This window comes from Hippoglossus stenolepis, chromosome 6, assembly GCF_022539355.2.
Source record: "Hippoglossus stenolepis isolate QCI-W04-F060 chromosome 6, HSTE1.2, whole genome shotgun sequence".
NCBI classification, from domain to species: Eukaryota; Metazoa; Chordata; class Actinopteri; order Pleuronectiformes; family Pleuronectidae; genus Hippoglossus; species Hippoglossus stenolepis.
This window is the reverse complement of record NC_061488.1, coordinates 14,580,143-14,827,583: the sequence shown is the minus strand read 5'-3', so window position 1 is coordinate 14,827,583 and position 247,441 is coordinate 14,580,143. Positions and strand designations below refer to the sequence as shown.

General features: G+C 43.0%; 6 protein-coding genes and 1 long non-coding RNA gene across 17 annotated transcripts; 2 read left to right on the top strand and 5 right to left on the bottom strand.

The window, feature by feature from the left end:
* Positions 1-39,430: 39,430 nt before the first annotated feature.
* On the bottom strand, positions 39,431-163,968 carry rerea (arginine-glutamic acid dipeptide (RE) repeats a). 6 transcript variants are annotated; one of them, XM_035159426.2, is made up of 23 exons: positions 163,696-163,968; positions 137,831-137,908; positions 111,445-111,955; positions 104,035-104,105; positions 78,546-78,651; positions 76,892-76,988; positions 75,240-75,344; positions 69,813-69,861; positions 68,938-69,062; positions 66,967-67,066; positions 66,144-66,242; positions 58,860-58,940; positions 48,039-48,201; positions 47,832-47,924; positions 47,067-47,266; positions 46,705-46,866; positions 46,505-46,618; positions 45,007-46,409; positions 44,152-44,368; positions 43,347-44,067; positions 42,041-42,211; positions 41,749-41,929; positions 39,431-41,650 (listed from the first exon to the last, which is right to left on the bottom strand). In XM_035159426.2, the coding sequence occupies exons 3-23, from the start codon at positions 111,809-111,811 to the stop codon at positions 41,617-41,619; spliced, it is 4,659 nt and encodes a 1,552-aa protein (XP_035015317.1). In that variant the 5' UTR covers positions 111,812-111,955; positions 137,831-137,908; positions 163,696-163,968; the 3' UTR covers positions 39,431-41,616. The 6 variants fall into 6 exon arrangements, with proteins under 6 accessions (XP_035015317.1, XP_035015319.1, XP_035015315.1 ...); XM_035159428.2 differs by lacking the exons at positions 137,831-137,908; positions 163,696-163,968 and adding an exon at positions 129,064-129,736 and having other exon boundaries at positions 46,505-46,615; XM_035159424.2 differs by lacking the exons at positions 137,831-137,908; positions 163,696-163,968 and adding an exon at positions 129,064-129,735.
* A 4,244-nt stretch (positions 163,969-168,212) lies between these two features.
* Positions 168,213-176,545, bottom strand: eno1a (enolase 1a, (alpha)). 3 transcript variants are annotated; one of them, XM_035158973.1, is made up of 12 exons: positions 176,385-176,545; positions 174,287-174,381; positions 172,519-172,614; positions 172,320-172,378; positions 171,544-171,613; positions 170,710-170,843; positions 170,398-170,620; positions 169,816-170,013; positions 169,257-169,458; positions 169,031-169,139; positions 168,821-168,879; positions 168,213-168,726 (listed from the first exon to the last, which is right to left on the bottom strand). In XM_035158973.1, the coding sequence occupies exons 2-12, from the start codon at positions 174,369-174,371 to the stop codon at positions 168,663-168,665; spliced, it is 1,299 nt and encodes a 432-aa protein (XP_035014864.1). In that variant the 5' UTR covers positions 174,372-174,381; positions 176,385-176,545; the 3' UTR covers positions 168,213-168,662. The 3 variants fall into 3 exon arrangements, with proteins under 3 accessions (XP_035014864.1, XP_035014863.1, XP_035014862.1); XM_035158972.1 differs by lacking the exons at positions 172,320-172,378; positions 176,385-176,545 and adding exons at positions 172,005-172,063; positions 174,478-174,610; XM_035158971.1 differs by lacking the exon at positions 176,385-176,545 and adding an exon at positions 174,478-174,608.
* An 8,223-nt stretch (positions 176,546-184,768) lies between these two features.
* Positions 184,769-190,118, top strand: ca6 (carbonic anhydrase VI). 2 transcript variants are annotated; one of them, XM_035160219.2, is made up of 10 exons: positions 184,769-184,940; positions 185,538-185,717; positions 186,303-186,451; positions 187,002-187,097; positions 187,701-187,767; positions 188,537-188,694; positions 188,822-188,948; positions 189,076-189,159; positions 189,259-189,291; positions 189,388-190,118. In XM_035160219.2, the coding sequence occupies exons 1-10, from the start codon at positions 184,850-184,852 to the stop codon at positions 190,020-190,022; spliced, it is 1,620 nt and encodes a 539-aa protein (XP_035016110.2). In that variant the 5' UTR covers positions 184,769-184,849; the 3' UTR covers positions 190,023-190,118. The 2 variants fall into 2 exon arrangements, with proteins under 2 accessions (XP_035016110.2, XP_035016109.2); XM_035160218.2 differs by having other exon boundaries at positions 189,385-190,118.
* slc2a1a (solute carrier family 2 member 1a) lies at positions 190,116-199,053 on the bottom strand. Its single transcript, XM_035158577.2, has 13 exons — positions 199,026-199,053; positions 198,778-198,899; positions 198,598-198,696; positions 198,348-198,508; positions 198,113-198,237; positions 197,869-198,021; positions 196,889-197,014; positions 196,622-196,809; positions 195,911-196,021; positions 195,686-195,787; positions 192,832-192,907; positions 192,508-192,635; positions 190,116-190,570 (listed from the first exon to the last, which is right to left on the bottom strand). Exons 1-13 carry the CDS (start codon positions 199,051-199,053, stop codon positions 190,346-190,348), a joined length of 1,644 nt encoding a protein of 547 aa, XP_035014468.1. The 3' UTR covers positions 190,116-190,345.
* A 5,610-nt stretch (positions 199,054-204,663) lies between these two features.
* On the bottom strand, positions 204,664-211,823 carry gpr157 (G protein-coupled receptor 157). The gene is made up of 4 exons (XM_035159543.2): positions 211,186-211,823; positions 206,571-206,784; positions 205,825-206,019; positions 204,664-205,318 (listed from the first exon to the last, which is right to left on the bottom strand). The coding sequence occupies exons 1-4, from the start codon at positions 211,560-211,562 to the stop codon at positions 205,139-205,141; spliced, it is 966 nt and encodes a 321-aa protein (XP_035015434.1). The 5' UTR covers positions 211,563-211,823; the 3' UTR covers positions 204,664-205,138.
* Positions 211,824-213,987: 2,164 nt separating this feature from the next.
* Positions 213,988-223,317, bottom strand: LOC118111171. Its single transcript, XR_004697054.2, has 3 exons — positions 223,074-223,317; positions 219,118-219,382; positions 213,988-214,889 (listed from the first exon to the last, which is right to left on the bottom strand). It is a non-coding gene; the product is annotated as an uncharacterized LOC118111171 (long non-coding RNA).
* Positions 223,318-233,832: 10,515 nt separating this feature from the next.
* Positions 233,833-243,858, top strand: spsb1 (splA/ryanodine receptor domain and SOCS box containing 1). 3 transcript variants are annotated; one of them, XM_035159665.2, is made up of 3 exons: positions 233,833-234,000; positions 240,045-240,930; positions 242,384-243,858. In XM_035159665.2, exons 2-3 carry the CDS (start codon positions 240,237-240,239, stop codon positions 242,509-242,511), a joined length of 822 nt encoding a protein of 273 aa, XP_035015556.1. In that variant the 5' UTR covers positions 233,833-234,000; positions 240,045-240,236; the 3' UTR covers positions 242,512-243,858. The 3 variants fall into 3 exon arrangements, with proteins under 3 accessions (XP_035015556.1, XP_035015555.1, XP_035015554.1); XM_035159664.2 differs by having other exon boundaries at positions 233,833-234,065; positions 240,049-240,930; XM_035159663.2 differs by having other exon boundaries at positions 233,833-234,065.
* Positions 243,859-247,441: the final 3,583 nt, after the last annotated feature.

The window sequence follows — 247,441 nt, the reverse complement described above, 5'->3', positions numbered from 1 at the left end:
CCCTTTGGTGCTCCACTGAGGTCACGGGTTTCTCCCTCTGTGTTGAAATCTAAGAAAAAGAGACACAAGAAAAGTTTGGAGGGAAACCGAAAAAGTCAAATAGTTACTTGGCCTGGCCGGCCCCGTGAATCAGGACATTCAAACCGCAACATTTTTTTGGAAACTCTACACAAGCGGTGTCAACTATCACTCTCAGCAATTTTGGATATATTCTCAGGCTGATCTGCCGAGACAAAATGACAAATGATAAATATCAAACCCTCCTCTGCAAAGCATTAATGTCCGCTTGTAAAGAATAAACCCTAGCTCTCCCAGCTACTATTGATTTTTTTTCCCTGTGTGATGTGAAACCAGCAATCAGCACTGCGGTTCGAAATAGCCCTGAAACCGGAGCCGAGACGTCGATGAGTCGCCAACACATTTCAATTAGCGAGCCGCCCTGGCCGATCTCTCCCCCGGGGCACAAAGCACAGAGGGTCGGGCACACCCAGCCCAAGTCCACATATGGTCCTGTGTTGGCTCAAATTAATCTGATAAGACACAGAGGGAGAATTTATACTTGCTACAGCCAACTATTTGTCTATTTCTAGATCTTTCCATCAAGTGGAAAACACAAACTTGTCCATTCACAGGTCAAACCAACCTCAGCCTCAGTGTGTAATGTTTGACGTGGCTTATTTTCTGCCAGAAGGATGCAGATGGAGCAGGGATACAAGACCTCACTGCTGCACTACGTGAGCCAATAGGTGGTCATGTTACATGTTTTTGAGTTGTAAAATAATGGTCCTATATTTATTTGAACAGCGCATCTAGGAAATGGTTTTCATTTATAGCGTGCCCATGGCTGAAGCATCTAAAGCCCGCAGGAGGAGTGATTATTCAAAGCCTAATGTTCTGTACTACAGACTTTCACTGTCAGCTACTTTCATTTTTTTTTTTGCTTCAAGTATCGTTATGGGATCTTTTTTGACATGAGTACCAGATATAATGACATCTCACATTTGCAGTGCTCGCCAAGTTTGAAAACTCAGAGTAGTCTGGACAGGCAGAACCAGAGAAGTTTGGAAAAGATTACGTAGCCAATTGTCTCGTAGCTAATTGGCTCTTTTTGGTCACGACTTAGCCTTTGCTGAATCGTCATTAGCCTTGGCTACCAGTGTAAAACGCAACATGGATACTGAATAACAAGCGTTGCTGACGCTCTAAACTTGGCTGACAGCTGTTGTGCAGTTAAATTCTGTATTTTACAATGTTACAGTATCCCATCAAAAGATGATCTGATGATTTTTCCTCAAAAAGTAAAAATAAGTAGAATGGCACTCAGTTGAGCGCATACCTCCACCAAGGCCCAGCAGTCCATTCAAATTAAATCAAGCTATTTCACAGACTCATTAATATCAGTTCCTTAAATATGTCAGATTTTTCATCAAGATCAATGAATTATTCTCAGAGAAATCAACAAAAATGCTGAAAAACCCTATCTCACAATATTAAAGGGAAAAAGAATTCCAGGATTTTCCTCCTGAGCCGGATTGACACAAAAATTGAAAGGGTTCTTTCCTGATCCTTCCATTAAGTTTCATGGTAATTATCCAACCAATGAGCAAAGGTGAAAACATAACCTCCTTGGCTGAGGTAACTGAAGGATAATGATTCTTGCAAAACAAGTCAAAGGTTTTAAGTCGTCGTTCTACCTCACTTTTATTGTCAAAGGTTTCATTCGTGTCCAGTTGTCAGAAAATCTACATCTTAAAAAAAAACATCTTATTGAAGCAAATGCTCTGACTGTTTTACAGTAACTAGAACTGGGTGTTTAGTGTATTTTCAGTGCGGTCCAGACTTGATTGAAATAATAACTACGGTAATGTTAGTACATTTTATTTAGGAAGGTTCTTGTTCAGACAATAATACAGAAAAATCTAAGATAATATTCCAGGTAACAAAAGATAAGTGGATTAAACAGGTTTTGTCTCTTGTTCGCAGCCGCGTCATTTCATTCTCTGACAGCTCTCATCAACAACAGCAGCCTGGTACAGGCAGTGTGTGTGTGTGTGTGTGTGTGTGTGTGTGTGTGTGTGTGTGTGCGCGCGTGTGTGCTGCACTGAGGGGCCAGGGGGTTACGGTGGAGCCACGAGGCCACAGCGACAACTTGCCGCCCCCCTCTCTCTGCCCCCCTCCGTACCCCTCTGGCCTTTTGCTCCTCGCCTGGCTGGCAGCCCTGCATCAGGCAGACACACCACAGGCTCTGCCCCCCGCCCTCGCACCAACCCCTACCAGCACACACACACACACACACACACACACACACACTCACACACACACGCTGGCTCGCTCCACCACCCCCCGCTCTGAGCCGATCGATGCAGCTCTTCGCCTTTCATCTGACCAGAGCTTTGGAGGAGCCGCACTTCCTGAAGAAAACCCAATACAGCACTCCCTCTCAGGGTAGCTTTGTGTGTGTGTGTGTGTGTGTGTGTGTGCGTGCGTGCGTGTGCACTGATGCTTGTCTACATGGGAATGAGCATGCGTAGGAGTGAGAGGCAAAGGACATCACATAAACCTACATACACACATGCAACATTTAAGTGATGTTACACTGGGAGGAGTAGTATTGTTTGATCAGTGCAGAGTTGTATTTTGACCAGGATGCACTGAATCTGGCAAAAACCTCCACGTTCATTTTATAGGGCCAATTTTCCCGTTGCCCCCTAACATTAGAGAAATATGAATACCTTACACCGTCAGCAGCTATGATAAGTTCTACCTAGGCCAACTCTCTAGTCTGTGAGAGGCAAGTTTTAGACTTAGGTGAAGATCCTCATAAATACTTCAAAGCAGGAGAAGCAACCCTCCTCAATTTCTCCTCTACTTATCTGACAGCTTCCTGTGTTGATGGAGCACTAAGTTTCAGCCTCAGTCTCCTCTGCGCTCATCCCACCGATTCCTGTGTTGTCTTTAGGCAGAGAAGCCTCACTTCCTGTGTGGAGAAGGGAGACGCTACTGGGCTGAACGTCCTCACTCACCATCCAGGTCTTAAACAAGAGAAGGCTGCTCAGGTCACACGGAGGTCAGGTAAAACACAACACCTCTCAGGACAAAAGCGCAACGCCACGTGTGGAAAGACATTAAAAAAGGCTGGTGCTATTTTATAAAAAGATGTACTTATAAGGAAGATAATACTGTATCAAAACTTAACAGGATGGAAATGGAATCAGAAATATAAATTTAAACAACCAGGAACAACAACTGAGAAGAGGTTGTGTTTCACTGGACTTCAAGTCAGGTCGGGTTTTGGGTCTGAGAAGGAAGAATAAACTGTCACAGTTTGCTGATGCACAGCCGCCAGCTTGTTATAGACCTTGTGTCGGTTATTTGTTTCATATTCTGCTCCAAACATTAGTTCCTGTTATTTTTTGTGTTTCAGGAGGATGGTAAACTTTATTGGGAATTACTCACATTAGTAGTACACATGTCAGTAATATGGACGTGTGTTAGAAAGCTCACAGACCAAAATAAAACGGACCAGACAATGTCTCAGTGCTAAGTCTAAAAACATTATCAGCACAAGTTTTAAAAAATAAATAAGTACTTGATTGTCACTGAAGTTTTGTATGGTAATAAGGGCTCTTATATCAGTTATAAATATAACAAATACAAAACGACTCAATAATAGTTTCTTTCCCTAAAATACAATTAATAGAATATATATATATATACGTTTTTATTTTTTTTATTTACCTTTATTAGGATTCACATAATAATGACAGTTTACACAAACATCTTTGTCATCTGTACAAAGTGATCCATATTTTCCACTTGTTCATTATTTTAATAAACAACTATATAAGTTTCTATGGATATCACCAGCATCCACTGATAATGTGATGAACTCTGCTGTTATACAAACTGAAGCAATAATTAGGAGTGACACAAATGTGTATAAAGTGAATGGATGTCACCCTGTTGAAGGTGAATGGATGTAGATCTGCACTGTTCGGTTTGAAAAGAAGCGAAGACGTTGACATTTGAGTTTTAAAAAATGAAACTTGTTGAATTTGTCATATTACTTAATAAATGTTGATCTATATATACAGGCGTGTGCAAAGACACTTTAGATGTTTAGATTCTTATCCATCATCCAAATTCAGAGCCCTGATCTGAAACATTGTGGAGTCAGTCTGGGATTAGAGACAGAAGACACTGAGACAGCAGAAATCCACAGATCTCCAGGAGGCTGCCGAGTATCTTAAAAAACTGTGCACAGGTGAACTGCTGCTGGTTTTAAGACTCTGTCTCTAAACACAGTTGTTGATCAGAGAGGACCCTCCCATCGACTGTTTGCCACCACCCCCCCACTAGAACAAGCAGAGCATCTGGGTCAACAATTATTTATTGATGACTTATTAACATTCATAACTGGAGGCTCGATGTCCACAGAAATCTTCATTAATCAGGATTTTCCACTTTAGAGTAAGCCATCCGTTGTGTAGTTTAAAAACTTTGAGTGGGTCATTAATAAACGCTTCTCGGCCAATCATTCGAATTTACACCCAATTACAATCCAGGTTAAACACATTCACAAATAGGCAAATTAAAGGAGAAATATGCTGAATCTCATTTTACTTGTTAATCAAGCAAAAATGGGAAGGATGTGGCTGTGAATCATTCACTAACCAGAGAAGTCGGTGGTTCAATCCCTGGGTTCTCATGAATGGATACCAAAGGGTTCTTGGGCAAGACAATGAAACCTGAATTGCCCCTGACGACGGTACTGGCCATGTATGAGTGGTGTGTGATTAAAAAGCCATGTGTATGGAAGCAATTCATGTGAACTTGTGCTGGAAAGGCTCATTAATGCTGAACGTTACATATGTATACAGAAATGGATGGATGCGTTCACTGCGTCCGTATTTGTGCACGTCTTCTGAAAGCTTACTGATGTAGACGAAATGGAATAGTACCACCGGAAACCGTGGCCAATAGTTCAAACGAGGAAGAAATTCCAACATGGCAGAACTCGGAAGTATGTGGGCAGTGACGATTACGTCGTTTGAAATGGACGTATCTCTTTTCATACATTGTCAGCATAGATGAGCGCATTCACAACACTGCATATGACAAAGATTGGTCATTTAGGCTTAATTTACATTTACATGGCATAACCCAACCTCAAAGCTAACAGTGACGTTAACCATGCATGGAAGTCAAAATAATGGTTGGTTTTCCCATTCCGGTGACACGGCATGAATGCAATAAATGAAGTTATAAAAGCCAACAGAGTCAGACTTTGCTGACCAATCTGGGTCAGAAAAATTTCCTTCCATCATTTCGGTTTTTATACAGATAGATGCAGATAAACATTCTTAGACACCACACGCCATTCAGAGAAACTCCAGTCAGGATGTTGTCTGCACACATGTTTAGTCTTTCCACAGCAGCGCACTGCCGTGTTTTTATTGGCCCTCTGAATCTACAGAGCCTCGGTCACTGCTTGCCCATCCCAGCTACCGCCCCCCCCTAGCCCGACCCACACCAAGCATTTGTGGTAAAATGTCAAAAAGGGTGAAAGAAAGGGTTGGGGGACAGAGGATGGAAGCAAGTGAGGTGCTGCCAGATGCGGACGGAGCCGTATAAACAAGAGTGAGTGTGGCCACCAGGGACTGGTACATTCTCCCAGTGGAAACGTCTGGCCCTGGATGACTCAGCCTCCGACACAGCTCAGGAGGAGTGGAGAGACACCACTCTGTCCCAAACAGTTTCCAGACCGTCCAAAATAGGCCTGTTAATCGCAGCCTGATGGTAACCAAATGTCAACTGACAGATGAGCTTCTTTGATGGTCATAACATAATTTGCCAGGCAAGAAAGACAACTTCCAAATATGCATTGAGAGCTGCAGCACATGACCAGAGGTCGTAAATATGTAATGGTCATGGTGAACCTGTCGTTATTTATCACGACAGCATGGAAGTTGGTATGTGTAAAAATGTAGGCGTGCGTCCGGCATGTGACAGTGCTGTTGAACCTAAATTCCTCTGGATTCAATTCAAGATTAAATTCAAGAAATCAAATCAAAGTGTTCCAATGGTAAAAACAATGTATGAGGGATCTGCTCTTTACACATTATAGATGAGTGTCCATCAGATGCCCCAGCACTGAGCCACATGCAGCCCTGCGTTCTGCTCTGTGTGAAGTGCGAGTTGAGGACACCCACTGTTCCCTGTGGTCAGTGAGGAAAGAGGATGGGAGTTAGGGAGGAGGACGGGAAGGGATCCAGGAATGCACGGCAGGGCAGCTGCTGTGGCAGGTAGATGAAGTGAGGATCACACGGGCCGCTGTGGGGGTGATTAATGCACGAGGGGAATGCACAGGAAGGAAAACAAGGCCATAACTCAGCCGTTGGGCCTCCATGCTAATTGTAATTGAAACAGTGCAAGGAATTGCAATTGCCGTGGACCAACAGGGCTGCTGCGATCCAAGGAAACGCCAAGATCAATGCGTATTCCAAGCGCTGGTATTTGTGCTCTGTAAATAAAAGGTGTTTTTTTTATTTCCTCCACCCAGGAAGTTCTCACCCCTGTCCATTTGTATTTTGGTCAGTTTGTTTGTGAGCAAGATTACACAAAAACTACAGGACAGATTACCACGAAACGAGATGGAAGGATGTGGTATGGGACAGAGAAGAACCCATTCAAGTTTGGTGGATAATAAATAAAAATCTAGATCTTGTGGATTAAAACCTGGTTTCATAAGGGGATTGTTGGCAGACCTTGGCTGAGTTACGCAGGTGCGTTTTCCTTTGGAAGCTTTGATCAATATGAATTTGTGTGGCAGATTAGGACAACATGGTAGTGGATTCATTACCCAGGGTGTAGAATTCTCTGACCTTTGGCCATAATTTAGCTGTGAGCTGGAAATGTTTAAAAAAAATGATTTGACTTACAGAGGAAATAGTACAAAGGGGAATCACACCTGAGGTGGCTCTAATCTGGCCCACTAACCCCCAGACTGCCACTTAACAACAAGTGTGCAAGGTGTGTAAGGAAAATGTGCCAGTTGCTATGTAGCCATTATGTCGCCCTCTCCATTATAAAACCGAGTCTGTCATTGAGCCATTTTCTAACCCAAACCCCTTTCCACCTCTCACAGTCAAGCAGGTAGCTCCCCCTCCATTAACCCAGTCGCCCACTAGCTAACTTGGACATGCACAGACCTGTCCGAGTGTGTGCAGAATTGGGGAGGTATCAGCCTGAAGACGCAAGGAAGAGAGAGGTTCTGATGGGACACTGTGCACTATTGAATCTAATGCCCTTTTAGTTGATGACTGATTAAAGAATGAAATGGCCTGGATTAAAGCAAGTTTCTGTTTCAGAGTAATTTGTGTTCTATCTGAAGTAATTAAATCTTTCTTAATTAAGTCAGATTGTAAAATGAAACTCTAAAAAATGGACAACCTTACTCAAAGCCAAAAGCAGAAGTAGCCCTGGATAAGAGGGATCTAGCACCCAGCAGTGCATTCCCTGCTCTTGCCTCTCTGGGATTTGGTCTCCATATTGCGATCCAATAATGTTCTCCCATGAGACCGGAAGTCGCATCCCAACCTCGCTGCAGGAGAATAACATCCTCTTCCATACATACACAGAGGAATACTGAGTTTCATAACACACCCTCATCAGGCCGAGCTTAAATGACACCCCCACTACGCGGGTCACTCATTCGCTCGGTTTCCGGTATTGAACATGCCGACGCTCTCAGCGAAGAAAAAGGACTTTAACGTCACGATAGAGATTGGGCAAGTTTCCGCTAAACATTTGAAATTGCTCAGAAGATTTCACATGCTCTGTGACAAACTACACAACAAGCGTTCACCCCCGCAATTTATTGAACGCTGCGGGTGCAACGAACAGTAGGAACAAAGCATAGTTTTTCAATTGTCTGTGACAGTGTGGGCCGCTCAGCACAGTGGCCTTCGCCCTAACTATTGGGGCTGTGTTTGTTAAACGAGCCAGAGCAACACCACAGAGCCCACAAGGCTCCACGCTCTCTGATACGACCGGGGGCTTTTCTCTGCCTGCACACTCCCTCCACCACCTTACCTCCCCCCCATCCTTCCCCTCCGTCAGGAATCTATATTTCATAAGCGAGCTGTGGAGCTCCAGTGCCCAATTATCAGCAGATAAGGCGCAGGAAGCCCTGGAGCGCCGGCACGGCTATTTAGACGGGGAGGGGGAAGGAGCTGGAGAACGAAAGGCAGGCAGGCAGGCAGGGACCCAACCCCCCAGGGGCACTTCGCCCTCACCACGCTATTTTTTTCCTTCCTCCTTTTTTTTTTTTTTTTCTCTCCCGCGCTGACAGCCTCCCCCTTACCTTAGCGGCAGAGTTCAATTAGTGCCGGCGGCGGCAAGCACCCGCAGCCCCGCTCAGCCCAGGAGCTGGAGCCTCTATCAGTACACACCAACAACACGCAAGGCTGAGTCCAACTAGCAAACTAACGTCAAGGCAAGTTCTGTGTTGGTCTCACACACGCACAGGCACATCCACGTACACACACACACACACACAAAATCACTGTTTTAGTATCTTGGCTATGAGCACAACAGGGTCATCCATATAACATTTAAAGCAAAAACTGAGGTAAATTCTTTTGTTGCCCTTTTCATGAAACCACAAGACGCGAGGATGATTCCACAGTGTCTTCATTGCTGCAGTTTATAATCATGTTGGACATATATATAAATAAAACCAACTAAGCTCAAGGGTAATACTTTGAACTATACTTTGACCAACTGTAAAAATCATCGGCAGCTACACCAACTATTTCCTGTTATTTCACCATTTCTCGATACCTTGTTGCTGCCTCCTCAGACTCGCACATTTAAGTCAGGACTTTTCACACCTCGACAGCCCCGGACCTCTATTAGCGAGGGGGAAAAACTCGATGAGTCTCTCACGTTTTCAGACCCCAACAAAAAAAACTAAACAACGAACGCCGACCATCAATGCTGAGCAAGGTCAACCAGGGGTCAGGTACAGCTCACAGTTACGAGACGGATATCGATTCGCTGGGACAGGCAGCTAGCACGCATGCACGAACACGCACTTTCTTTACCCTCATCTTTTTCACTCTTTCGCTGCAGTCACAGGCCAGGCATCAGCCAATAGATCAGCCAGGGGCAGGAAACGGCCTGGGTCAGAGGGGACAGTGTATGTTCGTGTGTGTGTGTGTGTGTGTGTGCGCGCTATGATGATAAGACTAACAGCCTGCTGAAAGCCACTCTCACTCAGGGTTCTTCAGGACCTTAAGGCTTCACGAATTCACCTTCAAGAAAATGGCTCTGACCATCGATGGAGTATTTACAGTATCTTGCTGCGATTGATAGATGCGCATCCACAAACACAAGCACACACTCATCACACTGGAGTCAATGTTTACGATCGCCGTTCAATTTCAGAGCCACACACAAGTCGTCGTTGTCTGTCAACGTTGAAAGTTGATGTTATAGAACACTTGTCACCACAGGATGGTGTGTATATGTGTGATGTTGCCGGCGCCCGCTGGCCTGCGTTGAGGGAGAGAGACTGGGGTGAGAATGAGGGGAGGCTTCAACAGCCACAGGCTGACTGGGGGGCTCAGCTGCCGTCATGTGCACACAAGCGTCGGCGGTGCATGAGTCGTCATGTGTACGCACGTGCCGTGTACGATTGCTGTGCATGAGTGAATAAGTTAAGAGCATGTCTCAGTGCTTGTGCACGTGTGCTTAAATGCGCATGTGTGTGTGTCTGCACTGTATATGTGAGAGAAAGTCAGGGGGCAGTGAAGCGGAGGAGGGCAGGCAATGCTTCCAGGCATAGAAAGCAGGCCAACTCCATCTCCCACTCTGGAGAGCTTCAAAGAGATGGGGTAGTAAAAGGAGAGACGGTGGAGTACGCTGGGCTGTAGTAAAGTTGCGTGAGATGAGCTACGAGTTAAATTCTGAACCAACAACTTCAACACACAGCGACTCTTACGGGGGATATGATCACATATTTGTACTGTTTGAATGGTGAATATCGTAGTTTCTGTTATCTTTGAATATTTGATGCATTTAGTTTCCACATGAGAATGAAAGGTGACTATGCAGAACATGAAAAAAATAGAAAATCCGTTTTTATTGACTGTGTGTTTTATTCCTCCCCTGCTGTAGTCTTTCAGATGCCTTGACCTCAAACTACTGATACATCATGTAGTTTTGACAGAAAGAGAGGGGTAATAATAAAAAAAACACAAAGATTCATAGATACAGACAGAGAAGACAGCAAGACAGTCAGGGGGAAGTTAACTTCCCCCGCTGACGCTCTTGTTCCACGGTGAGAATCCCCCGGCCGGTAGCCTCAGACATCTGGTTCCAGTTAGCTCTCAGCGCTTTGACGCGTTTCCTGTGCTGCTGCTCCACGCAGCCACGGCCGCAATGCAGCCCTCCCAACGCCATGACAGCCAAACCCTCTGGAGATAATACAGTGGGGCGCGCACACGAACGCACGCTCAACCACATGTCTACTGAATGTTGAAACATGCCAGAGGAGGCTGAGGCTGTGTACTGATATTTATTCAAACCATAACATAGTTCAGTGTTGCTCAAAACTTCTCAGAGGCTCCATTCAGTGTGTTGTGGATGTGACGAGAAGAAAAAGTGCAGGGAGTGACGTTAAAGCCCGAGCTACACTAATGAACTGTGACATTTCCAAATAAATGTTTGGTTTTGATGCAATCACATAGTTATTTAACAGAGAGGTGATTGTTACATTACTGATATAACTTTTTGATATGTCATGAAACCTCTTGCAACTTCTACACCTTTTAATGCTTTAGCAAAGAGGAAGTGATGTGTTTTCATTTCAGGAGGTTTCAACAGGAAGATACGGAGCCACAACGACTGAACACAGAAGATCCCAGTACCTTTTAGATTCATAAACTGAAAATCCAATATAATGCAACTGGTATGTTATCAGTTATTAAACATACGTGTTCACATCAGACATTTTGACTTGTCGAAGCAGGAAAAGAACAGGTGTTACTAATAACATGAACAGCTCTGGTCCATTGAGCGAGCCAGGAAGCCATGACAGGGAGCCAGCATTCACTACATCACGACCCTGAGACTGCGTCAGCTAAATGGAATGCGGCCCTTATCAATGTTATTAATTACACTTGTGTCTCTCCTGCTATAACACGTCAACATATCTGCTGCGTTAAAGCTTAGCAGAATATTCTATCACCGAGGACCAGCACCTACGTTATCATTCAGTTTGTGAAGTGGACATTTATCGTCCACTGTATGTTATTGTTGTTGAATTACAAATACACATCGATGGAAAAATCAGTAACATTATTATAGTTATCACTGTGGACGCTGCAGCTCTAAGGCACCATTTTGAAATTCTAAATTCTGCTGGAAAATGTTGAGTCTCCTGCTTGTTTGTTTGTGGAAGATACTGTCTGTCCAGAATAAACATTTAAAAGAGAGAAATAAAAGAGAGGCTGAATCTATCGTCATTGTAACATGGCAGGAATTTACCCTTTATGCCAAGGCCTTTTGGCAAAATTTTTATATTTTATATTCCATTCTGCTCTTACCTTTATCCACCGTTATTAACCCCACATTGTGTGTTTACAAAGGCTTAGGTCTTGTATTTTTACTGTATTGAAAAGCACTCTGTTTTTGTTGGGTTCTTTATAAATAAAATGCATTCATAGCTAAAAATGAACGGGTGTCTTAGCCATTTCAAAATTTCCCTGAAATGCAAAATGACTGTGACTTCTTTGAGATGACCAATTAAAACACTTTTTTACGAAGAATTTATTTATTTTTATTGAAATATTCGAATGTGATTTATTTTTCATAGACTGCTTTACCGACGTGACACACAAAGAATACCGCTGTTCAAATAGGAAAGATGTAACATTGTTTTGTTTTTGTTTTTTCACTTTAAAATGTCCATGCAAGAATGGATGCGTGGACATGATAGAGCCAATTTGTAGGAAATGTATGTTATGTGTGAGTCGTCCCTACACTTTGTGGGAAATTGAGTGCATGGACTCACCCAGGGATTTTGAACCTTTAAGACAATAAGGTTTAAGTGTGTCTGATAATTTACCCTCACGTTTGTGAATAGGTGATGATTATTATGAAGTCACGTTTGATTATGCGACTTCTCAAGTCTCTGGAATCGCCACTCAGAAATCTCAACTAGATACTCAAGTGTGTGTTCTCATGATTAAAAGATTACATCCGTCATTGCATTCTCCTATTTTAATATAATTTTAAAAATAAATCAATCCTCCTGTGTGTAGCAGGCAAAAATACTTATATTATATTATTTTAGATTTTCTACATTTTATATTAGATACATGAATATGTGCTTATCATGAGACATCATAGGATCTGCTGTGAGAATCCGGTGAATTGTGACTGCATGTGTGTATGCTAGTGTTCACCAAATGGCTGCTGCTGTTGACATGTCATACCTGAGCTGTACTGAGGCAAACTCCTGCCATCCATGTTGATTTGGCAATAAATTACTGAAGCTCACAGTAATAAGGATGCTCTGAGGCAATGTTTTGACCTGTCAGCGTCAGGAACTAATAGCACAGCATGTCATGTCACTCGCACTGTGAAGGCCCGCAACGTTTCAGTGCAACCACTCACCAAATCAACCACAGTGCCTTTCAGTGAGGTGTTTCCCTGTGTGGGGGAGTGGAAAAAGGGTGACCCAAGAATGGAGATACAGAAGAGAGGTACCCAAGAAAAAAAAAGAAAAACATGAACCCACACAGCCGTGCTGCTCTTCAGAAGAACACAGTAACCTTGTGGGCCACGCCGGGGATTACAGGCGGTGAAAGTGAGAATGAGGGGGTGAAAGGAGAGGGAGAAACAAAAGTGCAATGAAGAGGAGGTGAAGACACAGGAAGGAGCTTCTCAAAGGCTTTCCTGCGTTGGAGGGACTCCCTGCACCACACAGCTTCTCTATAAACACAGTATTCTCTGAAATCTTCACTGGAAATTTACCAACCACATATTCACCTATTCCAAAACCAAAAAAAACATGTGGGCGTGCATCTGAATTTATCTACGGCGTGCTGTAAACCGTAACCATCGACACACGTGAAATCTATACAATTCGATCACTTCCTCAGAGAAAAATCATGGATGGACATCTCTATCCTAATTCAATTTGGGCTACAGACATGTTTTGTTTTTAGACTCCAAAAGAAAACCACTTTAATTGCTCCCAATCGGGGGTGAGCACGAGCAAACGAGGACAAATGAAAGTTTAAGGAGGCAGTATTGATTTGTGTGGAGGTCATGGGTAGGTCACCCCTATCAGAGAATCAACAAACAGCCGCCAGCGCCCTCCTCAGCTAAGCCAATCACCTTCTGACCTCGTCCAGCGTTACCATGGCAAACGACCCTGAACCACACAGCCCTTACACTCAGCTTGTTGCTGAGTGAAAAGCAGCAAAGTGGAGCTCTGCAAAGATGGTGGAGCCATGAGTAACTTAACTTTAACATTTAATTATGTTATTATGCCGGCATGAGCCATCTTTTTCATCTCACTCTCCAGGGTTAAGTGGAAAAATTCAAAATTATTGTTATTCAGTGGTGATGTGAGCAAATTGCGTAACTGTTTTACAAAAAAAAAAAAGGTGGTACAAATTCCAAACTAAAGTTGAATTAAAAATGAACAAATTAGCTGTTGTTCAAAAACTTCGAAGAGCTTTGTCTGTAAAGCTCTGGAGTCAAATACACTTCACTCCAATGACCATTTCAGATGGGATTTTGGCCTGATAGAACACTAATCACTCGCCGAGCACTTTATTAGGAACACCATACAAATACCAGGTTGGGCCTCCCTTTGCTCTGTCTCAGTTTAGCATGACATGGATAAGACAAGACAATGGAAACATCTGAGATCTGTTTCATATTGATATGGATACATCCATGATGCCAACCTCCCGGTGGACCACAATCCAGAGGGTTTTTTAGTGAATTCAGATGTGGTGACTCATTAGTCAACTGAAGTTCACTGAACTCATTGTCATGTTAATGAAACCAGTTCGAGACGACATTTGCTTTGTGGCTACTTCAAGGAGAGTAGAGGAAATTGGGGCCATAAAAACATTTCACATGGTCACCAACAACACTCAGATAGGCTGTGGCAATCACCATGATGTATTTGTATTGAGGGATCCAAAGTGTGCCAAGGAAACATTACACCGTCACCATCAGCCTGGACCGGTGACACAAGGCAGGTTGGATCCAGGGTTAAATTCTGACCCCAACATCTGCAGCCTCAGCAAAAATCCACATTCATCAGAACAGGCTACGTTTTCATGAGTCTGTGTCACTGCAGCCTCAGAGCTCTGCTCTCTGCTGACAGCAGTGGAACCTGATGAGGTTTGGTAGTTCATCCACCTCATGGTTCAATCTGTTGTGTATTCTGAGAGGCTTTTCTGCTCAGCACAGTGGTAAAGAGTGGTTATCTGAGTGACTATAGCCTGTCGATCAGCTCCAACCAGTCAAGCACTTACGGTCCGACCGCTTTCCACTAAGGTGTTTCCCTCCACAGAACTGGTTTTGTTTTGTTTTTCCACCGAATGTCGAGTGTAAAAATCCGAGAGATCACCAGATTCAGAAATAATCAAACCAGATCATGCCACCGTCACTGAGATCACACGTATTCCTCATTCTGATGTTTGATGTGAACATTAACTTAAGCTCCCGTCCTGTACCTGCATGATTTTATGTATTGTACTGCTGCCACATGATTGGCTGACTGCATGAACGAGCAGGTGCAAGGGTGTCTGAGTGTATTGTGATAATGAATTTAACCACATCTCCGACCCAATCACACTCAAGTCATGCCTTTCACATGAATCTCAAACTCTTGCCTTCAACTGCGGTTTCCATCTTTCCCCTCGTCCCGTCCTTCCAACTACTGCTCCTCTCGCTCCCCTCTCCTCCCGACCCCTCCCTCCCTCCAAGGCAAGCAGGCGGTGGTGGTAACCAGCCCTCTGGCAATGTGTTCCTATCCTGCAGGAGCCCTCAGGTTCCAACCTGTCAATATCCCAGGCTCCGTCTTGGCTCTGCTGTGACTCTGTTAACCTCCTTACTCACTGCAATCACACAAGGGGCTCCTGTCCCTCTGCCAACCCAGAGACTATAGCACGATCGCCCCCACCCACCCCACTCATCCTCCTCCAATCCCGCACACTGCGCTCACATCCGTAAAGGGCAGCACCCTGGCAACAACAGCAAGCAATATGGCAGCTGACGGCAGTTTGCCGTTTGCTGACATCTCAGATGTTTTGGATGACGGTCACGTTGGAAGCTCACAGGCAGTAAAGTGGAAGGAGATATTGGAGAAAAGTCGAAAGCCTGGAGGAGTAAAAGCTCAGTGGCTCAGTGACAAAGGTCCCGTCATCTCGTCATCTGTATCAATTTCAGAGAGAGGAAGGGTCACGGTGAAAAAGAATTGATGTATTAACACGCTGCGGAAAGGAATTTCAGAGTAGTTTAGGGGACGTATGTGTAAAGTTGTGAGAAAGACACAAAGTCAAGGGGAGGTCTTGCGTTTGTGAGCGTGTGTGTGTGTGTGTTATCTACACAATCACATAGGCCTGATCCCAAGCGTGGTAACAAGCATGTGGCAGCATGTCATCCCATCTCAAAACACATGCACATAACCCCCCTCCACACACACACACACACACACACACACACACACACACACACACACACACACACACACACACACACACACACACACACACACACACACACACACACACACACACACACACACACACCTCCGTGCCTGACTGCGAGGCACCGCGGCTGTCTGCTGGGAGCTCAGGTTACGGCCGACCGGCGGGACAGACTTTATGGAAGCTTCTCTCCCACACCCACTCTCCCCCTCTGCAGGGCTCCGGAGGAGGTATCAGGTTGCCAGTTCAGCGCCGGCCAGGCTTGGCGCTGGCGGCAGCTTGTGATCTCGGGTGCCTCTGTGTATGCGCGCGTGTGTGTGTGTGTGTGTGTGTGTTTGTGTTTTATCTCCCACTCTTTGAGGTTATTGGCACCCAACGCTGCTGTCTCCTCCAGGTATGTAGGTGTGATTTACAGTGTAGACACTTCACACTCATGCATGCACACACGCACAATCTGACCTCTTCCTCAATTCTAGAGCGCCGACACTTCTCTACACTGAATTACACAATCTCAAGTTTAATAAGAGCCAATGATCAGTTTTAAACCCAAATTACAAAGAAACATACATGTGTTCCCACTTTCCTCATGATAGTTTGGGTCATTTTATTTTGACATGTGCGAGATCATGGGCGCCATGCAAGAATCCGTAATACAGACCCTGAGAAGACATTTGTTCTTCAGTCAGTGATGTTTATGAGCAATTAAAGAGAATTTATTCAATTTTCTCTCACCAAAAGAATTTACCTGAGCTCCAGACCTGCCATCTGCTTTTCTTCACAGCGTGAAACACACACTTGTTTAGCTTAATCTAAATTAATTTCTTGTTGTACTATTATATCTGAGATTACATAATTACACATTTCAGTAGTTCTTTGAATTCTCTCAGCCCCCTCTCTCTGTTACTTTCATGCAGGTCTCTGTCCAGCGTCAACATCCGTCATCACCTCCTTTCTTCTCTCATCTGATCCCTGGGTGACACTCGTCCTCTTAACCACCTCGCATGTTATCCACAAAAAAAAGCCAAATGGGTAGTTTATGTTCATTGAAGGGGTTTTGACCTGGTGACTGAAATGAACTCATAGCTTCTCATGAGGTGAATCTAACTTGGAGCACTTGTAGGCTCACAGAAAACAATTACGGTTTAAAGATTAGAAATAAGAAAATGAGGAAGTGTTCCAGTCCCTCCTGATAATTTGATGACTGTCAACATTGTCACTGGAACAGCTGATTAGTGACATTATTTTTGGAAAGTTACATTGCCACTGAACTTAAAAACGGTATTTTGAAAAAATCACATCCATGTATTAAATGGCAGCAGGAGGTGAAAAAAAAGGACAATTAAAACCCAAACTATCTGTATGGTAAGACACTATAAGCAGCAAGTAGAAAATGTGTTTTGTTTCATGTCATTTTGGTGACTGGTCCTTTAAAAGGATAGTATAGTGATGGAATATATTATTTTCATTAAGTAGGGGGGAGTATGAGGGACCTATTTAAAGGCTGAAATCTCACAAGTAAAGTGACATGTAAAAAGATAATCCTTGTAGTTTATGAATATTACAATAGTACGTACTAAACAGAGGACATTCACCATATAGCATCTATATGGCTTCCCAATCTCATGGTGTTCTGTCCTCTGAGAGCAACCTGCAGCTCTCCCTCTCTGAAAGAGCTTGGTGTGGCTCATTTCCAGGAGGGAGTTGCAGAGGAGGTGCACTCGCAGGTCAACATAGGAGAGACCCTCTATATGCAAGGACTTTGTGACGGTTCTGCCGCTGGCTCGCTCGCTAGCTCGGCGTGGGACGGAACTCATGAATAATGCGCGGGGACATCTGCCACCCTTGAATTATAGATCTGTGGAGGCCCAGCATATGGGAACAGCCCGGCAAGTGCTAATGGCTAACTCCATGACAAAATACGGGTTAGATACACGTGAATGATAGTCGGGTCATGCAACCTCGCAGTCATGAGGGTGTGAGGTGGATTGTAAATGTGATTATTTACATTTCTGTGCGTGTGTGTGTGTGTCTATCTGGACTGAGGGGAGGCAACAATAAAAAATAATAGTGAGATTTTGATGATAGGACCATAAACAAGTGGCAGACATCCACCCTGCTGGCGTGTCTTTGAGCAAGGCACCAAATCTCAAGATGTTAGAAGCTCTGTAGCTGAAGTTGTCCGTGTTGTACACAAGGCTTTAACCAGCAGAGAGAATATGTGACAACATGGCGTCATGATTTTTCTTATCTGAATTCAGCCAAACCAGTGAATGCAGTTTCACAAAAAAAAAGCTTTGGAAACTTTCAGCCTCACAAGCGATGGCTAATGCGATGGCTAAGTCTTTAATGTAGGCTTCCTCCTGCAGTGCAGCCTCCTTCTTGAATATTCTATACTCTCTGGTTGTGAGTCCTGCTCTATAAAGAAGCGTAGAGCCGATGGGAGGAAGGGGGGGCCCAGTCGAATGGGAGGTCTGGTCTACTGGGGACCACTTCGATCTCTGCTTTTCTCTCCAGGATTATCCTCTTATCGGCACCGCGAGCGCCGCGCTAAGAAGCACCAGTAATTATCCTATCTTTAATTAACGAGCACCTTGCTCCAAAACCACCCACGGTCCATGTAGGCCTCTGCTTGGAAGGCAGCAAAGCACGGCGTGGAGATGAGCAGACTTAATCTTGTTTTTGTCTGAGTAAGAGAGAGCGAACGTGTGGATAAGGGCAAAGTTCGTCTCTAAGTAGCTGGGGAGTCGCACCGTGCAGAACGTCCCTCATGCACGCACGGCTGCAAACAAGCCTTTCTGCACCGGAGGTTTCAAAGGGAATCCTACCACCCACCACTGTTCCACTTTGTTGTGCATGTGTGTTCATTTGAGTGTATACTCAAATAGTGTGTGGATGGATTACTCACTCAAATCATGCTTCCACTCACCAGCACTCGCAGTCAAATGGAAACTTAAGTCGGAGAAGATGTGGGACAGAAGTCCCATCCATGAGCCTTCATGAAGTTTAGAAGGTAGAAAGTTCACAACCCCAAACGTGTGTTGCTTCCAGACTGAAGAGAATCATATACACAGTTGTATATATTTGAATTTGTACAATAAAGTATTCATGGTAAATTACAAAACAAATTTCAGCAGCAGTGGTTGGCTAATTATTGTGCTAATGGGATCAGAGAGGACTGGGTCGATTGAAGGGGAGTGAGGCAGGATGACGCCTGCACATGAAGACTAAAGGAGACACAGGGAGAGAGAACGCCAGCGGTTCTCCGGCCTGGCCTGGCCCTGGCACCGCCAAGCAGGAGGGTGGCGGCGGCAGCAGCGGCGGCGACGGCGTCCCCAGCCCCAGTCCCAGCCCCAGCCCCAGCACGCATACATTAGCAGTGCTTAGGCACACTAATTGCTTCTCACTTAGACAAATCTCCTGCAAATCACGGCTGTGCCGCCAGCACTGCCCGAGCCCCCTGGGAAGGAGAGACGGCAGGCAGGCGGACGGAGCGAGAGGCGGAGGAGGAGGAGGAGGAGGAGGAGGGGGTGGCGAGTGGAGCGTGTGTACTAGAGGCGCCTCCGAGCAGGATGGAGGAGGAAGGAGAGGGGGAGGAGGGGGAGGGTGATCCCATGAGAATGGAGAGAAACGAAGAGAAGGAGAGAGAGAGAGTGAGAGAGAAAAAAAAGCTCCGACACTTCAAGAGAGCCTCTCTCTCTCTCTCTCTCTTTCTCTCTGCTCATCCATAGCCCGGGCTGAGAGCCCCCCCAACCTCTTACACCCCTACCCTCAGAAGCCCCACTGCTGCTCTGCTCCTCCAACGCTCCATCCCTCCGACCCCCACTCTTCTACCAGCTCTCAGATCTCTGCTCTGCCCCCTTGGTCGCCCCTCCTTTCTCTCTTGCACTCCCTCCCTCTCCATCACTCCACAGAAAAGTGGAGGAAAGATGAAACTCTACAAAGAGGGGAGAAAAAAAATCAATAACACAGATGGATAGCTGGATAACAGGGTCCGGCATGCTTCGGCGGTGAGGCAATCCAGAGGGTGCCCACACAACTTCCACACAGGCAGAGAGATGGGCAAAAACAAGATGCTGGGAAGAGGGTGGTGATCAGCCTCAGGAAGCCAGCATCACCCGCAACACACAAGTACACACTTGTTCACACACAAGCACATACTACAATGCAAGGCTACATGCATTCGCTGACATAGAAACGCCGAATTACACCAGGGTGCACATGCAAAATTATAAACAAAAACAAATATGCTTATTAGGAAAACCAAAAAAGGATCAATATTATTGACAGGTCTGCAGTATTCTCCTGGGCTTACTTCAGAAAGGCCTCTTAGCTGTGGGTTAAGGTACCAAAGGGCCCCATCAACAGCAATGTACACATTAAACCACAGAAACGTAGCTGTAGCTGAAAGTAGCTGAATCACTTGGGTATATGGCTGCATTACTTTTTGTGTAGTTTCTACTATTTCTTAAACTTTGTAGCCGATCGTGAGACCTCGGGGCTCTGCAGACGCTAATGTTCGGTCCGTCATTGTGTTCTACTACCAGGGAGACATGGAGGTTATTACAGTCTGAAGAAATTTGTGGACACATCTCCACACTCAAAGAGAATCAAACAACGGCCTCAAGCTTTGCGAAGGGTTAGCTACAAAAAAAGTCCAGTCAGTCCTACACAGAACCAAGTGTGTGAGATAATCTTATTTCAGACCCCTCTGGTCATGTGGAGCGTGATTATCCTCACTGCCTATAGGGGCGCTAGCATGGCTCCAGTGTTTTTCATTGTTAGACAAGCAAGACAACATTTATTTTTAGACAGAAAAATGTACATTTTAACTTTCCTCATATAAGTTTAATTACCCGCGGCTTTGTCTGTCTCTGCTATAACTTCCAGGGCAAACGACATATGGCAAAGGAAAAACACACTGTTTGTTAGTTAGTTAGTCAGTCGGCTGTTTCTTTCTTCCACTGTTTGTATTGGTCGTAATGGATCACCATTATCTACTGCCATCTTCTGCGTAATGTAAATAAGTAAGTTATTTCATCGGTGAAGACGATTGTTCCTGAGCAGCGACACGTAGATTTTCATCAGAAATAGCAGCGAAAACATCAACTCCCATGATCCCACGCTGCTTCACAACTAGTTATTTTGTTTCTTGTTTGGATTAAGAGACCACTAGAGGCCAAAGTTACATATTGTACCTTTAATTGCTGGTGAAGCATTTTTTTTTTTTTTTTTCTGAAAATACTGGTTACTCAAGCAACTTCAAGCAGGTCGCTGCATAAATCCAAATCAGGATATATAAAACAGGCTAACTGACAATAAACCTGGATTAAACAGTTAGATTATGTATTTAAATATGTAGAGTAAAATCTAATACACGGTGACACATACCTTGTGACATGTAGATTCTGATGCATTTTGGGTTTGAGGTTTCAGGTCATGAGTCATGTCGATGTATTTGGCCCTTCCTCCCAATGGGTCTGGGGAATATAACAACTGTGCAAAAGGCAAAAGGCTTCATTATAATGGATGTCATGATGAAGTAACACAGAGACAGACACACAGAGACACACACACACACACACACACACACACACACACACACACACACACACACACACACACACACACACACACACACACACACACACACACACCTCCTACAGTCCAATCTTTGTGGAAATTACTATAATCCTAGTTTGGGCGTAGTGGTTATATTTTCTGATTTGGGAAAGAGTCATGACGGAGGTCCCCTTACTGGAAGTCTGGTGCTATTTGATTGAAACACATATATGTTATTTATTTGGTTGTGAACACATATTATTGACTAAATACAAATAATTTCTTCATACTTCACAAGGACAGAAAGGATTGTTTGAATTTGAAACCCATCAACTCAAATCACATTTTGGCTCAATCATGTGGGAGGGAGAACTGAAACTGTCCCAGTTCAGCGCAGTTCATCTGTGTACAACCATTTTATTAACAATCTAACTTATCATACCGATAATTCAAGTGATGATGAAAATAACAACATCCAGAAATAAACAGGAACATTTGATAAAATTCGATTTTCTGCTTATTCACATCTGTGAAACCTCCAATTATAAGTTCTCGTCTCAGATGATAACACACTAGCACCATCTATTGTCTTCTATGATACTGGCCTCAGTGTTTCCTGGTTATTGTCTACCCTGAAGTGCAACATGCTCCAACACACTAGGATCAAATACTTTGGTTACAGCTCCATCTTGTGGAAAAAGACAGATGTCTCAGCTCGCTGTTGACACTTAAGGAATAGTTTATTTTAATAATCTGCCTGAGAAAATGTAATCACACAATTATCTATAGTTGCCAATGCTACACTCATTACTGTGTTTCAAAGTTTAAACATTAATACCAGACGAATTCTAGAATGACATACAGAAATATGTTGTAAAATAAATGAAATGCTTACGTCTTTTAATCCAAAGTAGGATTTTACTTTGGATTAAATACAGGAGAATATAATTGACAACATATCTTAGCTAAGGACTCTGCCCTGCGAATATCTGATCAAACAGCTCAGACTATGAAACATGAATTAGAGGAAAAAAATATTTGTCGTCTTTTCTTTCTGAATACACATCCAAACTGTGTAATGGACATCTGTGCTATTCAATGTCTTCTGTCCAATCTTGAAATACTATTTATTCTGCTCACACTGTATATTCTGTTTATCATAAGGATTATTGTTGATGCCAAGGAAGCCATGGAGTGGAAGTCAATTTAGGTAACTTAACTTGGTAAAAATGGTAATTATGTCAAGATTATTATTTTTGTTGTACACTATACTAATAACAGTCATTTCTTGAATTTCTAGTTATATAAAGATCGTGCAGACAAAAAAGTTTGCTCCAAATTATAAAAGAGTTCTTAGAAAGGCAGGGGATGGAGGATTGACACAATATTTATTAAATGCAAAATAAAGACCTTTTAACAAAGTGGATTCTTGTAAGTTCTTTTTCCCCACACACATTAACTGGGACTACTGTGTAAATGTTGGTTTTCAACTGTTGCTATCTGGGAACACAAGGAATTGAAAAGAAAATGCAACGAGTAAAAACCAAAAACACAGATATGGATCTTTGATCATGTTTCTGCTTGGCTCAGTTCTTTAAGACTAAAAATAATTTCACCAGACAAAGCAAAGAAGATTCTCTGATAAGAAAGTCAGGTGATCACCTGTTACCTGCACAGATGACTTCTTCCTGTCCACTTCCTGTCCATGTTTTTCTGAGATCGTTTGGAGACTGAAGTGATGAAGAGTTGTAGTTCTCAGTGTTTTACTGAGCGCACAATGTACAGAGACACAGGCAAACTGCTGCTGCTGTAACCTAAACACTAGAGTCTTCCTCCTCTGCCGCAATCTTTGCTTCGGTCGTCCATATTTGAACTGAAAAGTGCGGTTACGGATGTCTGAATCTGATTGGTGGAAAATAGACACGTGACTGGTTTGTAAATTTAATTTCTGAGGGAGAAAAACAACAATAACTGTTGCATTATTATCGCAGCGTAAAACCGTGCAATGTAAGTGACATAATAATAATATAATAATAACTGTTTTATTTTATTAATTTATAATAATATATATTTAATATTTCATTTGATTATTATTAACATTATTATTGTCAAGAATGATTTGATTGTAAATGGATACATCATTTTTACAAACCTTTTTGAGTAATGCTCAGTTCTACTTGGGTAGAAGACGTGTCCATTTTGTCATTATTTAGAAATAAAGCAGCTGTTGGAAACCTGTAATATGATTTGTTGGACGTGGATTTGTCTGTGAAACACATTCTTGCATTACAAATCTTTATTTAACCACATGCAACCGTTGACAGATAACTGTGGCAGCTAGAATGACACATAATCCAGTGAGAAACAGCAGATAGCAGCAGTGATAATGCTACATGAGGTTTATTCACAAAGTTAGCTCCACAGGCAGAGACGTGACCTGAACGTGTCCAAAAATAACTGACAACACGGGTTTGCCTGTGAACAATTCTGCTGCGCTGGCTGTGATTATTATCTCCTCAAGGAGGGTATGTTTTCGACCCGTCTGTTGCTTTGTTGGTTTGTCGGTTGATTTGTTTGTTTGTCAGCTGGATTACGCAGAAACTACTGAACTGATCTCCCTGAAATTTGGTGGAAGGATGGGACATGAGGCAAGGAAGGAAATTACATTTTTGAGGAAATCTGGAAGTGGTGGATCCAAGAAATATTTTCACTTTCAACGCAAAATAGGGCGGTTTTTTTACATTTTCACCAAATTCCCAATGAATAATCAATGGGTTGACAGAATGAAACAGACATATATCTAGGGCACTGATATCAATGTTCAATTTGGTGTGGATTGATTGAATTTAAAGGGAGTTTTGGGCCTTGAGTAATATTCAAGTCCTATTTGTAACATTAGGATATATGAAAATCCTGTTTTCTGCTTTCAAAGCCAGATGTGTCTTCTTCTTAATTTTCTCTAACTGATTCCCAAACTGAAAATCTTGATGTCAAACACAGAATATTCATTAATCAGCTTTTAACAAAGTAACAGAGGGAGTGTCTGACCCTAAAAACTGCTGTAAAACCATCCACAGACTGAATAAAATCCAGAAGCTTACGCCAGATTGTCTGAGCTAACAGCTAATCTGCTCTCTGAGCTAACAGGCAAATTGATTTCTTGGGTAATGAAAATTTCCCACCTGTTATTTTTGTGATTCATGTAGTGGCACAGAAAGTGTTTTATTTGGATCTCCTTTCCATCCCCTGCCTGTACACACATGTTTATAACACATTAAACTGCATTGATGACAGAATATAAACAAATACAGCAACAGAAATGTCTTGGTCTGGTTCAGTCATCTTCAATAGGCATCAGACTGGGGCTACTTCAGAATTGACCGGCTCCATCTGTGCAGCAGCAGATTACCAAAAGGTTCTTCAGTAGATAAAAAGTTTAAGATGTGAGTGTGATCCGAGCCCCCACATCCATGTGTTTTGCTCTTGTCCACCACTAAAGGATTTTTGGAGTCGGGCTGAAACGCTTAAATGTACATGACATGGTTATTGATCCCGACCTTCTGATGGCCTTATTCACAGTCGTCCCTGAGGGCTTTAACATCACCAAGAATGTAGCGGCAGCCTTCTCCACACTGATTACTCAACAACTGATTCTCCTCAAACGGAACAAAATGCCATCCCATAAGAACTGGCTGGAGGATGTGTTGGTGCCCCTCAGACTTACACAGCTAAAGCATTATGCTCAACCACATAATTATATAACTGTTGAGGTTCATGGATTACAGGATGCAAAAGGCAGACTCCGCCCATGTAGGAGCAGGCATTATTATTCTAATTAATTGGTTGGTTGGATGGTTGGTTGGTTGGTCGTTCGATCGACTAGTTGTCTGGTTGACTAGTTGGTGGGTTGTCTGGTTGGCTAGTCAGTGGGTGGGTTGGTTGGTTGGTTGGTTGATTGGTTGGTTGGTTGGTTGGTTGGTTGTTCGGTTGTTTGGTCGAATGGTGGGTTGGTATGTTGGTTGGTTGGTTGGTTGGTTGGTTGGCTGGCAAGTTGCTCAGTTGGTTGGTTGGTTGGTTGGTTGGTTGGTTGGTTGGTTGGTTGGTTGGTTGGTCGGTCGGTTGGTTGGTTGGTCGAATGGTGGGTTGGTTGGTTGGTTGGTTGGTTGGTTGGTTGGTTGGTTGGTTGGTTGGTTGGTTGGCTGGCTGGCTGGTGGGAGTTGCTCAGTTGGTTGGTTGGTTGGTTGGTCGGTTGGTTGGTTGGTTGGTTGGTTGGTTGGTTGGTTGGTTGGTTGGTTGGTTGGTTGGTTGGTTGGTTGGTTGGTTGGTTGGTTGGTTGGCTGACTGACTGACTGTCTAGTACCATGTGTAGGGATTAGGTTTGCAGCAGGTGAAGGTTTACATCCAACAACTTTGAACAACAACCTTAAAAGCACAAGTCAAAGCAAAAATAGCAAGATGTATCTTCCATATTTTGAGAGACCAACATACTACTAGAGCTGTAACTAACAACTAACAAATTCAATGTTCTTGCATCAGCTTTTCCATATACTATTGTTGGGTAGGTACCTTTTTTGGGAGTTTATGCCTTTTCCTTGGTGGATTTAAAAATGCATTCTGAGAAAAATGTCAGATACGATACAACCTTCTATAAGTACCAAAAATTAAATCCAAAGCATTTGCAACCAAAAGGTGATTATTGTTAACTTACTTTGCTCATCCTCTACTGTCCACACTTCGGTAAAGTAATGCTGTCATTTGTCTGCAGTCTCTGCAGGTTGATTCTTCACATTCACAATCTTACTTCTCCTAAATATGTATCACCTTTCTCAGTTACTGTTCTAATGAGGCGTCTAATGAACTCAGAATATTTACAGTACAGTAAGTCCCAAACATAGAATGTTTCCAAAACTGGATAAACACGATAAAAGTGTATAATAAATTGTTTGAAAGACTGAACGCTCTCCCTACAGAGCTGGTTATTTAATGTTGGTGGCACTAGAGTTATGTTTAGAGCCACGGCACCAACATCCTGCTGATGGTGAAACAAATGAACTTACAATGAAGCTGCAGGAGTCAGTGCTCTCTTTATTTACACCTGTGTTTGTTTTGTCTGTGTGGGTAAGAGGGGCGCCCTCTGCTGGCCAGACAAGGTCAGGCAACAACAACATGAGGACTCACAAATGGCTGCAAAATCATGAGGAAGACACAATGCAGACAAATGTGTCACTCACAGGTTGGTAAACATGCCTGAAGAAAACCCAAACCCTTGTGAACTGGAACATCTATTACATGACTCATTCCTTACATCACTCCTGCTCTGCAGCCTGGAACATGAACACACTTACAGCTGTGAACAGGAATATCAGCTGCTTAATGATGCTCTGCAAGAGACTGAGGGACCAGAAAACATTTGTTTTACAGAAGCAGCTTTGTTTAACGGTAGACTGTCGGATAAAAGTCCTACTGTCCTGGTACCTCTATTCAAATTCATCCAAAGAAATGTCATAATTACTCTATTAAATATATAAACATCACCTAGACTGATGTAACAGCACAACCCTGTTCTTATGTATAGTTGGATCATTTCTACATTAAAATCCTTTCGGGCTTCACAAGCTGCACACAGAACACTGATCACAGGTCAGCCTCCATCCTAACTTCTTCATATTGTCTCGTGTTTGATTATCTCTCTGATCACGCTTGGTTTAAACCATATACTCTCAGAATATTATTTCTAAATTACGTAACTGAAGTTATATTATAGTTATAAAAAGCAATGATTGTTGCACTGGGTGACATGTTTCTTCATTATAATGAAGATAATAACGTTTATTTATGGTCAGTCATAAATAAACTAAATCTACAGCAAAAAATCATGCCCAACAAATTTACTATTTATTTCTATTCAAGTCATTTCTGCTAAAAAATACAATGCAGTTGTATAGACAAATATTTAAGTGAATATTTGTGACACATTTGAAACTTGTATATGTTCAGCAGGAGTTGGTTTTGGTCTTTTCACTGGATTTTATTTATCATTAAAGTATTAAATATAAACAGTCTTAGCCTTAACGCTTGTGGTTAATATAATACGATATGAATAAAGTTTGGTTCAGGCTTTATTTATTTATTAATTTGTAATCCGTGGTGTAGATAAAACCAATTGGCTTTAGGTTCTATAAAATAGGGGGATTCTTAGGCCTTTCAAATTGCCTTTATTCCTGTTATTGTTATTACTTGTCATATCAACCCCACACACACACTGTGTGTGTGTGTGTGGGAGGGAACTGAAAAGTCCCAAACAATTGATTCACAATTTGACAAATTCCAAAACCACAAGTGGCCCTTTTTTTCAGTTTGCCGTTCAATAAACATCATACAATTGATTAAATATGACCTTCTTTGGGTCACTTAGTTTTCCATGTCTTCATGTTGTTACCCTGTGAGGTAAATGAGGCGCACACAGAGCCAGTGCTGCCGGTCGGCTGGAGTGTTGGGGGGGCGAGCGGCTCACAGACAAACAAAGGGTGGCGTCTCTGCTCAGCCAAGCCGGCACAGAGGGTCACGCTTATAGCGGCGCTGGAGACAAGGTCAGCCATGATGAGACTGACAAGCCACACTGGTGGAGATTACACTTGATAAGCCTGTTCACCCGGAGGCCCCTCGCTCCGTCTCATCTTTCCTCTCCTTCCCCTTCACAGGCTGCCTCCTCATATCTTTCTCTCTCTCTCAATGTCAAGTGTTGACCACTGAACACTGACAGACGTTTGGTCCATTTAAACATTTCTGCCTCTGTGCAGTGCAGCCGGTCAAAGGATTGTCTTTTGTGTTTAATGAGAGCAAGTAGGGAACACAAGAGCCTGCTTTTAGTACCTGCTTTTATCCAGACACACCTGCAGACACACAACAACACACGGGAGGAGCGGCCTCTTGATTTACTGAGCTTATACTGAGCTGTGAGCAGCAGTGAGCAAAGCTGCTGCCACACTTCACTCCCACACAGGCACTGAGCCGTTTCTGTCAGCAGTGAGTGGGAGAACATGGCACCACAGTGTGTTTGCTAACGGTAAGGAAACCCAGCGAGCACACACACACACACACCCACATACATGCACACACATGCACACACACACACCAACACGAAAACACACACACATGCACACATACATGCACACACATGCACACACACACACATGCACACACTGCACAAACAACCTTATCGCTGTTTACACATACTGCCTGTTGGAGCTCATATATGCACAGAGCAACTGTGCAAACTGCAATAAAACGTACATCAGCCCGTGTGTGTCCATAACAGCTGGTAATTGTAGAAGCAACCAGACTGTGAGGGACAGATATGTGTAGCAAAACTGGTCTGTGCAAGTTGTCAGATTGTTCTATGAAGAGGAAATAGTGTATTAGAAGCTGTGTAATAATGGAGGGGTGGGGGGGCCTTTAACTGCTAAATCCCGCTCAACAAAACCTCCACACTCTGAGTGCGGAGGATCATATATTTGCCAGAGTAAATTCGTTTCCAGCAAATAATCAGATCATATTTGCAGGCAGCACTGGAGCACTGTGCCAAATCAAATCAAATAGCTTTAGGCAGAAAATTTTTCATTTTTCATCTGCATGAAAAATGTAGGGAAGACAGAAAACTAATAACTTTCTCTAACCTTGGAAAAAAAACATCAAACTGTATATTTTCGTGAATTTGAAGTACTTGTAAAAAACTGTGTCTGTTTGCACGTTGCGTTAAATAATTTCCTCACCAAGTCATTTATGGTTATTCTGACTTTTTCCACTAGAGGACTCTGCACCACTCTCTATCGTTGTGAAGCACATTGAAAGCAGATGTGTTGGAGCGGTTACAGCTCTCCCTGAGGAGGGCAGCCTTGTCAAGTGCCTTTAAAACACATAACCTTTGAAATACACCATCCCCTGCTCTCATTTCATGAATTAACAGCTCATGCACCGACTGTACACGCGTGCACAGTAGACAGGAAATAAATCCTGCCTTGCAAACATGTACCTAAATGCCTTGAAGCTCATAAATGCTAAAAAAAATAAAATGTTCATGATGGTAGACAAAACCAAAAGCATTGCAGTAACAGAAAGTCAAATCAAATAAATTGATTGAACACGAGCAGTAAAAGAGTTTAAAGGTTTTTTTTCCTGCTCGGGCAGTTGCAGCTCGTGTGGTGTGCTCGCTGCTCTTTGTTCTAACCAGACCATATGCCACAAGCCCTCACTGCTTTTCCTCAACAGCTGCTAAGCCCATTAAATCTGCAGCCAGCCACCGGAGTGCAGTTTACAGGGGAGGGAGGAGGGCTCGACTAAATCATGCACTGTTTCACCATAACCCCGCGGGCTGCTCCACAGAGATGTTCAACATGAACACAGATAATGGTGACGAGAGGTGTGCATCCGGCTTCGTGCGTCTGAACCGCTTTGCTGTGGTGAAACAACGTTTGCTCATCCAATTCAATCTAAATGTGATTTTTCCAATATCACTTCCATCGTATGTGAGGCTCCTATGAGGAGAGGATGAACTGTAGAATGAGAGGCAGTAGCCTGAAGAAAGGGAGGTCAGTCTATTCTACCAGGCCCCTTAAAAGGCGGCTTTCTGAGCAGTGTGGTGATTATCCAGCATCCATTCTGCATCATTTAGTGGAGCCTGTTTGCTCTGCAGTCCTCCGCCTCAGGCTTTGGAGCTCAATGGCTCCCAGTGCTTCTATTTGCTGTGCTCGGAAATATCACAACCCCTGTTTATTTCCAGGCTTCACATCACCTCATTAAACTGACCTGCCCCTCTGCACAGCACCGAAGCTTAATGAACACTTCAATGTGTTTAAAAAAACAAACCAAACCGTGCACACCTCACCTACTTTGTCCCCATTTGGTGATTCGCCTGGATTTGCTTCACACCTCCATCTCGTGCGGGGCATTTCAGTTTTTTTTCCACAACCTCACTGCTCTCAGCTGGTGAAAAGCTCCACGGCCCAGAGATTAACCACAGCCTGTGATTAACATCCACCACTGCACCCGGAAGAGGGTTTTACACTCAGATCTGCAAACATCAGGATCTGCATCATCTGTATCATATAGAGATATCAACTGCAGTTTTTACATACTGTGTTAGAATAGTCTGACAGCTACAGGGTGCAGTGGGTGGAGCAGGCTCCCTCCCCTCTACTCCTTTATACTACAGTGTTAGCAGGTCAAATATTAAGCTGTGGATGGCTCAGTGTAAAACCACATGATCTCTGTGGTAACATACAGGCCTGTAGAGACTCTCTCACTCATGCATCACAACATGTCACCATAAATAAACAAGTCATAAAAATTCAATTAAATTTGTACAGTGCTAAATTACAATATACATTATCTCAACGAGCAAACACTTTGACGACTGTGGAGAGAAAAATCTCCCTTTTAACAGAACCAGTGTGGGCGGCCATCTGCCTCCACTGGTCGGGGTGAGAGGAGAAAAATGGGGGAGAGAGGAGAGGTGGGTGGAAAAGAGGGGAGAGAAGAGAGAGAGACCAGGAACACTTGTGTCACCATCATAATTAGGCTCTGTCAGACAGGTTGTTATAATGAAAATAATAAGAGTGATATTTATATTTATAATGATGTTGTTAATGATAGCAGCACCATTTCATATATATTTTTTAAATAAACTAATAAACTAATAAACAAATAAATAATAATAATAATAATAATAATAATAATAATAATAGTTGTTGAGTAGTGTCAGATCTGGATCCTGCAGAGGTCAAGCGAGCGAGCGAGAGAGAGAGAGAGAGAGAGATTGTGTGTTTAACTGTTAAACACTGGAAGTTCAACAGAGACTACATTTTAGAGGCAAACAGTTCACGGGTTGTACAGCCCCTGACATAAAGGAAACTAAAGCTCGTCTTCTACAGTGATAATATAAAAAATCTATCATGTGGATTATATATCTTTATGTTTCCTTATACGGTTTGACATAAAACACAGCTCTACTTTTGCTGAAACAATCCATATCTATGCAATATGTGCAATCTTTAAACTGAACGTTCAAGCAGAGTATGAAAAACAGCCGCACTAATACGATCATTTGCTTTAAGCCGTTTTTAGGCCGATGCCTTATTATCTAGTGAAATGGAGCAGAAACCGTGTGGTGCAGCAGAGGCGAGAGGTGGAGAGAGAGAGAGCGGTCCTCAGTGTAAAATATGTGATGGCAGCGGTGGTGCTGGAGAGGCTCCATTACTGCCGAATCTTCCCAGAGATGCTATTTCCATCCAAGATAAATTGTTCTCTGGAGCGGGACAAATATTGTGCTCACCTCCTCTTCTGTTGATAACCACGGTGAGTGAGGAGGCCTGCAGCGGCATGCATTTAAACATCTTCTTTTGCCATCATCTCCGAGGGGGCGCTTGTCCTCAGGGCCTTGAAAACTGCCTCCGCCCGCCCACCCCCGAGTCTGTCAGCCCAGCAGCCCACAGTCGCACAGCACTCTCTTCCACAGGACTCACACTGAAGATTAATTACACGGTGGAGGTGAAGGGGGAAAACAAAGGCCAATCCATCTGAGTCAAGGCAAGTGGACAGGCCCGTGGCGCAGCAGGTAAATGCTCTGGCGACGCCATTTATCACGGGGACGGCCATTACATAAACCCAAGGTCAGGGTGCTCCCCGTCTCTGCTGGCCCCCCCGAGCCACAGCATGGCAGTTCCAGTTGCACAACTAAACCCCTGGTTGCCCCTCGGTCCACCTCTCCCTCTGCTGTCCTGGGCCTCAGAGCGACCGGGTGCAGCGGGAACACGTCCCCACACTGCAGATAAAACCAATACTGGGTTACACCAAGGTAGCAGGCGACTGACAGCATGCTATCAGTCCTGGCCCACAGACTGATGGTAGCTGAGGAAATTGCTGAGGAGTAGAGGCCATTTACCAGCTGTGATTTATTGAGCTTTTGTGCTGTTGCTACCCTGAGACATGGCAGGTTTAATAAAGCCACCAGGAGTGTGACAGGCCAGGGTCGGACCTGGATGATCTGCATGCTGGGAGGCTGCTGACCCACTGCACCTCCGGTCAGTCACTTTATGATGTTTTTAATATCACACGATTGCCAAAACACAGCCAGTACAGATTAGCAAAATGATCGGTAATCAAGGATAAATGGAACAAGGCAAGGTTGAGAAATTCTTTCATATACGTAATAACTGTGCATAAATTGCAAGAAAGTTCCTGGTTTGAATCTCGGTTTGGTCAGGGAACTTTCCCACAGTACAAAGACAAAGGGTTTAGGTTGATACTGAGGAGACTGTAAATTGACTGTGAGTGTGACGGGTTGATTGTCTCTGTGACACACTGGCGACCTCCTCAGGTTGCACCTCACCTCTCGTCCTATTTCAGCTGGGATTTGTTCAGTCGGTGAAACGACATCGACATTGACATGATGTGAGTTAGTGTTGAAATAGGTCGATTATTAATTGATAGCAATCATAACAATCAATTGTTTGAGTCATTTATCATTAAAGAAAACTTTCATTCACTTGTCATTAAGCTCCACTTGTGAGCAATATTGCTTTGCTCTTAGGGAATAAGTCAATGTTGTCATTATCTCTTACCTCTAATAGTAAGACTAGATGTTTAATCAATACAATCTTTAGTTACAGTTACAACCTAGTTTACAGGGATAACATTTGCAATCCAGCCTCAGATCATCTAAGACCAGCACGACCGAGACAATGACACTTAATAAAGACAATAATCCTCCAGAGGAAGTTGCCTAGTTGCTGTTTCCCTGCTCGACCAAACCACAAGAGGAAACATGATGAAAGAAGAGCCTTGTACGTGTGAGACAAGCAGCAGCTGTGTGGCCACTGCCCAACCAACACACATCACAGGTAATATAATGAATATGCCTTATCTATAGCAGCAAGCAGCATCTAAGATATTAATATATTTATGTATTCTTAATGCATTTACAGTATATTGACTAATCGCAAATTAATTTCGTACCACTGTAAAAAATATGACTGGTCCTTCTCCCTCCATCTCATGACCTGACCTTTGAATCATTTCAAATTTGGCACAAATGTTCACTTAGACGGGTGGTCTGAGGTCTGAGGTCTGAGGTCAAAGGTCAAAGTCACGGTGGCCTCAAAATAACGTTTTTGGCCTCTTGAACATGATATCTCACGTCGGCCTTTTTCTTTAAATTCGGACACGAAGATGAACTGATGAGATTCAGTGGTCAAAGGTCACCGTGATCTCATATGAGTCTGTATGTATGTAGACTGAAACTACACTGGTTGATGGAGACATACAACCTCAGGGCTGTGATTCTAGTTTTCAATATGTTAATGTAGTTCCACTTCCAATCCATAAATGTGATTTTTTTCGCAAACAGCAAACTCACATGACTAGGAGACCTTTGTTCTGCTCATAAAAAAGTTGGTCACAAATTAACTTTTTCCTATCCGGTTTAACAAACCTTCATTATCTGGGTTAGATCTGCATCTGATGGCAGGAAGCTGAATAAAAAGCCTCCTTTGTGTGTTTCCTGTCCATGAAAATCACATTTATCCACAAATTTCTCTGATTAGCTTTCAATCAGACAAACATGACGATGAAAGAGGGCTAGATGAATAAAAACATGTTTAAACAAGAAAATTATATTACAGCTTCCTTGAGCTTTTAATTTTCCTACTTTGTCCCGTGCACAACCTCAGAGGAAACGTTATCACTTCAACTAAACTAGAATCACTGCCCTCTGGTTGTTTGCCTCCATCGACCAGTGCAGTTTCAGTCTATCTACATATTACCCAGACTCCTATGAGGTCACCATGACCTTTGACCTCTGGCCACCGAAATCTAATCAGTGAGTCTAAGTAAACATTTGTGCCAAATTTGAAAGGATTCTCTACAGATAACGTATTCACGAGGAAAAAAGAGTTTTGTGAGGTCACTCTGACATTGACCTTTGACCTTTGACCACCAAAAATCGAATAAGTTCATCCTTGAGTCAAACTGAAGTTTTCTACCAAATTTGAAGAAATTCAATAAAGCGAAACGTGAGATGTTATGTTCACAAAACCCAAAAACATTCTAAGCAGTGAAAGTGAACATTTGTGCCAAATTTCAAAGGATTAGCTGGAGATGTTCCTCAGATATTGTGTTCAAAGCCCCAAAAATGTGGTTTATAAGGTCACGGCAACCTTGTACTTTAGTTTATTAATATTATTCTTGAGTCAAACTGAATTTGAAGAAATTCCCTGAATGCGTTCTTGAGATATCATGTTCGAACAGACGTAATTATGTACAAAAATAAGGCATAAAAATCTATAAAAAATTATCCCTGACAATGACTAATTATTAGTATAATAGACTAATTTCTCTCTTAAACAGCTAAATTAAATTAGAAAGAAAATGCACAACCTAATCTTAGTGTCATGAAAAGCAGCTCTGGACAATGTTAAGTTAAGTTAAGAATCATAACGATGTTAATTCAGAGACAAGCAATAACACTAGATTTGAAAAATGAGAGTAAACTGAAGAGCAATGATGTTCATCTTGTCAAACTGACTCCTGAGTTGAAGCATCAGCCCACTGAAAGTTGTTCTAGGCTTCGCTACTCTCTGGTTTAACAGTGTGTTTGTACGCGCACAGATGAAACAAATCTGTCTTTGAGTTACAAAAAGTTGCGACACCCACATGAAGAATTCACATGAAAGTGGATCGGGTTGAGCCACATTGCAGAACGGAGAGTGTTCCTTGATTTCATTCTGGGTTACATTTCCCCTTTGAGCAGCGGAGAGGTAAATCAGACGACGGCCCCAAGTCTTATTTTCATCTGAAAAATAAATTTGGAGGTGCACTCTGCCAATAGAACCTTTATCCAGCCCTGCCACAGTATTTTTGCGATGACACTGGGGGACATTTTTGCAGACTCTTTATTATTTTTGCAGATTTTCCATAGGGCGAGTGGTGAATTGAAAAGCTGTGCTGTGAAGGAGGTGAAATGTCAGGTCTACGTGAGGCTGACGGAGCACAGGCGCTGCGGTAAAGAAACATGCATGAGGACAGTTGGAAGGGCGATACCCAGGACTCAGTGTGCAGCAGCAGCAGCAGCAGCAGCAGCACAGAGTCCCAGTGAACATTAAGTCTCTGCCAGCTGCATGTTTTATGACAACACATTAAAGAGGAGCCTGGAAGTCTAGTGTGTGAGACTTGCATTGTCTGCCCTCTGCCAGTGAGGAACCAAACCTGGCACGCTTTGTCGAACAAAGAGCTGCTACGACTCTGACTGCAGGCCGCTCCCCTGAAATCCAACTCAAAACAATAGAGGCAGAAGGGAGAGGGAGTGTGGGAGAACGAGAGGCAGTACGCATGAAGTTTGTGGTCGGCCTCCTGAGGGAGTTTGTGTGTGCGTGTGCGTGTGCGTGTGTGTGCGTGTGTGCGTGTGTTGGGAGTGGGTGAGGAATGCTTGGGTCGGACCCGTGGCCGCACCGGGGTTGATCTGTTGCTGCAGACGCGGGTGAATCCAGATCGACTATGATAGGAATGTGCGAGCAGGATATCATTAGGAGCATTGGAGCTGCAGCCCAGGCCTCGAACACACAGCAGGCAGCAACGCAAACAGATACAGAGATAAACTGACACAGACGTGCACACACTGGGAAGAGTCATTACAGCACACATGCCGGGAGTGAACACTGAGGCTGGTCAAAATGGCAGCCAAGTGTTGGAGATGAAATATTACACTGTGGTATGCAGCTGTACAGTACACAGCACAGCACCCCCCCCTCCTCCTCCTCCTCCTCCTCCTCCGTTTTGTTCTTCAAAACACTTTTATTGGCGTCCAACTAAGATGTCATGTGAAACTGTAGTTTTCTTATGATCAGAGTAAGATTTCTTAAAAAACATACTCCACCTCAAAGCCATCGCAAACCAACAGGCTGATGGAAGAAGCATTCAAAGGTATTAGCAGCATACTTTAGTATCTAACATGTCTCTTTTCACTCTTATGTTCTAATAGATTATAGCGTGTAATAGTGGAGGAGGTACTCAAACATTTGACTTTAGTAAAAGAACAAATAAATAGGCAAACAATTACTCAAGTAAAAATAAAAAAAGTACCACAGTTACTTTTCAAATTCAGCAAAGATAAGTAAGTACTTGCTTTTAAAGATACTTATTGAAAACATACACCCTACGATGCACTGGGACACATCCTCAGTGATGTCCCTGAGGTCATCGGGTGTTGTGGGTCTGTTAACATCAAACACCCTCGCTCAGGTGACCCAGCCAGGGTTGATCAGAACCTGTGTCCCAGCAGCATTGGCCCACGGATCGCCCCCCTCCTGACCCAAAGCCATCCGGAGGCCCTCTCTGCAGCCTCCATGGTGGACTTGATGGCTTGATGGCGATGCTCCCGTGGCTGCTGATCTGCTTGTTGTTGGTCACGGCTTTGGAGATGGCCTCAGCGACGGTCTTCAGCACCTGATCATGGCCCCAGTGGTGGCGGCTTTCCCCCAGGGCTGTTGGGCAGCTGCTAAGGATGTTCTTATGGGAACAGAGGACATGCTGGTGAATCACTCTTGCCCCAGATGTGGAGATATGATGAGTCATTAGAGAACCACTGTCTTAATGTTCTTGAATTAGTAGCAATGTATCATATTTTATAAAAGGATCAACTAACACATAACACCAAAGCAACATCAGAAAAAGGCCAGCAGCCATGTTGGATGAGAAGAAAGTGGCTGCATGGAAAGATGAAGACTGACTCAGAGGCCCTGGACAAACTCTGGGATGATGATCCGAACATCTGAAGAATCAGGTTTGATTCCCCAGCTTCCTTCATGTGACAGACACGGAGGTGATGTTTTTCTAGGACCTCTGCTCTAAGTGCTTAGAAACAGACAGCAACTTTTTTTTTTAACCATGAAGCAGACTATAAAACCTTACTTTAACCTTTTGCTGCACAAAGGTTGTTTCGGTGATATGAATATTCAGACTGCTGAAAGACAGGGACCAACCTTGTTTTTAAATATGATGCATTTATGCTTATCTGAGCCTGGTTCATTTGCATTTTAAATTCTTTTAATTACCTTTATTTGCACGCATCAGAATTCTACAGCTGTGCCCAGTTTGTGAGATGTTTTACGTCACCACAGGTAAAACACTGAATATCATTCCACTGAGAAAAAAACGTTTAATCCAGAGGGAAACATGGGACCAGTGAAACAATATATTCTTAACTTTTCTCGTAAGAAGGCTCCTAAGAAAACTCAGATTCATGACGTGTTCTCAAACTGCAGAATTGTTCGCCATGGAGCATGTGACACATTTATTATGTAAACACCAGTGTGTGAAACCTAAAGATAAGTGACTGTTGTCAATAAGTATTCTCCTCTTGTTTAAAATCTCTAAGAGACAAACAGATAAATACAAATTTGCTAAAATAAAAATATGCACTGATATCTTTTTTTAGGATTAAAATTATAAGATTTTATGGTCATTTAAATCCCATTATAAAACTGTAGAACAGCAGTCTGAAAAAAACAAAGAAATATAAGTGATTATTTTGCACCTGCATTGATTCTGTTCTCATATTAGAACAAATCTCAGATAATAAAACATTGGTGAATGTCAGAATCTTTGTAACAAACGATGCCAGTGGGTTTTAAGTAGAAAAGTCTTCTTAAGCACAGTTGCTGAATGAAGACCATTGTTTTTATTTCCACTCCATGCACATAAAAGTAACAAACAGGATGATGGTTTTCAGGAGAACACCAGCCGTAAACTATCTGGTATCGTGTCTCTTGTATCTAATTCAGTTGGCGGATGAGGAGCGAGTCCACCGCAGATTTACTGTGTGTGTCAACACGGCTCTTGTTCAGATAAACAGGGCCCTGCTCGGCTCGGGGGCAGCCACAGAGGAACCCGCCGGAGGAGCACGGCTACCTTCCGACTCAATGCACTGATAGCACGGAGGCTCCTCTCTGCCACTGAGCATCACTCTCTGCAGGCGGGAACAGTGGAGCGAGAGGAGGAGGACGGAGGAGATGAGGAGGAGGAGGCTCTGTGTCCAAGAACCTGCTGCAGCAAAACACAATAACACTGAGAGAACAGCAAAAGACATATTGCAATTCAGACAGAGGGAGATCGGTTTTTTTCTTCTTCTTTGAAACCATGTATTCCTGTGTGCCTGCCTGAGGGGTACACATAGTATTATGAGAAGGATTTGAGATGACACAAGTCACAGTCGCTCCATCGCCGGTGTGGAGGAGGAGGAGGAGGGGAGATGAATTATTCAACCAGCCAGCCGCTGCTCGGCTCTGACGTCTTGTTGTGTCTTATGGGGAGGTGAAGCGAGCCGGCAACAACAAGCAGCACCTCCTCACAAGGCGGCCGTCACATGACAGCCCCGGGATACAGCATCCAAGGAACCTCGATTTTCCCGAGGACAGGACATCATTTCAGAGAGCAGCAGCAGAATAATGGCTCCCTCTCAAAATGACAGGCATCGCCGCGGCACACCATCACAGATTGCCAGGTCTATCATTCCCCCACACACGCAGGATGAAATGACAGCCCCGGCCCCGCTGATAGCAAAGCATCTCAGCCTGAGTAGGTGTTCCTTCTGGCTTAGTCTGGCTTTGATGTTATTATACCACAGCAGAGCAATATTCAGCCCTGAAATTCACTACCTGCTGCTGGGATCATCTCTCCAAGCTCACTGTTTGTGAAGCTGAGAAAATGGAAGTCGGGCGGGGGGGGGGAAGGAATGAAACAGCAATGTTTGATCTGTTCTCTAACACATTTCTCCCATCAAGCAAAAATTCTATTATTCAAGAGCAAATGTGGGACACGAGTATTATCAAAACAGTCATTCTGCTCAGCTGGAGAATCACATTTCCACAAATGTAGAAACATAGTTTCTCCTTTCTCTGTCTTAGCCGCTCAGTCAATGAGCAGCGAGCGATCTTAAGGGTTTGCCCTCAAAACAGGATTATTGTCTCACGGCTGCTGGGATTCTGCTCCACCTCAACACACAAACATCTGTGTTTACAGAGAAATAAATGATTCACTCACGAATCAGACAGCACAGAAGAACAAGATGAAGGTGCAGGTTGTGGTGTAACTTAGTCGTTTATTTTAATTCCACAAATTTTTCAAAAAAATTACAAAATACTCAAATGGAGAGAACACAGGACTCACAATTTTTCTTATTATTTCTACTTTTTGTTTACATTGTGTCATCCCATGGCGACTACTCATATATACAATAAGCTTCAAGATACCAGTATATATATAAATCTTAGCAGTCAGAATTTACATTCTGCTATTGCCGCTTTGAAACAAGAAGCTAAACCATTGACAACACTTAACATCAAAGGTTTTGGAGACACAAAAGTGGGGAGTAAAAGGCGAGGGAATCATCAGGAAACGAGGCAAAGGATGATGATGGCGAAGATGATGATGAGGAGTACATCGTCAGAAGAGAGACAGGAGTCAGTGGGAGATGGCAAGACAGAGTGACAGGTTGTTGTCAGGGCTTTAAAGATGGGTTTTTTAATCTTTAAAAAGGGGGAATGAGTTTAATGATGTTTCAAACCGTTCAAATGTAAATCATAGTGCTTCGAGAGAAGATATGATCATTTTAAATGCACGTACAGTTTCTTCATTTGGTTAAAATAAACAATAAAAGCCACAGTTTTCTAAATGTCATGACAGTTTAAACAGTCTTAGTGCACAGAACAAATGCAGAAAATATGTCATGGATAAAAAAATAGTAATGAAGTTGGGCTCATGTGCACTGATATGACGCGTCAACACTACTGGTAACAGTCAGTGGCACATAAACACACAGGAGACTGTGTGTATCCCTCAGGAACCAAGGCATATGAAAACATAGTGAGGACAACATACACACACACTCTCTCTCTCTCACACACACACACACACACACACACACACACACACACACACACACACACACACACTCGTCAACTGTCTACCTGCTGGTGGTCGCGTGTCAGCAGGACCCCTCTAGTGTCAGAGTGAACGTTATTACAGCCCATAGCGCTGGAGGACCACTTCCTCTGACATGAGCCCTGCAACAAACATGGACGACCGGACCAGGTGAAGCACCAAAACACAAACGAGCACCGACTCACAAACCATTCACACGTTTAAAAAACAATCCTAAAGTCCTGTTAGGCTCTGGTCATAGCGAACACCGTTAAAATTCAAGTCCCGTTCATTTAAAGGAAAATGTCTTAATTTCAGCCTAATGTTACTGATGTCCACATTATTAAAACCATTCTCTGTAAAAACAACAAAGTCATGGAAGCATCAATCCATGTTGTTGACTTAAATATTGATGTTTAAAGAAAAGGACTAAAACCAATTGAGTGGGGCTCAAGGAAACTCTTTCAGTGCAAGCTTTGTTTTTTTTCTTTTTAAACTCCGGCTCCGGCGTGCACTCCACAGAAGCCTCGGCGACGACCGCGTCACCTCTTCAAGTGTATCACATCATTTTTAACTCAACGAATTGAGTTTGCACATTCTGACAACCTGCGGCGTGTCAAAGGTGTGTGTGGTGCATGGGCGCGGTGGCTCTGATGGGTTTATGGTTTACACCGTGTGTGCGAATCTAAATCTAACACAGTGATGTCAGAGGAACGTCTCAACTGAACGGCAACTCTCTCAGAAACTGCTCATATAATGCCATTGTGCTCCCCTCTGAAACAAGGGATAATGCTTCAAAACAACTATATTGGAGGTTGAAACGACTTGGTTTGGAGTCCACACCTAGTAATAATAATAATTATAATAATAATTATATGTTTATATATACTATTTACAGACTCAAAAAACGCCATGCTGTAGCTTTTCTTAAAATTATGAAAAACCTCCAACAATGTATTAAAATAAATGTTGAATTTAAGATAGCACTTGTTATTTTTCAATAAACGGCCTGACCGGTGTTGTCTTTTTTTTTGTTGATAAGCACAGTGTCTTGTTCTAGCACCTACAAAAAACGTCAGGGAAGCTTGTCATGCAGGAGTCTTGAGGACGTTGTCACTACTGGCTATATACCAAAGAAAGTCAATGTCTTGAAAAATAATAATTAAAAAAAAGTCCTTGACAAGAACAAAAACCAAAATATCAGGGGAATTCTCAGACGATCCACTTGGCCTTTTTCTGTTCTTCCAAACTGAATGTGTCAAGAGGAGTCTGGAGAGACTCTGCAAGACCGCTCGGTAACAACTTCCTGTGTCCTGCACCTGTGTGTCGCTGCCTCCCTCGGCTGTTACAGCTGCTTGTCGCTCTCCTTTTTCAGCCGACTGAAACACAAACCACGTTGAATATTAATATTTGGAAAATCAAAAGGTACAGCAACTCAGTCTATCTTAATGAGTCTAACTTCTGTTGCTCATCTGACCTGTAGTAGTCCTCCTGGCCAGGCAGTGGTCCTCCGTGCATGTGATGGTGTCCGTGGAGCCACTGCTGCTCCATGGCCAGCCTTTGGAGCTCCGCTGACTGTGCATGCATGGCCTGCAGCTGGTGGGCTGCGGACATTTGCGGCGGTAGACCTCCTTGTAGTTCCCGGGGGTATGGCGTACCTGGAGGAGGGGACAAACAAAAGATCTGATCAGGGAATGTAGCAGAGGTGAGACTGATCGATCAGATATCATATTCTTGTCAATAAGAGCTGATATTGGCCGAGAACCTACCGAAGACTGGGTGGCGCAGCATCTCGTGTTCGTGTGGCTGGCCGAGGAGAGCGTTGGGGATGGCGCCGGGCGGGTAAGGGAAGCGGGCCAGGTGGGGTCCGCCTCCCAGGGGGTCCACTCCCAGGGGGTGGCCCCCAGAACCTGACGGACAGACAAGACATTCACCCCCACCTTCGGGCCGTCAGGGTCGTAGGGTTCAAGGTGCACTCATTGACAATTCATGCAACAGACATTAGTGATACACAGCTTCATATTGTATTACTACTCTCAAGGTTGAGCAAAAGAGTGCAGGGACCACTGTACTTATATTTATCCACTGAGCAGCATCTGCTGCCTCTATCAGAAACTTTAGATATAACTTGATCTCATATGTCAGTGTGAGAAATTACTGCAGAGAATAAAATATGAGATGAGGTTTCACATCATATGGTAAAAACTACACAGAGTGGAGGTTGAGTTGATCTGCTTGACTTTCTTATTACAAATTTTTTACCTGCTCATCAATATTCAGCTGATTTCAACATTTGCTTTACATTATCATCTTACAGTTTACTGTACCCTATTTTTTATTTTCAAATAAAGTTCCTATAAACTAAATATTCATCAGCTCCTGTTCGCTGTCTTCTATACTATGTATACCTCTACTCACTCTGATTGAAAACATGTGACTGGCATTTGTTTTAGTTTTATCCAGAGTCTTCCATACTGAAATGTTTTAGTTAATAATGTTATAAGTTTAAATAAAAGAGGAACTTGTTTTATTAAATGTGTGCATCATGCAGTATTTATCATAAATAAGTTACAATTGTTCAATTTAAAGTGAAATTAAATCAAGTGATTATATTAACAATTTACCAGCAGCTCATGTATAGCTTGTTTGCTTATCTTTGTTAACATCAACAAAAACCTTTTCATATCAAAATCTATAAATAGACAATATTTCACAATAACATGAATATCACAATAAAACATGAAGACAGTTAAGTTAAAGATTCATAGACTAATTTACATTTACAGAAATATTATCATGATGTAAAAAACATGAAAGTTCCAACACAGGGTGATAATGTCAGCAAAGGTGTAAAAAACATTGTAATACTGACTAGTTGAAGATCAGTCGTCATATTTATAAATGTATTAACAGGAACATCGGTGTTCAATATTATAAATGCATAAAACTACTTCTCAAATGATAAATAGGAGCATTTAGTTTCTCCAAATGGACACTATGTTTTTAATGTAACTACTCAAATGTGTTATAATGTTAACAGAGACATTCATTTAGCCAAGCAGGGCTTTCTTTTACCTTGGTGAAGAGGATCTTGCTGGTGGAGGTGTAGATGGGAGTGAATATGCGAGTGCTGGTGGTGGTGCGGCGTAACGTTGAACATCTGTAGACGGGCGATGGGGTCGTTGGCCACTGTGGCCATCCTCTCAGCATGGAGTCTCTCTGCAGCCAACCTCTCTGGGTAGCTCATTTCTGCCCGCAGTTGGGGCCCGGCAAGGGCTAACCGCTCACGCTCTAATGGGTTCAGGCCTGGATGGAAGGAGGCGAATGGGTGAGGGCCGGCCATGGGGGGCAACGTGATGGCCCCATGTCGGGCAAAGTGCTCCATGGGGTTTGTAGAAGGGTGGAGTGTGTCCATCTCTGGAGGCTTAACCTCGAAACCTGGCTTCATCCTTTCCCTCAGCTCCCTCTCGCGGATCTCCCTCTCACGCATCTCCCGCTCTCGAAGCTCGCGCTCCCGCATGCCTGGGTCAGCGTTGTACAAGCTGGGCATGTGATAGGCCAGCAGCTGGTCTGCCGGGTTGAGGGACACAAAGAAGGGGTGGTTTCGATTGGTGGGGGACATGACGTGGGGTCTGGCGTACTCGCTGAGGGTGCGCAAGGCCGGGGTATCAGGGCCGATGTATGGAGGCACAGCTGCAATCGTAGTGGGGGGGCCTTCGTAGTGTTGGCGCATGTGGACGGGGCCCATCATATGAGGTTCACACATCCTGACTTCATGAGAGGAACTTGAGGCTTTCTGTGATGAGACAAACAAATGTTTAGAGGCATAAAAACAATACAATCACTGCCAAATAAAAGTGAGACAAACCAAATCACCCACCGCAGCACGCTCCGCTTCCCTATCCCGTTCCCGCTCTCGTTCTCGCTCTTTTTCCCTCTCCCTCTCCTTCTCCTCCCTTGCTTTCTGTTCTACTTCCCTCTTGGCTTTCTCCAGAGCGTCCTCTCGTTTTTTGGCCAGTTTAGATGAAGCCAGGGGAGTGAAGTAGTAATCTGTCCTTGCACACGAGTTGTAACCTCGGTCCAGGTGCTTGTAGAACCTGTGGACACGACAGGGAAAAAATAAATATTAACACATTTACCATGAAAAACTGATGAGTCAGTACATAAATATGTCCTACAAACAGACAAAACAGGCTGGAGCCATTATATTATTCTTAACCTCTGCATGATTCATGGCAGGATAATGTCCAATTAGATGAAAATAAATATATAATTGTATTCGCTCACATTGGTCCATTATTTAAAAGGAAAGAAACTCCCTTAGCTTTCACGTACAAAGTATATATTAAAATGCTCATTGATATTCATTGGCAGTCTCAGAACCACTTAAGCACAAGGCAACTACAGATACTCATATTCTGATGCCGCAGTTCACTGTAATTCATCTCCCTGCTCTCAATCCCTGATAATTCCTAGCCATCAGCCACTCAGAGCTCAAAGCTAATTGTGGCCTTGGATGCTGTTTTGCTAAGGACATTTGATTTGGTGCCTACATCAAAGCCTTAAAACCTGAAGGCAGAGGCGCTTTGTTGTTCCATGTGTCTGAGAGCTAATCAGCATCCCCAGACAAGACAGTAAGTAGCTCAACAGACAACTGATAAATAGCAGCTTGCGCAGGTGTATGTTTTTCTCTTTTAAGATGTGTTGGGGTCGAAATATCTGTTTGTAGACATACCGTGCTGACTGGCTGGCATGGCTGGGTATATTGACGACAGTAGGCTCTGGGGAGGGGCTTCTCTGTGGGGGTGGGGGGCTTTCGGGCTCTTCTGTCTCATCCAAAGGCTCCTCTTTGATGTGTACTGGTGGGAGTGCTGGGCCCGGGCCGGCACAAGTGACTGAGGCAGGCAGCGGCATGGAGATGGAGGAGGATGGAGCAGAGGAAGATGGAGGCTGTAGGCCAGGCATAGAGTTTGATGATGATGATGACGATGATGACGATGATGACGACGGAGGGCCGGTTGGAGGTAGAACTGTATTGAAAGGATGGGATGAGAATGGCGGCTGAGGCGGCCCGTTGGGGTGTGAGGCTGCTGCGGAGGGCGGCAGTGGAGGGGCTGGAGGAGGCTGGTGGCTGGCGGATGGTGGGAGGCTCTGGGACTGGGTGAGAACTGGAGGCTGGGCTGGGGGAGGCTGAAGCTGCTGCCCCTGAGGCATGAGCTGTAGTGGAGGTGGGTGTGCTGATGGAGGGTGGTGGGTGGATAAAGAGCTGAGTGGCTTGAGGGCAGGTGGTGGAGGCAGGTTTGAAGGCATCTGAGGAAATGGAGGCGCAGACACATGAGGTGGATGTTTGTGGGACTGTGGGTTGGGTACCTGAGGGATGGGTGTGGTTGGTGGGGGCTTGATATGAGGCATGGATAACGGGGCAGGGGGCAGGGGCTGCTCTCTGGGAGGCTGCCCTCCACTCTGAGCTGATGACTGCGACAGGGAAGGAGGGGTGTGCGACCTCTGCTGTGATTGGCCAGAGATTGGCAGGGGTGGGACCTGAGACTGACCTATAGGGAAGCCCTGAGGGGGCATGGAATGAGGGTGAGGCATGTGTGAGGGACCAGGCTGCAGTGGATGCGGCATGAGAGGCATAGGCCCATGGTGCGAGCTGGGTAATGACTGAGGCGGGACTTGGGGGCCAGGAGGAGGAGCCTGAGTCAGAGGTGAATGTGGAGAGGGAAGCCTTGGAGGATGAAGGGACGCTCCTGACTGGATAAGAGACATCGGGCTTGCCTGGGGCAGGATCTGGGGAGGTAGAGAGGTGGAGGCCGCTGTGGGGGAAACCTGTGGGGGCAATGAGGGGGCTGAGGTCGCAGGTGGAGGAGGTGCCGAGGAGGCTGCTGAGGTGCCTGGCTGACACAGGATGACTGGAGGGTGCTGGCTCTGCAGGAGCTGCTGCTGCTGGGCAGAGGAGTCCGAGTCGCTCTCATTATCGCGGGGGCTGGGGATGCTCGGGGAGGAGCTCCGGTTGTCCTGGTCAATGTCCTTAGGATCGCTACTAAGCTCCTCATTGATGCTGCGCCCATCAGAGCTCTCGCCCTCTCCCTCGCCTTCACCCTCGAACTCTGAGGGTGAGTCTGGTCGACTGAGCTCCTTAGGGACAGAAGAGAGACAAAGTTAAGCGTTAAGACTCAAGGTCTATGCAATCCATTTAAACACAAGAGGCGATACAAAGACCAAAGACTCACTTGTGTCTTGGACTTTTTGGCAATGGTTCTATCTGACTCCTCTGTGTCTGACGCTCCCTTCTCTCGCTGCCGTTTGGCACTTTTCATAGGTGAAGGAGGCTCCTCTTTAATCTTCTGTGGAGCATCAAAACCATTAGGCTACATTTCACAGAGATATGTGCATAAAAAACTAAGTTTCTGAGAGTCTAGGTTGTGTTTACCTTGCTTGGCTTCTTCATTAAGTCTGTCTTGCTGTCAGTGCTGTCGGTACTTGCCGCGCTGGGTGAGGTACGTCCGCTGGAGCGCAAATCCTCGTTAGTAGGGGAGGCTCGGCCATCGGGACTAGCTGTCTGCTTCTTACGACCACTACGTAGTGTTGACATCTATTGACAGCAAACACAGTCAACATAAATCATCACTTATATTAATCATTTTATAAATCTTAACAATGATTGTCAGTGCTGTCCCTGTACTCTAGAGACGGTGAGCTACTGCATTGTAGTCTGGCTCTGTTTTTCTCCAGGGACAACTCTGAGATTATGGTTTTTGAAGGTGAAAATAGAGATAGAGAGTGTGTGCGCACCGAGCCTCGGTTCCGTCGGGTCCTCATGCTATGCTTCCCGCTGAGTCCATCCTCTTCCTCTTTGACAGGTTTGAACATAAATGGCGGCGGGTCCACAGGCTTCTCGATGGGGGGCAGCTCACCGTACTTCTTGAAGTGAATACGGCAGTCTGTGCACAGCAAGATGTTCTCCCGGCCCCCGTGGTGCCAGTCCTTGGAGGCTGAGGAAAGCCATTTACAGTTGTGAAACAGAATCTCTCACAAGTGGTCATAAGAACAAACAACACACGGAAATTATCTTGCAAGTACAGTAATATTACCAAATACTGATAATGTCCTAACTAACTTTGTAGTCTATGAATATAATAATAATAATCTAATAAAAGAAATAATTTTTCATGCAAGAGCTGAATCAAGGATGATGTATATCTCAACTTCAGACTTTATTTACATTAATGTACTAATAAGGTCTGTATAGGTTAACTCTATAAAGCAGAAGTTGTTAGCCACCCCTGTTGCTACGGCAGTAACCTAAGTGTGATCAGATGGGAGCCTGGCACTGGGAGCCAGCTGTGTGGGAAGAGGGGAAGGATAATGATGTGGAGAGAGTGAACAAGCTTTGGGCTCATGTCTAATTTGATCAAATTAGTCCTGACATCCTCTCATGGCCATCTGTCACATAGCACCGCATAGAGCAGGCTCACACTGGTCCCAATCAGGACAGGAATAACCAAGCAAGTCCGTATGACGAGTATGAGTGTCTGTGAAAGTAACGTAGTGTCTTACTGGTAGTGAAACAGTGGCGGCAGGCGTAGCCCTTCAGCTCCTGTTCGCTGTCTTCGCTGTCAAAGTCATCTTCACTGGCTGAGCTGAGGTCCACTGGAAGAGAGACAAAGAAGAACACTTACTACACATCGCTCTAACAGCAGAGGATATCAGGTATCGTCTCCCCCTCTCCCCTCAGCTGCCATTCAACGGGTCAAATGTACTTACAGAACTCGCTGGAGGGAGGACGTGAGGGAGTGTTGACAGGAGTTGAAGCAGTTCGTGTCTTGATGCGGCGAAAGACGGGCTGGCGGCGGTGTCTGCGGTGGGCTCGACAACTGGCTGCTTCTGGGGTCTTCTTCCAATAGTAGTAGAAGGTAATTAGCTCTCCCTGGAATGAAACAAGAAATAAATGTTGTTAAAATGGGAAAAATATATCACAAGAAAACAAACACACATATTTGTAATGAGGCAAAGGCATCAGGAGACGACATGTCCCCTTGGCATCCACAATGCCCATGAGAACAGTCATGCGTCAAAATATTTCTCTCACGAAATCCAAAATATCAAAAGGCAACATTTCACTATACAGCTGACATACCGAAAATACCGATCACGCTACCCCCCCTTGCAGTAAACTGTGTGCCGGAGGAATAAAAAGGTAACTGAATTAAAAGGCCATTAGGTCTATTCGTCAAAGTTGTTGAAAAATTGGAAAATTGTCACTATGAAATATTTGCGGTTAGGTTGAAGAAAATATGTGGAATATGCACATAAGCAGTCAGCATAGAATTTCATAGTGAAACGCCATGGAGCGGGTCAATCCACGCCAGGATTTGTAGCTGGCCGGGCATGTTTGTGCTGTGGCCCTGTCTGTCCCAGGATTAGGCGAGGAGGCTCGCTGAATGCAGGGATATTAGGATCAGTGCATTGGTGGCTGCCTGGGTGGCAGGAGCTTGAATGGGAACAAAAGAACATGTCAGGCAGAGCTTTGGCGCTACAAATAGGGAGTGAAATGGCTCCTCGCCCCTTCACTGGAAGAGTCAATTGAACTTTAATCAAACATTCGGAGGGGTGAGCTTGCCAGTGAGCGAGGCGGATAAATCCTGTGTACAAAAGGCTGCCAGGAAATCAATACCCAACTGAAACATTAACACATGCAATCATGGATCAGAAGGCACTTTGCTGAGGCAGCCTGTGCATGTTAACTGCTGCTTTCTGGCCTCACTCATAATACACAAGTCTTGAAATTTGGCGAAAGGAGTCAGTGACAATCATCCAGTTTTCTTTGGGGCTTTGCCCTTTTCCCCCCTCACCATGAACTCTCAGTTGTTAGTGGTCCTCACTGGCTCTATAACAAATTCATGAAGGTGCGGTGTGACTGCTGAAGGTGCGGGTGAGCAGTAAGTCACCTGTAATCTTTAAAGCCCAAAGGGCACCCATCCACTGTCTGAGGTCTGTATAACTGCTGTTCAACAAAGCTCCCAGGGTTTAATGGCTATTGATTGTTTTCCTACCGCGCTTCAGCAGTGAAACCTGACATAAATTAGTCAACGCATTGCTCTCTAAAACACATTAACAGCTTATCTGCAACAGCTTAAAATCCTCTATCAAAATGTACCAAAACAAACAATGGCAGGAAAAGGATTTGATGAAATGGTCGAACAGTTTTTAATGGTTATGAAAAGCTCCTGACTCAACATGGTCACAAATCCAGCAATTTCAAAGTCTAATAGGCTGGTATTAATGCAAAGATAAAGGAAACAGCAGCTTTAATTTCAAATTTCTTATCTCATACAACACAAAACTACTTGAGGCTCGTAGGATTGCTGTTGTTTAACAGGTTGGGATTTATCCAAATTCGTTTCTTTATCGCCAAATTGTGTGAGTAACTGATGTTAAGGAACAAACTAGTCTTTCTCAATCGCTGCTTTGATTGGCAGAAAAAGCTTGACGCAGTCGGCTCAGACCACTTTAATAAGATCTGCCTTCATGTGGCTCTTAGGGGAAATTCATATCTACCAGTGGCTGTAGGACCACATCTTATCAAGAGAAGCAGTGCCGGAAAGATTTACTCAGGGTGACTGAGCTCAATGAAACCTTCTCAAATTTCAGGGTAAATTAATGTGCTGCACTGTGTTATGGCAAATCCGCCGCTCAGGTGTTAATCTGTCCCGAGCCCCACAGCTTGTGCTAGGTTTTTTTTTAGACCTCGAGACTTCTGTAGATGAGCCCATGTGGAGTGGTGCGAAGAATCCACATGCAGGAGCTCAGCGTGGACAAATTAGTAGGACTATAAGTAAAGAAGCATAATTTAAAAAACATGTTATGGTCAATGCTAGAACAGAGCAGGTAATGGTTATTATATCAGCTAAAAGCTCTATAATGTTGCTGTGTGTTTGTGCATCTATTTTAGGCGGTAACAGAACCTCTTAGTCATTTCCGAGCGTGCCTCCCTCTTCAGCCTGGCTGGCCAGTTGGGAAGGCAGGGGCGCAGGTGCTAACTGAGGGAAGGCAGGCATCCTGATGTGAAATCTAATTGAAATGTGCAGATCAAAAGTGTTGAGTGGTGCTGAGCGCTGGCTTTGCTCTGTGCTTAATGACTGTTCTCAGCAGTGCCTCTCTGCCTCCTCGCTGCAGGCTGACAAATACACGGCCTCAACAACAGCTTGGCAGACACAGGGAAAGGTCACCCTGCCTCTCCATCACTTTACACTGTGTCAAGCACCATTACAATGAAAACATTAACTTGGCTTTTGAATGGGAAATTAACAGGTGCAGTGATGAGCTGGTACAGCTCGAGGTAAATAGAAAGAGGAAAACAAAAGACGCAGCTCGAAAAAATGTAAGTAAATATGTTAAGTATGTTGAGCTGAAAAGGAATTTCTGGTAAGAACATGAGAAAAACAAGGGTCCATTCATATATGAACACTGTAAAAATTGTTATGTTTGTTATACGATGATCAAGCATAATATTAAAACCTGCAGCCTAATATGTGTAGGTCCCCCCTCATCAGCATGTATCTGACAACCCACAGATGCTCAATAGGATTTTTGATATGAGGAATTTTAAGTCAACACCTTGAAACTATTGTCATGTTCCTTCTTCCCATCATGTATCCTGGTGTCATCTAATCCGTCCACATGATGTATAAAAACAACAACTATTCATCAAACCAGGCTACTTTTTTTCATTGGATGCTCATTGAAGAAACTTTCTGCAGTTGACAGAGATCAGCTCGACTAGTCTGCACCTAAGCAGCCCCATACACAGTAAACTGCGATGCACCACGTGTTCTGACAGCACTCTGTTATAACTGAATTTACTTTTTCAAAAAGTTGTGCTCCGCTACCTCTTCTGTGGGGTTGGACCACATGGGCCAGTCTTTGTTTCCCACACATGCATCAATGAGTGTTAGGCACCCATGACCAGGTTGCGAGCTCCAGCTGGTCCTTCCTTGTACCACTTTTGGTCGGTACTAACCACTGGACATTAGGAATACCCCACAAGACCTGCCATATTGGAGACGCTCTGACCGAGTCATTTAGCCATAACAATTTGGCTGTTGTCCAAGTCTCTCAGATCATTACACTCGTCCATTTTTCCTGTTTCCAACAAGAAGTGAACTATCACGCTGCCAGCCCTTATTCCACCTATTAATAGGTGCCATTGCAAAGAGATTATCATTGTCATTCACTTCACTGTCAGTGCATTTAATGTGGCTGAGCCGTGTGTATTTTGCTTTTAGAGTTCATGCGTGCAAATTTTCAATAGAGTTGTGTAAACAAAGGAAAGGCCGATGTGACACATCACAGGCATGGACATAAAACGTGGAGAGGAGTTTGATATACTTGGTAGTAAAGTGCAGTTGTGGTAGAGAGAGGCTGTAAATTGGTGTCAAGGGGAGATTGACAGATTACCTCTGTGAGTCTGCCTGCATGTCAAATTTGGTTCCTCTGAAGCCACATGCTGCATGTCCATTCCCTCACATTGACTTTGTACTTTTATCTATCAAAGGCACCATTTGCCTGCAGCAACACCTCAACTTACATTACCTTCCATTTCTTCTCCCTGACTGTATGTTTAGTTTGTGAGTTTATGTGGACCTTTGGAGGATTACAAGTCAAGTTGCCATTTCTTCATAAAAAGAAGACGAAAAATCTGTATCTGAAAACAGTTAACCTGGATCCAGTGAAGGAAATACATGGAACTACTTGAAACGGAAATCTACATTGGCCCTGGCCTCCGTGCCATAATTTCCCCCCAGTCCACTAAATCACTGCAGAGCGGTACAGAGTGTGCTGCCGCTCTGCAGAACATGAGATAGTGACAACATAAGCTCAGTATTATAAGGCGTTTTAGACTGCTTCCATCTGCAGGAGCTTTCTGGTCGGTGGATTATCCGACAAGGAAAGGGCTTACCCTCCTCTCACGACACTCAGAGCTTCCATTTCAGTTACTACAACTTTAAGTGGTTGTCTACAAACAAGCATGTATGTGTGAAATGGATGGAGAATTCAAAATTACATATGGCAAAGCTTCCTTTGCAGTTTCATCTGTCATGAAGGAATTTTTTACTACTTTCTTGACTTAAATTCAGATTGAACATTTTAATTGATGTGCTCTTTAGTGTATTAGATGAGACAGAGGGGTTGTAAGTATATTTAAGTATTTGTCCTTATTTGAGAGCAAGCAAACATAAGCCTTTAAATAGTGTATTAATAAAAAAAATAAAAAAATATTTCAAAGCATATTTACATAAATTAATAACTCAGTGAGTGCCAGCACACTTAAAAACTAAAGTCAACAGGTGAAAAAGGAAACTGGATCCTCAGTCACTGGATACTATGATTATATTTTAAAATTATCTCTGAAAAGATCATATTTAGTTTTATATTCAGTCTCTGTGTTTTAAGCCATTTTATCTCCTTTCCTGAAGATTGAGACTTAATAAGGCAAACCATGAAACCCCTGTAGACTACAGTATTATTGCGGGTGGGAGTGCAGGATCCTCTGCTGGGCTCGGTGGTCCTGTGTGCGCGGGCAGGGCTGAAGGCGAGGGCTAAACTCATGTATTTACGCCCTCATCCCCTCTCAGGCCCAGGCCTGAACAGATGGTTTCTGTTTTTCCTGGCAGATTTGTGACAGAGCCACAAAAGGCCCCTGCTTTGACATGAAGCCAAACGGTTAAGGCCGTTACTGGCAAGAGCAGGGGAGAGAGCAGGGGAGAGAGGAGAGAACAGGGGAGAGCAGAGGAGGGGGAGGGAGAGAGGGAGGGTTGAGTGTGGAGGACAGCCGAGAGGGAGAAATAAAGAGCTAGCAGAGGATAACAATGGACAATCAACCTCGAATCCGACCATGAACCTTCCCTAAAAAAATCTCTTGACAAATAAAAATTTCTGCTAAAAACATAAGGGCGGTTTAGTCACAGCCGGGGAGCAGAGAGCGGAGGAAGCATGTGATTTCTGGGCTCTGGTGGCTGATAGTGAGTTGTGTAAACATCCATTAGTGCAGCATGAACCTGTACTCCTCCTGCTTCTTCCACAGTCTGCAGCCGGAGGAGGGAGGATTGCTTCCTGACTCATTTCAGTGAGGTGAAGGGGGAATGTGTTTCACTGAGCTAAATCCAACTGGGGTTTAATTATGTATGTGCTCGACCCCTGGACTTGGTATTCTTCATTGCCCGTGACAGGTTGTATAGTGTATTGTTTCAGTGAGTGGTGCTTGACTTTTCTGTCTTTCTCATCCTGACTGTAACTGTAGGAGGGAACGTTGTAAATGTTTATGTGGTTACGCGGGTCAGAAGCATACTTGTAATGCCTTCAGAGCCATTTAACAAATTGTGGAGTGAAAAGGGTCACGTTTATTTACCTTAAATCCTGTAACAGTGCTCTTACTAAAGAATCTAAAATATCTAAAAGATACAAATGATGCTTTAACACATCATGTAAAATACAGCAGGTTAGTTTGATGCAAGAAGCTAGTTTTTTATTTTATGAAGAAAATCCTAATTAACAAAAATATTGACTACACATTAATCAAGTGTCTAGTTAAATAGATGAACTCCCCTGCAACCTGAGTTACCAGTAGAATACAAGGTGAAATAAAAAAATTTCAAAATTTGTATAAATACATTTAAAGCTAAATAAATGTGGTGCCATCTTTAATTCAGCTTCATGAAATATTTTCCCAATTTTTTCCCCTGAATTGTAGTTTCTAAATAAATCTGATGTAGCTTTTTAGATTGTGTTATTACTATTGCAGAAGCTGATTTGTCGAGGAGGGTTTGTGAAATTAAATGCAGAGGTTAAAAATTCAAGGAATCAACCACATGCATGTAGTGGACTCAAAAATAGACCTGGCAACACAGTGACACCCTTAAACCCAGCGGCAGACGATGGCAACTGAATAGTCAGAGTACCTTGGCTGGTGGGGCATGGTGAACGTGAAAGGCGGGTTAAATAGACAAGCCATTCCCTGCTGCGCGGAGCCTTTCTGCTGTAGAATGACTGAATAAGCTCTGCTTTCACAGGTCAGGGATGCACATCCTGAAGAATCAGCACTTATGTTTTACTGCTGTAAGCGCTTTCGTCAGTGAAAGCAGATTGGATGGCAACAGTGCCTCTTTGCTGGACGGTCGATCCAGCGCGTTCTGCTGATAAGCTAGTCCCCAAAAACCACAACAAGAAGCCTACCAAACAACTCAATTGATGGAGCTTGGGCTCTCTGGGCTTCATCTACTGAGCTTAGAAAAAGATTTTTTGCCTACACTGGGGCCGTGCTAAATTGCCTGTGGTCTGCTAAAAGAACATCGATACGCGCTGGTTGGGCCGCCATCAGCCAACAGCGATTTTACTTCCAAAACACGTTATATCATTTACCAAACACGGAAGCTGTTCTGTCACACCACTGACAGCTGTTGCCAACTGGACCAGGCCCCTGTAGCTGGTTTAATTAGTGTTTGAACCAAAGTATTTATAATTACACTCATCCCCAAGGTTCTGGCTGCTGAGCTCAGGACATGGCAATGAATTCAACTTGACGTTTGTACAGATTGTACTGGGGCAAACATCTGCTGTGAGGTTGTGTTGAGAACACTGTTCTCCTGTTGGCCATCCTGCAAATGACAGGGCCTGTGGGGGTGGGGGTGGTGGGGGAGTGCTCTGTTTTCTCAGAGAAAAAAGTTGCTGATGGAAGGAACGTTCAGCACATCATCTTCTGGTTGATCTGAACGCCGACACAAACAAGGCGTCGTTTTAAATATCAGACATCTAGCTCAGGTCAATAAATGCTCTGAAAATTATAAAAAGCCTTGTACTGTCACCTAACACAGTTAAACCTTATAATAATAAAACAACACTACAATACAATGCATAAAAGGCTGCTAAATCAAGAAAAGTATTATTAAGAATCTATTTTTCAAATTGTTTTTGCTACTTGTGCAGTGGTTTGCTCTCTGAGGACACTTGTTTGACTTTTGCGATGTTGACACAACCTAAATAATGCATAAAAATGTCTCTATGCATCAATATAGTGTTTCATTCTAATCTCTTTTCATCTATGCAAGTTTACAAGTGCAAGCAGACTGGAATGCTAAAATATAAAGAACCTTGTGTCTTTTCATTTTTATGTCAAAATCTTTTCCAATCATTTAAGTCAATAATAAGTCAGCGGTAATTTTGTGCTATTATATGTGTGCTTTTACATTTAAAAGTGGAGAAAAGCAGATTGGTCATGAGAATAAAAAACAGGATGTAGAAATTGAGCCTCAAGGGAAGAGTGAACTTAAACATATTCTCTCTTAATATTTTGTTCTGTACTTGTTTAGTTTGACATTGCTACGTTCAGGTTATTAGATTACAGTTCCTCTGAGTTGTATTGTGAGGCATTTTCATGCAATTTATAATCTTCCTCATAGGACACAATGACACAAGCTGTGCTGAATACGATCTAGTGATACATTTTACTTTAAAGAGGAACTTTTTCCTCACTGAAAATAGCCTTGTCCCCCAAACAGTTAACTTTCAGTTTTGATAATATCTGCCTAATTGCACATTAACAACTTTTAATTCACAAGTTAACTGCTGTACCTCCCATAAATGAAATTGCCTGTGTTCTCTCCTGTGAGGAAATAAGCCCAAACTAAAGCATTCGAATTTGATCTAATTTTCAGCCGTCATTTTCCCTGTTCAGCTGTACAGCAAACAGAGCCGATACAAATCACCTCATCATATACTGTGTGCTGATATCCTGTAAAACCACATCTTTAAGAAAACCTCTCCAGTAAAAATATCAGGCGCTGAGTTATCTGTGATCTGCCATTTCAGCATATTTAGCTGTTAAAACACTGGGAGCAGTGAGCTTGTGTTCCATGACGTCCTCTCTGGAGTGGAGGAAATGGTGGCAGCAAAGCCAGTTGCAGACGGTCAGACGACACACCCACTTCCCCCTTCTGGGCCTTTATGTGACTTTATATAAAGCATTCCTGAGTGTTAGTCAGGCCTGGTGTGTTTACACAGCACTGGGTGCTTACCCTTGGCACTGGCTGTTCGAGCCTCGCTGGCGCTTCTGGGGCAGCGCAGCTAATGGAGGCTAGTGGGAGGAACAGAGATGGGCAGACACATTGTACTGGACTTCTGGATATCAGCCCAAAGGCTTTAAGCTCTGCACAATGGCCCAATAACAGTGGTCCGGCAAGGGACTCAGGGCAGGAACACCTGCATTTCCACAGCATGCTCCTTTTCCGATGGCCGGGCGGCGGAGCAACAGAAATATGCATCTGTGACTGGGAATACTAGGAAAATCTCTGTCATTTCCCAAAACTAAAATATCTTGCGGTTTTGTTGTGCTCATATTTCAGAGACAGGATTTAAGAATGAGCAGGTAGAAAATAAATTGAGCTTTCTCTGGGTATTGACAAGCACTTGCACAAATAAGCCTTAAAGCAAAAAAAATAAAAAAAGAGAGTTCAATCATAAGCTGAGTTTTTTTTCCCCGTGTGACAAGCCAGGCTTTTCAGTTTCTATATTGAGCTAACGCCTCATCTTACCTCTTCTCCTACAGTCTCTTTTACCCTCCGCGTGCTCTTCATTTTCTCCTCTTTTCACGTGTTTAAAGGGCAGTTTATTTTCCATTTGCGGGGGGAAAATTAATCTTTCTCTACTCTGTGGTGGTAGCAGGCCGAGATCCTGGAGGAGGTCTATTACCTCTCCTGCCAAGTAGGCTCCCTCTTCAGGTTGAATTGCATTAATACCTGCTTTATAGCCAATCAACCGGACTAGTCATATATTTCAAAACCAGTAAAAATAATTGAAGAAACCTCTGTGAGGAAACTGTATTCACACACTTTAATCTCTTATTCAAGAGGCTGAGATTGGTTTAGAGGAATAAAAAATGTAGCACAAAGGAGGTGACACTGAAGAGCTCTGGAGTGAAAATATTGCATGATATGTTCGGGGTGTTTGAGAAACAGGGCTGACATATCCTCAGCTCACAGCAGACGAGGAAATGAAGCGGATGAGAAGCATGACAAACACCTTTGATTTTCTTTTCATGTCTGTGTCGGCACACTTCCAGCAGGAGCAGCTTCACACAAACAGCCAGGTCGGCACTGCTTTACGAATAAAAATGCATATCTGATAATATTAACAAACAGCTAAGTCAAAGGTGTGGAGGACTTTAAAGCAACATGTACATGCACAGCATGTTCCCTATATGTCAATGGAAAAAATTCCTCTGAAGTGTCTATCCTGTGCAGAAATATGAGACTAAGATAGTAAAATACTGAATGTCAGCTTAAAGTAGAACAATGCAAAGTGTATGTGTTGGCTGTGATTTGCTTTACTACATTAAATTTAATAAGGTTAATCATTGTTCGGCCTGGATTTGACCCATTTGTACCATGAAACAGGTCACACAGTTGATGATTAACACGGTGACGCATGCGCACAATCACGCTCGCACACAGAGGAGGGAAACTGACAAGAGGAACATCCCTCAGTTCGTGTACATAAAATAACACAATTACAGGAGTTCCTCAAACCCTGACAAGATATTAAATCACTTTATCGGCCATAAATCAAAAGCTTTGTCGTGACTGACAAAGCTTAAACCGACAAAGAAAACAAGTATAATGCAGCAACAACAACCAGAAATACTAATTGTGTTTTTAATACTGTTACAGCCACAATAATCTGTGTTATAAATGTTAACAACAGAATTATTCTTCCAGCAAGATTCAAACTGCAAAACAAATCTGTATGTATTAATATTACGTTATTCATATTTTCTGAAGCTGTTAAAGGATGATCAGTGATGTTAGCAAACAATTCTGCATATTATTTACTTTGACTCAAACTATGTGAATTTATATGATCAAAAATTATCGACAGGTCCTTGTCTGAAATTATAAGTGCTGTGATTTCAGCACCTATCTCTTTGCTCCAACCTAAATTTGACACCATCAGATACTTATTATAATTTACTTTTCTGCGGCGGCCTCCATGTTTATTCTTAAACTGTAACCTGTTTTTTTTTTATTCTGAAAGAAGCAATTATGCTGCACTTCAGATTGAAAAGGTAAAAACAAAAAAAAATACTAAATCTCAAGTGCTACTATAACACTTGAGCATAAACAGGAGACAAAAACAGGCAGCTCTTCAGACTGGAGATGTGCTGTAAACACGGTGGCTCACATCACATCTGCACAACTTGTTTGCGAACAGAGGGTGCTAATTAATGTTCAGAGTGCCACTTGTTAAGTTTCAGTGGCTGCCTGTAAAGTGCATTTAGCCTTTTCTTTTTCCTCAGGTGTATTGTGTTTTATTTATTTTTTTCCAGGCAGCCAGAAGAGAGAGCTGATAATCCAGCAGCACAGTTGTTGGCAGGATGCACACACTTCTTATCAATAAGGCCTCTAGTTAAAACCCAGCTGTGCTCAAAATATCACACTATAACTGTCGGATCGTACAGGTATTTATCACTTTTTAAATTTTTTTTTATATCTTTCAGCACTACGAAACAAATGACACACACACAATTCCTCTTACCGTTTCTTTGTTGGGCAGCAGCTCTTTCCGGATCCTGAAGAAGTTTTTGCCGAACTGTCTCAATCCTTTAATGAAGCGCTTCTGCAATTTTTCACAGAGGGAAGAGAGAGAGAGAAAAAAAAGACCAGTTAGTATCTGTGAAGTCAGCGAAATTGCTCCCCCTTGAAGTTACTGGATAACAACGCCACAAGAAAACATCGTTTTCTTTTCACTTGTCTGTGGTTGCAGAGGTTTTATGTGTATCTAGAAACCACTGTAGCTGTTTAAAGTCCGGAGCAGACATACTGCTATGTCAGAGCAAAAACCAGAGGAAATGACAAGTGAGGTGGGGAGAGAGGCTGAGATTACACTCGTCTTTTCATTTGGACACAAACAATAATAATACAGACGCATAAAATCTACTGTAAAAAAAGATAAACAGTAGAACATGAATCATCAAAGTTCAAACCTGAACCTGAGAGTGTAATAACAAGTTAATTACTTATTGAGTGTGGTGGAAACTTTCCATAGCTGCTGCGTATTATGGACATTTTAAAAGCAAGGAAAACACGTCAAAATGGAAAACTGACAAATCTTTCCTGACCAGAGGAAAAAGTAAATGAACAGCACGATGAAAGAAATCGCAACTTCCTAACAGCGGATTAAATCTGACATGAAAACTGAATCGGAAAACACGCCACCTCACCTCGACAAGCACGAAAACAACACCAAAATGAAATTAATACCAAAAAGCTGTACCACCTAAATAGATTTCTTCTCCTTTAAGAGCCACAGGCTGCGAGCCATAAAAAAGCGGAGGCTGGAAACATTCATAACCAGCGAAGCAGACAACCAACAGATTTACTTTCTGGTTCCAGAGGCGAGCCCCGTCCCTCAGTGGTCTCAGCCGAGCGTTTCCACCAAGTAACTCCAGCGAAAAAGCAGGGAAAAGTCCTCGGGGAGCGCGGCGCGAACCTCTACCGCTGGGCGAAGGTAAAATTAGGGGCAAATCCACAATGTCTCCGACGGTACATTGCTTTTTCTTATCCGTATGTTTTTTACAAGCAAGAAATAGCTTGTCACTCTCTGCTCTTCCACTACAAAGGGGAAGGCTTTACATGTGATCTTTCTGCAAGAGAGCCTCTGGTTCTCGGCAGCCTGGAAAACCTGGAGTGGAGTCCTGAGCGCCATGTTGGTGTCGGGCACACGGTTCATTTCAGCCGGCCCTCGATCCCGTAGCACTGCACGAGCAGGCTTCATGTCTCTGTCCCCACACAGGGACAAACCTGAAGTCACTGCTTATTATTAACAGTACACCAAAGCCGTGTGCGTCTATTTCCCCCTACGAGGACATGACAGCGGTCCTTTAAATGCGTTCAGAGCTGGAGGTGAGCCTGCAGACAGAGACACGGGGCTACTAGCTGCCCGCCTGAGAGTGGAGGCAGCCCGATACAGTTTGTGTGGAATAGAGACAAGTGAGAAGGAAAACCAGATATGGAGCCTGCGTCTGCGTGTGTCGGGCTTTTATTTTCCATGCCGTTATGTACAGCACATTATGTAACCGCAGGTTGTTTACATACCCAGCTTTGGTGGGGAACAAAGGCCAAATTTACAGAACTAACACAGCCAGCTGCAAAACACAAATCTTACTGGGGAGAAAAATTACAGGCAAGAGGGAAGAGGCCTATCCCAGCAACAGGAGTGGAAAGACTATATCTGTTTCTCAATTCATGCAAACAAACTCAATCGTCTCATGTTTGAGAGTTTTAGTGTTTGACTGAAAGGATCAAAGTATACAAGTCTAATTTAGACCAGGCTTGATGATCAAATATGGCAGGGCCAAGTCAAAAGCTGAATAAAAATACCTTTTTCTCTTTTAGTTGTTATGAGACAGCAGCTAATTTGCATTAATCAGACTGAAGGTATGGCGGTTGATTAGCCAGTAGATGGAGCCGTCTCCACCACAGGCGACAGCCGCTCGTGGGGTTAAGAGCAGTTATCCATTACGACTGTCAGACTTCCACAAACAACAGGTGGAATGTCAGTGCAAAGATTCAGACCATCAACATCACAATGGTTGTTTGAAAGCCCAGGACAAAACTAAGCAAACAGCAGAGTGAAATATTTGCTTTAAAAATGTTTGAGTGGAGGCACAAATATTTATCTGAGGTTGAGACCTGCTTTGACAACAATCAATTAGACCTGCCCGCGGAGCCTTGGTGTCATAATTATGTTACTAAACTACACTTTTTACTCCGTCAGTCAGTCCAGGTCCACAGAGGAGCTGTGTGCATGCTCCCCCTCTTCGCTCGCCCTCTCCTATCCCCCTCCTCCTCCTCCCCTCTGTTTTCTTTCTCTTGCTGGCTCCCTCCTCCCTTCTCTACATGTCGGCTCCAGTTTAAGGCTCCATTTCAGCTGCCTGGGCTCACTGCTCTCCAGCCCAGCTAATAAATCATCCGCCAATCTGCTCCCTGAATCGCTCTGCCCCTGCTCCAGCCCTCCGTTGCTAGGCAACTCAGCGACGGAGGAGGGGCCGAGAGAGCCAGAAGCTCTACCAAATGGCCATCCGCTGTGCAGAAACAACAGGCTCCTCTCTCAGAGTTGAGAGCTGGCGCTTTTCACCCTCCCTAAGTTTCCCCTCACTGCCGAACAGTGCACTATTGTGAGGCTGGAGTGGAGACATATAAAGGGAGGTGGAGAATGGGAAAAAAATGATTCAATAGACCTTTGTTGTGTGTGCGCACTTCCTGCTTGAGAGCCGATTGTTGGGAGTTGTAAAACTGGTTAAGATAATGCAGACATATGCACAAAGATGGTATCACGAGGACAAACAGAGCGCAGGCTCACGCATGGAACATAATTCTGCTAAATGTCAGTCCATGACAACACAGACACAAGACCGTCCAACAGCAAACAAAGCCGCTTTCACTCAATATGGAGTCGTTGTACTTGACTCGTTCTTAAAAGCTGACCTTTCCGAGTCGGCTGTGTATAAACCCAGAGGCCCGAGGACAACTGTTCAGATAGCCAAAACTAAAGGGAAAAAACACTGCTGTGTCTGTTATGAAATATCCGCTCATGATAAGTTTGGCCACCGCACGCAGAAAGGAAATCACAACATGCTTAAAGAAAAGAGGGGGAGACAGATGCTAGACTTGCCACATCCTCTATGCATTGACATCATAGATGTAGCTCAATATTTATTTAGATATAAAAACATTATGCTGATTTTTAAGTAGAAAGATGTTCCTACATTTCAAACTCCTTTAAAATGTTTAAAAGTCAGAAAATATTTTCTGTGGTAATAACTACTTTAGTTTAGCAGACCAAAAGTAATTTAATATTTAACCAAATATAAACATGAGGGTATTCTGACAACCTTTGGCAAAGCAAAGTCACATCATCTGCTTCCTTTGCTTTGTATGGACACAAAAGGTAACAGGAAATTCCAGCGCACGCCCATCCTGCCTGCTATTTAGTTACTACACAACCCTAAAAAGCTCTGCTTGCAAACTACCATTATGGTAATAAAATGCACTGTTGACACAGAAACTTCAGAGCAGCAAACAGAGCCCCCTCTGCAGACAACAACCTCTTCAATCAAGCATCTCATTAAACTTCTAAATAAATCGACAGCCAGCAGCAGAGGATGCGGGGCGACATGCTTCGTTTCATCTGCCTGTCGTGTTTTTGCTCGGGCAGTGTAGCCCGGGTTTGTAGGCTTGTGTTCTACCACTGGGGGGCCGCTGCACTCTCTCCTATACCCCATCGTCCTCCCTCCCCTCCCATCAAAGTGCTGTCGTCGGCTCGCTCCAGTCATCCATCAGCTGAAGACGCAGCCAGAGATAAGCCGTGGCACAGTGCAGCTGGCTGAGGAATAGACCTCCCGCTCCCCAGCAGTCATAGATCGGCCTCTCTGTCTCCGACATGGTGACACACAGCACGACTGCTGCTGCTGATTGTTTATATGGCACCTCCTGTTGGCCAATGCATTATTAGCAGCACTTATCTACAGTCAGGAATGACAGCAGCTTCGAGCAGAGACAATTTCATTATATCAAGTTTGCCAGTGCAAGAATTTTTTTAGGCTTCACCGAGGCTAAAGGAAGAGCGAGTGCAAGAGAATCAATGTCAAGATGTCATTTGTGTCATTATGGAAAATACTAATATATGATGCATCTAAATAAAATTTGTTTCGATTAAAATCTAATTATTTTTGCATTCATAATAGACTATGATGAGATTTATAATGATAGCTGTATACATAATGATAGATTTCACAACTAAAACTGAAAGATAAATAACTGAGTAAACCTACTGTACTTACAGAACATTCAATTGCCTGTAGTTTTTGAAGCGGTCTTATAATCTGCTAAGAATTGATCATCATTCTTCTACTTCTACAGCATCTGAGACACAATTTTATTTTATTATGTGAAGCACCTCCAAGCATTTCAATAAAAAACTTCCATTCTTGCTAAGAAAGCATCATCAAAGACCAGATATAGGATTAAGTCATCCAACCTGTTAATTTAGCAACAAGCTGTAACAGGATATATCTGAAGTTGTTCCCACTTTTGATAGCCTGTCAGCAAATTGTGGTTTCGTGCTTTGTAAGTTTAATTTTGCCTTCAAGACTATTTCAAAAAGGATGGGAGGAGAATTCAGTGCAGGCAGTAAGCATTGATTTGGCTTCGGATGAAACACCCACAAAGTGGTGTAGGGAGACAGCCTCTCTCAGTTAGGACTGCTCCCTGTCTGTTGATCTGAAATGGATTCAAACACCCATAATAACAGAACACATTTTCTCTTTTCTTGGTGTTTAAATCAAACACTTCTCAACCGTGACTACACAACAGCTACAAGAAGCTTCGGCTGCACTGAAAATGTTTCTGGTGAAGCATTTTTCTTTGGTGTAATCTACAGCCATCACCTCACTGATGAATGAAACTCTGAGTGGTGCTCAGATCAACGTGATGGATTTTCAATTTCTGAAAGTTGCACTAATGATCTCACAGTGAAACAATGTTAGGAGGTTGCCTGTCACAAATCGTTCTGCAGTGAAATAAATGTATGTCTCTCAGAGGAAAATAAAAATAAAACAACTGCTCTGCAACGCTGTAATGAAATGGCTCACAAATGATCATTGTGACCGTCTTATCTGTCTGTGTGTGTGTTTATGTGTGTCTGTTGGGGTGGAGAAGGGGGTGCAGGAGAAGTCAAAGGGGGTAGGGAGTGGTGACAAGTGACCCTGTAGACAGGCTGATTTCAGTGTCATGTCAGTGGCCCCCGCTGTCACTTTTATTCACATCTCTAAAAAGAAAGTAAGGGTGGGCTGGGAAAAAAAGAGCAGGCAGGAATAATGAAGCTAGTCCTGCAGGGCACGAGATGGAGAGGGAGAGGGAGGCCGAGTGAGGGGTGATAAATAAATGAAGAGCAGCAGGGCTGGTTTCTGTGAATGTGTCAAGGTTGGTTGCTACATTTACACCCATCCCTCAAGGCTGCACAACTGAAAAGGCACAAGCTGCGATCAAATCACTGGGAGCTGCGTCCTTTTCTGGCCAGAGACAAGATGCTGCAGACACTGTGGGGCAGGTGGAGCACAGACGGTCAACTGACTGCTTCCACTCATAGACACAAACACACAGCTGGCACAGAACATGTCAAACACCGTGTGCAGAAGTGCCTGACAGCTCCTGTGTGAATGAAGTCATCTTGATGCAGGCTACAAAATTAAAAAGGGACAGAAGATACAGAGCTGCGCAAAAATTCCAATATTATTGTATGTTGTCTTTTTGTTGCATTATTATAATATGATGATGTCATAGAAATTTGAGGCAAGCACATTTTTATTATGATGTAATATAACAGTAGAGCGTATGTTCAATTAAATTGATGATTTATGAATGCAATATATATATATATGTAATTTTGCTAAACTGTGTTACAGAGCTAGACCGATAAATAAGCCATGCCAATATATCATCCAATATTAGCTTAACACAAATGTCTCAGTATTTATGTACATGCAAGACAAAAATGTCAAAGTAGGTTTTAAGGAAATTTGGAAACAGAGTTTGTGCAACAGAGATAAATGAGATATTGCTTTGACTATATTGTGGCATCATTAGCTGGTTTCAGTCATACTGTTTTTTCCCCCTAGCCTGCATAATTGACTTCAATTACAATTCAAGATCATATCAGGATCACAACACTGTGGTGCAAATTGTTAATGTAAAAAAGGTGACCACTTTATTGTCTGAAACAAGTTATTTACAGATGCTACTGTCAAGCCCCTGCTTTGTTGCTTTGACACATGCTCTGTGGTAGACCTGCTGTGGTGGAGTGTGGAAATAAAGCTTCTCATCGACAAGCCTGTTCCTCCTGCTCTGATCGTCTTCTCACAGCAGTTTAGCCTAGCGCCAGCAAGCGTGCATAAATAAAGGCAAACTCATAACTCGTCCACAAGAGGAAGGCCGACTTAATTTGTTGTGATTCGCTGTGGTGCTGCCGTGGGCTCTGGCTTTATTCAAATGTGCCCATCATGTTCAATTACAAGATAAATACACCCATTCACTTCCACTGGATCTGACCTGCTGGATTCGAAAAGCTTGAGAAAAGACCGCCGAGCCCCAGCATTACAAAACAATATCAAAGTGGAAAAAAGGATGATTCACCCGGGAGGAGGAAAAAACAACCAAAGCATTTTCAGCGGTGGGGCCTTGTGTTTTTCTTAGATCGACTGTCAGATCAGTCAGCGGTGTTATCTTTAAAGGGAGTGGGTATACAAATGTGTAGCGCAGTGTGTCATAAAGCATCAAGGCCAAAGCCGCAGCTCTCAGTGGTTTTGACACGGTTTTATCCACCACTTTCATTCCACTGCAACCCTCCCTGTTTGATCAGGCAGAGGGGCTGCCATTTTCTGATTCCAGCCCTTCAACAGCTGTGGTGAAATTCACATCTAAATTCAAATGGAGGCTAACATTACCAGCCCTCAATCTTTTCCCCTTTCCAGACTTCCACGCTAAAGATTTATTCTGTGGGTCGTAAACAGGATGCAGCTGCTCTTCAGCCTTGGAGGAGCTGGAAACTGACGAGTTTTCACTGACGTCTCATGTGGCTCAGCCAAGAGCTCTGTTTTAACTCTCTCTCAACAGCTCCCTCTAAAGACACAAACCCAGCACTGACAGACAGCAGGTATCAGTGCAAGAAAAACCAGGATACTACAGAACGAATTTACAGTATATCGTTTAAATTAATATCATGATTTAAGCACTATAATTCTGAATGGAACAGTTCTCTTACCACTTCATCATCAGACCAGCACTTCTCTATCAGTTTGGGTACTGGCTTCTTCACCAAGCGCTGGAGAGCCTTGCCTGCATCATAGCTGCTCTCATGAAGCTGTGGACAATCAAAGTAACATCAGCCCACCATTCCGATAATTAAAAATTATGGACATATCAAAACATCTTCACAGTCACGCTTGAGGGACATTTAGAGCCAGACTGACACACTTTATTTTTGCGCTGATGAGTAAAACAAGCTGATTTGACTTTTACAAGAAATATCAGCGACTGTCCGAGCATCAGACGAAATGCTGTGCAAAGATGTTACGAACCAGCATGGAAATAAAGAGCACAGTTACAAAGGCAAGTGCTGTGCAGCTTTAAAACCTGTGTCACATTCAATTGGGTGAAACAGGCAGCGCCGGAGCTCTTCCTCTGAGAATAAACAAGCATTGCTCATCGGAATTGCAAATAGAGAGGAAGGTCGAGAGACAATGACCTGCCCGCCATGTTAATTTTCCAGTTTATAGAGTCGGAATATAAATGCCCTGTTTATGATGATTCTAATCTCTTTTTTGAGCTTGATTCCTCAGCATTCATTGCCAATGTGATGGACAAATCTCTCATTAAGCCTAATGTATTGAAAGCTTCTGCCACCGGGTTTACCACAGGGGGCTACTCTGCTGGCTCAGGGGCCTTTTCATAGCCCAGCACTGCACATCTGCATCTCAGCAAAGCTTAGAGTAAAATACCTGCAACATGTTTAGACTGAAAATGGATACGTGTTACTGTTGCTCACATTTGATTCCTAGGGATAGACTTGCAGCATGGCTACTCACAGTGTTAAGTGCGTTTAATGTAGTGTCATCTCGAGAGGCTGCTAGACACCCGTCTTCTGTCGAGCCTCCGTCACACATCCCTGCAAAGGCAGCCATGCTCCTGTGAACACAAGGCAGATGAAATCAACATTAAAAAAGGCCAACGGTACCTTGATTCAGTGTAAGGCTGTGCAATATAACTACAATCTATACAGTTCATTTCCCATTTCACACATAAAAATCCTGGTATAGCATATTCTCTATAAATTCAATGAATAAATACTTTACAGAAAATGACCGTATAGTAAAGCTGATTTCTTATTGCATTACATTTCTGCTTGGCATCATGGTCCCTGGGGCGAACATTAACACCAACTCACAAAACAACTTCTTCTCGACTGTAAAAATTGGGGCGAAGCCTTTGCAAAGGCGGTTATTATCTACTTCCATCTTCATGTGTGTTCCGAGGGAAAAAGCCTCTGGCACTCCGTTCGCACTCAATCGTAGATTCTCTCAACAGTTTGGCCTTCAAGCGTAGGTGGTAAAAGAAGTTAGTGGTGTTGTGGGGACTGATCTGTGGCATGTTCATTCTCACCCCATGCTTGTTTGTGTTGCCACGATAAATATTACTTGCCTTAAATTGAACCGCGTGGAAAAATGCAAAGCGTCATCCAAATGTTGAAAAATATTACAGTGAGGAGTGTTTTACGACACCATCAGATAAACGATAGAGCATTACTTGAAATGTTAAGATGTTTTTCCATCGTCCTACTGCACAGAGCTGTAACGATATGACTTCACTCACTTTAATATACTTGTAGGAGCATTATTTTTTTAATCATGTTTCACAGGCTCAGTAGAAACGACAACAGGCAGTTCTCACCTGCTGCATGGCTACTCAAATAACTTCTTAAATCTATAACAAAAGTTGCAACAAAATGGCACAAAATTCTCACTATAAACGATAACACAGGTTTCAAGGAAAGCCAGTTAAGCGTATAACCTTGCTGGCTTGAATATGAATGGAGCAGAGGAGCTACATTAGTTTAACAGTTAGAAAATTAATAGGTAAGTATTTGACAACTGACTTAACTGCTTTTCTAGGTCTTACAATATATCTGAGTTAATAATTTTGGGGGAATGGACCATCCAGCAGACAAACAATACAACTGATTACCAATATTTGATAGTGGCTGCCTAAGCATGGAGGGAGGAGCGGAGAATTTAAGCTAGGGGCTGATGCAGCCTGTGCTAAACAAAATCAGCTGACCGTTTTTTTTTTGCTTGAAATCACCTCTCTTATCACACCCTGGAATCTGCTGCACACTTGTTCCAACAGGAAGTTATGCTTCCAACATATCATAAGGCTTTCACATTAAGTGTTATGTGTGTGTTATAATCCACAAGAATACAGCACTGTATAAGTCAGTGTAATACTGGTAAGCATGAAAACAAATATGAAAACAGGCTGCAGTAGAATTTATATAACACCGTCTGTCGCAGCGACAGGTTGTGATTAATTATATCGAATCCCCCCCCAAACACAACATCGCACTGAAACCTGTTAACACATATTACTTTCACTGCAACATCTCCAGGAGCATTGATTGATGATTTAATTTCATGACACCACACTTAAATATAAATAGTAAAAAAATACTTAATATAAATACAAGTACTGCTGCAAGAGATCAGAGAAGTTTGGTTTGATGAATCACGGGTACAAAACCAGGCTGATGGTGGCGGTTGTATCGATTTAACCATAATGAGAATGCTAGTTATTACTCTCACTGATGAGACTTTGATATCTTCATTTTCTTTAAGGTCTGAATTCACACACTACTCAGATAACAGTGCACTGACAGATGGATGCATAAAGATTTAACCCCCAAACTCTCCCTGCTATCTTTAACCTAACTGGTGATAGCTTCCTACCATGTTAGACCTTTCCCTGTCTGATAAATCTGAATTTCTATGTTCCTCCGGGCTCACCTTGCGGCTCTGAGGTACATGAGAAGGTCACAGTCATTGACCCCTGGCATCCAGACCAGCTCCTCATTCTCAGTTACAGCGTGGCCACCAGGGGAGGGGAAAGGCTGTAGCTCTGGAAGCTTAGCCTAATTAGGACGGGGGAAAGGAAGAGAAGAACATATGGTGTCACACTACAAATAGCATGTGAGCTTGAAGAAAATGTCAGCTTTCACCTAGATGTCATCAACTTCTCACTGTGGCTGAGTGTTGTCAGTGGGGAATGGGGACAAGTTACAGTAACAGTGATCAAATATCTTAGCACAACACAAGACTGCACTCTGATGACTGACTGACAAGAAACCTTAGTGCAAACACTGGTGAACAGTATCATGCAAACGTCTATGTAAATTTGCCACATGTTGAGGAACCTTAATTACAACAGTGGTTAAAAAAAAAAGTGTCATCTTCCAAAATGGCATTACTAAATGAATAAATTGCCGTTGCATACATTTACAGATAAAACATTTTGTATGCATTGCACTTTAAATATTTTAATTGTGTTGTTGAAACAGCATTTCAGCAAAAGAATACCTTTGTATTATTAGAAAATATGTTATTGTAGAAATTGTGGTAAAGCTGAATAATGACACAAATAAGTCAGTACACATCTTGTTTGGATTTTATCATCTTAAATGATAAGTGGCATCATGATTAAAATGCCATCTATATGTTAAGGGAACAGTTATCAAATTTCAGCTAATTGCGTGATAATGAAATCCATACAGCCGTGACAATTGTGGAGGTTGTACTGTGGTTCACGTGGGGGAAAAAAGGTTTCTGTCAAGTCGACTCTCATGTCAGCTGCTGAGTGACTCATGTGTCGCACAGTGACTTACTTGGTGACTGGGTCCCACTCGGATTTCTCCTTGCGTGCTGTTTAGCCGCCTGAGAATAGACAAAGAGCAGATTGAAACAGAATATCTACTTACTGCTTTTCACAGTGTCACAGACTGCACAGTGCCTGTTGAATCAGCTCAACAACAGCTAACAACTAACTACAAAGTCACTTCTGAGGACGAAGAAAAGAGAAAAAAATTACAATAAACGAACAAATCATGACTAGGACAAGATAATGTTCATTCAGAGGAGGCAAGGGCTGTACTTTCTACTTTGTAACATGTGAGCAAAATACATTGGGTTTTAATCAGAAAAGCAAATAAAGATTTCAGGAGAATATTCCTGAGCCACTGCTTGAGCACAGCGAGCTGAGCCGAGCACATTTGCAGGCCTGATATTGCGGATACAGCAATAAAACAGAATCCCCTAAAAGGAGGAGGTGCGGGAGGAGCAGGAGGGAGCTGGCTGTGGATATGCAAGGCAGGAGCCTCTGAAACGGCTGCTGGTGCAAATGTTGGTAGCCATAGCAACTGCAATTTAATAATAGTGTTCCGAATCTCCAGCTGCAGTGGATTAAAGAAAATGACAAGATGTTCCTTTTGAAAAGCCTTCCCCTCCGTTACCTAGGTAACAGCGCCAATTTTCATACAGCCGAGCGCGGGGCGGCCCAGAATCTGTCAGCGTGATTTGCACCCAGAGAAGCTCGCACTCCATCATGCAGACCTGGCGGAAACCGAAGAGGCCACAGCCCTCTGGTCTCTTTACAGCCCTCCAACCACAAAGCTCTAAGATGGCTACATATTTGACTGCAATCCCCCCCTTTCCCTCTTTCTTAGCGGACCTCCTCCTCCACCTACGCTCAGACAGGGGAGAGTGATTAGAGGGGTGATCCATATCGTTATGAACTATGGCTGACAGAAGCACTGGCACAGACAACATCAGCACAGGCCAAAAAAACTGAGTCTCAGCTGCAGTGACTGACCCCGGGGCCTGCCAGCAGAGTCTGCTGCTCCAGAACATGTTGAAATACTTCGTTTGATTTTATTACAAACATTCTCAGCAGATAAGACAAACTAAATGTACAGCAATCAGAATCTGGCAGTCGATGAGAACCCAGGGCAATAAACCCTGCTGATAAAAATCCAATATGTAAGTTTCCCTACGTCATCAGCACTTCAGATTAAAATTTAAAGGTTCTGTAAGGATTTCATAACATTTCAGTCCTTATTTAACCTACGTTTCTTGTCCCACTATTTGGACGAATCTGTTGAAAATTGGTTTTACAAGTGAGTGGTGTGGAAATAACTTGTAAACCACTTTCATTGGATTTATTAGAGCTGAATAAAGCTTGAAACTGAGAAAATACTTTATTCTGCTTTTTACTAACTGAGAATGTCTATACTATATATATATACGTGCGTGTGTGTTTTTTGAATGCCTGCATGTAGTCTCCTATTACAGAGAAGGTTTATGTATTTATAATACTTAGTGAGCCTGTTCCTACTGAGAGAAAGTTCTACAAATGTGTTCCTGACAGTATGCAGTTGGCCGGGTCCTCGGTGTGTTTGGCAGGAGGCTGTAAGGATGACAAATGAGAACCTGTGCACCAGAATAAGAACAGCGTGTGGGACAGCCGTGTTTTATTCAGGCAAATCCTGAAAGCAGACCTTCAGACAGTACGCTGAGAGAGGAGGCAGAATACAGATGTACCATGGCAAGAGGCCCTCAGGAGTTCCCATAGACTGCAGGCATATTTGAAATGAAACAACACAATGAAAACATACTGAACTATGTGAGAATTAGGCTATTGTTAATAATAGACACAACTAGCAAAACACCTATTTTGACTATTAGTAGTAGTGTTATAAGTAGTATCATTAGTATTTTTTGTGTAGATTAAAATTGTAAAAACAAAGAAAAGTTTGTATTTCAATATGCAGAGTATTAATAGAGATTACAGAGGCATAATATAAGCATTATCTCTGTTGTTACAAGTGTTAGTTGTAATACTGTGCCAAGTAATGTTTCTTTTTCCTCAAATAAGCCTCACACAATTAACTATGTGAAACATGCCAACTTGACACACACACACACACACACACACACACACACACACACACACACACACACACACACACACACACACACACACACACACACACACACACACACACCTTCAGACCTGACTCAGCACACAATCTTGTCAAGTAATTAAAGGCTTACTTATTAAACCCAAACAACAACGTGACAGTCTGGTCAACTTTGTGTGTGAGAGAGAGTGTGTGTCTGCAATCAAGGATAACCACACCCCCTACATCAATTTCAACCAATCACAGAGCGAGTCCGTGGCACACTGACATAATTGCAGCGCAGCAAAAACAGACCCAACTTTGTGGTATATAAGAACCACAACAAGCGGCGTGCGCACCGCCACAGCTGGCGGCAGAGCCACGAGCCGGCGGAGCTTTGTGCTGCAGCTCCGGTAGCATGCGCCATGTCATCCCGACTGTAAACACGAGCTGCAAAATGGAGCCAGGGGGCAGCCTCTCCGGGTCTCACCGCCGTCTCATAACCACGCTGGCTGCACGTTTAACAACACTGTGCACGGGAAACACGGTGCATGCACCGGGGGCTGTGATGGCAGCGTCTTGATAGAGGAGCGATGCGACGGGGTTTTGCATGTATGGCGGCGCACAACGCGTAACGGTATGCGATCTGCGGTGACAGCCCCGACAGAACGTGCACGCTCGCCCCACACTAACACAATCGGCTCACAACAATGACAGCGACGCAGACAGTTCGCAGACAACGCACACTCGTGTCAGACAGCGGGGACCGAGGGCTGGCGAAAAGAAGACGAGCCAAGACGCACGCAGCGATTAATAATGGCAGAAGAAAGCAGGAGAATATGATGGCACACCTACCTCCTGGGACTGAACAGATCGTCCATTTCTGACATCGAGCCCTACGGTGCGGTGCTGACACTGTGTGTGTAACAATGCTCGTTGGGTTTATCTCCCCTCTCCCACCTATTTCTAGGTGCTCAAAATGGAGAAGCACGCATTCGCTCCAGAGAGGTATTCACTGAGCTTGTGCTGTGACCTCAGCCTGCACGTACAGCGACGCGAGCTCCGAGAGCTGCTCCACAGACACTACTGAGCATGTGCTGCGACCTCTCACTCACACACACACACACACACATACACACACACATACACACACACAGTGAGGGAGGGAGGGAGGCAGGCAGACAGACACGCATGCAGGATACGGAATTCATATCTTCTCGTATGTCTGCGCCATAATAAACAAGAGTGAAATTGCAAGGCTGCAGACACCCCGCACTGAATACCAAGCGATCAGAGGAGGGAGGGAGCGGAAGACTGAGTGTGTGCAGGGCCCCTGAAGGAGGGGGTTCCCAACCGGCAACCCTCAGGACCAATAACAAGGACATCTGTCACTGCAACACGTGAACCTCTCCAAACACAACCAGGGTGGATAATAACTACTTTTCATTGAACACAGAAATTAATCCAGTAGCTCGTCATGCTAACGTGCCTCACAAATTTGTCCAAATAAATTCTTCATTTGTTTAGATTTGGGTCAATGAGGGGCCCTACATGACACAAAGGTAAGTTATACATGTAATACAAAGTTTAACTGTTTGCATATTTAAATACAGCTGTGAATGAACAAATATGTTACAGCTATTCAACCCCTACATAATCCCACTAAAGTATGTAAATACTGTAATTTTGCATTGAAAAGAAAATTTACTGGCATATCCCATCTGTTACAACACAGGAATTAGCCAGGTCAACAAAGTAAGTGGAAAAAATGGGATATATATATATATATTTTCCAGTCTTATCAACCACCAGGTGCGCTTTACAGTACAAGTCGCTTGCCTTTATCCTGCACTTTTTCCACGACTCATTCATAAAGCCAGGGATCCAACCACAGACCTGGTTAGTGGACAACCCTCTATACCTCCTGAGCCACAGTCCATCACACTTACTGCGAAAGCTATTCAACCATTTCATAATGCTGCCAAGCTGACCAGGTAGAACAAAGATTGTTAACAAAAAGTCTACTTCAAAATCAAAAGTCAAGTTTAAAGTACATCAGCATGAAAGTCAATGTCGACTACAAAATATTATTGAAGTACATGAAAGAACACACACAATCAAGCTAAAATTTAACAGTCACTGAACTTATCATGTAACTAATTGTTGTAATTATTCTTCATGAGAAGAACGATGTTAGTAACAGTAATAATAATAGTGATATCCTTAATTTTTAGAAAATGTACAGTGATAACACTGGGCATGAGACAAATGTAGTAAATAATTATTAGTATGAGAGAATGTGTATTTTTCCCAGAAGACATTTTGAAATGTCATAGCATAGAAAGCAATGAGTACTACTAAAAACATTACTGATGGATGTGTCCCTGCAGTAATTAATCCTCGACAGTGAGTCAGCATCCACAATACAAGGATCAAGAAACTAAAGCAGCTAAATGAATGTCAGTAATTTCATTATTCACAGCTGTACTCTTCCAACCGAGATGTGTCAAAATATTCGATGAAAAAGGCTTTTTCATCCTGATCAAACTAATGATTTCAAACACAGCTGCTGAGCTCCTCGCAGATTTTCCTTTCAAGTCTTAATCTTAACGCAAAAAGATCTGTAATTAAAAAGTTGACGTGCAATTTGAGAAATATCAACATACGCTACAAACAATTACCAAGCCATGGGGGCGTTTTCCTGAGCTCATTCCCTCGCAATTAAACCACATCATAGGACAAGTCTTTGTGCATTGATAACATAGTCGGCTGTAATGAACAGACAATATTAGTCCCACTACTGTGCCAAACAAAGCATAGAGCTCAAGCTTGGTGAAAAATTACTTTTTTATCCATCACGTGTGCTGAAAAATGTTCCATTAATTTCAATAGAGTTTTGCAACAGCTGGGTGACATCGTGAAAAGCAATGGTGGGATTTTAATTCTGTGCTCGTCTGTGCCACTAAACAATATTTTGTCTAATTTGGGAGGTATTATATGGTTATTATTGTGATACTACATAATCAATAACATCTTGTCTCAACATGTGTAATATATCAGTATACTGTCAAGCCATAATCTCTAAAATATTTATGATGGTCAGATAAAACAATTCCCTTTGAAAATCATTAAATTGTGATGAAGATTTTTTTTTCTTTTTCTAAAATAATGTACAGATTAATTCAGTAAATATCTGCCAGATTAATTGGTAATAAAAATAATCAGTTGCAGCCCTAATTTAATTACATTCAGTGCTGTGCAGAGTTTATTCAGGATATCTGTCATGGGGGAGGATTAGTCTCCTCCACAGTACCTCTGTACCTTCTGTGTGAGTGGAAGTGACAGAAAGCTCCTCACCTGGTCTCTGGGTTATATCCGAGGATATAGAAAAAGGAGTCGATGCGGGCTTTGAACTCCCTGGCAGCAAAAATGTCGGAGAAATGGGAAATGTTGCATTTCCCCCTGTGAGAGAAAAGACAGGAATTATTATACAAAAAAACAACTGTTTGATACCATAGAAGTAGCAGACGTGGCCCTAATTAGAAGCTCTTGGGGTGTTAATTTACTGGAGGTGACATATACAGCAGCAGGTATCTGGTTGCTGTCAATGCCTGCTGACTTTGCTGCAAGACACCAGACTCCGGCTACTCCACCCGTAAACACCAGCTGAATATGTCAGTTCTGCCTCGACTGCTGCAGCTGAGGTGTAGGAGACAGACACTGCAGAGATCTGGATGGGCATCAACCTGTTTGCCTCCCTCCCGCCATGAATACCCCCAGTGAGCTGAGAGGGCAAAGGCTCTGAAAACATCTTGGTGCCATTTCCTGTTTCCAGCACCCTGGTGTCTGGCTCAAATCAAAATAACAGACATCTCGGGGCATATGGAGCTGGGCTGCCTTGCAGAGAAGCTGCATCATTCCTCCCCCTTAAAAAAGATTAACGGGTGGTGAGGAGGGCCGTCTTTCACAGAGCTGCAGCATTACGGCATCCCACTGGAATTCCCTCCCATTTATCTAAAGCCTGGAGAATAAGTCAAATCAAAGGGTGCTCTGTGTAGGAGAAGTTGCAGTTAATTTGCCCTGAAATCAGTGGTTTCTGTAAGACATGGCTTTGACTGCCCGCCGCTGTGCTGCTCACAGATGGTTTTGGTTTAAGAAAAGGGGGAAGTGGGAGATGAGGAGGGGAGGGAGTCCAGCCAGGCATGAATGAAGAGACAGAGGCAGGGACACAGAATATATGATTTCAGAGCAAGAAAACAATGAAGCCTGTCCTTAGTGAGTATGTGCCATCGTTGTGTCCCTATACACAGACTCATGTTCAGACAGGTGTGTGTATGGGGGAGTTGATACAGAGCCTTTTTAATCAGTGTTTAAACGTAAGGTAGCAGAAGGCATGTGAGCCCTCTTTGCTTTGCATCTTCACCACTGCACCATTACCATCCTGCCCATGGTCAAAAGATACATTAGGATGAATAGAGTAAATGGAATTCTAAGTTAAACATCGGTCTCCTAAATCTGCCTCACAGCAGACAAGAATTTCATTATACTAGTTAGTGTGTTGATTAAAAACAGTGTTAGTCACCAGTTTGCTTGAATATATTAGAACAGTATTTGCGTGAAAGGTAAATTGTTGGTATAACAGCACATTAAAGAGAATTATACCGTAATCATACAATGTGCACAAATACACCAATATTACTTATGGGCTATTGTAGCTCATGTCCAACAGGACTTTTCTATTAGGTTAAAACAGAAAAACTTCAGTTTAGAATTTTCATACCACAGCACTGGGACTGTCTTCAGTTTAAAAATAGGCTAAAAATAAAAATGCAACTAAACATCTCAATTAAAAGCTGGGCGGGGTAACAGGAGCTCTGTACCATAAATACTAATAATGGAACTGCAGCAGCCATGATGTTGCTGGACTGTGTGTGTGTGTGTGTGTGTGTGTGTGTGTGTGTGTGTGTGTGTGTGTGTGTGTGTGTGTGTGTGTGTGTGTGTGTGTTTACCTGAGAGCAGCAGCATGATAAGTGTCCACATAGTCAGAGATGAAGAGTTCTCGACTCCTGACCACTGGGTCTGTGATAATCAGCTCCCGGCCGGAGTCTGCAGGAAGGAAAACACATGGTGCACTGAATACATATATCCACAGTTTATATGTATAATGCTACATCACCAAATTCATTCATCTATGACAGAGATAACAGAGATTAAGTAGCCTGGGTATTTTAACTCACTAATAAATGGGCTAGCACAGTTCTGCGTACACGCAAAGTAACAAGTACCTCAGTGGAGGTCAATATTATGCCACATAATTCAATAAAGCCAATAAAGAGCAGCTCCCTGAGGAGAGGACATAATGTTCAGTTCTCCAGTGAAATGACCCATGTGGGGTTAAGATGCATCAGCTGCACCAAGAATGAGCCGGGACTTGTCGTTGACAAATGACCTGAGTTGTTGCGTGCTGTGGCCACTGTGCTGCGGCCTTGTGACATCAATTCTAATAATCCCACGTCCCTGCTGCGAGGACGGACTGCAAATAGCAGAGTGTCGAGTTGCACTGAAACAGTGTCGTGAGGGAGCAGCGTACGTGGGGTTTGGTTGATAACCTCAATGACACACCCGAATTTAAGTCTTTCCTCTGTCACAGGAGATACTGGGATCATTGTAGGATAGGAAATACAACATAACACCATGTTTAGTTGTAACATATACACTTGCTCTCTGGTAACAAGGCTTTTATTCTGAATATATTTAGAGGCGACTGTATTCTGTGCAGCAGACTGAGAAAAGCCCAACCATAAGGGGTATGCTAGCTAATGAGAAGATAATTTCACATGATAATGTTCATAAATAGCCATATCGAATAAGTTCAATATATTTGAACACTGTTTATGCATTGTGCAAACAGTGAAGAGGTATAACATTATTGATCTACCTCAGATTTGTAAAATGTTTATCAAGTGTTTCTAATTCTCTGACCATAAAGAAGAGTTTAACACCTCAACCCTCAATCAATAGTAAAAATCAATCATTAAACTTAAATAATTTAATTGTGATAATTATCGATATGAAGTTTTATTTGGGCCATATTGTCCCACCCTATAAAAGATATTAACAGATTACTCCAACTATTGCATCAATATTAAAGCTGACTTTCCTCCATTTCATTTTTGTCATCACGGTCTGACAAAGTGTTTGAGTGTGTGTCCCTGAAGAAGTGTATGTGTTAAAGTGTGATGAGTTCATTGGCACTGATAGTGTTGAGAGAGAGAGGGAGAGTGTGTGAGTGCGTGTACGTGTGTGTGTGTGTGTGTGTGTGTGTGTGCTCAAGGCCCTCGTGACACTGTGGGTTATTAACACTTGACAGTGCTGCTGTCTGGCCTGAAGGAGCGTTACCCAGGGAACAGCACAGAGCCTTGGGATTGGCTCAGCGGCCTGGGACACGATCATCTGGTTTGTGTTTGAAATGCAACACACTCTTATATCTCTTTCAACAATCTGGAGAGCGGAGGCAGGTGTGTGTGTGTTTGTGAAGGGGAAGAGGAGTGTTGTGTTACAGAGCAAGCAAGAGTGTTTACTTTGTGTGTGGGAGTTTGTGTACTGTGTATATACACATGCACATGCGTGGCTGACATTCAGCGCAAACAAGGCCTGTCTCACCGTTCTCATTGTTGCGATCCTGCACCAGGTGCTGGTACACAGAGTCGGGCACCTCTGACTGGCGGTAGTACCATTTCACATTCATCAGCAGATGGTCCCGTTTACTCTGCAACACAGAAAGACAAAGAGCGAGTGAGCAGGTGACCGAAAAAAAAAGAAGAAGATCCCACACAAAGATAAACAGACATCATTTTGTTTGATTACGACGTCACAAACTGGCCTCTTGGCAAACTGTGATGCTGTGCAGACACACTGGTTATGAGTCACGCTGGCTGATGCCAAAAAGCACGCAGGGAGACCAAGTCAATTAAAAAGGGATTGCAGAGCATTTAGAGCTTTAATAAAGCAAACAGTGGGATGGCCGTTCCAGGAGGGAGTATAGAGGGAGAATCAGCAAGAGGGGGATGGATAAGTGTTCAATCTTTGGTATCTACAAATCAAGGGTTCTCCTCACTTAAAGACAATACTCTAATGAGATACTAAATAATTTTTAAGCACTGTTAGTTTACTAATGCACAGGTACAGTATCTCTCCAGCACTCTTTGGACTGTCTACTCCTCGGGTGCTGCCACCTACTGGCTATTCAATAAGGTGCAACTAAGCAAAGGCATGTAAACCTCTAGACGACCAGCAAGTGGCAGCACTGAGGTGAGAGAAGAGAGCTTTTCTAGGACCAGTCAATGAAGAAAATAGAGAGGGAAGAAAGGGAGGGGGTCTGGGGGTGTGAGAGCGAATGTGTGTGTGTGTGAGAATGAATGTGTGTGTGTGTGTGCGTGTGTGAGTGGGAAGAAAATGGTAGAAACTGAGGCCAGTGCTGAGGTGAGAGATGAAAAGGGCAAAATACTGTTTTCATTTCATGTTATAAAATATTTATTGTACCTTCACATAAGCCCAACTGACCGTCACAGTGGGTTGAGAGGAACATTAGAGAGACTGCCGGGCTAGGTGCTAGACTGCGACACAGTGCTATTGGCCCCAGCCATCTTTATTAAGGACTCGGCTGCACTGCAATGCACTGAACTAACCAACTGAGACACCTGCACCACCCGGGGAGTACAGGAGAAATGAGCATATGGAAAAAATTGAAGAGGGGGAAAAGTAATTTAAGACAGACAATTTAACATCTGCACTCTCCAGCCTCTTAACATCTATGTGTGTGTGTGTGTGTGTGTGTGTGTGTGTGTGTGTGTGTGTGTGTGTGTGCAGGAACATGAGGTCAGGGTAAAGATATTTAAAGCCTTTTACAGTACATTGTTCTGTTATGTCACTGGGGAGGAGACTGAGCACACGCAGCCAAGCAAATCATCATCTGCCTAAACCCTCAAGTCCACCTCTGTTTTTCCAATTCTCTCCACTCCTTCCTTCCTCCTCTTCCTCCCTTGCCCCCTCCCTCCTCCACCTTTCTCAGTCCAACCCCCCACTCCACCACCTCTCCACCATTTTCTCTTCCTCCGTTCCTCCCTCTCTCCAACCTTGAACAGGGAGGAGGAACGAGGGAGAAAGTGAGCCCCGGACGTGTTAACAGCAGCTGGCAAGTAGTCAGTCAGCTGCATTTAGTGACTTTGAATGATTGGGCCAGTGTGTGAGCGACAGCACACAATCACACAGACTTTTGGCTTGTGATTCAGCAGAGAACCACACTGATGGGCTCAGACACAGACCCTGCGAGCACGTAGACATACTGTGTGTGAAGAAATGTGTGCAATGACGTCGTGTCCCTCCCCACCCACCCACCCACCCATTCCAACCTCTTGTCTATCTGGTGTACAGACAATGTTGCCTTCCACACTAACAGGCTGCCTGCCGGAGCAATGCGAGTAGTTATCTGGTGCTTATACATTATTAATGCTTTAAGGAGACTGTAAATGCTGCTAGAGTGCTACCTGAACATTTCATTTTCTGCCTGTAAAACCACAAAATCTAATGTATTTTTAGTAACCCGATGCAAACAGAAAAGACACAAGCAGGCAGAAAGACGCACACACGGGTTTTGCACCTTATTCATGAGCCTGCATTATTTCAAGCCAACCAAACGGAGCAAAGCAGAGCGCGACTGTTACTTCAGCTATAATCAGTATCCTCGTCACTATAGAGTAGCTGCCGCTCTCCAGAGCAGATTGCTGTTTAGAAGCTCACAGCGGCGTTAAGCCCTCTCAGGCAAACGAGGGAGAGAGATGGAGAGGAAGACGGAGTGCAGCCTATGGAGTGTGTAGTGGGAGCGAAGCATAGCTTTCAATTATCACAATTCTATAAACATGCGGGGTGGAGAAATGAGAAGATAACACCAGGAGAAAATGAAGGGGGATGATAGACAGCTGAGAATCGCCACAATAACTACCAAGTTGTATTGTCTGGGTTTTGCTAAGCCCGCCATAGAAAATGACAGAGAGAGAATATATAACAGGGGAACCACAAAGCTGAATTGATTAGAGACATTCCACGCTGCCTGTAGAGCCCCGCACAATGTCAGCCATCTTTGTCTGTCCTGCCAGAGGCTAAACATGGCCCTACCCTCCCTCCTCCTGGGCCCTGAACCCAGGGAATGCTCCTCACTGCGGAGAGGCCAAAAGACTTACTTACCCACTACTGAGAGAAAGAAATGAAACAAAACCAGAGATGAAAAAAAAATATGAAAAGTGAAAGGAAGGAAAGGAGATTGAGGAGAAAAATGAGGAGAGAGAGAAAGCAGTTGGATTAAGATGGGAGGAGCAGGACTTTCTCATTTCCTCTGACTCAAAATTACAACTATCCTCCTCCTGCTTTGCTGAAACCCCCAGGGTACAAGGCTACCCCTTTATCCACTGAGGAGATATAAATCTGAGAGTCATGCTTTCAGGCTGAATACAATGGTTCCTCCCCTTCCTCCACTGGCTCAGCCTGGGCTGTGGCATTCTTGGACACACTCCTAATACAGGGGTTTGATTATAAGAGCCTATGTGATGGAAAATATTTCAAGGTTGTACAGAATATTTCTTTAACGATGAGTCTGAAATGTATCTCTGTTAATGAAAAAGTTAATCAATGCTTCTCTTAAAGCAGCCTGGATAAATCAGCCATTGTGTGAATCTGTTAATTCTCCCTCTGTGTAGCTAAAAAGGTGGCTGGCCCCTTGGATCCATAATGGCTGTGCAATTTTCTTTGTGTGACTGCATGTGTGCAGTCAACTCTGGAGCTGGGGCCTCTGTGTATGACCACACCACTACAAAGACTTGGGGTAAAGAGGGAAATGCAGAGGGCAGACGTTCCCTTTTTACAAGAACAGGCTTTAAATGTGAAAAGAAACCAGCTCTTCTGGAGGAAATCTGTGGACGTATACACTTAAATAGATTAACTCTGTGTTGTCAAGAAGGAAAGTGTGAAATCAATACAGTGCTTTTCATTACAAAAACCAATGCTAACACGAACACCTCCTCCTGTCAATCTTTTTAATATTTGGATGAGTGCACCGCGGCAGCAGCGCGCTACTTCTCCCACATCTGTTCACAGTGGCCTTTACAATATGTTCATTACCTCCTAGCAAAGCCGAGCTGTGACAAAACTGAGGGAACGTTGTTACAACCTGTAACCCTCAAACCTAATGCCCCGTTCCTCCGCCTCCCCGCACTGTAACACTAGAGCTTTGCTTTAAACAAAACCAGACGCTCCCGCTCCCACACGACAGGCCCCCAGTGCACCTCGTTAACAGGAAACCTCTGTTTATTTTCTCTACTTTTCAAACACTCTCTTCTTCCTGTGCTAACCCTGTTAGTGACTACCCCCCGTCCTTGCTGGTGACATCAGCAGCCGGGATCTATGACTTCCTTCAGAAGGTGGCAGCTAGAAGTACGGAAGGAAAGAAGGATCCCAAATACATAGACAAAGGAGACGGTTGAGAGGGAGGGAGGGACGAGGGGAGGTCAAACAGAGCAGCAGAAGCAGCAGCAGCTCAGTGTTAGCCAGGAATGTCAAGCAGTTCAGCGCAGCTAGCACGCTGTTGAGCTAACAGCTTAGTTATCTAACGCCCCATTGGCAGGGGAGGCTCAGGTATGGTAAGATCAGGGCTGGTAGCCGTGTGACATTGACAGGCGGAGGCTCAAAATGGCACAGAGGGCGGATTGTGGGAGTGTTTCACCTCGCCTGCCACCAGGGGAGAGTAAGCACAACCAAAGAACAAAAGGCTGATTGTGGCATTTGGAGGCAGAGATGGGATCTGGGAGGACTAATCTGCTGCTCCGACATGATAAGATTAGAGAAGGGAAGGCAGGCAGGAAGAGCTGGCTGGGAAGATCACACGTACACTTGCGCACACACACACACACACACAAAAGATGATGAATCTGATTGGAAGGGTTTTCCACTTGGCTTTCTCTCTTCCTCATTTTCCTTCTTTCTCTCACTTATTCTCCCGCTCTCTCTGAGACAGAGATCTGCCAGCACACCAGCACTCAATAAGCACTTCCATCTGGACAACAGCGTACACACTCGCACACATTCAAAAACTGTATGTGTGTGTGTGAACGTACACTGGCGTAGTACAAGAGATCTGCTGTGCTCACGCAATCTTCGACATCTCAGTGACTGACAAAGGAGGTTGTTAAAAAGAAATGCCAGCATGCTGGGTGAGCAAACACACATACAAGCAAAATCTCTCTCTCTCTCGGACACACACACACACACACACACACACACACACACACACACACACACACACACACACACACACACACACACACACACACACACACACACACACACACACACACACACACACACACACACACACACACACACACACACAAATAACAGGCTTTCAGATTAAGCACCACTATTCTTCTCCCGGCCCTGCAGTAGAGCGGGGCAGGCCGGGACTCTGTGTCAGAGGTAAGAGAAGGCACCTCTAAATCAGGCTGTCAGAGCCAGCAACAGCAGCAGGACTCCACTCTGCAATCCTCCTCCTTATGAGCTCCACAGTGAGCTCTTTGCTACTCGGTGCAACAAAGGATAACCTGCCCCTCAAGCCTCGTTCTCTTAGGCACATATAATAACCCCAAACAATGCAGATTGCAATGTTTGCGAGGAGGAACTGTAAAGAGCCTGCTTCCACGCCTGGCAACAAGAGCAAATGGAGAGAGAGAGAGAGAGAGTGAGTGTGGGAGGCAGAGGGAGGAGGAGGAAGGGTGAGGTGAGTCCCAGCTGTGGTGGCGATGCTGGCAGGACCTTTGCGCCGTGCCTACACAGGGGTGCCTCTCTCTGTGGCTTGACCTGTTTGGATATTAAATCTGCGACCTCTGCTTTTGAACGCACTGGGCCCATCTGTCAGGCCGGCTCCATATTGGATTGGATGAGCATTAGCAGCTTCAAAGTGGGCAGATTTGCTCTTGTTGCTCTTTGTGTGTGTGTGAGAGTGGATGTGTGTGGGTGTGACTTTGAACATGACAGCCCATGTCTGCCTTAAATTTAAAACCCCCTTTCAAGGAATCAAGCAGATGCGCATAAATCACTTTATGACAGATGTGTGTCACTGTACAATTTGTCGTCATTCACCGACACATCTGAGGATGCTAACAGGTCCTCCCGTCGTCCAGGAAAAAAAAAGAGTGGTGGTGGCAGAGATGGAGAAAAGAAAGGAGGAGGAGAGGGGTTGAGTCACATGGAGCTCACAGATGATACAAATTAAGAATTGAGGGCTGAGGGCCACTACTGATGGATCATACTGCCAACCACAGGCACACTTTATACACTGGAGAGTCACAAGCACCACACATGACTGCCACATCTGAGGTCTGGCTCATCCAACACGTTGCTCCACTCCATGCTAATAACAAACAGGGGTAACTGCACCAGTCTTTGCTTCATCGCTCCTTTAGTTCAAATGGTTCCCAGTGGCAGAGAGTAAATCAATGGTGGAAATAATACGAAAAAAAGACTGATGTTGAACACATTGCCCTCCATTCCGACAGAGAGGGGCGGAGAGAAAAGAGAACACTAGCCCTGGCTGCTCACTCCATAAAATAGCCAGGCTTTGTCCAACTTAAATATTTGTCTTTGCCTCCAACACACTTCTGCTGCACGACCTCTTCTTTTTTTTCCTTATAGAAATTTAGGACAAGTTAAGTGATGGTACAGACAGCGGCACTGTGGCAGGCAGCAGGAAAGAGGATATAAAGAATATATTTAAGGACTAAATATAACAATGTGGAGAATAATGACCATCATTTGCTACACAACATTGACAAGGAGCAGCAGGAATCTGGCAACATGTCTTCAGTGATTTAGGACACACACACACACACGCACACGCACAGAAATCCTTCAGCCAGGGTCTGAAATTAACAGCAACCAGATACAGGGTTTTCTGTTTGGGGAGTAAATGTCAGAAGACTATAGTTGACACCGGCAGGTAAATGTTTCTACCAAAACAGTCATGTAATTAAACACTTTGTGTCAGTTTGACACACATACAAATTTTTTTTATCCAAGCCTATCCAACCATCCATCTGAACATAACCTTCACCAAACAACTAGCAACATTGAATCAGTTGCAGAGTAAGATCTTCGTGGAATGCAGGTTACGGTCGTTTATTGTGCAAAATGCATCACAGGTAAGACAGACAAAATCTGATAGAATTTGGAGATTACATTGTCGTATGAGACAGGCTACAGTCTAATGCAGAAGCTTTGTTCTGTGTGTCTCCTGTAATCACAAAGACAAAAACAGAAGCAACTCATTTTTTGCAGAAAGATAAAACAATGAAACTGGAGAACATTTGCGAACACACTTAGTGCAGGTCTGTGTCCCTGAAGTTCACTTTATTGCAAATATGTTCAGTAATGCTTTAAAGACCAAATTGGTATTTGTATTCTGGCTTTCAAATTTAAATCCGAATTTAATTAATTTAAGAATCTCCAATTAATGTATTAAAATAATTTTGCTCTGGCCTCTAAGTTTGTATTCAATACAGTGCCTTGGTATCTCAATACAATACTAAAACAAATGTATATGTGCCACACAAAAGCATTTCATTGTTTTGGCCATGAAAAAATAAGCTTATCTGGTGGATTTTTTCATCTGACATCCACCTCTAGTCAAAAAGGTTAATGTCAGACTCTGCTTGCAGCACTGGCAGGGTACAGACCAGAATGCAGATTCAAGTGAGACTTCAAACGCAGGCTGTGTGACGACAGATGGAGGCGGTTAGGAGAGCTCATATCTGGCTGTTCAGATCATAATACTGACTTTATTTTCCAAGCTCTCCTTTCAGCCAGACATACAGTTATAGCCTGCCAGAAAACATTGTCATTTCTGCCTTCAGCCTTTCATTTAGCCGGTTCAAAGCCATCTCGCTTTGATACCTGGCTTCCTGTGTGTTAGTGTGCTTGCTTGTGTGCGTGTTTGTTTCTGCATATAGCCCGGGATGTTCTCTTGAGAGTGGGAGACTTGCCTGGTCTCGAGGTAATACCAGTGAGTCACAATTGAGAGTTGGACACAAACACACAAAGACTGAGGAATGCTGACGTTTTTTGGATGTCGCTGGCTTCCTTTGTGTTGTGTTGAGTGTTTAAACGGTCTGGTGTTTTGTTTGGGAGCCTGTGTGCTTTTGACCCATAATGTTAGCTTTATCTTGTTAACATAGCCTGGTGAGCTAATAAGACATCTTACTAAAACTGACAGGATTACTGCTGAGGAGTAAGAGAAAAAGGGGCATGCAGAAAAGCACAGGAATATCAAGCTCTGTGTGTGTGTGTGTGCGTGCGAGTGTGTGTACTTGTCATTTTGGATGTCTGCCCAGCCAGCTAATTCGGACCCTGTGTGTATGACTAGCAGTGGCAGCCTCATGAGCAGGGTATGACAGAGAAGGAGTTGTGGGCTGATTGAGCGCTGTAATGGAAGACAGGAAATGAGAAGGCTTGCTTTAGCCAATGCTAATCGATCTCCCGCCTAGGTTTAGTTCTCACACACACACAAATGCATATGAACATTTAACTTTCAGGCTAAAGTGTAGGTTAATGCAGGTATAATGCGAAACGCGAATAAGATTTGGCCAAGGGTAGGGTGTGTGTATGTGTGGGAGGTACATCTCCTTAACAACTCCCAGGGGAGGCAGAAAGGTGTTGTGTGTGCATGGGTGTGTGCTTGGAAAAGGGGTGATGGAGAGGTTGTGTGTGTGTGTGTGTGTGTGTGTGTGTGTGTGTGTGTGTGTGTGTGTGTGTGTGTGTGCGCTCTAAGTGCGCATTTTTCTTGCACATGCACAAGCAATATGCTTTGGAGGTCTTCTCTACGTAAGAGCAGCTGTCAGGCCATCAGAGGAATGTCTATAGACAGTATGTGTTAGCTTTGTGTATAGGATGTGAGCTGATCATACAGACTAATATGAATATTTATGATCCTTCTAACACACGCACACGCGAAAGGAGGCAAATAAGCCGAGAACAAATGCACAAGCATGGAAAAACTGATTTTAACGCTGCATGTAAAACCGGACAGGCAGCCTTCAAGAGCTCACATCACCATGAGCTCAACCGGTTTTGATTGTATTGTTTTATCTGGCCACTGCCTCTGGAGATATCCATCTCTCTGTGTCTCGTCCCCCTCTATCTCTGAGTCTGAAGGTGACCTTGCCTGCTTTTCAGTCTCTAGTGATGACACTGGCCCTATCAGCAATACATCATGTAAGCTGTGTATCAGCCAGATGCCGCACTAGCCGAGCAGTGGGTGGTCTGTCAGGCATGCTTGCTTTGTACAATATGCAAATAATCACATGCAAATTAGCTACCCGCCTGTGTGACGATATATCAGTGTGGATGCAAATGCAGAAGGCTATCAGACGAGTATTGGTGTTAGCAAATGATTTAAAGACGTTACAGCTCATAAAATGGAAAGGCTAGTTGCAGCAACTGTAGTCTGAATGCTGTGGAAGAATGTGATTGTAACACGTGCACATGCAACACACACACACACAGACACACACACACACACCCACAGACACACACATAGGCAAGAAGCTGTGAGCAGCCTCCTGCTGTGCTGCAACAAGAGATGTATTGTAGACAACACAGCTGCAATAACAAGGCTGGCCCAGTGCTAGAAGGAGCTGTACTGCATGACTCGCAGTCTGGACAGTAACAGCCACCATATTGTAACACGATTAAGGATGAACTTTTGGTGAGAGTCACTGAGCCACAGTTCAGTCTGTTTGAATCACTTTTAATTCCATGTAGGAATCAAGTTCAAGTAGTAAATATTTCCAGCTTTGCTGCCTCAATTCAAACATTACACAAGAATAAATCCACTCTGGTATCATTTAGAAAGACCAAAGTCATTTTAAACCCACTGGAAAGGTCGAATTGGTCATGACTCTGATCGGATTATTGGTTTTGATTGTTGTGCTTTCTGTCACTAATTACTTCACCATTCTATATTTTACAGTGCAGAGAAATTGAGGAATGTTCTGCTTTTTGTTTATCTTTAACTGTCAAGTGAGTATTTGGTATTGTAGGTAGAATGAGAATTTAAAAACCAACACAAAAAACCGTTTTAATTAGATATAGCTGATAAATGGTTTGAAAATAAAAGTGTAGGAACAAGATAAAATGTGTGAGATGGGATGAATTATTGAATTAAGCAAAGCAAAGAGAACGGAAATATGCTGTGCGTTTGCAGAGCATACATGCTGTGACGACAACTGCTGATGTCAAATGGAAATACTGTTCACCTTTAGACAGATCTGCAGACATCTGACACATTCTGACAAGAAAGTGCCTGTTTTATTTATATAATTATTTATAATTCAATAGTTTTTTTTTTCACATGTCTTAAGTTACTGAAAACCTTTCAGGTCAAAAATTATTAGCTTCATTGTTGTGTACAGATACAAATTGGACAGTTTGACCACAAGCTGAGAGCTACAAGATTAAATGGCGATGGATTAAGTATATACCTTTATTTACTCATGATCAGTCTTGCAGAGCTAAGAGGAATATTTTCTCTCCTGACAGCCCAGATGGATCAAAGCCTGTCCCTCTATACTTGCTGCAGCTGTAACAGCAGGAGTGCTGTTAGTGTGCTGGCCAGGAATAACTAGCCTACCATTAGCAGCAGAGCTGCTAGCATCCTCGTCACTGTCGCCAGATTGCGTACATTTAAAAAAAAAAAAACACTACATTTTAGCCTTTCAGACATTTAGGGTCAACATCTGCCTGTCTTTGGTGTTAGAGGGATTTATAACACACGGCGGAGAGCTTTTATTGCACTTAGCGTAACAAGATGTCAACCTGTCTCTCCTCTGCTGTGGATGACAAAAAAGCAAAGTAGAGTCACACAGTGCTACAATAAAACCATTAACTAGGAAATACAGACAAGGATTGTGAGGGTTCTTTCATGCTCAGGGGCTGCTCTGCTGCTTCTGGTATGGGAGGAGACTGAATGTATCAAAGGAATGATGAAATCAGAACATTACCCTGACATTTCAGAGTGAAATGTGTTAGTTTGAGGCAAAGATGTTGGGTGTTTCAGCAAGACAACAACCTGAAGCTCACATGCATCAGCACAAGAGATTTATTATAAAGGAGAATATGTACAGTTTTACACTGACCAGCAACGAGCCCTGACCTAAATCTCATTGAAAACCTTTGGCAAGAGCTGATATATGTACTCGCAAAACTGATTCCCGTTAACTTAAAATAACTTGCACTCACAGCATTGAACTTTGAGATGCTACAAGAAACACTTAATTGTAGCCAAAGATTCTGCAACCACATAACTAGAGGAGGCCAATACAAGTGTCTGGGGCACATTTTGTGTTTGTATCATTTCACAAGCTTTGCTATTTTGTTCTTTTGTTCAATAACCTTGGACAGTTTGTTGAAAAACATTTGCATTTATTTCTGAAAGTGTTCTAATTTGTGCTTAAAAATCAGGTGTACCAATGTTTCTTTCACAAGTCTTTGGTTGGTCTCATTTTCACATTTTATTCATAACACAATAATGTCAATATATCAAGAGAACATTCAGCTGACAAAATGTGGGATCAGTGGGTGACTACTTCACAAGGATGACAGAAAATATCACATCCTGATTTTTTACTAACCTATTTTAAGTCCTGCAAATGAAAAGTGCAGCCTCTTGCAACATCTTCACTGCTGGCTTCCCCCAGTGTAACACGATAAAATACAAATGGCTGAGATAACAACTGCTCACTTAAGAAAAACATTGGACTCATGATGAGAATGGTGTGTCAAACACATTGGTTATCGTTTGCACATACAGAGTGCCCACTGAGCAAGAGCGTGAGACAAAGAGGTTCAACAACAAACCGATGTCTCTACTCTCTGCAACCCAGGCACATCAAAGCTTTCTCCGCCCATTTATCCGCGTGTGCGCCTGTATATCAAACGCCATATTTTGAACATGCACACACACACACACACAGGCTCAGTCTGCATTTGCTTTGTGTAGCAGCGTCCAGGTCTGAGTAGGGAAGGCGAAGGATTTTGATGTAGACGGGGGAATTATTCGCCTCGGCTCACTCTGTCAGGGAGAAGAGGGGGATGAGTGTTTACCCGCAGTGAGTGAGAGAAGCAGAGGAAGAAAAAAAAAGAGAGAAGGAACAAAAAGACGCAGAGGTCGGTGCTGTGTCTGAGACTGTTCTCTCTTCTCAGTAAGTAACCTATCGTCCAACTTTCACCCCTCACTTGCCCCTGCCAACATCATTGAAAGGCGACACATACAAATGCACACCAATCTCTGCCTTTAAAAATGGCTGTAAGGTGCATTTGATAAGAGGCTGGGTCAATGTAATTAGTTGTAACATGTTCAGGGGCCAAGATGCTGTACACAGGAACAGAAGAGGAATGAAAACACAAACACATTTAGAAAAACCCACAGAGAGGAAAACCAAAGAATGCAAAGAACCCGCCCCCCACACACTCAGACACATGCACAAGATCTGTGCATCCCAGTGTGACCATATGGTTTGGCGGGGACTTCCTACCCACCGCAGAGGAAGTGTCCGTTTACAGTGCAAGTTCACTTGTCCGCCATCACATCCTGTCTCCCAGCTCTAAACTGCCATGTGAAGCCTGCTCGGCTCAGCCCAGTCACGGCTTTGATGTTAAATCAAGCAGAAAGGAGACACAGTTCACCATACCATGCAATCAGCATCAGCGTGAGATCTGGTAGGGTGCACGCAAGCCCAAACAACAAAAGCACAGGCAGCATAAAGAGAGCTTTATATGTACTATTGCTTGTGAACCTCATCCGCTTTAGACCTGTGTTGTCAGCAGATTGTCGTGTTTCTTCCCTCTATTGTTGTGATGTGATTGACATCCACCTGTCCTTAGGTGGAGGTTGATTAGGTGTTCTTAGAGCTGGCTCTTTGTAACTGAGGGGATGCTTGTAATAGATTGTGTGTGTGTGTGTGTGTGTGTGTGTGTGTGTGTGTGTGTGTACACTGATATGATAGGCTGATGATGGGATGATCCAGCAGACATTGACTAACAGTCTGTGGAATACAACAGGGCGGGGTTATTGATGACTCTCTTAAACAGTGGATATCATTGCCATGACAGCCCATACATTATCGCCATGAAGCCACACCCCGTCACCGGCCCGTGGCCAATGGGCAGGCAGCTGCCGAGCAAACAATCCCCAGCAGCGTTGGAATGGTTGAAGGAGAGAGGAGAATGCTAAATGTGCCTCTTCATCTGGTGATTGACACAAAGCCTCTTGTTTACCGGCGCCACTGAGATTTGCATCTTTTTACCGTTGCCCCTCCTGCTCTTCTCCTCTCTTATTTCTGTTCTTCTCTTCTGCTTCATTCCCACAATCCTCCCTGTTTGTTGAGGCGCTGCATGAAGTGGGTATTACCCCACCCTGCTGCTATGATATTGATCAGCCTCCTCTCTCCCTCTCTTCCTTTCTCTCTCCTCTCTTCATAGCCCACTGCATTGATTCCACTCTCCCTCTAAGCCCGCCAGCTAGGAGTGATTACACAAGCTGCTCACACACAGTGATTCAAGCACGCACGCAAACACACACACACACACGCACGCACACATACACACTAGGTAGGGATGTGGAGCTTTGCTTTACTTTAAAGGCTATAAAGCTCAGTGGCTGCTGCACCAGCCCAGAGGAAACACTGCTTCTTTTCATTTAAGCCAACCAATGACTGCAAGCTTAGCATGACATATTACCACAATAAACATTATTGTTTTAACATGTTAGCATAGCATATCAGCAGGCTGGCATAGAGGTGGCGGTGCTCTGATGGTTTTTGTCAGTGTGGTGCTAAAGATGGCGGTGGTGGGGCTTGACAGGTGGACTCTAGACACCTTGTGATTCTGTGCAGAACCTTCACAGAGCTAATGCTCACTCCTTATATGGGCCTGCAGTGCTGTGTTCACCATCTAAAGACTTGCAGCTAGCCTCATGAAGCAGAGGCTGTTAAATGAAACAGCAGAGAGTGGGTGTGCTACACAGACAAAAGGCTGTATCAAGAGCCAAAATCAGCTGTGTGCATTTGTTGGAATTTAATGGTTTGGAATAGAAAAGCTCACCTAGTTGTGTATAAGCTACACCACCTTGTCCAAACTGTGCAAGCAGCAGAAGCTGTGGCTCATCAGCAAAGACTTGCACAATAATTAGTTAAATACCAGCCCTCTTTCCATGTTACGAGATATTATCTCTGCTAACAAAAGCTGGTGGGGTGTGAGAGCTTTTGGATCGGGAGTCCTAGCTGACAAGCTAAGAAGAGCAGTGTGGGCCAACACCACAAGAACAACCACTTATCTGTGTAACGTCTTACCGGCAGCAGCAGCGATCTAGCAGAGGGCCTACAGCGACAGGCTGGAGATCCCACATAATATACACACCCTCACTGCCATTTGGCATTTAAATGACATTTTGGCATAGCAGCAAACAGTTTGCACCTAATTATGGAGAGTTGCTGGTGTATCAAGAGTTACGCAGTGAGTCTCACAACACATAAGCACTGCTGTTAAAACTACTCTCTTAACCAGCACCTCTGCCTTTTGATTACATATTCACATGGACTGAATGGGAATAGAGCTCTTTAACAGAGTCCAAACAAAGACAAGAGGGGAGAGCAAGGACAGTAGGAGTGTAATCAATTGTAGTAATCAATATTGTCCCTCTGTTGCCATCACTGTTTGAATTCAGCGATATAACCTCTTAGACTCCTTCTAAAATCTAAGTTGTGTGATCTGATAGAAAAATAGACTTAAATTAACTTACATCAAGCTCCCAATTAGCAGCTTCTAAACAGCTAAAGCAACATCTGACAAATAAATAAGATTATGTCTCATTATCACTCAGAACAGGCCCATATAAAAAACCCTCTGTTGACCCAGTGAGGCGCCTTTAGAGATGATGTTCTGGGCCAAAAAGTACTCCAAGAAACATTCAGCCATCTGTTAACAGCAAGCTCCATCAGTCCCCTACAGGTCCTGTCACACGTCTACAGCTTGGAGAGTGTAAGCACAAGTTCCACTGTGGTGCACACACTATGAAGAAATGAGGTGTGTGTTTTGTGTGAGTGTGTATCTTGGCTCTGCAGGGAGGAGAGGACGAGGGGTCACTGTCTATACACGGAGCACCCCTGGACAGACAGGGGTCTCAATCACCTCCAACACCCCTCCGCACCCTCCACTTGCTGATGGAGAGAGCCATTCGCACTCATCCGCCAACTCCATTACCCACTCCGACAGGGCTGCACATTAAATCATTCCATTTCACCTGGAAAGGGGGTGAAGGTAGGAGACAGAGAGGGGGGTGGGTCTTCTTCTTTTTTTTTCTAACTCTTTGCTCTTTTGCTGGTGTGTGAACTGATTCGGAAATGTTCACGTGCTGGGGCACCATCATTAATGGGCCAAAATCAGCCCCTTATCCCACAGCGCCTTGAGGCACAAGATTCATCACGACGACCAGACAGTAGAGGAGAGAGTAAGAAAGGAGAAGCCGAATAGAAATAATGTGGAATAAGGCAAGGAACACCATTGGATATGAAAAGTGCAAATGACAAGTGCCTATAAAGAGTTATTCACCCTCAAACGGGAGGGCATTATGATGATCTATAAATGGGCTGTTAAGCTCAATAGCCCAAGGTTAGCTTGTCGGAATGCTGCAGTGTAAGTCTATACAGCCGACTGTATTAGTCCTTTCATAAACACACAGCCGGTCCCATCTGGATAAAAAAGTATTTAAAATGCTCTGGTTATTTCAATTAGCTTTAAAGCAAGTAAGAGAAGGAATTAAACAGCGTGTCAGATAAAGGTCCCAACACAGATGGCCATGCACAGCAGCCGCGTGCTTTTACAACTGTACAGGGGCAGAGGAGAAAGCACCGGACAAAAGACATGGGGATTTGACAACTGTATAAAAAGAGACTTAGGGGAGGTCTATATTTTCTTAATCATTTCATTAAGATAGTGCTTAGGCTAATTTAACAGTAGGCTTAATAAGGCAGTCTTTCCTCTCTCTGCTCTGTACACAAGTGTTAACTGTCTCCTGGAACAAAGGCGGCTCTGTTCACAAACACAACACTGCCAAACTGTTAAGTACATTCCTATAAAGAGAAGAACAAAGAGCGTTTGAGCGTGGCGGGTGCAGAAATGAATACAGCTACTGAGGGGAGAGCACAGCTCGGCCCTTTGATGCCAGGAAATGTCTCTACCATTGTGGATGGTGTTTATACTTCTTCATAGCACGCGGTTTAAGATCGAGGCAAGAACAAAATCAACTGGTAGTAGCATGAAATCTCAGTGGAGAAAATGTTTGGGAGAGAATGGCGTGTGCTGCAGAATAGCAAGAGGGGATGGGAGAGAATTTGTAGGTTTGGACTAGATGTGTTTTTGGTAAGCACAACAAAAGGATTCAGGGATACACAATGTGGAATAATAAAGTGTGCAATGTGTTGTGTGTCAATGCCCGTCAAAAGAAAGAAGCACAAACACCTATGTGCAGAATAAATGAAGTCTGTGTGCACAAGTGTAGTGAAGCGTCTCCAAGCCCTCGCAGCTGTGGTTCCCTTAGTCCATGTGATCCATTGGCGGTGACAGACAGGCAAACACAATTTAGACTCGCCCATCAAAGCACATGCAACACCAGTCACAGCCAGTGCGGGCGGAAATGTGACGCACTGAATGGAAAACACACAATCATCCTTCTGTGTCCTGTTTAAATTTGTCATTGACTTAAAACCCAGAAAAACCAGATTGTCCTGCCCTTCTACTCTTTTTCCATGTATATTGTGTTTGCATACACTACCAAACACAATCATCTTTCTGTGCTATAGAGAATGTGACTGTGCTCAGTCACTCTCTGGGGATACTGGTGCATATTATGGTTCAGAGGATTTTACTAAATCTACTAAAACCCCTCATTTTAATGCAGAGGTTTGAGTTGAGAGCCCTTCAAGGTTTTTATTGGTTTGTTATGGAGGAGATCCAGAGTCTGAATCGTGATGACATGATTAGGTGCTTGATTTTGGGGGATTTCTAGGTATTAAAAGAGGGGGTTCTTGTTCACCCACACTGACTGAGTCCAGACAGTTGTTGCAGGGAAATGGCATATGAAAGATCTTAAATAGTTATATTCCCCTTTTTGTGATCAAAGCGCGAGCATGTGTGAGCCAGTTGTGTTGCATTACATCAACAAGTATTCAGAGATGGAGGGTAGATAAAGTTAGCAATGACTCGCGCTGTAACACATGTACAGAATGTCAGAGGGTATGTATGAGATTGCGGCGCTGCTGCAGGGGGAGCTGCTTGAGATGGCAGCCTGTGGTGATGTTGCTGTTGTTTTAAGGGCTGAATGAGGCAGGTTCAGAGGTACAAAATGTAGACATTCCAAAAACCTCACAGCAATCCCTGAAATGTGCTCCGCTTGCGACTTCTTTCTCTCACTGTCGCTGACCGATGCCTTTGCCCTTCTTACCTCTCTCCTTCCTCCCTTTTCTCCCTTGACCAGCGAGCGTTAATTTGCACCATGTGTTCTTCAATGGACAAAGAGAGAAAAAGAGTGGGAAAAAATAGGGCCCTAGTGGAAGCGTGTGAACCCGATACCACTGTAAATCTGCACTTGCACAGCGTTACCCTCTTCCCCCCTCCTCCCCCCACCTCTCCTGTTCTCTCTCATTCTTTTTTTATTGGCATGTCACACATTGGACAAGCTGGAAATTACACTGAGCTGAGAACCAGTGGTGAAGCACGCCAGATACCCACTTAAGCTAGGAGAGAGCGCACAGGGAGGGGGGTTGGGGGATAGGGGGGGACAGGAGGGGAGGAGTGGAAATGTAAAGTGGGCGAGGACGAGGAGGTGGGGTAAAATTAGCCGTCCATTTTCAGAACAGAGGCCAATCCAATTAAAGCTTGACCAATCCACGCAAAAGTGTTTAGTGTCTGGTTACTATAGTCAGCACTGGGTGGCCGAGAAAAGACAAGAGATTCTCCTCTGTAAATGACACTCCCTGGAGGTACTAAGAGATATTACCAGACATGTGTAAATTGGAGGGAAAGAAAAACACATTTCTATGTAATCTACTGTGGAAAACATCTAACCCCACAGAACATGAGACACTATTAATATTCCCCTGCTTCAAAGGACCCATCTCCCTCTAATTTAGCGTGCTGCCCCCTATGGAGGAGTTGAATGTTTTCAACAGGACCTGGTCAGGTAATTAAACAGGCCGTTATTATTTTCATATACGTCGATTAGCTTTGGATGCCTTTAGGTTTTGACAACATCAAATCTACCTGTCTTTCTTGTCATCTTTGCTACATTTGTTTTCCCACCTGCTCATCAAAGTTGGTGCCAGAGAAGATAACACTGTCTGTTTGCTCTTCTGCTTTTAAGATAAAGGTAGTGCTCCATGGCGGAGCGCAGTGAATTTGTTTCAGATGTTGGTGAAGACATCAGAGGAGACATTTTCACTTGTGATGTGCCAGGGAAAAAAAGGAAAAGTGTCTGAGGCACCACTGAATATTTCAACAACTCAGCAACAAGGGGTAGAATTAGCACTTTGGATATATATGCAAGGCCCGAATGTCATCTGTCGTTGAAAAATGACATGACAAATATTCATGCAGCTGCGTGCTAGAGATTTAGCCAAGCCGGTGAAAGTAAACTCGATTAATGAAACTCCAAGGGGGAAGAGTGGGCAAAGGGGCCTCTCTGCTGAATAATTTAGCAGTGGTGCGTCAAAGAGGAGGCTATTGATTGAGCTTTTAAAGAGCCTTATGAAAATGCTATGGGCGCTTGCCTGGCCCTTTAGCCTGACCAACCCCCACTGTCCAGAGGCGGCACCGACTCCATCTAAAAACACATACAAACCCCATTTTGATTTCAGTCCGTCTCTACCTCCCTCCCTCCCTGTCTTCTATCCGAGAGAAAGATAATCCTATTGGCTGAACAACTAGTTTCCATAGCAGCATTTAGCTAATGCACAGGGAGGGCAGTGAGGGTGAGAGAATAAAGTGTTATCTGTCCAAAAAGATGAAAAGAGGGGAATGTGAGAGAGGAGAAGCGGGGCGCAAAGGAGAGGGTTGGCTCGGTTTTATACCCACAAGGAGAGCTGAATACAGGCTCCTCCACTCACTGTCTGAACTGTGTTGTTATCTCAACCTTGCCATTTGTATTGCTTTATTTATTCATCGCAGCGCTCATGTGGACAATCAATCTAACCTGCCTCCCCGAAGAGAGACAGAGTTCTGTCTAAGAGATGCGTGCCTGTCTCCATCTGATTTGAGAAACGCGGCAAGCTTGCAAACGCACCAGAGTCGGACAAGCATTTGTCAGTCTTGCAGATTAAGAACATGCTTGCATAGAAACAGCAGCTGCTGCAGCTAGTGACCCTACACCTCGGCTTAATGACCTAATGTTATTACAAAGAGCAGCATTGATGGCTTCACCTCAATGAAATTTCAAGTGTGTAGAGACAGAGAAGGGAGGGAATGGGAGGGACAGGGAAGGCAGGATTGGTGGGGTGAATGCCTCACGGAGGAGCATTAATCAAAACGGTTATAATGGGGAAAGTCACCTGATACTGCCAAGGCAGCAGTAAAAAATCCTTTGCTCACAGGGTTTAGTCACAGCCAACTGTGAGGGAGAGAAGAGGAGGGGGCTATTTGTCAAATAAAGGCAGGTAATCTGAGCAGAATTAATTTGTTCAAATCAAAAAATGTGTTTCCCTTCATGTGTTAACCTGCTCCAACCCACCACAGGTAAGAGGTATATTGTCAGCAACCATTTCTGGTCCGTTTTCCTTTTGGAGGTAAGTGACAATGAATGGCCATTCAGTGTTTAGTAGCTGTTGTGCTGTGGTTCTATTGCTTTAAGGCTGCGACTCAATGGGGAACATTACAAGCAGAATGCTTCAATCAAACAGCTTGCAGCCGGCTCGGCTGGCCAGCCGTGTCTATAGACGCCTAGATGCCCTTGTCAAAGCTGCTTCCTCACAGAGAGCTCAGAGACAAGCAGACACTTAAGACAGCCCCACACACAATAGTGAAAGGCTGCACCTCCACATGTTCATGCCTGTGAAATGTACCAGCTCGCTTACAGCAGCTGAGTGGACCCTGGTATGAAAGGGAGAGCTGAGCAGCATGCATGCACACATGCACAGGCTCACGCGCACACACACACACACACGGACGGACAAAATTGCCCCTAATGACTGTAGCGCCCCTCTCTCAGGAGATGGCAGCGGCTGCTGCTCCACTCGATAAATATTAACAAGAAGTGCGACTGATGGCAGTGCTCACTGATCCATAATTGCATTTCAAAATGTTCGAAGGGGGGCAGGGAGGAGGGTGGTCGCACAGTGAGAAACAGGGAGATAAAAAGAGGGAACTCAGTCTTCTAGGCAGTGACAACAGACAAGTGATGCCTGTCTAGTCAACCTCTTACAGCCATCTCAATATCTGCACAACACAGACAAGAGACTTTCCGCTGAAAGAAACGCACAGGTTGTTCATTACAGTCTGGCTTGACTCACAGCTGCACGCCTCACAGCCACTTTGACAGTGCAGCTTTACATAAAAGGGAGAAATCTGGGGAGGGATCAGATGAGGAAGAGCGAACCCTGCTTTCTGATGCCAAATTGTACATTAAGTGATATTTTTGCATAGATCTGAATATGGGCAGCCAAGCTAGCTACAAACTGATTCTCATTGTTACGCTAATTATCAACACTTTGGATTCCATTAGCACTATACTTAAGATCCACAGAAAACCCTAGTAACTAAGCATGCATATTTATGCACATATATTTGCATCTTTATCAAACATTTTTAATTATGGGCTTTAAAAAGGTGACATTTTCCAGGGCTGTACGATAAGCACAAGCGGAAACCATAAGGAAACAGTTGCTTAAGAAACAATTAACATTTAGTGTGTGTGTGTGTGTAGTGGAGGTGTACACACATTGTTTACATGACAACTAGGAAAGCTATGCTGTCATATCTGTCCAACACAAGCCATCAGTTGAAAACACTTGTACCCACACATGGACAGCGCATGTGTCCCGATTACACACTGAGAGCTGAGGACATTTATGAATAAAAATTGTTTAAAAATACTGGTATTTTGTGTATCATTAAACTATAAAATCAAATTCATTCTCGGTTTTCTGTCCTAGAAACGAAAATGAAGGAAATTATTAATTGCCTTTTCATCATTCTTGTTTAAGCTATCTGGTAATTAAATGTTTTGGCTTTCTAATAATTGTAAGGAGTTTTATAATGCGACTATCATTTAATATATTTGAACTCAAATGGTTTCTAAGTGTAGCTAAGTAAACATGTCTCGTCAACATCTGGGCATTGCAAATGCTGTTAATTCAGTTGTCAAGAAAATACAACATACTTTAAATTTAAAGGAAACAAACAATTTGACAGATAAATATAGAGCTGACAAAAAAACTTTGAAAGATAATTCAATATTGCTGCTTTATTTGACAGCTCCTGGTTAAGAGAGGGCAAACTCACAGCTGGCTGGAATACACCAGAAATATGAACGACCAGGAATCTGATGTTTTTGTTTCCAAGAATCAGTTAAATCAATTCAGTGTTCTTTACTGATTACGCATGCAGCGATCATGCAAAGCCACATGAACAAATCTTGCATGCAAAATGCAAAGTCACGTACTAATCAATAAGAGTTGAGGTTTATAAACACGTCTTTTTCCTTTACAGGCGCACCTATTGTTTCAACATCTCGTTAATTAGATTGACACGCATCAATTACGTCTAATAACAAACATACACGCTCATTGTGCATGCGTGTGTCATTTGACGGCGTTGGAAGCCTGAACAAACACTCCATCGCAGACTGTTTTCACTGGACATGTGTGAATGCACAACGTATCACAGACTTGCTTGCACACATCTCACAATGCAAACAGAGCAAGTTCAACCTTGAGAGGGCTATTACATTATACTGTGTTATTAAACTGATGCCAAGATGAGGGGTGCTAAATGAAAACCAGTGAACACAATATACTGGTTATATGACAAAGAAAATCCCCTCATTCTTTTAAGCTCATCAGGTCTGCAACATATGAGCTGGACTCCTGGCAAGATAATTGCGTTGTACATGGCATCTAATTAAATGTCCACAAGCAGGGAAATCCAGGACTAGGGGTGTATGTGTGTGTGTGTGTGTGTAAGATTAACAGCAAGAGTGTGGGTGTGTCATACTGGGCTTCACAATCCCTCGTTCCCGGAGGGAGAAACACTGCAATCACTCCATTAGCGAAAGAGGGAGGGAGACAAAAAGCAAGGGAGGGATGTGGGGAAGGAAGGGATGGAGGAAGAAACACAGCTGACTTGGCCAATAACAGCAAATGAGGTTAGATACAAGCATAGAGGAAGTGGTGGTGGTGGTAAGAGGGGGCAATGAGCGCCGAGGACATGGACACAATGATCAGAACACGGGATGGGAGGAGGGAGGTGGGTGAATGACAGCAGATAAAGAGGAGTGGGGATGAGGGAGGAGTGAAGTGTAGAAACAGACAGATGAGGGAGGGAGAGGGAGAGAAATGGAGACGGAGGAGAAAATCGCGGTAAGAAGAGCAGAATGGATCGGTGAAGTCAGGGTCAATGGGAAGATATGACTGCAGGTTGTTCAGTGGCTTATTGTCTTAGGTTGTCCTCACACCAACAGGGAACACATAGAGGTCTGTGTGTGTGAGCATATGTTGTTAATATGAATACAGTAGGTCTACAAAATGGATGATCAGAATATAAGTTACATGACCAGAACCTATATGGCAAACACACACAAGAACACACACGTCTACGACACGATCACTGCAATACTCTCATCAAATATAGATTGTAAACACATTACAAGGTCGTGGCACTGGGTGTAAACTGAGACTAGCCCTTGTGGGAAAACAAGGCCCTTAACTGACCTAACTAATCACATAAGAGGGAATAGCAGACAGGTTTATTTTAGAATACACCTTAATGCATGTCTTCATATTGTTTTTGTATACACTTTTAGTGATAGAAATAACATATTATAATATATTTAATTTATTGTTAATTTCACTGAAAGTGATATTTGATGTTTAGCGACATTTTTTTTAAATTATTTGTTCTTCTTTTCTAATAATCTCAACATGGCCATGTAAGAGAATTACTGATTTAATAAAGCGTTTTGACTCCTTTATTTCACCTCTGATTTTGCTAACAACTAAAATGGCCTCCTACTGGTCACCCCTGTATCTGGGCAGACATTTTAGGAGGAAGGCGGGAGACTGAAATCTGTGCTGGATCAATAAGTCACAGAGGTTACAGTGGGCACCACAGCTGCAACTGTTGAGGAAACAAACTAAGGAAAACGATTTTCTCCCAAGTCTAGAATTACCCCAATAATACTGCAAAATTTATTTCATTTGCATGTGCTATTACACATGCAAAATAATCACACAAACAAACAATCAACCCAACACAGAGAAGAGACACACAGTGAGGCACAGACATACAGAGGCAGAGCGGCCGGCTTCAATCCTTGTTCTTCCCACCGCACGAAAGATTGATGGCTGCATTCAGGATTTCTACACACCACTAATTGGATTCACAGGTCATTAGATAAAGTACAGAGTGAGACTGTTACAGTCTAAAGATTGAGGGAGGAGAGCGAGACAGGGGAAAGGAGAAGGGTGTGAGAGGGGCAATATTGATAAGGTTGTTTGGTTTAGGACCAATGAAATTTCCTCCCCCTCTGCTGTTTCCACAGCCCTGTTCCCCTACACAGGGAGGAGGGGGGGTGATCGATAATTTGCGCGGGGGAAGAAAAAGCAGGGGGTCGGACACAGACGCAGGGAGAGATGAGAGGATAGGAAATAAAGAGAATGACTTGATGTCTAATGCGTTGTTCACTAACATGGACCTCAAGTTGCCGGCTGCCTGTCCTTTACAATATAGTGTGGCAGAAGAGGCAAATGCGATTACGCCAACCACTATGTTCAACAAAAGAGAAGAATGAGTGGATGAATATTTTCTTTCTCCCAGTGGCCCAAGTGTGTGTCCCAGTTTTGAGTGCAGGGTGACGGAGTAGATTTGAGGCTGGCCGACTAGATGGAAGTTTACATCAACATGTGCTATTACAACCTAATACAGCTATCACTCTGAGAGAGGATTCTGCCCTTCTCTAGGAAATAGAGATTACAGTGCCAATCTTTTGTGATTTGTAGCCTGGCGACAAAGTGGGCTCATTGAAAAACAGTGTACTTGTTTGGAGAGCCAGCGGGACTTGTTGTTTTAACATAGGACGACAAGGGTACAGCCTGCTCAAACACATACAGGCATGCAGATGGCTGTTCATTAATTACAGATGGATGGGGGGAGGGAGTAACAGAGAGCGAGAGACGGAGAGAGAGAGAGAGAAAGAGAAAAGAGAGATAGAGGTCAGCTAATGGAGCCAGCATTCTCCCTCTCCCTCCCAGGACAATTACCTCGGCCTGCTCCAGACCTCTTCTGGCGCTCTTAATCAAGGTGCAGGTGCGTGGGTTTTTGTGTGAGCGTGTGTGTGTGCGCATGTGTGAGCTCAGGGAGGGGTTCCTGCCGGCCTCAGCACTCTCCAATCGCAATCCGATTAAAGCCCTGCTGCTGTGGGGCTGGTTTGTCCTCCCCTCTGCAGGGCTCACCTTAAAAACCTTTCTTCACACACTCTAAAGTATTCACACATGATCAATATCTTGAACTCACACGTCTACACACAGACATGTACATACACACGATATTCCACCTTTTCAAAAAAGTGGTGTGTGGCCTCTGAGCTGACCTCCCATCATCACCCTGGCTGTCGGCAGGCATTACCGGGGCCCCCTGGGGCCTGGCCGCCCCTTACCGAGCCCTCTGCACTATATGCTTAGACAACCAATCTGTTAAAAGACGAGCAATGTTCGGCACCATAGACCCATCTATTATACTCCAGTAGGCTTTACCCATTAGAGGGTAGTCACATGAGCTGCACCTAAATGTGTTCAACTCACATACAAGGGACCAATTAAAAACATTCGCCTTTGGTTGCATTATCAATTTCAAAATGGTAAATTTCCTCAGCCAACCAAAACATTTGTTTGAGTAGAATCCCCTCCAAGACAAACTCCACATGGATCCAACTATTATAATAACTACATAACTAAAGACACAAAGTACGATGCTACAGCACTCCCAGATTATATATATTACTTGAAAGATATATTCTGCATGGTTTGCATGCAGCTGTGATAATTTTAGGATTTCTAAAATCATGCCGTGTGTCATTAGAGCCGACAACTGGGAAGGAACAAAAGCACATCTTAAACCATTTTACAACCTTTTCAACAGCACGGATAACGGTGTAGCTTTTGGGTGAACTAAGATAATTCAGAGAGACTGGACAGTCAACGCGAGGGAGGGAGAGAGAGCTCTCCCAACCCTAAGCACCACCTCACTAAACCGACTGAGCCTGATGAATCAGCCGTCCTCAGTAGCAAATTAAAAACTAATTTCTTTCTTTATTCAGCAAAAGAGGCAATTTGGCCACAGTAGGTTGGGGGAAAAAATCAATTGAAAACTGGTGAAAATCTCCTTCATTAAATCAATTAAGTGCATCAACAAACATCTATGTTTCTATTACAACCATTATTACACTGCCAGTAGATCACAAAGGTGGTTAATATTCAAGCCTGATTCTCAGAGGTGTTAGTATTTTTCCACATAAATCCGTTAAACACTGAACTCTTTTAAAATCATATTTCACTATGATTTGTTTTCAATTCTCATCAGACTGTTACAGCATATAAATGTGCAACTCAGCACCTGCATCACCTAATTGTGCAGCCATCATCGCAGCTCAGATTTCATCTGGCCTCGCTCCTCACTAGGGAACCAGTCATTTGTTTTTCAGCATGAGACACAGTGTGGGTGGGTGCTAAACCTCGGGCCATTATGAGGACACAGGGACATGAAACGGGACAGACACTAATGAAAATGTACTCACCAGCTTGAAATCCTGAATGCTACAAATGAAGTAGGGTGTGTTGGGTCGCCGACTCTCAATGTACACACAATCTGCAAATGAGAAGAGGGGAGGGAAAAAAAATTGTGTGAGTTTGAAGGAAGATGTTCACTCTTTCATGTTTTTCTGCAGACAGACTCAGTAATACATTATTTTGTGAGCTGTTACCTCTGCTGAAAAGATATTTTTCTCCTTGAGTCAAATTCAATTGGAATGCGAGTAATAGGATTAAGGACTTTTGGAACGCTACAAGGTTGCCTTTCCAAAGCAAACATTACGCCCAAGGGGAATTATGTTATTGTTCCACTCCTTTTATACACCAGTGAGCAATACTAGCTTTAACCCCAACCCACCCTGCAGTCATCACTGTAACCCCTTTCTATAAAATGACAACTTCTGTCATTGCACCTATATATATATAAATATCCAGTTGGCTTTTGGCTAGCTAAGCAGGAAAACAAGAATTTCTCATTCACGTTTTAGCATGTTGCCAAATGACATAACCCCTCTCGAGTGCTAAAAGCAACCCTCTCATAATGTGTGTGAGGAAGGTGGCCCAGCCGACTGTGCTGTTTAATTGAATGTGACTCGTGGTATGGCCAGGTCATGAACCCTCATCTCCTTAACAAAAACATTCACACTGCAGAGGACAAAAAAACACACAACCACTTCTGTCAAGGAGAGGAGGAGGTGGAAGAGGAGGAGGTGGTGGATAATGGGGACTAAGCCCAGTACAGCACTTTCGAGACACAGCCAAGGGTTAGAATTATTACAGAAGAGATCTGAATTTACAAAAGTCAAATTAGCATAATAGTCTCCTATTCACCTTGGCTCTTAGTTGAAACACAAAACAGAGATTGTGATCAAACTGAGCAAAATATTCTCGGGTTTAAATAACCTATAAAAACAGCTTGTACTTGCTCAAGAGGCAAAACAATGAAAAGCCAGAGAATCTTGATTGATTGAAAAAGAGATCACACACACTGAAACCGGACATTCTATTCAGATGGAAGAAACGCTACAAGCTCTTATAATATGCGCGTTACCAACGGTCATACATACACAAGGCTGTGAAAATGGGAAGCTCCACTATCTCATAGCTCTGCCAGGTTTGATTCTAAAGAACAAAGGCCACCACAGGTAGGATTTACACTGACAACACAGTCTGCTGGTGCTCACTCCACCAAAACACACGCTGCGCTATTCTGTACAGAAGGATTAAGCCGCACTTTCCCTAACAAAAAGATGTGCGGCTAGCTTTTTATTCGGCGACTGACAGTGCCATCATCTCTTATTTATTTGTTTGTGTCAACAGAGTTATCGATCTGGCTGTGGTTTATCTTACCGCGTGCAGAGGAAAAGAGGGGTGGCAAAGATATTAAATGGCTCTGACACCCAAGATACCATTTGTAGAGGGGCTGGTGTCTATGAGTGCATCTGTGACATCATGGGCTTTGTTTTTTGAGAGGCTCTGTGTATGTGTGTGTAACCCCAGGGTGGGCTTGTTATCTGCTGTGGGCTGAATGAGCTGTTCTAAGGGAAGGAGAGGGAGGGAGGGAGGCGGGGGTTTATCACCCTCACTGGCTCTGAGTGACGCATTATATCTCTCTCACTACTGCCCTCTTCTCGCTTTTCCCCTCTCTCCTCTACGCCATCCCTGGAAGTCATTTACAAGATAACATGAATGAAAATATCCATCAGCGCTATTGTGTGATCTGTGAGCGACATACTGTGTGTGTGTGTGTGTGCGTTGAGAGAGACAGAGAGAAGCGGGTAGAGGCGGAGGAGGGAGCAGGGAGGGAGGGAGTGGGGGGAGGGCAGAGAACAAAAGAGACTAATCTGAATGAGATGACATTTTTTTGGAGGAGTCAAATTGGGGGAATTAGGGTTCGGTGTCCCTTCACCTCGACGGCACATTCATTTAGAGAGGGGCGAGATCTCCGCGTGCACACCCAGACTACATCAACAGGCGTAAAGAACAGACGGGGAGAGAGAAAAAGATACATGGTGGGGAGAAGGGAAAAAAAGCAAGAGACAGGGATCTAGTTTAATCATTCACAGCCAGCGAGCAAGTCTATTCTTCGAACGTCAAAAGCACATTTTGAATTCATCCAGGGCACTAAAAAGTCTACTACCTCAAGGGCATTTCTCTGAATGAGACTACAACACAAGTCTCAGTGAATGTGAAAGTTAAAACCAAGTTAACGTTACAGTCTCTGCTGTTTGAACGAAAAAAGGGGGCGGCAGAGCTCAGGGAGGTGGGGGGGCTTGTCGAAGCATGGCCACACAGTTCCTCCAGGGTCTGCTTGGCTTGTTAAACATTCCTGCCGTTTTGTGCATTTGGAAGTGGGTCTCCTCGCTCAAGTGGAGAAGTGGAAAGGGGAGGGACTAGGGGGTTTAGCCATAGCGGGGGTCTGAGTGGGGGATGGGTTTTTTGGGGGGGGTTGAAGTGTGCGTTAGCTGGATGGGTGTAGCCTTCGGTGCAGCAGGGCCTTTGTAGACGAGTGTTCTCACTCCCTCAGCAGCCATAACTTTAACTTCTAACTTGGCTCAACCCCACTGCTGACCGCCATGCCACCCAGAGAGATAGAGAGCAAGAGAAAGTTCAATACTTCGACACGGGGAGATAATCATGTAGCTCCTGAGTGCAGTTTCTCAAACCCGAGCACTTCACTGAAAGCGGATCCTCGCGGTCATTGTTTCTCCAATTACATTGTCACTACCGACTTCAAGCAACAGCATATTCATTGCTATAACCTCACAGCGCACACAACACTACAGCAATTTCTCAGCTGTAGCTCATTGTTCAGCCAGCTATGCTCGTATTACTGCCAAGCATGTCTAATCTAAAACACACCTAGCCTCAGCAGAAGAGCGCGTCCTGCTCTCCTTGTCTCAAGCAAATAAGATGCTGTTTAATTTGCTGCAGCATTCCAGCAGAAAGGAGGGGGGAGTTGTGAGGTGATATCTGCTTAGCTTTCTTTTACGAGACAAGCTACAATGGAAAAGTCACACTGTGAACACAGTCATATATGCTGGTGTTTAGTAAACAGTGCTGGGGGAAGGGCTGTGCTATGGGATGAAACTGGCTAAACGCAGCAAGAATATGAACGTGTTTTTTTGGATACAAGACAGGTTTCTTAAATCAAGAGGAGTGTTTGTTTCAGCCACGCTTGCAGGTGGCGAGTGTTATCCATGAGGCAGGACGCACCTGCATTGTTACAAGTGGTGCTCGGCTCAAACTGCACACGCTGCAGAGCATAGCGCGGCTTCAGAAGAGCCACCCCCCTCGAGTGCACTGATCCTAAAATTAAATAGCACAAGGAATGCAATAATGGAACCACGGGGGTGTGAGGGGACTGCAAGGCCAAGAACGACAGAAATCATGAGAAGAGGGAGACTGGTGTTATTACTGACCACAGCAGCTCTGTGGAGGAGACCTGCTGATGACCAAGGCTGCCTTGTGCCATTTCCTGCTGGGCCGATCCCAGTGGGGTGGTTTAACAGGCAGTCAAGGCCTGGAGGCACACTGACACTTGATTCTTCTCCAACTTTCCTTCCTCTCTCCTCATCCACCAGCCCCAACAAATCTCCCTTCTTCTGGGTGGAACAGCAGAGGGAAATACCTGGCAAGCGATACCATCGGCTCTCTACAATAGGGCAGGCCTACAGCTGACTGAGCTCCTAAGGGAGAACAGAGGCTCTTTGACAACACCACCCCCTCCTCCTCTCCTTTCCCTCTCGGCTAGCCCACGCTTTCTCATTTAGCAGTCGGCAGGTGGTTGGATTTCACTAAAAAGCCCTTTTCCCAGAGTCTCTAGCGTGGGGAGAGATGGGAGAGCAGTGAGGGCTTTTTAAAAATAGATCTGTTCAGTTAGCGACAGGCTACAGATTCACACTGCTGTGTTTCAATATGAGAGGACTCCGAGGGCTTGCCCCTCGTGTTAGCTTGACTGGAAACAGCAAACCAATCGACACCCAGCCTTTGTTGCAGAGGGGATGCGCAATGCTAATCCAGCTCTAGCCTACGGTGTCTTGGCTCTGTAATAACCAACCCAACACTCACTGAACCACACTGCACTGGCTTCTCAAGAGGATCCATACCGAAAGCAGAACTCAGATGTGTTGTGTTCCCATGAAGTAGCATTTACTTTGCTATGAATTCAATCTCTATCTACAAAAAGACGTTTAGTTGCACAAAAATCACCAATAGTGAAATTTAAATAGTTATCATTCAGTTCACTTTAAAAGTTCATGAATTAAGTTTAGGTAATTTTTAACATTGGTCTACCGGAGTAACTACAAAGGGCCAGTTAAGTGAGTCTCAGGAAAATTCAACTGACCAATTAAGTATACAAAACTGCACTGTTACAAATTTTAATTGTACTGAAGCTACTTTGGTGGCACATGATGGCCAAACATCTAATTAAGACATTTTCTGTTGGTTTTTCATGTAATTTATCACTCATCTGTGATAAAGAAATAAAAGCTGAAACCCTTGCAAACAGAAAAGATCTGTATTATCAGTATTATTATCGTCAGTTCTAAGTTTACAGAATGATCTGTGTCAGACAAAACCTCGGCCATTATATTAACAATTTACTACATTAATGCAAGTCTTGTCTGATAGTGGGTTTGCTAGTGACAGCCATGTTGTGTGAAATACACTTAGGTACAAGGGCAGAAGGAGTCTGGGAGGGGCAGCTGGTTTTCATTAGCTCTCTACATTTTAAACAGACCAGCCAGGCGGTCACTTAGGAAGGGAAGGAGACATGCTATGGCTGCCAGCCACCTGCAGTGCCGAGCTGCTGCAGTGGAAAGCAACGTGGATGGAGCTCTCTCTTTCTCAGCGTGTGTGTGTTGCAGTCTCTATTACTATTAAAAGCATGCCTTGTACATAGTGTGCATGTATGTGTTACAGTACTAAGAGCACAAAGACTGGTTATTAGTAATGTGTGAGTTTACAAGTGAGTGGTCTCCATGCTTTAAGGGTGACTCCTATTGACCCCCCCTGTAGCAATATGTAGAATCTATAATTTGGGGGGTGTGTAAGTGTGTGTGTGTAGGCTCTGGAGGTGTCTGGCTGGGCCTGGGGAAGTGGTGAGAGCTCAGCCACAGGGTACAGATCTATTTGGCATGTCTGCTTCTTGCACTGCGTCAGTCTGTTCAACCTAGCAGCCGACCATACAAATGGCACGGTGTACAGTCCCCTGGCCAACAGTACAGACACAGACACACTCCTTCATCCTTTTTAAAGAGCAGCAGAGCCTGAGTTAGCTGCAGGCCCACCTATTGGCCAATTGCACTCCTCCTTCTACCTTTCCCCACCAATCGATATGCACTAAGCTTCCTGAACCCGTCTTCGAGGGATATAAAGGTTAAGCATAGAGATTGGTGGGTGGCTGGAGATTGGGAGCATGCAGACAGTTTCTATTGTAAATTACTTATTTTGTATGTGATGACATGAGCCTGTATGTTACTAAAGCTCCCTGTGACAAAAGCAATCAACACAGTATTCTGTTTCACTATTTGTTATGGTTCCTCTATCGTTTTCCATCACAACTTCTTCCCTCTCCCCATGGCTAGGGCGGTTTAAATCCCTCACCGAGGGTGGTCAGTTTTACATATTGTGTGTCACTAGACGGCTATAAAGGGATTTAACATTTAGTAAAGCATAATCCATTGCAGGCTTTGTGTCTGCCTAAGCTGCACACATCAAATCTGATTGCAAGATGGTTGCTACCAATGAACAAGCGGGAGGAGGAAAAACATGCTCTGCACAAACACGCACGCACACATACACCCAGCTTATCACTTGAACAATAAACAGAAGACACAGCAGGAGGTCTGTCGCTGAGGTGGAGGATCTTCCATTTTGACAATAGGAGGTAAATTACAAACTAGCATACCAGTGCTCTAGTCCTGGCTCATCCTACTCTAAACCGATCTAACAGCTCTGGTATACACAGTGGGAGCAGGCTGTGACACTCGGGCCACTCTAGACCTGTCAAACTAATTGAAGGAGAAGACAGGAAACATAAATATTCCCCATCAATCAGACACTGGCTCTGCCGTTTGCTCGAATGCGGAAATATAAATATTCTGCAGAGCTAATCCACTGAGACAGTCGACTTTGTTTATATGCCTTTTGAATGTTTCATTGATGTGACTGACTGCTTCCGATGTTTTTACCTCTCTCCCTCTCCAGCCCCCCCCCCACTTGTCTCTGCATGATTGACTATGAGACAAAGCGGCTGTGCTCTCTCTCTATTAAACATGAAATGTGGAGTCTTCAATGGAGTCCGTTGCAGAGCATTACACGGACAGAAATGGAGAGTGAGCAACAACAAGGCTTTGGTTCAGAGTGACTGCTTGCTTGAGGACCTCCACTGATACCAGCGCAGAGATAATTCAGCCAACCAGATAACGCGCCTAGACAGAGAACATATCGTGGGGATGTCTAGCTATTTCACTGCACCTACTTTAGTTCGTCTGTTTAGTAGATGAGGAGAATAAAGGAGGGCTGAGTGTTTGTGTGGATGCGTGTGTGTGAGTAGAGTTGGAGGAGACGAAACCTAACCTAACACGCTGGCTGTAATTTCCGCTCTTCCCGTTAAATATCCAAACAATGTGCCCCCCCTCTCATTCTCCACCTGACCTTTTGCTAGCTGCTACATAAATGAAAAGACGTGGCAGCAATGATTTAGTTGCAAGGCGGAGAGCACTGTTAAGCAGGAGAGGGAGAGAGAGAGAAAGTGAGATAGAGAGCAGACTATATACACAACCAGTGAGCCTGGCTTCCTACCGTTGACATTCCCCACTCTAATACAGCCAATTTCTAAACAGTAGGTGATAGATGGGCCATGTTTACAGCTGCAGAAAAGGTTGGTTCTCTTTTTAGCTTCATTCAACAAATGTAATAAAGACATTGTACCGCAGCTCAATCATCTCTAAAGGAAAACTAGAGTACCTTTTGGAGAGATAGCACACGTTTAGTGAGTCAAATTACACTAGGAATGAAAAGCATTATGACAGCTGTCGTCACTATCACGTCATCTAGAGAATGACGACTTAGACTTTTATTGACGCAGCCCAAGACAAAGCAAAGAGTGGGTCAACATTGCATTTGATGCTTGGCCTCCAGCTGGAGATAATACTGCTGGTAGAGTTGCTACTTTGGATAATGTGCACTCCTTTAGCAGATTGCAATCACTAAGAAATCCACCATTAATCAACTATCATTTGTCTTCTCATTTCTAAAAGAAGCTTATTGAAAACTAAGTGGAAGGAAAAGAATGGAGTGAATGTGATGTTTATAAGTTGGGACTACTTTCCCTGCAGTTAGTGTAGTTTCACCTGCTGACAAATTTAGATCAGCCATGACTGTCTTACCTCCAGATCTGTAAACAACATCGTCTTCTGTGATGAAGGATGTTATTTCCCCGTTCTCTGTACGCTCGTAGCGTGACTTCTTCTTGGGCGTCTTCTTCTTGCCCTTTTTACCGGCGTCCTCGGCTGTGCCGCTGCCTCCGCCTGTGCTGCCATTGTCGTTGTCCTCATCTTCGCTGTGGTCGCTCTCTGCATAGTTCTTGGCCCCGCCCTCCAGCGTACAGCTGCGTCGGGGCCTGGAGCTCTCACTTTCACGGTCTCCCCGGTCCCCGTCCTGTCGGCGGGACTTGCCTGACTCTCTCTTGTCCCGGTCCCTGTCTCTGTCTCTGTCCCGCTCTTTCTCCCTCTCCTTCTCTTTGTCGGCCGTCATGATCCGCCACGTGCCTTCCTCAGTCCTCTCACGGCTGGGCCTCCGTGAAAGGTAGACTGTGAGCCTGGGCTTCAGTCTTCTGAATTTACCAATCAAATCCAGGGAAAATTTGGCCACACCAACAACCCCAGTGTTTCAGAAAAGCTGTGGATAAAAGAAAAAGGAGAATTAGCATAAGTCTGTGTCAATAACAATTGTCCTTTCTGTAAAGAAACTACATTAAGTAAAAAAGGATTATGCTGGAGGAGATCTTTTGTGGGTGAGAAATACAAGATAAGTTCCAAGAGATCAGGCAGCTGCGCTGACTCCTCTCAACATCACAGCAATTGTTGGCACTCCCCTCCACAACCATGTATACTCTGGAGAGCACTGAATAGCTTTATCAAAGAACAGAACCTTCCAGCTTCCTGCTCACACATTTCCATTATTTTAGAAAGGCGGTAAAACAGAGTTATTAATGGAAAAAAAATGAAGTGAGAAAAGTACAAAGACAACTGCTACATGTACAGTGTACAATGAAACACAATATCCGAAAAGGAAGTTTTAACTAAACATAAAGAGGCAGTGCTAGCTTGAGCCTGTTGAATTCCTCAGAGATAATGTATCAACAGGATTTTTCAGCAGAAGACACTGCTTGTCGTTTGCTGTGTGATGGGAAGAGACCCAGCACAAAGCTCAATAACGGAGGTAACTGGCTAGCTTCTGTGCAAACCATCTGTGATGACACCAGGCTCAGTTTTACTCATCTGTGTGTGTGTGTGTGTCTGTGTGTGGTTATGTATGTGTACTCTGGCTTACTGGACTGCACCCAGCCCTAGCCCTCTGCCCTGGCTGACAGTCACCACTGTGTTAATGTGAAATGACAGCTCTGGAGGGAAGAACACAGAAATCCACTGGGTAAGGAAAGAAGGGGAAGAGAAGCTGAGCCAGTCATTTGCTGTTCCCGGTCCACTGCCATTTTCAGCTATCGCCGTTCACTCAGAATAGCTCAGCTACCACTCACTCATGCCATAATGAAATCCTCCATAAACAGTGAAGTGGGCAAAGCTGAAGCAGCCCGCTGTGTGCTCTACGCTGCCCCTACACACTGTGCCTACAAAGGACATGTCTCATTTGCTGCCACTGTTTGCCCCCCCCCCCGACCCCACTGCAACAAATTAAGTAGAAATAGTTATTTCAGCCCTGCAGAGGGATCAGACCAGGCAATCAGACCAGGCAATCAGCCTACACGTTACGGTGGTCGTGATAGCTGGGTGGAAGCGAAAGGGATAGAGAGAGAGATCCAGGTAGAGAGTGTGAGGTTAAGAATAGAAGAGGAAGGTGGAAGAAAAGCTTTTGACAGGCACACACACACATAATGAAGCACGTTTGACAAAGGCGCTCCTCAGCAGCGGGTGCTGTCATCTCGTGAGCAGACACCAACTGACAGGGCAGCTGCTCTTGTCGTCGGCTTCAACACAAACACCGGGCCTGATTAAACCGCAGCCTCGTCACAGCCCCATTAATCACCTAATGATGAGTTACCACGGAGACCACTGGGCTGCCAGCGGATACACACAAGAACACATTAGCGCAGAGAGAGGACACGAGGGCTGAAGAGAGCTCTCACACGCATGTGCACCCACCCACCCATGATACACGCCTATATTGGGGTGGCAAAATACAGACTACCCTCCACTCAGCAGCATGTATTAGAAGTGTGAGGATCATGAAAACATTGATGAAGGTACCATTTGATAGCACAGCTCTAATCCCGGGGGGGGCACCAGAATCTGTGTATGAGCTAAGCACCTCTTCTCTCCTCTAATCAGGAACATAAGCCTCTTCCACTGAAACCAAGGAGGAATCTGAACTGTTGCAAATAGAGGTCTGGCCCATTCTTTGATGTCGAAGGCGGCTACCAGCCTCCATAAGTACCTTTACAATCTAGGTGCTATTAGTTTACATCTGGATACACTTAACATAACTGCCTCAGTCGAAATTTTGATTTTACAAATACCCTGCTGACGTTAACATAACTATTTTACTAACCCCAAAAGCAACAAAAAAATGATCCAGACAGACATGGACATGCTCATGTTTGATTGTGTTAACACTTTAACTAGTCAATTAACAATATGTTCAGGCGTCTACGGCTAATTTGTAGAACATCAGTAGCCATTTGAAGTTGATCAAATTGAGTGGGTAAGACACAGTGAGTCAGTGTGAAGTGAAGTAGTAACACTGTGGCAATGAGAAGTCATAATGTATTGATGGCTGAGAGGGAGGAGAAGCAGACAGAGAAAGTGAAGACAGGGACAAAAAAGCGAGGGAGAAGGCTCTCCACCCACATCCCGGGAAACAAAGTGCTCAGTAGAAAGCAGCACTGGCTGCCTGGCCGATGAATAACGCTGCGAGGCGGCAGGTGAGGCTTGAAAGTATTACACATCAATCACAGGGGTTGGGACCCTTTGAAAGATACCAGCTGTCTTAGTGGAAACGAAGAGGAGGGGGCAGTGGCTGGAGAGGGGTTGAGGGGGTCCCCAGCCAACGGCTCCTAATCCAGCATTTACATTACTGCAATGGAGTCAAGGGCTAGCAGCCAGCGGGGACCCACTCAAATACATTTCTCTTTTTCCGGGCCTGTTTAAATGAGACCTCTGGCCTGAAAAACCACACAGTTTGTGGCTCGATTAACACATCATCCCCCACAATGGCCACACAGCAGGTTTCAGTTACTTAACAGTTTTTTTCTCTCTCTCTCTCTCCACTGAACAGCCTTTTGAAAAGCCATGTTTTATTCATTCCAGTTACTCCCACATTTATCCAAATCCACGCTCATCTCTGTAGTTTTAATCAAAACCTATCTTAAGGATAAACATCCAAATTAGCATGCTTTGCTTGAGAACCTATACAGTGTGATGAAGCTGTAAGATTTCTTTTTTCATGCCGCCAACTTTTAGTAATTGATTATCTTGGATTGAATTTGCAAAAGCTGGACCTCTATTCATACAGCATTTTATAGAACAAATAATAGAGAAACTAGAAATTCTACATTTAAATGCAAAATAGAATCTAACAACACTATAACCAGCACAGTGAAGCACTCGGTTTTGGGGGGAGAGACTGAAAAGTAATTCATGGCATATTAAATTGGAGAATTATGAAGTAGCAAAATGTGATTGGCAAGGATTTAGGGCCGGCTTTGCAAAGGGATTGAATGAAATACTCGCATGAATACAGATTAGAGGAGAACAATGTTAGCATGAATATATATACAGGGTTATTAACAATGAGGGCAACTCAAATTGATCTGAATAAAGCAGCAAGATCCACAGCAGTGCATGGATCCTAACTGTGGTGATGTCGAGCTGCAGCAGGTTTTCGTCAGCTTCAATCCATTACTCAGTGCGATCTAATCTAAACTGCCATCCAAGCCCCCTAGAAACAACAGCACAATGAAAGGCTCAGCTGGAGGCAAGGGGTAGGCCACTTCATAAGGGATTCTCTGTGGCCTCGCACCCTGCCTGCATTGTCTTTACCTGGCGCAATCAAGGCTTACTTTATCCTCCGAGGCCCTCTCTGTTTTAGTTCACATCGGCAGGGCAAAGACACTTGTCTACTCCACTTGTTTTTCAATTCACTGATGAGTAGCCACATCTTGTTTCCCCTCTGCTAAAGCTGTGCTCACAAAGGCTCTATTTTTAGCCGGCATCTGGGGTTAGTTTAGTAGGTAGAAGCCATGCTCGAGAAAAGATAGCTTGGGGCTTTCCAACATCAACATTTAAACCTGCCTAGAGACTCCCAAGGTAAAAAGCAAAGCACTGCTCCTTGAGAACAGATTCTAATGTGCAATAACACTGTTGGAAACAATAAACTGTCAATGTCAAAAAAGATAAAACTAAAAATGTACATCTTCCTGAGCTAAAAATAGCATCCAATACTTTCAGAAACTGTCCACAATTGCTTCCAACCACAGACATAGGGATCAGACTGTGTGCTCCATGACGTCTAAGCCTCTACTCCATCTCTAAAAGAAGGCTAAATCCTCCTCTAGTCCCTGTTTGGGTGCTCCCTGTGAGTGCTCCGAATGGCCCTGAGGGGCCCGCTCCACAACCAAAAAGGTCTATTATCTACAGGGATTGTGAGGAGGACTTCATTTTGCAGCCCAATGCCATCTACTTCAAGACACCTCTCTCTGTCTGCCACATTTGTCCGGCTGGAGTGAAGCTGAAGGCCATTTCCGCATCATGTTTTGACACGGCTCCCGAGGGAAAGGCCCAGGTTGTTCGTTGTCACCCATCCCCTTTCCTCTAAATGAGGCACTCTTGAGAAATGTGATCGTGAGCCTCCTCACGGTGACAGTAAATGACCTCTCCCAATGTGTCATTGAGAAGAGAAGCGGGAGAATGTAAGGTATGTGGTAGCAGTCAACGCTATCATTATTGTGGCTCTTAATTGAGTTTTCATCTAGATGTGCGGGGCTACTTTGACAGTGTGAATAAAGTACCTGATTTGAAATGATTTCTCGTGTCTTTCCCCTCTGGAGGAGTGCCGACATTTCAATTTTTTGGTGAATTATATGCTGTTGTAATGGAAATTTAGTCGGAGGTAAAGCTGGGGTCAGGAGACGTAAAAACACACAAGGGACACATTCGACGCCGAGTTGGACTAAAAAAATATCTGTATCATACACACATCTAACATTTATCTCTATAAAACAGAAGGGAGCTGTAGCAGAGGGAGGAGGAAATGAGTTACATGACATTTTCTCAATCAGATGTATATAGTCAAAAGATTTCTGGGAAAGAAAAAAAATTAGATTTGGTCTTCTGATAAAATGAAAGGACTCTTGAGATTTTAATATTTGAGTTCTCCATCATGTACTACTTGCACTGATATTCTACAATCAAATATCCCGACTCTTCCTCCCAGATCTGCCTATCAGCGTAATGATCCTATCCGTCACTTCAACTCCAACTGGTTGTCTAAATGAGTGTGGGAGAGGAGGAAATGTATTCACATGGCTGCCCTACATCCTGCAGCTACTCTAATCACTATGCCACACAGAGTGACGAGCCAACACAGAGGAAAAACCAACATAAATACAGCAGATTAGAGTGATAGATAAGACAGTTCTGACAGGCCGGGCCATCCTTCAGGATGTTTTCAGGAACAGCTCCCAAAAACAAAGCCATTAGGTCAGTACACAAAACCAGCTCTGTCTAAATTATTTAGCTGTGATGTGGCAAACTCGGCTCAGTCCTCAAGCAGATGGTGGTGGTGTTAATTAGGAAGGGCTATTATATCATATGCAAATGTCTCTCCTTAAACCACCAACGTCCACCCACCCAACAAAAGATTTGTCTTTTATACATAACGTTGTTTGTTATCCTCCATGATAATCCCAGTATTCTCGCCACCAGACCTATAACTCACAAGTCAATGTGTAATCACTGCAAATAGACACTGTCAGGGAACATTATCCAGTTGGAGATGTGTTTGTTCAAGGAAAAGGACGGCTTTGGAAAGCAGTTAATGGAGGGGGGTGACATGGGGAGTGCAATATTCAGTGTTCAGCCTTGTCATCCACCATCTCAGATGTGCATGCCAGTGATCCTAGGCAGAGGGGAAAGCAGTGCACATGGGGAGAATAATATGAATCATGAGTTTGTGAAGCATCCACGCAGCCAGCCATGCTACTTGAACTATAGTCACAGACCGTTTCTGTACGGGTTTCCTCTCCTGCATATAAAAAAAAGAAGCGGTAATTCTGCTACAACAAGCAAGATCTGAGCTCAGAGCTCCCATATCCTCTAAGGACAGCTCATAAAACATGCAGTGGCTGGGACTGGGCCTCTTACAGCAGTGGCATTTTAGTGCGCCCTGCCGCAAACACACAGGCCACACACACACACACAGGTAGGCTGCAAATACACATAATTAATTTTAAAGAGTCAGACCTGTATGGTTTACTACCTGTGAATGCTTGGGTCTTCACCCAAAAATACACTTCAGCGAGAAAAAAAAGACGACTATTTTCCGAAGCATTAGCAGCAGGAGCCTAGAACAATGGGCTTTTGGGAAAATATGAGAGGAGAGGGTGGATATTACACAGTGTACAGTAGTGATCCACAGATTAACTCTGCCTGTTCATGTGTGAAATGGAGACTTGATCCCTAACTGATAGTGTGTTATGCCTCCAGCAAACACAAGCTGCATATTTTCATCTTTCCAAAGACCTAACAACTGCAATATATTGGATTACACATTGCATCCTTCACTGTGCAACAACAATGGCACATTAATACTGCCGAGACAACATCGCTAAGGTTGACTATCCGCCCGCTGTTGTCTCCTTTAAACCAAAGGTGAACTGAGCTGGCTGTGCAGCTGAGTTGCTGTGAATAAGCCTCAGATATTCTTGGAATGTTAATGTTAGGCTTTGACCATGGCAGCCTCGCCGGCTTCTCCTCTTGTCACCGCGCCATTAATGACAATGGAAATAGTGCTTAGCCCTGCCTATGCAAATAACACACACTTTTAAACACACAGACCTTACATGAACTATTTGTTTTCAAAAAATTTAGCAAAGTAACAGGAAAGGAGAAAAAATATGCAGGATATAGAGCTGGAGTAACCATTCAAAGTGCACTCAATTATCACAATGTTATGACACACAGTTCTAAACCAATCCTATTCTTGTATTGTGTTTAAGCACACCATATGCTGTGCTCATGCATAGGAAATCAGTCTCTGGTGCGTCTGCCAATGCAGTCGCCTGGTGGAAATCTAGGAGGGCCGGTTTGTGGAGCGACAGTCTTATTAAAATAGCTTCCAACTGCAACCAACTTATAAAAAGTCACTGTGAGCACATTCACTACAGTGCTGCATTCATCTATGTGTATACACACGTGTCAATCTAAAATGTGTAGGCCATTGACACACACACACACACACACACACACACACACACACATACATATATAAACAAAAAATGCTGCTGCTGAGCAACTGTATTTGCAGTCCAGGTCAGAGTATGTGTTCAGCCAATAAATGGCTGGAGTGTAATGTGCCTTGACCTTCTATCTTTCTTTCAGCAGCTTCTTACATATATTGCTGTCTCTCCTCATATATCACTCGGCCAAATGGCGCCCTTCACCCTGTTCCCTCCTGTCCCCTCCTTAAAAGGCTGAGGGGACATCTTCTCCTGCTGCAGTCAATTGACAGTCCCGGTAGCGTCCTTACTGAGCACAAGGGGAAGGGGAACAAGGCTCGTCGAGGGGAAATTCTGGGATGAATAATTATGTCTCATAACATGCCCCATCCCCCACAACTTTATTAGCATCAAACAATAATTAATGGGGCCACTGAAGAGTCTGCTTTTCGCTTACCAGTACAAGTGGGTCAATATGCCCTTCAACCCTTTCTCTCTGCTCAACGTCAAAGCCGGAGACACCTCATCGCTCTAAAAACACAGGCTCTTAGCTTATTTATGATGCCAGTTGCTCCGCTGGAGAAAAGGCAGCGTTCCTGCTACTCTCAGCAAAACGGGCCAGACCACTTTACACAGCAGTTCACTACTTCCATCTCCACACCTCTTCTCAGCAGGCCAACCTAACAATTCAATAATGAATATGAAATGCCTCCTAATTGATGTCTATGGGAGTTGGAACGCCTGAAAATACAGGATATTGGACACGGGCTTGACTTGATTAAGTTTTTGTTTCACGTCAGAAAAAAAATCTGTGATCAGCAGTAGCAAAGCCAGTCCTGATCGAATTAGCTTTGCACTAAGAGCTCCATTGATCTTGGCACTCATCTGTGGAGATGAGGCCTGGAAAGGCAGCTGGTAATCCAATAGCAGGGATGGGAAGTGCTTCAAGGAGTCTGCTGTGTTTGCCCACCTATCTCCTACATGGAGAGGTAAGATGTTAGCGCATGCCACTCACTGGACCGATGGGACACCACAAGGCCATGGGAGCTTAGAATAAGTAAAAAGAGCCACACTGTGACCTAAAAACAAGCTAATTGAAAGCTGAAAGTAACTGACTTCACCACAGCTATCATGTAATGAGTAAACAGGATGAATCAAAGCAAAGCCTAGATCAGTGTTTAAAGAGCCGTGCGGTAACCTCCAAGTCCTAATACAGGCTTCACTTTATAATCCTGGCCAAAAAAAATCTGAAGCAGGGCTGATACTTAAAGGTTCTACCCACTCAAGTGTGAAAGTGTGAGTTAGTAGGATCAGTGTGGGGAAATCTGCCTTTATGTTGCAATAACTTCATTGCAGCAGGCATTGATGCAAGCCTTGTCAATCAATTTTGCATGAAATGAATGACATTGAACAACTACCTAGAGGGCAGGGAGCATGTGGAATGAAACAGAGAAAAGGCTAAGGTAGTAAAGGGTAAAATGTACAGCTGTTTCAGTTGCACAAGTGGTTCGCGTCTCGCTGTCGTGCATTAAGTATAGTGCTGCTGCCACAACAGCGCTCTTTTCTCACACACACATACACGCCCGTAATCCATCAAGGATTCATGAGTGAATTCTCAATAACAGACTGAGTGCATTTCTCTCCTTCATATCACTGCAGCAAGAAAAGAGTGAGAACTCTTCAGCAACCCACAGGCACACCACAAACACACACTACTCTCAAACCACACTAATAACCTTGGGCTTTCTACCAATGCCATGACTTTATGAAACAGTATGGGCTCTAAATAGAAGCTCCATTTCTCACCAGCAGTCTGTAACAGCTCTATTTCAGCCACCCTGTAATTAAATATTTATGTTAGCAGAGTGGCGGATCATACCAAGGTGATAACCATTTAAAAATCCCAATCTGGGTTTTTTTTCCTGCCCCCATCACAACCCACCGCACTGCCACTACTGCCACAACAAAGACCTATTTTTAAAAGGATTATCTACAAGTGTCCCTTTAATCAGTGCATGGCAGAACTGCAGAAATGCCTCAACAACAGTCCCAGAGGAATACATTTCTCTGAAGCCCTATCAGGCGGAGGATCTCCTTCACCGACAGCAGACTGAGTGAGTGGGAGTGAGTGTGTTTGAGGATGAAAAGATGTGCTACTACCTTGCTATGATGTCCTCTCCAACAATCTCAGAACAAAAGCCTCCATTTTGAAGTGGAGTTATGATGGCACAGGGCTCTTAAGGTGCTTTCTATTCTCTTTGTTTATTATTTTAGTGAGATAAGTCACTGTTTGCGGGTGGCTGGGTGTACAACAGCAACCGGTGTGCTGCTTGAGCGCCAAAGCCGGCAGTCTGTGAGAGGGATTGTGGGCATTATAGATCACGAGGAGACAGATGTCCAGTCTTGCCTTGACGCTCACTCAAACACTGAGGCTGACCCTGAAAACGGTGTGTTTGTAAACTGGACTGATTCCTGGTGGGTCTTAGGATGATCTTTATCAGACCAACAGAGTCAGTTCACTGTATCACAGCAACCTCCCTCCTTTAGTGGCGCAGGGCTTGTTATTTATCAAACATGAGGTGGAAATCGACTCTCAGGGCTTCAGACTAACGTTTTTCACAATCATTCTGAAAAACTATTTTAAACGTCCCAGAGTGAACGTTAACAGTCCTGCATCTAAAATGTTGTTTCTTTTCTTTATTATTATCATCTGTAATAGTTAGTGGAATAATAAAAAACACCATTAACATGTTTAAGAAAAAAATTATGTGTTTTGACCCATTCAAAGAAATTTGTTCTATAATAAAACTGTAAAAAGATATAAAATTGAAAGACATACAGACAGACGGAAAGACAGACAGAAAGAGATACTTGCTTTGTAATTTGATTAGAATAGTTATATGTATGCTGCCTGCTGTTTCTGCTTCTAATAACCCTATTAGTGTCAAACTTCCTAATATTTCCAGTTATTAGCTTGCTTAGTCGTGAGTCAAATTATCTTTTTCCTCATTAATGGAATATTATTGCAACGCCCGCAAATGATTAGTGTTCATTTTTATGACCTGATTAGCCTGATCCGTGGTTTAACAGTGATGGTATAACAGCAGTCACTACTGTCCATGTACAAACAATGCTTAAGAAGTGTTAAAGACCACAAAGTCATATTGAAACAGTATACATGGATTGCTAAATTTGCCCTTAAGTAGTAAGTTACTATAGTAACTGCATGAGAAGAGGGGCTATGTGGCAGTCACAAATCAGCCCTCTGTCATTAGCATCGAAATATTTGAAATAAATATATATATATAACATCCCTTTTTGTCTTGGAGCTGTCCCGTAGAAGATCTCTGTTCATCCCAAACACATTTTCAATCGTACCAGAGATGAGGAGACATTATTAGTGTTGAGCCCTGCTACTCTGCTACAGTGTGATAAACAATACAAGATGTCTTGAGCAGACAAATCAGCCACTTGATTCCCAGTGTGTAAAAATGACACCAGGCGTGAGCAAACTAAGAAATGTGAGGTTTAGATAAATGCATAAACATTAAATAAGGAGAACGACAACCTCTGCTGCACTAAATAAGTGTCATGCTCCAATAAGCAGCATCAAACCCTGTGAGCATCTGCTGTCGTTAAGTCTCCCTCCCTTTGTTTTCAGTGTGCCGTCACAGTTAATGATTTCCTCAAGATCTCTGTTGTCCACGTGTGATTTACATGTTTGAAATGCTTAGTTGAGCAGACACAGGTTTGTAAAATAATTTCTGGCAAAGCTGAATCCAAACAGTTTTGGGGCAAAGCTTAGAAATTTCATTTCAAAAGCTACGTTGATCAAGAGGAAACAGACAAGGTATCAGCATATTGCCTTTCAGTTTCTTCTTGTTTACATATCTGGATTGTGCAGTCATCCCTTCCAGAGAGAAGCACCGCCAGTAAAAACAATTACACTCCCCCCCACCCGAGCACAAGCCTCTCACTGGCTGCCTCAACTCAGCTTGACAATCAAGGCCATTAGATCTTTCTGTGAATTAATGCTAGTTAACGTAAAGCACTGACACACATCAAGAAAAGTCATTAGCTTGTCTTTTTAGCATAAAAAAAACAGGAATGATTTGCCGGTTCAGAGAGATCATCTCCCTACATGCAGCCTGGGGCAGCCCTTACGATCTACCTCATTATTTTTGGAAGAACAGGGCCACAGATGAATCCTATTGGATTAAATGTAAGGTGCTCTCATTATGACCTGGCTTACACACACACACACACACACACACACACACACACACACACACACACACACACACACACACACACACACACACACACACACACACACACACACACACCTTCTTACAGACAAAAGAAAATGGAGTAACTCACCAACACTTTAAATATGTGGATGAACCTCTCAACTGAGCTGTAAAATCAAGGTGCAATTGTTGGAGTGCATCACTCCCACGCAGCTGCACATACTACAGTGAAAACGCTGTCAAATGTTGGCTCTTTTGGTGGAGACAAGCTGAGCTTACTATTACCAATGATACAGTGTGAGTGATAAAGACATTCATTCCTGCTTAGAGAGGTTTTTCCAGATGTGATAGTCCGCAATGCTCCGCCGCTTCATTCCTGGGTATAAGAGGCTGCTGCCGTGTTTTCCAATTTACGTTGCCAGGGTGACAAATGAAAAGCAAATCATCCGCACAACTAATCAAATGACTGAGTGACAAAAAGTCAATATTTTCTCATTGTGTGGGCTAGCAATATATCTGCACAGTAACGGGGCTATGCTCCAAGGCTTAGGCGATACTCAGAGCATTATACGGATAATGTGTCAATAATCTGGCTCGGTGTGGCCGTTAAGAGCAGTGCCAACAAAGACGCAGTATCAAAAGATAACCTTCACCAAGATCAGGCTAAATAACCAACTCAACAAACATTGCCTGGATGCTGTACTTCAAACAAACATACTCGCGTAATGGCTACAAGCCAACAAAGACAAAACTGTAATTGGACATTGATCTTTCGAGGTCTGAGGATAAACCACTCAAAGGGCACAATATGTAAACACCAGCCACGCCGCGATATTAGAGGAAATGGCAGAATTGGTGTCTGCAGCCAGTGAGCGTTGTGCTTAGAGAATTCAGATTTTATCCATTTCCTTTAATTCCTTAGGGCTCACTTGTCATTTTAAAAAGACATCTCATTAAAAAATAAAGGCAGACAATTAGCTTGCTTTTGATTACATCCTTGACCAAAAAACCTCCCTTAACACAAAATTCAGCAGCAGCACACATCATCTCTAAAAGGCTGGTTAAACACAAGCAAGATCAATGGGTAAATTTATCAGCAAATATCACCATTCGCTCCCTGGCAAGTAATCATTAAGGAATGGCACTGATGCATTATTCATTGGCTAATGTATAATTCAGACTTAACAGCAGATTCTATGCATAAATAAAGCTGTGATACATTTAAACAGATTAAATGTTTACTTGCTAAAATAGGATATGAATGTGCCGCATGAGTGCTTCCCTGCTGCTGTCACTTGATTATTTGCTACCATTGCTGAGGAGGTAGGGATGTAAGGTGGATACTGAAATATAGACTCTGACAGCCCACTCATCATATCACATACACTTAATGGTCACAGGATACTGATATGAAATATGTGGTGCTGGTGGGGGAGGCGGTTACGGTCCAATAGATTGCTAAAATACCCAACAGCCTCCAGTTCGTTGTTGAAAGCAGTGAATGGAAATTAGGATTATTCAATAAAAGCACACATCTTAACGGTAGCACAATTTTATTTCCTGGCACATGAAGATTTATGAACCGTCACTCTCACTTTTATTTCCCCTGGACATCTGCACCTGTGTTTAACCACCGTGCTGCGATTGTGAGGATGCTCATGCTGAAGTGTCAGAGCTGGTGTCAGAGGGACAGTCAACAGGGAGGACGAGGAAGCGGCGAGGACGCACTCCAGGCTCCATCTGACTGTGTTCAGAGCAGGGCGGCCCTGTGGGGATCGCCATTCTACTTTATGACCATGCACTGAATTAACGAGGCCAGATGCCGCCCCCCCCACTCACTTAACATGTGTGAAAGTGCCCTCCGATGGGCTCAGCTGCTTTAAGGATGTACAGACAGAGAGGGGGAAAAGGAGATAGGGCCTATTTTCAATTATACCAATTTCTCACTCATCGTTGGCTCCAGAGGTTTATGTTAATTAAAGATATCAGCCCTTCCACTGTGCACACAACAAATTAGATGGAATTTTCTATGAACAATCAAAGTACCTCTCCAGTCCTTCATCTCCATTTCAGGAGTCACCCACCAGAGGGTACTGCCTCCTTAGCGGCGCTGCCACAGTTTCATGGGTACTGTGTCAATCTGTGGCTAATGTATTCTAAATGAGTCACTGGTACAACCACTATCTGCAAGGACAATAGGTCAGGAAATGCCGAGCCGGCTCAATCCATTTAGAAATGAAAACCATCTGAAGAATCAACAAGAGCTGAAGAGATTTATCACCGCTCCTCAAAACCATGAGTCTGCTTCTGTGTCGGGGGATGGTATCAACAATGGTATGGAAGCCATGACTTCTCATTGATTTTCCGCCCGGCTTTATGACAAGGCGGCTCTGGCATTTATGTATTGTTGGGGTCAACAGTGGGAGGGTAACTGCAAGAGATACATTTTATGTGGTTTGGATATATGCAGTTAAGCTGCAGTCAGACAGCCTAAAGGCTGGACATGTAATTTACCTACGTTTACCTGATCAGCATCTTACAGGTTTTTGTTTAATGGATTAAACGCCACCTCTGTTTTCATTCATGTGGCTTATTATAATAACAAAGGGATTGTTTCTTTGTCATTACAACAGATTACAGTCATTCAGACTATTACCCAAATGGAAACGATATCAAAACCCAAAGCACACTTGCTCATTAAGAAAATGAAATGCCAGCCAACACTGCATCAGTTGCAACTCAACTTTATCTGATTCTTTATGCATCACATCATGCCATTAAAAAAACAACACACAGTCAAGCTCAGAGTGTTTTTCTACCAGCCAGCAACTGCCATCATCCTGACACTGGCAGGAAAAAAGGGTGCAGAGACGCAGCGTGGCGCAATCCCAGGGAGGGCCATCATGCGAGCAGATTAAATAACGTTTTTCCAATGCTCTGTCAAACATTCAGCCGTGTCTGAGCAGCTAGACAGCCGTTACAGCCTCACTGTATGAAGCAGCGCTCTCTCTCTATGGTCAGAAACCGCCTCTTTGATCCGGATATCGCCCCTAAGATTCCTCAGAGGTGACACTCACACACGCGCCTGTATGTGAGGTGAATGTTTACTAGCTCGCTGTACCTTGTCAGCGGTGAGGACTTGTGTTTGTGAAGGGGGGATGACTCACACCGCTACTATGCTTCCCTTGGTTTACATGAATCAACAACAGACTGCGGACTCAGACCCAGATCAAATTGCACATCAGATTTAATTTACCACAAACACTGGTTTAAGCACTGCAAGTAGAGATGATGCGAAATGATACAGACAGCAGTATGGCAGTGTGTACATAATTATGATTTGGGCTGCTATATTCTCATCTGATAGAGGAGTCTTACTGTGAAACGCTCGGTGCTGTCTTCACATACAAAACCCACACTGCACGCCAACTCTTGCTCTTGTGTACAACTCCATTAAGAGGTCAACCACCACTTCCTTTTTCATCCAATCCACAAGTGAGTGAAACTAAATGGTTATCCTAACCTCTGGGGGAAGTGAGGAAGATGCCGTTTCAAAATGTGCTCAGAAATACAAGCTATGCAAGTTTTCCTACATGACAGCGTTGGCTGACACAGGGATTTCTGTCACACAACTAGTTACCATTTGAAAAACAGCTCTATCACTCTAATAAAAGGACTAACCCCAGCCAAGTGACACTCGAATAGCAAAAGCATTAAATGGTTAACTCTAAAACAAAAGACACCTCTAGTGAATGCCACAGTCTATCAATCTATAAAAGCCTTAGTGTCTCCTACATATGTCTGGAATACACAAATACATTTTAGTTTTAAACGCATCACATTTGTTACTTTTATGCATGTTGTTCAGACAACTCCAGGGTTTATTAAGCCGCTAAAATTCAGACCGTTTTAGTTCAAAAACTCTGGAATTGAATTTTCTAGTAGGACAGAAATGGAGACTTTTAGAAACAATGACACAGCCGCACACATTCGTTTCTTGATTGGGTCTTAACGGTTCCATCTCGGCCCATGAAAAAAAATCTTTGGTCCTACTCGTCATTACTGTTTCTTATTCATAGTATTTTCAGCAACTAAAAAAGAAAAAAAAAAATCAACTGCGAATACACAATCTGCCTCCTGTTCACACTGACTCACGCATTTTAGGTGTACATAAATGATCATGTGATATGCATTTTGAAGATGGTTTGGTATGAATGGAGATTGTTTCTGATATTGAGCTAAAACGCACATCTGGATGAAGATTGTTTATCTTTAAAATGCCGCTTTAAAACTAAGATGTAATTCAAAAATGTATTGTGTTAACGTAGCCTAAAACCCTGCCTTATTTCGGTTATTATTAACATATTTTGGCTAATGCTGTGACACAAATAAACTCAAATGTCAAGGGACAACAACTTGGTAAAAGGCTTGTTGTCTGTAATATCTTTACACTCCATCTGCTATTGACCCTGAAATCAAAGATCACTCCCATTTAGGCTTAGAGAGCACTGACTGACAGTTCTGCTTTGTCCAGAGTTACAGGAACACCACTGTCAAATGTTTAACCCGTAATTACACCTCATAGCTCACACAATGTCGCATATTCACATTTGTGTGACTTCCAAAACTGACTAAACCTTAAACTATTTCTTGGAGTAAGTATCCTTTACGTTTCAACAACCATCCATTATCTGCAGTGCCGGTGTCATACATTAGCCTCGTGCAGTGTAGTCCCACTCAAGTGGATTAATCACATCTGAATCATTAAGCTAGAGGTCACTTCTCTGCTAGCAGAGGAACAAAAAAATGTCACAGGAAGCTGGGCATGGTGGAGATTAGCTCCTCACAATTAGCGATGCAACCTCCGAGTCCACGTTAGAGCTCGGTGAAAAATGTAGCAGCAGTGGACGGATTTCAGGAAAGGATTGTTTTTATATGGCAGAGATGGAAGGCGATCGCCGCTTCCCCTCCGTCCTCGATTTGGATCTTTTCTTTGTGCTTGTGTGGTGCTTCATACCCTGTGGATTCAGCTTCTGACTGAGAGTCACAAGAAGACTTACTATGTCCAATGTTACAGTGATTTAGGCAAACAAGCCCTCCTCCCTCTTTTACTATAACCGCAAAACATTAGATAAGCTGCCTTTCAGACAAATAACTGTAGTCTGCTTTCAGATCCTAAGCTGCCCCCTCCTAAACAGACACACATCCCACCAGCCACCCCCCTCAGTCCTAGCTCTTTACAACAACAGCCACAGATCTCCTCCCCCCCTCACCCACCCCACAGTGAGGGCTTGCATGTGCTTGGGCCAGAGTTCATAGCCTCTGGGGTGCTGAAGGGGGGGGTGTCAAGTTAATTTGGTGGCCCTTCAACAGTTTGCAACTGGTTCACACATGATCCCTCTCGACCCTTCCTTCAAAAACACACCAAGATACTCTCCATCATTACAGTGCAATAATCAATTTATGACATGAGGGGGGGCTGTAAATCCAACAAGCCAATGGAGGGGAATCCCACCTGTCAAATGTATTTGCCACCGACTCATCAAAATGTGTTTCATCATTTCCCCAGTGGAAAAAAACTTTTCTTATCTTTCCTCAAAGCGGATTGCTCGGATACACATCCACAGATACTTTCCAGCATGTTTCCTGGGACAGCTCTACCTTTTGTTCCCTCCACTATTCTCACTTTGGAAACCATTAGCAGCTGGAGCACTGTTCCAGGCTGAGCCAGGTCATGGAGGTTGCTCGAGGGTCTGCTTCACAGTCCAGACTAGAGCCAAGTTTTACAGCAGCAAGCCAACTTTCAGCCTCGCCAGGGCCAGTCCACAAAACATTTGACTTGAGGTCACACGCGCTTCCTGCTCCGGATATAAACAAAACAAAAAGAACCAGGACACCTTTTTTTGCTTAAAACTCACCCAAGTTCCACCCGGCTTCAGTCATCATCACTATTGTCCAACAACTCTGTGTCTGGATAACACACACACTGCTCCCCCCACCACCGCTTGTCTGCGCCCTCCTCCACCAACCACAACCATCCTGCAAGCTTTTTTTCTTTTCTTTTTTTTTTGAATGCAACTACTCACCCGCCAGTCTGGTGATTCTTGGGGAGTCCCAAAGACTGCTGCAAACTAGTTGGGGGGAAAAAAGCCGAGCCTTGCCCGAGGTGACCCACCGAACTTCAAAAAAAAAGATATAAAGAAAGCGAGCTGGGCCAAATCCAAGACCCGGGACAGAGTGAGGCGAACACGCACACTTCGCTCAGAAACAGCACGCTGCCCGCACGGAGGGACTCGGGCGAGCACTTGCTTCCAACAAAGACGGTTTCACTTTACTGATAGACTCATGTTCGCAGCAGCCTCCTCTTCTTCTTCTTCTCTTCCTCCGGACTGCTCCTATTCCCCGCGGCCGTGTTGTTGTTGTTGTAGCAGTCGGTGATAGTGTCCACATGAAAAGTAACGCGGCGCTGCTAGTTGTTACGAATGAGGGGGGTGAGGAGGAAGCCAGCGAGTTCGCCGTTTACAGGCTCCGCTTCCTTTTTTTCCACACACACTCATACGCTCACTCGCGCACACGCACACACACGCGCTCTCCTCTCTCCCTCTCTTTCCTATGCACACACACACTTCGCGTCCTCCCTATCGCTCCCTCCGTCTCTGTGAACCCCTCCTCCTCCTCCTCCTCCTCTTCAGCTGTTCAACAGACGCATCCACATGGCTGACCTAGTCTTTCTTTATCCAGACACTAGTGAAGGAGAATTACCCCGACCACACTCTCTCTCTCTCTCTTACACACTCACACATACACACACAACAAGCACCAAAAAAAAATCCGAGCGAAACAAAAACATGGACTGGATTCAAATAATCGTCAGGGACAAAAGGGTGGTGGTGGTTTGGGAAGAGAGAGGGGGTGGAGGGAGAGGAGGGCACCAATGGGGCTGATGATTGATGGAAGCCCCGTAGGGACACGCTGCTTGATTGTGTGAGTGTGTGCGTGTGCGTGTGTGTGTGAGGAAGCGACACGCACGCGGCCAGAGCGACCATCATCAGCCGATCAATGGGAATGTAACACTGAAGCAAGACAATGAAAGCAGTGAACGCTGGTGAGAATAGTAGTACTAGTCCTAATAGGGACTTAATAACCTGGATTCCTTCCCTGTACACTAGCGCACAGTTTGGTTTAATAGAAACATAAATGAACAATAATTTTTTATATACAAGTGATTTCTATTTTAAAACATGGGTATAAAGACTCAAGAGCGAAAGGAGGGAGGGAGGATGACTGCTGCTTATGCTTGTGGAGCTCATTTGCATTTTTGGATAATGAATTAATTAGTCACCCCCCCCACCCCCCCTCCATTAAAAAGGCAGAAACAAGCAGGGAAGATAATGTGAATAGTCCATTAGCAGTATTTGTGAAGGCTGATTTTAATGGTTAGTCTGCACATGACATCCAATGTGATCCTGGTCATTTTCCCCCAAGGTCTCAGCGCTCATTCAGTCCCATTTAGCGGCAAAGGCTAAACACACAGTTTGTTTTCTTTTTTTTATCTAAATCAAACCATTGAATTAAGGTAATAATAATAATCTGACCATCTGCCCCACACGTGGATGGTATTAAGTTCTAGAAATGAATGGGAGGCTTGACACATTTTCATTGTCTTAAACGTGATATTGGATCACTGTCAAAAATCCAATTAACTACAACAAATTGTCTGAGCACTTTTTTTTTTTTTGCACTAAAGCCAAAACACAGGCAACAGGAGAGGCGTGCGGTAAAGAAACTGAGTGGAGGGTGGTGTGCAGAGGGTCCTTCATTGTGCTGCAAACCCTGTTGGTCATCTCTGTTTCATGAGCAGAGTGGGGGTGGGTGGGGGGGTTGGGGGTGGTAATTCTACTGTGCAACAAAGTGCTGGTAAAACCTTTTCCAGTTCCTGAGGCTACTGTCCTGAGAAGTCATACCCCCACCCTCCCCCTCCACAGAGTAACATAACACCACCACAGCCGCAGCTGCTCTCTTATCGCTGTATGTATACATTTCACAGGGTCAATATTTATGATATTTACACAAACACACGGTCTTCCTCCTTTCCTGAGTTACACAAACATTCAAATGATCTGACATGGAAGTCTGTGTTTCTGATTCACAATCAGAGCCTAAAAGGGAAGAAAAACAAAGGCTCCAAAAGATACTGTCGTGTTTCCAAGAAGAGACCAGTCAAATGCCAACATTTCTCAGTAGGTTTGTGAGGCTTAAGTTGGCCCGAGACGGCAGTGAAGGGTGAATGCAGTGAATCCTGTCTGAAGGCAGTGCAACGCAAAGCCGGATTGGCTGGCAGGACAGGCTCCCCTCTCTGGCAGATGAGATCCCATTATCAGGCAGACGAGAACTCCACCTCCAGGATTTCACAGCTCCTCTGTTTATCACATGGCTCTGTCAAGTTGGGCACCATTAACCGATAATGAAAGGAGACAACCGGTGCAGTTACAAGCAAAGCACTCCACATTCTACAGGCCTAAGCATGTATCTGGGAAGCTGACTGTGTCTATTCAATTCTGTTCAGCATTCAAACGGCCCATCACAATACCTTTTCCCTGAGTAACCCCCCTGCTACACTGCCTTCGATCCCCAACAGAACAAAAAGTGGTTACTTGGTGCCTCTTTCTGCATTCAAAGGAAATTACATGTAACGGAGCTGCGCTTTGCTCGAAAAAGAAAAAAAAAACGACACTTTTCCACAACACTATTTTTCCATAAAATTATTAAAGAAGAACAATTCCTTAAAAGAGCTATGAAAACCAAAGTGGTGTATAAAGGGAAAAAAAGGCAAAAAAAAAAAAAACACAAACTACCATCTTAAAATATGTTTTTTCCCCAACCACATCAGACATAATTAGTACAAGTGTGACTAAACAGAAAGACTGCAAGACTGCCACTGAATCAAAGGCCAACATGGCCCCCCCCCCGACTACTCCATTTATGGTTTATAGGATTCTGTAGCCACTTACGCTCATTAAAAATGAATACTTAACAAAAGCTGTGGCTGACACACGGTGTTTGCGTTAGCCTGATTTCCTCCACGCCTGAGAAAAACAAGCCACTCAGAGGCAGCAAACACAGAATGCAAGCAAAAGAGAGGAGATAGAGAGAAAGTGCTCGGCAACACAAATAAGTCAGCCAGTAGCTGAAACAACAGAAAAAAGTGACATGGATGACTGAGCCAAGCCTGTGAGAGACTTGGCAAGCCTCAGAGGCCCTGGCCTCTTAAGCACTCATATCTAGTAACTTCATTTAATACATTCACCAGGGATGAGCAGACAAGTTGAAGTGGGGGGGGGGGGCTGAGAAGAAAACAGACTTGTAAACCGAGGGGAGGGTTAGGTTTTGGCGGTGGTGAGGGTGTACTTCAGAAGCTTGATTTTAACACATGACTAAATCTCTGCAGTGCAACTAGCCAACTTCCCTGCTGCTTAAACATAATACAGGGAGGAAAGAGCGGATGTGCGAGACTGAACCTTGAGACCGTTTTACCATTCGCAGACAGGTATTATCTACACAAGCCGTTCCTCACTTATTAGAAACTTGGAACAGTGCTATTCCAGATGGGGCTTTAAAGCCACGACTCTCCCTTCGCCACACGTACTATATCCATAAAGAACAAAGACTGTGTGACTGCTGCTTGAAGTTACTGTTTCTCATACTGACGGCAAGTGCTGACCCCCCCCACTCTTTTCTCTGCTGGCGAGCAAGCAGAAAAAAAATAAGAGGGATAAAAAGCTGACTTCCAATCATTCATTGCCCCTTTTAGCCTTCATGGATTCTTAAGAGAGCACTTTACAAGTTGGGGAATCCAAAGGGAAAATAGGGTCTTACATGACTAATTAAAACACAGACTTTGCCTGGAGGGGCTCGAGAGAAGGGGAAGCAATAAAACAACCCTCTCCAATCTCCCAACAAAGTAACCCAAGGAAATTGCTCAACTAAATATGGTTGAACTTCTTGCCTGTGGATATGAAGATACAGGGTTTTCAGGGATTATTGCTGGAGCTACAGAGAACATTGCTCAATAGAGTAAAAATTCATAAATCAAATTAAAAAAAGGACCTTTAAGAAATAGGGGTCACACTTCTCTGTACAGCCTGTAAAGGTGACGAAGGACTGACTGAAAACAAAGATGTCCTTTGGAGACAATCCAAACAGACAGCTAGTAATTAAGCTGCTACCTAGCGAGCCTTTATTTGAGATCATTAACACACTTGTAAAAATGTGAGGGAAGCCAAGGAATGGTATTTCACTTTAGGCAATCAGTGCAAGGTCTAGCCTCACATAGCCATCTTGTTTACATAGCTATTCACAGTCACATTTGGCAGCCTCGCAACACTCTGAAAACCAAGACACTTGTAGGCTACATATGTCCGATCTCTTTGCCAAAGCTACACAAGCTCCTCAAGAGAGTGAAACTCACTCGCAGCAGCCATTTGGTAAAACTATTGCATATAAAAAAATATGAATGTAAGTAAACCCTATTCCAGATGGAGACGGCTCCCACCTGGTTTCAAACTGATCAAATGTTGATGAAGAACAGCATTTTTATCCTCATGAAATATAAAACACAGCAGAACCTGTTTGCTCATTTGCAAACATTGATAAATACGGGCAAAAGCGACAAACCGCTTTAAAAAGAACTGGCACGGTACTTGTTCAAAATGTGCGTCTTATCTCATGAATTTCACATTTCATTCAATCATCACTGCTTTAATAATGATAATAATAATAATGGATAAACTAATGGAGTATAATACAACATTCTTTCACTAAATGCTTCCTCCGTGAGGATTATAAGGTTCAGTTTCTTAAATCTGTTCGAAAGAGGTTTTGATTTAATGTCACTGTCATTTGTGGTGCTGTTGAACTGTACTGGGTGTATATTTGTCGACCCCATTTATATGAAATAAGGTTGACAAAATATTTGGAATGCCTCTCAGTGCAATTCAGTTCAGCACAGCAAATTACAGCCTCCAAAAACGGCCATTAAAATAAATCCACACCCTCTTAAAAATTCAATAAAAACTGAACATCACATTCCTCATAGAGGGAGGATTTATTACAGGGTTGTTGTATTGTATTCCATTAGTTTTATTTAGGTGGACCTAATAAATCGGCAAGTGAGTGTAGATTTATTGATACCCTTATTTTGAACATGAATTAATTCTTAAAATGGGTATGGCCTGGATTTATTTCATCACTGGAGTAACATGCAGGCAAATGTGTTTTGCATCCGCAAGGGCATTTTTGTAATTGATTTAAAGATTATAACAATTTGCAATGTTAATTTAAGCCATTTTTTACTCATGCGTGTAAGGAAACAGAAAATATAAAATAGTCAAATACATAGGTTAAATGACATTGTATACTGTGTATTTACTGACTGTCTAATGTTCCTACCCTCTGATGTATTGCATTCCTACCCTGCTCAAAGGTTGTGTAAGGAGGAAAAAATAAGAAACGGATTGTGATTGTTTTGACTGTTTATTTGGATTCATGAAGCTGTTGCATATAAGTTAAAAACAGAAACGTGCACCAGATCTATAACAGGAACCGTAATTTTGGGGGATTTTGCATTTCCTTCTGTAGCAGGTAAATTAATGAAATAAACATTTACATTGAGAGAAAGTACGGATCTCATTTCTTAGCCGGAAAACTGTGATTCTTATTTTAACCAGAATCGTGCAGCTCTGGCACTTGAGTAATACCTTAGATGCTATTTTCACTAAACCCCCGATCTTTCCACATTCTTCAAGCTCTCACGTGGACCGTCTGTGTCTGTCTGATTCTCCAAGCAAAACAGGGCCTCATTCATCTGAATAAAAGACTGGTTCAGCCTGCCGTGGCTGCACTGAGAACAGCCTCTGAGGAATGAGGCTGTATTTCAAGGAGGGCCACGGAGAGACAGAGTGCATGCTGTGGTACAAAGGAGGAAGTTTACATTTCAGGCAAATCCTTTTGTGAACAAAGACACAGCAAGATAAACAAACAGTGCTCGTGTCTGATGCTTAGTTCTGGATCCAGTTAGGGAAAATCCTCTTTAAGCAAAGTGAAACTGTGTTTAAAAATGATCAGCAGCCTTTAAAGCATAACACGGGGTCCATGATCATGAAAGCAAGACAGAGTGGCGGTTGGGGTGTGTGATTCCTGTGTGGTTACTGTCTCCAGGCTGATTGTGATCAGATAGCCAGTTACTGCTCCATTTCACACAGAGCACATGCCTGTCTCACCTCCATACACTGCCACCCTATGGACAATGAGCAGCGTTGCAGCTTTGTGCTGTTGCTGTGCTAAAAGAGGGGGGTGGGGAAACTGAGGCTCAATTTGTGTAAAACAAAAAAATCAACTCCACACACGATAATTCATGACATGCGTATTACGATGCTCAATATGGCGCAATGGCCCACAAAGCCTTGTCTATTTTTTCACCCCCTCCAGTCCCAATGCTTATTCAGAAATCAATTATTCTTCTCTGGTCTCACATGGCTGCTCTGAGTGTGTAAGCTAATGATTCAGCCATCTAGTTTACAGATAGACAGCGACAACTAGAATAAGCACATCCATTGTAGGTCAGAGGAGCAAGAATCCCCAAGCATTCAAGCTAATCTTTTACGCATCTTGGATTTTTCCACCTCTTCTTTTTTATGAATAACAGCAGAGAAAAGTAATCTCAAAGGCAAGTGCACGGTCAGCATGTCAGCACTGGGTGTGGCGAAAAAAAAATCAAGTTATTCAGAGAGACAGCACACAGACGGGGTGTTGAGGCGGCGTTACGAGATGAGGGAGCGAATGGGTAAAAAACCGGTCGGTGTGCAGTCGGAGCAGACAAGTTTGGAGATCAGTGCTGAGGTCAAGAGGAGCCACTTAGCTGTGCTCTGGCCTTACAACCCCTGCAGCGTTCAGAATCTCCCGCTCCACTGTGAGAGTAGATAAAAAGCTTGGCAAACATTCTCGAATCTGTAGACAGCTACATTTAATAATGCATGCAGTTTTTATTTATGGCTTCTTAAAGGTACAAAATGGAAATTAATGGAGATAGGCAAGAAGGTGGGAAGCTCGCTCATTAGCCAGAATATATATTAGGTTATCCTCACTAGTGCAGATCCCCAAAGGCAACAGCTTTTTCGTAAACAAACAAAGCAATAAAGAACCCAGACTAAAACTCTCTCAATTACAACAAAACCATGGAGGTCCTTTTTGATTTTTTCCCCAAACTATTACCACTAGAATTTAATATACAAGTTAAAGAGATTTACACCAGATGTGATGGTGCAATGTTTGCCTATTAAACATTATTACAACAGCAATAAGACACAAAGAATTGCTGCCCCTTTTGATGTCTCTGGTGAGGAGATAATGTGATGAAATCGGAGAGTGATATGTTAAGTGTCATTTATGATTACATGGCAAGCCTGCTGCTCTTTGTCATTATTGTTTGGGCTTATGAATCAACTGAGCATGGAACTCTGCTGCTTCTCATTATGCTGTTGTGGACACAGAGAATTACTACTCAGAAGTGGTGAACTGGAAATTCGGCAAATTGCTTGTTTGGATGCACATATTCTGCATAATGCATGAGGCATCTAACATATAATAGATATGTGTGTCGGTGTGTGGTAGAAAGTGAGTGTGTGTAAGCGATAGCAAGAAAGTGGGAGACACTGAGGGCATGAGAGAGAGAGTAACACTGGTGATATTCAATATTGAGCAGAGTGGAAATCTAACATGCAGCATGGTAACTCTCTTCACAATAAGAAAAGGAGGGAATAGACAGAGGCGGCTTGATGCAGCATTAGCTCCATAAGTCAGCTCGCGGAGGAGGGATGGGTGGAGGGAAAGATGGATGGGTCGAGCGAGGGGAGAAAAGATGGGAGCAAGGGAGGGAGTGCAAGCTGTAGCTCTCTGTTCCTGCACACATCAGCAGCGGGAGGGCAGGGATGCGCGGAGGCCAAAGCAAGCCAATTACCAAACTCATTAGTGACCTGCTAGTAAGCTTTGAACTGCAGCACCCTCCGTATCGTGAATGATTTTGCCGCTGCTTCACTTACCACTTTTTTAAAAAATGGGTGTAATTTTGAACTCCCACTCAAAATTGGGAATTAAAATGCAATGTAGAATCACAAGTAAAACAGCAACAAAAAACTAATGGTAGTTTGGTAGACTGAAGCGGTGGCATTGCTGAAATATAGCACTTTCTTCAAAGGAAGGAGAATGGCCTGCATATAAGTAGGCAATGCTCAAAAAATATAGAATGTAATGCATTGGGACACAAACACAAGAGTGGGTTAGCACGAGTTAGCAGATGAGAGATGAATTAGCACTGACAGGCTTGAGCCTGCACTTTCCAGCTGGACAGAAAGTAGTAGGAGTGAAGGGGAGGAAAAGGACGAGTGCAGTGGAGAAGACAAAGCTCAACGTGGGGCGAGGATGATGATGGTGAGGAAGGAGGCAAAAAGGGCTAAACAATAGAAATCAGAAAATGGCCTAGTGCAATATCTAAATCACAGAAGCTTTTTTGTATAAAAAAAGTTAACATATCAAAACATACCAATCTTGAAAGAAGCATTGTGATGTTGCATTTTTCCATTTTTAAGGGAAAATGTTCGTTTGGTACAGACTTATAAGACAACTGTATTATTATTATTTGCAAAACAAAGGCAAAATTATTTTGTTTGCATAATATTCAGCCCTAGACCACTAGGTGGTGCAGGATTAGAAACATTTCGGGGGAGGAGAAGGGGGCAGAGGACAGAGGAAAATTCTGCGTTAAACAACGCTACAGTGTCGCAAAACATTTTGACTAACCTTGACTGCATTCACCTCCTAGTTCACTGCCACACTGCTTCTCAACAAGTATTGACACGACAGTCTGCAAGAGAAAAACTGAAGGGGGGAAAAACAGACACACACAGAGGAGAAGGGAAAAAAACATGAATGATGTGTAAATGGAACAAACAAGGTGATAACAGCTTGACAGTAGAGGTGTATACATGGGTGAAGACGGCTGCCATATTTGGCATCATGTGGAACACATGGTGAATGTAGCCACTGAAAGACAGGAAGGTGCACGAAAAAATAAAATACCATTCACAGTGCAGTTAACATTTTCACTGAGAAGATTGTGAGCGTTTATTCGAAGCCAGTATTCATTTCCCTCTTCTCAATAAACCTCTCTGGATACACACGGATTCAGGCACTCATACCTGCTACACACACTGTAAAACACACACATGCATATACACAAAGAAACGCACTCGCACACAGTCCCCCACCCCCGAAACCTCCCCCATTATCCCATGAGCCCTCTCTTCTCTTCCTCGCTCGACAAGAGCTTGGAAATAAAAACATCACAGCTCTGCCTCGCAGCACCTGTTCAATAACATTGACATTTCACATTCAGCATCCGCACACTCAGAGATTCCCTGCATTTTACTCTCTTTAACACCCAGAAACGCAACACACACACGAACGCAGTCACACAAATACACACTCAATCTGCTACATTTCAATGTTCAGATGTTAATGCTGCACACACTGGGAATGCGTGTGTGTGCACGTCTGTGTGTGTGAATTCAGTCTGTATGAGGTGGAAAAATAAAATTTGTTGTTGGTTGGATATCTTAATATAAACAAATAACTCATTAATATTTTTCTTTATGAAACCTAGCCACTTTTGTGCTGAATAAAACTTATCAACAAATCAAAATAAATGATAGTTTTGTCAAATGTTCCCAGATGGTTTGGAATAATATATAGATTACATTATTTATTTGTTGTATATCATTAAATGTGGAAATGAATATTTTGAGGATGAGAGCAAGATGAGATAAACTGATGAATATGTAGGTCGCTGTTGTTGGATGAGTATGTGTATGATTTGTCTTGTTCTTCTAAGGAGGGTGTGGCTGGGTTCTTAACAAATGATCTATTACAAGCTACGATTGTACAAAACAAGGCGACTTCCCCAGATGTACAAAAAGAAAGCGTGTATTATTCCTTCCCCTGCTTCTGATGCAGTACACCTCCTGAGTTCGTCTTGCATTTTGAGGCGAAATGGTCCGTTTGGTTTTGAATTTGAAACTAACACCAGGTGTGCAGTGAATAAAATCAAAGTATTCCTATCCAAGCAATCTCAGCACTGTTCATCAGCACAGCGAGTAGTGTAAACTGTCGTCTGACACCTCGAGGAAAAATAAAGCAGCACAAATATATGCAAGAATATTTACATTACACAAGAAGATGTTGAGGTTGTGGATGTTTATTTCAAATGTTCGGCTTGATTTTCTTTTAGTGACTCTATAATGCATGTTTCCATACAATAGTTGCCACCTGAGGACAAGATGAAACGAGCAGTGGGCCACCTAATGCCAGGGCTCAATGCTGTTACCAGGTGCAGCCTAACCTGGGTGGCTGAGCAGGGACATCTGCTTGACAGCATTAGAGCCATAACCACAGAGTAAATGGCAGTAAAGCTGAGGATTAAATCCATGTATGAATAGCTCACATTGATTCTGCTTTCACCTCCTGGGATTTCCACGGTGACAGACAATATGGCCATCAAGCGCACACACATACAGGGACTCATCTGTCCCAGTTTTTTTAAACTCTAAAATCAGTGTGTGACTAACCTATCTCCATTTTATTACTCATATCTCCGCCTAAAGGCTGTAACCAAATAGCACGAGGCATGGAGCAGCATTGCTTTTACAAACTGCCGATCCCACTAGTCTCAACGGAAAAACTAAGACAAGCTCAACAGGCCTAGAAATGTCCATTCCTATATTTTAGCATGTGTGCTCATGCGATCACGCCCACTTCTTTAGAGTAGAGTGTTATTATATGTGAGCACCATGGGGTGATGTGGATGATGACAAAGACAAACTGGCCTTTCTGTCTTTAGCTGCCTGGTCTCAAGTCTTTAAAATCTGAATATGCATGCACTCACGCGTGATAAAATCCCCTTCGGACAAGCTTTTGTTTTCATGATCATCAGTCAGTGTCTCTAAATGTCCACTAGGCTCATGCTGACAACTACAAAACACTTCCTCAGCACAACATGACAAAAGAAAGAAGCCTGTGTTTTGCATCTTCATGATTTCAACATTCAAAGAGGCCAGTGTCTAGTGTGTTATGAGAAATGATCTAAACAGGGTTTCCAGGAGAAGATACTGGTAAAAGATCTTTAGTTCAGTCTCCCACTTGACTCAACGGAGAAACTAAGACAAGCTCAACAGGCTTAGAAATGACATTTTTTTCAAGGTCAAGCAGAATTCACGAGGATTGGTGTAAATTGTTGAGATCGCAACATCCTGGAGGTACGGCTGGGTTGTAAAACCAGAAAGATAATTGAAGCGAAATAACTTTTCCTCGATAGAAATATAAGACATGGTCAATACAACATCGATAGAAATTATTCCATCCATGTTTTGACAGACAACCCGAAGAGTCAATGATAATGAGAATAGTGCCACAAATTATCGTGATAAGATTTTTTTCCATATCAATCAGCCCTACCTGGAGGGACTCTTAAGAAAGCAAAAAGCAAAATTTTCATCTTGATTTAACCTGGCAACCATATTTGGGAACCAGTGGCAATCTGACTCCTTCATCCAAAATGGCTGCATTGGTCATCATGGCTGACATGAGCCACCTTTAACGCCAAACAAATTCGATTACCTTGTGATTAGTGTGCAATGTGAGGCAGCTCCATTAACCTTTAAGAAACAGAGTGTGGAGCCTGCAGTATGTAGCCAAGTGGAACACTCTCCTTACTACCTCAGAAAAAGACATGAGTGAAGTGAGTGAGAGAAAGAGAGACGGAGAAACAGAGTGTGACAGTAGAGCAGCTCCTATTAGGTAAGCACATTGAGCCGTCAGGCCTGCACATTCATCAACATACGGAATGCCAGTCAGCAGCACTAGCAGCCTTGTCTGCTTCTCTACCATGCTACTGTTACTGAGGCGAGTTTGGGAGGACAGAATGACAGCGAGGCATTTGCAAAACAGATTTTGACGACTCTCCCCAGCACTTGGCAGTGCAAATATTTCTATGCATGGCTTGGGTGTGTTTTACTAACATTTCCTGTGCCCTAATAGGCCATGGGTTGCTATTGATATCATTATCATACCTGCAATGTAATAGTCTGGACCCAGGGTTTGCCAAGATCGATGGAACACCAACATTTGGATCAATTGATTATTCTGGTGCTGCTAAAACATACTTTTTACGCACAAAGTGTTGTAGGATGGGTGTGAATGAAAAGGGCCCTGGCCTGTTTTCAGAGTGCAGCATCCAGACATGGGGTTAGGTAAGTGGATCTGTGCCATATGAAAAGTGAGCCGAATTGGCAGAGCTCATGAGCTTCCTTCCCGTATCTTAGAGTCAACTACAGCAACGATGGTTACAGACAAAGCTCCAAATTAGGGCTTGATTACAATTTAACATTCCTTATTAACACTTGTGTGAAACTGTCTCTTTGACATTTTGAATAGTGAAAAATGTTAGCCTTCAAGTATCCATACAAGAGGATGTGTTCTAACTTGCATTGAATTCAAAGGCAGGTTGGTGTTTATGTTGTATTAGGATAGCACGATATAGGACAATAGAAGTGCAGAGTTAAAGGCTTATTTACGATGATATTTTAATCATCAGCTGTAGACAGAAGTCTTATCTACAGTGCAGCCCATAGAGGTCAAAATAAATGAGCAGCTTAACTTGTGACAATATCACTTTGACTTTGCATTACCAGAAGTATTGGGACAACATAAATTGAACTAAGCACTTCCAAACATCTAAACACAAGTGTAGGTATAAAAAGTATTCAGAGTGAGATTATTAAATTAGATAAAATAGCGGGGTGGATACAATATTTTATATCACTTTTACTAACTGCAATATATACCATGCAAAAACCATTGTAGAGCTTAATGTTTAATTTAAAGCTCTATCAATTTGTTTACTTAGATATGAGCTAATCAACAGAACATTCATTCGAAAGAATTTTCAAAATTGAGTGATTAAGTTTTCTTATTAAAGTAACAATTGAAAGAAAAATACTGACTTTAGCTTCTCAAAGGATTTTCTGGTTTTCTTATTTTGCTATGATGCCATGCTAGCAAACTGAATATTGTGGGGGGGGGGGACTATTAGGATAATTGTTAACACCCATAATGGCCATCAAGGGGTATTTTTCACAATTCACTCTCATGAAAGCTAAGAATAAAATGATCAATCGAGAAATTAAGCAGTAGATTAATGGACAATGAAAGTAGTCTTTAAGATGTTTAAGTTCCTTGTTGTTGTTAGTGGTCAAAATAACGCAGCTGGCAAAACCATCAATATAACAAAACAAGAGAATGCAGAATTGCAACAGAGTTGAATCAACACAAAAATGCATCTTCCAAATCATAAAGGGGCTATTTATTGCCAGGCTATTGCATTACATTGCATTATATTTTACAGATAGTAATTTATTGTGTCAATCTTCTCAACAGCGTTTATTATAGAATCACAAGCCCCCTCGTCTTTTCCTGCCACCAACTTGGTCTCAATCATGAGTGTAATTTGAGAGCAGCCTGATTGTGTTAGGAGGTAGCTGATTGCTCTGATGAGCCGAGAGCTGCTGAGCAGCAGAAAGTGGGCCATCTACACTGAACAAATAATGACACCAATAACAGCCGGGGTGATATAAGGTTGTCAAAGAGACTGTGTCATTTTAAATGACAGCCCTGTCAGCCGCTCTACAAAACTGGCCCAAAACAATCCCATATGAATTCATGTCAGGTACAACCTTGAGCTAAGGACCTTGCAAACAGTAACACTTTTGCAATGCAGCATCATCATCTAAATCACATTTTAGTGACTCCGCTCCATCTACTGGGTTAACCCCGTCTGTGGCTATGCCCTATCATCATCCTTTGCATAGAATCACGCAACTTATTCCAGTATACAAAAGGCTAATGCACGTAAATCACGACTAGATGACTTGGATGCTTGACACAAAGCCCCGCTTGCATACTAGCTATAGCTTGTGTGGGCGAGAAATGAACCTTGTTATGTGTCCTGACACTGGGCCCTGCTCCCCAGCAAATAAAAACATGCCTCTCACTTACAGCCCTGCCTGCGCCCACAGCCCCATACATCAGCATTATAAAGGAGCTCGGCAGCCTCAAGGTCAGCTCAATTTCCTCCTGCTGTTATGAAGTATCAGAATCACAGCGAGAGGGGGCACCCACACACATGTAAAGAAATGATTTAGGAAGCGAGGGAGGGGAGGGAGAGAAGGAAAAGAGAGGGGGTGCTGTGTGAAGGAGAGGCCGTGTGTAATACAATGGGCAACTGTGACAACCCACCAGGAGAGAGCCAGCCTCTCCTGCAGTTGGGATGGACGAGCGCAGTCATTTGTGGGAAGAAAACGAGAGAATATTAAGCATAGTTGCTCATTCCACACACTAAGAGTATCTGCAGTATATAGTAAGTAATGAGATTGAACATCTTTGGTTTAACAAGCCAATTCCACTTGTGTAATTGCTCAAGTGCGGTCTGTGAAACTACAGAGCAATTAGGCCTACTGAATTATTGTTTCAGAAAATATGAATACGGTGTTTACCATTTACTGTAATTAAATTCTAAGCTGTTACATGGGCACAACAGCGACCTAATGCAAACCTAATGCTTTTTGTTCTTTTTGAGATCTGGGCCCATTCATCACATGCCCAAGCAATTTGATAAATTACACAGGAGCATGAAAGCTGATCATGTGCGTGGCAGAGAGTGCGGTGCGTGTGTGTTTGCCTCTGAGTGAGTAGGCATTCATCCTTGGCTGCTTCATTGGCTGAGGTTTGACATCTTCAGCTAAGAGCCTGGGGAAATAACAGCAAATTCACTTAATGGCACCACCTCATCTATTCCTCGTGCAGGGAGAGAGGAGGGAGCGAAGAGGGAGAGTTCCTTAAGGTGTTAAAAAAAGGCTGTGTGCTCTCGTCTGTGCTGCCATCTCTCCCATCCAAGGGAGTGCAGGTGTGTGGGTAAACACTGAGTGCATTGAAATCCATCACTGGCCTTGGTCGGCCACCAGCTGTAATTTGCAGTCAACTATGACCCTTTGCAAAAAGCCAGCCTGCCTGTGCTGCCGCTGTGAAGCCTTTTGTGGTGACAGCCCCATTTGGTTTGATGTGTGTGGTTGCATAAAGGGTATGTGTGTGACGATCTGTGCCCACAAAGACAAACATATACAGACCTATAGTGGCAGCGATGACTTGCATGGCGGCAGGTAGGCGCATGCATGTTTGTGGTATAAGTAAGCACAAGTGTGTGTTTGTGTGCCTGCAGGGAGTGTTACAGAGCCGGAGGTATAATGGCCCCACTTCATCTTTGTGTGAGGTATTGCAGAACACTCCAAAGCAGAGCCCAGCTGCCGGGGAGGAAGGCTGGGCTGGCTTGCAGTTGGATAACATCTCCGGGTAACAGCAGGTATGCTATCAGTGCAGCCCCAATCCCTTTGGGCTATTTTCAGAGCCTCTGACCCCGGCATGACTGGCTGGATGACGTCTCTGTGCCAGCAAACCAGGAAGAGCAAGACCCAAAACCACGCTGTAACTTCCTCTTGGCTGCAAAACATTATTCCAGCAACCCTGAACAGGGCATCGCACCTCTTTCCAAGAGGTGCGATTTCTCAATAATTTACCCAATATTCCTAATAATAAAGGAGCATGTAAAAATACTTGTCCAATTACCTTAACCTAAATACAAAACACAATCGCCTGATTCAACAGCCTTTTAGAGTTGATGATGAACGATGACTCACAGTCTGAGATTTGATACTTCAGTATTTTGCAGCTATCTGACTGCTTGATAAAACAGGCTCCAACATCTCATTTAATAGCTGCAGGATATAGATTGCAAAGCACAGTGTTGTTGCAGAATCTGTACAAAGGTTATAAAACAGAAGCAACATGACAGAGAGATATGGTGGAGGCTGAAAACTGGAAGGAAACTGATACTGCATCATATTGTGGAGTGTTAATTCAGCTATAACGTATATATGTTATATAAACGGGGATTAGTAGCCCAAATAGACAGCTAATATATGTATGAAGAATAAGCCCAGGTGTGATATTTTGCTGTGGACCATCTAAATGGAGTCGATAATACAATCACATCTAGGGCTATAAGTACAAGTCATTTTCATTAATGATTAAAGTGCTGATTAATTTCTCAATTAATCAATTATTTATGAAACAATGCTCATCACTATTACGTGGAGCCTGAGGTGATATGTTCAAATTGCTTTTTTAGTTACCATTTACAGTTAACACGTTTAGATAGAGAAAAGCAGCAAAGTCTCACATTTAAGGAGCTATAATATTTAGCATTTTAGCCAAAAAAAAATTACTTGCATGAATACTACATTATTAAAAGAGTACATTTTTTTAAATTTATTTGATCATTTCAGCTTTAATCAAATCCATCAGGCTGAACCAGATTAAAACAAGACCAAGAGGGGAGCAGACTTATGACTCAAAGGTTACATATTTGAGATTTTATACATGAACACAGCAGCCAACTGCTATTCTCTATGCAAAGATAGAATGGAGTAACGCAGCCCTGACAACAAAATGACGACATCGTGATGGAGCTGCTCTGTTCTTTGTTCTGGTGGAGCATCCAGTGTTCGTGTTAATGCAGAAGCGTGTGGATGCAACTCGCCCCCGGTCAAACTGTAGCGAGATGGCTTAAGTTTCGATCGGCAGCAATGTAATCACGACACCTGGGTGAGGACACTCTTTTTTTCTCCTTTCTCAGAACATGGCTATGCTAACAATGGTAGCTAACTAGCTGTTAGCTGCCATACAGGTCCTGCTGAGAGTGTACTGCACTCCGCAAGCTTGGCCCCTAAATTAACTTTAAAAAGACATGTCCTTCAGTGGCAATGGTTCTCGTAACTATAAATATAAAATCATGCAAACAACTTATTATATATCATAAATTGACTTGCCAAAGGGAAAGCAGCACACTTTCACTCTGTCCTGAAATGCACTTTCTCTGAGTAAAAAGACAGAGGCTACTATCAGTCACACTACATAACTATCGCTATTCAACCACATTGTGCTCTTTGCATACATTTCTAGCAGCGGTGTCTGCAAATAGACAAGCCAATAACAGATGCATAATATCAGTGAGTGCAGTGGTGCTGGAGTGGGGGGGATGGACACCCCCTGTGTGCTTTCTTCTTACATAAAGCTCTCCTCTCCCATCTGAGTGACTGGCTTCCCACTATACTCGGCTCCCTGCGGTTTACTTGTCAGGCCCCTCTCCATCTCTTTTCTCCACACCTGCACCTGACATCGCGAGTGTTCTGTCACCCACTTCTCCTCATCCCCCTGGAGGAAATGTTGAGCCCCGCCCGCTAGCTCCCAGCAGCCCCTGGGGCATGGGACAATTAAAAAACGAGGCAGGAGCTCAGTCAAGCTGACACGCCGAGTCTCAGATGGGACTTTGCCTGTATCGCTGCGGAGGCAGGGGGTGCTTTGGCATTGGAGCCCAAAGAAAATAATATACTATGTCTGTTATACTTGAGATCAACAGTCACTCCAGTGCAAGGTGATGGCAGCATATCAACACCCTGAAAGCAATGCAGTCTGGCTTGAGCGATATACTTGGCCTTACAGTATTCAGACATTGCTAGACACACACACACACGCACGCACACACACAAGCATGCATGCATGCACACTCCACTGCTATATTCTGGTCTCAGCCAATTACATCCCTGCCCTGACTGCCCTTGACTACACTCCATAACCTCCCTCAACAAACCATGTCAAAACCTTATGCACTGATTTTTTTGCCCCTCTTGCTTCCATTTTTGCTTCTTCTTCTTTTACTGAGTGTCTGTCTTTAGGGTATGAAATATTTAGCAGCCCCATCTAAATACACCTTCAGGCACAGAGTCAGAGCAGTCTCCTTCTCCAGGTAAGAAGTAACGAGAGGGAGACAGTGGAGGAAGGGCTGGTGTAATATTTCATCAACATTATTAAATCATTTCTCCCCTTGGCAGTCCCTGGGTGGTCTCGGGTTGTGTTATTTCTCTGTCAGGGTTCAGTGGCCTCGGCTTCTAGGGTTGAGTTTGGCCGCTCTGCAAGCCGAGTGCTGCGCTAAGCAGGTGTCAGGGGAGTTTCCCCTCAATTAAGCAAAGGTAAAGTATGCCTCTCACCGTGGCAGCGCCATGAATACATTAGTCTTGCTGTCACCACAGGCTAGAGCATCGAGATGCACAAAGAAGACAGACAGCTGGTCACCTAAAACGCTACTAAGAGATGTAAAACAAACAAGCAGCAAGGTTGTATTATATTAAACAAAGGCTTGTTCACATTTGACGCCGAGCAGACGAAATGGCAGACAAGATGCGATCTGAAAACCTTGATTTATGTGGACGAATACTTGAACATTATCAATTCTAGTATACACTAAAAGAGTAAACAGTGTAGTCTCATTTTGTTTTTGTTGTAGAGTTGTAGAGACTGGGAGTTAGGCTGATGAGTTTGTATTAGCTGTCTGAGTGGATGACACTGGAGGACACCGAATCCTTGTTGTGTTAATTAAAGCTCAATGAAATGATGCTGATGAAAAATGTGCATGACCCACAGCCTCAGTGAGGGATACTGCCAGGAAAATAAGTCCCTCTGTTAAGTTGTTTTTGAGGCGAAGCATAGGGAGAAAACATGGTTGGAAATATTGAAATAAAATGAATCATCTCAAACAATTATCTGATTAATTAATGTGGCAAACATCTGATGAATCAATTACACTCATGATGAGAACAAACCATCTCTGACTATATTTTTTTAATGACGTGATGATTCTGCCATTTGTTTGTTGTTTGCTAATTTGTAAAACAAAAAATGAAGCAACACTAACAATCATATCTTTCCATTTTGTCTCAGCTCAAAGAAAAAAATGCTGTCTTGACATTTTTAGCCAGCGCACCACAGACCACATTTTAATCCACCTGACAAAGCAAAATGAAAAAGAGGTCTTATAAAAATATGTCAACAATAGCAATAAGGCCTTCTTTTGTCAAGCCTTAGTGTGTGAGTATTACAGAGTACTGGACAGGCGTATTGAAAAACACTGATTGATGGCTTCACTGTAGACTGTCTGTCCACCTATCTCCCTGATGAGACATGTCAATGTAGAGACACATGAATGCAGCAGCCTGTCCTCCATTTTCTCCGCCTCTCCTCCTCCCTCCTTGTCAGTGGCAGGGAGAATGACGCAGTAAATACAGATGCTGTGTGCACTGTAATTCCTGGCCCCGCTGCTTTTTATCTGCCATGACAGCTTCTGCTGCTGTCGAAATCAAACGTACAGGCGTGAGGAAAAAGCTAGTATTCCCTTTAATAAACTGCCAGGCAGAGCACAGTGAGAGTAGAAAAGGAGGCACTCAGCTTTGCTCTGCACTGGCCAGGCTTTACTAAGCAGCAGCTGAGGGGAGATAGAAACGGGGAGAGCGCTCCTTCAGGCATTAGTCGGTATTATGCTGCTCACGCAGGCTCAGGCATCCAGCATCATTGCACTTACCAAGAGCTGTCTGAGCCAATCGGTCAGTGGGGAGTGCTGGGCACTCGGCAGAGATATGCACACCAACATGAGGACTAGAGTAGGAGACAGTGGGCAGCCAAGTCAGCACCTGTCCCCGGACTCATCCACAGTCCCTTTGAGCTGCCAGGGTCAATTAATTACGTCCCTCGCTCAATGCTCTCCATTAGGATAAACAGAAAGAAAAGGAAGAGGAGAGTGTGACAACAAGGAGGGCTCCAAAAACACCCTCAGCAACAGGACCTCCTTTTACTGTTAAACCAACAGAAATGACTGATAATATATGTATATGATTTACATCAAATAAAAAAACTAAACAATTGTGAGATAGGCAACATTCATCAATTTCATACCAATAGATAAACTGAATGCATTTGCTTTTGTTGTTACTATTGGAGAAAAACATTTCATGTCCATACTTTGAGTTATTTAAGGGAGAGAAAGATTAAACTGTCAATCGATTTATTGGTAAATCTAGTAGATAGATTAACCTAAAAATAAGCTATACTCTCAGCTTTGCTCGACACAGCAGCTACTTCAAATCTTACCCAATTTCCAACTGACTCATACTGTGTGTGTGTATATGCACGCGCGAGTGCATGCATCAGGAGGATGAGTAGGGCTGCTGCATTGAAAATAGACAGCTTTTTGTTCTGACCCCACAGCTGTCACTAGCATAAGAGAGCCAGTCACTGGAAGCACAAACACACGTACCAACACATGCACACACACACACACACACACACACACACACACACACACACACACACACACACACACACACACACACACACACACACACACACACACACACACACACACACACACACACACAAACACACAAACACACAAACACACAAACACCCCTGACATTGCAGTGATGGGACAAGAGGGTTGTGCTTTAGGTGCCAAGACCCCTGAGGATACTGTTGTGATGCACAACTGCATTAGACGAGAAGGCAGGAGGGGTAATTCACTAAATACCTGGTCAGTGTTCAGAATCCTACTGCACTGTGGTGCCCCTAACACCATTAACATTCTTCCTTTAAATCCAATTATGAGCCATGTGTGTCCACATCAATCAGCTAGTTTCATTTGAGCCCATGGTCTTCTTTATCACCATTACTGCTGCAGTAATTGAGGCGGCGCTATGGAGAGGCTGTGCAGTTTACCTCCATCTGGGAGGTCAAGAGGAATGCAATTGGTTGACAATGATTATGCTCAGGCTGATTAGGCTATGGGCTACCGCTGAATATTTAGCACTGATTAGACTAAGCCCTGTAGAGAGCCATGTGGCTCGCTAACAAAAGGGGCAAGCTATAGGACGGGGAGAAAAGGGGAGCACTCAGCACAGGCTGGTTGAAACAGACAGTCTCATACTTTCATCAGCACATTTCTATTTCGGGTTTGCCAACATGGCTTTTTTTATGATATTACTGAGTTTTGTGAAGACAAACAACAGCTGTGAATAAATATAATTAGTTTTTACCAATACCCCATCATAACATAATCCTCCAAAAAAAAATTCTTACAGGGAGAAAATTGATCAGAGCATAGACATAGACTATGGCGTCATTCAACTGCTTAACTCTGAAAATCATCAAACAATTCGGAGGTATATTTTTGCCTGTATGACAGGCATATTAAAACTACCGGGAAGTGCAAAAAAGGAGAGATATGCACATTAATAAATGATACACAAAATGGCTCCTCTTATCCCTTGTGGAAATGCCAGCACATTTTCCTCATCAGTGATTGTGATATTTACAGAGAAACTGAAGTGCACTCCTGATTGAAGCTGGGGAGAGGGTGGATGAGGGAACACGGGAAAGATGTCGAGAGAGAGCGAGACGAGTTCGTCGAAAGTGAGAAGAGGTAAAAATGACCAGGAGAAATGACAGCAGGGAGGGCTGAGGAGGAGGGCGAGAGGAGAAGGAAAAACAGATGGAAGGAGGCAGGGAGACGTGCGCTTATTTGCAGAGGCTTTAACCGTCTTGATCCTCAATGAAGAGGTGAAACTGATTAGGTTTATATCAAACGGCTGCTTGTAACATAGTGCCTGTCGCTGAGAGCACAAATCACAGTCAAGTCAGGTTTTCCTTTTTTCCATTTGAAAGAGCCAGCTCTCTCCTCGCTTGTCTCTCACTCTCTCTCCTTTATTCAACGCTGCACAGCCTCCTAGAGCGCCGGCTTGTCAGAGTGACAGATGTAGACACGGACGCTGACCTAAATCACTCTTTTCCAGCACATTAACCCCTGCGCCCCTACACCTTTAATGCAAAACACAAAACACCAACATCAGGAAACACTCCAACACATCCTCTCGACACACCACACAATTAGAAAGACCCACAAACCCCGCCCTACTGTATATCTCCCCCCCGCGCGCACACGGCCTGAATGAAGCCTATTCTTGAAATGGCTAAACAGGAGGGGAAAAAAATAAAATCACAATGTCAGGTTAAATAAATCACCCTTTGCTGTTCATAGAGGGAACATTTTTTGTTCAACAACGGACAGGATCAATAATACTTTAATTACTGTAGCCCATGTTTATGAAATGCAATAATCATTCATTAAAGATGCAGACAGTGACAAGCAGGCGGCCGGCCAGGCATCAGGGCTGCGTGCACGGGTAGGAGAAGGGAGGGGAGGGGAGGACTGGCTTAAATGATTCATGGTTTGATATCTCTCCTGTATAATGGGCTGCTCCGGGGAGTAGCTGGGGCTCCACTGCAGCGACTGACTGCCTTGGCTGGCTGGCTGGCTGGATGGCTGCCTGGCTCGCTCCGACTCTGCCGGGCTTCTTCAGCCACCGCCGCCTGCTGCCCAAGATTTTCTTTTTAGTCTAGTCTGCCATGAGAAGTGGCTCAGTGAAAACAGTGCGCGGGGATGTGCTCATACACACATGAAAGGAAGCAACTTTATTCAATATCGTCTGAAAAAGTATCTGGGGGCATGCAAGGGGAGTAGTGAAGGATGGAAGACAAGAAATTATCAAAATCCTTCCAGGAAGAAAACGCTGCCTGAAGAGATACTGGGGATACTTGTAACATCTAATGGGAATATGGTAGCGTTTTTTAATGCCACCCCCGACACACACGGACCGGCTCGTTCTCCTTCGCCAGCCTGTCACCCCCACCCTACCCTGTGCCTTCTCCTCACCCATGGAAAGAGAGAGGGGGGAAAAATGAAGAGATTAAGGTTGTAACGTGTTAGGCTAATCATAACATAGACAGTTTAGTGCCATCTCGCATAATTAAATGCTTTGCACTAACCACCTAATGCATACTAATTTGGAACAATCCACTCCTGGAGTTGGCAGACCATGAAGCTCCCTGCAAAGGAGGTGCTCGTTTCTCTCTCTGCATGTGTGAGAAACGCGCACAAACACACACACACACTGATTTGCACAAGAGTAAGGTGCTAAAGGTCAGGCCGTGGACTTGAAAGAAAAGGTCAAGCATTATTACAACATGACTAAATAAACAGCATGCGGCACAGCCCCCAGTCAAGGATGCTGGAAGTCTTCTCCTACACGCCATGCTACCTGTCTGTCTGGTAGGGATTCAGCCTCATCCCTTGTCTTTATCCACATATCCCTCCAGCTCTAAGACAGCTGACATGAGGACTGTCATATCCTGCGTAGATTCTTAGCCCCCGCTGGCTTCATTGCTCTCTTCCTCCTGAGTCACCAGCACACACACAGACCCGCACAAAGCGAGAGAGAAAGCAGGACTGCTGGAGCGTGCTTTAAAGTACATTAATATTAATTGCACTAGCTGGAGTGATAACACAGACAAGATGCCCCTGTGAGGGAGCTGGGTGCAGGCAGCCCCTGCTTTTTTTTAGCAGCACTGCTCCTCTGTTGGATGGCCATGGTGAGACAGCGGTATGATGAGCATTTCATCTTTGAAATTGCTTGTTTTATATTAGAAGGGGTCTGCCCTTTGCCGGCACGGGGAATTTGGGTTTGTGAGTTGTAAGTGTATGGAGATGTGCGCGCATGTGGGCGTGCGCAGAGTGATAAAAAACTAGGCAAGATGAATTATTAGGCTAGTGGCTACATCAACAGCAGTAGAAATGTGGCTCCAAATAACACAGAGTGCTTAAGCGATCCTGCTTTTATCTCCACTACTTCTGCTGGCTTGGCTGGCTTTTATGTCCTCCACACTGAGCTCAATACTATGAGCAATGAGCTTTGCTAACGATGTAAATAATTTGCTGTCCTGGAGAGAGAAATTGCTTTTTCAGTAAGGTGGAATAAAATACAAATTGAAGCCCATCTCCACCTCTTAGCTTCTTTCTCCCCCTGTAGGAAAGGCAGGGGGCTGTAGGCAACATTCGATGACAGCTATATCTCGACAATCCTCCATTTTCACCTGCGCTCTTTTTTTTCTCCCTCCTTTGTCTTTTGCTATTGAGAAGCCTCGCTGCTGCCTCACAGTAGTGCGTTTTTTGCTTGTACAGTTTTGTGCTCCTTTCCAAATTTCCCCCCAAGGCTCATCAACGCCCCATTACCAAGTCTAATCAGGTGGTGCTGCAGAGATTTTCCGAGAACCACGGCCGGCGAACAGACGCACACACACACGCACACATTAGAGGATTCGTTCAAGAAGCCTGGGAGGTTTTTCACCAGCAGCTCCACAGGATCATGAACAGGGAGAGGAGGTGAACAGCGGAGAAATCACTGCCGGCTAAATGCTCATGAGTGGTTTATGGCTCCGAGGGGCAGAGAGGGAGACAGAGATGTGGTAATGCATCTCTGTGACACTCCTTTAAGCGACCGACCAGATTGTAATCTCCTGGGCCCACTAGTCACACATTATTGTTTCTCATTTCTCGTGTCATAAACAATTAAAACACGCCCATCGATTCCTGTGCCCCGTGAGCTCTCTTATTCTCTATTTGGTAACAAACAAAATATACACAACTGAAAAAAATACATTTGGATGATAATTTATGCTCACATTCCTAAAATATATTCCCAAAGAATGTCACACACGTTTGTCACTTTCATCCTCTTGATCTCTCTGCAGTAGCGAACGCAAAGTGGACAATTAGCAAGGTAGAGTTAGAGAAAGAAGAGAAAATTGAGGGTGGAGGGGGGGGTATCCTTTTCCTTTTCGCTGCCTGTTGTTATCCTCTTCACAGCTGCAGCTGCACCGGCAAGACAAAAAAACTCTGGGGAAGAGTCGGGCAGAGGAAAAAGAGAGAAAAAAAAGAAATAAAGCAGCATTGTGTATTGTTTTATGTAGAGATTTACACAAGCCTGTTGTTGATTAGAGGAAAAGATGGAGTGCTAAATACAGAGGGAAACAGGGACAAGAGTGAGAGGACTGCTGCTTCTCAAAAGAAGGGTCTCTGTGGGCTGCCAGAGGTGGTAGTGAATCGCTTCCCTCTGACAGAGCTGTCGCACCGAGGGGAGAAATGTTAAACTCCTGCTGTCAGGAGAATTTCTTTGGCTTTCATTACACCGGCCGCATGTAGTCTATAGTGCAAGTCTGTATTCATGCGTCTTAGTGCATGTGCACGAGCGTTATGTGAAGCCAGGCACCACCTTCCTCTCCTTACTACATTCGGTGTTTGCAGCGTGTGCTGGCTTTGTGCCGAGCAGATTGTTTGCTTTGTGCCAAGAATAAAAGAAAAGGCTGAAAAGTCTGCCGGCGTTCTCCACACGCTCGATCACAATCATGAAATCTGTGCACAAACAAAAGCATCCCCGACCTTGATGAGAGATTCATGCAATAGCACGGCGTAATCTCGCCTGCCAATCGTCTTGTTTAAAATTAACCAAAGCAAATCAACATGGAATTCAGCTCACTGGACCCATCCACAAAATGTGACAAGCACTTAATCAAGTCGTCATCAGTAGCAGCCCACTAATTTAGAACTGAAGAGGCAAAGAAAAGAGCTTTTAGGGGCTGGAGTGGAATAAGCTCATCTATGAAGAGAACCAGGCCTCAGCGATGGCGTGCCAAATAGCATTTTCTTCATACGAGAAGGCGGTGAAATGGGGAGAGGAGGATTTGGCCTCCTAGTGTGCTGCTGTGCCCCAGCTCAGCTAAGTGACAGTGAATCCTACAGTGAGTCGATTTGCTGCTTTTGAGTGCCCGGAAACTTGTCTGGCAGAGTGCTCGTAAGGGAGAACGATAGATGGGAGAATGTGGGGACCGAGCCTCACCTCTTGCTGTCTTCTATTTGTCTGTTCATCCCTGGAGGCTTTTGGGCTGCTTGGTACAACAAGGGGGGTGAGGGGTGGTGGGTGGAGGGGACACAAGAGAGAGCTCTGCAGCCATACTGAGACGAGGCAAAAGTAGTAAGGAGGAGTTTAAAGGTAAATAGTGAGGAGCAGCTGCCAGGGAGATCAGACAAGCTCGGGTTTCTAATATCTTATAGCGCTGCAGTCACTTCCTGTAGCAATCTGGACAAAAAAAAAACACTAACATGTGACTCTTGACTTTAGTGGGAAAGGGTACAATCTGCATTCCTTCCAGGGTCAAACAACTCTGCAGAACTCATGGGCTTCAGCTCCATCTCACTTTCTATACATGATTCTATAATATGCATTACAGAGGCAATGGCAGTTTGTCGCCACAAATTACATCCCTCTCTGTTTAAGACTCATTCGAAACAATAGAGTCGAACTGTTCCAATACCAGCATTGGAGATGCTTTCGATACTGCTGAAAATGTCGGGTCAATCTGATACAGTATAAGACCCAGATAAAACTGCAATTTTCTTTTCAAGGATATCACTGCCGTTCCAAGACAAGTGTTGTGCTGTACTGCCACTGGCAAGTATTGTTTTAGAGAAGGAGTAGTGATTTCCACTAGTGTAGTGTTAGCCAGAGCTAGCTAAAATGTCAGCAAATTGGTTAAATGCATTAAGGGGTCAACCTGAGCCAGACAATACACTAATCTATATGACTTATCTTTTTTATTTTAATTTTAATTACACTGGTATCAGATCTTGTATCAGATGAAATTCTAACCCATGTATAAGAATTGGTATCGGGAAAGGAAATTTGATATCAGAACATCTCTATTTAGATCCTCAAACGATAAAAAATAAGTAACCGCCACTATATTTCTACAGTTTTAACCCACGACGTTCATGATGTCAAAACTTGTCTACTGGTAATGAGAATAGATCATTAGTATTAGCGGTTTTGGCAGTTTTACCTCTTTTTAGAAACCCACATATACTATATTTGTCAAAAGATTGTACCACAGCCACTCTGTTGACCGATACAATCTAGTTAACCCCAAGAGAATAATATATTCCCAATGTATAACTGAATGTCATGTTCACTTGTGGTTTGCTGCACAGACAAATACACAAAGAAATATCAAGCGTGCAAAGCAATTTTAACCTGACCCTCCAAAAATGCAATTTTTTTATATTCAATTTGAATATGGACAGCTGATGATGGGAGTAACTTGCCACATTGCTGATTAGAAAAGGAGCACTTGACAATGACACACAGAGACATCTGTATGGTCATCTTAAAGAGGATCTATGAAATCAATGGGAGGAGATCAATGCCGTCTCTGCCTCTCTCTCTCACAGCACTTTACATAAGCAGCAATAACCATCACAGATTTCCTGTGCAGGATCGCAGACTCCTCAAGGCAAAAAAAAGCATCTATGACTCCATCAGTGCAATAGTCACATCTACAAATCCACACAAGGAAGAGCTAGAGAAGAGGAGAAGCTAAAAGGGGGTAGGAAGAACCTCAGGCCAGTCAGAGCCAGATTAGAGAGGGCTAGAAGAAAGGGGGCAGAGAGGAAAAAGAGGGAGAGAGGGGTTGCAAAGCGTCTTCATTAAAGTATAGCAGCTAGTTCTGGAGCCCACTAGCCAAGCACTGTAGTAAGAGGAGCTCATCCTCTCAGTTAATTAGGATTTCTGCTGCTTCATTTTGGGGCGAGGGACAGGATGTTGGAGGCTTGATTGCCTTTTATTTCCCAGTCTTTCTGCTCGGCTGCCTCTGCCGGTTTATTAACAGGAGATCTTGCAGATTTACAGATCCGCAGCAAACATCAGTTTCAATAATTACAAGAAAACTGTTAGCGGGGACGCAGTGAAACACACACACAAGCACTTTTCTTTTCTCTCTGCCAACACTGCAAAAACACCCCTCCCCCTCCTTCACAGGATCTAATTTCCATAGATGTGCCCGTTTTCATTATTGTATATTATAAACATGTTAAAACACACATTGATTCGCCTCAGTCACACACGGCACTTCAAACACTTAACCACTAATCCCTGGCCTAAAGGCCAATGCAAATGCTGAGAATGTCACATTTACATTCCACATTCAAACCTCTGAATTTGTGCTGTCACAAAACAAAATGGATGAAAGAAAATGTACAGCCGGATCAGAATAGACAGTTTTTCTCATCAAATAAATAAATAGGATAAAAAAACGTTGGAGATATATGGGATTGCAAGAATAATTCCCTTGATTAGCTATATTTTACATACATACATACATACATACGCATCATGTCTAGAATTAGATTTCACTGATTGACAAGGTACATATGAGAACAAAACAAATGCTGGACTCAGACAACCACTTCAACTGGGAAAAGAAATAATAGAAATCATATTTTAAAGGCAGCTAGCATCAGATACAGAACAGAGAAAACAGATTCCATTTGAGTTAAATCAATAATTGTGTTGACTTGCAGTGTATTGCTTTCCTGTCTTCTCATCTCGCTTACTAATGTTTCTTTCATGAGCCAGCCCACTGCTGGTGACATTATAGCTACAGCACTTCCACAAGTCCCCAATGGATCTGTGAAAATGGTTGGCGTAAAACACAATTAGTACGGTCCATATGGCTGCTAGTGGAGGAGGAGCAGGAGAGGTCCCATGTGGTCCTTATAGAGGCCCGCTCTTTTGTTACCTTAAAGATCAAACTGTTGTCATAATAATGGGGCCGTTTCAATTCTCGCTGCTTGGTTTTTTTCCGTAAAAGCAGCACTACTCCAACAGATCCTCACTTTGTGGAATGACTCTTGGCAAATAAATTGACCAACCATGGCTGATAGCCTAATCAATAGCTCCTTCATCATGATTAATGGCTCATATTGGATAATGGGGAAATTTAATGTGAGGGGAGCGTTACTTCCTCATTTTAGCGCTCAGCCCTATCGATTGGTTATAACCTTCCTTTTTGACCAGTGGAATGTGCTGATAAGAAGGCAATGTGTTCGACCTATGTAAAGTGAGTACAGAGAAAATGATTTACTGAGCTTCAGGCACGTCTCATCCACTGATAGCTCTGTATGCCTGGCCTGACAAGCAGTTTCTTGCCTGAGAAACCCAGACACCTTTTACTGAGTAGAAGCGAACAACAACAGCTTGAGGCAACAGATTTATTACAAATTGATCTATTAGATAGCACTGCTGTGCTTCGCTGTTTTTTCTGTCTCTCTCTCCCCTCTCTCTTTCTCTGACAGCCTTCCCCTGATGGTAGCTACAGTGTATCAGAGTGGAAGTGCTACAGCGGCAAATCTAAACCCAATCCTCAGAACTCATTTTCTCTGTGCTAGCTGCGGGAACAGGGGTACAGAGACAAGATGTCCATCCTTAAACCTCGCCGATCCAGCTTTAAGTCCCAGCACCTAAACTGAAGGCTCAGCAGGCTCAATAAGGTGTGCCTAACCTGCAAGGGCGAGCAAGAGCACACTTTACCCGAGGCGCCTTGTGAAGAGGAGAGTGGAAAGCGCTACAATGTCACCAGGGTCATTTCCTTACGGCTGCATGAACCCTGAGAGCTCACCACTGGGTTGGGTGCAGTCTCCATTAAAACATCGGTCACAGGTCTGGGCTCTGCAAACAAACTGCGCCTCATGTGCACAGTCACCACATCAGTGCGATACCTGTATTAGTCACAGAGGCCACAGAGCACAACCAGTACATTGTAAAAAGATGTATGAATGATTTGTCTCATCCACACTGTTAAAAATCAATCTCCTGCATACCCAATATTGTACAGAAAAAAACCGCAACATAACGAGTCATTACAGCCACTCTCATTAATGACAAAGACAGGTCTGTCTGGATTATAGACAGCTGTTATTGACACATCTCTCTATATAACAATCAATTAAATCAACTACTGCATCATTTAGAGTTGCTAATCAAGGTGGCTCTCTGGTAATTATAATAGTCACCATTTACATTAACCACTTGATGAGGAAACACAGCAAATATTCCCAAACATTTTGTCAAGGATTCAACACTATAGAGGCGGCTTTATTATTACCCAAGCTAATGAGAGTCAACATCGCTGTGTACAATGGGTCCAATACATCGATGGAAACCCTAACTGTCACAAGCAGTCAACATAATATGACACGCTCCCTTGTGCTTAAGGTTCAGTGAACAGAGCATTGGGTTTGGCAGGTTTTGTAGCCTATTTAACAATACAGTATATGTTTGTGCTGAAAAATACTGCTGTCAATAGCAACAATGAGTGCTGAGAGAAAACTGCACCGACTCCATTGTGCTCCTTTCCTTTAATCACCTCCATCTTTCATCTGTGCTACACCAGAAAAAGAGCAGTGAGAGAAAGGGGATATTGGCTTCTGAATGGCATAATTTTGTGTGCTGTTGAAAAAAGGGGCATCATCTAAAGATACTGAAATATTCTAGGGAGAGCGTATACGTCTATATAAACATCTTCAGGCAGGCAGCTGCAGGGGGCGAGTGCAGTAAAACACTGGCATGCATTGTTTGTGTTTCTGCACCACTAGCGCCATGCCGTGTCATTACATGAGGCAATCTCTTACCTAATCAGCACTGACACACACACAGCAGCAAAGCACTCCTCCTCCTGCTCATCTCTCTTTCCCCTTTCTCTCCTCGGGGGCCAGCCAGCTGATCCTACACCATTTCATTTTCCTCTTTAACCGAGATGGCAAATGGCTGACTGTTATTTTTGAACACTTTCAATTTGTGTTTTATGGCACCGTAATTGACTAAGTGCTATTATCAGCCCATCATTGCCAAATACCGAGAAAATACGCTTTGTCTGCATGCTAAGGTGTTTAGCTAATAACTGCTCATCTGACGTATGAGCTATGTAACAATGTGAAAGACTCCCAGACACGGGTGATGAAAAAAGTCAGCTGTGCGACTATCATCACAACTATTTAATGTGTTCATTGTCCAACATTTCCCATTGCTTCACAACTCTAACAAATGTAAGCCAAGCCCCCCTTTTCCAGTTTCCACACTCCATTGTACAATCACATATGTACATAAATCACAGAGGACACAGAAACTTGGCGAATTGCAACACTCTACAGTCTGATCGCTTCAAACCCACATACAAAACTGAACAAGGGAAATATGGAAAGTATGGAGAGAAGTTTGTTTTTCTTGTACCTGCTGAGGACCTGCAGAGAGGCTGGCAACAACACAAAATGCAATGTGTCTGATTAGTTAAGATGTGAATCCATGCCAAGCCAGCCCAACAAGACACGTACGGCGTATGCAGGATAAAGTGAGACAAACTTCGCCGTGACTGAGCTCGCAGAGGAAACAGATTTGATCACATCTAGTACATCAAATACCACCAGCAATATGTGGCAAGACAGCTCACAATTGTTAACACAGATAGCGCTTGCCGATACTATCTCCTTGGCACAATTGTGGAGCTGCGGCGCTAGGCCTGAATCAAACAAAGATGAGATATAATGCAGCACACTTGGATCTCCTCTTATGAGGGGTGAAGGGAAGCTGTCAAAGAACACAAAAACACATCCACCAGCATCTTGCTCCCCTTGACTGGCTGGGATAAGCCAGGAAGAGGAAGAAGGGGTGGGGGGGTGGCTTGCCTCATTTCTGCCAGTGTGCCCTGTGCGTGTCAGTCCAATATCTTAAAACAACACATGCAAGGCTTTGCTACAGCCAATTACCCAGCTCTTGGCACAGGAACTGAAAAACATCTTCGGAGAACAATAAAGAGAGCTTGGCTCACTGTGCGTGCTGTCAGTAAGTGCTGACAGATTGTTATTTTTAATGAATATACAGCACTTGAATGGCCCATCAAGAGGTCTTTGAGCGAACATTGCTCCTTTGTTCAGAGCATTCATTTTCTATGTAACAGCCAGATATCTTGCAATGAAATTGATATCTAGCATTGTAAAGGAAAAAGCTAAATCAGTTTATCCACTTGATTCCTTTTATAGTCCATGACCTCCCCTCTGCAGCGACTATGCATAGTCAAGAGAGTATAAATACAAGGCATCTGATAACAACATTGACGTCATAAGGTGCTTGATGGTAAATCGCTTCCTGTGTTGATACTAGAAAGCAGAATATTCACATCTTACCTCCCTCTCCTGCCAACATTCAGTTTATAAAGCCCCTGAACAAAACAGAAGTGAGCAACACAATAGCCTAACCACTTTTCTTTGAAACACAAAAACCTCCCTTAAGTTTAAATGTCTTTTTTAAAGTCAGTCTAGCCACAGAGATGACAGGGAAAAGCACCTTCTCTTACAATGTGGCAACATTATGCCACAGTGCCTTAGTATCATGAAGTCATTCTGAAACTAGACCCCGGCATTGCAAAGGGCAATCATCTTTCATGACGATTCATGGTGAAAGAAAAATGTAGTGACAGCATCTAGGTGAAAAACAGCAAGACGCCGTTCGAGCGCAGCATGTAAACATTGAATTCCTGAGCATGTGTATTGACAAATCATCCAACAAAGAGATGTCAGAGAGCTGCGAAAGGGGATTTTCCTTAGCATCGTCAAACCTTCAATTTGCCACATATAACTCACAGAGAGCTGCCATTACTCACACATACATTACACTTTAAAGGAAAAGAGCAGGGTTATTACACTTCTCTTATCATTACTCTGCTGCTTCCACAGCCACTGAGCTAGATCGACATTTAATGGAGGGGGAGTGTATCAATGGAGATGTGATTCAAAGTCATTTTTGAATCTGCAGCTCTTGAGATTCAAACCGAAAAAATCCCCACTTCCTCTGACCACTGAAGTGACTGGTTCATGTGGATTTAATAAGGACTCTGCACATTTATACAACCAGAGCCATACAAAAGGACCTTAGAATATCATGAATGAAACAATCAAAACAAAAAATGACCTCCACAAATCTTCTGTTTTAAACCATTTTGAAAAGATTGTCTTGGCTGATCCTAAAGAAAATTCTCCTTCTACAAAAACCATAAAACAAACATTAAGGTGCTTTTCTGTGAGAGCTGCACTGAAGCAGTAATCAACGTATAGCCTGTAATGGCAGTCGACTGGAAGCTAACCTAGCAAGTCTCACAGTCTAAGTGGCAGTTAAGGAAAATCTAAATACACTAACCACTAAGCTACAAGCAGACGTGAAAGCCACTTTATAATTAAATGTGCCATAATGCAAGATGTATGGAGGTAGAAAGTTTTAATCAAAAGCGATAGTGATAATTTATCCAGGGAAATGTAAAGTTTGATTGAATAGGTTCTGGTATTTTTCCCCCACAGACAAAAAGAACACTGCAGTACTCAGAAAATATTTCTGACCTTAGGTTTACGTGTAACCCTCTGTTACTAAACCCTGGAGTGTGACATGATGATCGTGCATAATGTGAATATGAACTTTGATTTTAAGTTGAGTGACTTCTCGCTGCACCGTGACATCATTATCAGTGGGTCTAAAGAGGTGGCGATTATGAGACAAAGTAGAAAGCTCTGTCCGTGTTTGATTGTTTACATAAATTAAACATAATGGATATGTTATGTAAACTTAACATATCCATGATTTACAACAGATATTTGAGTAAAGATCTTCTTATACTCCACCTAATATTGTGGCTCTCACATTAAAATACAGTCTTTCAGTGGACTGAACATCGCTTGGCATTAGTGCAGCAAAACAAATGATTCTCCCTCATTTCTTTATTGAGCATAGAGTACAATCATTACTTATTATGACGAACACGATTGTGCGAGGGTATGTTGTGTGTGTAAGGCAGAAAGAAAGTGAACAAGTCAGAGGTGATTCATAAATCGCTCAATAAAAATGAATCACTACCTTGAAACAGCTCTGCCTTATGAAGGTAGAGATATGAACCTGGACAGACACCACTGATGGTGGCTCTTTTTTTTTTTAAAAAGGACAGGTTATATATGTTTTATATGATCGAAGAAAGTCAGTGATGCCTCTGTTTACTATTTCCAAACTTACAAATCATGATAAGTTAATATTCCCCTGTATTACTAAAACAAAATCCCAGTAAACACCACTACAATTGTACATTACATAGTCAGTACCACATTGATGCTTTAAACTACTCAAGTCTGGCAGGTGAACAGAAAAGTGTCTCTGCTGCTTGTATTTGTTGACAAATGCTGCTGTGAGGGTTTTAGGAGCCTCGCATCTTTGATTTACTAGTCACCAGCAGAGGGTTAGCCGGTGTTAGCATTGTTCGAAACCAGCACACACCTGACTCATAAAAGGTCATAAACTGGAAGCTAGTAAACAATAATTGAGCACAAGTGGAGCACACAAAGACAGCAGCTAACGTTTCCCTGAGCTAATGACAATAGCTGAATGGGCTCAGGCTACTCCCTGGAACACAGACACTCCACTTAGCTGATTCAAATTGGGGGAAAACGCCTGGTGCGAGGTGCTGCAAGGACACGAGCACGTTAAAACCATACAGCCATTTCATACAATGAACTTCATGTTGTGTGTGTAGCATGTGTCCTGCGCTAACCGGTGTCAGCGGACTGTTTGTATCCAGACATTACACTGCTCCTAGCTGGCATTCCCAAATCAATGCTAGTCACTGGCGCTAGCCGCTAACGTTAGGTCGTGTTAACCAGCAACAGCAAGGGGCAAGCAAGTCTATCAGCTAACGAGCTAGCTGATGCTAATAGGCAAATTAGCCTAATGGCTAGCAAGAGAGATTGCACGTTTAACAACCGTGCGCTAACAAAGTATCCCCCCTTTCATATGTTTGTCATTTCTCCCTCGTTTGCTGGTGAACGTCAAAGGCAAAGACTGGATAGAGCTCACAGCACTTACCTTGGAGAGCTTGATCTACAACATCTGTGGTGTGTTTGATGGGAGACTGCTGCAACAACAAACAATAGCAGCAGCAGCAGCAGCAGCAATTAGCCAACGTCAGTTAGCCAAGTGTCGCCACTACAGTAGCGGAGCAGCTGCAGTGCCACCTGTATATCTGCTCTTATGGAGCCACACCGGAGCCGAGCACGTTTGATATAATGCTGTCATAAATGATGGACTTGAGAATAAAGAGGGAGTAATCGCTGCCGGGATGCTCTGACTGGTATGTGTGTGTGTATGTGTGTGTGTGTGTGTGAGAGGCACTCAGCATGACAGCATCCTTCTTCGTCTTGGGGCGAGAACAGTTGGGGGGTACTCAAAGTTCAACCGGTAAAATATCGTCACCCACTGGTCAAAGCTGGGAACTTCCACCAAGAGGGAGACACACACACACACACACACACACACACACACACACACACACACACACACACACACACACACACACACACACACACACACACACACACACACACACACACACACACCCACTTTCTGTGAAAACACCTGTTCTACCTTCATCTTTAAAAGCCGGTGACACTGCCAGAGAATATCTGGACTGTCAGTGAGCCCAGGAAACTAGAGAGACATGTCTGGGTGAACTACTGCAAAGCAGATAAGGCAAGTTTGTTTGTATCGCTCATTTCAACAACAAGGCAATTCAAAGTGCTTTGCTTATAATGTAAAAGGCATCACAACAAATTGTAAAAGCAACATTAGTCAATAGACAAAAGAAGCATTACAAAAAGAAATCGAAAGAGTTAAATGCTCAATAAAATAAAGCAAGAGACAAAAGTGTGAACATAAAAGTGCCATGTAAGAAAGGAGTAATTTGATTTAAAGGTTCAGTGTGTAGAATTTAGTGACATCTAGTGGTGAAGTTGCATGGTGCAGCTGAATACCCCTCACCTCACCCTCCCCTTCCAAACATGGCAGAGAACCTGTGGTAGCTTCAGTTGTCATAAAAACTCAAAAGGTGTTTAGTTTGTCCAGTCTGGGCTACTGTAAAAAACATGGCCGCCTCTGTAGAGAGGATGTAAATCCAAAGAAAAAAACAATAATTGATACAATTTACGATTAATTCTTTTAGAATATAGGACAAGATGGTGAATATTCCTTGTACGTTTGAAGGTCTTCTGCACAATAGATGTAAGTGGGTGTTAGTGGCCACCAGGGGATGTTAAGGACATAACTTCAGTTGTGCAACTAAGCATCATCAAGTGTTTTGGCTGTGTTCCACAAAAATAGCAAGTTTTTTATGTCAATTCTTTGACTGACATGGAGTCAAGGTAAACATCTCTGAGCTGCAGAGATATGATCCATTTTCTTGGCGTTAGTGAGGACTCGAGCAGCAGTATTTTGAATTATTGCAGTTTTCTGATCGTTTTTTTTTGAGAGACCTGTGAGCACACCATTACAATAGTCGAGTCGGCTGAAGATAAATACATGTACGAGGTTTCCTAAATCAGACATAAGTCCTTTAATCCTCAATATGTTCACAAGGTGGTAATAAGATGACTTTGTGATTGTGTTAATGTGGCTGTTGAAGTCAACGTCTGAGTCTATGACTATACACCAAGATTTGTGAATTGATTTGTGTTTTTTTAACGTAACAGATTCAAGCTGAGCGCTGACTTTTAATCATTCTTCCCTGTCTCCAGAAACAAAACATAAGATAACCAATACGATTCAAGGCTAAATCATATATAATAACTATTACACATTGAATAAACTATGAACATAAATATAAATATTGGAAAGAAAATAGTGACAGACAAGAGACCCATAGCTTTGCTATTTATTGTATGATGGGGGTAATGTCATAAGGCTTGGTCTTAAAGCCAAAGTTTTTAAAATAGGACAAGATGGTGAATATCCTTCGTACGGTTGAAGGTCTTCCACACGAGCTTGAGGATAAGTTACCAACCACCAGCAGATATTATCAACAGATGTATCATCAGTTTTGCACCCTAGAGTCATCGGGTGTTTTGGGCTTTTAATCACATGACACCCTCTACTGAGGCAGACCCACCATAGACTGATCAGATCTGAAAGTGGGTGTGTGTCCCTGATGTCTTCCTCCTGACCCAGAGTCATTGCCTGCAGCGTTCTGCAGTATGTGATGGTTGTGTTATGGTCCGGTGCAGGACTTGTCCATGGATTCCCAGCTGTTTGAGAAACCTGATCATGAATGTTGCAATAAAACCCTGCAGCCAACCTCCACTGGTCCGACCATTGCTTCCCATCATCGTCGTTCTGCCTCAGATGCCGTCACTTATATCAAGATAAAAAATTCACATGAGTCAATATCAGTAATGATCACCATAAAGGTCACATTATCATTTCTTGATGGAAAAGTGCCACCCTCATGTTTGTGTATGGTAATGTCTCCACCTTTCATGCTCTGCTGAGGAATTTTATGTTTCGGCAAACTGACTGAAAAAACGTGATCTTAAAGGCCTTCACCGAGACAACAAGGAATTGATCTTCTTTTTGGAAATTCTGGAACAAAAGTCTCTATTTATAAAGTGTGATGACTTTATTGTATATTATTGTGCTTTATTCTATAATTTATTCATTAAAAAAAAATCTATTCTGCTATGGATCTACACGTTTTAAATAAACTCAACTAGAGGTAGATTAATTATGAGTTATATCTCTTCACTGTGCTTACACATTGCATAAACCTAAGATCAATTGATATCAATTGGACTTTTGTTATATCGCTATTGATGAAATTATATTGTGGTTATTATTGTTATTGTTCCATTGCCCAGCCCTACAATATTATGTAGTGCAATACTCTGTACATTACTCAGGTGGATACAGTCTACACGAACCTTGCTGCACAACCCTTGAAAACATGTATATAATATATGTTTTACATTATAAAACATACAGCGAAAAATGTCTATGAGACAAATTGGGATTTGTGAATATGGGCTATACAAGTAAAAATGTATAGATTGATTGATTGAGTACAAAGCAAAACAGGAAAAGAACAATATGACAAAATAGATCAAAATTCAAACGTAGTTGTGCTAAACGGCCCATGTACATTACATATCTGTGGTATCTCAGATCAATGGTTGAACCTCACCTTTTCCTACACCTCTGTGGATTGAGGAGGGATGTAGAGGTGCAGTATTGACCTGCATGTTTAAAATGTATTTTTTTAATTCAAAAGTTTATGTTTGAGTGATGCTTAACATGTAGTGTAAGTCATGAGGGAGCTGAGACCCTCACTCTCTGACTTATTTGACTTATTGAGAGGCAGACAGGCATCAAACTGTTTGAGCGATTTGGGAGTTATTCCATTAAAGTAAACTACACTGAAAAGAGAGTTGCTCCTCTGACACAGTAAAAGATATTTTGTTAAATTAAATTCAAATGGTGTAATTTATCACCTTTAGTTCATCTGGTGCCTTATCTGCAGGAGCTGTCTTTGACATGGCCTGTTCAATGGTTTGCTGTTGTATTGTTATGGGCCTTATATTGTTTTATTTTTATATTGACAGTAACATCAACAATAACAATGTTCTGATGAAGCCCAGTCAAGGGAGTTCTGTGTTTGTGGTGCAAAACCTCTAGGTGGTCATAAGGCTGCTCATTGTTGTCTATAAGGAAGATGTCAGACAGGTTTATTACACAGATTTGACCACTAGATGGCGCAGCCCACAAAGGAAAAAAATCAGCATTGCAGTCTTGGAGAGACCCATGCATTGTGAGCCACACTATCAATTTTCAAGTCAGACAGATTTACTCTGACAGAGGGTTAACTTTCAGGAAAACCATTTTAAATCATTTAAGTGTAAGAGAGATTTAGCCTGTACCCATTTGCTGCTAAATGAAATCTGCAGCAGCTGATAGAGGACTCCCCAGGTTCTGTAATATGTAATGTGCAGTGCCTTTGTGTCAGTGATTTGTAATACATCTCCTTGGTGAAGGCTAAACAATGGAGGCAGGTTGAGACAGGGCTCACACAAAGTGAATTGGTGTGGCACAGGCCCAGCTGGCAGTCCCCTGTGGTACAAAACCACCGCGAATAGACTCATTTATCTTGGCAACACCGAGCACAAAAACAGCGCTCGCATAGAACTTCTGGATTCTTTTACCCCGGGGACAGAAATGGCGCCCCAGAGCACGGAGCTCATGTTTCTGCCTTTCTGTGACACTCGGATTACATCACACACACAAACAGAGAGGAGCAGTTACTGAGGAGGACATCATTTACTGCAGATATCTCCCTTAATCTGCAAGAAGACTCTGAAAGAAAGCTTTTAAACTTGATAGTAATATTTATGCGCTACAGTGAGCAAACTGCAGAATTTAATTAGAGAATTTAAATGTTTTTCTTGGTTTTATCTTTCAGATCTAGTTTGATTAATCAATTTCATTAAGAAACTCACATTTGAAGATTAAAAGCAAAACACATAGTAAAATGATCAACATGACGATAAAAAAAGGACAAAACATTTCAAACTATATTGTTTAATACAGGTTTCTTTCAACGCTTACAGCAGCACGAGACCTTGTCAGATGCGACACATTGCACATACAGTACTTTTACCACTGCTCGAGGCAGAGCCATACTAGAGTTACAGTAGCTCAAGTAGAGGACCAAGAATCACAACAACTCACGAGAAGCTAAACAAAAGAATCTCTCACACAGTTACACAGACACAAACATAGGGACCAACACTAATCCGGAGCAAAAGCATAGTTTGCGGATGAGCCTGACTGAGGTCGGACTAGGGGATGTACTGTAGCCTCTACACGCCACAGACCACAGACTTGGACCTTGGCTTTCAGCTGTGTTCTCTCAATCTTCTCTCCAGACAAGGCAGGTGACCTAGTGTGGCCTAAATGTGTGGGCGTTAGTCGTGAGCGATGAACACAGAGAGCCCCAGGGAGGAAGACTTTGCTCAGATGGGGTGTCTGAAGTTCTGGCCAGCGAAACGGGCCTTGTCGCCAAGCTCCTCCTCAATCCTGAGTGAGAGAGATTAAAGTTTATTAACACGGTTGGATCTACAGCCTGTGACAAGCTGCAATACTGAGCAATGAACACACAAGTCAAACTTACCTGAGCAGCTGGTTGTACTTGGCCAAGCGCTCAGATCGGCAAGGTGCACCTGTCTTGATCTGGAGGAGATGATTATTGACATTAAAAACCAAATATGCGATGTAAGAAAATCTACACCTGGGATACAGTCACAGTCAGCTTTAAAAGTCTCTACACGGATGACACCAAGCTGATGAATAGATTCAAATTATTAATCAGTTGGGGTTTTACCTGTCCAGTGCAGAGACCAACCACCAGGTCGGCAATGAAGGTGTCCTCTGTCTCTCCGGAGCGATGGCTGACCATCACGCCCCAGCCATTACTCTGGGCCATCTTGCAGCTGAAAAAAAGAAAACACACAAAAGGTAAAACCCTGTTAGGTCGGCTGACGCTTTATTTACTCTCTTGAGATTTTGGCAACAAAGCGTGACGGCTCTGCTCTGTTGTGGACACTCACGCCTCCAGGGACTCTGTGACGGAGCCGATCTGGTTGACTTTAAGCAGCAGGCAGTTGCAGGCCTTCTCGGCCACACCCTTGGCAATGCGCTTGGGGTTGGTGACGGTGAGGTCATCGCCCACCACCTGGATACTGGTGCTGGCGGTGAATTTGGACCAACCCTCCCAGTCATCCTGGTCGAAGGGGTCCTCGATGGACACAACTGTTAGATAGGAGACGAGAGAGATATGTTACAATAGTTCATAGATCAAAAACATTAGAATTGTTTCAAATAGACATTTTTGGTCCATGGTTAGTATTTGCACCTTAAATCTGCAATAACTGAGATTTCTGGCCACCCGGGGGCAGCAGAAACAAGCGGTTACATGCTCTACAAGCAGCTGTACCATGGATTTTTAGAGCTTCTTTGCTCGAAATAGCTTCCTGCTATAGCTGCTAACAATGTTCATTCGCTTGGTCAGAGTCCTTCATGATTTGCCTTTTTTCCTGCCTTACTAAATGGACCTCTGCAACAGAACTTTTTCCAGACGTAAATCAGAGACCATGTGTTAAAACCCACCAGGGTAATCTTTGACAAAGCTCCTGTAGAGGTCAGCCAGTTTGTCAGAGGAAATGTAGCGGCTGGGGTCGTCAGGCGACTTGAAGTCCAGGTCATACTTTCCGCCCTTGTAGAATTCTGAGGCAGCCACGTCCATGCCGATGACAATCTTGTCAGTGTAGCCGGCCTTGCCGATGGCATTCTTCAGCAGCTCCAGGGCTGAAAGGAGAACAACACGCTACATTAGAAAAATGTGATCAATCAATCACAACCTTTTCACAAATGAGTCACCATTGACTACTCTGCTCCACTGGGGCATTTGCCATATCAGTATCTTGGCCTGACACTGGAGTCACAGTCAAAGCACTCGGTGCTGAGCTGAGGCCTTAATTTAGAAACCATATGTCAGGCCAAGAGTGAGATGATAAGTAAAGCACTTCCCTGGGAATGCTCTGCTTTCAAGACACTCAGTCTGGACGAGTCAAGGCACACAGCAACAATTCCAATTAAGTGTTGCTTAAAATAAGTACTTTGTTCAGATGGATCTTTACTCTATTGGCTTGTAATTAAGAGTTTTTACGACTTTCTGACATTTCCACTCACCTTCCTTGTTCTCCAAGATGTTGGGGGCGAAGCCTCCCTCATCTCCTACGTTGGTGGCGTCCTGGCCGTACTTCTCCTTGATGACATTCTTCAGGTTGTGGTAGACCTCGGCACCGATACGCATGGCCTCCTTGAAAGTGCTGGCTCCCACAGGCAGGATCATGAACTCCTGCATGGCGAGCTTGTTGCCAGCGTGGGAGCCGCCGTTGATGACGTTGAAAGCCTGACGGGAAGCAGAGAGGAATCACAGCTGAATATAATGGTATTAAAGAGACTTTAAAAAGCCTGTGGTAACTGCACTATCATGCTCACAGGGACAGGGAGGATGACTTCAGGGTTGCCAGCCAGGTCAGCAATGTGGCGGTAGAGGGGGACGCCCTTCTCTGCTGCACCAGCCTTGCACACAGCCAGGGACACGCCCAGGATGGCATTAGCACCAAACTTTGCTGAGGGAGGACAGACACAAATATTTCACTATACTGTTTGTTTTTACGTTTAAGAAATATTATTATCTTCTAATATGTCTATATTATTTATATCAGTAACTCATGATCTTGAAATAATAAAGTTCTGACTTTTCTGTTGCATGACAACACAATTTATGAACGGCTATTGGTGTTTATGTGGAATTTTTTTATTAAAGACCATGATTTCATTATTGAAAACAATCTATTTTGATATCCGAATTTACCAACCCCCATGAATATGGGAACATATTTTAATTGAAAAATTAAGTGTCCAAAATCACTCCTTCATTCAGTTCTACCTGCTTAACAGACACTGAGTAGTATGTTGGGATTTCTCACACACGTTTCATGGCCCTTTTCCAGAGCACTGCATTGTGGGAAAATGTGCTATATATAATGTTGACACAATTTTTAATGCAGAACATGGTGGATAAATGTATCCATCAGAATTAAGGTGCAAATTTATCCTGCAAATTTAAATAGGCAATTAGATACTTCATATGTTGATGTAAAAAGTACATCCACCAAACAGTTCTGCTCACTGGACATGAATACACCCAATTATCATGGATACATTTATGTTGAAAATTAGATATTGTTTCATAGTTAACTGTTTATTTCAGTAGACAGAATTGTATACATTTCAGATCACTAAGCTCAACTTAAAGTAGCATCTTACACTTGTTTTCTGTGCCATCCATGTCCAGCATCAGCTTGTCGACCTTCTCCTGATCCACAACACTCACGTTCTGGATTAGACACAATATCACATGTTACACTGTACATTCAGATATGAAAAAAAGACTTAACACTTTTAGTTTTAACTCGTTAGTTCAGAAGAACACACAATAATGTTAGGATAATCACAGCATCTCAGAATTATTAAAGAACCACTGAAGCTCTGCTGTTAATACAACCGTTAATTTCCAAGATTACAAAACGAGGTCAGAGTAAAATACTCAAACAGCTGCTCAACGTGTCAGTTTGATGCCACATCTTAACACTTGTTCCACAACTGTACAGTTAGTCATTGGCAGACTGTCCATGCTGCTGTTGCCAGAGCTACTAATGTTTTTACCAGAGTTCCGACCGAGATTAAAAATGAAATAGTAATATTAATCAAACAATTAATGGGCTCACCTTGCTAACCAGTGCAGGTGCAATAGTTTTATTGATATGATCAACAGCTTTTGAGACACCTGCAAGGGACAAGCAGACCGTGACTGATGCAGAAAGAAGAACACCATGCAGCCGCAGACGACACAGATGACCACAGAGCAACCATCCGATCTTAGGAGGGTGTAATGTGAAAAAAAAAAAAATAATATATATTTTTTCTTTTTAGATCGGTGAACATCTGTGAATGCCTGCCAGGGTTAGTTTCCAAAGGCAAACTCCACTCTTCATGCTGCTGATATGTCAAAGCATCATCATGTGACTCCCCACTTTATTTACCTGGTTACACAATGCAGGGGCCAAGAATTCATTTATATATTTAACTGCTCTTTTGACTCCTAACAGAGGGAAGAGAGACGGAGGAGGTGGAAATGAGGAAGTAAGAGATGAGGACAGACGGGAGTGTTGAAAGGACATAAACATGAGAGCAGAATAAAGTCGGAAAGTTTAAAGGGGGAAATTAAGACAGAGGCCTTACCTTTGCCCATGTAGCGTGTTTTGTCATTGTCACGGAGCTCCAGAGCCTCATAGATGCCAGTGGAAGCACCGCTGGGCACTGCAGCTCTGAAAAGACCTTGAAGACACAGAGAGGGCGTTTTGGAACTTGTCATTTCGTAAAGTGCTGGGTCGTGTCCAGGAAAGCCGGCAAAGCACACACTGCAGTTTGAAAAATGTTTCAATTTAATTTTATTATATGAGCCATTACCATTAAAACCAACCTCCTGTGATAACTATATATATATTCATACATCAAATTCTGCAAACACAAACACGTTCTTTGGGACTTTTAGCACAGGACGACCTTCTTCATATTCAAGGAGCATCAACAAGTGAAATGCCCTCTGTGTTCAGCTTATGAGAAATGCAGAATGTGTGGTGAAAGTTGTACTGGCTGTTATGTAACAGGGGAAGGACGGGCTGCCAACTGAGCATGTGCAGTGCATTTGTGGAAGGATGCCAAGCGGCCAGGCCCATAACAATGAAAGGGCCTCCATTTTGGATTCACCCAAGTGAGGAGGAATTGAGGGGATGAGCAAAGATCCATTCGGTCTGCTCGGTGGACCGGCAGGGATGGTGCGAGTCTGAGGGGATTTAGGACAGAGCTGCTGTTAAAACCTGGAGCTCAGGATTAACACATCATCTGCATCAGGAAATGAAGCCGGAGGAGGAGGAGGAGGAGGAGGAGGTGCTGGGAGCAATCAATCAGGCTATAAACATTTTATACTTGCTTTATGAAATAAAAACAACCAAAGAGTCAGTAATAAAAGCCACTGAAATTACATCATTCCAGCAACAAGCATAGGAGGCTTTCTAGTATCCCTGTGCCCGTGTGGCGAGCCGGTTACATAACACAGCAGAAGACATACAGTTCCTGTGGCAGACGTGCTCATAGCTGCAGCACGCTCGCTTCAGTCTGCGCCGCTGCTGCCAACACACGCCTGGAGGACTTAAAAGGGAATCTTGTCAGAAAAGAAAAAACAAGGGGTAAAGGTGCCGTTTACAGTAAACTGGAGCACCTCACGCCCATCCAACACTAGGCCTGCAGAGTACAGCCAGTGCATTAGAGGCAGTGGAGCCTGTCCCTCTTACTTCCATGTCAATGCTCATTCAGGTTTATTCATTAACATTCTCTGGACATTGCACTGGGTTGAGCTGTTCCTTTGTTTTTGCTCTCGGAACAGACACGGCTCGCCAGACATTTCAATCACAGCCCGGCCATTAGCTAATTGAATAAACTCAATACGTGCTAAACAGAACACCGCTATTTGTTTGCAGATTATGTAATCTACAGTTAGATAAGGAAAACACACTTAAGGTTTGATTTACCTGACACCTCTAACTTTCTCAACTCAACTCACAGGTTTCCTCGATGCACAAACTGTATGAGCAACATGTGCTTCCACACAGGAACCATTACAGTAACAAAATGCTGTAGAGGCAGTGTGATATTACAGGAGCTATTTTCACTCATTCACCATCTGATCTCATCCACTCTGGGCAAGGAGCTGGCGACAGGGAAGCCACACTGGCTTTACCACCCTGATCTACTACTTATCTAGTTTTCACATTCAAAAAAATAATAATAATAATAATGAATATAACTGCTGGTTTTATGCCAAGTTATTGATTTATGGTTGTACATACAGTTAAGTGTGATTTGTAACTAAGGTCTTCTATAGCAGGCTAGCTAGTTGTGCCAGCCTCGGTCACAGTATATAAAAGGGTATATATTAGCCATACAGTACCTTTCTTGGTGTACAGATCGACCTCCACTGTGGGGTTGCCACGGGAGTCAAAAATCTCACGAGCGTGGATCTTCAGGATAGACATGGTTCTGGATCTGCAGAGGAAACGACAGGAAACAGAGGTCGGTACAGTTCTGTTCTGCTCCACAGGCCGAGGACACAGACGCTGGTTAGCTTGCACTGTCACTTACTGAATGTGAGTCACAGCAGTGAGTGGGCAGAATTTTGAAATGCTCAATGACAAACTTGAGACAAAATGTGATCTAATTTGCAGTTGGAGTTTGGAGACACTGAGCCAAGCTATGAACCCGCTCATGGATCCTCTGATTCAACATATATCTTGGCCGTGCACCCCCCCCCCGCCCCCTCCCCCCGGAGCAGATGACGTGAGCTGGGGAGGATTGCAGAGATATAAGTCACAGAGAGGCGGGGCTTATGCAGCATGAAAAAAATCTCTGCAAGTTCCTATCGTTGACTTAATGTATGAGATTACAAAACAGCATTGCAAAATACTTGCAAAACACAGTCAAACAGTTAAGTAAGAAGACCTGATAGCAATAATGAAAAGATAAGATAAACGAGTGGCTCTGCAAAGTAAATGTTCTTTTTGTGCACGTGTCAGTGTGTTCTTACGAATTACAGGACTTAGTAGTGGTCTAATATCACAAAGCCTTCGTTATCTCTGCAAAATTCCAGCGCTGGAGGTCAGAGAAGGTTATGAAGCCAGACTGTCGGGCCCTGACGCCTGCAGCGCTATTGATTTTCATTTGTTTTATCTAACTTGCCCTGAATCACCCGAACTAACGTGTGCATCAACCCACTGTGGACGTGCATGACTGAACTTTGAGAACAACCTCCACAGCTGAGCTACAGCGCAACTACAGCGGAAACAATGGAAAAATCCTCCGTCCTGAAAAGTGGAAACTTGCCACCGGCTGCAGCCGAGAGGTAAAATCACTAAAACACTTGGGCTAAATGGAAATATTTTACAGCCTACTCAGATTTGGTGTTGAAGCGCAGTACTTTCTTTTATACTGAACATAATGTGACCTTGGCACAGAAGTTTAGTTGATAGATAGTTCTTAAAGTAAATCTTTTCTTCTAAGTTAAGGCTTTTGGCTCATGGCAGCAGCTGCACACACTGCAAACACATTAAGTCTAGTTCTATTCCATGTTAAAGGTGTTTGCTGCCAGATTATTGCTACAACTAGAAAGCAAGGAGGTAACCTGGTGGCACAAAATGGCAGCCACTGATAAATAAATAATTCCAGGTCGATACTTGATATGTTTGGCATGTAAATTAGGATTGAGCTGCATAAGAATAAACCATCAAATCATTATTGCATATTAATTACGATTTAATAAACTACATGTAAACTGCATGCATCCTCTGTAGCTGTGTTGGGCAGAGACGTGACTATAAAACCACCAGTGGAAGAGAAACACGGATGATTGTATAATGTCTCCTCATGCAGTAGTTTTCCTCTGTCGGTCGGACACACCCCCCTCCTCAGGTCTGCTGCAAGCAACTGGTAGATCAGCCTGAAGCAGCACGAGAGGAGGCTGAGAAATCCCACCACCACCACCACCACCACCACCACCACACCATCATCATCATCATTCATCATCATCATCATCCTTCTTATCATCTTCATCATCCTGTAAGGCCTCATGATGGCTCTTTAGGAGATGGAAACGACTGTCTGCTAGAAAGTTGGGGCTGCAACTTGACGCCCCCTTTCCACACACACACACACACACTGCAGCAGCAGCTCTAAATGGAGTGACATCTCGCCAGCTGACGTTTAAAAATAGACGGAGGGCGACAATCTACACACACACACACACGCCCATTAACCGAGGATCGCATAAAAACCCAGGAAACGAGCAAAGTGAATGATCAGCTGACACGAGGACACTTTGAGGTGAAAGTCGCGCATGAAGAAGAACACCGTGTACACATTTACACAACACGAGCATTTTCCCGTACGACAACACAAAGTCTCTGAGAATAAAACAGCAGAAGCTCGTCAGCCTGGAGCTGCTTGCTGGTAGCGGACGGTGGATAACAGGTATAACGGAGGAGCAGGAATTTTACCTTCAGGCCTTCACTGTGTGCAAGGTCGGTGCTGCGTGTGTCTGTCGTGCGGACGGGCAGAGAAGGCGCTCGTGACGCTCCGGCGCGGAGGATAAGTGGACGGAGACCCGGAAGCAGCTGTTGCGAGGGAGCGACGCGATTGGCTGAGCGCTGACTCATGCGGGTGGGGATGGGCGGACGAGACGGGGAGTCACGCACGTTCACGGGTCGAGGATGAAGAGGATGCGGGTTTTTGGCGTTTCATCACTTGTGATAGAAGATTGTGTGTGTGTGTGTGGCCGTGTGGCCGTGCAGGGAGGGATCGTTGTTTTATTTTTTTAATTCGAAGCGGGTTGTGGGTAATGTAGTTTATATTGGGGGTGGGGGGGCATCATGCGGAGAGATGACGCAGGAATGAGTACGTGCAGAGCAGCAGGCAGAGCCTATGCGGTGTTTGGTCACATGACAATTGTCGGTCACGTTTTCCCATCGTGAATTTCAACACGTACCAGACGATGGAGACGTGTTTGCTTTTCATTTTCAAATCAAACCAACAGGAAGTGTTCGACCGATGGTTGGCAAACCAGAAGATGGCCACAGGAAACACTGGTGGAAAAGAAGTAGGAAGAGTACAAGTTGTTTCAACAGCCTCTCAAGGACATCAAATATGTACTGCAAGTTTGAGGTGGTTTCCTTTTATTTTACTTTATACCCCTTCTCCATTACATTAGAGGGAAGTAATTCCGTTTTTACTCCACTACATGTATCTTAAAAGCATCAGTTACTAGTTACTTCTGTGGAATAACTGTAAAACATAAGATGATCTAAGAGGATCCTATGTTTTAAATGTGTTAAGTAGTTTTTTGAATAAATGTAGTCTTAACAAAAAAGAAGAACTAGAAATAGAAAAAAATAGAAGTTGTTTCTGCAGCTTTTAAATGACACTTGATATAATCTAATATAATCATGTACTGCAAGTTTGAGTGGTTTCCTCTTATTCTACTTTACACCTCTACTCCATTACATGATGGAAGGAAGTAACGTAGTTTTTACTCCACTACATTTATCTAACAGCATTGGTTACTTTTCAGAAATAACTGTGTAAAGTAGATTTTTTAAATACATGTATTATTAGTATTAAAGTAGAATAATTTATCAACCTGTTGATAAAATATGATGCACCATTATTAATTCAAGTACACAACAGGAGGAAGTGAAGGAAGCTAGAATTGGCTCCGCCCTGACTTACTACAACACTGAACTACAGCTTATATACACCAACAATCATCATACTATGATATAATACACTAATAAGAGGTACGCTGCATAGTTTGTTCTTTTACTTTTGACATTTTAAGCTCATTTTGTTGCAGATATGTGTTTATTCTTTTTAAAAATATAAAAGTGTAGGAGCAATACTGGGTTAACTTTGACCAGTACCCATGGGTAGAACACCACTGTGTCAATAATCAAACCGTAGTATGGAACAGAGTGAGACTTTTCATTCAGACATTGCAGTGATGAATCCCAACATGAGAAAAAAGGGGGTTTCCCCAGACGTCTGACTTCTCATCATTCCCACGACAGCAGTTTCATGCAGCTGCGCAGTGCGGTGCAGCATCCAGGCTGCTGAAGTGTGATGGACGCCTGCTGCAGTGACCTTGAGACAGTCAGTGTTACATCCTACTGCGCCCTCTGCTGTCCACATGCTCTCAGTAAAAGAAAAACACACACACACACCCAACATCAAGGGCCTTGAGCTGACATTTCCAAATAAGGGTCGAGTTCCTGATAACAGTTTTTATCGATTGCTTAATCACTTTGTCCTCTCTGACATCAGCAGAAGTCGAGAATGACACAGTCTGTTTGCAAAGTTCTCAAACTCTCACAAAACATTAAACTCATGCAATGAAAGTAAATATTTCCCTCAAACATCACAACTTGCAGTCAAACGAATAAATTATTTTAAATCAATCACTACACAGTAAACAACAAAAAACTAAATACAGGTATTGAAGCAGTTCATCCGTTCCGTGTCTGTGCCATTAGATGCATCTTTATAGTTTGTGCCAAAAAGGCAAGCCAACATGAATTGTATTATTTTCTCCCCTGAAGATTTTAGTAGACATAACCCTGTCGAACTCTGCACCAGCGAAATTTACACTTTACGATCTCTGTTGATGTACAGTAAAAACAAGATATTTTCTAATGAAGTTTCACTCATTTGAATGTGCAGGTCTATCTGTGTCTTTAAAATGTACAACCTATAGTAACTAAGTATACAAAATGTACACTTTCAATATGGTCCCGCTTTTGTTCTTAAAAAACTAATTTAAAGAATTAAACCACAAATCAGAAATACTCAGACTACTACAATGGCACTCAATAGAGTGCATGCCTCCGCCAAGGCCCAACAGTTACCTTGTGAAAGCACATTTAAATTCATTAGATACAGATTTTGATTTGGATCTGCACCAAACTAATTGTTCTCTGAAAAATTAACGAAAATGTTTAAAAGCACAAGAAAGAGCAACTATGTTTCTGGATCTGCCCCCTGATCCAGATATGGGTTCCTCCCTGACCAATACCATATCCTTCCAGTTTCCTGGTAATCTGTCCTCCTAACTAACAGACAAATAAACGCAGACAAATTTCAAATTTCCTTGGTGAAGGTAAAACTATATTGCTCTGCATCAGAACAACGTTTTAAACTGAGAAAGGATAAATACTGTGAATACAAATACCATGAAATACAGTAGACATTGCAGTAAAGAAACCAAATGGAATTTATGGATGGAAATACACAATGATATACCAAATTGTCTGCAAAGAGCAACACTGAGGTGGGTAAAAACAATACACATTTTGTAAGCTGATCATATTCTTTGCATATTTGATCAGATGGAAAGTCAAGTAGAAAAGAACAAATTGTACCAGAGTAAATATACTTTCTTCAACCAATAACTACAAACCAGACGGAGATGTAATGAATTATGTTTGAGTTCAGTCTTTCGTCAAGGCCATTTATAAGCAGCTATCTTAGCTAACCACAGAGCCTGGAAACAGTTGGCCTGTGTCTGGTAAATGTCTGTCACCTGTGTGACAGGTTCTCTCTGGCCTTACTCCTGACGACTGCCTGTGAAACGGTTGGAGGCAGCTGCACTGGCACTCTGTTCATAAAATGCTGGTGAAGGCAGCAGCAGCAAAGGAGGAATGATAAAAGAGAGTTGTAGCATGTTGCTGTCAGCCAGTTTAAAATATTTTCCCATAGCCAACGTTTCCTAGATGTTACATTACAATGTGAGGCAGCGTGGATGGCAGTGGTGTGAGTGACCTTTACCCTACTGCATGGTTTCTAAGGATTTAGCCAAACTTTGTTTTAGTAAGTCCTCCTCAAACTGTACTTTCACTTTTCTGTTGTTTGTGTGCAGAGTTTTTCATATTCAGTCTATAGTGCAGAGAGTTTGTTTTCATCCTACCTGGTTTATCTGCTGTGAAGATTTTATAGTCAATGTTTTTGATCAAATGAAACTGAATTAGCTTTATTAATGTTTTCGTGTGTGGCCTACATATCAGTCTGAACGATTGACTTAGCTCCTGTTGTTTTTATTTCAGAGATCTGTTGAGCCACTGACGCAATATTCAGACCCCAGTTAACAACTTTTCAAAAATAAAAGCTCTAATTCAGCTAAATATAAAGCATGGATGGAACAAAACAAACTGAGAGGATTTGACAAAACCCCAAACAGGAAGTGATTCTGTGAATGTTGCTGCCATGATGGAGATCAGCACCAGTGACACCCATGAATGTCTGTGTCAGTCCTATATGGTGACATAAAAAAATTACATTATATAAATTATAAAATAATCTGGCAGTGATCTTGATCCATGGTTTTGACCTGTTAGAGACTGCCAATAAGATGAACGGTTATCGAGATAGTCGTTCCACATACAGACACAGACTGACAGACTTTAGTGGAATTAGAAGGTAGATGATCTCCTCCCTCTCTGCCTCACTGATTTTCATTGCAATGATCTTGACAGCCAAACACATATATGTATAGTTTTCAGACCAGAGTCGACAAAATGTATTCATTACAGGCAGCATTTTTTCACATGGCATGTCCTCATAAATAGCAGTGCAGAGCTGTTCAGTGACTCAGACTGTGGCACCGGCATCTTCCAGGTATATATGTGTGTAAATGCAGGAGCAGGGCGTTGCTGGACACATGCTTCATGCTGAGTTTACTGTGGGTAAATAAAGACTTAAAACTCAACCATGTTTTTTTTGTACAGTGTTTTTTTTTTCTTGATCCACAGGGCTATACCAACAATCAATATGTTGTCATACATCACTTGGGAAACTATGAGCTGTGTAACCTAATTGTTGTTCCCCTAATATCTGAATTTGCATGATTTGTGTGGTAGCTTGTATTATCGTCTCAGACAGAGGACAAATTACAAAGTTAATCATTTTTCACAAAACCTTGAAACAAGCTTTATTACAAACAGTCCATCTGCACCATTTAAACCATTTGAATAGCTCAAATCCACTCCAAAAAAAATAATAGATTCTTCCTTGGACTAAACCTCTTCTAAAAAGTTGGTTTAGAAGTTTTTAAGTAATCCTGCTAACTAACAAACAGACAGGCACAGAAACACAGACCTCCTTTGGTGGAGATGAAAAATCATTCGTTTTGTTTTTACATCCTGCTCAGTCCAGGACCTTGTTGGAGCACGTGCAGAAAGGCAAACTACTCTGCGCTGTCGGTCATTTATCATGTTTGAGCCTCTTGCCTACTGTTTAATCAGGTTATTCCTCCGCCAAGGAGATTATATTCTCATCGCTGTCTGTCTGTTTGTTTGCAGGATTACGGAGAACCTACTAAACTGATCTTATTAAAACTTGTTGGACGAGTGCCATATGGGCCGAGAAAGAAGTCATTTGATTTTGGAGGGTGTTCAATTAAGGGAACAGATCCAGGACAGGATAAGATAAGATAAAATAAGATTGCCTCCCAGTCCCTGGTAAGATCCATAGACTGTTTTAATCCTACCTCCTCCATGTTATAGGATGAGACATGGACCAAACTCAAAAGTCTGAGTATACGTCAAATAAACATTTTTATAAGATGATTTCCGTAATTTCTCTTATCACACTGATGCCTGTTTAATTGTTATTCTTTCTGCTTAGTTTGGTCTTAATTAGTTATTTGATGATATCAAAACAAGGTGAAACATTATGATTGACAGCTGAGACTGACTTGTTATTGGCCGGGCGCTTGTACAGACAGGGCGTCGCTATCGTGGCTCCATCGCAGGATTCCATCACGCCTCATTAACTCTAGCTCTTTAACTGGTAGGCTCTTGCAGCCTTTCTCCTAAAGACATTCTTTAAAAATTGGAATAAGTGACCTTCAGTGTAATGGATTCTAATCTGACTCATAAAAATGCAAGAAACCACATAGAGGACAAATCTAGGAATGTTGTTGTCCTATCAAGGGAACTTGGGCAGTCACCTGTTTATATTAACTAACCTATACTCCAGCAAATTTACCCAAAGTCTAACTTCATAAACTTCAAGAGACAGAATCCAGCCTTTTTATTGTATTGTATGAATTTACTAATAATTAAATTACTACGATAAATTTCATTTGTTGTTCCTCGTTACAGGCACCATCACAGGACACTGTACATCCAACCTGCAGGTGAATCATATACGTCCAGCTCACCATATGTGGTCTTTAAATTACCAGGCTTGCTCTTGGCTGGTACAGTTACATCATTAAGTTTCCAAAGACCATAACAACTATAATTGTCCTCAAGGCAAAGATAAACCTAGTGATTTACTGAAGGAGAAGACAGCATCGCATCATTTGGCACTGCTGCTGTATGCTGTAGTTAAGCGCCGAGGGGAATCAAGCCCTTGGCCCTTTAATGATGCCGTATTTTCTGTAAGTGTGGAAAACACCGTCCTGTCACTTCACTCAAAGAGATAAGCTCTGTTCTCTGCACATGCATTTGTTTGAAAGTATTTTTATCAGCCTTCAGGCCTCGACGGCCAAACACAAAAATAACTGGTATCAATCAAGAGCAGGTCGCACAGAGGTCGTAAACTCCAGGCCAGAGAGGACGGAACAATGAGAGGCTTAAATCAAGGTGAGCCCTTTGATCACTTTGTAATTTAATCACACACATACACACACACGCATGCACACATGTTTGTACTTCTATCTCAGTAGGTGACACATTGGCATAAAGCATTCCCTAGCCCCTTACCCTCAAACCCTGACCATCCAAACTAAATGCCTAACCTTAACCCTAACCCTAACCTAATTCTAACCCTAAAACCAAGTCTTAACCCCTTAAACAGCCCTTTGAAAAAGTGAGGACCGGCCGAAATGTCCTCACTTTGCAGAAATGTCCCCACTCTGTATAAAGGTCTATGCCTAAAATGGCCCTCACAAAGATATAAGTACAGTAACACACACACTCAGTCCTCGTCTCAAACTTAATCCTATTTCTGAATGCAACCCTTCATTAAAGGAGTAATTCAAAACTTCATAAGAATCCTAATTTGAAACCCTGCCCTCGGTGCTATGGTAAAGGCAGAGCAAAATACACCTTGTTGTATTTGCCCAAGGACACTTAGGCATGCGGAACGGCAGAGACAGGTATCGAACCGCTGACCCTCTAGTTAGTGGACGACTCGCTCCCCTTTGGGAGGCTGGTTCTCTTCCAGTGATACCAACTGATACAAAATTATTTTGAACCCACTCAAGTCCTGGAGCTCTCTCTATAGTCAAACTGACCATTGGGACTCAGGGACAAACCGTAGGCCAGTGGACCGCAAAGAAATTCCTTAATTGAATCTCTTTATCGGTCCTGTTTGTGTGTCTGTCATTCAGGGTGCTCAGGAAACAATATTTTGTGTGTGTAGCTTGCAGAGAAGCAATCTAAATGCTGGTGGGGTCATTAGATAATGCAAAAAAACGCGTCTATATGCTCTTTAATGAACCCTTCACCCCCAACCCCAGAGACGGGCTAAATATTTTCCCTTCTCCCTTATTTTGACATCCTTGTGAACACATGTGCTCCTCCCAGGCAAACAGGCAATCCCACACCCCTGGGTTGGACGACTCTGGCATTTACAGTTGAGGTGCAGAACATGTTACAACTAGTGTGCAGCACCAGGTGATGCACGACATAATATTCGCAGATTTTATGTATCATCTCTGGCTCCCATGCTTTTAATTCACGGATGTGTCTCCATATCAGCAGCCATCCAGATGTTTTCAGGATGACTCACTGTGTTACCGCCAAAGTGACTGTGTTTCCTGTGAAAACTGATAAGTTTTGTTCAATTTTCCAAAAACAAGTTGGACAGACAGACAAGTGTTTCTAATGAAAGGAGATGATGTGATTAAAATGCTGATATTGCAAGATGACAGATAGGGAAGGACAGGCTAATCAATGTTGCAAAGAAAAGTTCACAATTCACATCTTATCCCTAACCGTAAAAATTGTTTCTACTTGTTTAACCCTAAACTTAAAACATGTCTTCACTTTAAAATGTGATGATTTGAGTTATGGGGACTTGCTTTTTGTCCCAATAAGGAAGAAAAGTCACCATAATATGATTGAGGAAACAGATTGAGTTTCAATGAGCTAAGATAACACACACACGCACGCACACACACACACACACACACACACACACACACACACACACACACACACACACACACACACACACACACACACACACACAGGTGCATTGACTTCCAGCCAAACGAAAACCTTGTCTCAAACCATGACCAATTCATACCTAATCCTAACCTAACTTTAACCTAAATTTATCCTAACCTAACATAACCTTAATCCAACCACAATTCACATCTTATCCCTAACCGTAAAAATTGTTTCTACTTGTTTAACCCTAAACTTAAAACATGTCTTCACTTTAAAATGTGATGATTTGAGTTATGGGGACTTGCTTTTTGTCCCAATAAGGAAGAAAAGTCACCATAATATGATTGAGGAAACAGATTGAGTTTCAATGAGCTAAGATAACACACGCACGCACGCACACACACACACACACACACACACACACACACACACACACACACACACACACACACACACACACACAGTATTGACTGTAACTTTTGTCCTTGAGTAGAAATCAATGATACGTTCTGGACCTGACATTAATACCTGCAGAGAGCAGAAAAACCTGCACAATCACTGAAATTAATTTTCTCTAACAATACATTTCAGATGAGTCTGTCAGATACAGTTAGAGTTTATTTTTCTCCCTGTCACTTTTGGGCTGCTGGGAAGAGCTCTGGGCGTTTTCAGGTTTGAACACCTCCCTTCACTGCAGGCTGTTTAAATCCAGAGAGGGAGCCTGTGAGAGGTGTCAGTGTCCTGTGAGAGGGAACTGAGACACCACAGCAGCAGCAGCAGCAGCAGCAGCAGCGATGGAGTTTCTCTCTGCATTCGTCTCCGCTGTTTTGGTCTGTGTTGTCAGTGCTGGGATTCCTCACGATGGAATACACTGGACATACACAGGTAGGCTGGTTTGAATACCTGATATTTTCTTCTCAAACTCACGTTTTTCCATGAAGAATAACTGAAAGTGATCAGATTTAAATGCGCCGGATGGAAGAGTTGCGCGGCAACCTCTCCAATGCGTATTTGTTTTGGCACAAGACACAAACAAGACAACAACGCAGCAAATGCACTTCTTGCAAGTTGTTTTCATGTTATTTTTAGACGTGATTGTGATAGTGATTATTATTAGTCGACATTTAACCGAGCCATTTGGCCCCTGGGTCCTCTGGGCGACGCGCAATGCATGTGCCAAATACCTGGATAAACACAGTCAGACTCTGGTTACATTAAGAGCTCGTAAAGCCAACCATAAGGAGTGTACTGCAGATTACTATAGGAAAACACACATCAGCTGCAAGAATATCCAGCTGAACGAGTTCTGCGCATGCCAGCCTAACCAACAAGCTAATTGTTCTCCTCGATGTGCCAACATGTGCCAAATAGGAGCACATACTCCGGGTAGGGTCACATCCGACATGTATAATACTCAACATTCCAGGTCACTTTTTACAACGTGCTAATAGGTTTAGCTTCATTATTTCCATCTGGGCACAGAAGGAGCTTTGGACCAGATGCACTGGCCGACCAAGTACCCAGCGTGTGGAGGAAAGAAGCAGTCCCCCATCGACATCCAGCGGCGCAGCGTCACACACAACCCGGACATGTTACAGCTGGAGCTGAAAGGGTATGATGATCAGAGCGGGACTTTCCTCATGTCCAACAACGGCCACTCAGGTAAGACACCTTTTTAAGCCTTTTTTCTTATCTTAAAAAAAAATCAGACTTAAAAGTACTACTGACAAGAAGATCAAAATGTATGCATACTTTATGTTCATTGTAGCTTATTACCAAACTAGAATGGCACTCAGTAGAGCGCATACATACGCCAAGGCCTGACAATCACTTTAAATTCAATCAATTTAAATTCAATCAATTTAAATTCCATAGATATCAGTGGCCTAAATATGCCTTTTTTCCCCCCATTAAGATCTATGAATTATTCTCTGGGAAATTTGTGAAAATGTAAAAAAAAATCTTGTGATGTTAAAGAAAGTATATATATAAAAAAAAAAAATCCTGGATCAATCCCCTGATCTTACCCATTCCGCATCCTTGCACCAAGTTTTGTGGAGGAGGGGAGGTAAAAATAAAGCAAGTTTAAAAAGCCAGCCATTTCATTATCATGTCATATGGGAATACATTGAAATGTATATGGCTGCCTGGAAGAAAAATAAAGTAAAGTAAAAAATGTGCAATTTGTTTGATGCCGCATTTGTGTTTATCTAACGAAACATCTCAATATCTCTACGTTGCCATCAGTTCAAATCGACCTGCCTCCCACCATGGTGATCACCAAAGGCCTCCCAGGAAAATACACAGCCGTCCAGATGCACCTGCACTGGGGCGGCTGGGACCTGGAAGCTAGCGGAGCCGAGCACACCATAGATGGAATCCGTTACATGGCAGAGGTAGGCTTTATAGAGAAGACTGAATATGGAGATTTGAATAAAAGTTATAACGAAAACCAGCTGTGACACAAGCTGGGGCCCCGACTGCTGCCAGCAGCCATCTCCTTTACATTAGAGCCTGTAATCAATCAAACACATGCAGTTTGTATATACAGACATGTGCAGCCATGAGCAGCCATGAGTCACAACTAAGCAAGAAAACAACATTTTTACACAGAAGTTATTACACTACTTCAGTTCACTCCCACAGTTTAGAACAATCAATCATGAAAGTATATATTTTGTTAACAAGGAAAATAAATCAACCTTTTATAATATTTTAAGTCAGAAATCGATTCACTTTCTGAGCCACCTAGATGCAGTTTTATTTGTTCGCTACTGAATATTTTTCTGCCTATCTCCTTTTTTCTATTAACCAGCTTGATTTTTGACTTGATAAAAATAAATCAACATTTGTTTATGGATGCTCCTTCGTGAAGAGGTTGGCATTTGTACAGAAGGTCATTTGAGGCACATTACGGCATCTAATCTGTTGTGCTTTGTCTTCCAGCTCCATGTTGTCCATTACAACTCTGACAAGTACAAGAGCTTCAAAGAAGCCAGAGATAAACCAGACGGGCTGGCAGTACTGGCCTTTTTCTATGATGTACGTAAGCCATAAACGCTGTCGGTCACCCCCCTCTAAATGTCAGCGCTTGTCCGATCGCCAGGTTGTTCGACATCTACACAGAATGCCAGCACTATTTCAGATATACGACCATCAGTTCTTCTATTGGGAACTTCAGAAAATGCTGAGTTAACAGCTCTGTTGAGAATTCAGCTGCATGTCGACATATTGAATGAGTGCCTGCTTTCAGAGGAACGCTCTGGATGTCCGGCGGTCAGCGGCTGTCATCGCTGCGCTGATACCGTGGCTGGCATCTGCTGAGATTGAAGCACAGAGTTAGTTCTGTTAGGATAAACCCATTTAATAAGAACCGATTCAGATAAATGGTCACAGTGCATTATAGGAAAAAAAACGAAAATATTATTGGCCAAATTTTCAATTGCAAACACTCATTACAGTTTCCAAATTGACCCTCTGGTTCAACATTAACTTAACATACCATACACACAATTTTACTCTGCAATAAGCTCTCTCAAGACTCAAGTTATAAAGAAGCGGAATAATCCTTTAAAGCTAAAAGCTATGTTTAGGGTTCCAGTTAAATATAGCTTTACGTTTGACACAGCTTTGTTTAATTTCCAGGACGGTCATTTTGAGAACACTTACTACAGCGATTTTATCTCCAACCTGGCCAGAATCAAGTACGCAGGTGAGTTAGCTCTGCACCACACAGGGGTGGAAGGGGTCCTACTGAGTTTTCTACTGTATCCTGGGGTCTAACAAACATGTCGATTGCATTTCATTCCTCAAAAAACATGTGCAAAGTGATTTTCTGAACATTGTAAAACCTACATATAGGTGTTTGTTATTTGAAATAGTGTGTACACCCACGTGCACGTACATGTACACTCTCAAACAAGGGATGCACCAAATTGCGAAACACACATTTCAAAAAAAGAAAATGCTTCACAGCGCTGCTTGCGGTCAACAATTCCACAGGGTACCTTTAAACGTACAATATGTAACTTCGGCCACCAGGGGTCTCGCAATCAAAATAATAACAAAAGACCTAGTTTGTGAAGCAGTGAGGGATCATGGGAGTTGTTGTCTTCACCACCAGTGTCAATTAATATAATCGTGATTCATTACGAGTGACCAATAAAAATAGGGAAAAGAAAGCCTACTTGCTAACTAGCTAACTGGCTAGCAGTGTGTTTTTCCTTCGTCATACATCGTTGGACAACGCCACAGATAAAGCGGATTTGACAAATTAGAAGGCGACCAAATTGAGTAAAATTGGGGATTTCTCTGGGTTTTAACATTGTTGGAAACATTTTGGATAAAGTAAGTACACAAGTTATCAATATATATGATATAGGTCTGGTTGTTTTTAGACATTTTAATGAAGAATTGTTACATATTATATCTTTAACTGTCATTGAATTGTAGATGATGTGACTCTTGTTTGACCCCGACAGGCCAGACCATGAACATATCGGATATTGACGTGCGCTCGATGCTGCCTGAGAACATCAACCATTTCTTCAGATACCAGGGCTCGCTCACCACTCCGCCCTGCTACGAGAGCATCCTCTGGACTGTGTTTGATACGCCCATCACGCTTTCACATAACCAGGTATGGACAGACAGAGGGCAGCTTGCAACCTTTTGGTCGTGTTAGAAAAACCAGACTCGTAATTTCAAACAGGCTTATTGAATGTTATCTCTAATGTCAAGTTTCTTTTCCTCTCTGTTGTGCTCAGATCAGGAAACTGGAGAGTACGCTGATGGACATGGACAACAAGACCTTGTGGAATGACTACCGCATCGCTCAGCCTCTCAACGACCGTGTGGTGCAGTCCTCTTTCCTCCCCCGCCTTGGAAAAGGAAGTATGTAGCATGTGCAACAAAGTGATTACACAACAGAGAATTATCATTTATTGCTCAGAGTGTAAGTGGCGCACCACCAAGGCCTGAGTTTCAACCATATCATTTTCTCTCAACTTTTTATTTTTAGCATTTTGTCGCCAAGATGAGATTGAGTCCAGGCTGCTGAAGATCGAGGGTCTGATAACCTCTCTTGGGAAGAACATGCACTCAGGTAAGTGAGCCCTTAAAATGGCTAAATGCAAAATGAAAGCTTACAGATTTAAGTTTCAGTATTTTTACGTCAGTTTTTTTTTTTATATATTCCCCTTAGGTGGACAAAACAACGCAAGGCCTACTAAATATGGTAAGAGCCTTGTTTTCATTCCGACTGAATTTGTTTAAAGGTGGAACTCTTTTCTCGCTCTCCAGTCTGATTTTTGAATTTTCTCCCTTTCAGCAGAAACTCGTGCTCTGTTTCCTCTGGTGCTCAACTTCAAGGAGAAAAATATGGGTAGTTACGCTTTTGCTAGTCTCAGCCAGCCTATGGACCTCCACGCCTTCACCGTCTGCATGCACGTCCTGCCCCAGGTCGAGGGCATCCACACCGTCCTCTCCTACTCCAGCAACGGCAACGATAACGAGCTGATGATCTCCATCGGTGAAGACAGAAACGCGAGAGAGGTGGGTCTCTGGATCGGCAACGAGTTTGTCAACCTGCCACACAACGTCAAGTCCCACGAATGGACCAACTACTGCATCACCTGGTCGACCCACACGGGCGGGGCCCAGCTGTGGATCAACGGCATGGTGGGGGAGCAGCGTTACCTGAAAAGCTCTTACACCATCAGCCCCGGTGGCGTGTTCATCCTGGGCAAAGACCAGGATGGATTACTGGGCATCTCAAACGCAGACGCCTTTGTGGGTAAGATGACCGACGTCAACGTGTGGGACTACGTACTGACCACAGCAAATATCCGGGACCAGATGTCGTGTGAGAGGAACAGCACGGTGGTGGGAAACGTGTTCAGCTGGGGAACCACCGAACTTAGTCTGTATGGAGGGGTACAGCTGGAGAGTCAGTACAGATGTTTCTGAACGCACTCAGCTGCTTCTGTTTGTATGAGCTTTAACATGTATTAAACCAGAGTACTACCGCAGTACATCTTTTCATCAATAAAGGCTTAACGGTGATTTGCTGGTTTGTTTAATGACTCATGCACACCTCCGTACAGCTGCAAGCATTAGTACACAGCCTGCATTGAAATGCACGGATGTGTTTGTTTTCTTTTCACAGCAGGTACAAATAAACTATACAATAAGAGACTGTAAAGTTTCATGTAAAAAAAACAAAAACAACAGTCTGTTACAGTCACCCCCAGAGCGCAGGTTTCCTGTCATCTGAATACGCTCATTTCTCCTCAGAAGGCCGTGACCTTTATGGCATCCACCAGGCTTTCTTTGCTCTCTTTCAGTGGCAGCTCTCCATCGCCCACCTTAATCTGCACTTTGTTCCTCCCGGCAAACATCTGGCAGATCTCCAAGAAGGTCTTGCTCTTGGTCTCCGGGACCACCAGCCAGATGTAGATCAGCGTGACCAGACACACGAAGGAGAAAATGATGAAGCTGTACGGGCCCAGGCCTCTCTGGAGGGAGAAGGAGAGGAAGTGTGATCAGCATGTGGTCAAGATGAATGATAGCAGGCAGTTCCAGTTAGGAGCAATGAGCTGAAACTAATGAAGTCTGATTCAACAGTCAACATGTCCTCCTTCAGGAATGTTGTTTTCTTATAATCTTAAACAGGGAACAAGCCGATTTCCATAAAACTTGGTGGAAGGCTGCGGTATGTGTCAGGGAAAAACACATTACATTTAGATTAGATTAGATTAGATAGAACTTTATTTATCCAGAACATTGGGGAAATACACTTGTTACAGCAGGCAAGTCCGAATCAGGCAGACAAGAGAATAAAGAAATATAAACAGGACAATAGAATAAAAATAAAGAATTTAAAAGTTAAAATAAAAATTAATTAATTAATTAAATAAAATTTAAAAAAGGCTGAGTATGAACAGTCTGTCCACACAGGATGAATAGTACGTGATAAGTAAAATAATCTTTTGTACATAAGAGTGAGACGGTTGTACATAAAAAAACAAGTGTGCAAACAGTTTCTTCCCTTTTAAAAGTAGTGCAAATCTCCGTGTGGATCCGGATCAGGGGGCAGATCCAGGGATTTCTTCTTCACTTTCTTTAACATTATGAGAGAGTAAATTTTCCTTGATTAAATTCTTCTTGGTTTTAAGGACAATGCTTGAAGCTTGAAGAAATAAAACAGGCCTATTCAGGGGACTGATGTTTTTGAGTGTGTGAATTTTGGTCCGGATCAAAATCTGGATCTAGTGAATTCAGATGTTAAAGGATCGCGGCTGCAGCCCCATTATAGATCATGGTGGCATCATGATCATGAATTATGATCACTAGATTTCTCACATATATACGTTTGCCCATATACACAACTATATGTGGTAATACCACTATCAATACAATTGTCATCACTTCTGCCTTCATCTTTGTCAGACATTTTTTTTGTATAAACACTTTTTACACTGATACACTTCACCTCCCGATTTATGTTAGACGCTGTACTTTCTCATGAATTTTGAAAATATTCTCTTCTTGTTGATGCTTACACGTGACACTTATTGCACTTCTGTCCGTCCCAGTTGCAGCTCTCTCTGAGGGTTTCTACCCCTGTTCAAAGTTTAAAGATAGTTTTGTCTCACTGTTGTTGAGGGTTAAGGGAAGAGGATGTCACATCTTGTCAAGCCCAATGAGATTAATTGTGACTTGTGAATTTGGGCTATACAAATAAAATTATATTGATTGACATGTGGTTTTATTATGGGACTGTTGGGCCTTGGCGGAGGTATACCTTCTACTGAGTGCCATTCTAGTTCATGTTGTGATTACACAGTTTCAGAGAGGTGTGTATTGGACTGCATGGTCACTTTGGAGGCTGCAGTTTGTTGTGCGGCCAAGTGTTTCCACACTGTTCTTATCCACGAGGGTAGACAACAGTACAACATGTGCACTTCTCAAACTTCTAAAACTGAACATTATGACCTTCGTGAAGGTTTTGGATTTGTTGCTTGTCTGTTGAGACAATTTTGACCAAAGACAGCTGGCCGGACATGATCGGCAGCAGCGAGGTGAGCTGAGGTGACATGTGAGTTGCAGACTACTTGTACTGGAATGCTCTGTTTTGGTCTCTGTAACTCGGACGCAGAAACTAAGACACATTCCTGCGTTGTTTGCTTTGTGGTCTGAAGATGAAAACTCACGAGGAAGTAAATAAGTGACAGGGTTATGTTTATGTTTATCTCTTTATATGAGATGGTATGAAAAGCCAAGGAGAGAAAAACTGCTTATAGTGGAGTGAAGTAGTTAGAAATGGTCTCATTACAGGAAGGATGTGGAGTGTTTCAGCTGCTGATTGCACCTACAACACCTGCAATTACATTTTGAAATAATAAACATTTGCTGCTTCAGTGTAAGTGTTCTTAGAAATTGTGCAACCGACCTCTAGGAAGGGGAAGACGAGGCCGACGGTGAAGTTGGAGAGCCAGTGGACGGATCCTGCGACCATGAAGGCGGCGGGCCTGGCCGATTGCATGAACATCTCAGTGGTCACCACATAAGGAATTGGACCTGCGGATGCAAACGTATGGTCAACTACAAACCAAAACCCTGGAGACACTCGGCCACTGCGGAGGATGGTCATGTCTCAGATAAGTGAGTGTAGATTTACATCACGTCTGCTCACGTCCAAACAACACTTCAGCTAATGGAGGGGCCTGCTGTAATCAGTGTGTGTGTAGATAACCACCGGCGGGGTCAGACTCACTGGGTCCTATGGCGTGGCCTATGACGTAAATGATGACACAGGAGATGCTGATGTACGGCATCCACGTCACGTTCTCCTGCCAACACAAACCAGCAGCAGCTGTTATCATGAGCCAATGATGCTTTCAAACAGGAACAAATACACAACAACGTCTCTTTGTGGGAGTTGATGTCGAAAGATGGTTAAACACCTGATCTCTGTTTGTCTCTTTAAACTGGTTTTGTGGTTTTGTGTAATGGTCACTTTAGAGGTCAGTGAGTGTGTTTACGTCTCACAATTCTCATGAGCCCATCACTCAAAGAGATGTCAAGTTGTCATTTTATTTTGCAGACCAAGCACTAAGTTAAAATTAAAGAGAAGTGGCCGTCATTGTAGCACAGTGACTCCTTGTTTGCTGTGCTTCAGTTCCCTGGAAATGACGGACACGGCGGCCATAAGGTTAAATTGTTGACTTAAAGCTTAAGAGAGTGGCCTCTGGTTTACAATGACGGCGGTGTGCACTGACGCAATGGCTCTAAACCCTACAAAATCATATATATGATATGCTGACATACATGATCACATTGTTTTAGTGCAATATCCATTCTGTAGAATAACACACAGGTCCACTTCTATTTTAAAGTATTCATCAGTCTTGCATTTATTGGTTGTGCATTGATTGGTTGGGGTTCTTTTGTGGGATTGTAAAACTGTTTTCTTTTTTTATTTGCACTGTTTCTTAGAATAGCAAGACTGCAAATTTTCTTCCACTTTCCCTTGTAAAATGATAATAAAGCCTTTCCATTCTATTCTATTATATAACAGATAACTCATAATTGATATTTTTTGTCCCTAATCTTGTCACTTCACTCCCTACTTTCTCGCCTGGACTACTGCAATGCACTTTATTCAGGTTTACCGAAAAAATCCATTGATTGGCTCCAGTTTGTACAAACTTCAGCAGCCATGGATCTTAACGAGAAAAAGGAAAAGAGATCGCATTATTACTCTGGTTTTAGCGTCTTTAAACTGGCTTCCAGTATCACTGAGGATGGATTTTTTTATTATTTTACTTGTTTTTAAGTCTCTTAATGGTACAGCACCCTCATACATTTCTGATTGTTTATCGGAGTATGTTCTAAACAGTTCCCTATAAGGTCTTCTTCCACGGGCTTGCTAAATATTCCAAAATGAACTATAAAAAGTTTGGGGAAGCAGCTTTCTGTTGCTATGCACCACAGCTTTAAAACAAACTCCCACAACACATCAGATCTGGCCTCTTCTGTCGATAGTTTTAAGAAACAACTCAAGACCTATTTCTATGATCTTGATTTTAATTAACTTTTTTTTTTTTTTACTTCTTTTCATACCTTTTGCTGGTTTATATTTTTATCTTAAGTCTTTGTTATTGCTAACATGTTCTTATTGATCTTTCTTATTTCATGTCTTTGAATTTATTGTAAAGCACTTTGAGCTGCATATCATTAATGAAAGGTGCTGTATAAATAAAATGTATTATTCTTACTGTTACTACTACTTCTGAACAGTGTGTGTGTAGCATACATGCTATATTAGATATGGTTTGCTCATTGTGGGAACTGTGGGGTTTCTCTATAATTGTTAAGGTGTTCACCTTCTATGTAAAGTGCCTTGAGATAATGTATATCAGGATTTGGCACTATACAAATTAAATTAAATTGAATATTGCAATAATTCGCTTTGGACATGTGAGTAGCTCCAGTTTATCCAACCTGACTCTTAATAAAGTGGAAGTGCCTGAAAACTGTCTAGTGATGTTTCATATCAGCAAAAGACTTTGGATGCAACTAAAGCTAAATGTAATAGACACAGTGTTAAACTGTCAGTGCACAACAGTGTTATTGTCATACAGCCAACCTATTGTGTAATATCATTTTCCAGTGTATCCTGTGAATGCAGCACCAGTCATAGTGTTTGTCATTTTCTATTCCTCTATTGCATCAGTGATATAATATTAGACCACACCCTCCCTGCCAAGATTTGCCACCTGTCTTGATTTGTACCCGTTTGCTCCTGACTACTTGTTGCAGATCTGTTTTTCAAAATAAACTTCCTTCTGTGAGTTCTGCTTTTCAGTCCACACCCTGTGTTGCCAAACTGTTACACACCCAAATCTCAAAAGGTAGATGAAGCAAACACCAAACAAACAAATACGACTAAATGTTCAACACCCTTTAGGGAAGATTAATGGTGTCTTCATCCATATTGAGTGAACACTGTGGGACATTATGACTTCCCCATAAATATTACGACAGTGCAGCAGAACAATTATCGAAAACAATGATAACAACCAGGAGGAGGGGCCTGGACTGTTATTTAGTCATAAATAAGTAATGTTGATGACTTGATGCTTTGAAGAATAAACTGAATGCAGAACCTCCTTGAAAGGGGCAAGAAGTGAAGACTGCATTGAACACACTGACTTGCTAATCTATGGGATGCATACTATGACTTATTTCACTTTATTTTATGGTGCCCTTAAATGATGATAGCATGTCGGATAAAGCTACAGTTTCCATGCCTGTGGATGAAAAGCTGCATAAAAAGATTATGTAAAAGTGAATAATTATTATTTCATTTAAATTCTATGTGCTGGAGAACACACTATCTTTGCCTCGACCTTCAGACTGAACTCTATATTCCCAACTTATTCACTCTATTGATCAATATTCTAATAATAACCCTAACCCTAACCCACATGAAATAAATCTGTCTGTGACGCACAACAAATCTCCTGACCTCAAGGTTGAGAAACTCTTGACACACAATAGACTATGCTTCTGTGCTCAGAACCACCAGAGGGCAGCACAGTAACGTGCTGAAGACGTTGTGGTACCTGGAGTTTGAGAGCAACAGTGAGCAGCACACAGGCTCCACAGCAGATCCCAAATCCACAGAGGAGGAGCAGCCGCCGCCCTGAGGCCTCCACGATGAAGACCTGGTGAAACAGAACAAACCGCCTGTGAATACCTATCATCTCCTGCTGATGTGATCAAACATCAGACTCCACCTCCAAAGATGTTTATAGCTCTTTAAACCTTTGAATGAACTGGGCACCTACAGCAGCGATGGTCATAAAGACATTCACTGCCCCAGTTCCCACGGTGACGTACTGGATGTCGTTCTGCTCGACTCCTGCAGTGGCGTAAATGCTGTCTGCGTAATAGTAGATCTGAGGGGGGAGAGAGAAATGCATGATGGTTAAAGGGATAGTTCTACCAAAAATGAAACTTCACTCATTATCGACTCACCACTATGCAGGTGGAGGGGTGGGTGAAGTGTTTGAGTGCTCCTGTGGTGTCATCCAAGTATCTGTATCCCCCAACATTCAAATTCGACTAGAAACGACCTCATTGACACCACAGGAGCAGTATGGAGGCATTTTAGATTTATTCTCTGTTGTTTTTTTTATGTTTGAGGAAGGAGTGCCCAGTTACTTCAATTGTATTGGATTTGGCTGCAACGCTGTTTACCCCTGAAACTCCAAAAGTGTTTAATGGACTCAAACACTTCACCCACCCCTCTGTAGGCATAGAGGTGTGTAGATAATGAGTTAAAATTCATTTTTGGGCGAACAATTCCTTCAAAGAGCTGGAGAACTGAATGAAAAGATGAGGAGGAGGATGCAGCAGCACTGCAGTTGGGAATGACTTTGAACTTTCGGAACATGTTGTTTAAATGTCACACTGATCTGGTGTTAAATCTGTATGAGAGGTAATGTGTGCATCAGTGGGTTACAGAGAATGATGTGAGCCGGACAGGCGCGTCTCACCGCATTGACCCCTGACAGCTGCTGGCCCATGTTCATGACGATGATGGAGACCAGCTGCCAGCGAAGAGAGCGCTGGGACAGCAGGGAAACCACGGACAGGCGGCCCTCTGCCTTCTCCGACTGTTCCTCCAGACGCATCTCGGACAGCTCGGCGTCCACATTGTCACAGCCGCGTAGACGCTGAAGCGCTAAAACGTAAAAACATGCTGGATTATAGTTTTAATTCCCAGCTTGTGTCTCTGTTTCTTAACCATGCGTTTTCTTAACCTTTCTTTGCTGTTTTCTCATCTCCCCTTTGGATGAGCATGTACCTGGGGCTCTCTGGGGAGAAGGGTAGAAACAGGAGCTCTATCAGGGCAGGAATACCAGTCAGACCCAGCATGAGGGGCCAACCTGGAAACAGAGAGAACAGAGACACGTATTGTAACCTGTGGACCAAACCAAAAAGCTCTCCTGCATCTATGAAATCAGCTCTCAAGGACGTACTTCTCTAGCTTACAAGTATGAACAAGAATGTCACTCAGTAGAGCGCATAACTCCGCCAAAGCCCAACAGTCCCCAATTTATATTCACTAGATCTGGATTTTTATTTGGAACTGCACCAAATTGCACTCATAAATATCAGTCCCCTAAATACGCCGGACCCTTTTCATCAAGATCCATGAAATAGTCACAGAGAAATCAAGGGAAATTGTAGTCTTGTAATTTTATCTTGCTGTGTTGGAGATGGTGAAAAAAACTTCCTGGACCAGCTCCCTGATCTGGAACCGCACCAACATTTTATAGGGTTTTCCCTGACCTATACAACATCCCTCCACCAAGTTTCATGGTATTCGGTTCAGTAGCTACAAACAAAGCAGTAACAAATGGCATTCAGTGGAGCACATGTACGTCCTCCAAGACCCAACAGTCCCCTTGAATTCAATCTAGCTGAACCAAATTGTACAAACACATATCAAACATCTAAATGTGCCTGATTGTTTTCATCTGATTCCCTGAGAAAACTGGGGAAATGTTGAAAAGCACCCTGTCTCGCAATGTTAAAGTTAGTGATAAAGAAATTCCTGGATCTGCACCAGAATTGTATGGCTTCTTTCTTGACCCATACCACATCCTTCCACCAGGTTTTGTGGAAATCCATCCAGTTCTTTCTGTATAACAGTGTAACAACCATCTAACAAACAAACGGAGAGGGGTGAAATCACAACCTTTGAGATGATAACATGTACCACTATGGCAGCCAGTACCTGTGCTGTTGCCCAGTATGTTTCTGATGCCGAGTACTTGTGCACTGAGGATGCCAATGGTGATGAAGAGCTGTGGTATGATGCCAAGGGCTCCCCTCAGGTTTTTGGGAGAGAGTTCGCCCAGATACATGGGCACCACATTGGATGACAGACCTGCAGACAGGAAATGATGGAATGAATAAAATCAAACAACTTCTAAGTTTCCATGTTGAAGACTTGCATATCAGAAAACACAGTATCTGACCTGCACAGATGCCCACGATAAACCTAGCCACAATGATGATCTCATAAGACTTGGCGATCTCACTAACTCCCATCATCACGGCAGGGACGATGGAGAAGATGTTGTTGAAGAGGAGGGTGCCCTTCCTGTTGCAGGATCAGTGCGTGTGATGTCATATCAGATCAACAATAATACAGTTTTTTATCGTGCATGATAAAAAAAACGACTCTTAGACGAAAAAAACACTGTGCATTACCTCCCCAGTTTGTTGACCAGAGGAGCCACCATCAGGGAGCCGAAGAAACCTCCCAGCGGGTACATGGACACAGACAGAGACCACAGCAGAGTCAAGAGGTTCTCCTCCATTGGTCTCCCATAGCGCTCTTGGTAGGTGGTGTTATAGAACTGCTGCATGAACTGAAGAGAACAACAACGCATAGAAACACATCAACAAAACTGACCTTACTGTAGAATAAATGTAGTGAAGCCTCAGTTTCTTCGCTTACCGGTGCAGGAGAGTTGATCACAGCCACATTATATCCGTACTGAAAGGATGAACCGAATGCAGATATGAGGGTTGTCAGGACCAGGACTGCAGTTAACCTCTGTCGGGAGACATCAGTTTGTACAGCGTCACAGAACAGACAAAGCACATTGTTGATAATCACACCTGTACTGTTACTTACCCCTCTCCTCTCCTCAGGCTTCTCCCATTCCTCGTTCACCGCCATGGCTGTGTTTAGACTTTCACTTTCTGCAGTTACACGACGCACTCTGTTTTTTCTGCACCGCTGGATTCTTGCCTGCCCTTTGGACACGAGGTCAGAGAACGCAGCAGTGGTTTACAGCTTGGCCCCAGTTATGGTTTTATTCCCTGCTGTATACTCTCAGGTTCAAGATGTTTTGACTGCAATACACTCCAGATATTAATCACCGCTGCCCAGGGCTGGATCAACATTCATATGTGGGGATATGTGGTGCTTTTATTCCACTTCATGACACAAAGCTTGAAGCATAAACAGCTGGCAAAGGTTTGAAGGACTCACCTAGTCTCACACTGAAGAAAAGTTATCTCACTCTTTATAATTAATATAACAGTAACTGCAGAAACACCACGTGTGAATCTCCTCAGGTTTGTCCTCAGTTGTCATGTGCTGCATCGACTTTTATCTCTAGAACTGAGTCTGTTTGTCTGAACCACGGCCCTCGGGCTGTTTACCATTAAAACTGATTGTTTTGGTGGACGCCTGATAGCAAAAACAAGGCTGACATTTACATGTATGTCTGTGAGTAGATAATGCTGCCGGCAAAAAATGAGAAAATAACAATCCAGAACTATTCTCAGAGCAAATATCACAAAAGATTGCACTGTTAAATAAAACCTTCATGCTTATTAGCAGCTTGTTAACAGTGACATCTTTTGATCAGGGCTGTAAATAGGATCATTTGTATCAATTTTTATATTTCTTATGACTACTGATGTGTTTCATGATGGGATGTTATATATTTAGTCAACACTTTGTTATTGAGATTCAACTGCTGTGTTTGTTTCTGATTTTGTAATATTTATTCATGTGGGAACTCCTGTGTTCATCTGGTACAAAGGTTGTTGCCCTGAAAGCACAAAAGAGATAAATCTTCACTCAACCTCTTACATATCTGATATGCTGTATTTTATGTTTTAACTGTTGCAAGTTATGCTAAACTTTAAAAAGTTGTGATTTTGGATTTGGACAGACATTTTTATGATTTGTTGAATTTCTAGCTTGGATTTGGCAGTGAGATTAACATCGGCTATTTTGAGAAGTGAAACCTTGTAAATTGAATTTGGAGCCGATTTACAGGATCCCTCATTTAGGATAAAGCACTTCAACTAACAACAAGTGTAACCTAACTTTTTGCACACAGTGTCACACCACACTTGTGCCTTTGAAAGAAGAAAATGATTCGTAAATTAAGACGGAGGTAGTGTCACAATAAACTGAATTCACTGTTGCATCTCTTAGGAAACCAAATGGGAAGTGGGGCTTTGGACATCAAAGGATGATACAAAGGGATTTAAATTCAGACTTGTTCTAAATGATGTTCTTTTTTTTTAACATTAATAGATACAAATTTTCATGCGTAGTGATGTGATCTGTAAATAAGCTCTGAGATAGTAAACATCTCATGTTGTTGTTGGCAGAATAAAGATGTCTCATAAAGTGCAGGTACAAAGTGCAGTTCCCTGGGATTAAAATTATGCAACAAGACTCAGGTCAGCATGCTAACATGCTCACAGTAACAATGCTAACATGCTGATGAAAGCTGGTATGTTTGTTAACCATGTTCACTGTGTTAGTTTAGCCTTTTTAGAATGCTAATATTTGCTAAATGGCACTTAATACAAACAACTGGGGCTGATGGAAATCTCATTAGTTACTCGTATCACTTAGTTAGTTAGTTAGTTAGTTAGTTAGTTACGCAAAAATTACAAAACCGAATTCCACCAAACTTGGTGGAAGGGTGCGGGCTGGGCCTAGAAAGTATACCTAGGGAAATTTTGGTGCGGATGTGGATTAAAGTGGTTGATCCAGGATTTCTTTGTGAAATTATGTTTTATGAGAAATAAATCATTGAGGTTATCAGACTACTTACTTTTGTCTTCTGTATTTCTATAAGATCTAGATAATCATGTGAAGGCTTATTCAGCCTTAGCGGAGGTACAGTATGCACACACACTCAAGGACAGATGAGTCTTCTATATCATCAAATATGATTCTTCTATGCCATCAAAGGAGCCCTCTCCATTTAGCTAACAGCTAGTTAGTATTGTTCATATTTCTCTTTCTCACTAGTAATGGATTGTAAAATAAGACTTACATGCATAGCCCGGGTTTGATTCTGACCCACAGCCATGTATTCATGTCCTCCCCCACTCTCTCTCTATCCCCCTTTCACAAGCTTACTCTGTCCTATCTATTAAAGGGGATAAAAGCCCCAAAAATACAATAAAAAACAAAATGCAAAAAAAAACTCAGCCATTCCTGAAATGACAGTTAATGAATACGGGTCATTTTTGACCTATGTTGTGCATTAGAAGGGTAGTGATACAAAAATGATTTTTATTAAAAAAGTAACCAAGGAAAAATTTTAATATGGATTTGTGATGATCAAAAACAAGTTAATTGGGGAATACCTGAAATACTGTAACATTTCCGTGTTCTTAGCTTATATGATATTTCACCAACCTGTGCAGGGGGTTGCAATATTGCAAGCAGACAGCTGGGGGAGCTATTGTTGTTGGTATCTTCTCACCTACTCAGAGCTGGAGAAGGAAAACATCTCTCATGTGAAGTGCAAGTGAAAAGTGCAGGTTCCCTCTGACTTTAGCAGCTGTAACGCTGCCTTATTCACAAACTAAAGTCTCTGGAAACCAATCAGAAGCATCTCTCTTTCTGCCTGTAGTAATTCTAATGTTTTCTGCTACATATATAAAATTGCTCTGTCACTTCTAATGTCCTGCTGCAGCTCTGACCCTGTCCCCCATTAAATTTGTTGTGCTATGCATTTGAAAATTGGCTCCTAGTACCACAGATGCAGCCAAATGAACAGCCTGCGTAGTCCATTGACTTGACTGGTGAATGGTGAGCTCGTGCACGGCCCTGTGGTGACTTAATGAATTAGGTGGGCACGGAGCCAGCGGAGGAAAAGCTGAAAAAACCTTCCTTAAGTGTTTCAACCAGCTCCATGTTAGCTCAATGTCAGCCAAGTCTCAGAACTGACACAATGGATTAATTCCTGCTGGAGTGTCAGTCCTGAGTGAGACCTCTGTCGTCCTCAAGGGCAACAAAAGAAAAAACTGCTTGCTGGCCATTTTAGATGTCACCAGCATAAACAGTTTCACTTCCTTCATTTGCCCACAGATGGTATCAGTTGTGTTACTGATGGTCCTGAGAGACTGATCTCTGCACTGTGCCCCATAACTTCAGGCCTGAGGTAAAATTAGACGAAAGGAAAACCGATGTTTACAGTGTAAACACAAAAAACCTTCCATGTTCGGGAAATGATGTTTGGTGGCTAACTGCCCTCATTGGAGTACAGAGTTGTTCATTGATGGACTGTGAGACGAGCAGGCCCCAGACTGGAGTGAGGCTGGAGCCACAATTTTCCATCTGAACCAGACCAAGGCTGAGAGAAAACTAACCAAGCCCGACAGGCTCTCGGCTCTTTGTGTCCAAACCTGACCCAAGCCCGATGTTTCCCTGATTACAGCCATGTGCAGTGTAAGAAATCAAGTAGTTAGCCCAGCCAACGTGATCAAACACAGCTCAAACATCATTCTGAGGTTTTTTCTGAGACTGACCCGGGCTTGGGTAAGATATCATCACTCAGATGTACAACAACTACAAACTTTCTTTTCTTTTTTGTCTTGCAACTCCTTGTGGCTGTTGTCACCTGCTTTCGGTCATTTCCCATGATTACCTATATCTGTCGGGCTTGCACGGTGGTTCAGCTGTTAGCCTCACAGATGGTTCCTAGTTCGAATCCCGGCTTGGCTTGGCCTTTCTGTGTGGACTTTGCATGTTCTCCCTGTGTATGTTTACTGGGTAATACAGCTACCTCTCACGGCCCTATGACACTGGCGACCTGTCCATGGTGTGCCTTGCCGCTCATACAATGTTGTGGGGGGTTAGCTGGAGCCAATCCCACGATCTTGGAAAGAATAAGATAGATGGATAATAGATGGATGGAAGGGTGGCTGTGGTTAAACAGCGGGTCGGACTCTAACACATGGATGCACTGCATGAATGTGTGTGTAAATGGGCAAATGGCAAAACTGTGTGAGTGAATGGTTGTTTGTCTCTGTATGTTGGCCCTTCGATATTTTATAAATTCTTCTAACAGTTTACTCTCATTTATCCTTATTTAACTACTTTTACTATTCTTACTTTAATCTCAACTTTCACGTAACTCTATTTTATTATTTAGATTATTTTTTTGTATTTAGGTTTCTTCATTTAGTTCTTATTCCACACACTTACTTACTTTATTCATTTTATTTACATTCTACTGTGTGCATTAGTCTCAATTCGTCTGTTTTAATTTTCTTTTCTTTGCGCTTATTTTTTTTATTATCATGTCAATCATATGTGAAAACTTTGAACTGCACAAACCTACCTAAATAAATACAGACCATTTGTTAAACTGACTTTCCTGCAAGAAACGCCACAGGCCTTTAAACAGTAGCTCTGGTCGAGGGGCCCCTTGATACTTTGGACTAATCCTTTTTGTGGTGTAACTGCAGTGCGATGAAGTCTGTGTGACCTGATACAACATTATCCTCCACTTCTGCACATGACCAATTCATCAGAGACACAGACCATACAACGTCCATAAATCCATTTACAATGATGCCGCCCACACAGGAAGTGTTTGCCCTCTGAGCGCCAAACAAACAATGTTCACTTGAGGGGGAGAAAATTGACTGTCAACACGGGGACGTTTCTCCTTTCTCACCTTTGGCAACAAACCTTAATGAACCTTATTTGAATGCAGCTTAATCTCTCAGAAACAGACTCAGTAAACAACAGACACAGCATTCCACCAAGCTGGAGGAGCTATAGGCAGTGGCACCGTGTGTAAGATGTGTGTTGTACAGCAGCCCTGTGAGCCCCCTGGGGGTTCAGCGAGTTCACGCGCTCCTCGCTGGTATGCATTCAGCCTGTAGCTAAGTCTGGCAAACTGGAGCTGGTGACTGCAGGGGTCAAAGGAGAAGTGAGGCGCATGAGAAAGCCTCGGGTTTCGAGGAGGAAGGATGACATGTGATGATAGATCAGACATCAGAGTCACGATGACAGCAGTGACGTTGCCTGAAAAATGTTGCAACTACCTGGTTAAGCAAGAATTTGAATATATATATATATATGGAGAAAAGAAAAAAAAAAAAGACATCAAGGAAATGATTACCTGAAATGAGAATCTTGGAGAAAGGAGTTTTATATATTATAATGCAGCTCTGGTTTATATATTTGATAGAATTGACAGAAAAAGGTGCTCATATTATACCCATATATTTCTTTGACAGTATTTTAAAGAGATTGTCAGAATGTAAGCAAGTTTCACACACAAAATACTTTTGCACACACCCAAAGTGAAATTGGATATATATTGGAAAGCTTATTTGAATATTAAAGTTACAAAAAAGTTGCAAAAGTGATAATCCATCAAACTTTAACAACATATTTTGAATATCTTGGTAGAAAAGATGAGTGTAAACTGATGCAGTCCTTGTTTCATGTTGCGGTGTCAGTGTTTTCTTGGTGTGCGTCCTGAACTCGCTGAACTTGTCTCTTTTTCACTCCTTCCAAAACAAATGCACACGCTGTCTGGACCGAGGCTTTTACGACAAATGACAGTGGGAACAAAACCGCTTTTGTCCACAGAGTAACCAAAACCAAAGAAAATGAAAAGTTCCTTGTAAGACCTTTGAAGCCCCAACGCTCTGTCAGGAGCAGTGCATTTAGAAATACTCGTGACTGAGCGCACATAAAATACAAATTCAATCAGTGACAATAAAAAGCTTAAACATATTTACAGTATGTCAATCACATTAACTGATAATGCTTTGGTTTATTTTCTTTCATTGTCTCTAAAATGTAATTTCCTCCATAAACACAATAGCTGAATCCTCAGTCATGTGTGCATTTTTCCAAATATGCAAAAAGAACAAAATAAACAAAGAAAAACTTTGATGTACAGTACGTCTGTGAAGCTACAGCACAAAAAGAATCTGGATGATGAACACAAAAATGCTGGTGCTGGTGCAGAGTCATCACATCAGCCTCAGCCTAATCACCCAAAGTGCAGCCATGTGACACACGTGTGCGTGCACCTGCAGAATCCCCCACCCGCTCTGCAGGCTCCTGTTTTTAATGAGTTTCAGTGTGAAGCGAGGACGAGGCCACCCATCACTTCCTTTATATCAACCTGTGTCCGTCCTCTACTCCACAGGATCATCAAGTATCATCTTTGACTCCCGGCTTTGCTGGTGTCAACCTCCTCTCTCTATGTGGAGGCCTCCTGGTCTGGCAGCAGCGTGTGAGAGGGGTCCTCTGAGCGCTTCGACCACGCTCGACACCTGGAGGAGCAGCAGCAGAGCGCAGAGCACAGGCGTGTGCGGATTGGTCGAGTAAACAACACAAACATGATGCAGTTGGCTGCTCCCTGCGACGTGTTGCCAATTCCCTGTTGGGTCAAAAGTCAATGAGAGCAGTGTAGCAGTAAAACGTCTCTGAATGGGTTGAAAATGTAAAAAAACATGATCATTTGACGATGAGATATTAAAAAATATTTGAATAATATTAGAATTTCTTTTACTTATTAGGATGTTTTTCAACCTTTTTTCTTCATTGCTCAGAATAATTCATGGATCTTGATGAAAAACTAAATCTGGCATGTTTAGGGGACAGATATTTATGAGTTTGTGCAAATTGGAGGAGATAAAAATAATTTTATAAGGGGACAGTTGGGCCTTAGTGGAGGTAGGCACTGTCTAAGACTGACTCTAGTTATTGTGAACTGTTAACATAGTTATTGTGCTATTTTCAGATATCCAAAAATATCCAATTCTTAATGGAGGTGTGATAACAGGAAAGGTAAACTGCAGAATAAAACATTTACAATACAGGAGATTCACAGACATCCTCAAAACCAGACATCATTGCCTTAAAAGAACCTTGAAGCACACTCACATGAAGAGTGACCAGCACTGGGCTCTGCCTGGCTGGAGAGTCCGCCAGCAGCAGTATGAAGCGCACGGTGCTCCAGATCCTCAGCACGATGAAGATAACAGGGATGAGCGTCAGCTTCGTGTCAGCCATGGAGGAGAAGGAGTGGGATGGAGGCCTGGTGGCCAATATGGGACGGTACTCTGACAGGGCAGTGTGCTGCATCACACAGAAAATGAGATCTGTTATCAAGGATAGTAGATAATCTTCCTAAACACAACTATTTGTGGAAAACCTGCAGCATTGGGATAAAAAAACTAACAAACTGAAAATAGAAAAACTAGTAAATTGAGACTTTAATAAATTGTTTTTAGTTTTCTCATGACGTATTACACCAACCTGAATGAGAGAGGAAAAATCTCTCATTTATGTGATGATCCAGACTCATATGTGCTTTTAAAAGTAATTATTTTTTTATTAAAAAAACATAATCAGAGGGTTGCGTGGTCATGGCTGAAAGATGTGTAATATAGTTTACTTTATGAATAAGCATTTAATGTTGTTCATTTAATATAGACAATAAGATTGTGTTAAATTCTGGAGAGGTTTTTTATGTATATGAGACAAAATGAACATGCAGGGAGAAAAATAAAATATGGGGATGATTCTGCTGGTGATGCAAATTCCAGTCGTCAGAAGAGCTGTAGCAGTGAACTGACTCTGCAGGAAGTAAAACCAACCATTAGGCTGAAACCAGGTTTGCTCCTCACCGCAATGTGGATGTGCCTCTTGATCAGGATGTAGAGGACAGGGAGGGTGAGGTAGGCCAGGAACTCCCAGATCTTTCCCGTCAGCAGCATCCACAGGACCCGGTCCGGGGCGTGGATACTGACCCAGCACCAGCCCACCGACACCTCGGACGCGTCATAGCCGATCTTATTCAGGCTCACGGCTGCAACGGTGATGATCAGAGGAACGCCCCAGCTGGACCAAACAGAGAATGAAATACAACTTCCTCAATAAGGTCAACTTCTCACCTTCAAGACATCTCCGCACTGTTCGTATGTAAATGTGTGTTGAGTTCATGTGACACCATGTGATGGATTATCTTGTGTTTAAGGCTTTTGTGTGTTACCGGGTTCACAGTTATAAACTGACTGATTACATCTCTTTTAGAAGCAGAACTGTTGACTGTGTTTCCCCCTGAAGCAGCACCTCTCTGCACAAAACACCACTTTAAAATAATCCTGTATCTTTATAGCCTTACACTGCTGATCATTATAAGCCCCACTCTGCTCGAGGCCTGGTTTTGTCTGTGTGTGCATGTTATGTATACAATACTATGAATGGCTCTGCTGTGTGTGATCATTGGTTCAATGGAGCATTTGAGAATTCATAGAAACATAAATAGGATGACCACAACAGACGCTGTGTTGAGAAATAGGGGTCAAAATGCTGCTGTGTCCAGGAATAGATCCATTATAGTGTGCATTGCACCAGAGGGGAATCAGCTTCCTGCTTGCAGCCGCACCGTGGATGCAAAGGATGACGCATACGTGCTGATTCAGAGCAAAGCTAGCTTAAAACGAGACGAGCGGCTCGCTAAACCCTATCACAAACTAGAAATATATATTTATGACATCACCTTTCATCAGAAAGAGTTGTGCAGCTGAGATTTTTAACACATTTTGCAGTTGATGTATAATATTAATGTAATAGCAATTGTACCTGCAAGACACGCATGATAGAATATAGGGCTGTAACGATTCTCCAACCAAAACCGAAAATCGCGGTCCAGACGTCCACGGGTTCGGTTCGCGATACCCAAAGACAGAACCGTGACACGTCTCCCTGCCCAATCCCACACGCTGCCACAGCAGAGGTGCAGCCGGTTGCTTGTGTGTATGCATGTGTGTCCAATCACACTCCAATCCAATCACAAACCCTGGACCCAACCCTGTGTAATCTGAACCAGCACAGAAGTGACGGGTATCTTCAGAGCAATGAGTGTGGAGGTCCGAGACGTTTGTCTGTTTTACCTTTACAAGAGCGTGTTGTAATCAGGAACGGATTATTTTTGTTGCATCTGTTTTTCGATGATTGAACTGAACACTGTTAGGCTTGTGGGGGAGACTGAACCGGACTTTGTAAAAATACGGATTGAACTCTGGACATTGGGACTGTGGGACACACACACACCCTCACCTATTCTTTGGTTATTTTTGTTTACGCAGTTGTATGTGAAGTCAAGTCCAACATGTTCTTTAGTGTTCTCCTCTTTACTGGTCCAAATTCATATAATTAATATTTTTGCTTTAAAGTAATAAATGAGGCATAATATCAGTGATCAAATCCAATCATTCTGACAATCTAATTCAAAGTAAAGATGAAACCTCTGTGTCTTGTCAATGTCTACATTTCTGTAAAAAAAAAAAAAAAATTGTGATGATTAAGTGAGTAGATTTCCCCGTTCTGTTATTTAAAAGCTTGTTTTCCCTGAAGGCGATACATAAACAGCATGTTAATGGGAGGCTCTTCAGAACCCACCCGCTGTGAAAGAAAAACAAGATTAAACATGATAAAAATGTGAAAATAACGAATACATCTCCTCTCTGCATTTGAGTCACTTAATCTGTGTTCATCTCCACTATGAGCTGCAGACACTTGAGCACAGAGTAGCACTTGTATACTTACAGTGGCCTCAGAAAACATTGAGAGCCCCTCACTTTGTTGTGTTGTAGATTTATTCTGAATAGATTCAATTGCAATTTTGGTCATTAATCTATCTACAATCAAGAATCCATATAAACTAGGTGTTGCGGACATGTTGCATTCACAAAAATATGAGGTCACCATGACCTTTGACCTTTTACCACTGAAATCAAATCAGTTCATCTTAGAGTCCAAGTGACAACTGGTCAAAATTTGAAGAAATCCCCTAAAGGAAGAGTTGAGATATTTGTTATGCCAGTGGGTCCATGAAGTTTGAGGTTTGACCACCAGAATCTAATCAGTTAATCCATGAGTGTGTGATTATTTGTGCCAAATTTGAAAGGATTCACTTGAGGCATTCTTATGAAAATGCGTTCACGAGGCAAAAAATGGTTTTGTGGGACCACCGTGGCCTTGAGCTTTGACAACCAAAATCTAATCAGCTCATTTTTGAGTCAAACTGTTTCCAACGTTTGCACCAAATTGGAAGAAAGTCTCTCTAACTCTAACCCTAACAACCCGCTAACACAAAGCCTACTGCCACCGGCCATCACTGGTGCAGAGGTATAAAAACAAAGTAGCGTGACCGTTATATCTAACATTATCTCAACACAGGATCTCTGGATCTAAGCAGGAGTGACCACCAGCTTCTCTTTCATTTCTTTAACCGAGGCCCTACTTCCCCAATTGCTCAGTTTGGCCGTGCAGCCAGCTCCAGAAAGAGTCCTGGCTGTTATACAGGGTTTTTCATTGAAGAATTACAAAAGGCCACTGTGGCTCTCAAGACTCTTCCATGCAACAGAAATGTTTTTATCCCTTCCCCAGATCCTGTCTCTGAGCTCCTGCAGGCAGCCCCTGTACGGGATGTATTTGTTGTTAAGCATTTTAAGATGCATTTCTTGAAAGAAAGAAGCTAAAAAAGGTTTAATATTTTTCCAACAGCAGCAAAAATGCGATACCAGTTTTATTCTCTGAACAACATCAGAAACAGAAGAGCAAATATTAACATCTATCAACACCAAAATAAAAACTACAGCACAAACAACAACTTGTCCTGGCTCACCATGTGTTTTTTTCTAATCCTCTCTTCTGAGGAGATGTCACATGATGCACAAATGTGTCGTGTGACTCACAATCGTCTTTTTTGGGAGGCTATTTCTTTCAAAGCATCTTCAATCACACAGACAGTGGTAGTGGGATACTGTGTAACCTTATACTGGCCAACCCTACTTCAGAGTCCTCTGCAGAGATGGGAGGACGACCATGTCAGCAGCAATGCATCAATCAGACCTCTTTATAACAGAGTGGTAAGGTGGAAGCCATTTTGTGTAAAAGACATAAGACGGCCTGCTTGGAGTTTGCCTACTGGTGTTGAAAAGGTTCTCAGAGCTTGAGAGAAAAAGATTCTCTGGTCTGTTGTTTTTGAGAGAACTACAAGCCCCATGTCTGGTAAAACCTGCTCTGACCAAAATAGAAGTTGATAGTGGTAGGAGGCTCAGATGAAAACAAAACTACTTTTGTGGCTTAGACACAATATGAGGAAGTGCTTGAAGAAAAACAAGCTGTAACAGCACATAAGACCACATGGTAAGATTTAAAGTTGCTAATGAAGCAGTGAGGTTGCAACCAACTGAATACCAGTCACCTCACCCCTCGCCCCATCCATCCCAGTCCAAACGTGTAGAAACATGGACTTCATGTAGAAAAGCTTGAGGCTCTCTACAGTACCAGTGTTTCATTTGTCATTTCTGAGTTACCGTAGACACACGGGGGTGAAATATGGCATAAGCTGTGACTTAATTTAGGTTCTGCAACCTTCGGAGGCTCCATTTGAAGACCAATTGTGCCGCAGCAGTCCCATTTCACAGGCTCCAACAAATGCATCCTATCATCCCCAGGCTCCAACGGGTGAATCCTTCCCGGCCCAGCCTATCCGTGAATTCAGTGATGAAACATTTTCAAAAAGGGATTGATCGTCACGCTTCAAGTCAACCAAACAGCTAAAAGGTACACATGTTAAAAAACACTAAGGGGCATTAAACCTTTTCAGTGTGTCCAACTTCAGCTCCATTACTAGGCAGCAGTAACAAGGGATGACCTGGTGAGTATGACGTTGGTGTGACATGTGTCCCTAACTTCAGTTCCTAAATAACCAATCTTTACCGTGTTACCTGAATCAGCATCAATAAAGCCTTGTTATATTTGAATAGATGATTTTATTTAAAGGTTCAGTGTGTAGAATTTAGTGACATCCAGTGTTGAAGTTTCATGTTGCAGCTGAAGACCCCTCACCTCACCCTCCTCTTCCAAACATGAAAGAGAACCTGTGGAAACCTTCAGTTGTCATAAAAACTCAAAAGGTGTTTAGTTTGTCCATTTATGACTACTATAAAAAAACATGGTGGCCTCCGTAGAGAGGACCCACTCCCGATATAAATATTAAGTATTTAAATATAAAGGTAGCAACAATTTGTACAATTCAGATGAAACACACTACTGGAAACATCACTAGGATTATTTTATATTCAGTTTCTGCCAGTAGATCCCTTTCACCTAAATCTTACACACTGAACCTTTAAAAGTTATTCAAACTTCACCTCGTGACGTCAGACTGACCTCAGCACAGGTGCAGACACAGAAACAGGGAAAAGTAGATCCGGGTCACGTTGTTACCTGACCAGGTGGAAGATGAGCACCAGGCTGTCCGCGACCCTCTGACTGGACCGGACGATGAACACGTACAGGTAGACGGCGATGGCCACGGTCCAGAAGAAGGAGCTGGTGTTGGCGAAGGTGGACACGGCTCCTTGCACGACGCATTCCGGCGAGTCGCTGCGGAAAACGCTCCACACTCCGAAGGCGTAGGAGACGGCGGAGAGCCAGTCCGCCACGGAGAGGAAGACCAGCAGCCTCCGGGGAGTGGTGCGTAAATCTGCCCACAGGACGTAGGTGAGGATGATCAGGGACGAGCCCAGGAAGGAGAGCGCGCACGAGCACAGCACGACCACCTGCTCGGAGAAGTAAACAACTGTCTCGTTCCCGCTCGCCATGGTTTGTTGTGCTGAGGTTACGAGCTGCTGTCACCTCAGGGACATCTGCTGAGGAACAGCGTTTGGGAACAGTCCCGGTGCGCACTAATCCATCACCGTGCGCGTTTTGGATGAACACCAGCGCGCCACTGGTCTCCTTCCAGGCCGGGACACTTTTTAAACTCGGGGTCCACTCGAGCCAAGTGACTCAACAAAGTTATTTAATAGTTTTTCAGGCAGCCAAACAAATCTTTCCTCCAGGCTTTAAGCCCTGCCTCCCCGCCTCCCCGCCTCCTCGCTCCTTACCCCGCGCCTGCTCGCTCCTTCCCCCCCGCCTCCTCGCTCCTTCCCCCGCCTCCTCGCTCCTTCCCCCCCGCCTCCTCGCTCCTTCCTCCCCGCCTCCTCGATGCGTCAACCCGGAACCAAAGCAGAAGTTGGAGTCAGCTGGTGGTGGGCAGACTGGTAAATATCTATTTGTGGCTTCTAATGGACTTTGCTGATGTGACCCAGGGAAAACTATTACATCAGGGTTTGTCACATAAGAACAGATGGCAGTATGTTGAAATATTGTTTTCCATTCCAGTCATGGTATAGGCCAAATTAAGAAATGCTCCTGTTATGTGTCATTCCATAACAGATATAGTTTCTTATATATATTAATTTCAACCTTGTACAACTTCAGTCAGGGGAGTATAGAATAGGTCTACTACATTTTATTATTGATCAATGCAAGTAAAAGGAAAAAGTGCACTTGGAACTTTATACAAACAGGCCCACTGCTTTTAAAGCTTGACAATAAAAGTCTGAGTCAACTCTTAAAGAAAGCAATGCAGTTTCTCTGTGTTGAATGTGCTGGACATAAAATTCAAGATGATAAAATGGTAAGGTAAAAGAAATAACAAGGAAATACATAAAAATAATCACAACCCCAAGAGAATCAGAGAGACATAAATAATTCAAGTAAAATAAGATGAGCTAAGGTAGTAAAATGATAAAATAAACACCTTTTGGTGCTCATTCAAGGTGAAGTTGTTAAAAAAACAATAACATAACTTTATTTATATAGCTCCCTTAATAAAAAATACAGCTCAAGGTATAACAGAGCAAACCAAAACACAACAAGACAGTAAAATATGTTAAAACAATAAAATGTATAAAAAAGTATTAAAGCAAAGTTAAGATTACAATAAAAGAAAAGACATGGTTGAATTAAATAAAAACAATATCCTAAAAATAAGTTCTGAGCAATTTGTTTAAATGCACTGCCACAGGATGCATTTCTGATACGTAGTGGCAGTATGTGTCTTAAGTGCTCATCACAGAAAACTGCTTCACTGTGTTTTTCGTAGTTTGAGTGCAGCATGTTCAACAAAACCAGCACTTAGGGACCTCAGCGAGCGGATATGAGCGTAATCCGATCGACAATCTAAAAGATTAGATGGTGCCAGTGCCAGGTCATTTTTATCTTTAAAGCAATTAAGAGAATTTAAAACCTCAGCTCAGTGTTACTGTTAAAATGACTAAAGGCAACTGGAAACCAGTAAATCAAGCTGTAAACTAGGTAAACATCTCAAAACGTTATCAATAGGAGTGCAACTAACTAATATTTTTCATTATTTCTCTATATTGTTTGGTGATTCATTAAAAAACATTTGCTAGATAAAATGTCAAAAAGTGAAATGAAGCCTTTAACATTTCTCAGAGCTCGAGGTGATATCTTCTCATTTAGTCAAAACAATACTATAAATCCTCAGGGTAAGAAAACTAAATCTCAAAATTGTTGACAATTTATTTTGATTTAATTGACTAATAATTATAGCACAGTTAGGTCTTTATATTCCCCTGCATTGTGTTGTATTGTGAACTGGTGAACACTTTTAACAAACTTTATTGGGTTTTACCAAAGAGCTGTAGTAGAGGAAGAGGCGTAGGAAGATTTAAAGCCGTAAAAACCAGTGACCTTGTGTGACAGCAGAACTTTACTGCTCCTGCACTGCTGCACCTTCAGAAACAATGGCCCCCGCTTCTGTTTGTGTGTTTACAGCAATGCAGAGGCATGCAGGTCTTTTCCCTGCAGTCTGCTGCAGACACACACTCATCTGCATTTATCATCAGAGTCCCCGATGACTAACAAAGCTGCAGTGTTTACAACAGACCAACAAACGATTCTGTGATTCTTGAGAAAATATCTATCTGATCATAAATCAGGAGCACAGCATACATCCAGCTGCGTGTGTGTGTGTGTGTGTGTGTGTGTGTAAGACTAAATTAGAGTGCACCTGGCATGGCATGAAGTTGGCTGTTCTGGCTCATCTGCACCCTACGGCGTTCACATGGCAACATCATATTTTCAAAGAGCTTTTCCAATGTGGTTTGTACATCATCATATTTTCCAGTTACAAAACACACATGTACTGTGAAAACAAACAAAACAGATTCATAACACTGTCTCTGTAACTTTTATTTATTCTGTTGTGTGGTACAGTTTGATTATGTGACATGAATACATGATTAGGCTACAACTAATACATCAGGGTTTATATTAATACATATTCACCATTTATTTTGGTAACATACAGGAAGTTGTTTAAAGAAAACAAAATGCATCTGCAACTGAAATATATCAAAAATCACATCATGGTAAACTAAGTAAAAGTTTCTTAATGACTGGGATTTCAGGTTGTTTCAAACGCATCATGGGTTTTTCAGATTGATGCAGTGTTTGATGAAGAAATGCATGCTGGGAGGTTTCAGACACAAGATGGCAGCAGAGGATCATAAAAATACCGACCAGAGGGCAGAAGTTTGATGCATTGATCAGACAGTAAATATGTAAGTGGCTGTAAACAAAGTGGGTCATGCTCTCGGTCAATCTCTCTCCAACGTGTCCTCTGCTCCTGTTATTTTCTACTGCGTCAGCACACGTGTTAAAACTTACAGTAGCAGCAGGATCCTTGTTTGCTACAGTGCTGATTTAGGTCTTTTTTCTTTTCTTTCCTCCCTCTCGTTTTTTCTCCCGGTGATGGCTGCGGTCCCTGGGCCTCTTATTGCGAAGAATTTCTGCGGCAGTATACTTGCTGATTGCTTCGTTCTCACTCCTCACAACAACCAGCTAAGACACTGCCATAGAAACACCCACAGCACCCGCGTCCGAGCAGATCCGTTCCCCCGCCTGCCTCCCTCTCGCTCGCTCTTCTCCTCGCCGTGCACTTCCACCTGTGAGTCTGGCACCATGGACGATCGGCTCTTTTCATGTCCGGCTTTGTGGTGGTGGTGGTGGTGGTGGTGGCTGGAAGGCAACGGTCTCACCCACCTGGGGGGGTGGGGTGGTCCTGTTGCCAACAGGCCCTATAAGAGAAGCAGGAAACAATGATTGAGTAACAAGTGGTTCTTGGAATCAACCCATCTTCCTCAGATACATTACGATGTAGATTTTAAAATAAATCCTACAAATCTAAAATTAAGATTCTAAGAGGCTCTGTGCTCCCCCTTCCTCAGCGTTTATGTAACTGTGATGCATTGATGAGTGTGCACTCCTCAGCCCAAAGTGACCCAAAGCCTGTTCCCAAACAGATCCTTCATACTTTTCTCATGATTGGTGCAGCATCACTTTAGGTGCACACAACTTGGACACACACAAACACCCCCAAACTAAGAATAGACTTACTATGACTCATTATTTTGCAACAAAAAAAGATGTTTGTCTCAGCTCTCTTGTACTAGTGTGTGGCTCCATTCACACGAAGGCCATATTGTGAAAGAGTGTTAATGTTCCTAAACGGGTAACAGCTAAAATCCCAGTGCTGTCACTTGCGTTTGCTGGCTGCCGTGCTATTTTGAGCCAGCTGACCGCTCCATACTGTCCTCTCCCTGTGGACTGTGCTTTGCTGTCAGGACAGCATGGACACTCGAGAGCGATCTGTACTGTAGTCATCACCAAATGAGGGAGGAGAGGGAAGCATGGAGGAGACAGAGAACGGGTCGGGAGGGACACACAGTTGGCCGAACGTCCTCAGTCTGGTGTAGCTTTAAATCCACAGCGAGGCTATTTGTGGTCCTCCATGTCTTTTATGACACATTGTTTGGTTGTATAACTGAAAATTCCTGGCCTCTGTGGTGGTTTGAGCATTTTGACCATATCTGATATCTAAGAAACCTCTGATATTTCTAGGAACAGTGTGTAAAATCTCACACATATTGATGCACCGAGTGTTTGTCTGCCCCTGTCTTGCATGTACGGATACAAGTGATGTCCTCATTCAAACAAAAGAGACGGCTTGACCTTCTTTCAGACACCCAACAGCTGCGTCTGTGTCTCTTTGTGTCTTTGTGGTGCAGCCTCACGCTGCTTTCGCTGAGCACATGATGACAGGAATTTTTCCTGCTCAGGGCTTGATGTAATCCCTAATACAGGATTGAAGAATGCCAGTGGAAACAACACCCGGTTCACTAAATGAACGAGCGGCCGCCTCACGGCTTCAGACGGCAAAGCAGCAGCAGCAGCAGCAGCAGCAGCAGCAGCAGCGACGAGCCTCGACTCACAAACCTGCCAACAAATATGTCTCAGGCCTCAGGCTGGGCTCAGCTTTTATGGGCAGAATTATATCTTCCTATTTCGGTACTGTCGGCCAAACAGAAAGCGAATGGGGAATATGTGTTTGAGGAGTGGATGAATTAAAATAATGAAAGTATTTTAGTCGAGAACCAAGAAGCACATAGATTAAGCTTTGCCAGTTTAAAAGTCCTGTTTAGTACACCTCCATTTAGACTTCTGTTTTCAACATGATCAGTGCTGTAACGAATGATTATTCTAATCATTGATTGATCTGTCTTCTTTAGGCTTTTATATAGATATTAAAAAAACATTTAATTTAATTAAATTGACCTTACTTTACAGATTCTGAAGAAATAATAATTTACCTGATGTTTCCTATTTTCCTATCCTATTTTTAATCCATAATATAAAATTGTTTGATTAAATATTAACACAATCATAAAAAATGTAATACTGTACACGCACACACATATATGTAACTACTTTATAGTCAAATCTCATGCATTAAGATGGCTCAAACATGAACACTAATGCATCCTCGCATTAGTGTTCCTCTCATGTCTAAGCCATGCACAGCATAAGCACATTATACTTTTGTAGCTATTAAAATTAACTTCATAAAACTCTTTGTGGAGCTGTAACTAATGATTATTTGAATTATTGATTGATCTGCAGATTCTTTTTTCACTTTCAGTCTTATAATGTGACACCTTCACATGTTTAGTTTTGTTAATTCAAAAGTCCAAATGCACAAAAATATAACGTTAATTTGAAAAAGGAAAGGAAAAATATCAAACCATATTTAGCATTTTATTGTTAAAAAAGTTTTTATTAGATTTAGATTTGTGCATATCAGCTAATTGACTGAATCATCTCTGATTGAGTAAATGCATTTCACATGTGTGAAATGTTATATATCCCATAATGCAAACAGTGTTTGTCTTAGAGCAGCATTTGTTTAAGTTACTAAGATATCTGTGGTTACATCAGCAACGCTCCTTTTATGAGTCAACAGCTCATGACATGTTCAACCTACAGGAAACAATTCTGTTCAACAGCGGCGTATATATTTTCTATCTTATCACACAATTCAAACAGACACATTTGCACACATACAGCATACACACACACCAGTCCTAGACCCACCTACACATTCTGAACACACTGCATCCTTCTGCTGTCAGGGAAAAAAAACAAACTCACCCTGCTATCACCAACCCTCCACTCTTTACTTCACATCCTCTCCTCAGTGAGTGTTGCAGTGCCGGCTAACAGCCCTCAAACAGTCCTGCTCTCCTGCTCCGCTCCCATTCCACACACCTAATCATCTTATGGCCAACAATGACATTAGTATTTACTGTAGGACCATGTTTCTGAACAGTGCTACACATGACACGCACACACGCACACACACACACTGCAGGCCTGGCGCTCGGGCTTAGTCTCGTGTGAGGTTTACGTACCACGAGGGTGTGTATTTGATTTCAAGTTAACAATTATAAATAAAACACTAAAAGTATTTCAACTTGATAGAAGTAGTAGTACCCAGTTTATGACGTGTCTTCTCTGCCTTATTTTTGTTTTGTTTTGTTTTACTTTTAGGAGCCTGTATTTATTTGATCAGTATTCACTTATCAGTCTAGTGTGTCAATAATTCAATGGGTTTTGAGTCCTACACACAGAGCGCACAACCCCTGGTTACCAGAATACAGACTTGCCCCAGTAACTATCGCCTTGCTTGGCAACGCACACACACGGGATGCATGGGACACTTAATGATTATCATCTGACTCACTTGAGTCATTAATGTGTTTGCGTTGTGACAGGCCCTCATGAGTGTGTCACCGTAGTTGTAACATGTGTCACAGATAAGGTCGTCTTTATCTGCACAGTCTCTGGGATCTAATGACGCTCCGAGTCTCAGACACTATAATGATGCTTCTTTTGAGTCTGAGACCTATATAAATTTTCTGCCAGCCGCGACTGATTGCCGCTTTGTAAGCAGACATTCAAATCTGCTCTCTGCAAATTAGCTTTGAGAAACGAGAAAGTGTGAATCTCTTTGGTTTAAGGAAGGAGAGGCGGCCGGCCGGGTGCCTGATGGAAATTGAACAATATATAATAACATCAGCCGCAGTCCTGCTCTACGAGGATCAAGATCTGGTCAAACCATGATTGTTGAGTCTTTGCAGATCTGTGAAAGGGTCGGTGGCACCAACACTTTGCTGATCTCGAAGAAAGAACTGGTTAAAGGCCCGATAACACACTAATGTGGACGCTAAGCAAATATGGTCGGTCAAAGTTCACCAAAATTGAATTCCAATGCGAAGCCACGCTGCGATTTGCCACACCACAGGATTGGAAGTGAACAAGAGCCGAGGGTTCGCCACTGAAACATTTCCGTATGTGTGACCGGGCCCGCAGTCGAGGCACATATGTCCAATCAAAACATCGTGACCACCATTTGTTTAATAAATGGTGCTTGTGTCGTGTGTAGCCTGCAAAGACGATTAAATATTTTTGCTATGGAACCCAAGCGGGGGAGCAGTCGTCCACGGAGGAGACAAACTGTGTGTCCTTGTTCTCTCTGTAGTTGTTGATGTGCGAGTGTTACTGGGAAATCAGAGACGTATAGAGTGACGCAATGACGGTGGCTATACGGTGAATCAGCCCTGGCTCCAGGTTCACCTTGGTGGAAAAGGCCTGTTGTGTGTTTGGGTGTATCTGGTGGTAACCTTTTGTACAGTTACCATGGCGTCATGGATCCAGCATCAGGACTCGGCTTGGACGCCGTCACAGCTCTGGAGAGCCGCACACTTCACATTGTTGCTCATTAATCACCTTCAGCCGTCATTAAGATCTGAAGGCCTTTTGAGTTCCCCACACTAACCAGTGCTCCTGAAGTTTTAGTCAGAGTAGAGGTGTCGCTGCAGCTCCTGTCGGCTGCAACAATTAACCTTGACATTCACACACGTGCTCTGCTGCAACATTATATGTCGGAAGCTTGTTTGTGTCACTCACCCCAGTGAGCGTCGAGGCGTCAGTGGCGCTCCTCCATCCACAATCGTCTTCAGTGAGTGTTGACATGGAGAGGAGTCTGTCCACGGCTGCTGCAGGGCTCTCCTCTTAACCCAGGCAAACTGAGTCTCCTCTCACTCTCTCTGTGTCGTTGCCTCTCTCTCTCTCTCGCTCTCTCTCTCGCTCTCTTTTCTTCTCAGGCAGCACAACAAGTCAAGGCATGTTCCAGCGCACCACCAACAGCCGGACCTGGTGTGTGAGCCTGCTCCTAGGCCAGAGGGGGGAGGAGCAGAGGATCAGAGAGGGGGGAAACCCAGAAAAGACCCAGCATGACTCAGCCTGCTCCAGTCGGTTAGCATGCACCAGCTTCTGGTCTCAACTCTTTAAAAAACGCAGGAAGGGATTATTGTGTGAAGGAGCATTAAGATTGGGTGACGAACGGGTTTCGGTTACAAAAAGCCGAGAGGATGTGAGCGCTGGTGGCAGCTGATTGTGAAAGTGTTGAGAGGAGTTTTATTTTTTCTTTATTTTTTTTTATGAATTGCACTGTCTCGCCACATCACCGTTGTAATGTCATAATTCATATCGAAATCACGGTCTTGCTGCAGGCCCTCACTCCTCTCCCTTTTTCAGCGTCTCTGTCAAAGCAAGCGGAAGCCGTTCGCAGTCTCTTTAATGCTTTAACCTTAAAGTAAATTTAATGTCTTCATATCCAGCGAAAGTATCCCCCTTTTCATTCAGACTCTTATTAGCGCGTCGACCTGCTCAATCTTTAACCCTGCAGAATGAATACTTTATAGAAGCTGTAACCGGGCACCAGCACACCACACTGATGAAAGCCGCTGATTCATCAAATCGTCCTGTACAGAACTCACAGTAGGTCACATCAATTACAAATGAGTGTGAAATATATGACATCTTAGGGAAAGCATGGGTGAAAGATATGGAAAGACACTATTATTTTCCTGTAGCTGGGACGTTTGATGTCAAATCTGAATTTAAAAGCAGTTTATGGATGCAGCAGGGGAAGAATCCTCGATCTGACAGATCTGAGATATGCTGCTCAGTTGGACGTAAACAGCAGGATCATCACCATGCATGAGCGCTAATTATGCAGAGCTGCTCGGATGCTATAGACAGGGTAATGCTAGTTCATCACTGCTGTAGTGGAAGTTGATCACTAGGCAGATTCTGGGTGCAGCGGCAGGAGCCAGCTCAGCAAAAAAAAAAAAAAACCCTCACCTGCTAATATGGTCTGAGTCTGGCTGCCTGAGCCGTGCATCACTGGTGCTGCTCCTCACTGCAGCCCGTCAACACACTGATGACCTTATCAATGAAAGAGCAAAGTCACTATGACGTTACGCCCAAGAAATAACTCACTTCTAGCTCTGCTCAGAGGTTTTTGTCTTCTCCCTTCTGACAGCGGGCAGAGAAGCAGAGCAACTTTGTAGAAGAGCAGGAGATTAGCCTGCAGATAGTTTGCATTAATTCATTGGACGTGGTGATGCGGCACTGCACTAACACAGACGCGTTTTGACAAAGAGCCAGCTGTAGTTTCACCAACTGAGTTGGCTCTCAATTTATGGAAGCGCGGACGATATGTGTGCACAAGAGTGAAATATGGACAATCATTAAGAAGCTAGGCCATTCAGACGGAATTATTTTCTGCTCTTTAAAAGCTAAAAGAATTTGCATAAAGAACTGTTTATAATTTATTTGTCCTCCTTCCTGGTGACATAGAATGAAGCTTGAAGGCCTCACACTTGCATCTGGATCATGTCACTCAGGTTGGGGGGGAAGGGGACAGGGGGGGGGAGGGAACCCCTAGCCCAGCAAATTCAAGGCTTGCTGCATTGATTACATCATCGGAACTGGAATGGGACAATGCACCATTGCGGGGGGTGGGTGGGGGTGGAGGGGGCAAAACGGCTAAGCTCACGATTGCCTTCCTGTGTAGCAGAATATAGTGTGTGTCTGTGTGCGTGTGTGTGTCTTTCTCTTTCTGTGTCTGAACTCGGCTCAGTCCGGTCCAGAGTGACACCGTCTGCTCTGCCTCACATTTCCCACCAGTGTGTCACGTGACATAAGGACCGTCTGTGTCTGAGAGAGAAGGATATTCTTGATGTGCTCATGTTTGTCTGTGTGTGTGAGTGCGTGTATGTGTGTGCATGTGCGTGCACTTGTGCATCTGTACTATTACCAGCCAGCACTGCAGGAACCCAGCTGCTGCAGGACACTGCAGGATGGCTGTTCTGCTGCTGGCTCACTGGCTCATGCTTCTCTCTCTCTCTTCTCTTCTCTCTCTCCCTCTCTCTCTCTCTATTCACTCAGGCAAATTGCTCAAGGAGGATAGTGAGAGCATGTGCTGCATACTTTTTCAGCAGAGGAGGGGTAAGTGGAGGAGAAAAGAAAAAAAGTGGGGGGGGTTACAGAATCACAGAGGTGCAAAGCATGCTTGTGAGGTGCTGCGCTGGGCAACTGTACCTCTGAGAGAAAGAGAGAGAGAGAGACTACAGTAGAGAAATTGGAGACAAGGAAGGAGGAGGAGGAGGGAAGAGAGGGTATAGGAGGTGGGGGGAGGGCAGGAGCGAGGTGCAAGGAACATCAGGTGAGTGCGGCAATTTCGTTTGCTGGCAGTGCAGCACCCACCCTCGGTGAGAGTGTAAGCAGGAGAACTGCAGATGTTGGAAGATGATGTCAGGCTCCGGATGTGGCGCGGACCTTTAGTGCAGTTCCCTATCACTGCATGTGTTCCCTCGCACACACACACACACACACACACACACACACACACTCGCCCGCCTGCAGTGAGGAGAGATGCAAAGGCCGGAGGAGGGATGCTCTGGACTTGCGCCTCACAAAGAGCCAGCTGACGACGCAGGGCCGGCTTTTTCAAGGTCTTAGCACAGTTACCTGAGGTGAACCCAGAGCTGGCTGAGCCTGCATACGGGCGAACCGACCCCCACCGCCCAGACTGGGTTCAGAGCACATTTTGAACAATGAAACACTTTCAAATGAAGCTTTTTAAAGATATTTTACCTGGAGTTTGAAAACGCTTAAAGTTAAGCATGTGCAATGCAATGTAGTATAAAAAATGAAAGTGGCAACATTTACTTTTAGAGCAGAGAGCTGCTGAGATCCCGTTGCTGCAGAGGTATTACTCACTGAAAGAGTGGAGACCTTTTCCTTTCTGTTTTAATCCAAATTAACGCATACGCCGACAGCTGAATATTCTTTCTCTCGCAGTTTTTTTTTTTTTTGCCAAATCCTCCAAAAAGACTCTCACAGAGCTGCACTTTGCCCTGGTTTCCTCTCATACGACTGCTCATAAGCCTAAAAGTCCTGGTAGCTCGAGCACAACTTCATGACTGCACCACAGCTCCCCTGTCCCATGCAGGCCACTATAGCTGCGTGCTCATTTCCTCATTTCAGCACAGGACCACTGACACAATAAATCCTTCCTGCCAGTTTCCAGCACCATATTCACAACTAATAGAAGCTGCTAAACAGAACCCCACAACTATGAGAAAAGTAAAGACTATCTGTACTCTCCTAAAAGGAAAGTCCGCAGTTAGAAATCTCCTTTAGTGGAGGGAACTCTTTGCATTATGGTTTGTTTTTACCTATTGTCCTTGTGTCAAATGGCGAGTCCTCTTAAACAGCCGCTATCTGACACGCCGGCTGCTATTTCAAGCCTGTACCATGTGTAAAACATGGATGAGGGAGCAGCGGAGTCTGAATGCTAACTGACTGGCTGTCTGGCTGGCTGCTGCCTGGTTATTGCTGGTGCAGAGGAGGCTGAAACTGATGAGACGGAAGCAGCCGGGAGCTCCAACACTGCAGGCATGCAAACCGACATTATTGGCGGATTTAAGAAGTGGAGTGTATGTGCAAAGCAGAAGACATGCAAGGAGACAGCATATAAGGTAAATGAGACTAGGGAAGAAATAGATACATACCTACAGATGGGTCTCGGACGGCATCGCACCCTGACAGGAGAGGAGGAAAACTTCTCTGCACTCACTCTGAGCCTCTTGGTCGCTGGTGATGTGCTTCCATGGCGCGGCAAAGTTGACTGCAGTATTGCCTCCTGAACAGAATGACATTGTTTGCACTCTCTCTCTCCCTCTCCCTCTCTCACTCCTCCTCCTCCTCCTGCGTGCGCTCGCTCCCCCTCCTCTTCTTTGCACGCTTGCTGGCAGCGCAAACTGCACAGCTCAGCAGTGTTCCCCCACTGCCGCAGCAGATCCTGCATGAGCTCTGCGTATCTGAGTGGGATGGGACTTTTAAAGGGGAATGCAACCTCCAGGGTCAGTATGTGTGTGTGCGTGTGTGCACATCCTCAGTCCGCCCCTCTCTCCTCCCTGTCCTCCTCAGCAAACCTCCCCTCCCTTGCTTTCCTCACCCCCCCCCAAAGAACCATCAGTGTAAAGGACTCCTCACAAGAGAGACCCCCTCCATGCACACACACACACACACACACACACACACACACACACACACACACACACACACACACACACTATTCTCCATACTCCTTTTATTAATTTTCACACTATACAGCAAAAGCTGCTTTGAGAAATGAGTGTGCTCAACCCTCAATGAGGAATAGTTTGCCCCTCAGAGAGGCCATGTGCTCTGCTGTGCTTTGGAACTTGTCACGATATCTCTGAAATCTAATTTCCTCTTAAAATGCCTGGATGGGTTTTTTATTCCAGGAATGAGTTGAAAAAATATCATCTGATTTGAAAAAGTCCATGAAAGATTAAAGACTTGATCACCGCTGCTAAATCAAAATTATATCGCTAGGTGTTATTGTAAGAAAAAAGAAAGTGATTTATTGAGTCAGTGTTAGGAACCATAATTCAACCAGGTATGTTTAAAAAACCTCAGAAGGTAAACCACTGGATTGGCACCACAAATTATGACATATGAGCAATAATCATGAAATCAGTAGGTGAATGTCACTATCTAAAATGTCCTTAATCTACCTACCTTTCATTACCCAAGATGCACTGCTCTACTGGTGCTATTCTGCAGTGCGCTAAAACATAGAAATGTCTTGACCAACCAAATTTGTCTTTTGCGCGTTGCACAACTCTGCGAGAGTGAGATCATCCATCATTTAGTCAGCCAGTAAGGTTGAACTTCTCTTTCTGCAATACTTCACCTCACAAAAAGCGCACCCGGCGGTACGTTTCCCCGCTTTCAGTGATGACGTGGTGCGCTGCTCTGCATGCGCTTCGTATGGATGACGGTTGCTCCATCTTAAATTGTGTGCATTTGAGGTATCAGCATCTTGGCTGTTCTCTGCAGCAGTGCAGCCCAGCACGCTCTGCTTCTCACTGCAGGAGCGAGGCTTTTTATTTTTTTATTTTTGAATGACTTTGTTCTGCCTGGGCCCCCGGTTGAACCTTGGGATCATTTATCTTCTGGTGCAAAATTAAGAGCTGCATGCCTCTCACATTAACCCTGAATCCACCTAGACAAGATGTACGCTTGTACGTTTGTGGGCTTTGCAGCTATGCTCTTATAAAATACATCAGTGCTGGTGCAGTTTACTGAATCAGCAAACTCATGTAATGGAGCATCTCTGACGTTTGGGGATCATCTACATCACGCTGTCCCTATCAGTCAGTGTCCGTACGAATCATAGCTATGCATCACACAAAAAACTGTAATCAGCTGAGTGTGAAGCATCACTCCCCTGCATGAAAGATCTGCATGCAGCACTGCTGCTGCATCAGTGTGCCGAGCCGTGCAGCATCTGTCCTCTCCTCTGCACTCTATGACACCAGGGAAAATGCCCCCGCCAGCATATCCCTCACACAGCCCATGCCATTCACAGTAATGGCATCCCCTGAAATGAATAAGCCATGAGGAGGGGCCCTTTTACATGTCCTATTAGATTACCTCCGTATGCTTTACCTGGCTACTGTCACCTCATCGCCTCTGGCTCTCCACTCTTCCTAATATTCTCCCCTGTTAGCCCAGCCAAGGGCAGAATGTGTGTTAAAGCTCATAGATCATGTGCGAGTGTGGAGTTGAGTCATCTGAGCAGTTCATTCAATACAAACCTACACGGCTCTCACTCATGTTTATGGCTGGAACAAAACTGCAGTTGATAGGAAGTGTTTAACTAAATAGGTGTTGGTTGTTTTTGCCTGGTGTCATAACTGATCATCGACTTTGACTTCCGTCTTATCAGGCACGAGGTGTAACAAAGCTGAGTTAGTGCTCATCTGAGGGGGAATAGGTTATCTGTCGAGCACGGACAGTCCTGACACATGCAGATAATGGAGTCTAGTCCAAACATTGGCAGGTGAGTTTGCATGTCGTCTTTTTTTGCCATTCACAGCCCATTCGTCTGCTTCCATTGATCTGTGCAGAAAAGATAATAGACACATTGATTCACATGCTCAGCATCTTGCTTGGTTTACACATCAATTCAGACGAACTCTCAGACGTCCCCGATCAACCAGAAGCGTCTTGACTGACGACCGACTCACGGGCCTTTTGAAACTGTCGGTGCTGTGAAGACGTCGTCTCTTTTGGGTTTACAGCATCGCACAATTTATTTCTGAAAATCGGAAGGGATGTTAAAACAGAGATTTTAATGAGCATAAGTGATTAGGTGGTTATGAGTTGCAGTCTCTGGGGAAACCTGACATTGCCAATGAAAAATAGCGTCACAACTGTATGGAAGCCCATTTATGCCACTTTGTTAAAAAGATAAATCCTATAAGTCATTATAATGAGAAATTTTCTCAAAATAATGTCTTAGTATCTCAAAATAACAACTTACTTATTCAAATAAACAACTTAGTCATTCAAAATAATGACTTTCTTACTCAACATAACATTTTCTATCTCAATGTAGTGACTTGATATCTGAATATATTGACTTAGTATTTCAAAAGGATGACTTAGTATCTCCAATTAATGACTTAGTATCTCAAGTAATGAGTTAGCGTCTCAAAAGAATCAATTGGTATCTCAAAATACTGACTTACCCACTTAAAATAATTACTTAGTAACTCAAAATACGACTTTATATGTCATGATTTCACTTTACTATGTCAGAATTTTTTTTTTCACTGGCAGAAATAGGCTTCCATACGAATGACTTAATTAAGGCGAGCCTCACACAAACCTTTCTCTCTGAGCTCAGTTCAGTCAACCTGGTGTCGAGGTCGCCTGAATTGCGAGATCCTGACTTAGTGAAAAGGTGTGTGTGGTTGATTTCACTGCACCAAGGCTTCTTCGCTGACCTCATTTTGCAAACCTGGGCAGATTCCTCCCAAGGCCAAGTGGAGTGAAAAAGACACTGTCACCTACAAAGCAGGTCAAATGGGGTTGTGCGGTTGTGTGACTGAAAGCAGCACAGAAGCACAAACGCTCACTCATATTTCCAATTCACGGCAGATGAAATGGTTCTGATTTCTTTTTATTCCACTGACGAGGAAATCCTTTTCTGTTTCCTTTTTAAACCAAAGAATCACTCGCAACATTACACACCGTGACATTAAAGCTCCTGTTCTGAAAGGCAGAGCTGGGTATGAAAAGCATGAGTGAGTGCGAGGAGTCACCAGTTCCTCCGTCAGTATGAGAGGGAGTACGATGTGATGGAGTGAGGTGATGGTGAGCTAGCTGAACTTCTGACAGCTGGCTGCTCTGTTGTGGGGAGCGGGCCGCGGCTCTGTCAGCTGTCAGTGTCGGCGGCAGCAGTCGCTCTGCTCTCTACAGTCGTGTCGGAGCAGAGCATAACACACAGATCAGCCTTAACTGGGGGAGACGCAGGAAGCTGGAGGAAGTCTTGATTACAGACTCATAATATCAATGTCAAGCATCTGTATGTGATATTCTAAGATTCACACTTTAAAAAAGGTCTGTAGGTATTTTTCTTTTCAGTATTTTGTGCTTGTAAGATGACTGCAGTTGAGGGCATGTAGAGTATGACATTCCTCGTATAGAGATGTGATGTGTGTCTTATCTGGTGGCAGTAGTATGTTGATGCCCATTAAGCTGTAAAGCAGCTACATTAAACCTGTAAATATTAAGTTTTGTAAGTCTTTACTCAATGAAAGTTCAAGACAATGGCCACGTTACCCTGAAAAGTAAAATCACTCACTCTTTTTAATGAAAAATATCCATTACAGGGAGCTGCCACGATATAGTGTTGATATCTGTGAGGTGTTAAGGCAGAAAACAACCTTGTGTTTTATAGAAAAAGTGAATATAGGTTGACAGAGCAAACTCAACTCGACTGAATATAGTTTCTGGTGTTATTTGTGAGCTGTTTTCTTCTGCAGAGCTGGTGAGCCACTTTTTTTTATTTTGGTCCTTTCCCCCCCGTGCTGCATTGTGTTCTGCATTCCAGGTTCTTGGAGGAGCGTTGCATATATATCCTCCACAACAACTTGTGTCATCCGGAGATGTGCGTTGACTCCTGGCCTACATTCACCGCTGCTATTTGTTACTGTCAAAAAACAGGTGAAGCGCACTGGGACAAAGATAGTTAACGTATAGGTTCTTCCTGAAAAGCCGGTTGTTGTCTGTATATCTGCCTGTGACGCATTTCAGCAGCCGCAGCAGCAGCAGCAGCTCCCGGGTGATTCCTGACACATGCTCCAGGACAGACACTCTGAGATGCTTGCTGCATGATGACAGGGTCATAAATTAAAAGAACCGATTATAAGTAGCCTGGAAGAATGAAGGCATAACGTGTATTAGAAAACAATTAAAGATGCAAACTGTAGGGTTTTGGGCCAGTATATGTAAAAGAATATAACAATAAGTTTTTATATTTGTTATTTTAGTAACAAATATTACTTTTATTAGAGCGCATTACTATCATGTTATCTTAAATGATAATGCTGTGACTGATCACTGACTTTTGGACACTAGTGTTTATCACATGGATACAAGACGATACTCAAAGACAAATCAATTCAGTGTTAGTTTCGGTAAGTTCCGTGGAATTTATTGACAATAAGATTCATGGATTACCATTTAATGTTATTTAAACTTAAACACATGACATGCTTTTCAGTGTGTTGGTGCTTGAAAACGTGAACTGTGTTGTCACTCACTGACGTTGCGATTTGATATCAGAGCCAATACAGTATATTTGCAGATGGTTCCTTCACATATAATTTGCCCACGATAAGAGATGCACCCATCTGAAATACTGGATTGATATCAGCGCTGAACTTTGAGCTTATTAAAGGAGCAGCGTGGAGAATTTAGTGGCAGCAAGTAGCTTTAGATGCTTGATTGAAAGAGCAGAAGCCCATCGCTGCTTGGTCTATCCGCCCTGGTCTACTGTAGAAACATGGAGGTGCAACACGGCCTCCAAATATACAGGAAATACAAGTGATGTAACGTAATGAAAACACAATGACTCATAATTTCAGGTGATTCTGCAATAAAAGAAAACATAATTATGAATAATAATAAATTTCCAGCAGTTAGAGTCCCCTGAATCCGACACACTGATCCTTTTAAGCACATTCTGACCACTACAGTGTCTCTGCTATCAGGTACATTCAGTCACAGAGGAACATCAAACTCAGTTTTAATTCCACTGCAATTCCTTAAATGATGTAAAGATGATTTGAATGACGTCCTAGCTCTAGTGTGAGACAGGTATTCTGCATCGCTACTAACCTGGAGTTAAAATGTAGAATGATCTTGGTAAAGGAAAAAGTGGGATTGGTGCATCCTTATAGGCATAATGAATGCAAACTAATTTTACCATGCTGAGCCTGTGGACCCACACTTGTCTGGTAGAGGCAAAAACCATGTGAGAGACGGTGTCCGCCATTTAACAAACAACAGCGATGGATCAGAAGGACCGGCTTGTTTCCTGGATGCTCTCCGACGGTCTCTGTGACTTGAGAATGGCCCATATCCTCTAACCACAGACGTGCCGGTCACCTCCTGACTCTGTCTCTGGCTGTGACCCTCAGGATGAGCTCTGTGCCTCTGCCCGTCTGCTGCCCCGTCCACCAGCATAACCAGGCCATCTCAGTGCAGCTCATGTGAGGGGGCAGAGGAAACCCAGCTTATGACAATAAAGTCAATAGTTCTATAATTTCTATTGTCCTGTACTCAAATGATGCTGCACCTTAGACACGTTGGTCGATTTCTGAAAGCAAACTGCAAGTAGCAGAAACTCACCGTGACATATTCTGTGGTTTTATGGTGGATTTGATGAATACAACACACACACACACACTGCTCCTTTTTGTTTACGGTAAAAACAAAGGTATACAAATGCCTGTAAGAACGATATAAATGTGTCTTCACTGTGATCCTCTGGTATGCGCTGAGCGGCTTTTCTCCAGGAAAAGACCTTCTAATCTTTGGATCATCCGAGGAGGATCTCACCCACCTGGGACCCTTCCCTGGAGGTGAGCCGTGCCGCCGCCGAATGCCTCACTGTGTTTTAGCAGCAATGCACCATTCAAGTCTGCAGGCGACTTGACAAATGTTCAGCAATCTGAGCAGAGGGGATGCTCGTACACTGCAGCACACATCCTGTCCCATCCACATCCCTCTGTCCCGCAGTGGTGCAGCTCCTCTCCTGACTGTGAACCAGCACACACACGCTCTTCTCAAAGTCACACGAGCACAGCACACGCTAAATACATGCCTGCTGACGCACGCACACACAGAGAGGTGAGTGATTGAATGTGTTCATTTCTTGCTAAATAAAAGCAATGTTGATCTTCAGTTTTCATTTATACTAAGCTGCTCAAATAAAAATATTGTTATCATATTTTAATTAATGCAATAATTCATGATGTAATGTTTCAGCATTTATTTTTGAAATAATGTAAATTATCTTTACCTTTGTCTTAACTGCAAATCAATTCACTTGCAAATAGAGCGTTTAGCTGATTAGTCTGTTTTACGGAAAAAAAGAGGCACAAAGGATTTTGATAATCAGCAACGTAAGTCACTTGTCGTAAAAAAGCCAAAGACTTTATATAAAATATGAGGATTTGCTGCTTTTATCTGTTTTGTATCATTTTGAATTGATATTATTCAGATTTAACAGAAGAAGAAGTTTACACCTTTGATCTTGGGAAACTGTGACAGGCTTGATTTATAATCTTATGGCATTTTACACATTTTTTAAAACAATTGATTAAATGAGAAAATAGTTTATACATTATTAAGTAATAGTGGTTAAAGCATTATATGTTATTAACAAGGGTTCTGATGGTAAATTGAAAATAACGGTGTTAAACATTTTCTCACTGGGTTTCTTGAACAACACGCAAGCACCATGTTATCAAAAATAACTAAGCAGTAGGTCAGCATTCGCACAGTGAATGAATTTCCAAAGATGATTTTTATTGCTGTCTAAGGATTTCTGCTGTACGTAGCCGGACTGTGCAGGTCTAATATTGCAAGCCATCTGAAACACGAGATGTCTCCTCACCTACAGCATGAATCTATTTGAGTGTTCAACCTCCAATACTGTCAAAGAGGTGCAGGACGAGTTTTTTTTTTTTAAAGAGCATCAGGGGGGGTTTGTGCTTCAGCTGCAGATCTTTCCTCGTCTCACGGCCCGTTTGTGAGTGAGTTCAGAGAGAAAACGAACTCAGAACATGAAGTACCCTGCCTGCTGAACTAGTTCACCGGCTTTGTGCAGCCTGCATCCAGCACTTGAGGACACAGCATCCACCCACTGGCCCAGCTCAGAAACTGCATCTCGGAGCAAGTGAAGAGCTGAGTGTCTGACGCAGCATGCGATCATTCACCTTGGCTGCGTGTGCTGCTCGGACTTGCCTTGGTGCAGCTGTCCACACATACCCACCACCACCCACTACTCCCCTTATAGAGGCAGCGCACTCTGCCAGCCGTGGAGTGGGACGCACTATCGATCCTGCTGAAATGAGGGTTTCTAAAAGGGAGGCAGTAAGCATGTCTGCACTCCCCTCCTCCACCGTGGAAGGGGCCCTGAGATATCACCAAGCTCAGCACTTTGCACCATCACTGCATGGGAAAATGGTATTTTCACTGGGAGATGAGCTGAGGGGGAGGTAATTCAAGTCGCCAGAGCTATGTTCCCCCCCCAGCAGGCATGTAAAATGAGCCACATTTCCTTCAGATGCATCAAACATTGGACAATTAAGGTCATTTTAAAAGTCCTATTAATTCAAGTCCTCGTCACAGAGAAATCAAGGGGCCCAATGTGAAAATATGCATATATGTGATGAAGAGGGAATGAAGAAGAGGAGGACGTTCACTGAACATTGAACCACACATCTTTCCAGCATTCAGCACAAAGTGGCACCATGTGCAGCTTGTGTATCGTGTGACTCTGCAAGGAATGAAATGTTATTCTACTATAATGAATTGATTTAATTCTATTCAGACTGAGTGTGAGTCTTAACCTCACAGTAGGATGGGCCTATTCCAGGGAAAACCACTAGATGGCGACAGAGCCCTAGTTTTCTCGAACACCCAGGTGAAGTATGGTGCATGTGTTTGCTCTGATTCACACAAGGCTTGACACAGATCTGGATGAATTTCTGAGCAAGCTTTCACAGTCTGGTACAGTGAAAATGAAGCAAAGAGGGTGCTTAGAGCCACTACAATGACAAAAACAAGACTGTGCTTGTTTCCATTGTGTTGATGAATGGACCTTACTGTTGCAATGGAACTCCTGTTACTTAACATGTTTTTTGGAAAGATCGGAAGTGACTGCATCAGCTGTATGACACATGAAGGTCATGCGCAGGGCGCGTTTACCCTGTCTGTCCAAATCCTCAGTCACCGTACTCGACATTCCCCATGACAGCCAGTGGAGTATGATTCTGAAGTCGAACATCTCCCCTTGACTTCTGTGTGTAGACCGCGTCAGTGCAGGACTACATGGCCTGAAGGTCAAGTTGAGCAACAGTGTGCACCATTGTTTCCGTGTGTGAGCAATCGTGGTTATCTGGTGCTGTCGATGATGCCGCACTCCTTCTACTTCCTGCCTTTGGGATAGTTGTTACGTGTATGTGACAGAATAGAGTGTGAATGATCAATTATGGCTCCTCTATCCATCCCACATCACATGTGTACCATTAGGGCAGACCATAATAACATAATGCTTTCAGAGAAAACAGGCTAGGGGGATATAAGTACGCAGCAACACACAAATATCCTCCTCTGTATTGGAACAGCTGTGGAATAGATACCGAGCACTCCTGGTGAATGTAAACCCACCATAGACTAACAGACAAGGTATAAACCCAGAACAGCTTCTTATAGGTCACAGCTAATCAGTTTGTAACTTCATGCTTTAGTGTAGAACTAACAAAGGTGTGACTGAACCGGGGTTTTGTGGTGTCCTACCTGGCTTGTACAGCATGTGAGCCCAGTGTAGTGTGTAGTGCAGTGTCTGCAGATGATGTTTCACATTAAAAGATCCAGTCATGGTGATGGACTGAAGTTAGTTTTATATTGGAGAGCAGCTGCAGCATGGGACGTTTAGTTTACTTCAGTTAACATTCTTATTTGTTCTAATCTTTGTTTTTATTTTTGTAATATCAAGACTGTGTGTGTGTGTGTGTGATTTTCAATCAATTTAAAAGAATTATGTGTTATTTCAATATTTATTGGATATTTTTAAGCACCTACAAACACATTTGAAATTGCACAGCTTCTTTTGACCATGAATTACAGCTGTGAAGCCACATGTTTCATGTTTCCTCCTCTAATTTGAGTGAACAAAAAAGTACGGTGACAATTTCTGTAATTTTTATTAAATATTTTCTGTCAACATGAAAGTATTTGTACTGTCTGACTTGATTTCATAACAAGTATACTTTACTTTTGATTATAGACCGTAAAGTCCATCATTATTATCATTATTATTGTTGTTGTTAAAACCAACTATTTGTCACAAGGGTTTTAATAGCTAAACAAAAACAAAACAAAAGTAAAAGCAAAATTTGTTGTTTTTATTGTAGGGAAGCAACTAACAATTATTATTATTATGACTTAATGCTTTGATTATGTCTTGTTATTGTTATTTATTTCGTATTTTGGACTAAAAGGAAATAACAGTTTTTCAGAGTCCCAAGTGATGTGTTCAAAACGAGTAATGGTCCAAAAAGCTAAAGATATTCAGAGAATTGAGACAAAATAGTATTTAAGTAAAGTAAAGTATTTGGTATTCTTAAATATATAATGAACTTAATCATTATTGATTATTAAAATAATGGACAATTTATTTTCTCTTTGTTGATAATGGATTACTGAAGTAACTTGGAGTGGTGGATTATATGGTGGCACTGAAATGCAAATCACACAACAAATAGGAAAACAAACAGCAATTCACCAAACACAGCGATTAAAATATACACAACAGCGATTCACCAAACACAAATCACATTACACAACAGCAAATCAAAAAACACAACAACAAAACAAAACAAAAAATGAAAAACAACAGCACAGGAAATAAGAAAACACAACAAATCAAATAACACAACAGCAAGTAGACTTATTTGTTGTGTTTCCCCATGTGTGGTTGTGATTTGCACTTCAGGGCCAGAGTATAAACTCCTGTGCTACTTTGATGTTTTGATTCCAGCATGTGCATCGTCCCTCTTGTGTGATGCCTCATGAATAAATCAGTGCAGTTTGATTTGAGCTCAAAACAACCGCATCAACTGCACTCCCAACGTGAGACCAACTTCACAGTCTTCGCTGACAGTCGGTAGGGGGGGGGAGGTCCTAATCTCGCCGAGCAGCTGGGAGCATTTTACCACGTGACGTGAGGGATGTTAGAGAGCAGCCATCATCATTTCACACAATCCATGTCCAGCCTGGAATGGCTCAAGCTCGGGCGACAAGGAAGCAGGAAACTACGATGGAGTAAGTGCAGAGTGTGAAGCCGGAGCCGGTGACATCTCCTCCTCTGTTCCTCTGCCTCCATTAAGGTCTGTTCCTCCTCCTCTGTTCCTCCTCTCTTCCTGATCTTGTGGTCTCCACAGAGGAGCTTGTTTCGGTTTCCTCCTAACAACACATTTACATGTTCCACACCGAACACAACACGTCTGAACGAGCGGCCACTTCACACACGTTCCCTTTTAACAAGTGGACGAACGGAGTTGTTTCGTCTTCGCCCCATTCGCTAGCACTAGCCACGCTAGTCTGCCGCTGTTGATGCTATCAGGTACGTTTCGTGCTCGTGTAACAGACGAGCTTCCTCCAGGTGAACACAGACAACGTTCTAAAGAGAACGTTCCACACACACGAGCTGTGTTCCGGTGTGTTTGTCTCGCGTGGACCTTCCTCGAGCCTGGTCCGCGACAGCTTATTGGAAGATTAGGCTGCTTCTACATTAGCTAGCATGACAAGCTATCATGGGTTAACTCTACAGAAAGGCCTCCAAACACTGGGGTGCCACTTTATCAGGTTTAACTTCACCACTCACTCTTTAAAAGAACCTAAACCTTATCGTGAAATGATAACAATAAGTTTATTTTTCCTTTTTAAACTGTTGATTCAACATCATGAGCTTTCTAGTGGCTGAAGTTAAAGACTTTCCTGAGATGTGCTTTGGATACGAGTCTGTCCTCACTGATTTAAAAAGGAGAGGTGACCTGAGAGGTATTAACATGGGGTCTACCCAATTCATGTCAGTGAGGGTGAAACAAATCCCAGATACAAGGAACAGAGAGGCAGGGTAACTCCCTATTCGATACGATTAGCTGTGCATGGTCCACAATAACAACAATATCATGATGCAGCGATTCTGCGATAGTCGGACATGTTGCAATGCAGTCATATAATGATACATCATGATGTCTTTCTAAGGTAAAGTGCAGGACTTGTGTATTCACTGCAATTTGGTTTCAGTTTCACAGTTTGACACAAACTTTAGTCTTAAACAAACAAACTGTAACTTGTCAGTGTCCACATGCGCCATCGTTCCAGTGCAAAATAGCCATAGGCAAAAGTTCACAATATATATAAAACTATATTTCTATTTAGCACTAGCATATTGATAAGGGCCACTCTGTATTGTTGTTTTTCCCCCACACCTACTAGATCCACACCTCAGTCTGTCACATTTCAGTTCGACAGTATCCCAAACCACAACCCTGGAATGATGAAGCGGAAACTACAAAACCTGAACTTGATGTCAATTACATGAGACTGCATTAGTTTTAGCGAAGTGCCTAATAAACCGGAACAAGGTTGCACAAAAGACCAGGTCATCTGAATGCATAAACAAAAAGTTCTAAACTTTCTTCAAAGCTAAAACATTTTTCAGTTTGAACTTCATCAAAGGAATAGTTGTAGAGAAGTGATAAACAGCATTATCTTCAGCCACCTTTTGAATACATAGCGCATTCACGAATTGTATCCATACAGCACATGACTTTGTTTTTGGTAAATCTTGAGCTTTATGTACTCGACAGGCCAACAAAAATGCTATGATTTAGGTTCAGGTGGGCCTGGTCTAAATTGTGCCTTACAATAGAGACCAAGTGTTTCCTTGGCTCGGCAAATTCAGTGAGCCCTTCCTCTTGCATTTTAATCAGCTCCAAACCAACCCAGGGGCCCAGGACCTCCAAACAGCCAATTCCAGGAACCCAGCTCAGTATATATTCTTCAACAAGCCACCTTTTTATTCAACTAATGGATATGTTTGTTTTGATGTCCAAGGTAAATGAGAGAAGACATTTTTTATTATGTTATTTGGGCAAAAGTCCAAACCGACCATTTTGGATTTGCTTCTTACTTCATGTAAATAATATCACTGTACCCAACAACTTGTGTGCAGTTTTCTGGTGTTATATTTTTGTGAATTTCTAAGATAATGGAGACTTTTAAAACGTCTGTTGCCTTTAGTAAAAAAAAAAAGTGTTGATAAAAATTGCAACGCTCAATTAATTTTGAACTATTCTTTCTATTTGCTAGAGATATGTAGTGATTGTTCTGTGCTGTTAGGATGTACAAAGCAAGAGAACGCAATGCCAGACGATGATCTCGGGAGGAGTTGATTGGCTGAGAAGGAGCGTAAGCCCATAAGACTTAGTTCAAGTAAACCGGTGCAGACCCAAAGGTTGGTCTGTATGCAACACTACTGACTTGATTTTGGGGGCCATGGATTGCCAGGGGAGGTTGATGAGCAACAGAGTGACATAAGAGTTTCACTCTGCAAGAAGAAAGGCCTGCTAGGCAGGTATTGCAGTAGTTGAAGCCATGACAAGTAACAAGAGTCATGTAAGGACTGATGGTTCTTTTATGTTAAGTGCAAATTAGCACCACTGGTAGAGGCAACATAATCAGACAGGGATACCTAGTCCTGACCTCCACATTTCTCTCAATATGAGAGAGATGATGAGGCAGTTTTGATGTAATTATAATGAATGAGAGATTGGTTGGCCTAGACGACTAAGGGTTCAGTCTTAAGGGTTTAGTTGAAGGTGACATTCCCTCATCCATGTGGATGTGTCTGAGCGATGAGCTAAGATTTGTCTATGGACAGATGGGGCCATTTGGAGCTAATGTCAGGAATAGTTGGATGTGATCTGTGTGGCATTAATATGCAAAGCCATGTGAGCAGGTAATTTGACCCAAGACAGTAGTGTTTATTGCAGCCGAAAGGGCCCCAGCATCTAGCCTTGGGGGAACTCCTGTAGGGATTGGATGGTGGAAAAGACATTTTAATGATGCTTTAAAGGAACGCCTGGTGGGATAGGAGTTTAACCAAGAAAGCACTTTGCTCAAGATGTGTCAACAATTTTAGAAATTTGACATCTAATTGTGTAAAGTATCCATGAAATTTTCAATTATGTAGCATAAATGGTTTAAAGTTAATGACTTGTGAAACATAGCAAGTTTTTAGGAAAGTTTATTGAGAACATATTTACAAGGAGTACAAAGTAAATTCAAGGTGGTGAAATGTTTTTGCTCTTTAAGTTTTTATTTACTTGGGCATGTTGTGTATGTTTATAAGGTGGCCCTTTGCCACAGGGAGAGGGAATGGTAAACTGCTGGCTCTAAGAGTGTGCAAATTAACATGTTTCACTCTCCCTGAATGCTGGACAGGCATTGAAAGAGAGATGTTTACATTCAGATGCTGGCCAGCCGCCTCTTGCTTTTTCTTCCCTCCTGTTTTCAAATCACTGGAGAGACATGACCCATTTAAATGGTTGTTTACTTGCATTAGAAGAAGAGCCAAAGCACTTCTCAATGAACTCTTGTCTACAATTCAATTAGAGTGGCCTTCCCAGAAGCACAGTTTTCCACATTACACAATGCTCTCCACAGCCTCACTGCAACACAGGCTGAACTATGAAGACCAAAGAGTAGCAGAGGTCTCACCTGCACCCACAAAAAGTCCCATCTTGTCTTTGGCATATTGATCCTTAATGTGGAGTTTAGGGTTGCAGGCCAAATGGGGATTTAACTATAAAAGATAGTCCTTGTAGTCCCACAGGAATTCATTTGCCTTTTTATTGTTTCAACTGCACAACTCTGGGCTAATGTAATAGAGTTGGGGAAGTAAAGAACAGCAGGTAGTCATTAGGCTTTTATTATCAAGTTTCTGCATTCTTGGAACTGTTTCCGCCTCAAAAGGTCTGTGTCCCAAAACACAACAGAATGTCCTTTTATTTTCTTTTTAAGCCAGACATTTTATTACTGCTTTTCCTGTTGCTCTCTGACTAGACAACCAAATAATAGGAAATGGCTGGAGTTTTTCCCCTCGTTTTTTCTATTTTTGGAGTTTGTGGGAATATTTCACTTTGAGAATAGCTGAGTAACGTTTCAGCCCATTGAGGATCAGGGATATACTTTTTTGTTGTTGTATGATACTGCTTTTCATAAACCTTTTTTACTGAAACCTATTAATAATAATGCTATAGAACCGAATATGGTAGGTTTTTTTTTTTTTGTATCATGATATTTTTCACCTGAATTTATCACTTTTTATCACCTTTTTAGAGCCACAGAAGTTGTCCTCTCTGTCAGGACGTCAAACACTTTGTATAATAGCTGTTGATAAGTGGTCAAAATTGGCAACAGCATGGCATCACAGATGTTTACATTGATGCGACTTATTTGTCAAGATAAGCTGGAGAAGTAATGCGCAAAATTGAGAACAGCTAATCAAATAAGGTTTCGATGTTTTCATGTTGTTTGGCAAAATCCTAAGTGGGTCACATAGCAAAAGGAGCACATAATAGATCTGAGTGGTTTTTTTTTTTTTATAAGCTGAACTTGATCAAGATAGAATAATGATCTATGGATCAGGCACATTAAGATTCATATGAAAAGGAATTTCCTTTTATCACTGACATTCTTATGGACCTTTGTAGCTCTACAGTTGTTGTCTTGATGGGGACCACACAGTTCAAAATTGTTCAAATACTAATTTAAATGATTTGATTTTATTATATGGTGTCTTAAAGTGAATCTGTGAAATTCTAATCCATCAAATTAATCATCAATCAATCAAATTTTATTTGTATAGCCCATATTCACGAATCACAATTTGTCTCATAGGGCTTTAACAAGGTGTGACATCATCTGCCCTTAACCCTCAACAATTAATTATCAAAAACCGATTGAATCTAAACATGCTTTGACGCACTGAAGTTTATTTCAAAATGTGTCCTCGTTGTACGTCTGTTTTATTTACTACAAGTCCAATTCAACTAGTATATGATGTGTTTGCAGTGTTCTTTAATTGTTAAATTTAAAAGTCAGTGCGGGGAATATGAGTGGGAAATAATCCTGTTGAGGTACATGCAATGATTTGATATACTACACTTTGTGGAGGGTTGATTTGAGAAACTTTTGATAGGACAGAGGAAGAAGAAAAACAAATACATTTTGATCTTATTTGATCCATAAACAAAGGCATAATGCCCCAAAATAACATACCTGAATTATACTTATGCACTATCAAGAAAGTTAGGTGCTGAAAAGGTCAAGCATCTAGAATAACCTCAAAATTTGTGAAGACGAACCCAAAAAGTCTTTTTGGCACAAAGCAGTGTTGATTTGCAATATTGCCTACAAGTGACTCATATAACCAGACTCATGTAATTGATAGGTACCATGGCATGAATGACAAAATGTGCCACAGTTGACAGTTTTCCATCATCTCATCGTCACACTGCCCAACCCTATTTAGCCGTGAGGTTACAATGACTGTTTGTACACAGCAGCTAATACAAGTCAGTTATAAAATGTTGAACTGCAGCTTTTCAATCTGACAACCTAACTAGGCCAGTCTAATCACTGTAAATAGTCCAATCCATCATACATATTCCTTTCATAATACATTTCTGATTTGTTCAGTGGCAGAAACTTGTTGGTCTTGTCTGTCTAGGCTAACTCAACATTACAATGAAGTGGAAGGGAGGAAAAACAACGCCATAAAGTCTTAATGTAATCTCTGACTGCTCCTCCTTTATAATACACCAGCGACATCTTTACTATATTTACTAAGGATGTGAGAAATAGGGATATGGTCAGCAGATGCATGCTTCCTGTTTAATGTTATCTTTGTAAATCGGTATTTAGCTTTACATCTTAGATTTCTCAGGTCATGGGACACTGCTTTCCTTATGTTGTCACACACAAGGCTTCACATGATAACAAAGACACTTTTGAGACAGCTCAACAGCTAATATCAGTTGTCCACTCGTTACCATGTGAATTGAGTTAAAAGTTTGTGTGAATTTCCAGTTAAATGTAAACAAGAACTGTAACATTTACAACAAATGCTTTATAATATTATTCGAGCAGATGTACCATTTTGTTTTCTAAGGGCACGATGGCGTGATAAGAACACCCTCACAATGTGCCATGTTTTTAACTTGTTTTTTAGGATCTAGATTAGCCATCGATAAACTTGTTTGTCCTTTTCTCCTTTAACCTCCTTATTTCTCTAGGTAGTCTTCAAACAACACCTGGGCTGACAACTGCTGTCTGCATCTAGTGGCAGAGGAGCACTGTTTCTGAGGTTGCAGGAGCACAGTGGAGGAGCGGGGTCTGAGGCTGAATACTCCCCCCATTAGTCTTTGAGGAGGGGGGAGTAGGAGGAGGGGGCGGAGGGGGAAGGAGCTGCTGTAACGACCCCGAGCATGGGGCAAAAAGTCCCTGGTGGCATCAAAACCATTGATATGCGAGATCCGGCGTTCAGTCCCCTGAAGCTGGAGCTACAGGCCCTGAGTCACACCAAGCCGTCTCGACTCGATCTGCTGCTGGACATGCCGCCTGCTGGCCTGGACGTGCAGGTCCAGCACTCGTGGAACAACGACGACCGTTCCCTCAACATCTTTGTCAAGGATGACAACAAGCTGGTGTTCCACAGGCACCCCGTGGCGCAGAGCACAGACGCCATCAGGGGCCATATCGGCTACACAAGGGGTTTGCACGTGTGGGAGATAAGCTGGGCCATGCGTCAGCGTGGGACGCATGCCGTGGTCGGAGTGGCTACAAGTGACGCCCCGCTACATTCCGTAGGCTACACAGCGTTAGTAGGAAGCAATGCGGAGTCGTGGGGCTGGGACCTGTGCAGGAGTAAACTCTCCCATGATGGCAAGAACCAACCAGGGAAAACATACCCAGCCTTCCTTGAGCCAGACGACACCTTCATAATACCCGACTCCCTCTTAGTAGTCTTGGACATGGACGAGGGAACTCTGGGTTACATAGTGGATGGACATTATCTAGGAGTAGCATTCAGAGGACTTAAGGGCAGGAAGCTGTACCCGGTGGTGAGCGCCGTGTGGGGACACTGTGAAATACGAATCCGGTACATAAATGGTCTTGATCGTAAGTACAAATCTTTAACCTTTTTTAAAATCTTTCTTACTTACTCGTTCCTCTCATGAGCAACAGTGTTTTGATGTCTTGTGTACAGCTTTTGCTTAAGTTTATACTTTTATTGATGCGATAAACCAAGGTGTAACCATTGAAGGTTTGCCACACTAAAGTGATATCACAGCTGGGTTACTGTACAGCAGCATTGTTTAGTTGCATCCGTATGGCTGTTGTATAAAGCAGAACATGTGATAAAATGACTAATTTGTACTCTTGCTATGTCACCTAGATAATATAAATTAATATTTAACTGTATCTCTGAGTCACTACTTGTCAGGTTAGAATAATATCACGGTGTCCTGCTCTTAGTAAGAGTACTGTACTCAATTTTAAAATGAGCTGTGGTGGAGTATTTATCTCTTTAAAAAATACTTTATGTACAGAAAAACATGCTTGTTTTTCCCCCAGAAAGATGTAAAATGATTCCAATTGGACTAATTCAAATTATTCCATGTAAAAGAGTCATGAGCTTACAATGGAGAAACATAGGTGCTTATCAAAACATGTTGTATCCTCATGTCCCAAATGCTCTGTGCTCATTAGATTTTTATGTTCAGCTCAGATCCCTTGACCTAGTTAAGTCTAAAAAAGAAGCAGTAATATGCATAGAATTCAGTTTGATATGACGTTGCTCTTATTGTTTGATGTGGAGCAGGGAAATCCCCGATCTTTTACAATATAAAAATCCTTACCTCTGACAAAATGCGTATTGAAATGTAATTTAGGTCCTGCAGTTTAAGAATATGGCGAAGTGAAAATGTATATTTTCTCTGTGGCTCATCTTGTTTGCCCCGTCTTTGATCAGATATATTTCCATATTTAATTTTGACATAAAATGGTCATATGGTTTCTTCAAGACTTGTATGTGAAAATGTTGACCTTTTTTGTTATGTAAGGTTTGTAAAACTAATTTTATTTAAAAAATAGTGTCTCTGTATTCATATATATCACACATGGTATTTTTAAGATGCCCATCCCTACTTATCCATCAGATTTAAAAAAATCAAGTAAAATTAAACAAATGATAAAGTGCTTATCAAAATCATAACGTGATGTACACATCCAGGACATCAGGGTTAAAGTGACCGGAATCATCCAGATTCATGATCCGACATCATCGATGTCACCAGCTAATTATGAGGCAGTGCAGGGTTTTAACTATTCAATTGACTGACAGAGTGATGTTTCAATAATCCTAACCAAGGTAAAAGTTTGAAATAATTGTATTATCTATCGCCCAGCCCTATTGTAATGTAACATGTCCATAATTAATACATGTAGTACATTACAAACAGCCTCTCCGGATGTTAGTTTAGGCCAGCAGCATGTACACTCTTCATTCTACAACTGCAAACACATAAACCTGCTCTTCCTTACACCTCTCCCCCTCTTGTCTCCCTTTCAGCTGAACCCCTCTCTCTCATGGACCTGTGTAGGCGTTCGGTGAGGGTGGCATTAGGAAGAGACCGTCTGAGTGAAATCCATAGACTGCCCCTGCCAGCTTCTCTCAAGAACTACCTGCTCTACCAATGATGGCGCTTACAGTTACATCACACACAGAAACACACAGAAACACACACACAGACACAAACACAAACACACACACACACACGCGCACAGCACACCCTTGTCTCTTTCTCATGTTTCTCTGGGATCCTTCTTGGGTTGAACCCGTTTGACAGGATTGTTCAAACCTCTCAACAAGTTTGCTTCTCTGTCAGTTTCTTATCCTGTTTTTATGACTCTTTGCAATTGTATTCTTTAACTTTATAAAAATCAGGAATCACTGAGCACTATGCACATGCTGATCCAGGCGATGCAATGACAGTCACCATATTGGTGTACCTCCTCCAGTTTGATGTGGCATATGTAGTCAGTACCTCTGCTGCGACCTCCAGGCTTTGTGATTCAAACATTTTAAATGTTATTGTGCTGAGACAAGTGTGTAATGGAAATTTAACTTGGTGCAAAAGTGCTCTGTCAGTATCTGACCACAAGGTGGCAGCACATACACATGTCAACTTGTGCATCCTCAAAGAACTTGAGAATTATAACTTGAAACCCTAATGCTTTCAGAAAATGTGTTTTTTAATTAGCTAATAAATGAAAAAAAGTGATGCTGACCACTCCATTGTGAGTCTGAAATGCAGTGTGGATGAAAGCACTGGGGCAGCTGAAGAGCAGCTCCACAACTCACTGCACTCAGTTCTCTATGCGATATGGATGGAAGTCCACATCCTCAGCAGAAACTGTAAAAGAAGAAAAATGTCACTGTGATTATTTGTAGCATGCATCTACAGGATTTCTTTTGTTCTTTATACAATCAGTGTCTTTTTAATCTTTTCTGTCACTCTACTTTTTGTAGTTCAGTAATTTTCGCCCACATGCTGTCAAGGCTCAGGAGTGCAGTGTTTAATTATTTGACCAGTCTCGTCTGCAGATTTCACTGGTTTGCACATATTAAACCAGGACGGTTGGTTGTGATGTAAACCTGCTACTCACGGGTCTCACTGTCACATAGCTGAGAGCCATTGATGTAGTGTTTGTGTTTTATGATGAGGTGGGGGCCAGATTATGTAGGTGAACAGCGTTGTGCCTGAATCAGCAAACCTCAGATTTAAGGCAACGTAATGACAGAAAACACAATCCACAAAGTGCTGCACAAATGTGAAGGTCTGATTGCCAACATATTGTCAAACGCCATATCATAGACCTGTTGACTCTAGTATTTTTTAATGTACAGACGTCCACGTTCAGCACTCAGCTGGACGTGGACACACTGTGCCACACCTTACTTTTCCTTGCTTGCAGATTCCATTTTATTTGTACTCCTTGTTGTAGATTTGTTTGTAAGTATCTATTAAAGATTATTTCAAATTATATACTGTGCATTGTACAAGACTCTGTTCTAAAAACATCACCAGGCCTCGAACTGTTGGGAATGCACATTCAGCAAATTTACATGTCAGCACACTCTTATGGTGACAAATGGAAATACAGTCTGTCAATCATTCACGTAGGAGTAGATGCTAATCAGGAATTAATGATCACAAAACTCAGGATCTGATTGGTAGCTTATGGTGTCCCGCCCACAGAGAATGAATGACATCCTATCTGAACACACACCTTGATGTGAGGATTGACAGAATATATTTTTTAACAGTGTGCTGCCATGTAAATGCAATAGACTGGGGGGGTCACTGTTTCACTTCCTGCATTTTAATGTTGTCCTGTTGAGCAACTCAAATTTTTGAAAATGAAAAGTCAAATGCTGTTTCCACTAATGAGAGAAAAGCATTTTTATTGTTTACTGTGACTTGAGTTGTGCTTCCGTAAATGAGAAATCGGTTAATACTGTTCATATTGCATTTAAATCTTTAATTGTTAATATTGTCCTCTGTACAGCAGGAAATTAATCAAACAGTATTTCCATTTTTATATGCTCACAAAAATGTCCATATGTATGGATTTATGTGAAAATTAATTGTTTATTTGTATAATTTCCTTTTCAGTTCAGTTGATCATTTTTAAATAGTTCCATATGCTTCCATACAACCACTTCACAGACTCTCTTCACAGGGCAGGGTGAGCATGTAAATCCTGCCTGTGCTTGACATCTCTCTCACACTTCACAGTAGGAACATCACAGGTAAATAATAAAATGAATAATGGCTAAATTGAATTTAGCATTAGCTGCTTCTGTTTCCAAGTCCTGGCGTTGTGCATGTTGGCTCTGGCTCTCTGTGAAAGTGAAATACAGCAGAGTCATTGTAAATGTTGTCACGAACGCCTGTGTCTCACACCACAACCAGTCAAAGACTCCAGGGCAGGACAAATCTGTGTTGACATCACTCGGCCTGATGCTGCGATGAGGCAGGATATCAGAAAACACCAGTGTGGATGAACAGGCCCTTTATCGTCTCAATGGAAAAATGGGAATCTAGCTGCAGTAATGATGATAGAGATTTGACTTCTATTCCTGCTGTATTAGTCTCCAGCTGCTCTACTTGTTTCCTTGCATATAGAAGAAAAGAACAGACAGTGGATTTGCAGATACTTGGACACATTGGTTACGCACAAAGTATTTACCATGTCAAAGTCTATTGTAGCCACAGCCTATGGAGACCAACAGGGAACTGACTCTTTTGAGCCTTGACTTTCTGTCTGTAAATATCATATTCTAACTCAGTTTAGTTGTCTGAGATGTGCTAATGTTCAGTGTTAGCACAACTCTGTGTCATAACATGGTTTAGTTGTGGATTTTTGTCTGTATATAAAAAAATTAAAAAAAATGGACAACAATTACAGATTAAGGAAAAAGGCATTTAGTTATTCAGCCAGCAATAACCATATATACGGTAAACAAAAATACAAATACTTCACAATGAGTCATTTAAAGGCTGATGGCAGCAGGGATAAATTACATTAATCAATACCTGTTAACTTGTAAAGGCTTTAACATACATTGAGTAGTGTTCAGTTGCATGGAAATTATTTTTAGTTTAAACAGTCACTTTAGAATAATGCTACGTTAGGAGTTGGCATTGTAGTTTTGAGATTTTGGCACAGAGACGTTCAAAAAGCAGTTTCACACTGACATACTTCTCAATATCAGGAAAACGAGTTCTGACGCTTGAAACGCTCGTGAGCCGAGCACTGAGGGAAACCAGTGTTAAAGGAGGCAGTGAGTGGTGGGATGGGTGTGGGGGCGACCTCGCCTCCAGCTGCTGTGACAGTTTCACCGAGACGGATACTGAGTCAGTTTAATCCCTGTAATGGTTTAGCTTTTTATGTAAGGCACAGGATTAGGTTCAGTCAAGTTTATGTGCACAAACAGAGAGAAACACAAACACTGTTCTGCAACTGACTCTGACAAACCCAGGGAGATTTCTGAAAGCACCAAACAGCCTCTTTAGGATCTGATCGTCACCTGAGACTTAACAAAGCCTGTAGATCACAAACAATGATGATACAAAATAAGACACAAGAATGAAACTAAACAGCAGGTTGGCAAAAACATTTTCTGAATTGTATTTCTTGACAGGCGGAACTGTGAGGGAACAATTCTTTAGCTGCAGGTTTCATATTCGATCACTTGGTGTCAGTATTTTCAACCCTATGAAGACCAGTTCAGATCGTCCAGACTCATTGTGACATTCACTACATTGCAAGTGCATGTCATCCATTTAAAATTGTACCTGTGCAAAAGAAAGTAAGTATTAACAATAAAATATATGTTAAGTATCAAAGTTAAATTACTTATTCTGAAGAATATGTGACTGATAGATTATTGTGATATTATTAGATTGTTGATACTGATGTCTTGATTCATAAGTAGCACTTAACTGCACACAATACAAACATAGCTGGATTGAAGAAAAAAACTAATCTCTGCTGTAACGTTTGGTTTTAAAATCAATTTTTTTAATGCAAATTAGAATTTAATTAGTTGCATGAATCTAAAACTAAACTCTAAAAACGCTAGAGATTAAATAGCTCATTACATTAACATGACAACACACTCCAACTAGAGTTTTTTAAGATCTCACAAGCCAAAAAAGGCAGGAAATCACTGGTTTAGTTTTTAATATATTTCAGGATGTCAACCACATGATTAATTTTTGTAAAATCTTGATTTGAAAAGAAACCATTAACCAGAACTGATAAATGAATGTTGTGGAGTAAAGACTACAATATTTCCTTCTGAAATAAAGTGGAGTGGAAGTATGGAAATGCATGAGGAAAGTACAAGTACCTCAAAACTGTAATTGAGCACAGTGCTTGAGTAAAATTACTGAATTACTCTTAACCACTGATGACAATTCTAAAATGAATATGTATTTTTTTTTTACTAGACCCACCTCAGATGTTCATTGAAATAAACTTAATTTAGACCATTCATGTTGGCGAGACAAAGGAGATCCGTACCTTGTTATACAATATGTGTCACTGTCGCTCTACTACTACCAGTAAAGTAAATAACAAAGGTACAATTGGAAAAATGTAGGTGTTGTCATGTCAAACACAGATTTCATATACACTGTCAATACAGGATGACAGAAATGTTGTTAGGATAAAAAATAGGTCAAAAATCAAGCACCACTGGTTCGACGAGTGTTTTTGGCACACAGGCACAGGTGTTATTGTGCGGACACAGACAAACAATCTCTTATCAGGATGATTGAGTAACTTGTTTTTCTCTAGCTTAACCATCCGCACAGCAGGAGTTGCATTCCAAGTTAAGACATCTCATTGGTGGGCAGCACATACCATAACATCACGCCCTCATTACAGCACAGTTAACGCGCATGGTGTCAGATTATTTCTGTGATGTCCTGTGATCTGGCTGCTCTCATGTGAACAGGCTAATTATAGGAAGGCCAACAGTTTGATCTGAGCTGCTGTAGCTGCAGGAAGTAATACAAAATCTAAATGTATCATCGCGGTATGGGATGACCTTTGC

Bases quoted from the DNA above. Each gene is read 5' to 3' on its own strand.
- rerea (XM_035159426.2), bottom strand. From the start codon at position 111,811: ATGACGGCCGACAAAGAGAAGGAGAGGGAGAAAGAGCGGGACAGAGAC. The intron at 48,202-58,859 runs GTAAGAGGAATT...GTTTCATTCCAG, and splicing joins TGCTGCCCAACAAAGAAACG to GGAGAGCTAATTACCTTCTA. The intron at 46,410-46,504 runs GTGAGTCTTTGG...TCTGTCCCTAAG, and splicing joins CCAAAAAGTCCAAGACACAA to GAGCTCAGTCGACCAGACTC.
- gpr157 (XM_035159543.2), bottom strand. From the start codon at position 211,562: ATGGCGAGCGGGAACGAGACAGTTGTTTACTTCTCCGAGCAGGTGGTC. The intron at 206,785-211,185 runs GTAACAACGTGA...TGTTTGGTCCAG, and splicing joins CTCATCTTCCACCTGGTCAG to CTGGGGCGTTCCTCTGATCA. The intron at 205,319-205,824 runs GTGAGTGTGCTT...TTGACCCAACAG, and splicing joins CAGTGCTGGTCACTCTTCAT to GGAATTGGCAACACGTCGCA.
- spsb1 (XM_035159665.2), top strand. From the start codon at position 240,237: ATGGGGCAAAAAGTCCCTGGTGGCATCAAAACCATTGATATGCGAGAT. The intron at 240,931-242,383 runs GTAAGTACAAAT...TCTCCCTTTCAG, and splicing joins GTACATAAATGGTCTTGATC to CTGAACCCCTCTCTCTCATG.
- eno1a (XM_035158972.1), bottom strand. From the start codon at position 174,602: ATGAGCGGGTTCATAGCTTGGCTCAGTGTCTCCAAACTCCAACTGCAA. The intron at 170,014-170,397 runs GTGAGTGGAAAT...TTCTCCTTTCAG, and splicing joins CATCTTGGAGAACAAGGAAG to CCCTGGAGCTGCTGAAGAAT. The intron at 169,140-169,256 runs GTGAGTGTCCAC...TCTTTTTTTCAG, and splicing joins GTCACAGAGTCCCTGGAGGC to CTGCAAGATGGCCCAGAGTA.
- slc2a1a (XM_035158577.2), bottom strand. From the start codon at position 199,053: ATGAATGTTGATCCAGCCCTGGGCAGCG. The intron at 197,015-197,868 runs GTACTGGCTGCC...CTCTGTTTCCAG, and splicing joins CATACTGGGCAACAGCACAG to GTTGGCCCCTCATGCTGGGT. The intron at 192,908-195,685 runs GTACCACAACGT...TTGTGTTGGCAG, and splicing joins CTGTTGCTCTCAAACTCCAG to GAGAACGTGACGTGGATGCC.
- ca6 (XM_035160218.2), top strand. From the start codon at position 184,850: ATGGAGTTTCTCTCTGCATTCGTCTCCGCTGTTTTGGTCTGTGTTGTC. The intron at 184,941-185,537 runs GTAGGCTGGTTT...ATCTGGGCACAG, and splicing joins AATACACTGGACATACACAG to AAGGAGCTTTGGACCAGATG. The intron at 186,452-187,001 runs GTAGGCTTTATA...TTTGTCTTCCAG, and splicing joins GAATCCGTTACATGGCAGAG to CTCCATGTTGTCCATTACAA.